The following is a 232895-nucleotide window of genomic DNA, read 5'->3' on the forward strand; positions in this document are numbered from 1 at the left end:
ACCCTCACACAAGAACACCTTCACCGTCCTGATTAACTGGTCCAACTAAGTTCTTAAGATTAAGTTCCTAATTTTTTCTTCTATTTACAATTATACGACAATTTAACCAAAAATGTTGAATTTATTTTTATCTGTAAGTAAGATGTAATTCCGAAACGTTTTGAGCTTATTTATCATTCATTTTGCGACGAAAAGCGTAAGCTTTCTGTTTTTCGCACGGCCAAGAAAATTATTTCGGGAAGAGCATTTAAAGCAGCTAATCAGAGAACTTGGCGAACAATTTTAGGTGAAAATTAAATGTTAAAATTTTCACTTAACTCTGCAGAAACATTTATAGCACTCAAATGTGTATTTTTCACAATTTTTTTAACTGTAAATCTCCGATCACGCATTGTCAATTTTGCCAGTTGACCTTTTCTCACCTTGCTTTCGATTCCATTCTTTTCTTTAAAGCATTTTATCAAGCACTTTACCATAAAAACTACACGGTTTTATTTAGAATGACATAGAAATGATGTGAAAAAATATTGGGCTTCATATTTGAATTCAGTTTCGCATTATTTTGGTTTTACTAAAGATTTCAAAGTATACGAACACTTTTGGGACCCACTGTATATTCAACAATCAGGCTTAAATAGAAAAAAAAAGTCGCGCAAAATTTCCGTTCCAAACAATACGCAACTCCAACAAACTATAGGGGGCACTGCAGTCACTGTCTAATGGCGGACGAAAAAACTAAAACAAACGCACGTGGTAACGAAGTAAATGATAATAAGCCTAGTAAATTTAGTTCGTATGCATGTTTTTTTTCGCTTTATTCTTTTTAAATTAATTTTCAAAGTCTTGTTGATATTCTGGCCCACGTAGAAAGAAATGAAAGTTCAAGAAGCATTACTAAACGTCAAATATTAATGCAAACTACGTAGTTCGTAGTTCTAAGCAGCCATTTCCACGATGTTGAATTCGATATTTATCAATTCTTGATAAAACTAAATAATAATTGTGGCCTGACAAGAATAACAATTAATGCTAGAAAATTTAATATGACATTACAAATTATTATCAAAAGAAGATGATACTTCTTTGCCTTGCTTGGCTACCGCTTATTGTTTTGCATTTGTAGCTGAGTTATTTCTCTCAAATTCCCGAATCGGTTAATTTAAAAATTTTTTGTTTCGATGTTTCTAATTTCTGAGTTACGATTTAATTATGTCATATTATGCAAATCATCAACAAAATTCTCACGGATATATGGTAGTAGTTTTCTTTTCTGTTTGATTGACCATTATTTCTTTTAAACTTATCGAATTCTGTAATCTTACTACCATTTTATTCCACTCATGATAAAAATTAAAAATGGTTTAACTAAAAATGCGAAATCTCGCCAAAGTTACTTTGCTTGCACAATACTAAAACTATAACCCTAAACAAATTTGGCGAAACCTTTCAGCTGAGAATAAAAGGAATAAAGTAAATTCTTTCTCGGTTAAACATTTTTCATTTTGTTCTACGATAATATATTCAAGAAAATATTTTTCATACCGTCTATTCCAACTGAATGCTGCTGTAAAATATGGTTAGTTAAATTAATTTAAGATTAAAAAAAAACAAAACCATATTCTTACAAATTCATACAAAACAATATTTTTTTTTTACCTTATATAACGTTATCCAAGTTTGTTAATCCAGAGTTTTCGCTTTAACCATTTCTCAATCAACTCACATTTTAGAAGGAAATAAGGAAAGCTAACTTTATTCTGAGAAGCTCGAGAATACTACTAAGGGACGAAACAATTTCTGTAGCTGAAAGCTACAGAAATCGAACTAAGACACATCGATTGCGTTAATAAATACTCAGAACAAACTGACTGCGTTTACGTCAACAGACACACATGGAACTCAACGTGGCAATGTTTTAGTTTTCCCGAAAGTTTTATAAATCACCGCAAGGTAGCGTATTCGAGCGCTGGAGTTGCGAATGACTACAGATATTATTTTAAATTTTGAGAACGATGGATTTAAAAAGCGTAACCATGGAAACACAAAATAAAATATGTTTAAGAATTTAAAATGTGGAAGATGGAAAGAAACAATGGATTCAAAAAGCATAACCGTGGAAACGCGAAAATAAAATGGTTAACTTGAATGGAGATGAGATTTATCAAACTTGATTTAAAAATGCTTAGAAGCTTAGTTTTTCGACCATAGATCGAGATAGATCTGGAGTAAAAAATGTCGCTTTTTCCAATGGTGTCAAAACAAAACTGAGGGACGATTTCTTCGCTTTCTAATGATATATTTAATGAAGAAAGTAGAGCCTAAATTTCAGCTAAGCCTAAAAAAGTCGAGCTAAAAACGCAAATAACTCCCGCCGTAATTAAGTTAGAGCATAGAAACAAATTGCGTAGAACGCGGAAAATTCTACCCTTCTTAACGATATGTACACTCTTGTTTGTGAAAATTGCAACACCATGAAGGATTTACGCGAGTGAGATGAAAATTGCAGGAAATGTAAAGTAGGGCATGATACGCAAATGATTAGAATTACAGACCGGTAGCGCATGCGTATGCTGAGCAGCGCCCTCTGAACGGCGGATCGAACCGAATATAAATAGACGGCTGTAGCGATGATTATCGGTGGTTATATGCTAGAGTAAACATTAACTGAATCTTTACTATGCCTCTTCGACGAAAAAAAGCGAAATGTGGGCAAATTTCGGAGTTTGAATGGGGCAGAATCGTCGGCCTTCGGGAAGCTGGACTGTCTTATCGTGCAGTAGCCGCTCGTGTGCAGCATAACAGCAGCACAATCATGCGTGTTTGGAAGCAGTGGACGGACGAGGGTCGGACAGCTCGGAAATCCGGGAGTAGACCCCGAAATGTGACGCCAGCTCGCGATGACAGACAACTGGTGCATATGGCGCTGATGAACCGCACAGCTTCTTCTAGACAATTGGCAGCACTGTGGTCAACAGCTACAGGTGTTTCATTGTGTACTTCATCAATTCGGAGACGTCTGCTGCAGCGTGGGCTGCGAGCAAGGATTCCTTTATACAGGATTCCTCTCACGCAAAACCATCGCCGCCTGCGGCTACAATGGGTCAATGTGTATAGGAGCTGGCGTGCTGATTGGCTGCAGGTCGTCTTTTCTGACGAATCCCGCTTCAATTTGTGGCACCATGATGGCCGAATGGACCTTATTCACGGTTTGGCAACGGTCCCATCAGCTGTCCGTCTGCGGGTATTTTGACCAATTACGTAGTGTCAGTAGTGCTAAAAAAACTCGTTTTATTTAAGGATTACTGGACTTCATGCGCATAATGAACATGTTTAGGGCTTAAAAAGACTTACGAATGCATGGAAAATGGCGAGAAACGGGGAAAATAAAAAGATAATTCGAGTTTTCACCATGTTTCTGATAAGGAACCAAAGAGGCTTAAACCCATGCAAATACGATAATAAAGAGAGTATTTCGTATCAAATGAATCGTTCATCATTCTTTTACAAAGTTTCTTAGTTAAAAACGTAAAAAACCTCCCTTTTTTAAATAGAAAGAAGAGTTTATAAGCCACACAAAAGCAAGTGTTATTATACGCTGTAGTGCCGGATTTTCGTCTGCTACAGTTCCCACAATGCACTGCAGTGAGGGTTTTTACCCGCAGTGACGTCAGGTGAATACTGTCCATTCGTGTCAGGCGCTATGCCGGTTAACGCACATTTCGGAGTGCAATATCGAACGCCACAGTGGACGAACGACCGGAGTTATGGTCTGGGGTGCTATAGTATATCATGGACGATCACATTGCTACGGATTGTGGGCAATTTAAACAGTACCCGATACACAAACGAAGTTTTACAGCCCCAAGCTATTCCTTTCCTATTGCCAGGGGCTGTATTCCAGCCGGATATGTCACCGATTGAACATGTGTGGGATTTCGTTGGGTCGAGTCTCGCTCGTGATCCTTGTCCAGTTGCTTCAACAGACGAACTTTGGTTGCGCATACAAACAATATGGGATACTCTTCCGCAGGCAGATATTCAAACTTTGTTTCACTCCATGCCGAGTCGTGTAGCAGCTCTTATTGCGGCGCGTGGTGGCCACACAAAATACTAATTTCTATCTCTTTTTATTGTTTGTTTGGTTTGAAAATGTAATCATTTATTTGTATCATTACCACTCAACTGTGTATTAAATTTCATTCAACTATGATGCTTCCTTCATGGTGTTGCAATTTTCACAAACAGGAGTGTAATTTTAATATATGCAAGTAATTTTTCACCCCCATATTCGGGAATTTATGTGAAAATTGGGCCTAAATTGGAATTTAAAAAAAAAATGGGATTTTTTTCGAACCGGTCTGCAAACCTTTTCAGGACTTAAAAAACCGAACTATGAAAATTTCAGCAAAATCTACCGGGTAGTTCTCGAGTTTTGCACGTTCAAACACAGACGCTTTTTGTAGACTTCATTTTTTACTATGTGGAGATGTACATGATGGGCGCCAATAAATGAGGTTGGGTAATACTGCAGCCTTCCTACGGCAGAATAATTGAGTCGTTTTCGAGTTAAGCGAAAAAATTACTAATTTTAGGAAAACACCTATACGTATTACGATATTAAATTATATGATGATTGCAACATGTTTATTGAAAGAAATAGATCTAAATATCTATCCCTTTTATATATATATATATATATATATATATATATATATATATATATACTTTAAAACATTGTATTCCTTAAATACTGTTTAAGGCTTTCACGGCCGGCGTCAATATGAGGAGATAACATTTCCGGGCTTTTTGGCCGTGGTCTAGTTGGAGTAGAAATTCCAGAAGTTTTGGCTTGCTTTGCTGCAGCCATCATCAGTGGTTTGAGTTTGGTGAGACTGATTCCTGGCTTCGGTGGCCCCGGTATTTAAGCAAACTGCTGCTGCGCTGCTGGTACCAGGATCACCCAGCGGCTTGAATCTCATCCACTCAGGAACCTTATTCCACCAGCGGCTTGAGAACGCCTCCCAATCAAGACCAGCAGCGCAGCAGCAGTTTGCTTAAATACCGGGGCCACCGAAGCCAGGAATCAGTCTCACCAAACTCAAACCACTGATGATGGCTGCAGCAAAGCAAGCCAAAACTTCTGGAATTTCTACTCCAACTAGAACACGGCCAATAAGCCCGGAAATGTTATCTCCTCATATTGTATTCCTTATTTATAGGAAAATTTTAATACAAAGGTAAAAATGCTTTTTCGAAATTTTAGAGTTTGCAGCTTGATGAGTTTTCGAAATAAACGGTTCAATTCATACCTGACACGAACTGAAGATGCTCACTCTTTATACTAGTCCTATCACTGATACAACACATGATCTTTTAATACCAACGGTGACACTATGGAGAGACAGGAGATTATGACTTGGGGGAGGGGGGGTATGGAATAAGTTTCAAAAGTTTTTATGAGTAAAAGTCGGTTTATGTCAGCGATAATTTCAAGAAGGAGTTTGCCATCTTCCAATCGCGTTAATGTCATAAAATGAATTTAAAAAATTTAAAACTCCCTTTTGAGAGACGGAAGTACAGAGTGCGGCAAAAAAAAAAAGAATAATAAATAAATAATAATATTAAATAAATAAATAAATAAAATAAAACTCGGACAAAATTTGCAGCGTCGACTGGAAGTAAACTAATTTCATTTTAATCAGTGTCTTTATTTATTTTTGTCTCTCACTTTACGTAGTAAGATATAATATCCTAATTCATTGATTGTTTTTCGTTTTCTTACAATTTCAAGCAAAAGACTTGCTATTTTAAAGTTGTTTAACCAAGGAGAACGACTGTTCGTTTGCTTGTTGTACCTCGGCAAACAGTACTTGATGCAATATGCCGTTTCAAGCGGCTTGGAAATGATAGTCGACGTCCAGGAAAAGTACAAGAACGAACAATGAAGATTTCTGTTAATCTTAGGCCATCCAAAAGTGAGTTGAATAAAATCCTTATCTTTCCATGAGAGAAGTCGTTCGTGAGATGGAAAATACAGTGGCTCCCAAAAATGTTCGTACACCTTGAAATTTTGTAGTAAAACCAAAATAACGTGAAACTGAATTCGAATATGAAGTCTAATTTTTTTTCCACATCATTCTTATGCCATTCTAAATAAAACTCAGTAGTTTTTTTTTTTTTTTTCAAAACATTGCCTGATTTTATTTTTGAAATTTGTCGAAAAACGAAGAGACAGAGAAAAAATACGCCACAAAAGTGATCGTACACTGAAATATTTTCGTATACATTCATGATTAAAATTATCACATGTCGTTTTTCTTTTATTATTTTTGTATTGTACTGACACTGTATTGTGAGCCTCGAGTTCCGACTCTCACAATGTTTACCTCTGTTTCGGTAAATTGGGGTAATCGGATGGGTAATTGGCGCTAAGTTGAGTTGATAAACTTTCTTAGCAGTTTTTCAAAAATATTCCAACTAAAATCCGAGCCAATAGCACGTCTATTTTTCTCTAAACTCCCCTAAAACAGGTAAAAATAGTCAAGGTCACAGCTCAACTAACCAGAGTTGCACTATAAAGTCATTTGGCTTGGCTTTCAATTTTTTGTTTATTTATTCCCTAATATTCTGCTTATTATTTTAAAATGGCTGTTAGTCGTAAAAACAACAAACACCATTCGAAAATTGATGATTCTTCCCCACAGTAGAGCTAAATTGGTTTGAAATGTCTCTAAATTAGTTAATTTATAACATTCTATAGTGAAGTGCTTTATAAAATGCTTTAAACAAAAGAATCGGATCGAAAACAAGGTAAGAAAAGGTCAATCGGCTAAGTTAACAAAGCGTGATCGGAAATTCACAGTTAAAAAAAATTATGAAAAATACACATTTGAGTGCGGTAAAAGTTTCTACAGAATTTAATGAAACATTTTACGTTTAATTTACACCTAACTTTGTTCTCCAAGTTCTCTGATTAGCTGGATTAAAAGAGATCTCGTCCCGCAGATATTGTCTTGTTCGTGAGAAAAACAGAAAGCTTACGCTTTTCGTCGCAAAATCAATGATAAATAAGCTCAAAACGTTTTGGAATAACGTCTCGAAAATAAAGTCAACATTTTTGGACAAATTGTTGTATAATTGTAAAGAGAGGAAAAAATGAGGAATTTAATCTTAAGAACTTAGTTGATCAGTTAATCAGGACGATAAATGTGTTTTTGGATGAGGGTGCATATCAGCATCAGGACTTGGTAATTCGGAATTTTTTGATAAAATTTGAAATTTTTTTGATAAAATGTGAATCTCGCTGTTCATTTAAATATTTAAAAAAAAAACAATTTTAAACTATTAGCCCAAAATTTGGTTATCGGAAACAACTTTGTTTTTTTATCAAGATAACGATAATAAGCACACGGTTTTCAACGTTTGCGTCTGGTGTCTCAAAAATTGCTCTTAAGCTTAGAAATATCACCTCAATCGTTAGATTTAAACTTAATGTAACATATTTAGAGATACCTGGAGGCTAGATTACGAAAATACGGATTTGAAACGAAAAGAGAGCTAGAAACAGTAAGACTCGAAGTGTGTGGTTGAACACTTAACCACACACAATTGCACAAAAAAAAAAAAAAAAAAAGGGAAAGGGGGGAAAAAAAACAAAAAAACATTGAAATCTATTCACAGACGTTCAAATGTTGCTATGGATGTCGAGTGATATTCTACTAAATAATAATTCAATAAAAAGTTAGATTATAGAATAATATATACACATTTTTTAAAGTGTGCGAAGACTTTTGTGAGATAAAATTTCCGGCACTTTTTGGTTTTTGGTTTTAAAAATTTAATATGTTATTAAAATTTTCCATGTTGTTTTGTTAAAAATAGATCATAGATCTTATAATTAAATACCTACTCCGAAATATTAATTTTAACCATTGGATAGGGGCCTATTTCATTGAAAGTCGTAGGTGTACGAATGCTTTTGGGAGCCACTGTATATGACCGATCAGCGCGACTAAGGGAAATGACCTGATGTGTACATCACATGACTTCTTTTTACGCTAATTTAATGATAATAGTGCCTTGAACTTGGAGTAAGCAAAGAAACACTTTAAATATTTTCACCCCAAGTTTGTTGCGAACCGAAGCAAAAAAAAAAAAACCGTTTTATCAGATTAATTTTCCCAATATTGGCAATTTTAATCTGATTCAATAGTTAACTATCCAAATATCAGCAATAGTGGCCAAATTGAAACCAGATTTTAAAAAAAAGCCAAATTTGTCACCAAGTTGGCGAAAAACTTAGCGACCAAAACCTTGGTGATATATCGCCAAGTGTTTGCCAAATTATACCACCACTTGAGTTTGCATTGAAATTAAAAATGATTTCCCCAAAAAATGGGGTAAAAGACCCCCTTTGGAACATCCGAATGCAACCAAAAATGGAGGTGCACAACTAGATCCCACTAGAAGTCTACGTACCAAATTTCAACTTTCTTGGACATACCGTTCTTGAGTTATGCGACATACATACACAAAGCTGCCAACTTTTGAAAATCTAAATTCGTATCAGAGTTTTGCGCGGGGGGGGGGGGGATAAAACGACGCGTTTCATAATAAATGTAACAAACGTAATGAATAAGTTACGTTAGAAAATCTAGAAAGTACCCCCCCCCCCCTATTTTCAAAACCAAACTGATGAATTTAAGGGCGGGGGATAATTATCGAGGTTTTTTGAGAGATGTTTTTCGTATTAACATAAGTTATTTCCAAGTTTTGCGATTTAAGCAACATGTTTTCCTCATGGTGTCAATGTTCATGTTTTCAGTGTACGTTCCGAATTTGTTCGTTCCAAATAAGTTCCTTTTGTTACACATATGAACAAAAAGAAAAGGCGCCCTAGCATCAAAATGGGCCAAAAGAAAGTGGAAGGAATGAATCTCTGAATCGAATCTCGCATTATTTAGGCCCTGCACAAAGTGGCGAGCAATCGAAGAGATATTGCCAAGTTCGTATTATTTTTGGCACCAAATCTGGCGACAAAAAGCCAAACGTCGCCAAGCTCGACGACTTTTCTTCAGTAGTGCTCAAACTATGACATGCGAGCTGTATGTGGTCAGCGAAGCTGTTGTCGATGATGCGAAACGAAAAATACATTCTAAAAGCTTCCACTGATCATCTTCATTCGGTGTAGTGAGAGATGGTTGCAAATTTGAAGCCAAGTATTCATAAATTGGTTTTTAAAACCAATACCAGAAGGATACTTCGTATCACTAAAATAAGCATGTAGAATGATGACAGACATTTTTGGTTTGCAACTGTCCCATATAAAGTGTGGCCCGCGGGGTAGAGAAAGGTTGGGCACTACTGCAACAGACGATTGTAGATTTTGGCACGAAAACTAGTTTTTTTCCATCTTAGAGTATGAATAAATTTTCTCCTACCTTTAGGAGACAGGTCTCCTTTAGCTAGTTGTGAGAGAGTTTTGTTATTTTTCGTGCTTCGCCAGCATTAACAAAAGAGTCTACGTGGTTGGCAAAAAAAAAAAAAAAACTTAAACGTTAAGCTTCAAATAAATTAATAAATAAACCGGGTAATTTTGAACGAAAATTAATGGAATAAACGCCTAATTTAGCAAGATTACAACAAATTAAGCACATAAAAATAGCATCTTTATGCATAATTTGTAACTATATTGAGTGTTGGAATTACCGAAAATATATATTAACACTTAATCTGGCAGCAGAAACAGCGCGTCGCTTTGACGCCCGTCGCAGATTCCTAAAAGATTCCGCAGACTTCTTCTGACTTAAAAGATTGTTTAAAAATAAACTTCTGCCGAATGAAAGGTAGGAAAATACTGTTCAGAATGAAACAGGAAGTTAAGGGGGAGGGGGAGGAACGAGAAGACAAGGCGTTAAGTCCACAGCTCTCAAAAACTAGTTAGCTTTTAGAAAAAAAAAAGACAAATCTGTACAGTATAATTCTTAAACTTAGCATTTGAGTTTCAGGGACTCCTCTATGATGATTTATAACAGGTATTCACCAGAGCATGATAAAAATATCGGATTGGGGGGAGGCTAGGCCAAACACTTTTTCGGTGCCCACCCTTATAATTTTAGCCATTAGCTAAAACACTTTTAGCCATTAAAAGGTCCCTCAAAAGCGGGAGCAGTAAGCCAAGGCCTAGTTGACCTATTTAGTAATCAGATCCCGTTATTAAGTAACACTACTCTAATAAGCGAGTACCTTGCAAACTGTATTCCGATCTTTAAATCTGCGTCGCAGACTTATGAAAAAATTCTGCTATTGGGCTTTTGAATGCCTCAGCTTACAATATAGGAACAATGACGTTAAAACTGGTTCATCTTTTGCACTTAAATATTTAAAAAAAAAATCATCACCCAGATTCAGTTGTTTGTTTACATACGCCTTTTTAAGAGTACAACTTGGCTCCAGAGGAACTCCCCAATTCCGACTGTAATAATGACTTCCGTCATGAATCATTATCAGAAAGAGAGGAAAAAAGAAGAGTACAAAAGTTTGCATAAATTGCCCAACAGACTGATGGCGAAGCCATTTAAGATAGAGTTTCATTTACCACGAACAATGTTCTATTGTTCTAAATGATATTTATCGTTGTTTAAACCATAAACACACGTTTTCTGTGAAGATAGCACCAGAAATGCTGAAGTCATTTTTAAAACTGAAAATGAAGTTTCAATTGTGGTTTACTTTGGATATGTTTCAAAACAAGTTTTTACCGGGAAACTGTGATTGTTTAAAGAAATAATAAGTTCTTTTGTGATTTACATGAGAACTTTGACTGAAGCCTTGTTCAGCAAACTCATTAAGTTTTGCGTCAGATAAAGTTCCTTTGTTACGTCAAACATTTAATGTTGAAATTTTTCAGAGAATAAACGCAAAATTGCATGTTAAAAACACAACGAAGTAAAAAGAGGGTATTTTCAAAAAGTCCCCTTTTTTAGGCAAATCATTTAAAATCAAACAAGGAAAGAAAGAACTCATCATTTGATATTGCTTTTGGAGACATTTTAAAGCCAGTTAGTTAGTAAACACAGTAGATTTAGAAGCTGTATTTTACCAAGCGTAAAATCGCACGTCAGAACTATTTCGTACAAACCGTGAGAATTGCTATTTATTTAGTAACCTGTCACAATCACAGAAAACGTGTTTTTTCTCGTCTCAGGCCTGATTAAAGCGGGGGGGGGGGGGGGGAGATGACATTTGGTTTTAGCGGCGGCACTTTTAGAGCCGTTCAATGACTTGCATATTTATTATTTCATCAAATCTAAAAAGACTACGAAAACATGACCAAATATCGCCAAAAATTGAGGTATTAAAACTTCAATTTTGAAAACAATTGCGCGAGACGGTCCCCGAACCTTCTCTCTTGCTTACGTTTCCAAAGAATGTGTTTTTTAGAACAATAGTTTCGAAACATTTTCGGGGTAGATTCCTCGAACCCACTCCTTTCCTTTCATGATGGAATGGTGCAAGATTTTCCGTTACCAAGATGGCCTAAACAAAAGCATATTTAAAAGACTTCATTTTCGAAAATTTTACGGGAAATGCCCACGAACTTCCCTTGCTCCTAACCAGTGGTGGCACTAAGAAATCACCCAGGCGGGGGGGGGGGGGGTAAGCTTGCCCGACAAGTGACATAGACAAATTTTACTTCTCAAGATTCCCCCCCCCCACTGCCCCAATTTAGGTGATAAAGAAACTAATCATTTTTCACACAAATTCCAATCATTCCTTTTTGAATCAAGGAACCCCGTAAAATTTGAATGGGCCCCGACTGTTGATCCTTCTATTATGTTTTTGAATTTATGATGTGTCTTATCTGTGTGCGAATATAAAACTATTTCAATGGTGCAGTTATTCAGTAGTACTTAATAGCATTCTGAACTACTGGGCTTATACATTTTTCTTTTTAGTTTTTTGGTTTTTACGCAGTCGGGTTTTTTGTTTTTATTTAATAATTATTTTTATTTGGTTTGTACAGAAAAAGGTATTATGTCAGGTATGTAAGGTTAAATAAGGACGGGGGTACAGTGGCGTAGCCATGGGGGGATAGGGGGTCAGACCCCCCCCCCCCCATGAGCCCCTAAAAATCATCTTTTAGTCGAACCTGAAGGGTTCTGTTTATGAGCTAAAAGATTTTTATTTAATATAAAAGCTTTTATGACGGTAAAAAGCTTATCTCTTCCTGTTATATATATATATATATATATATATATATATATATATATATATATATATATATATATATATATGTGTGTGTATGTGTGTGTATAAACTTGAGGGCATGGCTTTACTTTAAACTTCAAAAAAAAATTACCCCCCCCCCCCCCCAAGGATTTTTTCTCGCTACGCCACTGGGTAGGGAGCTTATTTAGTTGGTTAAAGTACCAGTAAAAAATATTTTTACAAACCTAATTCAACCCAAATTGCCAGCTTAGCTGGCACACGACAACAACAACTCATAATGCTATAACCATTGTAACGAGTTGATGTGTGCATCACATGACTTCCTTTTACACCAATTTAATGTTATTTCCCCATCATTGCAATTTAAATGTGATTCAAGAGTTAACTCTCTAAATATCACCAACAATGGCTACATTGAAACCAGATTTTAAAACAAAAAATCGCCAAATTTGTCGCCAAGTTGGCGACAAAACATTGCGACGAAAAGACTGGCGATTTATCGCCAAGTGTCCGCCAAATTGTAACACCACTTGAGTTTGCATCGAAATTAACAATGATTTCCTCCCCAAAAGGGGCAAAAGACCCGTTTAGAAACACCCGAATGCAAACAAAAGGGGAGGTGCACAGCTAGACCCCACTAGGAGTCTACGTTCCAAATTTCAACTTTCTATGACATACCGTTCTTGAGTTATGCGACATATATACGCACATACACACTTACATACAGACGTCACGAGAAAACTCGTTATAATTAACTCGGGAAACGTCAAAATGGATATTTCGGGCGTCTATACGTTCTTAGGTACATATGTACGTGTGGTCGGGTCGAAAAAAAAACTCAACATTCATTTGGGGGTGAGCAAAATCGAAATTAAGGCCGCTTTTTGAGTGAAAATTTTTTTGAGAATACAATGCTTCCTTTTCTGTAAAATTAAGTAAAAAGGCAATCAGCGTATGAAACGACCATAATTTTTTTTTTGAAAATTAAATGCATGCATATACATTTACGCATATTACTGACATAATTTTAATTTAATAAATGGAGCTAGGCTAGATACAAGCAAAGGCGCCCATATAGGGGGGAGGGGGGGCAAGTGGGAGGTAAATCCCCCCCCCTAGAAATTAGAATTCCTTGCTTTTAGTACTTTTTTCTTTGCAAAAATGTAAAAACATTTCTTCTCCAGCTATAAATAAATAAGCTATTAAAAATATCAATTTTTAATAACGCCAATATGTTCTGAAATCGGTTTCTATGGGGAAAATACCTTGCTAAACCATGGGGAAAATGTTTGAGCCCTCCCCCCCCCTTAAAGTTTTGCATATGGGCGCCCTTGACAATAAGTATTAATGATTTACAAGGTGAATGATTTATTACTTAAAAGTTTCATTTGAAAAAATTCAGTTAATGTCTTTTTAATATAAAACTATTGCACACCAATTTATATTAGTTACGTTAGAAATCTTACAACCCTCATACGTATATTTGCATAAACTTTGCATTAGCAGGGTTACACTAATAAAAATCAAAGCGATTTGTCAATGTTTCGATTGTTTGTCGATTTCACTTATACGTCCTTTCACGTATGTCCGTAGAAAGACATATAAACGACGCTTTACTGTGTAAATTAGATAGTTTTTATTCTTCAATAAGAACTGAATACATGTTACACATTTCATTATTACATATTACAAGACAATGCGTGTAATAATTAGAGAAAAATAAAAAGCCCCCTCCCCCCAGTTTCCACTCCAGAAATAATCAAAAACACATCATTTATTCTTTTCACAACATCTGAAGGGGAAAAAAAATCATTGACACAACACATGTATTCTTTTCTTAAAATCTCTACTAATAATAAAGCTGAAAGTCTCTATGGCTGGATCTCTGTGACGCGCATAGCGCCTAAACCATTCGGCCGATTTTCACAGATTTCCTTTTTTTTTTTGGCTTAGAATTAGTTTGTAGAATGGGGGTGTGCACCTCGAAGCGAATTTTCAAAAATTAGATTTTGTTCTTTTTCTATTCCAATTTTAAGAACATTTTCCCGAGCAAAATTATCATAAGATGGACAAGTAAATTACCAAGTTATCATAACGTGGAACGGTAACAAGGGCAAGCCAATTGGCGAGAAATTCACCATACATTATTTGTAAATATACAGGCGAACAAAAGACCTTTTAATTTTCTACTACGGGCAAAGTCATGCGGGTACCGCTAGTATTAAATAAAAAACAAACGCATAAAGATTCAAAAATAAATAGATGTCAATTATATTCACCCACCAATTTTCACAACTTGATGACATGAATTGAATACATAAATTCATATCTCAATATTTTAAGTGCAAATAATACAAATAATAAACATATCGTCGCCTCAGAACAGCATGAACCATCAAGCCCCAGAGCAATAGTAAGATTTCCTACTGTTTCCTTGAGGCGACGATAGCTTGAGAAAAATTTGACAAATTGATACGGACGTATTTCAACAATCAGTGTATTTTGAGCTCATACATGATTAGGGACCAATCATTAATTAAGTAGGGATGATTTTGGCAATTATTGATCCCCCTCCCCATTTAAGGGTAAGTAAGATTTTTCAAACCCCTTCCCCCCCCTATCTTACGTATAAGATCCCATTTCGTTTTTCTAAATAATAAAATAACGAATCTTACATGACTGAAACCGTTATTAAATTCGCTATTATTATTATTACTTTTGAAAACCTTTTTGTGCAATGAAATATCTACTAAAAGGAATCTAGACAATGTTTTTTCGACAAATATTTTTTGTATATGATGCGATACTAAATAAAAAGAAGACATTGCATACAACAGTGCGATTCTTTTATTATATTTTACACTATTCATCCTTAGAAAATCAAGTAAAAAACAGCTCATTGTAAGGGGCCATTCATTAATTACGTAAGGATGATTTTGGCAATTTTTGACCCCCCTCCCTCCATGTAAGGGTACATAAGATTTTTCACCCCCCCCCCTATTCTTACGTAAGATTTCATTTCGTTTTCAAAATAAAAAAATAACGAACCTTACATCATTGGAATCTAAAATTCACTATTATTAAATTAAAATGTTTTGTACAAAGAAACATTTACTAAAAAGTTAAGAATCTTGACCGATGTTTTTTCGAAATTTTTTTTTATATGATGCGATACTAATTAAAATTAAACATGCTATACATAGTACAATTCTTTTATTATATTTTGCACTACTCATTCTTTGTAAAACAAATAAAAAACAACCCATCCTACGTTTTTTATACCATCTAGACGCAAACGAAATATAATCCCTGTCAAACCACTTGACCGCGCGAACTCAAATGTAAATATCGACTTGGAAAATATTACGTAAGAATCGGTTTGAACCCCCCCCCCCTCCAATCAAGGATATGTAGAGATTTTTCCAACTCCCCCCTCCCCCTCGGACCCTTACGTAATTAATGAATGGCCCCTAATACGTTCTTTTTTATCATACAGAAGCAAATGAAATATATGATCCTTGCGGAATCAATAGATCACGCGATTTCGAAGATATCGACATGGAAAATATTACGTAAGACTGGATCTGACCCCCCCCCCCGCAAGTAAGGGTATGTAGAGATTTTTCCAACCCCCCTTCCCCTTGGGACCTTTACATAATTAATGAATGACCCCTTAGTAGCAATTTTAGAAATGTGTTTTAATATACATGATTTTACTGAATACTTTTAGTTTTAGGATATAGAATAGACGTTGATAGACGATAGAATATATAACTTTTCTATATTCAGACTTAAAAATAAGATAATTTGAAATTCTAGTATAATATGTCAAATTTAAGAAACCAAATTAACCAGTTGATTTTACCTTTAACATAAATTACCAGTCGTGTGTAATAAACATGCAGCATGTAGATTTGATATAAACGTATTCCCAGTGTGTTAGACTTAAAGGAACATATTTATCAATTTAGTGTAATAGTAAAAACCAATAATTAACTGAAATGCACACAATGCAATTTCGAAATAATCTTTCTTTTGCAAAATCTCACAACGAAATAAATATTTATTTTACAAACAATCCACTTGTAAAAAAGAACATCAATCAGACTAAAGGCTTCTAAAAATATAAACGTGAAATTCTAATAATGAAATACTATAAGACTTCGGAGCCTTAAATATTTTCCAGCTGTAAACACATAAATAAAAAAAGAGAATTTGCTGTTACTGTTTAGGCAAATTTAAAAAGTGTACATTTAAATTTCGGAAATGATAGCTCGAAATTTAACACTTACCAATGAAAGGTTATTCCACGAAGTTTTTTTCGTTCAGCGATTCGTATAGGCCACACGCTGGTCATTTATTACATAGAATTCAAATTTAATTTAAAAAAAAGCAATCCTAAATTTAAAATTTGTGAATTAACACGCAAAGACTGGCGAAATTCCAATGTTTTGCACAGTCCAACATGGCAGATCGGTTACAGTGATGATTTTTCGTGTTTCAACTTTATTTATTCTTAACTCTTTGGTTACATGTGACCAGCCAGCAATTCAAAATGGCCCTTAAATGGGAAATTTTTTTTTTTTTTTAGAACAACGGATAGTTCTCTGTTATTCCCTGGTTATTCCTTTGTGATTGTGAGGGGCAGATTGGTAAGGTGTTGGAACTCGTAACTGGAGAGTCGTAGGCTTGCAGGTTCAATGCCTGCCGGTCAAGGATCATCCGAATGCGTTAATAGTGGCTGGTGCACGTTAACTCTCTCGTGGTCACAAGCATTTTCAAGTTTCGATTCCAAATCAACACCTCAGAGGGTACTGGATTAGGGGTTGATCGGCTTCGGTCTGGATAAAGAAGAACAGTACTTAGGGCCCCATCCAATTAGTTAAACGGCATGCAGTGGTATGTACGGAAGACCCTGCAGTGTGGAGAGTAGATGGTGTACCTGGTGAACACGACAGACTGGTTAGGAGCTGACCCCTAAAGTCGCAGGTTCGAACCTGGCTCCAGTCGGTGGACTTTCAAGATGCAGAAAATCGACAGCATCCATGTCGTATGATCATGCTGCATGTGATAGATCCCTCGAGTACTCGTTTGGTTTTGAGTACTCTTTTAAAAATTAAGTTCCTAGAGCAGTTTCGCATCGAGAAGAGCCAAGGTGCCCCCATCTGGTAGGGAAACTAGACGTCAAAATTCTCGTGCTAATGGCATCCGCCGATAGTGGTGCCACATGAAAGAATGGATGATATATCGAGAGATCGCAATAGGTTTGAAAAGGGTAAAGATTCTAATGCAGCCTAATTGAAAGAGAAGTATCTGGCGAGTAAATGAAGTAAGTTCGGATCCCGGGAACTGATTGAAGTCCTCGGGGGTTGGTGAGCGATAGCCAGCAGGGGTTCCACCAATTATCTTATTAGAGGTCCCCAAAATTTAATAGGAGATGCCAATAAGGAATTTAGTATTTGTACTGCAAAAAAGGGTGGGGAATTCACTCGGTGCTGGGAGTAACCCCGACAAGCTGTAAAGACGTAACAAGACTGTCACGAGGCAAATATCGCAGGAAAACTGTAAAATAAGTTTACACGCAACTGTAAACTAAGGTATAAACTGAGATCTGCAAATATTCATCGGTCAATTAAAGATTACTTTGATCCCGGGTTATATATAATTTCATCTTTTTGCTTCTTTGGACGTTTAATGCATATAACTGCATCAAAACGGCCTTTTCTCTAATGTTAGTCCCACACACAGTCGGAAATTGCGCTTTTATGATTTCAATTTCGAAACTTTTCCGAAAGAGAAAGCCACCGCTCCCCTCTATTTACCTAACGTATCCAAATATAGCCTAAAATTACAATTTTTAATCTTCAACTTCGAAAAACTTTCAAGGAGAGGGAGGGAACTCCGAATGTCGTCTCTCTCTTTCATTTACTGTTACCAAACTACGTCTTCCTTTTGGTGACGTTCAAAGATAGCCTAAAAATTGCGTTTTTCAAAAAGTCCCGGAGAGAGAGCTCCTAATTCTTCCCCAATTCCTTTAACATCACCTGAGATAGCTTAAAATTTCTATTTCATCAATACCGTAAGACAGTTCCCCAAAACTTTTTCTTCCCAAGATAACCTAAAATTGACTTCAGTTTCGAAAAACACATCGGGAGTAAAACCCATATTTTCCTCTATGATTACCAGATACAGCCTACAATTGTGTTTTTAGAATTTCAATATGGAAGTATTTTCTGGGGAGAGCCAGCAAGTATACTGGAAAAAACCAAACACCGAATACAGTTCAAAACTGCATATTAAAGACTTCAATTTGAAATTTTTAACAAAGGAACGCCCCTCCCTCAGCGTCAACAGAAGGTGACCTACAATTGCATTTAATGTCAAAATTTCCCGGTAGAACCCTCGATCTTCTTACGTCATCAAAGATTACCTCGTGAAATTAACTTCAGTCTTAAGAAAGAACAAAAAAATGGAGAGAACCTCATCTCCTTTTCTTCTAACATTACCAAAAATTGTCTAAAATTGCAATTTTTGAATTCAATTTTGAAACATTCTCCAGGGGAGAGCTATGAATATCCCCTCTCCTCAGTTTTCTTCTTTTAGCATCATCAAAGATTAACTAAAACTATGTTTCCAAGACTTCAATTTCAAAAACTTTCCGTAGGGAAACCGCCTCGAACACCCTCTTTTGCATTTCCTTTGACTGATACATTATTATTTTGATCTTCGCACCAAAACGCGCTCTGTCCATGAGTAACAGTCTTTTTAACGCACATTTTATAACACCTACAGGTTATTTACGCATACTCCTGCACTTCTTTTTTGGTAAAAATTAAGCCCTGATTCAAAGTATATTTTCTAAAGCCAAAAAGCATGAATAAAAAAACCGCATAGTCGGGTTGTTTCCTTCAGTCAAAAGTAATACTTTTAGTCACTGAAATTGAAAGAATAAGTAAAAAAATAATAATAACATGGAACGAGAAAAAACTTTCATTTTCCCAACGCTTAGTTTTTATTTTTTTAAAATGTCCGATTTTGAAAATAAGGCGTGGCCTTAAGACGTCACAAATGATGTACTTTGGCGCATCTGTCTACCGAGTTTCCACTTTATGATAATCTAGAAGCGAATTAAATATTGCGCTCAGGGAGGTAGAATGATGTGTATGTGTGTGTGATTGCGCTTTAAGCTTGCTATCAACCATATCGTTGCCAACACATGTGAGTTAAGAAGCGAATTAAATATTGTGCTCTGCGAATGGCATTTCATCATTTGTAACGTCATCGGTAGAAGCATAAACCCTAAAAGCGCACCGATTAAAATATTAAAAAAAAATAATAATAAACTTAATCAAACTATTTAAAAAATGGTCAGATCCTATGTTTCAGAAAAAAATACTTTTAAAACTTCGGAAACGATCCCATTGAAATGTTATGAGTGCTTCGAACTTTTAGAGGAAGAAACGAAAGCATTTAAGTTCTGAAATAATTAAAATCAATTATTAATATGCTCCAATTTTAGAAAAAGAAACACGGGAGACTCAAAGGACTTTCAGTCTTTATTTTCTCAGCCATTATTTTTGCTTAATTAATATAGTCAGCTTCAGATGAAAAATTGAGAATGTTTTTATTGGAATCTTTATCTTTACTAATAATGAAGGTTCAAGTACGGATCTCAGTGACGCAAATTGTCCGTTCGGCCGATATTCCTGAAATTTAGCGAAAAATTCGCTTGTAGCATAGGGGTGTGCACCTTAAAGCGAATTTTCGAAAATTCGACTTCGTCCTTTTTTTATTCCAATTTCAAACCGATTTTTCACATGAATTTAATAATATGGGAAATAAATATTTCATTCAAATTTTAAAAATCTAGGTCACTCGAAAGCTTGGAATTTTCTGCATAAGATGTAGTTTGTTCAAAGTTTCTGCGAGCATTAGTAGAGCTGCAGGAATCGTTTTAATAAAAAAAGATTCGAGGCTTAAACAAGCCAAACGATTCCAAATAATTGAAATCAAGAATAAAATCAAAAGTTGGAATTCATTTTCAAACCGGAAATTAATTTTTGTGTGTTACCATGGTTACGTCATTTGGTCAAATTACATTTCTTTCACTCATACGTGGAATTTTTTCCCAGTAAAATTTAGGATCAGTAAGGGAAAAACAGGGAAAAGGTTTCTCCTAGACATTAAAGGCTTGGAGGCAAGGGAAATGGAGTACTTACTAAAACAAACTTTTTTTCCTTTTGTGTTGTTGGTGCTTGAAATTTTTTTCGAACTTTGATGCAGTATATTTGCTCCTCTTGGTTAATCCAATATTTTATGTATCTTAGTCAGGGCCATATACAAGGGGGGAGGGGTCTTAGGGTTCACCCCCTCCCCGAAAAGTTCGGTTTGACATTTAAATGTTCGTTTATATTTAAAAATGTCCAAAAAATATTGTTCCAAAACTCAAATGTCTTTCAGATGTATATTGTTACAAATTCTGTAAATAGTAATTATTTTTATGATTAATTTGTTGTAATCGGGCTAAATTTGGTGTTTATTCCATTATCTTTCATCTAAAATTGTCTTAGTAACATAATCTGTAAATAGTTTCTTGTAATGAATATACAACCCCCTTACATTCGAATGAAGTATATGATCTCTCTATTTCTGAATGGATTTGTGAATGAATAAAAAGAAAAGGAAACTTCAGGAACTACCTGGAGTATTTGAGAGTAGCAGGGGAGAAAGCAAAATAGCGAGGTTTATAATAGCCATGCGGCGTGTTCAAAGTCAGACTGGTTTGAGCCGTGGGCTGGAAAGTGTGTATTTGCCTTTGCGCTGTGTTTTTGTGTATTTCGATGCAAATACGTGTGTGACTGTTGAGTTTACGGTGTTAATTGATGTGACGGTGTTAATTGATGTTTCTTGAAGTGACTGAACTAATGACAATATTAATTGCATAAAACGCTTTCATAATAGATAACCCGCCGACTTGAACATTAAGCACAAATAGCGCAAAACTCCGCATGAAAGTTTTAAACCCTCCCCGAAATTATTTTCTGGTTACGGCCCTGATCTTAGTCTTCAAAAAAAAAAAAAAAAAAAAGAAAGAAAGAAAAAGAAACAGATTGAAGTAGTATCTTGGTGATTTTCTTCTGGAAACTGCACCATAATTTGACATAAAAGTTTAAAATCAAAGGTTCTTTCACCTTTTCTCTCTACCAGATGTGGTGCAACATGGTAATGTGATTTCATGCATTAAAAATCAATGGAAAAAATATTGCTGTACAATCAACATGCATCATCAAGAATAGATTATTTGCCATATATTTAAAGGAGGAAAAAAAGTTACCAGAGAATACATGCAAAATGGTCCAAGAGGATTCTTTTTGAAAGGGAATTTTGGAAGAAGAAAAAAATCGAATTTTGCAAAAATTTCTGAAGGGAAAAAATGGAGGTCATATTTGAAACCAGCAAAGCAAATAACATAAAGATCAGTGAAAACCTTTTCTGAATTTCGCAAACACCTTAATTTTACAGCCCTGTAAAAGATTTCAGGCATGTGTTTCGTTCATTTCAATGTGAATTTACTTAATTTAAATTTGCTTCTTTAACTAAAAACCAACATCCCTCCCAAAGTAATAGCTGCATCTGTTTTGGTCTGTAAACTGGACGTTCACCTTTCCATCTCATTGGTGGACAAACAGCACTACTACAGCCTAACCAACGATATATGGAAAGGCAAACATCCGGTTTATTGGTGAAAATGGACGCATCAATTTGTTTACAGAGGTGGTAGTTAGTTCGTTACAGCTTTTGCCTTTTCATTATTTAGATTCAGTTTTGTAAAAATGACAATTTGTTCACTGCATTATTTTTTTTAAGTGAAACTATCTTATACATATAAAATCTGAGTATCTATCTATCTATGTCCAAGCTTCTTCTCCCGAACGACAGTGAACTGACCATCGAACCAGGTATCGATGGATTCGTCATCTTCCCGTCTTCATGTTTGGCTATTTAACATAATCCTCCGATAATAATTAGCGGAGATATCAATTAAAAATTATTAATTATGACTCTTAGATTTCAAAATAAAATCCATATTTTTCGAAGGCTTTCCTCCATTCAAATTATTATTCAGTGCTTCAACTCAACTTTCCGGATGAACGCTTTTATTAAAATTTACAGCGGGCCGTGGTAGCCTGATCGGTAAGGCATTGGACTCGGGGCCGGAGGGTCTCGGGTTCGATCCCCGCTGGTCGAAGACCAACCGTCGTCATTAAAGGGGACTGGGCGACGTTAAATATGCTCGTGGTCTCAATGTCCTCCAAGTGAAACGATACCTCTGGGGGTGCTAGCACCAGGTAGCTATTAGCTCTTGGACTAGTTCTAAATTCTCATTAACTGTTCGATCCGGTGATGGTGCTGCCATCTATCGGTATATAAAATAATGGAGGCAAGGCACTTAGTATGCAGTCCTCGACATAAATACAGTTGTAGTCAGTTGTGACTCTTCAATAGAATAGAAAATTTACAGCGTAAAGAAAATCATTGAGATGAAAGATCTGTTGCCATTTCTTTTTCTCGAATATGAACAGGTAAAATTCTTGTTTTTGTTTTGAGGCTTTTCCTGTAATCAGGGGATTTAAATTGTTTACTTTTTTGGGGGGTTTTCCGCAATCTGCCGCAAAACTACACTGACTTTTTTTTTTTGGTTCAAGCCTGAGTGTTGAACTAGCGTCACTTGACATAACTTTTATTTTTGAGGTGGACCGTGCAAAGCCGGGCGACGCAGCTAGTATTTGATTTATATTTCCAATACAGTAAACCTCCGAATAACGGACAGTCAAGGGACTAGAAGTTTTGTCCGTTATTGGGAGGTGTCCGCTATTAGGAGGAACTACTTAATTTACCTTTTTCAAAATGGGCTGTTGTTCCCTTTGTAGAACACAATCGAAACAATTGCGAAAGGTTTACTACATTTTACGTCAAGAGTAATTAATCTGTTTTTTTTTAATAAAGGTATACTGACAGCACACGCTTGTCTTAAAAAGCATTTAATCAATTAAAGTAATCAGTTAAAACAGTTTGACATCTCTTTTTTGCATTACAAGCCTGTTTCTCAATATAAATATTTAAATCATTTACCTTAGCTAGTCTTCCAGTGTCCCCTTTGCTCAGGAAAAAGTTTTTCAATTCTTTACTGTATTTCAGTGCTTCCGAAAATTCTCTACCTTTTATGGTTAATTTATTTATTTTATCTGGAGTATCACTATTGCATTATTGACAGTTGGCAATATGACCTTGAATATGGGCAAATCTTTTTCATATCTAAAAATTAAACAACCCAACGAAACCACGGCGCCATAAAGCCGACTACTACCGGCGCCGGTCTGCTCAATTGCATCTCCCGAGAGCCCCAGTTAGAAACAGCACCCAGTTTCCCCTTTTTTATCTTAACTTTTGAATAGTTATTGTGTACAAAATTCATTAAAATCTTAAGAAAACGTACGTTAATTGTTAGACTGACATCAGTTTTCACTTAGCTGCTTCAATACTCTCAAAACTAGCCGTAACAAAATTATGACTTTTTTTTTCTTTTTCATTTTTTGCTGTTTGCAAAAAGTACCATGTCTTTTAGTTTTTTTTTTCTGCCCCCAACTTTTAAGCCCCAATCGCTGCTTCTGCTCATTACCACCCTTTTAATTCCAAGAAACAGTGATAAGGAAATGACGGGGGGGGGGGGATATCAGTTGTGGAGGATGAAAAGCTTTGTAAGGCAAGCAGTTACTAAGATATTCTGTGAAAAGAAAAAAAACCGGAAGTGCTACAATCGCAAGGGAAATTTTTTGTGAAATAACTGTCCGTTATTCGGAGTGTCCGTTATTCAGAGTGAGTTACATGGAATGGCCTATATTGAGGGACTGGGATTTGCAAAAATGTCCGTTAATTAGAGGTGTCCGTTATTCGGGAGTGTCCGTTAAGGGAGGTTTCACTGTACAAAATAAAAAAAAAAAAAAAAAAAAAAACAATTTATTCGTAATTTTACAATAGTATGTATTTTACCATTTTGCTTTTACATTTCCAGGCGAAATGAAAGCATTATATTTTTCTTTTGTAGTTTCCATGGAAACTCTTGTTTCCCTTAATATTATTTTAGAGAATGCAATAAATTAATAAGGTGCAAATGACATTATAAAACGTGTGCATCAAAATCACATCGCTACTTTGCTTTCCCTCCTACTAGATTCATTCAGATTGAATCTTCTTAACTTGGCCAATTGCCAAATTACATATAATTTGTGGTCAAACTAACTACATCTAAAGAGAAAAGACATTAGGCATCAATTAAAAAAGAAAAAAGAATGTTGCAAGAATGCAATACAGTGAAATCTCGTTAGAGATCCAAGAAAGGACTAACAGAATAATTCGTTGTAACAGAATCATCTGAAAACCTTCTTTGTTTTTACAAAAACTTTTTTATTTTGTAAATCTACACTCTAATGTAGTTAGATCTGCAACATTTACCGTTACTAACGATCTAAAATGTAATAAACTCATTTATTCTGAAAAAAACAAAAAAATATTGAACACTGACCTTTTCTTCATTGGTTGACTTCACAAAATGTATTATTTTCTTTAATACAAGAGTCCCAGAGGACATTATAAAAGATTCTAATTTATAAATGTCACTTTTACTGACCACAAGAAAAGTTAAATCTTGCTGACCCCCTTGTGAATTTGAGTGTCTGACGTTTGGTCTACAGAAATCGACTGCGCATGAGAAGATTTTTTGTCACAGATCAGTTTATGTTTTAGAATTAGCGTATTTCCACTATGAATAAAGGAAAGTTCAAGAGCATGTCCAAGATACAACTGTTAAACATCACCTGACATAAAACTTTCTTTTATTTTCTCCCTTTCAATTTTTTATCATAAAAAAAAATAAATAAATATGCTTGTGTAAAACACTAAATGCATAATCAACTATGTAACATAAGCACAAGTTTGGAGGAAACAAAATGCAGACGTGTTTTTTGGTGTTACAACAACTCCCGAGCGAATGCAAGCCCTTTCATAGCGAATGCGAGCTGGTAGATGGAAAGACAACTCCACAAATGCTCTACAACAAATATTTATACATCTTTTTGCCCTAAGCTTATATCCTTTTGGATTGAAAAAAGGTTTCCTTGTAATAGCAGCGGATTTATTTTTTCCCCGAGATGGGGCAAAATCTTTTGAAAAACCCGCTATTGCCCATCTTCCTTCAAGTTTTTAGTGTTTCAACCATAGACTAATAATAAGAGTAGACCGAGCTCCCCCAGACTTGCTGATGAAAAAATTGGTTCATGGATACATCATGTGACTGGTGGAAGCTTGGCGAAAACTTTGGCGGCATGGTTGCCAGATGGCAGGATTATCTATAGTTTGGCACTCGGCATGTATTTGTAATGTGTTTTTATTATAATGGTTTTCCCAGGTGCAGAGATGATTGAACTGTTTTTCTTTCAGTTACGCATTATTTTGACATTAGTAATTAGTTTTTGATCGCAGTTTTCAGTAACTTTTATTTCATTCGGAACTACTACGTTAGCGTTGGCGTAAACGTAATGGCGTAAACGTTTTGCGTTAACGCAAAAATGTACTAATCGGTATCTTAAATTGAAACTGTAGGTAAAAATCTTACCGTTTGCCGATTCTTTTTGGGCGCTTGCATCTTTAATTGCTTAGAGAGTAATTAAAATTGAATAAAGAAAATGCACAATACTATCTAAACGAAAAACTCACGATATTTAAAAAATATTTACAACTTAGAAAAACAAATTTACAAATCGGACTCCATAAAAGATCATTCTTCCGTGTTCCATCTATTCTATTTATTTTATTTCGCGCTGGCGTTGATCGTCTGCTACGATTAACGCCCGCTGTTGCTAGGATATCCACCAGTCACATGGTTTGGTTTATGAGCAGCAAAAGGGTTGCCATAGCTCGGTCTACTCTTATTATTAGTCTGTGGTTTCAACAGAAAAATCTAGAAATAGGGCAAATTTGCCACCCCTCAGCCATTGCTGCCCAGGACAAAGAGCTCACACTGCCACGTAACCTCTTTTGTCAGTGAGAAGCAAAGGGATGTAAGTGGCAAAATTAGAAATATGGAGATAACCAGCACACATGGTAGGTGAACCCCTCCTCCGTCTTGGGGCAAGAGATGGTACTAGTAGCCCTGGTAGGTGCTGCTGTACAGCATGATTTAGAAAAAAAAAATCAATGAAAGCCTACCTAGGATCCAGTCTTTAAATGCGTTTTACTCGAAACTTGAAAAAAAGTCTACTTGCATCCCTTTGCTTCTCACTGCCTCAAATGTCTATACATTCATAATCTCAGGTTTCTCCAAATTGAAAAAGGAGCTCCCAGTAAATCCGGAACATGTATCCGCAGTTTTTTTTAACCCAAAATTTGTGCTTTTGCTTTGTTATTGATCACAATTATGGAGTTTTAGCAGCTGATTGATTGTATGGCGTAAGTGAAACACCCCCAACAAAAAATAAGAGAAATGATAGAATTTTATTTGTGCTTTTCATGATCACAGATTACAGTCAGCTTGTTGGATATTATAAAAAGAAGGGCTGTGTAAAAGCAACATCAGTGTTGAAGATTTCAAAAAGCTCATAATGATAAACAAATCTTTTGTGACTCATAAAAACAATACTATAATACATATATATATATATACTCTACATATCAGTAAAGACTATACAATATTGCTTTTTCTCTTGTTTTGCACACTTTTCAAATAAAAACACTTAAAACGCACAAATAGCACTACTGATTGCAACACATTTATACAAGTCCCCCTGAATCTAAACTATTACAGGGCGCTAAAACATTCGAGATTTACATGTATACATGGGTCCAGTATCGGCATGTATAAATATTTACAACATTCTAATGTTCAGTCAAAATGTACATTTATTACAAAACGTGGAACCATAGCATTTTGCGAAAACGAAAACGCCTAGAATATACGCAAATTGGAGAAAAAAACGAAACCTAAAATTTCAATCAACAAGATATCAACGCGCAAGCTGAGCAATGAGTGAAGCGCACATTTCGAAAAACTCCATTATGTTGTATGCTTGCTGACAGCTGGACGAAATTGATTCAGATGAACCTGGAAAAACACAAATTCATATTTAAATTCCCATGTTGATAAATGAATGCACAGAAATTTATAAAGCAAAATCAATGGATTGCTCTGATTGCTTTGAGCGCCCACTAATCTTTTCGAATTATAAAGCTCAAAGTCTGTGTCTCTGGAAGTCTCATGCGCGTATCGCCTAGACCTATTAGGCAGATTTTCACAAAATTTGGCACAAAATTAGTTTGTAGCACGAGGGGGAGTGCGCCTAGAAGCGATTTTTCAAAAATTCGATTTTGTTATTTTTCTATTCCAATTTTAAGAACATTTTAATGAGCAAATTATCATTTCATGGACAAGTAAATTATCATAACGTGGACGAGCAAATTATCATAATGTGGACAAGCAAATTACCATAATATGAGCGAGGAAATTACGATAACATGGACGAGTAAACTACCATAACGTGGATGAGCAAATTACCAAAACATGGACGAGCAAATAAACAAAGAATATTGGCAAGAAATTTATCATCCATTATTTGTAAATGTACAGGTGAACCAAATGACCTTTAAATTTCTACTACGGGCAAAGTAGTGCAGGTACCGCTAGTGCTTGAATAAATCATTAACTTTCAATTCTATCCTGGCAGCGCCATAATGTTGTGAATAGGATGTGCATAACCTTCACAATGCTGCTAGGTTAGACTTGCCCCAACTATAGTTGCATATATTTTACTTAAAACAGGGCATTGAATAAAACCAAGGTTTTGAGCTCCCACTAGAAAAATGAAAATTTTCTAAACTGCCCAAGTCCATAGGATTTTCAAGTTTGATGATTATGATTAATATATGGGCTTTTTAACTTCTTGTTTCTCTTTCTCCAACACATCCATGTTTAAGTTCCCATGTCAATAAATGAAAGTACAGAAATTCACAAAGCAAAATCAATGGATTATACACTAATGCTTAAATAAATCCTAAACTTATAATCCCATCCTTTCAGCATCATAATGCTGTGATTAGGATATGCATAACCTTCACAATGCTTCCAGGTTTGGTTTGCCCCAACAATAGTTGCATATATTTTACTTAAACAGGGCATTGAATAAAACCAAGGCTTTGAGCTCTCTCTAGAAAAATGAAAGTTTTCTATAATATCCATAGGATTTTCAAGTTTGATTAGGGCCGGCTCTAGTAGTTCTGCCCCCCTAGGCGATATTGATAAGTGCTGCTCCCCCCTACGGAATTAAAAAAAAGAATAATATTATAGAAAAATATATATTTAAAACAAAGATAATCTTTACTAATAATAAAGCAGAAAGTCTCTCTGTCCGGAGGATGTCTGTAGGATGTCCGTAGGATGTCTGTGACGCGCATAGCGCTTAAACCGTTCGGCCGATTTTCATGAAATTTGGCCCAAAGTTAGTATGTAGCATGGGGGTGTGCACCTCGAAGCGATTTTTCGAAAATTCGATGTGGTTCTTTTTTTATTCCAATTTTAAGAAAAAAAGTATCATAAATTACGAAATTATCGTAACGTGGAACCGTAACATGGGCACAAGCCAATTGGCGAGATACGAAATTATCATAACGTGGAACCGTAACGTCGGTACAAGCCAACTGGCGAGAAAATTCACCATACATTATCTTTACTAATAATAAAGCAGAAAGTCTCTCTGTTCGGAGGATGTCTGTAGGATGTCTGTAGGATGTCCGTAGGATGTCTGTGACGCGCATAGCGCTTAAACCGTTCGGCCGATTTTCATGAAATTTGGCCCAAAGTTAGTATGTAGCATGGGGGTGTGCACCTCGAAGCGATTTTTCGAAAATTCGATGTGGTTCTTTTTTTATTCCAATTTTAAGAAAAAAAGTATCATAAATTACGAAATTATCGTAACGTGGAACCGTAACATGGGCACAAGCCAATTGGCGAGATACGAAATTATCATAACGTGGAACCGTAACGTCGGTACAAGCCAACTGGCGAGAAAATTCACCATACATTATCTTTACTAATAATAAAGCAGAAAGTCTCTCTGTTCGGAGGATGTCTGTAGGATGTCTGTAGGATGTCCGTAGGATGTCTGTGACGCGCATAGCGCTTAAACCGTTCGGCCGATTTTCATGAAATTTGGCCCAAAGTTAGTATGTAGCATGGGGGTGTGCACCTCGAAGCGATTTTTCGAAAATTCGATGTGGTTCTTTTTTTATTCCAATTTTAAGAAAAAAAGTATCATAAATTACGAAATTATCGTAACGTGGAACCGTAACATGGGCACAAGCCAATTGGCGAGATACGAAATTATCATAACGTGGAACCGTAACGTCGGTACAAGCCAACTGGCGAGAAAATTCACCATACATTATCTTTACTAATAATAAAGCAGAAAGTCTCTCTGTTCGGAGGATGTCTGTAGGATGTCTGTAGGATGTCCGTAGGATGTCTGTGACGCGCATAGCGCTTAAACCGTTCGGCCGATTTTCATGAAATTTGGCCCAAAGTTAGTATGTAGCATGGGGGTGTGCACCTCGAAGCGATTTTTCGAAAATTCGATGTGGTTCTTTTTTTATTCCAATTTTAAGAAAAAAAGTATCATAAATTACGAAATTATCGTAACGTGGAACCGTAACATGGGCACAAGCCAATTGGCGAGATACGAAATTATCATAACGTGGAACCGTAACGTCGGTACAAGCCAACTGGCGAGAAAATTCACCATACATTATCTTTACTAATAATAAAGCAGAAAGTCTCTCTGTTCGGAGGATGTCTGTAGGATGTCTGTAGGATGTCCGTAGGATGTCTGTGACGCGCATAGCGCTTAAACCGTTCGGCCGATTTTCATGAAATTTGGCCCAAAGTTAGTATGTAGCATGGGGGTGTGCACCTCGAAGCGATTTTTCGAAAATTCGATGTGGTTCTTTTTTTATTCCAATTTTAAGAAAAAAAACTATCATAAATTACGAAATTATCATAACGTGTAACCGTAACATGGGCACAAGCCAATTGGCGAGATACGAAATTATCATAAGGTGGAACCGTAACATGAGTACAAAACAATTGACGAGAAAATTCACAATACATTATTTGTAAATACAGGCGAACCAAAAGACCTTTTAATTTTTCTATTACGGGCGAAGCCGTGCGGGTGCCACTAGTAGTAAAGTAAAGTAAGACAAAACAACGTAAGTAGAAGCACACATTAGTAAAGTGTTTGAAATTAAAGTGAGTTTCTAGTGAGATTTTGCATTGGCTCCAAGCACTGGTCCACACTTTAAAACTATCTTTTTAAACATTAAAGTAGTATATCTTATGGCACTGAAACAGTTATTAATATTTTTTAAAAAACTTTTCAACGCAATTTGCTGCCTCTAAAATTAAACTGAATTTCTAGTTAAATTCCGAACGTGCTTTGTGTATCCAAGCACTGGTACACACTAAATTATTTTTTAAAAACATTGAAAGCAGTGAATTTTATGGCGCTGAAACAGATATCCATGCCTTAAAAAAATGTTTCAATTTCGAAATTTGCTGTCCTAGGCGGCCACCTACCCCACGAGCAGGGCCCGAGTTTGATGATTGTGATTAATTTCTCATCGTGTGATTAATGGTTCAGTCATTAGTCAGGCAGACAAAGTTACTGATCTGGGGGTCCTAATAAGTCAGGATTTAAAGTTTAGCCAACAGTGCAGCATTGCTAGCAACAAAGCCAATAAGATGCTTGGGTTTATCAATAGATCTATTTCAAACAAATCTAAAGAAGTTCTTCTGCCCTTATATAGAAGTTTGGTAAGACCCCATTTGGAGTATGCTGTTCAGTTTTGGTCTCCTTATCTTAAGAAAGACATTAATGTATTGGAAAGGGTTCAAAGGCGGGCTACAAGGCTAATAAGTGGACTTTCTCACTTAGACTATGATTCCAGGCTTAGAAGGTTAAAAATGTACAGTCTTGAGCAAAGAAGAGACCGAGGGGACATGATTCAGTTGTTTAAATTTATTAAAATGAAAGATGTTACGGGGCTGAAGTTAAGCACTGAAAACAGGACAAGGGGTCATTGCTTTAAGCTATTTAAATCTCAGGCTAACATGGATATTAGGAAAAATTATTATTTTAGCAGGGTAGTGGAACCTTGGAACAGCTTACCGGAAGAGGTGGTAATGAGCAAAGGAGTAGGTAGTTTTAAGAGGGCCATTGATCTTCACTGGGGATTGTAAATTGACTAGGACCAGTCTAGCTAGGCCCAGAGCCTGTTGCTGGTCGTCACTTTTGTATTTGTATTTGTATTAATACACAGGCTTTTTATTTCTTGTTTGTCTTTTTTACTATGATATCCCATCAGATGCACGCAAGAAACCAAGAGCCTAAGATCAGAAATATATATGTCGTTTTTTTTTATCAGAAAAATAATTTTGAGGTTAGAATCAGGTGGTAGCACCAGTGGAATTTTTCCAGGGAGGGGCTTGAAATTTTGTAAGGAACGGATCGACACATGAAATGCGAAGCAAGAAACTGAAATTTCAGTACCCCCCCCCCCCCCACTTTTTCTCCGACTAAAGAAGAGCTCTTTTTAATTAGGTATAGGTACAGTTTCATTAAACAATTTTTGTTTAAATTTGAGACAGAATAACAGGATTAAAAAAAAACAATCGTCAAGCCAAAATCTTCATAAGTTTAGCAGCAAAATTGAAAACTGGACAACTTTTGATAGCTGGGCTGAAATTTTTAGAAGTAAAATATGACTAATAGCTGCTAACTTCAAAACCTACTGAGATTATTTTCCCAATAACTATATGGGTGATATTCTCAAATAAGGACACCAACCCTTATGGAAGAAGATAAGTTAGAAATATATTTTGAATAAACTTTGTCTAGATAACCAATTAATCCCATTGATTGCGATTTTTCATTTCATTTCAAACATTTTAACGAGCTACATCGGAAAAGCTGAAATTGCCAACATAATGCATGCATAGAAGTAATATAATCAGAAAGCACTTACTCTGACTGTCTGATTCTTCACTGTTTGCAAGTGATTTGAAATCGAGCAAATAGCTCTTATAGTCTACCTGGTACAGTTGAAGGGTCATTTTAGTCTAAAAACAGAAATCATTAATTGAAGACATTATTAAATAAATCTTTGTAAAGGACAAGAAAAGAAAAAGATGGTTTATGAAAAAGAAAAAAATCATACATGTTTTTTAGTAACTGGATTATGTCTTCTCACTATAATATGAAATGGGTTTGCAGTTTTCCATTCCTAAAAGAAAGTCACATTAGTTATTTAAAGGCTAACTTTGAACAGAAAAAAACAATTTTAATAGATAATCTGAATATGTTACAAAAAGCATATAAATCAAAATAAACCTCAAGAATTAATCTTTTAATCAGAAACCATAAAACATTTTCTTTTAAATTCTTTCTTTATAAACTAGAAAATCGCCCGTCAAGGCATGACCGGTGAAAATTGATTCTACATTTGAACAAAGCCGTTGCCTGTTTGATGATGTTTTGATAGTTGTAATTGTAACCCTCAACTCCAGTAGGTAGCATTCATTTTTGAGAATTTTTTCGTTTCTTCATTCCCCTGAAATGACACAGTCTTACCAGTAAAACAGTTAAGTTGCCGGATCGAGTTCAGCCTTGTCACAATCGAGCCTTTCCCTGCACGTTAAATATTACCAAAACATATTATCAAATTATTATGCTGTGGCGCGAGTTTAATTGTTGAAACTCGCGGGTTTCTCGATCATTAGCTTAATGCCCGAGAAAAAAAATATATGCATAAAAAAAATTTCAGACATAAGATAGATTGTCATAGAGCAGAACTAGCAAATGTTATTTCCAAGTTTCAGAGAACATTTTGCTCAGCATATAGGGTGAAGTTTGATTGCGAAGACAAGGTGGATGACCTTGAAGCAAAAACATCATTTGTATCGTTTGTAGTAGGTTGATTGTTATTATTTCGTAATAGATAGGATCAGTGAGAACGACTCTAACTTTTAGGTGCTTTCTGGCTGATTCTACCTATTACAAATAATACAAAAAGAGGTTTTGCTTCAAGGTCATTCGGCTTCTCTTAGCGGTCAAGCTTTAACGGCACCAGTCACAGACCCGGTCCTCAGGTTAACTCAATTTTCTGAGCCTTTTAATGTTCTAAATTATTTTTCTCACATGCAGCAACATATCATCTAACGTTTGGCTTCTTCTGGATCCTCTGAAACAGTCGATTCTATTTTCATTTGCTCAATTTCGAAAAAAGTTCAAGAAAAATCTGATGACAGACAGTATGAGGAAAGGACGAATAATAGACAAATCTCCTTTTTCTCTTCAAAATGTGCAAACTTTATTTTTGAACTATAGCTTTAAGGGGGTCCGGGACACAAAAATCCTCAAATTTTGCAATTTTTTTTTATAATTTGAAAAATTGCTCCGTTTTTTTTTCTGCTTAAGAGGACATTTGAATCTTGTTTCTACCTTAAGTAGAACGAAAGTTATAGTTATTTTTGTTGCATGCATCTAACGAATGTGTACATAACTTTAAAACTTTAAACGCGTTTTTCTCATGATGCAATTTTTCCCGATTTCTTGCATTCAAACTCTTATAAGTCAGGAACCGATAGAGATAAAGTAATGAAACTTGGAGCATATTTTTTTCAAGCAATTTACTTTAATTTTTATTCGGCGAATTTGAAAAAAACGTTTACTGCAAAAATTATGATTTTTAAAAAAAAAAGTATCTTCGAATTTTTCGAAATTTTTCTTCAAATATTTTTTATTTTTTATTGAATCAATATTTTTAAAATCGCCGAACAAAAATTAAAGCTTAGATATTTGTGCATACTTTTTTGAAAAAAAAAAATGAAAATTGACCAACAATATTTTGAGCTATAGCAATTTAAAGCATTTTTTTGAAAAAAACTAATTAAATTTAAATAAAAAAATAATTTTTTTTCATATTTATGTTATGATTTTGCTTATTAAATAAATGATGAATCAGTTCAAAAAATTTCAAAACTCTAAAGTACATAATAAAAAAAATTTCAAAATGTGTCCCGGACCCCCTTAATAAATTCAAATGAACATAAAACAAAAGCAGACCTCGTGGTATCTGTTCATAACCTTCCACCACTGCCTTGTGAATACCATCTGGCTCATAAAATCCACTCTGATAACACTAAATGGTTGCGCCGTAGTCATGGGCCGCAGCAACATCAGTTTTACCCGCCTAAAAGGCTTATTATTTAAATCCAAACTTACGACTGTTACTGGACCCTTGTCTGTTACTGATGACCTTTTGTAGGAAGTTTTATTTTAAAAGAAAATTTTTCTCTCGCTTCCCTTATCACTGCTAACTTTGCCTCAATTTGACTAGTTTATGTAAAATTATGCTCAGTGTTCGTTCAATTTTAGAATGAAACATAAATTTCAAATAACTACAGGGATTCTTATTTACAATTTAGAAATAAAACATTGCAAGTTTCAAAACATATTGATAGTTTTTTACAGGGAACATCCAGTATCACTAATGCAGCCAGAAATACTTCCTGGTGTTTTATTTCTTAATCAAAATAGATGGGTATAAACTATTGTATTAAGATAAACAAAAAATAAGGTTAAAACCAAGGTCTCAGAAGCCTTAGTCCACTTGTCAGTATACTTGGCACATGGACCAAGTATGCTTGTCAGCAGTTCCATCAAACATACTTAGTCCACTGTCCAGCATGCTTGACAGAATTAATACTTTAATGATTAGTCCAGTTGCATACTTAAGGTAAAAGACACTCCGTGGGAAATTTCGTGAGGAAATTATGAGACCAATTCTAATATATTCCTTATGGCCTATATAACTATGTCTCACCGGGTGTTTTGTTTGAATTCGTGTCAGACGGCCTGTGTGACGTCATTAATCCAAGATGGCGGCTGCAGTAGATATTGATGAAAATTCTCGGTTTTAACACATTTTTGAGGCCTATTATGATTTTTTTTCAACTTGTATTACATATTTAATATTTTAATACGATTACTTTTCAAATTTAAAAACAAATTGTCCATATAAAATAAGTTTTTTTTTTGTGATTTTCGATTTAGATTTTATGAATTTTTTTTAGTTACCAATAGCAGTTAAAAAATATTTTGGAAAGCTTGTACGATAAAATAAAATATATTATTCCATAAAAACTTTAAATTATTAAATAGTAAAATTATTTGCATACACGTGTTTTGGGGTTATAAGAATTTATTTATTTATTTATTTTTAATGTAGAAAAATTTACAACTTCCGTTACTTAATATCGGAAACAGTGACAATTTTATTACTTACATTTTATGTACTCTAAACAATAAGTAAATTATTTAAATTCTGATTTTAATTAAAAAATTAAAATCAGAATTTCCTCACGATTTTAATTTAAAAAGTAAATAACAGTTCTTACTTAAAGTTCTTCATCTGAAGTGTCATCAATATCGCTTTGTTGACTGTGATTTTCACATAAGTTCTCATCACCTCCACACACAGAAAGTTCTGAGATTTGCATTTACATGAAACAATGCATTTTCCTTTTACACAGCTGCATCGAACTAGCTTCAAGGTTGATTCAGATGCACAAGGAAGTATACACATAACTGGGGCATAGAAGTTGTCTTTCTTTTCCCATCCGAAGTCTAACGGTGACGGTAAATTCGGGTGCTGCTGGTCAGCAAGACACCACTCTAATACCTGATAATGCGCTCTTAAAATTTATGGGGACAAAGATGCTCTTGTAGGAGGCACATTTTCATTTTGAGCCTCCTGCTTGGAAAACATGAACCAACGAAGTTCTCCAATGTCAGAAATCTTGGTCAGAAGCACATACACAGAGCAAATAAATCCTTCAATAGCAACTTTATCATTTGCACTAAATTCTTCGGTTGACCCCAGATTACTCAGAGCATCAAGAGTATCTTTGCTGTCTTGTAAATTTTCCAAAAAGATGGTTTCCCCTTCCTAGCAAGTGAACCTGTTGTATCACATCCTGATACAGCATGGAGTCCTAATATTGCTTTAGTTTTTTCGGGTTCTATTGCAGTCACAATGCTGGTTAGATCGATCATTCTTCGATTACTACCTACACCAGTCAAAAATGAGCGTGGGCAGTGAAATGATTTCAACCAGAACAATGCTAGTAAAAATACATCGGTGTCAGGGGAATATGTATGAATACTGGTTGCCCCTTCTCTAGAAGCATGAAGACAGTGCAGTATTATTTTAACATCTGCCACTTCATGACTGCTTTGCAGTTCAGTCACAACACCTTTTAATGATAATTTAGCTTCACTTCTCCAGCATTTTCAATGCTGCGTGCGTAAATTAAAGCTTTATCCGCCAGATAAGCTGTCAAATTATCCTCTGTTTTTATATGAGAAATTAGGGTCTTCATCTGTACATTTTTAATGTTAGTAGAATCAGTTATATGTTAACGTACTCACCCTTTTTTTCCGCATGGCAGATTTCAGCGAGTTTTCAATATATGTGTCAAACAATAAGTGTGTTTCTTCATAATTTAAAAGAATTTCCTTGATCTTATTATTAACTTCTGCAGCTAAATCATTACATGCTTAAACTAGCACTGATTTCTTCATTGATTGTAGCTCAGCCATTCCATCAATAACAGCAACACTGTAAGATTTTCTATTCATTTGCTTCGGTATGTTTGAGTATTTCATGGGGTTCGGTAAAGAATCTTTGATGCTTCTGTCTACTTTTTCTGAGCTACATTTCTCTAAATTCTTTATTAACTTTGATTTGTTTTGAGACAATTTTATCGATCCGTCCAAATTAAACATAGACTGTGGAACAGCCGAAAATTCATATGCACCAAGTGCTGCTTTTAAATCAATATCTGCTCGGCTCCTCGATACAACTAGCAAACGGGTAAATAACGATCGATCAGCTTTTAACTGTAGAACAAGGCCAGCTATATTTGTTGCAACTTTTTTCATGCTATTTTTACATAGATTTATTTTTTCTTTCTTCATCGGGGCCCAGAAGTTTATATTTTCAGTTTCAATTCTCTCTCGTTTGAAAGTGGCGTACATTTCACGGCCTCTGTTTAAAATGCTTAATACATCTGTTTGTGTGACTTCACTATGTACAGACTTTGTTGTTGTGTTAATAAGTTCACTTCCATCATATGTTATAGGGTTTGTTGATACTCTGATAGCATTATACATAGATTGCACATCTTCATGTTTTCGCTTTCCTCTTGAACCTGCCAAATGATGATGCTTACTCTTTAACATTTCATTTAATCCAATCATTGCTTTAGATTTATCAGAAAGCCTTGCCAGCTATGGTGAGGTCAAAATAGAAAAAAAGAAAAAATCGCGCTAAAGTATTTTTCTTTTTTTGAGTAATATTTACTATTCCACCAATTACTTTCATTCTCCTATTCTCTTGCTCTAAAGCTTCATCTGACTCTAAAGCCATTTTCCTTCCATAAATTCATTCCAAAGGTTTGGATGCTTAACTTTAAGACGCTTCATATCAGTCAGGTATCATGATATCATGATACTGAAAAACTTGGTATAGGTGCACATTCTTTTTTTTTTTTTTTTTTTTTTGAATGTCCGGGTCATGACCTAATTTGACTGGACTACAAGGGTGAGGGTCAGAAAATCGTCCTGCAGGGGACTGTTTTGCGTTACTGGGGTGCCTTCTAAAAGATGTAAGAAAAGCTCCTAGTTAGGCGCAATTATACAGGTTATTAGGAATTCTGTTAAACAATTACACAGTCAAACCTCGTTAAAACGAGCTCAAAGGGACCTTCAAAGTAAATTTGTCCCAACAGTAGCTTGTTTTATCCGAAAAACAATAGTGTTGAGTGTGTTAAGTGATTTTCAACAGAAGGACTGGGTCCGCAAATATAGTTCGCTTTAGCAGTAGTTCATTATAATCGTGTTCGAATTAACGAGGTCCGACTGTACTAATGTTTAGTGATCTTAGCCTGAAAAATAAAAGTATTTTTAACTGCGAAAGCTCACCCGAGATACTTTTAAGTTGCTAATTAAAGTGTGCCAAGGTAAAAAAATAAGGATTTATCAGAATTTTCTTTAAAAATGAGTCAATAAACAAATAAATCAAATTATTTATTTTTAATTTATAATAAGAAGGTGAATAGAATATTAATCAAGTAAATTCACCAGAAAATTATCACAAAATACCCAAAAATAAACTCATAATTTCAAAAACTCATCAAAGCCGCCATCTTGGATTGATGACGTCATACAGGCCGTCTGACATGAATTCAAGAAAAACACCCGGTGAGGCATAGTTATATTGACCATAAGGAGTATATTAAAGTTGGTCTCACAATTTCCTCACGAAATTTCCCACGGAATGTAGTATGCCCCCCTACTAGATTTTCTATAAAATAATACATTTTAGAACTATTGCTGTAAATAAATGCTTATCTATATCAGTTCTTTAGAAGAAAAATCATTAATGTACAAGAAACTGTCTTGGACATACTTACAAAATCAAGTGCTTTCATGGCTCTGTACACTTCAGTCATAATATCGAATGGCTTACTTTGTGATCTAATACCTGAAATTAAAAATAAGATTTTGTTAGGAACAGAAGAAACTAGCAGTACCAACACAGCACTGTCCAGGCATAAAAACTAATTTCTAAAAACATTTGACTATGAGAGAAATCTTTTAATATACAAAGTTTTAGATAAACCAAAAAAATGTTCACTTTATTTATTGAATTTAAAGTAGTCATAAAAAGTATTCTCAGCTACAGATGTTAAATTTTAAGAAACTTTGAAGTGGCAGGGAAAAAAAATCTGAAAAAAAAAAAAAAAAAAAAATTATAAATAAAAAAAAAATATGTTTTTTTTTTTTTACATATTTATATTTCTTAGAACATACAAAGTGTTGAATATTTAAACAATATCTGCAATCCATTTTGTCTCCCATTCTGAGGTACAAATTAAAAATTTATAATAAAAAAAAGTAGCCTTTCTTTGACTGTGGCATTCCTTAATCGAAACACCAAAAACTACCAAATTAGTCAAATCATTTTGCAACCACCAATAATGAATTGGATATAATTTCAGTTGATCATTGAATCTATTTTTTTACATAAATTTCTATTTTTTTATATGAAGGAAATTTCAGACAGAAAGTTGCGATTTTTGAAAGCATTTGCTACATGCACATTATACATGCATGCACATTAAATAGCCATGCAGTAAAATTTTATCATTTCGAATTTTCACTAATTGATATCTCGGATGTAATTTTGTCCTGCTTATAGATTTACAAATACTAACGAGAAAAGCAGCAAATTAATACCAGATGTACAGAAAAAAGAAAAATTCTTACAACTTCCTGTGTTGTCAAAGTTAGTGTTTTCATGAGGATGCTGATCATTTAGAAAAACATTTAAAGGAAAGAAAAATAGAAAGTATGTAATTAAAAACTTCTGAGTGAATTATTTTGTGCTGGAAATTTTAAAATTTTCAATTTGTCTGAGAGGAAATAAAAACCTTCGAGAAAAACTAGTTTTCCACCTGAAATTTCCAGTTTTTTTCCAACTATTCCCATCTCTACTCCCAGCTCAGGATCACTCATGGAAAAACTTCAAAAGAATTTTAAAGTCATCCTTCCAGGGGAATTAAAACTCAGCAAAAAGTTTTAGTTAATTAGTTTAAAATATACACACAGAGTATTCCTACCACTGGGTGGTTCATGATAAAAATTAAGAAGTCTCCAGAATCGAGCTTCTTTAGAATTTAAAACTGAAAGGGGATAACAACGCAGCGCATTATATTAAAAAAAAAAACTTTCATTTTACTTATTGAACCGAAATATTCACAAAAAGAATTTCGGCCACAATTAATGCATATGGTTAAAAAAAAAAAAAAAACACATAACATCTATTTTGCTGAATATATCCAGCAAAACATACAAGAACAGTATCCAGAAATCCCCTTTCAAATAAATCCTGCAGTTTCTAAAAGTCTAATTACAGTGAGTCTCTAAAACATCTAATTAGAATAAGGACAACAGATTGTATAGACAGACAGCATATTTTTCCGCAAAATCATTGAATATGCAATTTTAAATGTTATGTAAAACAACAGCAGTTATAAGAGGGAGAAGGGGACATTGGACTTACCTAAATGCCACTTGGCTCTCTTCATGGGAGTGCCTTTGCTTTTATCAGTACTATTACCACCACTCATCATTCTTTGTCTGCCTAGTAGCATTAAATATTATTATGAGTATAAAATGAATAGCAAATAATTTTTTTATATCATAGAAGCATATAGTACTCCATTTATATAAAAGTAGTATAACAATTAGGGGAATGTGAGTGAAATAGTTAAGATGACTCAGCTTTTTCAAAATGAACAAATTGGAAATTAATTTTGAAATTACAGTACATAAAGAAAGAAGACTGTATTCTAAAATAAAACTTGCATTGAAACCTTATTTTATATATTTGGGACTAAAATTCTTTCTTCAAGAAAAAGTGGAAAAATTTCCCTTTTTTTCATGGGGCAAAACGAAAATTGAGTAACTTTTCAAATGAGATATTTTTTATTCGATAGTGAAATATATTTTTGAATAAATTAATGAGCAAAGAAAAGGATAACTAAATAATTGAAAATAAAATAAAACTCTAAACTAACTAATTAATACACAAGGAAAAATAAATGAGTGAATAAACTAGTGAGTGATTAAGAAAATGAGCGAATGAATGAACTGATAAGGAAATTACTAAATAAAGGAATGTAATTAAATTAGTTAATAAATGAATGCATAAAATTTTTTTGTAAATAATGGAATGAGTAAATGAAATGAATTATTTCACTTTGCCCAGCATGCACTTGACTAATTATTAATATTTAAAATGTTAATACCAAGAACTTTGTCATTTGATAATATCTAAATAATTGTTGACTTACGACGAAATATTAGAGTTTAAATATCATTTTTTAAAAATTGCTAGTATTATATGCTTTGATTTTCAGAGGTAATTTTTTCTTGAAGGAAGATCAATGGCCTATGTCAAAGCATGAAGTCAAACATTCAATTGAAACAAATTGTAATAACTATCATCAGCTTACTATTAGTTCAATAACATAAAATATGACTTATTGATCATTATTCTCAATATTATGTTTCTTATTTATTTGAAGAGCTTCGAGTTGCTTTGAGTTGAGAAGCTTAATTGAGTTAAATACAAATGTAACTTTTACAGCAATTCTAAAGAAATATATCTATACCAGTGGTGCCAAGCCAGGGTTAAGGCAGAACTACATGCAAGGTTAAAGGATGATGATTTAGTGCTGTATATGCAAGCTTTGCCTTCAATTGACGAGTTAAACTGTAAACTGTATCCTGGCTACGGACTTTCGCTGGGGGCTAAACTTACTTTAGCTACCAATTTGCTTACTCTCAGTACTCTCAGCTTCAATGAGAAAACACCTGCCTCCAGTTCGGTCCTTGTCAATTCCAGACTCATGAGTCCATAACGAGGACAAAACTGCAGTTTTTGGATAGCATAATGGGCTGTTAGTGCATTGCCTGATGTTATATTTTCCATCAGACTAGTTATTAAAAATGCACAAAGCAATCAAACACAAACTCAGAGGTGTGATAATTAAGATCTCTAATAGCACTTGCAGACAAGAGGACACAAAGAATATGCCAGAGTGGCTTTAAATTGCTAGAAAGTAAAATTTATCCGGGGAAAAAAAAGACTCCCCTATCCCCCAAAAAACGTTTGCATGTTTTGTAAAGGAAAAACGATTTTGATCTGTTTTTTAAAAAATGTACTAAGCGGATTTTCTGCAAAAAAAAAAAATTATAATAATAATAATAGAGTAACCACTAGATTTTTCGCACTTGTCGGGAGAAAAAAAAAACAATTTTTTTTCAAATATAATATTTTGGGAAAGAAAGGAAAAGCATGATATATCCGAACGAGCAATAATGAGGAAGAGTTACTGTAGTTGAAATATTTTAACATTATCAGTGTAGCAATTTTCACGAAATAGCAGTGAGCAGGCATAACGTATGACACAGACAATGTAAAACCAGAGTTCCACAGTATAATCACTTAGTCCGGCAGAATTCTCATCAGTTTTGGTTCTTTAAATAGTTACTTAAAAGAAATCAAATCTTAGTAATCTAATTTTACTCAAATAGGTTAAGATAAAGCTGTTGAGCGCTGGACAACAAGGGAGTATGAACATAATCTCTTGCAGACTTTTATTATAATTTTTAAAATGTTGAAAGTGAATAAAAATGAATATACAGCAAAACTTTTTTGAAATTTGATTAAAAAATAAAATTGGATAATGTTGTCAAAAAAAAAAAAAAAACGAATATTTCTAATGTGGATATTTGTTTGAAAACTGCAGAAGAGTTATTTTGAATACATACCTCCAATCCTTTCAGGATGAGTTCTACCTGGACTCTGAAATTCAAGCAAAAGCCATAAGTAACTTAAACACTCAAAGAAAGTTGCAGGAATACAAAGAATACTAATTGATATTCTATCTCATTAAAACTTTTATAAAAAAGTACTATATGGGTACAAAAAATGAATGCTTAGAGACGGGGTGGGCAGTAGAGCACCTCAATGGGATGTCAATGACTTCCCAGAAATTAAGTTGTTTGTCAAATTTTGTGAGACAATTTGGCAAATTTGGAGGATAGGGCATGTTTGTCCTAATGTATTGCCCCTAAGCCATGGCTAAGGAGTGGTAAATATACCAGACAGCCCACTATGATGACCAAGATGTCTGGTATATTGAATGCCTCAGCCCTGGCTTAGGGGCTCACTGCTAAATACTCCATGCTTTGCCTTCAATTTTGGAGTTGAACCACACCATGCTGTTTGCTGCAGACATTTTCTGGCGAGGAATTCACTTTATCTACTAGTTTGATGTAGCTCTCAGCTTCAATGCGATGACATCTGCCTCCAGCTTGGTTATTCACTATTCCAGACTGAAAGGATCTCACATGAATGAAACTGCAGTCTCTGGATGTGATAATTGGGCTGTCTGGCATATTGCATGTCAGCTCTCAGTGTTGGTTTTCTAGATTTTCTCAGCTTAGTTTTTGTTGAAAGTGCTTAAAAGGATTCATATTATCAAATTAAGAAAAAAAAAAAACCTTTCAGTTTGAAAGATCTCCGCAGGTCATAGGTTGGAGGCACTGTTTTGAAGTATAATTTAAAAAAAAAAGAGCTTCACAAAATAAATAAATAAATGACTTCACAAATAATAATAATATACCATGAAAGCACACACAAAATCATGAAAAACAAGTGCAAGAGACTCACACTAATATCCCCTCCAGTAGTTGGAGGTGGACTGGAGGCCCAATAGAAGCTACTTTTCTCCAACTTTGCAGTTTCATCTTCAATCCTCTTGTTATCCAGAATCAGATGGTAAGCGATGGCCAACTGATCGTGGGGGTCACCACTCAGAAGGGCACTGTGCACTTCACGCTCCGTCACTCCTAGTTTCTGGATTAAAAAAAGAAAAACTCTTCAGCAAATTTAGGAGAACAAATTTCAAGCTTCAGTCAGGGAGTAATTGAAATTATTTTATGGGTACTTTTAAAAAGAAACGTTTATTTGTTATTTCTTGCTAAGCATGTTCTGTAACTTAAAACCATAATTACTCAATTCGATTTATTTTACAAGCATCAGCAAAAAGTGAATGAAAATCAATTACTCTACTTGCTGTTTTGCTTAATTATGTTGAACTACAGTCAAACCTCCCTTAACGGACACTCCCAGATAGTGGACATTCCTCATTAGCAGACAGTTTCTGAATCCCCAGGCCCTCGAGATGGGTGTATAATGTATTTCACTCCCCATTAGCAGACACTCCCATTAGCAGACAGTAAATCAGTCAAGTTTCGTTTTATTTTTCTGTGTCTGACAAGATTTTGCTCAGTACTGCTTTTGTGGCAAGCATTCTGCTACTACTTTATGATGTTCTGGGACTAACCAGTACCGATAAGAGGATTAACAACCCTATATTCCGAAAACAGGAGTTATTCAAGTCGAACTTTTAAGTCGAAGCTTATAAAAGTTTTGTTTTCATTCCATGCACAAAATTCCAGCCAAAAACAAACAGAAGAAAAAAACTTTCTCCTTTCACACAATACTTTCTTTTATCAGTTTGCATGAGAGAGGGATTCACTCAAAAAGAAAAAAACTCTCGTGCAACTTAACGGTAGACGCCCCCCCCCCCCCCACTAGATTTTGGGAGACCGTGTCCTTTTCCTCCGGACACTGATGAGGAATCGGCACAGTATTGCCAGATTAATAAGTGAAAAGTAGCCAATTGATTCTTCCATAGAAATTCAGGAGTACTTGTGCGCTGACAGTAATTTGGTTACTGAAGATGTAAACTTCGATATCACCAATCTTCCGGAACTGAATGATGGAACAGGAGGGGATGAAAACGAAGAAGAAGATTATGACAAAATAGAGAGAACATTTCGCTATACAGTAGCCAATAATAAAGATGCCCACTCAAAGTTTAGAGCAATTTTTCATGAAGGCAGATGATTATGAAGGATGGGAACTAGCCAACAAGTTAAAAATTCATTTGGAAAAAAGAGTTTATTATATCTCTAATCATACAAAGCAAACAGTTTTAACAAATTTTTTCAAATAAATGATGTAGCACATAAAATATGCCTTCCTATTTTTTCCCCCAAATATTTAGTGGATTATTTACTTATTGGGTAACTTAAGTAGACTATTAAGTATACTATTGTAAGCACTAAGTATTAAGTACACTTATATAAGCACTACATTAATTTAATTTAGAATTATACACTGCATGTACAAGTTTAAAATAAAAAATTAAAATGTCATTGTAAATTCAGACTCCCCAATAGCGGACACTCCCTGTTAACGGACATCAACTTTAGTCCGGACGGTGTCCACTATTGGAGGTTTGACTGCATATTGAATGTCCTGTTTACATTTTAATTATATTTAAAAAATTGAAGATTTTGAGGCGAAAAAGTATGGCAAGAAAGAACAAATTAATACATAAAAAGATTCAGCTTTTAAAAAAGTTTTTCAATTATAACTACAGTTGAGCCCGCTTATTAGAATATCGGTTAAAAGAATATCCTGCTTAATATAATACATTTTCAATGTACCAAACCAATGTAATGTGTTATTTTTATCCCGCTTACTAGAATATTTTATCGTGGCAAAATGGCTATTCCATTAAGCGGGTTCGACTGTACGTATTTTTTATTATTTTACAGCAAAACTCGAACCATTTCTCTTTCACGGCTTTTTTTTTTTGATCCAGCAGTTTTTAAACTGATGTCTGAATCGTGAGTGGTGAAGTAGCTTTGGCAAAATTTTAAAGAGAATATTTTCGGATAATAAAGCAAATTAATTAACATGTTTATTACCACTTAATCATCAACTGCCAGTGCTATTTTTTTCCTTCAATATTTGATGTCATTAATTTTAAGTTACAAAATATACTGGGAGTAGAGAAAGCATTGAAATGTGATAAAACAAACAGCTAAGTGTAAAATTTTCCCATTTTCTAACATACAATTACATAAATATACAGGGTGTTCAAAAAGTCCTTGACACATTTAAAAAATTCATAGAAAACCAACAAATTGTCGTATGAATTTGCGGTTTGTACCATATCACTACACAGGTTCAAGAGTTTTTATGACATCAGAAAAAAAAAAAAAAGAATGAAAAGGGGGGAAAAAAAGAAAAAAGGTTTTCGCAACAAAAACAATTTAAAAGTTACTTTTAAATTGTTTTTGTTGACATGGGAAAACCCCAAAAGGAATGAAAATTACTAAATGAAGACTTACAAGCATAGCATATACTGACATCCTGGCTGCGAAATGCCTTTTTTCTTCTTCTTTTTTTCCCCTTTTCATTTTTTTTCAATGTCATAAAAACTTTTGAACCTGTGAAGTATTATAGTGCAAACCGCAAATTCATACGACAATTTGTCGGTTTTCTATGAATTTTTTTAATGTGTCACGGACTTTTCGGACACCCTGCATATCCAAGAAAAGTAACTTTTCTTATGTTATTAATTTTTTCTTAAAATAAATTCTTATGTTTCAAAAGCATATAAAGCACTTCTTCCAATCACATCCTAAGCTTAAGCCTTTAATTCTAATATTAATTTTGTATGACAAATAGTCAATATAATCAAATGTGAATGAGAACAGAAGAATAGGAACTCTATGTAAATGACAAAATAAGTGTTTTTATTACTTCGCAAACTTCCATCAGAGCACTTGTGTTGATGAGGGAGGTATCTTGATCGTTTGAAGCTGGAAATAGATATGCAGGGAGATCTTTTTTGAACCACTCATGCTCTCTGAAAAAGGAAAGAACATACAATGAATACCACACACATTTCTTTTGACCTCTGCTAAGTAGAGATCCTATATACGGAAAGATTGGACAATGGCATGCCGATCTCTGTCATGTTTAGTCCAAGTGTTGTCAGCTTGAAATGCTGCACTGTGAATTTTTAGCTTTCTAACGGAATGTAGGACATGAAATCTTTAAAGAACAAACCAATTTTTTTTTCTCCTCGCATTTTCATTAAACGGAGTGAGCACCAAGTCTGACAATTCGGCTCCAATTGTTTCGCATAGTCATAGCGCGTACAAAGACATTTTTATTTCTTAAAAATTTGTTCATAAAGATAGAAAACAAACAGATGTTTGTGATCTGCACATTGCATTTCATAATATCATAACTACCTTCCAATTTTTTCGATACAATGTAAAGTGATATTTGGGGCAGAAGATGCATTACGGTCTACGGGGGAGTGGGCATCTTTGGACATAAGATGGCCGCCATTCCGAAGTTGTCCAGTCTCTTCGTATTTAGGATCTCTACTGCTAAGGATACCACTGAATAAATACACGTCAATAAAAATGTTTTCAATGCCCTGCACGAAAATGACAGGTTTTAACGAGATTACGGATTTCTGAAAGTGAAAGAATGCTAAAGTGTTCATTTACTGGTAAGATTGCCCTCTATTTCAAAGTTACTTATTAAAAATGTAGACAATATAACTATAATATTTTATAAATTTGAAAAAACATAAATTTAATTCATGCCAAAACAACATTGAAAAGAAGCTTATGAAACATTTAAAACATGAACTCACTTAATATCATTCATAGAAGCCCTTTTCATTGGATCAACTTGTAACATGTATACTAATAGATTCACAACAGATTTATTTAGGTAATCAGGAATAGGGAAGATTCCAGCTATAAAACACAAAATTCTTGGTAAAATATGCTGTGCTGTTGATGAAATATGATACATACTGTAACTTAAAACAAAATTCAAATGCTTGTTTTATGCTCAAAGTAATATTGATCAAAAAGCTTTTAAACATTTTGGAAGGAAAATATGATAATTCAATAACTTAACAAGAATTCAAACTAATACGTATAAAAATAATAACTTTAAGATTTTAATAAAAGACAAAAATTTTCCAACATATAAGTAAATTGGATTATAAATAAGGAAGTAAAAGTTGCAAACTTACATTTGATTTTTCTAAAAAGAGTAGGCACATGCTCATCATCAAAAGGCAGCTGTAAATTAACAAATATTTAAATAAATAATAGATTACACAAAAAACGAGGTAAGAGGGAAAAAATCGTAATCAAAATTAAATTAAAAATTTCAAAAAAAAAAAAAAGAAGCAAAAGTAACCTCTTACAATGGCAGATATTGAAATGAATATAAATTTATTTTCATTGGGAAGGGTGGGGCTATCAACTTGAAACTTTTCCTGCCTATCTTAAAGCATGATATATAATTCTTTTGCTCATTTCTTTTTTGAGGTGTAAAAAATACTGGGCAAACATTTCATATACTCATGGAGTACATTGGACAAATTAGATAATTTTGGTCATTTAAAGTTTTTTTCATTCTTAAGCAGTTATTAAAAATTTCAAAATAGAGTACTAGAAAAACAAAAATTATCATGGAAATAGTAGCCAAAATAGAATGGAAGCTTAAAATGTACTTCCAATAGAACATCACTGCCTATGGAGGATATTCACAAACATTTTCATGTTCATATCTTGGTACTAAACAAATGATACCATGTATGCTAAGGGTGACTCATGCACATTATATCTGACGTGGTCACAAAGTCAACACCACTGGACGTGCTGGATTAGGTAGGGCCGTTCAACTGTTGATCTGAATCAAACCCAGGGTTGTAAGAGTTTCAGCCAGTGGTTAACTATGAATAAAACCGGTTTAAACCATCCAGGATAAAATCAGTTTCATCCAGTTTTACCACTTAGATAATTATCAAATTTTAAATGAAAACCAAATAACAACAATTTATTAAAAAGTAATGCAAAACAAGACATAATCAATCATCTTTGATTATTTATCTAAACAGTAACTAGCAATTACAGCATGTTTAGAAAATAAGGTTTACATGAAAAATATGCAGTAACATTTAAAAAACAATAGAGTGAAACATTGTAAGTTTAATAGATCAATTTTAATTCTCACACACAAATCTACAAAGTATTTGAAAGTATTTCAAGTAATTTTGAAGAGTTACTTAGAGTTTTGAAGAGTAATTTTGAGAGAGAGAGAGAGGGAGAAAAAAAAAATTCTTTTAGAATTATATATGGCCTTTTTTTTTAAAAAAAAACTAAACTAAAGGTACAGGGGGGAAACACTTTTAAAAATTAAAAAGCAACACCACTGAAAAGTTACTATATTTATGTTACAGGCTATTTTGTATTCCTTATGTCTTTTGTTTTAGTTGTAAACAATTTCAGTTATTAATTTTGAAGAAAGTTGAAATTTGTTCACTACTATTGTTATAATAATGTAAATTACTTCACTACTATTATATTTAATTAACTAAAATTGCTATGCTTAATTAAAAAAACTTCCAACTAACAGATTTTCTAGTTGAAAAACACACATCTCTCACATACATACAAATTAGAAGTGTATTTTCATGTAATTTAGTTTTCATGTAGTTAGTTCAGTTCTATGGCGGTTAAATCCAGTTTTGGCCGGTTTTAGCCAGTGCCTGGATAAAATCAGTTTTGTCCGACCAAAACTACAACCCTGAGTCAAACCCCTCCGATTGTTGATTAAAATTGATTCCATCTATCATGTGTTGTCCAAGCTGAAGTCAGAAATAAACATATGGCAAACTTGTGAGTACATTTCAACTTGCTGTAACCAGAATGTACAGTAAGTTAAAGAAAAATCTTTTTGTATTGAGATTCAGTAGCTTTCAATCACAAATCTTATGAACATTTCATTGACTGTTTGCTTTTCAATAACACGTGAAGAATATAATACCAGTCTGTATCTGGGACTCTAACTGACTGTCACATTAAAAATGAATTCTTAAATATAGAAAGTGCAATTAAGAAATATTAAACTAAAAAACACATTCCATTTCTTTAATAGCAATTACATTAAAAATAGTCTCCCTCCAATTTGATAGTTTGCAGTATGTAATTTGTATGAACAGAGTAACATCTTGTTATTTAAAAGCCACTATCTAATCCTTTTTCATTGTTTGTCTCTCATTACCAAGTATTTAAAAGTAGAAACATATAAAAGTACGAATCGTTTAACACTAGAACGACTGACATTTTCTGTATACCTAGAAAGACTGAAGGGCCAGTGTGGCCCCTACCCATTTTTGGAGTGAATTCTTTTAAAAATTCTTCCTGAGGGAGTCCACATGCCTGATACACCTTCTTTCATGACTAAATAAAAACTTAGAACTTAATTATTTTTAGTTTTTCTCTCTATACTGGGCAAAAGGTTGAATTAGTTTTCCTTTCTAAGAGCAATAGCCACCGTTAGGATGGTAAGCAGTCGGTACTGCTTATAGCATTTGGATATCCAATCGGCTGCATAAAGAGGAAGTTACAGGTTAAACTAGAGTGAATGGCATTTTTTATGCTACAACAATTAGGAGAAAGGAAAAAATTAAATTTTTTAATTGTCAAAATGCTTAGGGGCCACTGTGGCCCCTCCCGTCTTTCTAGGTATAAGGATCAATATTAACAGTACTATGGGGCGAATGATTAAATGATTAAACAAGCATTCAAATAGTGTCATATAATGAAAAGTCAGAAAATTCCATTAAGTTCCGTTAGATATTATCCGAGTTATTAAACAACAAACTACGCGAGGGGCCACACAGGCCCCTCCGTCTTTCTAGTGTTAAAAGGTAGACTTACAGTCCCACAAAGTAAGGCATACAATATAACGCCACAGCTCCAAATATCAACTTCTGGTCCTGCATACAACCTAAAATGAAAAGTGAATACATTATGTTCGAAAAGGAATGATGTGTATAACGGTGAATTACAGGAACATGATGTGTTTTATACTTTGCTTATCCAAGAGAAAAACAATTAAATTTTGATGATGTAAAAAATGGGATTTGGGAACATATTACAGGATGTGTATATTATTTACAGAGCTAAAATCAATCACTTTCAACAGGGGAGTCAATTTTCACAAAGATAGCTGAAACCTTAGCGATAAAGTAAATTAATATTTTTTAAAAGCAGTATAACGTATTTTTGCGAGGCAGGTGTGAGTATTTTCTATCCCAATGATAAATTTTGAAGGTAAATAAAACATGATATTTAAATCAAAATCTAATATTTCTTAATTAACTTATGTAACTAAAGAACTTATCAACATTATTGTTACTTCCCTCTAAATAAAGTGTAACCATTTTAGCTACTTCAAGTCAAAGTGATTAAATTGCATTTTTGCCACAATAGTTTTTGCCATTCGTTTTGTTAATTTTGGCAGAAACTCTGTCATTTTGTGCGAGCAGCTTTCTAAATCAAATTTTTTACTACCTGTATTATGTTATGTGTTTGCTTTGGGGGCGGGGGGACAACAAACGAGATCGAGGACGTCCTAGATATTTTTGCACATTATCACAATTTTCAGGACTTTCCAAGGCATTGGAGGAATAAAAAAAGAAATTCAATGACTTTCAAAGTCTTTCAGGTCAAATACCCATCAATGTAATAATAGAAAACATTACATAAGAAAAATCTAATTTCAATTTTTTTCTCCCTTTTTTTTAAAAACTTTCAAGTAACAAAAGAAATTTTCACAAAAATTGGAACAAAAAAAAAAAAAAAAAGGAGCAGGGAGGGGGGGGGGGGGGAATGGACGTGAAACAAAGAAAACCTAAAACTAAATTGGTTTTACTTTAATTGGCTGGGTTTTTCTCTACATCCCATTTTACTTTAGTCTTAAAATTTTTGTACAAGATATGAGGCAAGAGTGAGAAGCAAAGGGACAGACCCCGAAGTGGTTTTTTGAGGAGAAAAAGTAGGAAATAAGGAATCAAAAATTAAAAAAGTAGGAAAACAATCATTTAAAAAAGTAGGAAAATATAGGAAGAGATAGGACTACACACGTCAAGACGACTGACAATCATTAGAATGAAAAATAAACTGGTGGAAACAAAGATATTAATTACAAAAATATGAAAATAAAATACAAACAAACAAACACCTTTCAGCAATACAGTAATAAAATTTTTAAGTGTGAAAGAAAAACTAATAATAATAATAATAATAAAAACTCCTATTTTGGTGCAATAAAACCATTTCTGTTAAAGATTTGTTTTGTCAAAGACGAAAGCGTTCGAGAGCATCTATTTATGATTTGAAAATACTCTAACACTTTCAGCTCATGTTGTCATAAACTATAATACAAAAGCAAAGCAAATATTAAATTAGTTTTAGTTGAAAATAATCAGCAGCTGACATGCATTCGTGCATAAACAGAGTCAGATGTTTAAATTTGAAAAAAAAGGAAAAAGACTGAAAATGCAGAACTAAAATAAATTTGTTCTTAAATATGGGACATAAAATTTATAATAAAATAATTAAACTAAATAAATAACGAAATAAGTAAACTAAAGGGTTTGTACAGTCGAATCCCGACTTACGCGAGGGATGTGTTCCAAGACCTCTCGCGTACAGTGGCGTAGCTAGACCCGACTTTCGGGGGGGGGGGGGGGTTACTTCTTTTGTGTATATATATATATATATATATATATATGTATAATCGCTTGGAATTTTTTCCTTTTCTTCTTTTTTTTTTCTTTCACTTCTCTCTTCTTTTTCTCTTTTTTTTTGAGACTAACTTTTCGGGGGGGGGGGGGTTTGTCCCCAAACCCCCCCCCCCCTTAGCTACGCCCCTGCTCGCGTAAGTCGAAATTTCGCGTTGTATAAGTTGCGCAAGTGGTAAAGTTTTTTGTAACATACCTAGTTTTTTTGGACACGTGTCAACACCACCTCAAACTGTTTTAAACCATACCTTAACTACACATTATCGTTTCTTACATAAAGAACTGAAGGGATGTAAGCGGCAAAATAAAAACCCTGGACATAACCAGTACAAATGATTGGAGAACCTCTCCTCTGCTTTGGCGCAAGAAATAGTACTAGTAGACATAGTAGGTGCTACCGTACAGCAAGATTTAGAAACTTTTTCAAATGAGCTTTAAATGCAATTTACTCGAAACTTTAAATAGTCCAAATACATCCCTTTGCTTCTCACTGCCTCATATGAGGCAATGAGAAACAAAGGGATGCAAGTGGCAAAATTAAAAATTTGGAGATAACCAGTACACATAGTAGGTGAACCTCTCCTCTGCAGGGTTGTAGACAGGGTGGGGACCGTCGGGATAAATCCTCCCCCGAAATTTTAAACTTTTCTCTAAAAAATAAAGAAACAAAAACTATCTAATCAAAATTCTTCCCTCTACTCCTTCTTCACTTGACCTTGTTATACAAATCTTTCCAGTCAGACCCTTTCTCCTTCTCACCTCCTCCACACATACATAAACATTTAAAAAAAAAAAAATTCAAAACGTCCTAACTTTTTTACACCTTAGTTCTTTCCCAGAACGTTAATGACTTTTATTACAAAATAACATTTTAAAAACATTCTTTGTTATTATTATTTTTTTTTCAGGTGACAATGGTAGATTGCTTTTCAACTGTGACTATTTTCACTAACTTGCTCGAAAGTTTTTCTAAAAGCCTCTGTTGCGTGCATTTGTAATTGTAGACATGTAATAAACACTGTATCATGTATTATAGACCGTATAAGTGCAGGCAGTAGTTAGTTCTTTTATTTTGTCGAGTCTAAATAGATTACGAAATTTTTGAAGTAGTTAATCAAAATAATTACAGTGAAACCTGTGTAAGTTGACCACTTGTGGTGCAGTACTTTGGTGGTCAACTTAGACAGGTGGTCAACTTATAGAGGGTAGTAATGAAATTTTTTTTTTTTTGTCATTTCTTGTCCCATGCATTCATTTTTTAAAGAGTTGGAATACTTTAAACTCATTTTCATTGTTTAACATTACTTTAAAACAATAAGAGAACATGTTAAAATATTTTTAGAGACTATTTACCAGAATGACGTGTAAAGTATCATACAAATTTAAAATTGTTCAAAATATGATTTTAAAAAAAAATCTCATTGCTTATGGAAAACTGCTTAATTGAAGTTAACAATTCCTAAAAATTCATAACAAGTTAAAAGTGACTCAAATTCTTCATTTGATTTTTTCTTGTACATTTGTGTCCATGGTAATCTACTTATTAACATAATAACTCCTTATTAAAGTTATGCACATTTTCTGGGACTTAATATTAGCCCAATGTTTTTCGATGGAAACATAAATATTCATAGATTTTTTCTTAAATGTCTAGTTGCTTATTTGAGGCATAACTGATTCAATTTTTAGTACAATCTAATCCTTTTGCCAAGTGGTCAACTTACAAAGGGTTTTATACAATACTCCAAACCAAAGTGGGTGTATATTAGTGGTCAAGATAGACAGGTGGTCAAGATAGAGAGGTGGTCAAGTTACAGAGGTTTTCACTCATTATGTAAGATAGGACTAATTCCGTTCCTGACAAAAGCGGTCAACTTAGACAGGTGATCAACTTACAAAGGTGGTCAACTTTACAGGTTTTACTGTATTAGAAACTAATTTTTTAATTACATTTCAGTTTAATTTTTGCAAACAACATAATAAACATAATTTTTAAACGCTATTTTTTCCCCATTACATGTCTGGAACCATTTTTGCCTTCGACCATGTCCCTCCCCGAAAAAATATCCTGGCTACAGCCTTGCTCTTCTGTCTTGGGGCAAGGGATGGTACTAGTAGCCCTGGTAGTTGCTGCTACACAGCATGACTTAGGAAAAAAAATCAATGAAAGTCTACCTAGGATGTCATCTTTAAACGCGTTTTACTCAAAACTTGAAAATGTCCACTTACATCCCTTTGCTTCTCACTGCCTCATATGTCCTAGCATCAAAAACTATTTTTATTGAATTGTGCAAGAACATACAGTAGAGAACCAATTATCCGGGAAGTTTGGGACCATCGCTATCCCGGATATCTGAATTTCCTGGTTTTCTGGATCGCTAAAAAGCGCTAATGATAAAATGAAGAGAAGGGCAAGAAAAAAGTCGGAACGTAAATGTGCGATTTTTTTTAACTGTAGTGTATAAAAAGAATTTGCTTTTATGAATGCGTTTTTTTTTCTTTCTTTTAAAATTATTTGTAAAGATTTTCTGTTTGCAATTACGGTAGTTTTTGATTCTTACTGCTTTTGCATTAAGTTAATATCAATAGAAATTTGATTTGTGAGTTCTTGCAGCCTTATTACAGTCTTGCGTTTAACGATTTCTAAGTTCCACGAACACTATGCGGAAAATTCTCGAATCTGGTTTCCAGCGTTTCCCGCACTTTTGCGACGTCACTTACGCTCTAAACGGCTTTAATTAAAGGCCATTAAATAAAATATTGCATTAGAATACGACAATATTCATTTCTTTAGTTTTCAGTTGGAATTAAACACGAAAATTTCAGACTTATGAGTGTACTTTTTAATTCAAGAAAATATTCCAGAAATTTTGCTCCTCGTAAAGGATGCCCTTTGAAGTTCGTTTTCGTAAACATGTTCTCAAGTTATATGTGATTAACATTATATTCATTAAGTTACCGTTCATATTCTTTTATGTATTTCAAAAAAAAAGATCTTAGTTTTCAAAAATTGCCAAAAATGCGTATTTTTAAAAAAAATGGCGGAAAAATCGGCAAAAAATTGCCGGTTTTCTGGTTTTCCGGTTTTTTGGTTCCCGGATAAAAGGTTCTGCAATGTACAAAATTTTAACTTTTTCCAGCTTTGCAAGAACAACTTTGGAAATTATAAGAAAGCAAGAACGTAATTTTTAATTAACAAAAAACATCATTTTCAAATTTTATCACACATGATAGAGCTAAAGCAAACCTTGAGTGAGAATATTATTTAAACTTTTTAAAACTTACTTTCCTGATATCACTTCTGGAGCAGCATAATTGGGAGAGCCACAGCTAGTTCTCAGGAATTCTCCGTCCATCATCATATTCGACAATCCTTAAAAGAAAAGGATAATTTCAGAGTATTACAAAGATGAGCTACTTGTGTAAATATCTCTGTTCAAAAACTTTTACTAATAAAATCATAATTACTAGATTGTTTCATATTATGACATGTTGATAGTTGAACTTTCTAATACATTTTTAAAAACCTATTTTGTCTTCATTTTCAAGTGTTCAATTATAACGCTTCAAAAAATTATTTTAATAAAAAAAAAGTAATCCAGAAATTTTCTCAGAAAAAATATACTTAAGGAGATTTTAAGTATATAACTTAAATTATTAGCAAATTTATTAAGTTTAACTATTTAAGTAACTAAATTTCTTGCAAATAAATTGATAGGAATTTATAGCATGATATTACTTGGTGACAAAATGAAATTTTAATAAAAACCAAATCTAGAATAAAAATGATTAAAAAAGTTATTTATTGATTTATTCACCTTGTTTAAGGATTAAAAAATTATTTTTTTTTTCAAATTATTAAATTAAAAAAAAATCAGAATGGTAAAGAGTCTGGTTTTCACAAAATAAAAGGAAAATTACAAAACAAGGTGCGAATAATGCACATTTCTAAATATGTTAGCTTAAAATTATAGCATACCTCAGTGGTTCCCAAACTTTAGACCTCCGTGGACCCATACCCCCCCCCATGGAAAAATTATTAACTTCACGGACCCCTCCTTCCCGGGGAGTGCACTATATATATATACATATATGACACAATTAAACCTATTTTTTTTTCTAATACATTTTTACTCTTTTTTTCGTTTAAATTGATTCATTCAGTGTTCTGCCTATTTTTTCATAGCTCTTGTCTGGTTTTCATTTCTATTTCTTACACTATTATTTTGAGTTACGGAAATAAAATTATACATATTTCAAATTCAATTAGGAATAACAATGTTATCACAAAATTTCTACAGCAAGTTTACTAATAAAAATGAACTTTTGAAGTTAGTAAAGAAAACACTAGTAACCTAAAGTAAGAAGTAAGAATGTCAAAAAGCACAAACTGCTGTGTTAATTTTTCATATGAGTTGTATTTTTGGCGTATTAGGATTTCAGTCATTAATTATAGATGAAAATGGACGAGTCTTAAAAATTTCCGTGGGGGTGCCTACAACGAAACTTTGTTTCAACGAAATACATTTTCAGTCCCCGTATAACTGCCATTACATTATTTGAATCCCATTACAACGAAATTCTTGTTACAGCGAACAAAATTTGCGGTCCCTTGAAGTTCGTTGTAACGGGATTTCACTGTACTTTCTTTCTGAATTAAAATATCATTACTCGTCCTTCAATCTAAATTATATTTAACGTTTCAGCTGGGTATCCCGCAGACCCCTTGACATGGACTCGCGGACCCCCGGGGGTTGACTTTTAACCAAAAAGTTAAATAGAAATAGATTTCCAAAATATTTGAAAAAAAATGTTTAATGTATCACTCATGTCTTTGGATCAGTATGAGATCCCTTTTATTTTTAAACAGGAACCTTAGTGCATCATTAAACTATTAATTCCAATCAAGCTCTTAATTAGTTAAAAGTCCTTATCATCTAATTTAGGTTCAACAAATATTTTAAGTTGTTACATTTTTCATCTACAAATAGCTTACCAAAATCTGCTATCTTTACATTCAGATGCTGGTCCAAGAGAAGATTTTCTGGCTTTAAATCCCTATGTACAACCATATGACGATGGCAGTAATCAACACCAGATATAATTTGTTGAAAGAAACGCCTCGCTTCTGCTTCTTTTAACTAGAGAAAAGAAAGCAGATAGGATTCAAAAGAAGATTCATGGCTTTATAATTGAAAATATCCGAAAAACAAAAGCAGCAATGTCATTCCAGTGACAGCTGGATTGTTTTTTTCACTACCTGTTTATTGAAATGTTTCTTAAGTACCAGTAGTGTGACAACCTCATATAATAACCAAAAACACTGATCCAGTAATGCTCTGATGTCAGCAACAATGGAACTCGCTTAATAGCTAGTGAGACAGCTTTATTTCATTAGTGTATCCCTTAAAATTCAGTAATTTTATTTATAAATAGATAATATTTTTTGCAGAGTTTGAGAAGCAGAGAAGTCATTGTTTTAATAAGGCAAAACTAGATACAATAAGCAACTGCTTCACTGGTCAGACAGTGAATAAAAATAACTTAGCGATATTTTTTTAAGTTCAAGTCATTATGGCAACACAAATTTAATTTTTTACCCATCAATGTTAAACATTTCTCTTAGATATGTTTCTATTTGAACTATTTAAATTTCACTTAGGTATCGATTGAAGCCCAGTGGCTTAGTGGTAACGACTTCTACTTCCAAGACGTATATCCGGGTTCAATCCCTGGATTGGGCACAGTCAACTCAGCCTTTCAGGGTTGATAAAATGAGTACCAGGCATGCTTGGGAACTAAACAGAGGGGCTTCCGCATTTGGGTGACCATTTAACCTGAACATGTTAGAGCGGTTGGTCATGAAAACTGAGATGGACCCAGTGGGCCTTGGCCCCCGAGGGTTGTCATTAAGTTTAGTTTAGGTACCATGATGTTAATGAAAAATTATTGGGCTTTGTACGTACAGCAGAACCTTGATTATCCGAGCTAATTGGGACCACTAGATCCTCGGATGTTGGAATTCTCAGTTAATAGAATTTTTATACAAAAACTTGTCTGGATCGTAAATTGTATTAATTAAAAATGCTACAGAACATTTATAAAAGATGGACGGATAAAAAGTAATGTTTTAAAGTTAAAAAACTAAAACAGAAAATAACTTGTAGTATGTTTTAAAAAATCAATTGAATTTCTTTTAGCTATTCCAAGTTAAATATTGAAAGATGCATTAAAAAACACACATATGTCCAGAAAAGATTTTTATTTTCAAACTGAAAATTCTTCATTTCATTAAATTTGCATTATTTTTTTAAAAATACACTTCATTATCGGCTTGGTTAACAGAAAGCTCGGATAATGGAGATTCTACTGTATTTGCAGCAAATATATCTGTGCACGCATGCATTTGCGTGTCTACATTATCTAGCTATGCTTATTAATACGCAACATTTACAACATTCAAGTTGTCACATATTTTAAGCTATTGATAAGTAATTTTCATATTCTTGCTTCCATAAAAAATATACAAGAATAGAGCTAAGGGTCAAAGCTTTTATAAAAAAGAAACACATGTAATTTAATTATTATAACTAGGATTATTTTTCTGGATAAAGTAAAAAAACCTGAAACTACACCAGGGAATAACATCAACAATTTCCTATGTTTTTTATCCCCCAAAGTTCAGTTTAAGCAATATATCTTTTGCAAAAACTTCAATATTTTCTATTTTATTTTCATGAAATTCATAATAGTTTTAAAATTTAAAACACTTAACATTTTCAGCTGGGTTTATGAAAGAATCTTAATATTCCAATGTCTGTCAAATAAACCAGTTCACCATCAGCTACACCAGTTCAATTTTTTAAATTCAGTTATTTGGGACGCTATCATATCTTTTTCAAAATCTGTTTTCTAGATGGATTTCCAATGCTTACTTTTTTGTTCAGTTTTACTTATTTTATATAATTACTTTACTTCTTTCCCAAATTGATACATTTGATTTCTTTAATTTTAAACAAAAACAATAGTGCTTCAATGATGAGAAGTAAAGGGCTTTGCAAGTACAAAATAGTTGGATTTATCTACCTAACATTATAACCATTTTACTTAAAACTATACAGCTTTCAAGCTTTTTTAAAAATTGGGGATTTGCTATTACAAGTTGATTTTCTTTCTAAATAAAAAGGAAATAGTTCAGCCACTTTTATGCCGATAACACATTAAGTACAGAAGAAAATTATCGAGTTTCAATCATATAGTATATTTGTTAAGTACGGTACGTAGCCAGAAAGATCAACCATTAAAGGAAATTAAAAATCATGTAAAAGTTCTAATAGTTATTCAATAAATGCAAATACCAACAATTAATACAATAGTATATAAAGCTCACTTTTCCATGTTTCACGATGTAATCAAACAATTCTCCTCCAGAGACATATTCCATAATCATAAATATATCAGTGGGAGTACTGATGACTTGATACCTGGAAATACAAGCAGATACTTTGAAAAAATTCATGTAACTTTATTGAAAATGAATAAATCAACAAAACACAGTAAATAATAATAAGTGCCGACTTTCAGCAATAAATAAATTTCAAAAAGGCTGCCTTTCGCAGCAATGTAGAGACATAAACTATTTATTGAAAATTTTCCCTTTAATCTATACTATTCCCGCCAACGAGATTGTTTTAGAGCAGTGATGCTCAACCTATAGCCTGCGGGCCACAAACAGCCAGCAAAGCTGATCAGTATAGCCAGTTGTTTAATATAGTGTTACAAATCAAAAAGCAGAAATAATGACAATGATACAAATTCGGAATCAAATATTAAGAAGGCGGTTTCTGAAAAACAGATGCATTTAATAAAAGAAAAATACTAAAGATAACAATAATTGATTTTAAATTTTGTTTACTTTCCTTATTTTCCCATGTTATTTAGAAAAATTTTAAATATTGTGAATATTTGAATTGATTGATTTGCCCCACTGTTTTAGAGAGTTCAAACTTTTGTGTGGTTATAAGGCCGATCCAACATTCTAAAGCGGACTACATACTGGGGCCCATCTGGGGGGGGGGGGGGTTCAATCATGGAGCAGACAGCACCATTGAAATTTATAGGGGGAGGGGGCATTTTGAGGGGACTCTTTTTCTGTTTTGGGGGGTCTTTGTGGTATTTATGGGGGTGAGCCCTTGTTCTTCCAGAGGGGAGGGGGGAGGGAGAGGGGCAAACCTTCATTGAAACGTCCAGTCTACTTTGCTGAAGTGCCCATTGACCTAAAGTATTTAACAGCTTCTAAAAAGTCCCACTGGTACACTGTTTGATTCAGTTTAATGCCCTCATCCATTCTTTTTTTTGCCATTTTAGCAAATTCTGTCCCAAACTAAGACCCATTTTGAACTTTGGCAAAGTTAAACATTTGCCAAGATGCTTGGAGAAGGAGAGAGAGTCTACAGACAAAATCCTATCATTCTGAAAGTTATGAGCTGGTTAGATGGTAAAGAGCTGCTCATCAATGAATGGAATCTCTCTCAATGCTGAATTGGGGCTTGTCTCAAAAGGTTTTTGGTAGACAGTGCAGGAGTTTGTTCTCAACAGTAAAAGGTTATACTTTTTGGAACTTGTAAAGCTACTGTTAAAGCTCCCTATTTGCCACTAACCACATTGGTATTTTCGTTTCATGAACAACCTCTCTCATGGAAACCTGAGAATTTCCTTTTAATCGCCTTTCGATTAACTGAAAAGTGCTCACTGAACTTTTTTTATATACTCCCTGGACGCCAACTATCATTTCCAAGTATCTTGAAATGGCAGATTGCATTAGGGCCATTTTACAGTACATATTTTGCCCAAATGTAGAGTCTGCAACATGAACTTGAAATAACTGTTTAATTAGCATTGTTTTATTTTGAGTTTGCATGTTGGCAGAGCTAACTCAAATTGAAATGATGTGCTAATCAAGCAGTAAATTAACTAGTTATGGGAAAAAAAACAAGTTCGATAAAGCAGTTGCTTATGTGTGCCTTATCGAAGCTGTTCAAACTACTTTAACTTTCATGCACAAAGGTTTCATTTTGTATCAAGACACCGTTTCATGTCAAAAATCATCTATGTAACCTATACAAATCTATTGCTTTCCTTTTGAGAAGCGAACAAAAATATTTCTATGATCAAATTTGGACAAACAACAAATTCATTTACATTTCTAAGACATACTTTTCACAAAAAACATCTTAATGATTTCAAACAAACATTTTAACATGAATAATATTGATTTGATTATATTTATTTGAAATTTAGTAAACATTCACTTTTATAACATTTGAATGGAAAGGTACAGGTAAATAAAGGTAAAAACACAAAATTATAAAAAACTGGATATTTGTAAGAATATTTTACTGTATATTGTTAAAGCAAACAGAAAATACTTACAACTTAATTATATGAGGATGTCTAAATAACTTCAAATTTTGTATTTCTCGACGAATTTTACCAACAACATCTAGGTTTTTGATCTTCTGCCGGTTTAATATCTTAACAGCTACCTTATGGCCAGTGAGTTCATGCTTAGCAGCTATAATAAAATAATAACGATAACGTAAATATTACAATTTGCACAAAAAATCCAAACAGTTTTAACAGCGCAAAAATAAACACAAGAATTACGACTCCCATTTGCTCAGCATATTTTAAAATGCCTACTTCATTGGCCCTTTAAATATTTGTTTACATTTTTACGACAGACACATGGCCAAGCGATAAAATATTTTTGCACGTAATCTAATCATACTGAGTAAAAACTTTAATGGTAAGAATGAAAGCTTACTCTTTACTTTTCCGAAAGTTCCAACACCAAGAGTTTCACCTAATATATAATAACCAATTTTCATTAAAGGTTGCCCCTGGGGATTTTGAGATTGCCCTTTGTCCGCCATTTTCTAAATTATTACGTACGAGCTTCTTCCGCAGCTTTGTAAACAGTAATGGGTTCATCCAAATAGAGAGCCGGTTAACCGGTTATTTAAGACGCACGCTCCAACAGATTAGGGTTACTTGTAACTTTTCAATTGACCGGTTAACCCACACTCTATATGACAAGCCTTAAATGTTTTCGAAATTTGCTGTTAACTGTAAAATTCGCCGTAAACAAAGACATGCATCAGGCCGCCTTCTGATTTTATTTACTGTATTACTATTTTATTGTTTAATATCCCAGTCCTTGTAAAGAAGAAATATAAAGATCCTCCCATGATTGGTCAATCTTCTCTATTCAATTTTCTCTCAATTTAACTAGCAGAGGCAAGGCGTTTTTCACGCAGTCCTCTCATCAACCTGGAGTCTGAAGACTCTTATTCAACTTCGACTTCAACTATTTTATTGTTCATTAGCTGTTTGACATGATTGTCCAGATGAGTGATTGAAAAAAAAAAACTTAGATTCTTATTATTATTTTTCTTTTTTTACTGAATAAGATCCAAAGTTACCATGCCCAGGAAGCAGCATGACAAGGCAGAACGATTTCGCTACCTTAGAGAATTAGTGGTTGAATTTCAGGATACATCATCCCCCAGTAAGATAATAAATACATATGTTTCACTTTTTATATAAGACTTCATATATAAGACTTGATATATAAGACTTTCATTTTACCAATAATTCATCCTTTCTTTCATTTCAAAAGTATTACAAGTAGGACAAAAACTGCTCATTTATAACTTCAATTCATTTTATTTTTGTATGTTCTTACTGCCCCTTTTAAAGAGACATTGCTTTATCAAAAGCACAAAATTGATACACCTATCTTTCATCGAATTTGAACAATAAGTTTATTATATTCAGTAAATTACCACCTATTAGCCAGGGCTAAAGCAGAAATACACCAGTCATTTCCAGCCGAGGACTGCAGTTTCGTGCTTATTAGCACTCATCAGCCCGGCATAGGAAAGTGACTGAGCTGGAAATGGAAAACCTCTTAAGGAAGCCAAGAGTGCGAAACAAACTGGTAGCTAATATAGAATTAGCAGACCAGACGAGTGACCGAAGTTTCAAAACTAATATGTTTATTAGTTTTGAAGCATGCTGTCTGCCGTGAATTTGATTTTTGTGGCATCTATTTGGGTGCTGTCAATTTCTTGTATAGTACAGTGTTCTTGCAAAGTATTTATGTCCTCTATTTAACTATCTTTGTGTTTCTCAAAACATTTCAGTTTGCAAAATTAAGCTTTCTGTAGACCTTAAAGCTCTTATTACATTATTTTTTTTAGTCTCAAATGATATGACTCCTGATAAACTGATATAGGTTCTAAAAGCACATTATTTTTTATATACATACTTTGTACATTTAACTATAAATTTCTGTACCATTTTTACTTCCTTTTACGAAAAAGGAAGTATTGTATTCACGAAAAAATGTTCACTCAAAATGCGGCCTTAATTTTCATTTTGCTCACCCCCGAATGAATGTTGAGTTTTTTTTTCAACCCGACCTCACGCGGATAAGTGCCTAAGAACGTATAAACACCTGAAATATCCATTTTGACATTCCCCGAGTTAATTACAACGACTTTTCTCGTGACGTACGTATGTGCATATGTATGTCGCATAACTCAAGAATAGTTTGTCCTAGAAAGTTGAAATTTGGTACATAGACTTCTAGTGGGGTCTAGTTGTGCACCTCCCCTTTTGGTTGCATTCGGGTGTTACTAAAGGGGTCTTTTGCCCCTTTATGGGGGGAAATCAATGTTAATTTCGATGTAAACTCAAGTAGTGTTATAATATGGCGGACACTTGGCGATATATCGCCAGTATTTTGGTTGCCAAGTTTTGTCGCCAACTTGGTGAAAAATTTGGCGATTTTTTTTAAATTTAAGTCTGGTTTTAATTGGGCCACTGTTGGTGATATTTAGAGAGTAAACTATTGAATCACATTAAAACTGCCAATAATGGGGAAATGACATTAAATTGGAGTAAAAGGAAGTCATATGATGCACACATTAGCTCGTTTTAATAATATCATAGACTAATAATAAGAGTAGACCGAGCTTTCTCATTCTTGCTGATAAAGAAAATTGGTTCATAGATGTATCATGTGACTAGTGGAAGGGCTTGGCGAAGACTTTGGCAGCATGGTTGCTAGATGGCAGCATTATCTATAGTTTGGCACTCGACATGTATTTTAAGACAATGTGTTTTCATTAAAAAAAACTTCCAGGTGCAGAGATTGAACTGTTTTTCTTTTAGTTATGCATTACTTTGACATTAGCAATAGTTTTTGATCAGTTTTCGGTAGCTTTTATTTCATTTGGAGCTGTCAGCGTTGGCGTGAACGAAATGGCGTAAACGTTACCGTTTGCTGATTCTTCTGGGTCGCTTGCATCTTTTATTGCTTAGAGAGTTATTGAAATTGACTAAAGAAAATGCACAATACTATCTAAACGAAAAACTCACTATATTAACAAAATATTTACAACTTAGTATAACAAATTTACAAATCGGACTCCATAAATATTCCGTGTTCCATCAATTCTATTTATTTTATTTCGCGCTGGCGTTGATCGTCTGCTACGATCAACGCCCGCTGTTGCTAGGATATCCACCAGTCACATGGTTTGGTTTATGAGCAGCAAAAGGGTTGCCATAGCTCGGTCTACTTATTATTAGTCTATGAATAATATGGTATAAATTACAAAGGGGATATAGTTCGTTTCGGTCCTTTTCTATTGTCTATAAAGGAAAGTTTCTCAAGTCTCCTGTCTCCCTTGGCCACCTCCCTGGTTGTGATTTTAACAACAAAATTTTGCTTTACATATTTTAATATGAATGTGAAGGGTTATGGTTTTCGTAATGTTGTAGCTTAAATTTCAGTTCTGTATTTTTGTACTGAAAGGGGTCTGCCCAGAGTTTTTTACAAGATCTTGTCTAAGTGAAAGTCCAAATAGTTTTGCGAAATTTCAAAATTTAAACCTACAGTAATGCATCATCAAATTTATTTGATTTTGTTTTATTTACCGCTTTGTTAATTAGTATGTCAATGAAACGTCCAATTGGTCAGTCGAGATTTTGTAACAAATCCACTTTTCAATCTGAATTTTGTAAAGGGTTCGTAAATGGACCCAAATTTCTTCTGGCCACACCCTGGCTACTTGCTCTTTAACTACGTTAAGGTAGAAATTATTCTTTCATTTTTGTAAAAAATTTACAAATGGTATTGAAAATTTAATTATTTTTATGCTAAAATGTGAATTCACTTTTTTTTAATACAAGAGCATAAATTAATGTTCACCATACCACAATACTGACCTATTAAGCTATGAATTGTTCTTTGGATTTTGATAATGGCAGCAGACTAGCATGGAAATCACTAGCATAGAGCTTGATGTTATTTTATAATTATGCATGTATTGTGTATTATAATTAATTTTGGAACTGATGTGATATACCCCACCCTTGGCGACTTTTTCCTGTTGGCGCCAAGAAAGCGTCGCCAAGAAAACGATGTATGACGACATATGTCATACATCGTTCGTAGCGATGCTTTTTTAGCGCCAACAGGAAAAAATCAGATAAGAAAACATGATCAAAGCACTTCAGAACACAATATATATATAAAAACAACATAAAAGCACAACAAAAAGCATCACGAACATATGCTTCAAAAATGTACAGGGCCGGGGTTTTTCGTAAACATATTAAAATACAATGAAATAAATTATTGTATTAATTACAAGTCGAAATGAATGCATTAATTTTTTTTCATCATTTCTCCGGGATACGAGCCCTCGGTCTCATAGTACTTTCGTAATGAGACCTCGGCCCTGCCTCGGTCTCATTACGAAAGTACTATGAGACCTCTGGCTCGCCAGTTATCCCTCCGACTGTTAATATACATTACAGTCGGAGTATGATCACAGTTATGTATACTACAAGAACCTCTCAAGGATTTGTAAAAACAACGAATTTTGGAAGTGAGAGGTTTTTTTTGAATTCTAAAATCAAGAACTTACCTTTTTATATGGTATAAATATTCACACTCAGTCTAAAACAATACATCATATGACAATGGCACGTTACAGATACACACCACGTTGGAGTTAACTTTTAATTAACCTTCAAGTTTGAAGAAACTGGCATTTTCTAATGTTTTTACTTCAAAACACAACTACTGAATTTAAACTAACACAAAATAAGCATTCCTGTAAGGTATATTGCACGAAAAAACACCACGTCGTAAAATCCCCCTAAGAGCGGAACATATGTGCACCTACCTCCACGGACACACGTGCGAAAAGAATTAGTTCACATCTGTACTTCCCAGGTATATTCTGCAGGGTTACTAGGGCTACCGGAAAAAGTTTTATCGCCAACGTTGACGATTTTCGAAATGAGCTAAAAATTCTATCCTCGCCAAGGGGGGGGGGGTATATCACATCTGTACCTTAATTTTAATGGCATTGCAGTAGTTCAGTAGAAGTGATTGCTTTATTTATTAATTTGACTTAGGCTTTTGAAACAACAGCCTCTTTAGAATAAAAAAAAATAAAGAGCACAAATTCGCACTCATTTTTCAACTCCCATCTTTTTGTATTGAGATAAAAGGTTCCTTTTAATCCTGAAACATGTGTGAGAAAATTTGTATTCCTAATTTGTGTATTTCAGATTGTTTTTACTTCAGACTTACTACTTCTCAACTCTCCCATTATACATTATTCAATCACTCACAAATACATGAGAGCAGAGTTAGATAAAATGAAAAGCTTTCTGCGAACACAAATCCTAAGTGGAAAATTTTCTGCAAATAATTATTTTGCCTAACTCACCCTTGAATAAAGAATTAAATTTATATTCAAATATGAAAAATGCCAAAAAAAAGTGCTAAAAACAATCATTTAATTTTTTTTTTTACAATAACATAGTTTGTGCTTAATTTTCACCAACTGAAGAAAACTGCCAAAACAATTATTTTTTTCACACGTGTGCTTTAAAAGGCTTTTGGAGAAAGGCTTCAACAGAAGTCAACTGGGATTTTTTTAAAAATCCCTTTAAAAATTTTTAATTAATATTTTTATTTATTTTATTAATGTTGGCAGTTTGACAAAAAATTTCTGCAAAGCCAAAAATTTTCTGCGAACGCCGTTCGCGCGTTCGTCTATATTATGCAAGACTGCATGAGAGCTATTTATTATTCCACAATGAAACACTTAAGCACTGTGCTTTTGATAAAATCAGGGCCGTCATGTGAAGAATCAGAGGGTTCACTCGACTCTCCCAACATTTTAGAAACATGATGTTATTGTGCATTTGTCTTTATACATTTTGTTGTTTTCTTTCCTCTGTAATGTATTGAGTTTACCCTTTGGGGGCTGTCCACAAATTATGTCATGCTTTGAGTAGGTGTGAACACATTGTAACAAGAGGCGTTTGAGATCGCATATTTTTTAAATCACAATACAGGGACTTCGGTCTCTGCTCCTTTTGCTCACCACCTGTGGTGGCACAATGTCACTTGCAGTGGGTGACAATTGACAGTTTTAATGCTTCCCTGGATATCCGAAAAACTATTTTTATCAATTCAAATCTGCTGCCCCTTAAAGTTTAGAGGGACGAGACAGGACAGAATGGCTTCCCCTGGATGTTCTGTATCCAATGACCTAGTAAACATTGACAGCCCGAAGGAAATAGGGTTACAGACACAAAGAGATGCACATAGTTTTAATAGTATAGATACGCTTATAAAAAAACTGTCATGTGTCAATGGCAGGGTTGTCCTGTTTTGTCCACCCCGGGAAAAAACGCCGGAAAAAACGTGGAAAAAACCGTCCCAGACAAAATGTCATTTCATCCATCGTGTCCACTTTTTTGGTAAACTGAAAGTTTTTAGTTAAAAATTTGAAGTTTGAAAATAATAGATAATTGTATAGATTCTTCCTATTCAAGTACTATTTTAATATAAAAATAGCATACATAAATATGTATATAAAAAAATGATTAAAAAATACTTTAAAGTGAAAATGAAAAAATTAAGATCAGTTGAAGTTTATGTAAATGTGTAGATAAATCAAATGAGTGTTAATAAGTTACAATGTAATAGCATTTATGGAAACAAACACATCAGCTGTGCATTTTAAGATGTTTATCTGTGATGTGGAGGTTTATTGCCCATAATAAATGCATTTATAGAATTAAAAAGTAGAAATAAAAAGTTTTTAAAGGTTGGAGTTTCTCAAAATATTAAAATCATAGTTTATAAAAAAGAAAGAAAAAGAAAAACTACTTGATATTAATAAAGGAAATGTTGACGTGAAGTGAAATCTGTTTTTGTAATATAAATATGATGATCTGCAACAGGCTCTGAACCCAACTAGGCTGTTCTTAGTCAATTTATTAGTCCCCAATGAAGATTAATGGCCACTTTAAAGCTGTCTACCCCCTGCTCATTATAGCCTCCTTTGGTGCACTGTTCTGAGTACCCACAACCCTACAAAAGTAGTAATTTGTATAACATCAACTTATCCATAAAAACAAAAATATTTTGCTATGGGGTGACATCAATAAAAACTCGAAAAATATAACAGTAAAATCTTTTTAGTCTATAAATCTTCGTTTTGTAAGTATGTCTCCAAGCATTTCTTTTGACTTTTCTATTAAATTTAATTTCTACTATTGTAATATATAATAGTGTAATCATGCCCAATAACTTATTCACATTGTTAAATTTTATTACTTTTAAGTAAATTATGATCTAAAATTAGTTGCACCTATGTGTAGTGTAATTAAAAAATTTTTTGGATTTATTAAATTCTAAAGCTTACAATCATTCTATTTTAATTGAATGATTAATTCATAATACATAATGGTTTTGAATTATGTACTAATTTTATTACACCATAACAATAAATGTATGGTGGATAATCAGTTGATTTTTCATTTCGTCCAGTTTTGTCCAATTTCTTCCAGCGTCCCGTTTTTTTTTTACAAAAAAGTGAGCAAACTCTGGTCAACGGGGTGGAAGGTGAAGTATGACACAGGGATGAATGCTGTCAAACTTGTTGAACAAAAGTGTGACATCAGTTATGGACATCCCCTTGCTCCAGAGAACTTTGAAGTGATGGGTCTGGTTAAAATCAAATTAATCTTATATATTTTGAATTTGAAAATGACATACAGTAGAAGACCGTTATAACGCCGACCTGTATAACGCAATTCTCTATAAACCGCACTACTTTTCAGAAGTAAACAATAGGTTTTTAAGCTTAAAAAATCCCTCTGTTTTGCTTTGCAAAAATAAAAATTGTTAGGAAAATTAAATCTTGAAAGTTTTTCATCTTTCCATCTTATATCAAAGCTTTCAAATTGAAAATTAGTACTCATAGTAAACAGAAAATACCAGATGGCTCTTGAAAATGCAGCTGTTATGCAAACCATGAAGCTAGCAGAAGTGCAGGATTTTGATTGTGAAACATATTTATTTGTGAATAACTAATTGTAATATTGGTGCTTTAATACTCATTGTAGATAAAACTTATTCTGAACTGCTAATATATAGATATATTCTGAATATTAGTTTCAAAATTTGTGAAATGATCTATATAACGCAAAAACCTGTATAACGCAAAAGCTCTGGTCCCAAGGTGTGCTTTATAACGGTCTTCTACTGTATAACATTTAATAGACTAATGACATTTGAAGAGACTATAGAATTTTGCTTATAATCTACACTATATTTTTGCATTAAGAATAACCTTTCTCTTTCAACAGGTGCAAAGCAGGAAGTTTTAGCTAATTTGGCGAATTTTGCTTATGATCCTGACAATTATGATCACTTCCGAGAATTAAACATTGTAGATTTATTTCTAGGTCAGTATTTTTTGTTTAGAAATTATACACCATGGTGTGTTCAAAGTTAAATTATACAATATATTTTTCTACCTTAAGACTATTGGTTTGCAATGTTCTTTAGATGAGAGCATCTAACATCAGCATATCGCAACCAGGCAAGGAAAGTGATATAACTCAAAAAAAGAGTTGGAGAAAATCAAGATTTAGGCATTACTAGCTTCAAACAAATTTAGTCTCAAATATTAAAATACTTGAAAAAATATATATTGTGATGTTTGCTGGTTTAGTTTACTGGTTAGTCTAAATTGAAAAACTTAAAGTTCGAAATTTTTTTTTTGTCGCTATTGATTCTGTAACACTACGTACCAGTTATATAACTTTGTGTGAGTTTTGTGACAAGAAAAGAATTAAATTTAGATTTTTAAAAAAAATGCTAAAATACATTTTCCCTAAATTTTGATTTGTGTCACTTTCCTTGCTACGGTGCAATATGAAATTACATAAATGAAATTTATAATTGAAGTTTCATTCATTACTATGTTTTCAAAAGTGCAACATTATCTTGAAGTTATTTTTACGTATTAGTTTATAATTTATGAGCATTGCTTTTAATGCATCAAAAAAATAAATAATAAAATCAATTGATTCCCAACCCTGGTTTTAAGAATTATACCTCACGGGCATAGTTCTATAGTACTTTGTTGCAAATTTTTTTGAACTTATGTTCTAAAACTAGCATATCTCAGTCATATACATAGCGTAGCTTTTAACGGAAGCGGGGGGGGGGGGGGGTGAACAATGTCAGGGAACTTCAACAACACCAGTTGGCGCCGCACAAACCTGAAGGGGGCCTGAGATTTTCTGAAAAGAGGGGGAAATCTATGTAGGACATAAACAGGGCTGCTGAGAGCCAAGGCGGGTCCTTAGTCAGTTGTGTTGCCGCCCTCCTCCCCCCCCCCCAAAAAAAGAAGAAAAAGAAAAGTAAAGAGGAAAAAAAAGATAAAAAAGGAGGGGGAGAATAAAAATCAAAACTGCTTACTGGAAAATAATTGGCTCTATTTGAAGTGCCACAACAGAAAAAAACCAAGAGAGTAAATATTACTTAATCTTTACGTTTTCTCTTATTCGAATTTCTCTGCCCCTTTTTTTCTACCTTTTATTTTCCGTCAGTGTCGCACTCCCCCTTCCCAGGCACGGGCCCCTAGTTTCCGACCAGGCTTACATGCACTCTTGTCAGACTTGGACATTAGGGAAAACAATATGGGGGGGTGGTGTAAAAGTCGATTGTGAGGGGCCCCAAAATTTCTGCGCATGCCTCTGGCTTCCGAATTTCCCTATTCTTTTGTGAGACCAGTGACGGATACAGCAACCGGGCATTTGCCCGGTGAGCCGGTCATGCTTCGGGTCGATCAACTAACAGCAAAGTCTTTCAGGCCTGTCTACTAACAGCAAAATGTAAATTTTGTGCGCACGTGTTTAGAATAACGCAAATTCGCAAAACATAGCCTCAGCTCCTCTTTACGCATGGGCTAAAACTTGCGGGTGGGGGGAGGCAGAGCTGTCACTAAGAGGGGGGGGGGGGGAATTTCTGAAATGGGGCTGCCCAGAGCCTCATTACCACACAGGATGACTAGGCCTAGGCCCCCATGTTCCTAAGGGGCCTCATATTTTTTAAAGAATATGCATAGCATTTCAACGATATGAAAGATACATGTATTTTTTAAAAAATAAAAAATTATGACTTATTAATTGGAAAAAATTTCTTGAAAGGTTTTGGCGGGGGAAAGGATACTTCCAAAGCGTAGCATTATGAAGATTTTCTTATTTTTAAACCGAATAGGAAAAAGAAAAAAAGAAAAAAAAAGGAATAAGGATAAAAGAAATAGGAGGTGCGGGATGTAATTAACTGATCAATAATCTGCCACGATTGAAAATTTTCAAGGTTCTTTTCAATAGAAATTTAAATAATTTTCGCCACGTTTTCCCCCTTTTATTAAAAAGACTTCGATTTCCCCTTGTACGTTCTATTCTTCTCTTTAATTATAATAAATTTTTTTAAAAAACATTCTAATCTGGTTTCTGGGACGGTACCCCCCTCCCCCTCTGGTTGTGCCACTAAATTGTGGAAGCTTTACACATACACCAAATAAATACAAAAGACAGTTTAAACAGCTTTGTGTTCAAAAAGACTTATTTTAAAAGATTAGTACTGAAAAACAGATAAAAAATTTTCCTGCACTCTGTTTTAAAAATTTTTAGGTACACGTGGGATATTTTGGGGGGAGGGGAACATTTTCCCAGTTCCCCTCGGAACATTTCCCCAGTTTCCCTCCGTGGATTCCCCTCCGCTTCCGCTGTTGTCTAATCACTTTTCCTGGAGCTTTTCGTCAAGTTCTAAAAAACAAAAAAAAAATCCCGTACTCTGTTTTCTGAACAGTCTTAGGATCATTTGGGATTTCTTTGAGGAAAAAGGGGAACAGAAGAATTTTCCTGCACTCTGTTGTGAAATTTTTTAGGTATCTTTGAGATTTCGGGAGGGGTGGGAGCATTCCCCCTGTTCCAATCCGTGGATCCACTTTGGGGTCCAATAGCTTTTCCTGGTTCCTTAGTTCACGTTCTAAAAATCGGAAATTTTTTCCTGTACTCTGCTTTCTGAACAAATTTTGGTACTGTTTTTTTGAGGGAGTGGGGAGAACTTCCCGATCCCTCTTTGGATCCGCTTTTACAGTTCTCTCCACGCTTTTCCTAATGCCTTTCTTCAACTTCAAGTTTTAAAAAAACGGAGGAATTTTCCTGTATTCTATTCTGAAAAATTTTAGGTACACTTGGGATTTTGGAGGGGGAACGTTCCCCCAGTTCCCCTTCCGTGGATCCGCGCCTGAATGGTGAAAGGTATAGAAGGAGGGTTTGTGAAAAAATTGACCTTTGGTCATTTTCTTCCCGGATCCGCTTTTGCTCTCAGCGACCCTGTTTATAGCAATTGCAATAAAAGTGACAAAATATTTTTTTCCCGTGAAATTATTTAAAAAAAACAATCTTATAATACCATTGAGGAGCATGAAAGACTCTACATTATTAAGATTATCAAATCAAAGGCCAAAGGCCGTGGAAATGTGAGTTTCAAGCATTTTTGACGAAACATAAAGTATTCTGTATGCTGTACAAACTCACGGTTTCGGGCCCCTCAGTTTAAAAAGAAAATAAGTTGATAAAAACCAATGTTGAAAGAATTCCGGTGGTCCCCAGAACCTACCCCCCCCCCCCTCCTAATATCATCGAAGATCGTCTAAAATTTAAATTTTGGGGCTTCAATTTTGAATAACTTCATAAGAGAACAGCTATAGTGCCTAGAAAGAATAGTGTGCCGATCGGTGCTTTTTCTCCCGCTATTCTTGAAGACAAATTGTATGAAATCCGCTAGAGGGCAGTGCGGTCGAGGTGCACGTTCAATTTCGCGGTGTTTACATTAGTAGACGCGGGATTTTGTTACAATTTAGTTCCGCGTTTCTCTTTTTTACCTTTATTTCGTGAATATTTCATGAAACAGCGTTTAAGGCTTTTAATGGAGGCATCAAAGTTGAACATTAGAAGAAATAAAGCTTCATCTTGTTTCGTACCAGGGTGCAAAAGTGAATACAAAACATGCAAGGAAAAAGTTACGCTTTTTAAATCTACATCAGATGAAGAAAAACTGAAATGGAACTCGTTAATTCCCAGGTTAGATAAAGTTTTTGATAAATATTGCTCAATTTGTGCTCTGCATTTCGAAAAACATTTTATTGAAACATATTTTACGCATATTATAAATGGTGAGGAAGTTTCGATTCATCGGGGAAAATCTTTTTTGAAACATGAGGCAATTCCGGCAATTTCCTCAAATCTGCCAACAAATTTTGCTAAAAAATTACCAAAGAAATGGTCCATCAGGAATTATGCAGTTAAGAAAAATGTTCCCTGTTTGAAAAAAAAAACTTGATCTTTCCACAGATGAAACTGAAATAACTATGTATAAATCTATTATAAATGAAATTGTACATATTAATTTACCTAACAAATATTGGGTTTGTATGAAATTTAAAAAATCTCCAAATATTGTAGTTTTTGTATATAATGAAAATTATGTGGAAAATAATATTGACGATAAAAAGATCTTTATTGAAGCAGACACAAAAACAAGGATGTTTTCAAAACAAAATTTTACACAATTGACTCTGAAAACCCATGCTATAAAGTAACTTTGTACCAAATTTCGTGAAAATCGGAAGAACGGTCTAGACGCCGTGCGCGTCACAGAGATCCAGACAGAAATCCAGACAGAGAGACTTTCAGCTTTATTATTAGTAGAGAAATAAGAGATGCGCAGTTATTGAATACTTAGGGGCGATTCATTAATTACGTAAGGATGATATTGGTAATTTTTGACCCCCCTCCCCCATGTAAGGGTACGTAAGAATTTTCACCCCCCCCCATTCTTATTTAAGATTCCATTTCGTTTTTCAAAATGATAAAATATAACAAATCTTGGAATCGTTATTAAATTCACATTATTAAATTAAACCTTTTGCGTAAAGAAATAGTTACTGAAAAGTTAGAATCTAAACTGAATGTTTTTTCGACATTTTTTTTTTGATGTACTATTAATCAAAAATAAAACATGCCATACACAATGCTACACTATTCATTTTTTATAAAACAAATAAAACATTTTACCCTAACACATTTCTTACCTTCCAGACGCAAATGGAACATAATCTCTGCCATATTACTTGACCGCGCAATTTCTAATGTGAAATACCGACTTGGAAAATATTACGTAAGAATGAGTTTGCCCCCCCCCAAGTCCCAAGTAAGGGTACGTAGAGGCTTTTCAACCCCCCTCCCCCTCTGGGACCCTTACGTATTTAATGAATGGCCCCTTATAGTCGTCTACTATTTTCATTGAAGATAAATTAGCCTAAGGTAATTTTATACGCTTCAAAAAATAAATAAACACCCATGTAACAAATAGCACTTATTACAGAATTTGTCTTTGGCGCAGAAATAAGTTCAATCCGAAAAACGGGGCTTTTAAACTGCGAAATGAGCATGCAATCGCTGATTCAAAAAGAGTCTGATTGAGAAGCATAACGTACACCTCGAGCGCAGCGCCATCTGGATTTTCCTCAGATCTGACCTCACTTTTTCCCCGTCGATCGGCACACTACTCTTTCTAGGCACTATAGAACAGCCGAATCCACTTCTGCCATAACATGAAATTCCAGTTTCGAAAATTTGCTGGAGGAAAGTACTCAAACCTCTCCCATTTTTTTAACATTCCCAAAGATGGTCTAAAACTGTGTTTTTAAATTAACAATATCAAAAATTTTCTGGGAAGTGTCCTCTTCCCTCCTCTCTCTCAGCATCATCAATGAAGAACGTTTTAAATCTTGTTTTCAGTGCTTCAATTTAGGAAATTTTCCGGGGTGAGCCTCCTGAAAACTCCTTTTCCTAACATCACTTAAGTTCAGCAAAAATTTCGTTTTTGGAACTTAACTTTCGAGTAACTGCCGGTGTCCTAGTCTTTACCAAAAAAGGCTTTTAAGACTTCAATTTGAAAATTTTCTGGTGGATGGCCTCGAAATCTATCTCAACTTAAAATCACCAAAGATTTTCTAAACCTGCATTTTCTGAGCTAATATTTTTAAAAAAAATTCAGAGGAGAGCCCCTGGAACCGCTCTTCATACCATATACTCGAAGATAATTTAAAATTCTGTTTTTGAATTTCTACTTCCGAAAAATTGCAGCAGGAGAAACCCTGAACCAACGCTCCCCTAACATCACCAAATATTGTCTAAAATTGAGTTTTTAAGACTACAATTTCGAAAAAATTTTAGGGGAGAGGCCCCCCCAAACCCCCTATTTCAAACTCAATGTTCATCTTTCCATTAAGTTTATATTGCTAATACTTTAATGACTCCCAGAAGCCAAAAAGCTAAGTCCTCTCTCTTTGTATTGATAAATTTGTTTGAAAAAAAATTAAGGGGTTGCCAAACTCGTAGCCGACCCCTCTCACCAGGTTTTTGACCTCACAACGAGTCTGGGGGTCTTCAAGGTATGGCAGTATAAAAAAGGGAATGTTTATGACAGGGCCCAGTAATGTATGTTTGTGTTGAGGGACCCATCACGTTCTAAGACGGCCCTAGTCTTTCACCCATGAACATTGCTAGATCAGTTTCATATAACAGGGCCATTAAGTTACTTGTTATAACTGCAGAATAGGATATACTAGCCAAGCAGTGTTATCATTATGGAAATATTCAATCAAGTTCCAGGCATTATAAAAAATACTTAAATGAACAATTACAATCACAATTTCCCCCCAAAATAAGGTTTAGCTAATACTGTCCAACCAGGGATTGCATGGAATTTTCAAACGTCCAGATAAGACGAATCTGTATGAATAAGGGGGAAAAGTAAAAATTTGATGCGCGTATTCCACTCATTTGAATGAGACTCTGCTTCTGCAAAGCTGAAATCGGTAAAAAATAATAGATTTGTCCATTTCCGGCTGTAAAACGGATGTTTGTCTTTCCATACAATCCGTGGTCACACAGTACTGTATCAATTTGTTCACTATTAAACCGCAGAAGTGTTCCTATCTCTTAAATTTTGTTTAAATAAAACATATTTAGTTGTTAAGAATGATTTCCTCATATTTAAGTGATATCCCCATCATTAGGTAAAATTTAATATCTATATGAGCTATGGGACCGCTACATCTCCTAATGCCAGAGCCGATTTTTTCAACCAATCCGCTACTGTGTGAGACTCCCAAATTTTAATGCCTTCTCCCGAGCTCTCTCATCAAGAAAATATCTTCCAATTGTCATCAAAACAATGAAATTCCATAGAAAAGGGATTCTTCAGTGATTAGAAGTTAGAGACAAATCCCTACAGTGAAATGATCACAGTCACAAAAACAAAAAGTCATTTTTCATACATGTTTGTTTTGTTTTCCTTCTTTGAAAATTTGTATTCCCCCTCCCCCAAATGCAGTAAAATGTTCCCATTTTTTCCTGAATTTCCCAAATCTTTACCTACTGCTAAGAATGTTTTTTATGACTTATAAGGGAAAACAAATGTATGCCTTTTTTAAATATTTGTTTAAGCCGAAACGTGCTTTTTCTTTTTATTTCAAAAAAGTACATAATAATAGTGATCTCAATTTCTGAATTTGGAATCCTGTTCGATTTTGGCTCCTGTACGGAATTAAAAAAAAAAAATTCTACTTATATTTTAAAATTATATTATATTTCCTCTTGAACTCAAATTTTTGTCGATAAATTTATTCATACAAAGGCTGCCAGGTGTCAGTGTTGGCAGCTTAAAACCATCATTGTGTGTAGCTCCTCTGTTTCAGCTTGCTGTTTATCCAATAATACAGGATGTTCAAAAAAATCCTTGACACATGTAAAAAATTCAAAGCAACAAATTGTCGTATGAATATGCTACATAGGCTACTCAGAGGGGGAGGGGCAACTGCCCCTCACTTCCAAAAGTAAAGGAGCCTTGCCCCCTCACTTTTTAGGGTTAAAAATTAATGATTGATTTAAAAATGATTTTTCATAGGGTGGACTGATTTATTTTGCGAAAGTAAAAGCTAAAAACTTGAAACAAATGAACTTTTCTCATCTTATTTCATAAGAAAAGAACTTTAAAATGGAAGAAGAAAGTCTACAGTTGTCATTTGTCCCAATTTTTGATGCCATATTCCATTTTTTTAAGTTATTAAACAGTAATATTAAACGCCAGTAATATAGTCCAATTTTACAAAAAAAAAAAAAACCAGCTTCAGAGATTACGCCCCCTAACCCTTACACTTCTTGTGATTCCCCACTTTCTTGGTGCACCAGCCGCCTATGAGTTTCACCATAATAAATCACAGATTCGCGATTTTTTATTCATTTGTGTCAAATTGGGTAGCATTGCTGGTATTGAAGATTTAAAAATGTATGTTACGCAAGTAGGTTTAATTGTGTACGCAGTCCACGCTGGTTGGAACATGGGATGAACTAGAGTGCCGTTTAGATGTGGTGGTTTGAGCAAGAAACGGTGCACACATTCAACTCTAGTAATGAAAGGTATTGCTTTGCTCTATTAATAATAAAGCTGAAAGTCTCTGTCTGGATTTCTGTGACGCACATAGCGCCTAGACCGTTCGACCGATTTCCATGAAATTCGGCACAAAGTTAGTTTATAGCATGGGGGTGTGCACCTCACAGGGATTTTTCGAAAATTCGATATGGTTCTTTTTCTATTCCAATTTTAAGAAAAAAAACTATCATAAGATGGACGAGTAAATTACGAAATTATCGTAACGTGGAACCGTAACATGGGCACAAGCCAATTGGCTAGATACGAAATTATCATAACGTGGAACCGTAACATGGGTACAAGCCAATTGGCGAGAAAATTCACCATACATTATTTGTAAATATAGAGGCGAACCAAAATACCTTTTAATTTTTCTATTACGGGCAAAGCCGTGTAGTTACCACTAGTGGTTTAATAAAATGGTTAAACACCTCTCATTACCTGTGTTTTTCTTACTGTCACGGTAAAGCAACAACTTTAAACATACAGTGTAACCGCAATTTAGCGATTGTCAAGGGACTGGAAAAATTTATCGTAAAATCAAGGAGCATAGACAGACATTCAATGCAATCAAATCCGGACCATTTAAATACATCATTAAATTGAAAAAAACATTAAATCGGGTGTCATTAAATTGAAGTTATACTAAAATTTGGAAGTTTTTCTTTTTCTCTATTTTTTTCTACAATGTCATAAAAAATTTGAACCAATGAAGTAGTCTTGTGCAAACTGCATATTGTTATGGCCATTTGTTGCTTTTCTATGATTTTTTTTAATATGTCAGTGACTTTTTAGACACCCTGTATTTTCTTTGGTTTTCTGAATGTATGTATTTAAAATGGAAGGTTTTCTCATTAAAAGTTAAAGTTTCTTACTGTCATAAAATTAAATATTTGTTTAGGGAAGATTGCTATAAAGGACTTCAATATTTGTATCCAGGGGTAGAAATTTAGAAAAATCAGTTACGGGTCAATGGACAAGTAATTACAAAATTTCAGTGGTTCGTTCACACACTTTTAGTAGTCCATTCTTCCATCCTGATTTTAAATAATGAAAAGTAAAGAAAAAAGACAAAATTAGGTGAAACAAAATACCATTATATGAGAAATGGAGTCAGTTAGCTGTTTTCACATAATCTGAGCAACTTGGGAAGAGAAGGAAACAACAGGCATCTTTCTGTGCACCAATACTGCTGAAGGAATTGACCCAACAAAATCTTATCTTTTTAATTGCTTTGGGGAAAAAGGCAATAGGGTAGTAAAAATAACATGTTATAATATTTCTGGGAACATGAATTGTTTTGCTGATGATGTCAAAGTTATGGGGACTGTAGAAAATGAAGAACAAGCAAATCAGCTGCAAGAGGATCTAGATCATATTACGGAGTGGGCTGATAAATGGGGTATGGCTGTTAATGTTGGGAAATGTCAAGTGCTACATTTAGGGCATGGAAATAACTGTACAAGTTATTATTTGCAAAGTTACTGATCTGGGGGTCTTAATAAGTCAGGATTTAAAGTTAAGCCAACAGTGCAGCATTGCTAGTAAGGCTAAAAATGTACAGTCTTGAGCAAAGAAGAGACCGAGGGGACATGATTCAGTTGTTTAAATTTATTAAAATGAAAGATGTTACGGGATTAAAGTTGAGCACTGAAAACAGGACAAGGGGTCAATGTTTTAAGCTATTTAAATCTCAGGCTAACATGGATATTAGGAAAAATTATTATTATAGCAGGGTAGTAAAACCTTGGAACAGCTTACCGGAAGAGGTGGTAATGAGCACGGGAGTAGATAGTTTTAAGAGGGCCATCGATCTTCACTGAGGATTGTAAATTGACTAGGACCAGTCTAGCTGGGCACAGAGCCTGTTGCTGGTCATCACTTTTGTATTTGTATAATGCTGTAGAATTTTTTAAAACTATCTTTGCTTACAAAGAAAACCTAAATATCTTAAACAATGGTACATACTTTCAACAGATTCAAAAAAATTTTTTATCCTTTCAATTTTTGAAAGGAATAAAATTTGACTGGTTCCATGGACCACTTAAATGTATATTTTTTCTGGTCCAATGAATATTTTTATGGTACCGCACCAGCGAACTACTGTTTATTTTGAGCCATGCTTGTATGAGAATTTGTCATAATGAGTAATTGTTTTTGCCTCAATTAGGGAAGTTTACCACCACTATTTGCTGTATGAACTTCAGTGTATGTAAAAGTATAAATATCTAGGGGATTTTTTGCTTAATTTAATTAGATTGATCAGTGCTACTATGTGGGATTAATGATTTTATTATATTTTAGATCAGTTAGACGAAACCAATGAAGATTTAGTTGAATTTGCTATTGGTGGTATCTGTAACCTGGCTTTAGGTAATATTTGATGCATTTTTGCTGTATTATTAATCATTGTACCTATTCTATAGTTACAGTCAACTCTTGATTACTCAAAGCCTTATGACTTGAATAATCCTTTATCTCCCAGTTTTTATTAGGTCCCAATTTCTTGAGAAGGCTGTAAGATCTTCCCCTAACTTGAACTACCAATAACTCGAAGATTTTAGTTTTCTTTCGACTTTGAGTTATTGAGAGTTGACTGTATATATTCAGTGGCGTACTTAGCATGGGTGACACCCGTGGTGGTAATTTGTGGTGTTACCCCCCCCCCCTCTACAAACACATAAAAAAAGGTTTTTATATTCTATGTAAACATGAAATTCATACAATTTCAGAAACAACTATATTTGTTTTTTACAAAATTTTAAGTGGGCTAAAATGTACAAAAGACAATTAAAAACTACGTACGCTCTTTATATAACTTGTCCTAGAAACAGGTGTGCAGGCTGTCATGAGGTCAAAAGGGTAAAGGGGTGTATGAAATTATTGGCCCCTTAATCATTTCAAATGTATCTCAAACACTGAAAGATAATGAGGTTCAGTTTTTTGGTATAGGAGGAAGTCTCTACTAGGTCTAAGTATTGACAATTAGAATCTCTCTCTCTTATCCTGAGTATAGTTAGTATTCATTCCTTCCCATGTGAAGTGGGAAAGGGAAGGGGGATCTTCCCAGAAAAATTTCACATTTGTAGCATTAGAATGCATTTTTACTTCATATTTTTCAAAAACTTGCAATTACGCTTTGAGGTGTCAACTCCCAGATGGGTGACTAACCCCCGTGCCCAGCCCCCATCCAACGTAGCAACGCCACTGATATAATGCATATATGTGTATACGTTAATGGATTTAGGTTTCTTAACTATTTGTCACTAATGATTATGAAAGTCCTCTGTCACATCTGTCTGTCTGTTTGCAATCAACTCAAAAACTACTGCCCGAAATTTCATGCAGTTTTCATCAATGGATAGAGGAGTGATTCATGAGAAAAGTTTATAGATCGGTTCGAAAAATCTCTTTTTATTCCAATTTAAAAGACACAATTTTCAAATAAATTCCCTAAAGTGGGGGTACACACTTGCACATATTAACATTATATGTCCATGGAAAGCGCTGATTTTTCTGCTGAAGGTGCCATTTGTTTGAAGTTTCTAAGTTGATAAAAAAAATAGTTATAAACTTTTTAGTTCCATGTTTTTCATCAACCCAATTCAGTATTTAGTGTATCATCTCAATTCCCTGTCAATAGCTAGAATTGCGTCACTTTCATCTGACTTTTCAATGCTTTTCTCAAGTAAATTCTTTAAGTTCACTTTTCTCCATTTCATAAGTATCCAGGCTTTTAACATGTTTTCTGTTTAAAACTTATAATAGCTTGGTCTTATTATGTGCAATGGGCAAGTATTACTTTGTGTAATAAATATTATTCAAATGGTAACATTAACATAGTAGCTTGAGAAGATTGGGAACTAATTTATGGATTTGGCGGATAATTGTCTATTTTAGTAGAACATTAATGCAATTTAATGGTTTTTTTTATTCATTTGCCCTGATTGGACACACTAATAATCCAATCGCCCAGGAGCCTCGCCAGATATTTTTCAGGAAAATTTCAATAGCTGAGGCCTTTGGGGCAGTTTTTTCAACTGTCGCTGTTTATGAAATTAAAGGCTGCATAATAATATTTCTCGGTTTTCACGATGTGACCAAAATATCGCCATTAAAAGAATCTTTAAAACTTTTGTTAATATGCCAAATAATCTGGCAACTGTATCAGGCCAGTCCTTAAACAGCTCAGAAATTTTCTTTTAATTTGTCTTTTTTCAAAATTTCAAACAATTGCCAAATGTGGAACAGTTTAAATAACCCTTAAACCTGTTTCCAGGCATTTAAACCTGCATCTTCAAATTTATACATGCAACCTGATGATTCTCGTGACCCGACAATTGGTAAATGAAATGAATCACAAGAATTCCCATGACCGGTCCCCTATATGTTAAGCTCTAGTAGGCCCTAGTTAGCTTCTGTACCACAGATTGTACTTTCAAATTATTTTGATAGTTTTTTTACGCTACCGAAAATTAAAAATAATCTCAACTTTTTTTAACAGATAAGAATTTCAAGCATCTAATTTATACTAGAAATGGCATCAGTAATGTCATTAAATGTTTGTCCAGTAGAAGAGAAGAGACTGTACTCTCTGCCATCACTACATTGATGTTTCTTGTGTCGCCTGAAAGCAAAGCAGGTAAGAAATCAGTGTTTTTAGTGCTATAACTGCTACGTGAATACTTATTTATTCAAAACTAATAGAAGTTGTGACGTCATATTCTAGATTTAGTTATAAGGAGAACCCAAAAAATTTAGACATTAGAAATGCTCCTAATAATTAAAACATACCCTAAAACAATTCTCAACTTTTTTTAGCTCTTGGCCATTGAAAAGTTTTTAAAAAATTCTCCGACTGGTACTTTTTTTCATTTTATTTTTACAAAAATCATTACTGGGTATTGAAGAACTGTTACATAAGTTGATTTTACATTTTCATAATCATTTCCCAAGTTCCCTCCTGTGTATTCACCATTTCTTTTTCTTATCTTAGCATGTTTACAACTAGCGCCATCTTCCTCAGGCACTAGTTGCTTAATAGTAGAAAAACTTTCCAAGTTTTTCATTCTTTTGCAGAAATTGCATTTCACATGTTGTATTTTTAAAAAATTAATGTATAGAATGGTAACGATCTTTTTCAGACTTGCTGTATATTAGGGGAGGAAGGACGAAAGATGGGGTCTTGATTTGGAACACTTACGAAAAGTTGCTTAAGTTTGTAAGAACAAAAACATAAAATATTATATAGTTTGAACAACTCCTAGTTCAAATACATTAAAATGCTTCATTTTAACTCTTTTCACAAATTGTTAAAATTAATTTACGTTCTTTAGTCTTCAGCACCACGCACATACGTCCCACGTACCTTGCACTGTTGCGTTGTACAAAAAAAGTTGAAAAGAATCTAAATAATCTTAAAGATATGTGGGAAGAGTGTTAAAGGAAGCATTATTTGAAGTGTATTAGAACAAAAATTTTGAACATTTGTATTTTAATAAAGTTTTTTTGAAAATTGATAATTCCTTTCTATTTTTGGTAAATTCTAGTTTTGGTAGAGGCCTTAAGGAGATTTTCAAACTTGGTAATATTTCATATGCATTTTTTACTTACAAATCAAACATGCAACTTTTGACGGGTATCCCAAAACAAGATTATAACTTTCATTTTCTTTGACCCTCTTTTCTGTAAATTGCTGTCAATGAATTTTTTTTTTTTTTATATCAATGAACAGTTTAATCAGGAACATTGTTGAAAAGTTAGAATATGGTTATCTTTTTATCTTGACCACGAAAAGATGGCGGATAACCTTGAAACAAAAACATCATTTGTAATAGGTTTTTTTTCGTATTATTTTGGAAAAAATAGGATATTAGCAAGACCGTGCCTTTAACTATTCGGTACTTTCTCATAGAGTCTACCTATTACAAATGATGTTTTGCTTCAAGGTCATCCGCAAACTATCTGCGGTCTAACTTTAAGGGTTTTTTTTTTCTATTTTGCTGGGGGGCTAATCTCAGTTTCAGAAATTTTTTCAGTATCTTTATGAAAGTTTGAAGAAATTAAATTTTGGAAAAGGTCAAATCAATTATTTGGACAATAAACAAATGTTGTTTTTTTATGACAATAGTTCTACATTTGTAATTGATTGAAGGGTCATTTTACAGTATTTTTGACAAATATGGAGTCCGTAACATGACACTTTTTTTGGCTATAACTACAGTCGAACCTCTATATATGAAACTTCCACATATCAAATTTTTCTATGCATCGAAATTGCTGCTAATTTCCATGTCCGTTACATAGAAGAATTGTTTCTATATATCGAAAAAAATCTCCATGTATGGCAAGCTTTTTTTCGAGACATTCTTAGATTTTTTCTTCTTTTTTGTTCGTCTCAACTGTTTGTGTCATGAAAAATAAAGGCTAGGGGAGAAAATTAAGTTTACTAAAGGTTATTACAAAACTTACAAGGAAGCTGGGGTTGAGGGGTGTATAGATAGATCGTTGTTCCATTCTAGAGTTCTTAAAGTTTACTTAAAATCAATCATCCGTTGGTTGCAACCAGTAATGCAGTAAAATCAATTTCAATCTAACCTTTTTGTCTGTTGATTATTATTCCTAGTTTAGCTTCAGTGAAAATCATTCAAATTAAATTGATGGATTCATTACCCTTTTTTTAAAACTAAATTGTCTTTTATTTCTAAAAAAGACTTTTTAGAAACTAGCTCAGTAAACGTTACACATATAATATTTTAATTATTAACTTTCATTTCATCCAATTTTCACAAATTAGTTCTTGGGTTTCATACACGAAAATTAGCTTTCATTTTAATAATTAATTAGAAATTAATGATAAACTAAAATCGTTTCTGCATATCAAAATTTCTATATATACTCATATATGAGGCCCCTAGTTTCAAAACCGGATACTTGTAGGAGCGGACAAACGCTCAACTTGTAAAAAGTCCGGTTTTGAAACTGAGGCAGACCTTCCTGCCCCATTTCAAGGGGAAAGAAGCGGTTTTTGAACCTAATATTGAGCAGGCAAATAGGCCTTTTGATTCTCTACAAGATTAACAAAAAAAAAAAAAAAAAAGAAAATCGAATTTTTTGCAAGTATCCGGTTTTGAAACTAGGGGCCTCATATGTATTGATTTTTTTTCTGTCAATTTGCTGCTTCGATATATGGAGGTTCGACTGTATTTAATTTACCGTTTGATTAGCACATTATTTTATTTTGAGTTTGCCCTACTGACACACAAAATCAAATCAAAATAATGTGCTAATCAAACAGTAAATGAAATAGTTATGGCAAAAAAGTGACATGTTATGAACTCTACCTTTGGACAAAATACTGTGAAATAGCCCTGAAGCTTACAACGAAATAACTGACATTATTTCTTGTGGCAGATATCGTCAATCCATCTGTGATAGACTGCATGCTTCGATTCAAAGACAGCTCCAATAGAAGATTGAGCAACTTAGCCAATGTTTTTCTGCAAGACTATTGCTCTAACTTTGAGATAGAAAACACTAAAAAATTAGCAGCGAATTACAGAGAAACACAAGTTACAACATCATAGCAAAGCAAGATACAGGAAATGCCAGTGAGTTATCTTAAAATTAATTTATTTACATAAATGATAAACACTTCTGAGATAATACATTTTTTACAAATCTTCCTCTGGCACTACGTATGTTGACTTACAGCGTCAAGTCATTCTTAAATGCTTCAATTTGGTCCCAACATGGAAGATCTTTTCTTGCAAATTTACAATTCTGTTTTGCAGGGTGGTCTTTATCCGTATGGAAACTTTCTTTTATTTGTCAAAATAGCTGTGAAAGGAAATGATTGTTAATGACAGTGAGTGAAATATGTCATTCATGTTACTGCATTTCAAAGGATGTAACAAAGAAAACAATAATGTTGAAGAAAAATACATCTACACTACTGAACATTAAAAATTTCTACACACTTCAAATTTATGCAAGAAGATGCAGTGATATGCAATTTTGCAAATGATAAGATTTTCTACTCATTCATGTAAAATTGGTGGCAATGGCACCACCAACAATGCATTTATTTAACTAAATTAAGTAGCACGTTTCTTGCCCAAAATACATTTGAGCATTGTTTTTGAAGGGAAAAGCTCTTGCAGTATCTCGTGTATGAAGGACAAATGCTTGCCAGTATGTTTTTGACTTTGATAAAGGTTGAATTGTAGTCAACTGGGATTGCGGTTTATTATATCGCAGTTTTGCTGCCTGCATTGGTCGAGATCCTATAACTGTCTGCCCAAATATGGAAACACCCAGTGCAGGAGGGTCCTAAAAAACGCCATGCTGTAGTTCCAGAAGTCTGCTGTTACTAGTAACGGAAATAACAGACATCTTGCCCGTGGGGCCTTATTGAATTTTGCTACCAAGTCCGAACCTCGAGTTAGGGAATGGTGTCGTTTGTAAGACAACAAGAGTCTGCACAAACATATTTACTGCAACTTTTGCAGCATATGTTATGTTAGCTTGAGGGTTATGCTGATCTGAGCCCCCCTTAAATTTTTGCATGCTGGCGCCCATGGCTGCGGCAACCTTTGACTGTGTTACAGTCAGAAGTGCCTTCAATGGTGTAATCAACAGCAAACATGGAAAAAGTTATGGCCTGATGTCATGTTTACAGATGAATCCTGGTTCTGTTTACAACATCATGATGATTGCTTCTATGTTTGGCCACATATTTGAGGGGCGGGTTAAGAGTTTCAGATATTCAGCCACGGTTATCAAGCTGACATACTATGCTGCTACAAATGTTGTAAAAATGTTCGTCCAGATTCTTGTTGCCAATGACCCGATTTTTCAACTCGGGGCTCGTGACATGGCTATGCGATCCATCCATAAAGGCCACACAGGCAAGATGTCGGTCATCTCAGTTATTAGTAACAACGAAATTGTGAACGTACAGCACGTTGTTTCATATAGCCTCCTGAAACTGCTAACACCACATTAGGCAGACAGTAATAGGATCTTTACTAGCGGCAGCAGCAATACTACAATACATTCAACCGCAATCCAAGTGGACTACAATTCAAACTCTATCAAAGTCAAAAAGGACAGGAAAGCGTTTGTTCATGTACGAGGTATTGCAACAACTTTTCTGCTTGAAAACGATACTCAAATGCAATTTGTGTGTGAGAAACCTGCTATTCAACCCATTAAATGCTTTGCAGGTGGTGGCACAGGCAGCTATTTTACATAATCTAATCATTCACATGTTATGTGTAGCCTGTCATCCTTCTTGGTGTAGCAATTTTAATGGCCAGTAGTGCATTACACTGATAAGAATTGAAGGGCTTGCTGCAAAAAGGAGGAAGTTCCAAATGCAATTTTCTAAAAGTTTGCATAGAAGCTTAAAACACCAATTAATATTTAAAGTTTTTTCTTTTTAATTTTATGACTCCTCTTGTAAAACTGCTTAGAAACATGCAAGAGAAGTTATTAAAGTAGAAAAAAGTAGAATTGTGTTTTAAGCTCTCTCTAATATAGATATTTTGAAAACACTGAAATTGGAGCAACCTCCTTTTTGCAGCAAGAATTAAGAAATTTAACAAAAAAGGATAGGTTTACATTACATCGACTTGGAGCAAAAGAAAAAAAGTAGTAGGTAAATGATCTAAAAAAATTCTTTGAAGTGTTTTGGCAGACTGTCAAGAATTATTGCAAGCTGCAATAATTTTCTCTGCTGTGAATACATTCCTCAAACAAATTAGGGGAGCAAGCAATAGAGTCGAGAAATTGTTGCACAATAGCATGCATGGAGATACAATAAAGAAAACAAGGCGCTTGCTCCCCTCATTTTTTGAGCAGTGCAATATATGTTGCATGTGCTAAGGTCAATGACAGTGATGTTCCCATCAATTTTTTGTGAGGGTATTATACTCCCAGTGATCCACTATGCACAATATGTGTATGCGATCGTAAGCCATTCAAAAAGCATTCATTTATAAAGTGTTAAGAAATATAAAAAAATAAGGATACTTGTCAGAAAATGTGATTAACGTAAATGCATTATTTTTGCTTGAGGAAAATTTAAAAATGCGGCGATAGAATCTGAATTAGAAATGAAAATTTTTGAAGCTTGAGAGTATACACTATAGTTCTAAAAATGTTTGAGAGTATATAGCGTATATGGAGTATACCCTATGGGAACATCACTGGTCAATGATACAAAAGTAATGTGTTCAATGCAACTTTATACTGCATTCATTTGATCAACCTATTGTAATGTACCAGAATTTAAAAGGATCTTCATGTGATAAAATTCCATTTGTTAGTAAAATCTACAATATCAAAGGTTCTATTGCAAGAAAAGGGAGAAAGATATAAACATCTATACATTTTAATTTTACTGATCATAGACTTTCATTTCCTTGAGCTTAATTTTACTGTATAAAGTAAATCTTATTTTAAAATTGTGTGCATTAAAATTTTTAATACATTTGAAATGTGCTTGCATTTGTTGATTTTCTACTTTAATTTATTCCTACATTAATGAATTAATATTTAAAAAAACTATCACTTCAAGTTTTAACAATGCATTTGAACTTGAGTGGATGAATAAGAAGTATTTTATTCTGCCGTGAGCAAGTGAATCGCAGTATCTGCGGGAATGAGTTTCTGATATATTTGAAGAAACAGACATTTTGGATTCAATACTAATAGGGAAATGTTAGAATTAAATGTTTTTTTTTTTTTTTTTTTTTTTTTTGCACTCTTTTTTTTCATCTGAAACCAAATAGGCAAGCTTGTACAATAAAGGCAATGTACAATTAATGACAAATACACAAAATAAATAAATAAAGAAAGAAAAATTTGCAGTTGCTGCCTATTACCTGCCCATGGCAGTATTAAGGGTTAAAAATTTGAACACGATATAAAAATATATATCTTAAGAGTATGAACAAAAAGTAAGAATAGGCGGGAGGGGGGGGGGAGATAAGTGTCTAAAATCTTATTTTTCACAAAAAAATAAATAAATAAATAAATTATATTCAAGTATACTTTAAAAAAAGTCTACTTTTGACTATTTTTGAAACTATACGTAAATGTTTGTAAAAATAATTTCATTTCAACAAATTCCTGATCTTGCATCATCTTAAAGCAGTACCTCACTGAAGATTATTTTTCAAAAACTGGCACAACTTATGATTTATGAAATGTTGCCTACCAATGTAGCTAAGCCTACCTTGCTTGGTGTGATTTCATGTTTATGAAAAAAAAAAAGTACAAATATGTTTAGGTTACAATTATGTGAAGGGTATGATTTATGAAATGTTGCCTACCAATGTAGCAAAGCTACCTTGCTTGGTGTGATTTTATGTTGATAAAAAAAGGACAAATATGTTAAGGTTAAAATTTTTTAGATGATTTAAAGTCAGAAATTTTTTTCCAAAAATTTTTATAAAATCTGAATTTTAGACAAAAGTACGAAGAATCTCACCTCTGCAACAGGATAACAAACAAATAAAATTGATTCTAACTTACGATGCTGACACCTGGATCCAATGAAGTTTTCTGTACATTTACATTTATAGGGTCCCACACATGTTCCGCCATTGAGGCATGGAAGAATGCAGAGTGCTATGAAAAGAATTTTATCGATTAAAAAAAATAAATATATATAACTATTAAATCAAGATAATAAGCGAGCCCACTAGTAATGCAACAAATTTTAAGGAAGGTAATGCTGTTAGTTCTTTAATTATAAATAATTGACATGTGCATTGAATTTAATTTTCAAAACAAAATTCAACAATTTATTCACACAGAATGAAATTCACAAAGTTGAAATTATATCCTTTGTCCTAAAAACAATTAGTAAAAATGAAATATAATGTTTCTTTTTCTTTAATTGTGGGAAAAATAAATTTCAAACCTTAGTAATGAGGCAAGAATCACTAATAGATATCCCGAAAGTTCTGAATTACAAATCGCAAAAAATGTAAAACTCCTGCTTCCTTATGTAACTCAATCATCCTTCATTAAAAAACAGGAATTTGTCTTGAATGAGGAAAATTTGGAAGTGAGGGTCGATTAATTTGAAGAATTTAGTTTAATCAAACTGTTTGAATTAGCAATATACTATACAAGTTTTATAGAACTGTCATAACTGCAATTAAAATAGTATTTGTTTTTTTCTCAAAAGAATTCTAGAATTTTTAGAAATTAGACAATATGAAAGTGTCAGTATGAAAAAAAAAGCTGAATTCAACGGATTGAAAACTACCCCAATATAAGAACAAGAACATTGAGAGTTAGATCCAAAAAATCAGGATGTTATAAAACACATTAAAAATACTAAAAAATGCATAATAAAATAAATTAACAAGACAAATTGAAAACTACCAATGATTTAATCACAAAAAATAAAGAGGAAGAATAAATAAATTTTTGAAATAAATATTAAAAATGAGAAGATTAAAAGTAGCATATTCTAAAACAGTTTTTAACTTCCCAAGAAATGAAATATTTGCAGGATGCAAAAGGATTGAATTATCAATCATGGCGCCATTTTCGGCTATGCACGTGTTCAATGTTGGTATGTTTTCAGAAAAAATTCATTTGTCACTAATATGTGCTTGAAATTATGAAAATTCATTTGAACTACTACAATTAGTTTTTAGATTAAGCTCAAAAACAACTTTAAAAAAAAGAATGGATTTCCGAGAAAATATAGAAAACTTTCATGCCTGACAGAACTTGGATTCTATGTTCCATTTTTGCTTGCATTGTTCATTGACTTTTTTTTCTTTTTTGGTCCAGGATCTTTGTTAAGTTTTGCCGATTTGAATTACTTTGATCTTTGAAAGGGATTTAATTTGCATATCTAACAACACTATATGCAAAACAAAAACTTCCATGTGCATGGTTACCAACATAAGCGGCTCTTACCGGGGGGGGGGGGGGGCAACTACCCCTCATTTTCAAAAGTAAAGTGACCTTGCCCCCTCACTTTTCAGAGTTTAAAATAATAATCGATTGAAAATGATTATTTACGGGGTGGATTGATTTTTTCCACTAATGTAACAACAAAAAATTCTAAATAAATGAACTTTTCTTATCTTATTTCATGAAAATGGAACTTTGAATTGGAAGGAGAAAGTCTGTGGTGTCCATCCGTCCTAATTTTTGAAGCCATATGCCACATTTTTTGGAGATCATAGAACCATAAATGTTAAAAGTCTTTAATGCAAACCAATCTTGGATGTATACAACCTTTTAACCAAGAGTCTTTTTACTATAAGTATTTTTGTATATTTACTTTTCTGTTAATATTTTTATTTTATACGAGGATATATATGTAACAGTATTCTCTCTCATTAATTCCTAGTTACTTGGCCCCAATACAGCACTTTGAACCTATTAACTTTTTCAAGCCTTTTCCCCTTATATATATGTTTTTTTTTATGTATATGTGTATATATATGTGTGTATGTGTGTATGTATGTATATGTATGTATGTATATATATGTATATATATATATATATATATATATATATATGTATATATATATATATATGTATATATATATATATATGTATATATATGTATATATGTATGTGCGTATATGCGATATGTATATGTATTTCAAGTTTCCCTTCAGTTTCCTTCCCTCCCCCTCAACCACCATGGTACCCTTCACCGGTTAAGCTAGAAATGGCAGGTACGAAGGTATCATTGGTTTAAAATAAAAAAAAAATAAAAATGCAAACCAATTCTCAAAAAAAAAAAAAAAAAAGCTTCAGATGCCGTGCCCCTTTACCCCAAACTTTTTTGACCCCCCCTCCCCCCACTGTTTTGGTGACTAGTCACCTACGGCTGCCAACGTTGAAAGCTGAAAATTAGGGAGACTTTGCATGAATAATAAATGATAACAAACATTCCTTGCAGCAGGTAAAAATCAAGCATTAAGAACATTTTGAATTAATAATTAAATGTGACATTATCTTAAGTTAGGGAATTGTCTTGTCAAATTTATTTGAAACTTACCATGTTGACAAACATCTCCAACAAATCCAGAGGGACAGCTGCATAGTCCAGGTGGTATGCAAACGCCTCCATTTAAACAAGGTCTGCGACACATACCTGAGATATAATGAACATAGATCAATATGTATTAACTCAAAATTTTTTGAAACAAGAGCAATGTTGCTATGGTGACAAGATTAATGCAACAATGACTTCTAAAAATCAGTAAAAATAATCTATATTCTCGTTGCCAGATTGATATAAAGTTCAATACAATGCACATAATTCACATGCTTTCAATGGCACCCAAAAGTTACAATAGTTGAACACAATATTTGTTACTTCCAACTAGAATGGATGCATAAAAATGTAGGTGAGAACCAAAAAGTATAGAGGATTTTTTTTTTTTTTCCAAATCCCTCATCCTCTCAGAAGTTGCTCTTACTCTCCAAAAAAATCCTAAAACCCCTCTCTAAATATATTCTTTTAAGTTTTACTGTTGAATAGGGGGGGGGGGGTGAGGGTCATATTCCACAGATTTTTCTATGAAAGCAACTTTTAAGGGCGTATAGAAACTGCACAGCCAAAAATTAAAATAGAGACTAGGGGAAATTTTAAAAACTTTTTTTAAAAGTGGATATTTTCTCAGAACGACGTAAAAGCAGCAAAACGTTATTGAGTAGCTTGCTACTGATTACAAAGCTGATTAAGTGTTGCAGTTTTTAGCAAGTGGCTTTAAAACATAATACTATCTCAATTCAATGATAAAAATAATTTTTATATTAAGTAAAAATCTTGCTTGAAAAATTCTAAATTCAAATCATTTATGTTTCTATATATATATATATATAAACAAATAAGTTATAAAAAAATGGCCCCTAAAATTTTGAAGCAATAATTGAATAATTGAATCATCTTGATAAAATATTGTTATTGTAATAAATAATTTCTTAGAATTCAAATACGATATGGTATGTTCAGTAAATTACCGCCCATTAGCCAGGGCTAAAGCAAAAATACGTGAAATACACCGCCAGCTCAGTCATTTCCAGCCGAGGACTGCAGTTTCGTGCTTATTAGCACTCATCAGCCCGGCATAGGAAAGTGACCTATGCCGGGTCACTTTCCTATGCCGGGCTGATGAGTGCTAATAAGCACGAAACTGCAGTCCTCGGCTGGAAATGACTGAGCTGGCGGTGTATTTCACGATATGGTATGTTAATTGAAAATTACAAAAGACACTTATAAAATTAAAAATATAGTAAAACTATCATACCTTCACAAGAGGCTTTGCCATCCCACTCTCCATTACCCAAACATGTGAGGATCTTTTTGCCTTTAACTTTTGTGCCTGGGGGACAAACCACAACTAGATTATCTCTAAACTGGTAGGACATTCCCAGCAAAATAGCTCCAGTATTTGTGCGAGGGCGTCCACAGAACATTTCTGGAAAAATAAATATATCAGTAAATAAAACTCAAATGCTAAAATAGTTCAGTAAATAGCAAAAAAAAAAAGTTTTTAAATATTTGAAAACGTAAAAAATGTTTTCTGTTTGGAGCATGCAAATAATTCCACTATATCTGATATTTTTAAAATGGCCTAATGAGATTGATTCGACACTCTTAAGTCTGTTCTCTCCTACATTGCATGGAGAGCCCATTTTGCCCTTTTCCGATAAGAATGACGATAACTTTCATATTTAGAAACAAAAGTCACACAAACATTGGACGCCAAAGTTTTAAAGGAGAACAAAACAATGAACTTGAAGATCCAACTTATGTTTGAGGCATTTGGTATCAAGACCAAACGGTCTTGATACCAAATTTGTTCTGCTCTAGAAGTTTGAAATTACAAAAGAAAAAAAATCATGGATTGATCTGGTTTTGATACTTAATACAGTGCCAGATTTATTGGTTAGGGGTCTATTACATTGTATTTTGTGTTGGGCCTCATAGTCCATCACTTTCGGAAAAAAAGAGATTCAGAAACATGTTGGATAGTCCTCTTGGGGGAGGGGGGGGGGGGGTTCCTTCACAGTTGTGACATGGTAACTCTGCCACTGACTTAATGCCTCATATAATTTGCTATAATAGCATCTGATTATGATAAAATGTTTGCAAAAGAGAATGAGAATGCAATAGTACTAAACAATGTTTTTGTTTTCAAAGGAACTTCATCTCAAGAACTTTTTTTAAACCTATTTTTTTCTAGAAAAATGTTTTTTAGCGAATTAAAACATACCATAACAGCCATATTTTCTTTGAGAACATAAAAAATTATGAAGCCATAAAAGATATATGCATGTTACTTTTTTCATTTAAACATAAATTTGCACAAATTTCTTACTGTTGAAAAAAAAAATCAGAATACCAAAAATTATCTATATTAGTTAAATCATCAATCAGTTATTAATTTTGTGTTAAAAGTGATTTTTGTAAATCGTTAAGTGAAATACTTTGACATAAATCTCCCGTCTCCCCTAATTTTTTTTTGCTAACTGTGAGATTTTAAACCGAAAATTTTATCCATTTTTGTAATTTGTTACATATGTATTTATATGTATGTGTGAACATATACATACAGTATAACCTCGATGAAACTGCAAAAACTTATCCTCAAACTAAGGATATCGTTAAATCAAGGAACATAGAAATTCAATGCAGTCAAATCCAGACCAGTGTAATGTATCATTAAATTGAGGAAATTGTTAAATTGGGTATTGTTGAATCAAAGTTATACTGTACATTAAAAAAATATGTCGTAAAATTTTTACTTAAACTTTTCCGCTGACTGATCTACAAGTAAATTTAGGACAAAATCTACATGTAAATTTAGAATGACACTTTTCTAAAACCACTTACTCTTACAACTTCCAGTTGGGATGGACCAAGAGCTATTTGCCAGGCACTGCGATGTAATATCTCCATGTGCTCTAAATCCTGGCTCACATACATGAATAAGTTTGTCGCCAACTGCATATTTTTCGTGCTTGAACTTGATGACTGCAACATGAGGCGGGATTTCTTCAGGTGGAGCACAAGTAATACCTAGATAAACAAGTTTCACTTCAGAAGAGAAATAATTACAACAGCCAACTTTTGTTTTGTAATTCAGTTTGTAATTTGTGGAAACTGTTTTTGAACTTTCTGTCAGCAAAGAAAAAGCAGCACTCAAATTGCAATTAAAGTAAATAAAAATCAAAGGTATCAAGTACTTTTCCCCCCATCACTGCAGCTGATACTCATACGTAACTCATATATAAAAATTAAAAATTTTAAGATTTAAATGTCAGTAGATATCTCGTAAATGCATTCATTTACAAAAATATATTTCTTACTAAAACTTCACTAGATACTTCATTAAGTAAGACCCATTGGCATGTTTTTACATATGCTTGCTTTAAATTTGAATGAAAAAAAAAGGGGGGGGGGCATTCACCCCTTCATATGAGGTAAGTGGGCCACTCGTGTGATTTTTTAAAAAATCAGAATAATTTAGAATAGTTAAAGCACCATTTTAGAAAATCATAATGAACTTTTGTTCATGAATAAAGTCTAAGATAAAATAAGCGAATAAGTTAAATTTGTTTTGTACCCAAACTTTTGAATAAGGCTTCAAAAGCAAATTGTTCCAAATATAGGTTCCGCCTACCCCAACCAACACTACTACTAAACATAAAATCTTACCAGCACATTTAGGAACTTCTTTATCCCATTTCCCAGAGTCCGTGCATTTCGAGACATCACTTCCTATCAGCTCATGGGCTCCATGGCAAGCAAATCTCACACGATCCCCATAATGTCCAGGAACTTCCTGAACTATGTAACCATTTTCTGGAGGTTCAAGCTGGCCGCATGATATTTCTATGGGAAGAAAATATTTTATACATATATATAATTTTATACACTTATTTTTATACTTTTATATATTATTATATTGTTGTAAAAAATTATTTCCACAATATTAATTTAAATAAATCTCACATGATTTGGGTAAGCTTAACTTATCTATATCAGTTCAGTAGTGTGAAGAAGTACCCAACTAGCGATGGGAACAGATGGAAAAAATAGAAATTTTGGAGGAAAAAAGTTTTTTCTGCTTTTTTTTCCCCAAGAGGGGTTTAATTAAACTCGTGAAAAATTGAAAGTTTTGACATTTCATTCAGCTGTAAAATGTTGTTGTCTGGGAAATTGTTAATTTCCAATAGTAATGTAGTACAGGGCCCTTATTTTGAATTAAAATCCAGAAGATCCGAAACTAGATTTTTTCCCCTTTAAAAAAAAAAAAAATTTTTTTTATGTTCAAAAAATGTTTAAAATTGTTAACGTACAACTATCGTTGAAACCAGTTTTTACAGTTTGTTTTCACATTTCTTTGATGCCACGTATCATGTGTAATATTAGTGTTTTGCTGTAATTGTGCAGCAATTTTTAAGTATCTGCTTTTGGTTCATCATACTTTTCCCCCCCCCCCCCACTAGTCTGTAACAGATAACATAATGAAAGTTATTTTTAGTACAAATATGATTTATATGATTTATTATTTTATTGATAGTCATTGTACAGCTCATAATTAAAACCAACATCGGCAGATCATGTGTCACAGCAAATTATCTCATTTCTTTTCTTTTTTTTTTGGCGTACCAAAGTATGCTTTTGGTTGAGATTGATGAAGAAAATATTAGAAAGAACATCAGCAAAATTTGGAACAACATGCAATTATGAACTACAAGATAATTTTCTCTATTTTTTGAGTCAGGATGCAAAATGCAGAAAAGTCACGGATCCTGTGTGTTCTAAATTAGAGATTCCTTCCTGTACATACATTATATTGACATTGTACCCCTAATATTCTCTAGCCAAAAAAGTAAAAATCTAACTAAAATACAGCACGTAAATTGAAATAAAAGCATTTTCGCTTTTTAATTATAAATTTCTTTACATTTAGTGGCCTCACAGCAACAGTAAGATACTAAGCCCAGGAATAACAGTAAAGATATCCTACTGTTGCTTTTAGGTGACGGCATGGAGAGAAAAAGTACTACTCACTTCTACACATAGGCATTTCTCCAGACCATGTTCCATCTTCCAAACAAAATCTGGTATCACGTCCAAAAATCTGGTACCCTTTGTGACAGCTGTACAAGACAGCGCTCTGGAAGGAATAGTCTTCTCCGTCTACTTCTCCGTTCTCCGGAGTTTTTGGTGCAGGGCAGGAGATTGGCACACAGTGGGGAGGCTTACCCTCCCATACACCTTGCCAAGAACATTCTATGGTGGTGCCACCGACTACACGGAAACCAGGAAAACAGTGATATGTGCCCCTACTCCCGACTGTGCTGTTTGGATGTACCATGATGCCTCCAAATGGAATAGATGGAGGTTCACCGCAGAGGACAAGCTCGCAATATGTACTGAAATGCATTAATTTTCCAGATCAGAACATAGTCATATTCAAAACAAGTCATTGAGGTAATATATAAATATGCATTAAAATCAGTTTAAACTGGAATTTATGTAAAGTGAAAAACCCATCTTTATTGGTAGAATTTCAAACTTCCAGCAAATAATTAAGTACACATTAAAGTTTGCCAGCAAATAATTGAATATTGCTCAAAAAATATTCATTTTTTAGTCACAATTGATAGTCTTTTCTGTACAACTTTCCATTATTTCTATGCAAAGTAAAATTTCCTTAAATTAATTCAGCACAATAAATAAATAAAAGAGAACTTAATCAGCAAGTTATGTGGAAGAAGTTATTTTCTAATTTTGTGTGCTTGCTGATGAAAAATACAAATTGTTCTCTTACTAGTATGCTAGTTATAGTTAAGTCCCAAGAAAGTCACACTGCTTTAATTATATCAAATGGGCTTTAGAAAATGAGTTTAAAAACAAGAACAGCAATCAACATTATTTTACAGCATTTTAGGTTTATGTTTTTATCAAAAACAAGTGGTTATGAATATTCAAACTTTTTAATCTTTTCTTAAAAATCTAAATTGGTTAATACCTAAAGAGGAAAAAAACAATAACGTTTTCAGATAAGATATAAATCTGGGCACTAACAGGGACTTGCCTGGCCTGTCCTAGAGGAGTTTTAACATTGTGTGTGTGGAGAGGAGAAAAAATCAATGCCAAGGAAAACTAGTCGTTAATGGAAGCAATGGCACAACCAGAAAAAATTTTCGTAGAGAGATATGGAAAAATTTGGAGAGGGACATAGTTTGTTGAAGAGGGATATAGTTTGTTTTAGTCCTTTTTTAAGGTCAAAAAAACAACATTTTCTAAGTTTCAGAGTGGGATATATCCAGGGGTGCCCCCTTGGAAAGTCACCGTGTCCTCCCAAAAATGTCCTTATTCGGCAAATTTGAAGACAATATTGCAAAATTAATATTCTTTTTTCCTTTTTAAAATATTTAAAATAATTTTTTAATGACGCCTAATGTTCTTTCAAATTAGATATTATGCGTGCATGTTCATATTTTATCATTCGGTAAAATAAGAATTTAATTTGGCAAACTAAGAATCCCCCTCCCCCAATTTTTTTTTTTTTTTTTTTTTATAGTTTAGGGCGCCCTTGGATATATCGTCGCCTCAGAGCAACACTAAGACATCTAATCCCAGAAATAACACTAAGATGTCCTACTGTTGCTCTGAGGCGAGGATATCCTCAAACATCCCTCCAGATATGCCACTGAATTGAGGTGGTTACCATATAGACAGGTGGCAGTTAGTACATATTTTTGTATTTCAGTAACTTTTTCAAACAGATTATGCCAATAAGTATTATTTCCCCCAGAAGAAATCTTTTTTGAAAGTTACCCAGTAATGTTCCAAGTGCTGTTTCCAATGCACGAATGCTTTTTAGTTCCAATCAATTTGAATCCTTTCTCACAGGAATAAGTTGCTTCACTCAATCCGGGCTTCTTTTCTAGAACCACACTACTGTGCTCGACCTCTGGAGGGGGCTCACAGTTGATCTCCTCACAAAATGGTGGCTCACTCCAGTTTCCATCAGCACCACATATGACACCTTAAATAATAACACTTTTATTTCAAATCGGATTTTTAAACATTGCTTTTTGATAGCTACATATCTGGGAAATTGACAGAGTTCTTTTAACCATCTGGACTTATATACCAAAGAAAGGGCTCCCGAAGCTTTCCAACTGCTGTTTGCAATATATACACAAATATTTTATTTTTATGATACCTGTGTCAGCTTTCCTTTGTATTTTAAGTTGTCATTAAAAGACTTATCACATTTGAATTATTAAATAATTTATCAACTATCGTTTCTCAAGTTCAACTAATTAATTGATTCTTAATTACTTAACACCATCTTACATGATTTTACATGACGTTTAAAATTTATCCTTTTGCCATTTGGTTTGAATATAAGAATAACTAAGAGAACTGTGCTGAGAAAAAAATTAGTGATCTAGCTTAAAACACATAGAAAAATAAAAAAATTGTCAACTTAAGAAGATTATTTTCGATGTTACATACTTCGGGTCTTAAATTAATAATGTTTTCTAACCTTTACTTAGTATTAAAATTAAGTACCCTACCCTATTTACTTTGAACAAAACATACTTAAAGACAGCTCAGTGAGATAAACATCTTAAGTTTGAGTTTATATATTTAGGTATGGTGTCTGTAACAAGAATTGCAATCAAGTACAAGAGTAATCAGTACAAAAATGAGAAAAGCTTCAATTGTTGTAAAAGAAAGGTGTGTGAAATCATTTACATCAAAGTAGGAGAGAAAATGTAAAAAGGATACTATATTCAGATACACTTAATCAGTTTTTCAAAGTAACAAAAAATACAAAATATTTCAGAAGGTATGCATAAATATTCGGGAAAATAATTTTACAGCAACATACCTAATAATTATCACCATTAAACAAGTGTTGAATAATCGAGATTTTTATAACATAAGGTTAATTGAGTATCAAGTGATTCCAATAAAAGAACAATCAGCGATCAGAAGAATCTCTGAATTGATTTTGGAATTAAATGAACACCTTGAATAACTTCATGTTGAACAAACTACTCAAATACTTTCACAAAAACCTCTCGGTTATGCCCATCATTAATACAAACAAAAAAATAATGTCTCACAAAGAAATGTTTCCAATGTATAATTGACAAGACTTAAAAAATATCACCAAAACTTATATGACAATGTTAAAGCATGTTTTGTTTGATGCACTCCTATATTTATTGTAGCAGAGAAATAACAACACACGCACAGTAACAACTTTTATAAAGTACTAGCAAATGTACCCGGCGTTGCCTGGGTCAGTAATAATTGTAAGAAACAATCGCTACTTTCTTTCGTTTTCTGTTTTAACTGAAAGAACTCAAAACACACCGCTTTGACGTGATTAAAAATCGAGCTTCTTCCTTACCCATAAAAGTAAAATAGCAATAAGTGTAAAGAACCAACGAATATTCATTCAGAAGCGAAAGCACGAATTTAAGCATATTAAAATTTTGAAGAATTTCCAAAATATGAACTAACAAAAACAAAGATCACTAAAAAAACCGTGCGCGTGCTTCATTTAATTAAATAGTACACACACGCACACAAAAGAAAAAAAAAAGCTCCCTACTATAAGCTTTAACTCTGAACTAAAGCTCTCCTACCCTCAGGGTGCGAAAAGTAGAGTTTCCAAATGTTTAAATGACTTTAAACTCATGTTTGCTCCAGAGAAGCCTTGATTCAAAATTTTCATTATGATTACTTATAATATTGCTGTTGTTAGGCAACGAATTTTTGTAACTATGACTTTTATGTTTAATCACATAGAGTAAAGAAATTACATAGAGAGGCCCTGCTATACTAAGAAATTGAAGCCGGAAGTTTCACCGCTATATCCAAAGATCCTTAGCTTCTTGCTAAGCATTTTATGATACATCTTGATTCCAAACATTCCATTACTGAATCTCAATTGGTTGTTAATTTAAACTTAGATATTGTTGCAAGTTTGTGGAGCACGTTTTTGAAATTGCATTAATACATGAATTAAAATGCAAACCAATCCGCCAGCTACTTTATACGGTCTCTTTGTGAGATTGGTGAAAAATATACTCGCGAAGCAATCACGCGTTATCATAACCACGCTAATCATTGCACCGCTGTACCCCACAATTCCGGCTTCAATTTCATCTCCTTTTTACCATAGACGGGCCTCTCTATGTATATTTCTTTACTCTACATATGGTGATGTAACTATCTATGGTGAAAAAATGGTTAAAATCCCTAGAGTAGTTTTGACGTTTACCCCGGACATCCGGACAGAGATTAGACCTTTATGTATAAAGATGAGGATGCAACTCCTAAGAAAGCTATAAATGTCATGCTTGCTCCAGAGAGGCCTTGATTAGAAATTTACATTATGATCAGTTTTAATATTGCTGTTGTTAGGCATCGAATTTTCCTAACAATGGATTTTATATTTAATCATTCAATGGGGAAATTACAGAAATTTGCTGCTTTCCACCATAACTTTTGAAAACTAAGTTTTTAAGGAACAAATTATAGACTAAGTTGTTCCCCGATTATATAGCTATCTATGGTGAAAAAATGGTTAAAATCCCTAGAGTAGTTTTGACGTTTACCCCGGACATCCGGATAGAGATTAGACCTTTATGTATAAAGATTAAAAATTTAAAAATATATATAACATTTAAGAGAAGTTATAAACTATGCTAAAAATCAGAAGAATCTCAAAAAATAAATTAATAATAAAAATAATTATTATTATTATTTAACAAAATGATCACATTAGCTAAAATAAAATTTAACTATTTTTTATATTTATTTAGCACGAATGGGGGAAAATTTCGAAGAAAACATCACTGTAGCAAAAATTAGCAGCAATTTTACATACATGTATTTTGGGGTAAAATGGAGTCATATTTTCAATATGGAAAAAAGTTTTAAATGACATCTTCAAGTAAAACTGATTAAGTTTGCACTGTGAAACATACACCAAATGATTAAAAAGTTTGCAATACAAGGTTTTCCTCAAATCTTTACTCATTCGGATTGGAAAAATTATAGTTAAAACTGAAAAACAACAGAAGGATCATCTTTAAATATTGGGGAGATTCATGTTTCAGTAAATATAATTACTTACTTACTGCTCCTTTCAGTTGATAGCCATAATCACAATCGTAAGTAACATTGCCACCAAAAACCCAACCACCTTCTGTACTCATCTGGGAATTTTCTACTGTTGGTGGGGAACCACAATTTACAGGTTTGCACACAGGCACTTCTCCCAGCCATTGTCCATTATTGTCACAGAATAATCTTTGATTTCCACTCAAGATATGGCCTTCTTGACATGTGTAATTTATGCTTTGTCCAACAAGATATGGTCCAGCAGGTATATCTGCATGAAGGATTAAAACTGGGTTCTCACACAGGTACCTTTTACACTTCGGCAAAGGCTTAGACCATTTTTTCGTAGATTGGCATACAGTTGCATTGGAACCATCCATTTTATATTTAGAATTGCATTTGAATTCTAATTTGGAACCATAAGTGTTATTCGAACCTATCACTTTGCCATACTTCAAATTCGTGACGGCTGGACAAGTTATGATGACACATTGTGGAGGCTCTATATTCCATGTCTGATCTGCTAAGCAAGTACTTGTTGGAGAACCTTTAATTTCATAACCTTCACTGCAGCTGAAATGAACAGTGCTGTCAACAACAAGGGCTCTAAACAGAACAGTTCCGTACGTAGGAGGTACTGGTCTGGAGCAGGGTAATGGCAAACATTTCGGAATTTCCTCACTCCACATCTTTTCTGCTAAACACCTGAGTTCTGAATTACCTTGAAGTTCGTAACCCATGTCACAAGAATACTTGACCACTGATCGATAAGTATAGTTCACTCCTTTTACTCTACCATGCTCGATTTGGGGTGGAGGTTGACAAGAAACGACTCTGCAGAATGGAGTAGACAGACTCCATGTTTCATTGACCAAACAAGAGCGAGTCATTGTACCTTCAAGTTCGTAGCCATCGTAGCAGTGATAAGTAGCCGTGCTTCCAACAGTAAATCCTTCAGATTCCACCCAGCCATTTTCTGGCGCTGGAGGAGCTGTACATTCTCTTGATATACAGTGTGGTTCCTCACCACTCCATGCACTTGATAGTGCACACAACCTTAAAGCTTCACCAATAATTTTATATCCAGGTAGGCATTCATAAGTCACAGATGCACCATATCTTAGAGAACTCCACTTGGCATAGCCATGAGGTATGTTTTGTATGATTGGGCACACTATTGGTTGACAAGTTGGCAATCCATGTGTCCAAGAAGCATTTGCTTGGCATGTTCTAGTAGGGGATCCTACTAACTTGTAACCCACATCACATTTATAGTTCACCTCTGATTTGTACAGCAGAGAAGACACGACCATATCGCCTAGAACTAGATTTTCCGGAGCACTGCATGAGACAGGTTTGCACCGAGGAACCTCGTTAGTCCAAGTTCCATTTTCCGAGCAAACACGTGTCTCATTGCCATGCAACTTGTAACCTTTTGCACAGCGATACATCACTTCATCTCCAAGCTTGAAGATATCAGATCTAGCTGCATCTAGCAAAGCTTTGCCATCGACAGTAATATCTCCTCTTTGCTCAATGACTGGCCAGACTTGAACTTCTCTACCAGTAGTACCTTGAGAGAAACTATGCACTAATACTTCTCCATGCAATAGTGCATCAGGCAAGGGACAAGATATTGATTCACACACAGGAAAATCTGAGCTCCATACTTTCTTCTCAGTGCACGTCAAAACTGAAGCTCCATGCAATTCGTACCCCCTTTCACAAAAATATGTAACAGTTTTACCATATTCATAGACATCCCCTTTGAATGTTCCATGTGATATATTTTTGGGAGTTTCACACAAAACAGCTTTGCACGTTGGTGGTTTTCCACTCCACGTATTATCATTTTGGCACTTTCGATCCGACTTCCCGATCAAATCGTAACCTTTCGCGCAGCTGTAGTCTATGATAGCACCGTTGCTAAAATTAGATGAAGAGATGAATCCATGTTCAATACTGTCTGGATGTGGACATAAAGTGCCTTCACAAGTTGGGAAAGGTGCAGACCACAGTCCACTAGCTTCACAACGAAGAGTTTTTTCACCAATGAGTTTCCAACCAACATTACAGATAAAATGAATTGAATTCTTAAACGTATATTTGCTTCCATCAATGTATCCAAACTTAAGTGGGGGTGGTTTGGGACAATGGACAATTTTGCAGATGGGTTGAAGACCAGTCCATTTGCCTTGTGCATTGCATACTGTACGAGGTCTCTGATATTCCAAAATGTAGCCTTTTTGGCAAGCATATTCTACTTCTGCACCAACAGTAAAATTCTAAAAAAGAAAAAAAAACCTTATAAAATATCTAATAAAGTACAGCATTTTCTTGAGCTGCAATAAAACATTAGATGAGCACATTTTCATAGCATTTATTATTTAGTTATAAAATACAGATAAATTTTACATCTCTAAAACAAATAGTTGGCTATATGAATGGAAAATGTTGAAACAGATTATTCATGAAATAGAACAATCAAAACATATGTATACTCAGTTTAGCAAAAAAAAAAAAGTCTGAAAGTAAACAAATGGGTTTCCAGAAGGTTTACCACCTTTGGGGACTTTCTCTGGAAATAATAATAAAAAAATTAAACAAATTGCTATTGTAAACCAATCAGCTGGAAAATGATTTATTATCGTCAATGCCAAACACATGGTTGACGCCGCCAAATGGCATATTTCTAGATTGACATTTAGTTTATCTTTTCGGTGAACAGAGTATAGATGGACACTTCAAACTACAAAGAGTTAAGCACTAAGACACAATGACAAACAAATCATCAAAAATATCAAAACAAATTAAATAAAATAAATATTTTAAAACAGTAGTAAAGCACTTTAGTAACCTTAGTAAGCCTTTAAGCCTTCAATTTATGACCATTTTCAAATTCAAAATTGCAGCTAGAAGGACGTTCTCAAGCAAATGGTGCAAGTGAAAAATGATTACCTTTATGCTGGTTGCACCATGAAAAGAAACATATTAAAGCGCCACAATGTTATTTATAGGTTTTAACCTTTTAGAAACCATTTGTGTTTCAGGAAATTGAAGAATAGAAAAAAAAAATTAAGAATTCCTTCATTTTTTTTATTCTAAAAATGTTTAGTTGTCCAATCTTTGACTCTCCTAATGGCCAAATGTTTATTTTAAAGTCCACAATTATTATAAGCAAAAATTTGTTTTCCTCTCCTTATCCCAAATCCCAATTTTCTAGTTATTGTTATTTACAAGTTTTCAAACCAATTCTAGAATTTTGTTTTCATACGGTATTTTTTCCCTTCAAAATTTGATTTTTTTTTTCAAGTAACATTTAGCAACATCAATTACATTTTCGACAAAAATAGAGCTATTCATGGGTCAGGTTTATGGATGATTTTAGAATAGCACTTGATTTCAGAAACATACAGAGGAGGGAAAAAAACGCATTGTGAACGACTGCTTGAAAAAGCAGCCTACAATAATTTAAAGTTCCTGCTAGTTTAAAAAAGTTAAGACAACTGTCTTATCTTGAATCTCAACAGAAGGCACTGATTCCTCAGAAAAGCCCTCAAAGTGAGCTTTCCTATTCGGATGATAAAGTTCAAGGATAGCATTGTCTGCCATATTCAATGGATATGAAGGCATTTCCTTTAACTCATATTATGTGCATATAATTGAATACATAGTGTCATTCATTGATTTGATTTGAAGTAAATAATAACTAAATCACTATTCAAATTCAAAGTACGTCAATGACTAATTTAACACTCTCTGTTTATCTTATTTCTCCTCCAGCTCTCCATCAGAAGCTCTTAGGGGCTGCGCTAAGGGTTTCGAAATGTTAGCCAGTAAATTAGCAAATTCTAAAAGTGTTAGCCAAATTTCAAAAGTCTTCTGATTTTAATGTATTTTTATCTGCAGAAATATTTTATCAGAGGATGAAGAATATCTTAATTTTGACAATCTTTTGAGGAAAAGGCAAAGGAAATATCTTTTTCAATGGAAATTTTAGGATTTTCTGTTTGCCAATAAATTCGCCAAAATAATTTTTTTTCGCCGAATTTACGGTTTTTATCGCATTTGGCGCAGTGGCAGATGCCCTTGCTCGGTCAGTAAGTTTTTGTTGAAGATTTTTATTTTCATGGTTTTTATTCCACTACCTAATACTATACAAGTTTTTTTGTATCAAGGTTTTTTTTTTTTTTAAAGAAAATAAAATAAAATAAATACTTAACCTACAAAATATTTTATGTAAAAAAATAAGAAATAATTACTTCTTTAGGTGTTAATGGAAACCCATTCGGTACAACTGGAGGATCAGGGCACAAAATGAGTTGACACACAGGTTCTTTATCACTCCATGTACGATCAGCTTTACAAATCCTCCTCCGAGCTCCTCTTAGTTTATAACCAGTGTCACAGGTGTATTCCGTCTTACCACCAAATATCAGGGATTTTGTGATGGTTCGTCCATGCTCCAGATCTGGAAGCGATGCACACTCAACCGGCTTGCACACCGGTTCAGCTCCACTCCAAGTTCCATCCGGGAGACAAAACCGGGTTGCATCACCAACTAACGAGTATCCTTCAAGGCAAGTCACATTGACAAAATCTGCAAAACTGAAATACATCAGTTAAAACATCAGCCATAAAGAAGCAAAAAAAAAGAGGGAATGCAGAGCAAAAGCATTACAATTTATATGATTCATCAATTAACTGCTATAAAACAGCACTTAAAACAACTACAAACGGACATTAAAAACTTGACTGAAGAATAAAAGAGCTGCTTTGAAAGTTTTCAATGCAGGACCTTTTGGAAAAAGACCAAAAAAAAACTGAATGGCCAACTGTTTAGTCTTTAATTTTAGTGTTAAGATAAAAATCTGAAGGTTTGTGGCTAAGAGGAGAACAGTCCAGCTGGACAGAAGGCCAAGGCCCACAATAGGCTGTCGAGCCAAGTATAATGATGAAGAATTCGCAACTAATCATTCTCAGACATACCTGTCCTTTCAAAATTTTCCAGTGAAAGCATAGGTTACATACTAAATTACTAAATGCATATTATATCAAAAAACAACAAAACTACATCTGCATATATATAAATATATATATATTTTAAAAGGCTGGGGGAGGGATCATTAGCCTTCATCTGACTTCCTCTAAATGATGTCGTCCCAACATCATGTAGCATTTTTATGAAATATGTTGTTAACAGGAAAGAGCTTTGATAATGCAGTCTCTATCGTATGCTTTTGGCAATAAGATGGAACAACATTGCCAATTTTGTGAATTTGCAAATACTGATGAAGAAAAGTTGTGTAGTATTGACATCTTTTGTAAAATAATTCTTACGGGGAATAAAAGCTTGCTTGCAAAAAAATTAGGGTTTTTTAATGTGTGGAATTTAATCAGATATTTATTTAAATAACATTAAACTTATCAAAAGACATCAAATACTATTTTTACATAAAACATGGCTATTAGCAGTGCTGCAATTGGGGGAAAAAAAGTTGGTGGGACTCATCAAAAGAAAAAGTAGTTTGAAACCAATTTAATCACAACTGGTTTCAACTACCAAAGTTGGACTACCAAAAGAAAAAGTGGTTTGAGTCCAATTTAATTACATTTGCATTATAATAATAAACAAAATAGTGCAGGGGACGCCCCCCCCCCCCCCAAACTACACCACTAGCCATTTATAAAAATAATAAACAAAAGTAGGAGTAGTCATAAGTTACAAAATGTAAATTGGCATAAAAACAAACCAACACTGTAACATAGATTTGAAACTGTTTTACCACGAACAAAGCATCTGATTTTCAACAAATATAAGAAAACTGAAACAAAATCATCAGCTTCTACAATTTTAGTACCTGTGTCCTCTCCATATGATTTCCCCATTTGAAGGAGCAAGTGGGATTGGGCAGAAAACTTTTTCGCACTGAGGTTCATTGCCAGACCACATCTTATTCTCTGTGCATGTTCTCGCTGCAGTACCTATTAAGTTGTAACCCACATCACATTCATATTGGATTGTGGAACCAACAATGTTACTGTCACCTGCAAAGAGCAATATGAGATGAAAAACTACAAAATTGCATAAAATTATTTTCAAATGTTTAAGATCACACATAGAAAAAAACATTTAATGGACTTTGAAACAACAGCATGATTTTTTAAATGAACAAAATATTTTATGCAATACTTATGTAAGACTAAGCAATAAGTTACTGCCCCTAAGCCATGACTATGGCTGAACTACATGAAATGTACTAACAGCCCGTTTATTCCACCCAGAGGCTGCAGTTTCATCCATGTTTGGACTCATCAGGGTTTCTGCTACGGTCGCAAGTTTTGCAAAATGCTAAAATACCATTTAAATTACGAAAATGAAGCAATGCATTTTCGCTCAAAGAAAAGAAAAAATAAACAAGCGTTGCAGGTTCTAAGAAAGGAAGTGGTGGCATGACCATAGTGAACCATGGAAGTAATGAACTTAATCTTACTATAAATTTTAGCCAACATGATTAAACTACAGTCAAATTCAACAATACTTTGTCTTAATGGGTACTATTTCCCCAGAATATTATTGGTTATTGGCATTTAAAAATCAAACTTGTGTTCTCTCAATGCTAAGTACAATTCTAATTTTTTAATTTTAAAACTGAAAAACATGTTAGCAGCTGTCTATTCTTTCTTTACAGATGTCTTGACTGAATATAGAATTTTGCTTTCAACTGAGGATGAAACACATAGACGCAGTTAGTAAATTATCTTAACATATTCATTAGTCATCAACACTTTAGCATTCTGCTCAAGCTTTTTACCAAATTTTCGTTTTTTTTGCTGAATAGCTTTTGAAGTCAGCTTAAACCCTGGGATTCATCAGTCTGGAATATGACATCTGCCTCTAGCTCAGTTGTTCCTTATCCCAGATTGCCGAGTTCAAACAAGGACAAACTGCAGTCTCTGAATGGAATAACCGGGCTGTCCGTATATTGCATGTAAGATATTCAAATCTTATTTACGTACAAAATAACTGTAGGTGCTCAGGTTAAATTTTTTTGAACAAACTGTGAAAAGTTGAACGAAAAAGAAATTCAAAACAAAAATTAACATAAGTGAATGAGGTATCTTAGACAAGATCCTTGAATTAAAAAAAAAAGTTTCTTTTAAAATTGAAAAAGGGGTTGATACAGACAGACAGATGCACATTTCTCAACCTCCAAATCCTACAACAAAGTTTTGTTTTTCAGTTAAAAATAAATTATATTTTTTCATTTATTTTTTACCTTTATTTGCTTTTAGTGATATTTTTACAACCATAACAAGCCTCCCTTCAATTTTTATATTAAATAAAAAAAAAGAGAGAAAGCAGGCTAAACAAACCCTAACAATTTGAGTATTTAATGTATTCACCCTTACCAATAATTCTTCCATTCTTAAGCTCGAGGTTATCTAAAGAGCACCGAATTGCAATGCAAGTTGGATCGACGCCACTCCAGGTTTCATCAAAGGAACAGGTCCTCTCTGCTGATCCTTTCAGTTCAAAGCCTCGATGACAGCTGTACCTGACCACACTTCGGTATGTTGTGTCAGATGCTCTGATATCTCCATTTACGAGGGAAGGGGGAAGAGGACAACGCACAAGCACACATTCTGGTTCATCTCCTTCCCATTCTCCTGAGCCAGTGCACAGTCTCTGAACCGGACCAACAAGTTTGTAACCTTCATCACAGTAATATTCAACAATGGAGCCATATCTAAACAAAAATGTAACACGCTTTAGAGATTGGAAGAAAAGAAACTGATAGGTGAGGAAATGCAACATCATTGATACCATTTTTTTTAAAAAATATAGTTGTTAAAACATTTTTTTAAGTTTTCATTTGCACTTCTATATTGTGTTTCAAGAACAAAATTCTTAATGTCTTTATTAATTTGTGCAATCTTGCAATACATTTTAATATTTTAAAACAAAAGATACTTAAATACACAACTATACATTTTATTTTATGTTTTACACAACAATGCTTGTGCTCAATTTAAATTTAGTCATTCCTTTTAATTAACATATAGCACTTCTATCTCTCAACACTTTTATTTCTATTTTTGTTTCTATCTTTCCTTTTTTGTAAAATGCTACTTCATTTAGTTCTGCATCAGCAGAACAACGTGACTAAAAGTGCCAATCTTTAAAAACATAAGACTTGGAGAGATCCCCCTCTCGTTTTTTCTTTACAGCAAAATCAGCACATTTTTGGAAATATACAGAAATTTTTATATAATATCGTCGCCTCAGAGCAACAGTTGGATATCTTAGTGTTATTCCTGGAATTAGATGTCTTAGTGTTGCTCTAAGGGCGATGATATTTATTTTGCATCAATATTTCCTTCAATGTTAAATGTTAATCAGAGAAAAATAATTTTAATTGTATCTTCTTATAGAAAAAGGATAAAGATATTTCACAAAACACTCTCACAGAGAACGACTTAAAATCAAAATGACTTTGCATCACTTTAAATACTAGTAATGAAAATATTTATTTTATCTTGTATCTTTAATGCAGTAAAACCTGTAAAGTTGACCACCTGTCTAAGTTGACCGCTATTTTCAGGCACAGAATTAGATCTATATCATATAGGGTAGGGCGGGGCTAGTTGAGCATAGGGGTAAGTTGGGCAATCGAAATATCTCCGAAACTATACACCGGACGCTAACACGTCAAATGAAGGAAAGGCGAGGGCGCGGGAGGGGAACACATTACGCGACCGCTAGTGGCGAATTTACGATCGAGTAAGGCACGCGTGCGCTTTGTTTATTTTACGAACGAAAAGTAAAAAAATCTTGTCTGTCTATATTTCTTATGTACAGGTTAAATGTTATTCATTTTCAATCAAGTAAGTGTTAAAGTTTCATTAATTTTATGTATTTTCTATATCTATTATGGATTTTGTTTAAACTAATACAGTTTTTTCATAACCTCATTTTAAATTCAAATACTCGGGTCGGGGTATGTTGAGCAACTGATGCTCAACTTACACCGTGATTTAAAATGATAGTGACTTTTATTTTTCTCTCGAGAAAAGCTGCAATTCTCACAGATACACCCGAGAAGAACGCGTTGCAAGAAGAACAGAGTAAATCTAGTAAAAAAGTTAAGAAGCAAAAGAAGAAAATTGAAAAAAAAAAAAGAAGAGTGTTAGTAAAAAAATACTTCAGTCTAGTGATGAAAGTGACAAAGATGAATGTATCTGCCTAGTTTGTAGCGAATTCTGGTCTGACAGCAAACCAGGAGAGAAGTGGATCCAATGCAAAGATTGTAAAGAGTGGGCACATTAAAAAATGTGTCCAAGTTACTGGCCTTCATTTCATTTGCATCAATTGCAATTCCGATGACGATGAAGATTAGTTTTGGTCATTACGGATATTTTTTCTTAATTTAATCTTTATTGAAATTGAAAAAATCTGATTTTAAGTGGAAAGGCTGAATTTATTCCAAAAAAATAATCTTTAAATATGTTGCGTTTTTGTTGATTCTATTTTTATGTTTAATATCTAGAAGAATATTATGTTTTGTTTTATTTTTTAACTTAGAATTAATAAAGTAACGGTTGATTATCAAATACAATTTTTATTTCATGTCTAGAAACCTTAGTTAGACTAGAATCTCTAACTGCTCAATTTGCCCCATACCCTTGCTCAACTTACCTCACCTATGGGGTAAGTTGAGCCTACTTGACTTTCTTCGTTTATACAGCTGTAACTTTTGAACTGGATCAGTCAGAAATAAATTACTATGGGCTTTTTTGTAGAAGAATAAATAAGGAATCCATCGGTATGCCACACAAGCTGTTGAGACTTATTGTGGAGGAGCTATAATCACTTGAAGAAAAAATTGCTCAACTAGCCCCGCCCTACCCTAACTCAACCTCTATAAATTGACAATCTGTTTAAGTTGACCACTAAAGTAGTGCATCGCAAGTGGTCAACTTATACAGGTTTAACTGTACTTGCTAATTCAGGGGCAGAATTTTTTTCAGCAATGGGCAACTCAGCTTGAAAACAAAAAAATAGTCTGTAAGATGAACCAGCCTTTGATTAATTGAAAAATCAAAATTGGCATTGGGAAATGTTTAAAAAGAAGATGCTAATACAAATACATGCTACTTGTTGATTATATCCCAGAAAATATGACATCAGTCTTCCTTTCCTGAAATTAAGGATTAAAAAAAAAATTCTTAGGTCATTATCTCTCTTTAACTATAAGATAGTCTGCAGATTTTCTGAAGAATCTGTGTCATGCTGTTTCTGCAATCAGGTTTGCCAATTAAGATTGCATTTTTAGTCATTTTTAATAGTTATACTACTACTAACTACAAGTTTACACCTTACCTGTTGTCAGAGTAGATGAGATACGCATGAGTCACTTTGAGGGGATCGGGACACCTTATAATTTCACAACTCGGATCCTGACCACTCCATTTACCATTGGACAAACACCTGCGCACACCAGGACCCTCCAGACGAAAACCTTCTCGACACACATATTTTGCTTCACCTTTGAATACAAGAGAACTTGTCTCCATTATGATGTTTTCACCCTGGAAAAAACAAAAAATCACATTAAATTACTAATAGACAAACCAGAGATATTTTTAATACTCTTAAAAAGCATATTTTATGCATAGAAAATCAGAAATACATCGCAAAGATTTAATCAATTCATGCTTTGGATTTTGAATAAAAATTGATTTTTGCGGAACAAAGAGAAAAGGTCGAAACGCGATCCGAAAGCTGCTGGAAACGACAGTCCGTTTTCGAAAGGTATAGGCAATTTTTTACTTTAACTTTTTGATTGTCAGAAAAAAGTCTTTGTGCAGTAGAAATATTATTCTAAACAATGGGGAACCGAACCCCATTCGGATAATTAGATCCAGAAAATGGTCTATTTAAAAAAAATAATTGAGTGTATGTGTATGTTACTTAGTTGTAAAATATTTTATTAAAAATGAAATAATAAAATAAAATTGCAAAATTACTGAATAATTATTTGAAAATGTGTGTGTGTGTGTATGTGGGGTTGATATTACACTAAAAAAATTATAATTTAAAAATGAATAAATAGAAAAATGAAATAAAAATGAATTATAAAAAAATTCTAAACAAATTTTCAGAACTTATAAAAATTCTCCCCCAAATTCACAAAATCCCCCCCCTGAAATCTGAAGTAAAGGGGGACATTCCCCCCCTAGAAATTGAACCTTATTTCAAACCCTGGAAACTGATAACTTGGAGCTTGACAGAAGAATAGGGGGAAAACTTTCAGTTGTAACACATTATGCTGTTTACTCTTTACTAATTAATGATGATATATGCTACAATAAACCAAAAGCAGGTACAAAAAGATTGCTTCCCAATCACACACAATGAGCCTGGGGAAAGACTGACCTGGCAGGGTCGTAATGCTGTGATTAGGATCTGCAAAGCTTTCACACTGCTGCCAGGTTAGGTTTGCTCCAACTACAGTTAATTTTCCTCTTGCAATGAATGAGGATCAAAGCACCATCTTGGTGCAATCCTGTTTTTAAAAATGACTCAATTGTTTCCCCAAAATGTGCTATAAAGACCATTTATGTGCTAGATCCTTCGTACATTGCAAAACCTTTGTTAAGAACATGGACTCGATTTTATGCAATGGAATACATTTTTGAAGATTTCTAGATACAATATTTAAATACAGTAAAACCTGTCCAAGTTGTCCACTTTCAATGCACTACTTAAGTAGTCAACTTACAGAGGTTTATTTGTATGATATAGGACTAATCATACTGAAATACTGAAAAAGGTGGTCAACTTACAAGGGTGGTCAACTTTACAGGTTTTACTGTACTAGGTTTTTAGCTTTGATGAGATACGTCCATTACTGAGCTTTTTTTTTTTTTTTCCAAATATTGTGTCTGGGAATTTTAAAGATTTAACTGCATTACCTAGAAGTAGAGTCTGTGCCTTACATAAAATTAATGCAATGAAGCATAGGTCTAACATGTTTGGAGACTTTGTGCTAAATTGATATATCTGTTACCATGGAATCGCTCCTTTACTTTTCTTTACTTTTTGTTTGGAGAATGCATGCACCCAAACCTGTTTTTGTGCAGCCTTTTTTTGTGCAGTCTATGAAAATTTCACAAATTGAAAGTCAATTGACTAACATATCTTTAAAATGAGTGCTTATTAGTGTAATTTTGAGCAATTTGTTTTTTATGCAGTCCCTATATACAGCACAAAAAACAGGTTTGAGTGTACTTTAATTTTCCTTTGGAGCATGAAAAGGCTAAGGAAGTCTATATAACTTACCTGTGGAAGGGGTCCACAGTTGACAGGGCGACACTCGGGAGCATCAGGTTCCCAATTCTGATCCTCCATGCAGACCCTGATGGTATGTCCCACAAGCTGATACCCTTCATCACAGGCATAAGAGCAACGCTGTCCAAACTTCCTACCATCGCTTTTCCAGTAGCCATGGGAAATATCATCAGGTATGGGGCACTCAACTGGTTCACAACTCGGGACTTCATGAAGCCATTGCCCTGTTTCTAAACAAATACGTTCTATTTCGCCGATGAGGACGTAACCTGGATTGCACCTGTATGTAACCGTATTTCCTACGGTCCAATCACTGCCAATATACCTACAGATGAAAAAACACTATGCAGTCATTCAGGATACTATGAATCATGTGAGTTAGCTTTGCACCACTGCATATTTTTCAGTCCATCTAACTACAAAAGAAACTGCAGAAAGCCTAAAGCTACATTCTGCTGTCAAGTTCATAACATTAGTATTCTACAAGGGCGTATCCAGCTGGAAATGGACGGAAGGGGGGGGGGGGCAGATCAGTTGTTCGAGCAATCAGGGGCTTAATTACCCTTCTCTAGATTCTAGAAACCATGTAATTATGCATTTCATCACTTTATCCAATAAAATGCATTGCATTGTTTATATATGGGGGCAGCTGTCCCCTTGCCCCCCACCCTTCAGAATACGCACCTTGTACTCTACTTTTTCTTTTGGAAATAGGTTCAGAAGGCTTACACAGCTCATTTTACCATTCAATCAGGAAACAGATAAGAAAAAAATTGGACAATGCATTTGGTCATGAATGCATGAGAAATCAGATGAGAATTTCAGAGATGGTTGAGTTGAAAGGCATTTCATTTACAAAAGAGAAATATACATACATTTTTGCTTATTGTTTTTTATTTATTTGCAGAAGCTTTGTTTCTAAACATACCTGCCATTTGATATTGACTCTGGCTGGCTGCAACTGACAGGTACACAAGTTGGTGCATCACCACTCCACTCTCCTGTACTGCGACATTTGCGTGACCTAACACCCTAAAAAAATTTAGAAGATTTTTTAAATAAGACATTATGTACAGCATACAGAAAATTCAAGAATAATTTTTGAAGCCATTTGTTCCTTCACAATTAAGCACAACAGAAAACTCAATTTCTAACTTTTAATAATTTTTTTTTTTTTTGAAAAAAAAAAAAAAAATCTGTATCAGTTATTTAAATTTTTATTACTCAATAATCAAATTTGATACAGTAAAAATGCTAAAATTAACCAATCCACTCACGTAACAGTGTAATAAAATGCAAATTCTACTCCCAAATATATGAAAATTTTAGCTTCATAAACAAATAAATCTTAATTCCTAAACATGTAGAATCAATAGGTTCCTAAATACAAAACTAATGAAAAATTTGAAACGACATGTTATTCAAGAACATAGGTGATACTAAAAATACCCATTATAATTTTCCTACTGAATGGAATGTCAAAGTGAAAAAACAATTTTGCATTACAACTTTACATACTTCAGTGAATTTTAATTTATTTTTAATTTAATGAAAACGTTTATTACATAGGGAAAAAATCTTTTTAGAGGATTTTTTTTCCTTTTTGCTATTGACCATTGTAAAGTTACTTTGTTTAACAAAACTTGTAAAACTTTAAAAACAATTGGAAGGAGCAAAATAAAGGGTGTTTTTTTAGAGGTATAGAATTTTAAGTCGGGAACACTGTTTGATCTGTGGGCCATTTTGATAGTTGTCACTTATTTTGTGTTTAGTTTGGTTTGCCATTTCATCATGAATAGACAACAGGGTGGTGCAACACGCCACACAGCGCATGTCACAATTGATTTCTTAAAAGAAATTTTCGGTGAACGAATAATTTCCCTTAATGGACCTGTGAATTGGCCTGCGATATCATGCGATTTAACTACGCTGGACTATTTTTTGTGGGGCTGTGTGAAGTCTTAGGTCTACACCGATAAGCCACAGACGATTGACACCTTGGACAAGAACATTCGCTACATATCACTCACATACGGCCCCCATTGCTGCAAAAAGTGATAGAAAATTGGACTTCTTGATTAGACGGCCTCCAAGCCAGCCGTAGTGGTTATAACCAGAAATCACATTTAAATGAATATGGCAAAGAATCATCTTTCGAATAAAGCCAAATTCATGGCGATTTATATAATTTAATGGTGTTTATTTGAACCTAAAGTTCTATACCTCTAAAAAAAACACTCTTTATATTTATAAAAAAAGAAGTAAATTTATCAGTGAACTTAGCTTTTTACTAAAAGTAAAAAAGCTTTTGTGCAGTAATTGTGTAAGAAAGTTTACAAGTAATTGAGATAAAGAGGTCATAGGCTAAAGACAAGGTTCTCGATGTTCCACTGTCGTTTCTGGACTTCCTGTAGATCATTAGGTTCATAGAGATATTCTAGCTTTGCTAAACAATCTGAGACTAGTAAGAACAACAACAGAGCTCATAGATTTGAACTCACAACCTTAGGTGCACGAGGCTGACAGCCAGCAAACATTTCATTTTTTAATGTATATGGGCATTTCAGGAAAAAATTACACTTCACGGAGTAACACTCACACATTAAAAATATGTTTCACTTATTCAGCAACAAAAATGCAACAAATAGTGTATCAATTTTGAGGAGAATAAAGTCTGAAAAATTCCAGTTTTAAGATGATCCAAAATTGATCATAGACAAATCCTTTTAAAATTTGGCAACATCTCAAATATTAGAAAATTCCCCAACAACATTTACAAGCTTTGAAACTTGGCAGCATTTCCTTCCACATTAGATAGCAATAGCAGAATACTGCCATGCTAAGCACTAAAGTCCTATCTGTACTTTTTAACAAAATTGAGTTATTGTCACCAGGTGGCTCTTTGTGATGTATTTTACCTAAATATAATGTTTTAAGGTCATTTAATGAATGGAAAATATTTTTTGGAAAAGTGGCATACTAATCAAAAATATGGACTTGTAAAACTGTACACAACTTTATCTCAGTTTAATTCAGCTGCAGATACCACTTTTGTGCTTGGGACGGCAGAATACATCTAGCTAATAGCCTACCTGAAGTTCATAACCAACATGGCAGAAGTATTTCACAACACTGCCATAGGTCACTTCCGTCATCTCAATGCCACCCCTCTCTGGAGATTCCAGCTGACCACAACTCACTGGCACACATCGTGGAGGATCAGCAGACCAGGTTTTATTCGCCTGACAGGCAGCAGAACTGGATCCCTTGAGCTCGTACCCCTGGTCACATTTGTAATGTATCGCTGAACCATATCGATAATCTTTCCCTTCGATGGAGCCATGGGGGACCGATGAGGGAGACCTGCACATGATCCTCTCACATCGAGGCAGATCTCCAGCCCACCTGTTCTTCAGTTCGCAATGCATTTCACCAGTTTCTTCCATCTCGAAGCCTTCGTCGCATTCGTATCTCACCACGCTTCCAACATCCAGATTCTCCTGGGGTCCGATTACGTGCCCATGGGGGACTCTCGGTGGGGATTCGCAAGACCGGGGCTGGCACATGGGGAGCGAGTCGTTCCATTTGCCGCTGCTGGAGCATGTGAGAGTGCTGGAGCCGTCGATCCTGTAGCCATCATCGCAGGTGAACTGGATGCGATGCCCCAAGCGGTAAACATTTTGAAGGGAAACGACTTCACCGTTTTCTAATATCCTCGGCGGCTGACACACAATTTCTGAAAATAAAGGGACTATTTTAATTGTTTGGCACATTTAAAAAAAAACAATCAGGCATTTAAAAAATCTTTACTAATAATGAAGCTGAAAGTCTCTCTGTCTGTCAGGATCTCTGTGACGCGCATAGCGCCTAGACCCTTCGGCCGATTTTCATGAAATTTGGCACAAAGTTACTTTGTAGCATGAGGGTGTGCACCTCAAAGCGATTTTTCGAAAATTCGATTTGGTTCTTTTTCTATTCCAATTTTGAGAACAAAATTGTCATAAGATGAACGAGTAAATTAGGAAATGATCATAACATGGAACCGTAACATGGGCACAAGCCAATTGGCGAGAAAATTCACCCTACATTATTTGTAAACATACAGGCGAACCAAAAGACCTTTTAATTTTCTATTACGGGCAAAGCCGTGCAGGTATCGCTAGTAATAAATAAAACAATCAAAACATAAATTCAACAAATCAGTTTATGCACACAATTTTAGAAATCTAAATTAAATAATACTTGTGAAGTTTTTTCTTAGAGGCGAAAAAACAAACCAATATATTATGACTAATAAGAAATTAATTCAAATTAACTTCAAAAAACAAATATTCAGAATGAAGAAACTCAAAGAAGCAACTATTAATTTTATTGACTTTAAAAGATTTATTAGTTTTTCAACAGCCATTAATGTAATCAATGTGTTTTTCTTTTTTTTTTGAACACACAGCAATGTATGTTACAAGATGTTGTACAAGATGTTTGTAAAATAAATTTATTGAAATGACACAATATTTTGCTTTTTTTTTCTTCCTATAAAATAATACAATGCAGAAATGCCAATTCACACACTTAAAGTTAATTAACAACATCATAGCTATTTTATATCCCAATTTAATATAACTGCTGTTGTTTTAAAAGTTCAGAAAATAATAACGTAAAGATTAAAAGAAGCTCACATTAAGTGCTTTCATAATGTGTAACAATGTTCCACTACCATATATACTCACATATAAGGTGATCCCATGAATAAGTCAACCCCCCAACTTTTTGGAGGAGAAGTGGGAAAAAAAAATCGAAAAACTCACATATAAGTTGATCTCACGAATAAATCAAACCCCCAACTTTTAGGAGAAGTGGGAAAAAATCGAAAACCTGAGAATAAGTATAGTTTTTACTTTCTGAAAAAAATCAGTAACATTTTGTCGCTATTTTTAAATATAAGCATTAGAAAAAAGTAGAAAATGAAATGCAATGAACAATCTTATGTTGAAAAATGTCCGATTTTTATTCTTTTGCTCAAGAAACTTCACTTGTGCAATCGTGATTTTTTTAAAGGGTTTGATTTTGCTGTTCGTAACTAGTTACTTTTATTTTGAATTAATATCAAAAAAATTCTGCGCTACAGCCACATTACATTATTTTTTATTTAAAAAAAAAGCATTAATTTGCAACTACCTGGAAAATCGTGAATAAGGGCCCACAAATTTTGTGTAGTAAATTGTTTACTGTAATTATTTAGTCTTGATTTCAGTCAGACCATGTAAAGTTAAAGCAGAATGTGTAAATATTTACTTTTTTAATGCCTGTTTAAAATGGTTAACTAAAATCGGGAATATGTTCACATTTTTTAAAAATGTTTATTTCAGAGTTTAAAACTCCTCGTGTTCCACGTCAAGTGTTTTTTCCCCCCAAGGAATTTTCAGAAATCCTGCCACACATATAAGCTAACCTCCTAAATTTTAACCTAATTTTTGTAATAAATTTTATTTCTCACCTTAAATGTGAGTACATGCAGTATGCTTTGTATGTTTAACTGTCTAAAGAATGTATATATCTATAAACAAGCTGCAAGCTTAAATAACTTGTAACAGAATTTTCTCAATCCTTCAAGGCTTGAATTAAATTTATTGCAGCTTATAACAAAATTAAAATTAGTTTTAAAAAAGAAATAATTAACCTTCACATTTAGGGGTGTCACCACTCCACTTGTTGTCCATTTGACAAATTCGAGTTGATTCTCCAGACAATCTATAACCAGGGTTGCACACATATTGGATATTATCTTGATAATAATATTGTCTGCCATTGATGTACCCATTGGCTATATGACCTGGAAAGCCACAGCTGATACCTGCAAAAAAGATACACCTTCAGAAAATCGAATACCTAACACTAAAGGATTAAATTTCCCATTAAATTTTTCTAGCTCAACTTAGTGAACAATTGGTAGTACTTCTACAGCAACTAGCAATCAGGAATTAAAAATAAGTAATAGTGGTGCACAAGCCAGGAAAAAATCACAGAAAAAACAAAAAATCTGTTACACTTTTTTTAAAAAATTATAATGAAAGAAATGCCCTGTGCATTATAACCCCCCCTACCCCCTTTCAGCCATAATGTCTTATATTCTGTTAGAATTTGGAATGTTCCACATATCATAGCAAAATGAAAAATTGCTTAACTTAAGATTTAAAGCTAAAATTAAAAAAAAAAAATCTTGTGCTCTGGTAAAAAGTACAAAAAAAAAAAAAAAAAAAAAAAAGGTTATTAAAAAAAAAAAAAAAAAAAAAAAAAAAAGAGAGAGAGAGAGAGAGAAAAAGAAAAGAAAATAAATCAGACACAATACTGTATTGATGATATCAATGTGATTTAGACGAAGAACTTTTAAATGTCAAGAAATAATTTCAAACGATTAAATGCAGAGCAAAATGTGTTGCATCCTAAACTATATCTGATCCTCCTACTGTAATACATGATTTTCATTGAGAGAAGATTACAATGTTTACTTACTTATTTATCAATTATTATTTAACTTTTGTAACATTAAAAATGTAGTTTAAATTTTTATTTTTCTACTTCCTTTTAATCTAAAAATTTATATATCTTGACATAAAACAAAAAAAAAAAAAATCTCAACTATAAATCTTCTTTTTTTTTTCAAATTTACATTGCACACTTACGTTTACATTGCGGCTCTTTCCCAGACCAGTTTCCAGAGGCAAAACATCGCCTTGTCACAGGTAGAACACCTGTGTTGATTTCGTAGCCAGGATTGCATGTGTATGTCAAATGGGCATCCGTTTTCATGCCACTGATGGAGATCTCCCCATTAGAAGGAGAATCTGGCAATGAGCAGCCTATGAACAAACACAATTGCATTAATGCTAAGAAGACAAAAAGTATATTACATAAATATCAAAAAAAAAAAAAAAAAACAGCAATAATTTCTGACCATATTAGTCATACATCATCAGATGGTGAGGATGAAGTGACTGTAAATCCCGGAAAATGAATTTAAGGGGCCATTCATTAATTACGTAAGGCTCCCGAGGGGGAGGGGAGGGGTCAAACATCTCTACATACCCTTACTTTGGGGTTGAGGGAGGGGTCAAAACTATTCTTATGTAATATTTTCCAAGTCGATATTTTTATATTAGAAAACGCGCTGTCAAGTGGTTTGGAAGAGATCATATTTCATTTGCTTCTGGAAGGTAAAAAACGTATTAGGATGAGCTGTTTTTTACTTGTTTTACAAAGAATGAATAGTGTAAAATGTAATTAAAGAATCGTACTATTCATGGCATGTTTTATTTTCAATTAATATTGCATCATATAATAGATTTGAAAAATAAAAATCTTTGATTTTCGTCAACCTGGGAGTTTTAGTGTAACTGATCCTTTTCTAACAACATTTTATTATTTTGAAAAATGGAATGGAATCTTACGTAATAGGGGCGGGAGGGGTTTGAAAAATCTTACGTACCCTTACATGGGGGGGGGGGGGGGCAAAAATTGCCAAAATCATCCTTACATAATTAATGAATGGCCAATAATGACAAATTAGGAAAGGTGACTAAAACATTAGGTAACATTATTTTTTCTCATTTTGGCCATGCATATTAAAAAATCTGGTATGGAAGTCACATGATTTTATTGTAAAGTTAATAAATAATGTATATTTTTAATAACTAAAAAACGATTTCCATTGAAAACCGAAAACCGGAGTCAATAACAATACTTCTTTAACGGCATACAATAAAACAATAAAAAAAAGTTTTGGCAGTCTATGTTTACAACTCACCAAACAGGGCAAAACATTCACTTTGAAGTGATCAACTGCATGATGCTTTGGAGAAAATAACTGTATTTGAAGCGCAACAAGATACAAAATTTAAACTGATACAAGAAATGAATACAGCACCTTTTCGGAATGACCAATAGGATTCAAATTAGGAGGAATTTGCCGTACAAGTCCAAAACACAAAATTTTAATGCATAAAAAATACCATTAAAAAGAACCGCAAATTTTATTTCTTGTGATGGAATTCAAGCAATGTAATGGTAAGTAAAACCAGACTGAAAATTTATTTCACTGACATGGATATTTCATTGTATTAGTATTCGTTGTAATGGGATTTCACTACACACAACAAATTGTTTTTGAGGTATGAGAAATACATCATAACAAAAACTTGTCAAATGGACAAGTTTTTGGAAAGTCAATGGACAAGGTTTACAGCAATTCTTTGGTTGCCCACAGGCACATTTGTGCCATTCTAGGTACAGATGTCAGGAGAAGAGCAAGTGAAAATTAGTCCATATGGGTGCTAAAAATGAAAATTTAGACAGCAACTCAAAGTGGAAAGCATTCTGCAAACACAATACTCTCTTCACTTGATACAAAGAAGTAAACATACTACTGATTTTATGTCAAAAATTTAATTTTACCATTTAATGTTTGGTAAATATTTTAATATATAGGAGAAAGTTTTGAATTTGGAAGTACTAAGAACAACATGAGAAGAAGAAAAAGTTTTAATGGGGATTATTAAGAATCACTACTTTGATGCAATTTTTCAACCTAACATTAAAAGCAAAGCAGAAGGAATATCCGTTTGGAAAAAAGAAAAACAAAAATCAGAAGGAGATTTAAACATTAGTTTATATACATTACTTTTTAAAATTCACTTTTTGAATAACATGTAAAAATATTGGAAATGCTAATGTATACCTGCCAGCATGGAAAAGTCTTAATGATAAAACCATTTTAATGTTTCATTGTAGTAGTTTCAAAAATTCTATTAACCATACACAGGAAGCTTGTATGTTATTTTTTAAAAATCTTACTTTTTTTTCCTTATTGTTATAGTTCTTTTTATTAGTAATACTTTACAAGAAGTGGAAAACATCTCTTATATACTTAAAAACTGAGCGTATCTATGTATGTCCAAGCTTCTTCTCTCGAACGACAGTGAACTGACCATCGAACAAGGTATCGATGGATTCGTAATCATCCAGTCTTCATGTTTGGCTATTTAACATATCCTCTGATAATAATTAGCGGAGATATCAATTAAAAACTATCAAATAGGACACTTAAATTTCGACATAAAATCCCTATTTTTCGAAGGATTTTTCCTCCATTTAAATTATTTTTCAGTGCTTCATCTCAACTTTCCACAACAATGCTTTTATTAAAATGTATAGCTTGAAGAAACTCATTCAGACAAAAGATATGTTGCCATTTTCTTTCTCAAATATGAAGACGTAAAATTTTTGATTTTGTTTTAAAGGCTTTTCCTGTAATCGAGGGAGTTAAAATGTTTACTTTTTGGTTGTTTTTCCGCAAACTGCCGCAAAACTTTACTGATTTTTTTTTCTTCTTTTTTTTTTGTTCAAGCCTGAGGGTTGAACAGGAGTCACTTGACATAACTTTTCTTTCCGAGGTAGACCGTGCAAAGCCGGGTGACGCAGCTAGTTTTCTAATTACCATGTGAATACAGAAAGAACTTTTAGCATGTAACACTTTATAACAAATTGTTTGATTTCAAACAAGGTTGAACACAATGGCCAGCACAAAATTATTGATATCCAAGTGGTAGAATTACATATTAAACAAAAATGGACGAGTTCCACATAGACTGATGCAATCAGATTTTAAAAAGAGTAAAAAATTGGAAATAATGTTCAAAAGTTGGCAGGTATATTTATGTTTAATTCAAAAAGTCTCTTAGAGGAAAAAAAAAACTTGACGTACACCATAATTTAGGTTAATAGAAAACAATAATTCTGCTGTTTCAATTTGTTTACCTACCTTCACAAAAGTGTGAATCTTTATACTGCACACGCCCTCGAATTCCAGCCAGAAAATCTGCCCATGAACGAACATTTCCATGATACTTGTCACACCGAGTCATGAAGGAAGCTATTTCATCAGAAGGGATCACACGATCCCAAATGTTCAAGAGAGTCAGGGTTCCAATATAAGATTCTGGAGAACTAAACCCAGCCCCACGTTTGTCCTGTTCTTGACCCAATATTAATGTTCCTGTCACTAGAAATAAAAAAAAAAAACAATGATTACTAAACAAATTTATCAACACGGTCTGAGTCTAATTATACTTTCGGCTTTTGCACATTCACTCAAAACAAAGATAAATATACCTTTTTATTATCTTTTTTATTTATTGTTAACAATAAAAAATTTTTTGAGAGAGGTTTCAAAAAAGCTTTATTGATACACACTTCAATAATGCTATTGTTTACGTCCAGGGCCTGATTACTGATTAGGCCATGGCCTAGGGCACCCACTATTTAGGGGCCCCCAAATGGCAAAAAATGTTTTAGACAATGGTTAAAATTGCTTTACCCAATAGCTAAAAATTGTAAAGTTTTAATACAGGGGTTCCAAATTATTATTTGATCTTTGGCCCCTTGATATCTTAATCGGGCCCTGGCTGTATCTCAAAAAAAGTTTGAAAACAACTTCAATTATTTCAAAAAAAAAAAAAAAACAGACAAGTAAAACTTTAAATAGGTGTTTTAATTAAATGTCTATGAAAAGGAAATTGAGTTATGAATGACACAAGAAACATACCAAAAGGAAAACGCTTAACTATATGTTGTTTCTAATTTTGTCTAGGCTAATTTTTTTAATAATCAGGAAATAGATATGTAACATTTAAAACTCGGATTTAAAAAAAAAATATTTTCTAAAAATCAATGTTATTTAAGCTGGATTTAAATGTCAATTATTGTTAATTTCATTTATGATGGATTGAAAAAACATTGTACACTTTATGAAAACAGTTTTTTAAATATTTATCTATGAGTCAATATAGATTTCATACTTAGCAAGCATCTGAGACGCTTTTTGCTTTGAGATGTTGTAAATTATAAGAATGAATTAAAGACCATAAACGAATAGAAAGTAATAATATATAATAGTTACTTGGAATATATGTTCCTGAGGCAAGACCAGAGCCACTATCTTCTTTGACACCATCCTTGAAAAGGGCCCAATTGCCATGATTAGATGACCAGGTGATGCAGATGTGATGCCAATGGCCATCATTTGCAGTGACATCTGTCACAACTTTATCCATGTTTACATATATCACAAAACTGAAGTAAGGAATAAATGATAATAAAAAAATAAATAATAAGTGGTTACAGAAAAGACAATACAATACAGTAGAATCAATACTATTTCATGTCTCAGTATTACTGCAGAATTTGATGTACCACAAGTATCATCTAGTTCTGTGATATATTTTCTGATATTCCCAAACTTTTTTAAGAGTTATTTGTAATTCCAGTTTATTTATTTTTTTTTTAATTCAAGAAGCCTAGTTTTATACACTTTTTATAAACATTAGCTATATCGTTGCCTTAGAGCAAAGCTAAGACATCTAATCCCAGGAATAACACTAAGATATCCTGTTGTTGCTCTGAGGCGACGATATACTGCCTTGTGCAGATAAACGGCAGAATCTGCAGAAATGAATTTTCGAGGAAGGAGCCAAAGACAGCCAATTTTTCATAAAAATTTCATAGAAACAAAGTAAAAATTTATTACAGTGATTATCATACATTTTTTAACAGTGTATCGAACAAAAACGAAATTCCTTCTTTTAAAATTAGTGTTGCATAAAAACCGAGTAGTATTTAAAATCTAGTTTTGCACCGTGTAATATTGAAACCGGTTACAATAATCGCAAATTTGGTACCGTGTAATATCAAAACCATGTTGTAGAAGTACCATGTTATACGAAGGACGCCTGTATTTGAAGAAAAGCGTTTTGGATTCAATACTAACAATAGGAAAATGTTGGAATTAGATGCCTTTTTCGCACCTTTTTTTCAGGGGAAACCAAATAAGCGAGCTTGTACAACAAAGATAATGTACAATAGATGACAAAAATGCAAAAAAAAAAAAAAAGTTTTTCAGTTACTGCCCTTTACCTGCACACAGCAGTAAATGTAAATTCCAAGTTCTATGTTACATGATGAAAAAAGGATGCTATTTGTCCACCTGTGAGAGTTTTTATTATGAATAGGTCCTTTAAGCCCAAAACCTTCATTGTGATTTCATTGTGCAAGTTTATTCCATTTCTCTTGGGTTCCTTAAGCAATATTGTATTGTGTTTACATGCATTTAGTAGATCTCACTAAACTGACACAATAGTATAATATGAGTGCAAAAAGTGTCCCTCAACACCAACCGTGCAATGGAATACATCTTTTTCATTTTAAAATAGAAGGCCACAGTTTAATTTTTTTTAACTTTGCAGTTATCACAACAAAATGACTTTACAACCCTCCCCCCTCCCCAGTATATCCAATAACTTCATCATAATCATTCCTCAAAAGAATGTAAGGAATAGAATAAGCCAAAAGCAGAAAACACTAGTTCTTTGAAAATATCCAGTGGAAAGGTTAAAAGAAATAAATAAATAAATACCAGGACTCAAAAATTATACTGCCCGACATGCACAAGGCATGTAAAAATTTCAATTGGACATGAATCTTTTACCCTCACATGCCTGGCCGGGCACATAATTTTTTGACTTTATTATTTCTGATTTTATTGAAAAATTACCGTATCCTTACTTGGAGCTCAAAATTTATTTCAAGCCCTACTGCTAAGATGGTTTGTTGTTTCCGGTTTGTGTGGAAGTGATCCTTCCCATTATATAACATAAACTTTGTTAAATTTAATGATGGCTTATTATGTACTATTTATTCAAACTATTTTTTTTAATGATTTATATAAAAATAATTCGTCAGATTAATGCTGTAAGACAAATTCAAATGCTTTTATTGATATACAATAAGGAAAACTGAGCATGTAAAAGTTCAGGCATGTATCTTTTAGACAAACATGCCCAGCAGGCAATTTTAAAGATTTTTCTAGCCCTGGAACATCGTTTGAAACATAAAGGCGAGCATTTAAAATAAAACTTCTTAGCCAACGGCCCTACTATCATATCGCACTCCAGGGTCCCCCGTACCTACCACCAGTTGTGGTTTAACCAGTTGGATGAGGCCCTGAATACAGCTCGGGTTTTTTTTTTATCCAGACCGGAAGCCGAGCAATCCCTGGTTCAGCAGAACCCCCAGAGGTATTGATTCACTTTGAGAACTTAATGACCTCGAGATACTTAATGTGCCCCAGTCACCATTAACAAACACAAAAGGTTATTAACGAGGTAGCATTTAACCCAGAACTATACCTATGGTTACAAGTACGACGCTTTACGAATCAGACCAACATGGCCGGTGTGCATACCAGGGGATTCATAGCGCAAACTATAAGTACATGATTGAAAATTTTAGGGGGTCTTAAGGGGACTTTTTTCTTTTTTGGGGGTGGGGGGATCTTATTCTGGATATGATATTCCATGGCATTTGAGAGGAGGTATTGCTCCTGCAAGAGATGGCACCCCTTTATTAGTTTTGAAATAAATTTTTTATAACATTTAGAAAAGAAATGGCACAGCATAATGCATCATGAGAAAAAGGCCAATTTCATAAAATAACATTAATGAAATATATCGGCAGCCCAGTTATGACATCCTGAGACTGCAGTTTCGTCTGTGTTATGGACTCATTAGTCAGGAATACATTTTACCAGGTTTACTGGTTAAACAACACCATTGCATTTAGACTTGCTAAATTAATTTTTGCTACCAGTTTAATAATCTCAACTTCAATGAGCGAACACGAGTCTCCAGCTCGGTTGTCATAGCTGGACTGTTGCTATATTGCATGTTGTTCTACCTTAGGCCTGGCATAAGGTTGGTAACTTACTGCTTATAATTTTTCAGTGGTTAAAAAGTCACTGTATAATTAACAATACTCTTCTTGCATATGACTTTTTGTCATACAGTTTAAAGTTTAAACTGTTAGCAGATATACAAAATGAAGAAAATTCGGTATTGTTTTGCTAAAAAAAGTGAGCTCTGTTATTTCAAAAATAGTATGTTCTTTGAAATAAAGGAAAGTATACAACCCTGTGTTTGCATCATTTTACAATTCTGTTAAATAAGGAGGGTTATAAAACACTCAATGAAATGAAAGCAGTGTTTTGATATCATTAAAAAGGAAAATGTTCTTTTGCAAACACATAAGATTTTATACGCCATATTACTTTATGATGCAAGGGTTTCGACAAAGAACAGTTAATGGTGCAGACTTACGCCACTGTTTTTTTTTGTGGGGGGAGGGGGTTGTTTTCATTCGGAGGATGTTTTTTTTAGGGAGCCAATAGCACTTGAGGGGTGCGCTATTGGCCTAGAAGGGATGGGTACTTTATTATTGTGTAATTATTGTAGTATAGCACATGTTTTAGAAGAAAGTCATTGCCACTAAAGTAAATCCCTAAACTATTTTTATTTAAATTAGCATAGTCTATGAAAATTTTAATATAAAATGCTTGAGTATTTTCAACAATGAAACCAAATTTGCTTTTATTACACCAATTCAAAAATACCTTTAATGCTTAATTTCTGAAAATCAAACAAAAAAGGAAAAATCCTCATAAAAAAAAAGTAAATTTATCAAAAGATGACTTTTACAGGGCCAAGCAAATTTTAAATTAGTGCAGCTAAAGTTAGAAAAAATGATCCCTGTCCACTAATAATCTGTCATGAATGAGTTTATAACTGATAATTGTGAAGAGTGCATTCAATCCATTCATTACCCACTGTAATCAGTGATGGTGAGCAAGTTATCAGCTTCATCAGTTGCATATGAAATGGGGGTGCCATAGTTCAACTTGTCTTCGGTCAACATCCAGAAACACAAAGTAACTTCGGTGAGATCTCGGGGTAAATAATCCAGCTGCACAAAATCCAAAATACCAGAAGAAGGAAAATGCAACAGAAAGTCTGATGATAATTCTGAAAGAGATAGTGTTAGATAAATTACGAAACTTACAGTGCATATTTTTCTTGCAAAATATTTTAGAAATAAAGGAGAACCTCTCGATAAGGGACACTAAGGGGACTAGATCCCCCCCCTTAAATAGAGGTGCCTCTTTTTCAGAGTTATATGAATTGATGCATGCCATGAGCTTAGTATAAACATAAGCTATTAACATTCAAGATTAAATATCGAAAATCTTCTATATATGCTAAACACAATTCAGAGATTTCAAGTTCAAAAAAATATTACTTTAAAAATTAAAATTTAATTAAAAATTTAGTGGAATGAAAGTTATGTAATTTATAGAAATAATTTGATTCATGTAATACAATTTACAATGCAATATAAAGTAAATGATAGTGTAATCCCATTTCAAGTTTTGCATAAAAATTTTGTCTTGGGAGGGGTACTATCTGTTGGAGTTGAACCTATATGAATAAATTTCTGAGAGGGGAAAGCATGAATGTAAATCTCAGCAAGAATTTTAGAGATTACAACAGTGCAAACACATGAGTATACCAGTGCACCAAAACAGTGGGAGGCCATAAGAAATGTGGAGGGGGAGGGAGGCACCTTAAGGTTCGCTTTTTTTAATTATTGGATTTTAATGTTGTTGTTGATTAAATGACCTATAAAAAATTTGGGACATGGCTTCAAAAATCAAGACAGTTGGCTCCAGTAGACTCCTCCCTTCTAATTCTAAGTTCTATTTCAATTTGCATGAAATAACATGAAAAAAATTTGAAACACACAATTCTTCTTTCTTTAAACATGTTAATCAATCAATACTATCATTTTCGATGGATTGATAATTTTGAACATAGAAAAGTGGAGAGGCTATGCCCCCTTTAGTCTTGAAAGTGAGGGGGCAGTTGTCCCTCCCAGTGGCGTAGCTAGACCCGACTTTGGGGGGGGGTTACTTCTTATATATATATATATATATATATATATATATATATATACATAATATGTATGTATAATCGCTTGGAATTTTTTTCTTTTCTTCTTTTTTTTTTTTCTTTCTCTTCTCTCTTCTTTTTCTCTTTTTTTTTGAGACTAACTTTTCGGGGGGGGGGGGTTTGTCCCCAAAACCCCCCCTTAGCTACGCCCCTGGTCCCTCCCTTTCCTCGAACGAGCAACTTTAGCATTAAATAATCAATTCATTTCAGTACCCAGTTCTTTTTTTTTTTTCTTGCATTTTTGGACAAGCAGCTCATTTATGAGAAAAAAAAACATTTCTACAAGACTAATCAAGGATTTGAGGAATAATAAATACCTGTCTCACACAGATCCCCAACGTAAGAAGGAGGACAAAGGCACTTAAAATTTGCAATCTTATCGATGCAAGTTGCTCCATTCATGCAAGGCTGAGGGTGACATTCATTGATGTCCACTTCACAGTAATCACCCTCGAATCCAGCAAGGCACTCACACCTTAAAAAAAGATTTTCATCTGAAATAGAATTCTGCATGCAAAACAAGTAGAACTGATTAAAATACCGTAACAGCTTAATTTAAATGGAGATAAATGCTGTCATATCTATCACAGCAAAAACAAAAGATGTACAAATGTGTGTTTTTTTTTCTTCTTCATATCATTGGAGGAGCAGGTAGACTTGAGACACACAGGTTATAAAGTTAACACCATTCAACGTGAATTTTCAATATCTGATTGAAGTGTGAGTTTCATTTCTCAATAATTAGGAATTAAAATAGTCAAAGGTTGCAATATAAGGTATTATGCAAGTCATTCAGAATAATCTTAAACAATAAAATATAATAGTATGTATGTATCTATCCATGCTTGTCATTGTTACTCCTTGTGAACGACAGGGAACCGACCATCAAACCAGGTATCAATAGATTTGTAATTTTTTTGGGCTATGTGTTAGGATAGGTAGCAAAATTGCACACCTTTAATTAATGGAGATATAAACTAAAACTTTTTTTTTTTTCTCGATCTGAAACCTAGGATTCTGCTAGCTGGCAAGTGGCTAATTTCTCAAAATGGAACTGAATCGTAGATGGGAAGGTTACACGAGGAAAATGAATCATTCACAGAAGAAAAAATTTAGAAAAGATTCAGCAATCTTATTAGAGGAAAAATATTAAAATATGATTTTTAAAACACTGTATTAGTAAATGAACTGCGAAATAGCTTGCATAATGAAAATAGAAATTTTAAATTAAGACTTATCATTTCATAACTTGGGATTCAATGCAAAAGAATTAACCAATTTTGAAACTCCTTTACATCATCCATTTATAAATCTTGATGAGACATGCGTTGACTCTTATTCACCGACTGAATATTACATGCATATTACTATTTCTAAACTTTTTATAACATTATCCACATATTCAATGATTAATTAAAATTAATTTGAACAATTTTATTTTATTTTGACAGCAAGGTGCACAAGAAAAAAAAAGCAATTGTGTTGTCTCCTTGTATTCAAAGCAGAATTTCTCAATTGTTGCAATAAAAATGATTTCAGAGACCTGTATATCAACACAATATAGAGCATTACAAAAAACATCACAGATATTTACTTACTTGAAAAACATGATATCATCCACACAAGTTGCATTATTTTTACATGGGGAGCTAGCACAATCATCAATGTTTACTTCACAATTCCTTCCTTCAAATCCAGGCATGCATTCACAAGTGTAATTAGCTATCAAATCGACGCAAAAGCCATCATTTTGACATGGATTACTGATGCATTCATCTATGTTATACTGGCACAGAGGACCTACAAATCATTTGAGATATCTTAACGGGTATAAAAGCAAGCAATTTTTAGACAGGGTGGCGACAGGAACTGTGAAAAAAAGTTCCCTGACTTTTCCCTGATTAACTTCACCAAATTTCCATGATTTACGTTACCAATGATAATGGTTTTCTTTCTTTGCTCTACTTGAAATCCATTGTATGTTTGTATTAAATGCAGTATTTTAAACGTTTTAAGTTGTGTAAAGTTGTTGAACTAAAGATATATTTAAAAAAAAATGCTACTTTTTTAATAAAATGTTTTTTTTAAAAAAAAGACAATTTTTTTTTTTTTGGAAGGAAAGAAAAACTTACAAAACAGTATATTAAATTTTTATACAATGGAAAAATTATAGAAAATTAAAAAAAAAATTACTTTACTTCTAGAAACCACTTAGCATAAGAATTTTAAGAAACTATTAAAATTACTCTTGTAACAAACAACTTTGAATGCAAGGGAAAAAAAGCAATTAGTTAATAACAAAATGTATAAAAGAATACAACTTGGTTATAAAACTTCAAAAATACTTAAGTCTGAAGAAAAGAAAACCTTTATAATCAGCGGTGACAATAACGGCAAAAAAAAAAAAGTTTTTTTATTGAAAGTTCAATTTTAGCAATTAAACTAAAAACCCAAAGAAGTAATAACTTTTAAGTTTTTATAGTATTAATTCAAAAACCAAAGATTTCTTCTTGAAATCGTGATTACAGAACTTAATTACTTCGAGACAATGGAATAAAGGCAACGGAGCCAAGACATTAATGAAGGCTTCCTCTTTGCCTGTATGGTTGTTTATTTTACGTAGCATTGAAAGCGTAAAAGGAAATTTCAAGCTAAGGTAAAATAAACTACCTAACAGACACAGAAGCAATCTTAGGAAGTTCATCCCGTGGTTAATAAGCAAGATTCAATACTTTGACGTTGAGGAAAAAAGATGCACAAATATGCGGCAGTGTATAATCGCACCTCATTAATTTTACTTTTTTTGAACAGATAATTGGCGGAAAATGCGTAGGGAATTGGAGTACTTAATTAAAAAACAATTTGTTTCTTCATAAAATCGATTTTCCCTGATTTTTTGTTATTTTTTCAAAATTCCCTGATATTTCCCTGATTTTTCACTGATTAATAAAGTTCCCTGACTTTTCCCTGATCTCCCTGATTTCCCTGATCTGTCGCCACCCTGTTAGAATACCACAAATGAAAAAACATTGATGAAGCAAGAACTAATCAATTTAATCAAATGACAATTCTCCATTAATGTGTTTATGATAATCATATTTTAGCACAAACAAACTGGTGCCTTTGACCAAACAATTTCAAAATGTTATCCAATAATTACCAAAATAGCTATTAGGCAACAGCAGATATGTGACAATGAGTGTCACTGAAAGTATGTCACACTCAATAAGTGTGACAATGAATACATACAAGCTTCAAAATTTGAAATAGTTCAATGATTATTGAAACAATGAACACACTTAAATTATTTTAAAATGAGAATCAATTGAGCATATATCCTAGTTATTGCAGGAAGCTTCTACCACTAACGAAATCTTCTGGTCTCATACATACTAGAATAAGAGTTACAAATTACCTCAATATTGAAAGTAGTTGAGTAAGGACTATTGGTTCAGTTATCAAAAGGACATATTTTATGTCCTTTTGCAACAACTAGTTAATACAAGTTAAAGTGTTTTAAATCCTTATGTATCTTCATTTCCATTTTATTGTTACCACTACAAATATTCAGCTGAATATGTAATCAATACATTATCCAGTCAACATCAGATCAATCTGAAAATGGGCCAAATATTTGTTACACCCCTGCCATATATAAATAGTTAAAAGTAATCACAATTTTACTTAAGTCAAACTTAAAACACAGTTATTTTTTTTATAAATAAATAGTAAATTGAATTTGGTAAATCTTTAGACATTTTAAAAATTTCTTTAATTTAGCAAAATGCCAACAATGCTCAGCTTTTTCAGTTCTCTATAAGCTTATTATTATTTTAATTTTTAGGAAGAAGTTTAGTCAGAAATTTCAAAAGGATGGAGTATATCTTTTATCAGAAAAACAGCAGCATATCGGTTAAAACTACTATTTTTTTTAATGAAAGCACGTAAATAGGCGTTTCATAGTAATGCAGAAAATTGAAAATAAAGATTTAAATAAAACTATTCAAAACAACGTAAGAATCTTTAAAGTGAAACCCAATAAATCATACCAACAAAGCCTGGTGTACACTTGCAGAAGAAGCCATTGATTTTATCAAAACATGTGGCGCCATTAAAGCAAGGCTCAAATAAACAATCATCCACGTCCACCTCACAATGCTTTCCTGCATATCCGGGGGGACAAAAACATCGATAAGCATTGATCTCATCTTGACAACTCCCCCCATTTCGGCATGGACCAGATGCGCACTCGTCAATTTCTTGTTCACAATAAATACCTGCAATGAAAAAAAAAAAAAAACATTTTAAGTAAAAATATCAGCAAAAGTAAAATATCTATATTCCTGATATTTTAAGAACCAGGGTTACAGCACAAGAGAGGAAGGAGTTATTGATAGACGTCGGTAGACGATATTTAACCGGGTTCTCATTCCTAATGTAATGTAATATATAATGCAAAACCCATAGACTAATAATAAGAGTAGACCGAGCTATGGCAACCCTTTTGCTGCTCATAAACCAAACCACGTGACTGGTGGATATCCTAGCAACAGCGGGCGTTGATCGTAGCAGACGATCAACGCTCGCGAGAAATAAAATAAATAGAATTGATGGAACACGGAAGAATGATCTTTTATGGAGTCCGATTTGTAAATTTGTTATTCTAAGATGTAAATATTTTGTTAATATAGTGAGTTTTTCATTTAGATAGTACTGTGCACTTTCTTTAGTCAATTTCAATAACTCTTTTAGCAATTAAAGATGCAAGCGCCGAAAAAGAATCGGCTAACGGTAAGATTTTTACCTACAATTTCAATTTAAGATACCGATTAGTACATTTTTGCCTTGACGCAAAACGTTTACGCCATTACGTTTACGCCAACGCTGACGTAGCAGTTCCGAATGAAATAAAAGTTACTGAAAACTGCGATCAAAAACTAATTACTAATGTCAAAATAATGTATAACTGAAAGAAAAACAGTTCAATCTCAGCACCTGGAAAAAAATTCTAATGAAAACACATTACGTCTTAAAATACATGTCGAGTGCCAAACTATAGATAATGCTGCCATCTAGCAACCATGCTGCCAAAGTCTTCGCCAAGCCCTTCCACTAGTCACGTGATACATCTATGAACCAATTTTCTTCATCAGCAAGAATGAGAAAGCTCGGTCTACTCTTATTATTAGTCTATGGCAAAACCATCTTTATTCAGATAAGATCGACTTCTCAACTCTTTGGACACACATAAAATTGCAGTTTCAGGTTGGCATCCTGTGATGCCAAACCACATGCAAATGAGGCATTCCAGTATAAATAGTAAACGATTCCAATCGTTCTTTCTCTTTCTTTTCGCTCAGCCTCTTGTGTGTTAGTCCGGTAGGTGTTGGGGAGTTATCAAACTCTGCCTATGGCCAGGGTGGTACAGATGTGATATACCCCCCCCATTTGGCGACATCCGATTTTTTTTGCACAAAATTGAAATATTTTTCTCGCCAATGAGGCGATAGTTTTTTAAGCATGGCATCCCTGGCGAAACTAACCTGTGTTTAGCAACCCGAAGGCAATCTTACAGATCTGTTCAAACTTGTTTACTTGGGTTGTTTACTCGGTTTCACGCAGGAGAGATACGTGGTGTTGTTTCGTGCAATATACCTTTACTGGAATGCTTATTTTGTGTTAGTTTAAATTCAGTAGTTGTGTTTTGAAGTAAAAACATTAGAAAATGCCAGTTTCTTCAAACTTGAAGGTTAATTAAAAGTTAACTCCAACGTGGTGTGTATCTGTAACGTGCCATTGTCATATGATGTATTGTTTTAGACTGAGTGTGAATATTTATACCACATAAAAAGGTAAGTTCTTTATTTTAGAATTAAAAAAAAACCTCTCACTTCCAAAATTCTTTGTTTTTACAAATCCTTGAGGGGTTCTTGTAGTTTTTAACTTTATTTTTACTGTATGTAAATTAATTTTACAAAAATAGTACGGTTATTTTGTTCTAAAAGTTAATTCTTATCGATGCCACGAATTATTTAGACATTCTATTAACGTGCCTCCTTTAGGTACTGAATTTCTGAAAATAAGTTGACTCCAGCATTTTATAAAAATATAAAGGTATTATTTTATGTAAAATATAATAGGTATTTTGAAAGCATGTCTGGATAGCAAATAAATGTATGGTATTTTTGCATTGTTTATGCTTAGGATGTTCTGTTGATCTATTTCTACTTTTCATACATCGAAATTTGAGTAACTAAGCGCTTTTTTGGCTGAAATAGTTATTGATTTTGGGAATGTTTTCCGCTTTAAACATCGCAATTTGAATCGCTTTGCTCTTTTTTAGCAGAGTATGAGAAAAGTTTTTGTTCGATGAAATGCATGTTGAGAAATAGCTTTTATTTCTATTGGTGCATATTTCATTGGTGAGCTGTTATAGTAATTTGTCAATTTAAGCATTTTAAATACTTTCTAATAATTGTTCTTTGTGTACAAAAACTTTCTAGTTTCTGGTATTTTTGAAGCGTATATTCATGATGTTTTTTTGTTGTGGTTTTATGTTGTTTTTATATATATTGTGTTCTGAAGTGCTTTGATCATGTGTTTTTATCTGATTTCTTCCTGTTGGCGCTAAAAAAGCATCGCTAAGAACGATGTATGACATGTCGTCATACATCGTTTTCTTGGCGACGCTTTCTTGGCGCCAACAGGAAAAAGTCGCCAAGGGTGGGGTATATCACATCAGTTCTGCCAGGGTTTATTCTTATTAGTTTATTTGTTCGTTTATTGATTTCAGTTTCTGATGAACCAATAAATATTTGGTAAGCTTTTAAACAAGTTTCTGATTCTTCACATCGACATACAATTCTGCACCTTCCACTGTGTGGAATCATCTCTGCTTGTATTTAAGCATGTAATATTGTCGACTTACGGAACGTAGCCTTTCGGCTTTCTGTTTAAACAACGCAAGTCATCAGTTACTCGAGGGGTGTAAGTGGTCATTAATGAAATTTTCTGAACTACTCAAAATTTTCTGAAATTTGTTATTTAGAGGTAAAATTTTAAAATTTTAACATAAATAATATTATTAAAAAAATTTACACGCATCATAGAGACCATTGTTAAATACTTTGGAGGCAAAATTTTCAATTCCTGTTCAGGGTGCAAAAAGATTGCACATCTCATTATGTGGGTTCTGTTAACAAAATAGCAAAAAAGAAAAAAAAACAAGAAACTCTAAGATCTGTAATTTTTTTAAGTTTTTATTTCTCTCTTTTTTAAAGTTTAAAATTAAGTTAAATGAATAAGCTTTTGGGACAGGCAAGGCAAAATTTTCCAAATGTTAGGAAATTTCAGAAACTAACACTCAAGGCTCCCCGCGTCCCCGCCTCCTATTTTAGACTGTTTCTAAATTCTAGCATATAACAGTATATAGAATGTCTTATCCACAAACCTGTAAACTGGAAAACCAGATAATCAGAATTTGATTTTTGACAAATCAACTGCAAAAGATTTGCATTAGAACCTGCTAATTATTTAGGTAATTTTACATTTTGCAATTTTTAAAAAGGCGTTTTAATGTAATACTAATATTTAATAATAGCATGGAAAATATACCATAGTTTTGATCTATAATCTACATTGCAATTACTTGCTTCCCAAACAATATCTTTCAATAAATATTAACATATTCATTCACAAAAATGCCTTTCTATTTTGTTTAATATGCTTTGCACTGTCTACTAATGAAATCATGAAGAAATATTGGAAACTGAAAACCAATGCTAAAAGACTGCTGCACCCAAAAACAGCTAACCGCTAATAAATTTGTATGACACTCAGTTTGAAAGAAACACATAAAAATAAAATAATCAAGTATTCATTATGAAAAAGTGGGATGTGTAAATATAAAATATTGAAAATACAAGGAACATTCTTTTTTGTTGACTGGAACCCTTTCTATCTTAGGTGCTTCTAGAACAATTCTTGCTCGATAACAAAAAAACTAAAAAGTTACATCAATTTATGCTGAGCAATTTTAGATCTTGATTGTATCTAAATTTAAACATATAAATTTTGGTTGATTGCATCTCATTAGTTATTCTAATGCAATTTTGAATAACACACAGGGCCGGATTTAGGGGAGGGCAGGCGGGGCTACTGCCCTGGGGACTCCACAACAAAGGGGCCCCCACAATAAAATTTTTACAAAATATCCTAAATTTCACGGGACAGCAAATTTTACGTTTTTTTCTCCCCTATAAATTATAATAATAATAGTATAAAAAAAACAGCAGTAACTTCAGGATATATTTACTATTAAAGTGCTGATCGAAAATATCGGATATATATACATATATATCAAAATATTCGGATATATATATCAAAGTATCGGATATTTTCGAAAATATGATGATCTTTTCGAACCCTGATTAGGGGCCTCCACACTTCCAAATCCGGCCCTGATAACACAGCACTAAATATAGTATGATACAAGTGTGAAAAATATTCAGCAATCAGAAACCAGTTATCTAGAATAGAGCTGAGGCAATTACTCTGGATAACCGGTTCTGAACAACACAAGACCACAAACTTTGCAAGTTATCACCAAAAAATGTGGCATAAAAGTAACGTAAACACAGGGATTATATCCATGGGTGCCCATATGCAAACATTTACGGGGAAGGGTTAGAAATTTTCCTCATGGTTTGGCAGAATGTTTTCCTCATGGAAACTGATTTCAGTACAGATTAGAGACATTAAAAATTTGACATTTTAATAGCTTATTCATTAATGGCTGGATTTTTTTTTTTTTTTTTTACATTTTTGCAATAAAAAAAGCACTAAAAGCAAGGAAGTTCTCATTTCTAACTGGAAGGGAGGAGGGGTTGATCCCCCACTTACCCCCCCCCCCCCATATATGGGCGCCCTTGATTATATCGAAAGCATTCCCGAGGTATTAACCAGTTTATGCATTTGCTATTTTACAGCTTTTTTATAACAAGATTATCAACAAACATTAATAGAAAATAATGAATCATTATTGAAGAGCTGCCTGCTCTTATACTAGCAATTAAACTATTTCTTAGCGAATGTTTATTACATGCAAATTAGTTACAAAAAACAAGATTTAACAATAGTTACACTTACGGAATATAGCGCTCATTATACATATTGAAATGTAAGATTTATACCTCAGCTACAAAAAATTGGCACAGTATGCCTTATGCAAATACAGAAGCAAAAACTAATTACCAGCATATCCAGGTTGGCAGACACACAAAAATCCTATTTCCATAGCTTGACATGATGCACCATTAAGACATGGCACCGAGAAACAGTCATTTATCGTCAGTTCTGCAGAAACGGGAGACGCTTTTTTCGCAACTTCATAACTGACACCTAGAGGATAGATAGGTTATAAATGACTTACGTCCTAATATTGGACATGATTAGAGATAAATAGCTTAAAACTGGCAGATGTTCAAAATGGCGATTTTTTTAAAACCTTCAAACACAGAGACGGCAAATATGACTTCCAGGGATAAGAAGCAATCAAAAATGTCCTTTTGTTCTGAAAAATAAACTTTAATATGTCATGATGAACACAGATCCTAGATTAAGGGCTTGTGCTTATTCAGGGACGCCTCGAACTAAAATTTTAAAGGAGTAAAGAAATGCTTAATTTACTGAATACAATTTTACGGAATCATGAAATATGACCATGTGCACATATCACAGGGGGGCCCACCTAGGGTGGGTCATGACACAGACTGAGCCATTGAAATTTTTAGGAGGGGGTGTTTTGATGGGTATTTTTCTCATTTGGGAGTGGGGAGGGGGGTTCTTGCTTTTGGAGGCGTCTTTGCGATATTTAGGAGGAGGCACCACTGCATGTCAGATATCAAAAAATCTAATGAGAAGAAGCACCAGTTGTTATTTAAAAAAATTAATATAGAAAGAATTAAAAATTGAATGAAGAATCAATATTGCAATATTGTCTTCATGTTTAATGAATTGTCAGCAAAATTTACCATATGAGTCTACTTTTTGGGAGGTACAGTGACCACCCATCGGGGCACCCTTGTACCTATTAATAGCAGGGGTGCCCACCTGAGGGGAGGGGATCATGGCATAGACTGCACCATTAAAAGTTTTAGGGGGTGTATTTTTTAATTGGGGGGCTCTTGTGTTTTGGGGGGGGGGTCACAATATTTGGGGAAGGGGCACCCCTGTTAATATAACTTAACTTCATCTCTTTCATGCTAAAAACTTTTAAATAAAACAGTTACAGTGAAGCATCGTTTATACGTTTTTGAAGGGATCCCATGAAAAAGCATTTAAATGAAAAAACGTAAAACAGGTATTCGTTAATGTGTATTAGACTCTGCAGGGGCCAATTTAAAAAACGTGTAATTGATAAAAACGTATAAAATAGAAATGTATGAACGGTGCTTCACTGTATTTAATTAGGACACTTTTTGATGGGAAGTTGCTCACAGCCACTTGTGCTAAAGAATACTTAGTTTGAGTAAGGAAAAAGAAATCTTGTTCCAAGCCATGCTTTATAATAATTGAACTTGGGGTTTTGGGACAGATATGGCAACCCATTAATAAGGTTACTAATGGAGGAAAAAGAAAATACAGAGAAAGAGTTTTTGAAGCAAGCATATTATCTGTAGGCTACTTTACTCGAAACTCAAAGCAGTTTCCTTAAAATTTTAATCTACACGAAACTTGAAGACAACTTTCATTAACATTAATAAACTTTTCAAAGCATCATCCCCCTTGTATACTTAATGTTAAAAAACAACCTCTATGAGACAACAGTTAGGGATTAATCTTATCTTTTATCCAACAATTTTCTGCTTCCCCCCCCCCCCCCTGTTTAAACATCCTCATATGTATGATAGCCAATGATCAAGTAACCCCGAGTTTCAACAATGAAACTTGCGCCACAACATGATAATTTGATAATATGTTTTAGTGATGTTTAACATGCAGAGAAAGGCTTTATTGTGACAAGGCTGACCTCGATCCAGTAACTTAACTGTTTTACTGGTAAGACTGTGACATTTCAGGGGAATGAAGAAACAAAAAAAAAAGCTCAACCATGAACGCTACGTACTGGATTTTAGGGTTCATCCACTGGAGTTAGGGTTACCATTTCAACTATCAAAATATCTCCAAACAGGCAAGGGCTTTCAGTAAATTACCGCCCAATTAGCCAGGGCTAAAGCAGAAATACGTGAAATACACCGCCAGCTCAGTCATTTCCAGCCGAAGACTGCAGCTTCGTGCTTATTAGCACTCAACTTGCTTTTAGTGATCTGGAAGCAGCCAGAAATTACTTTTCAATTCTTAAATATATATGTTCGCACTCTTGGCTTCCTTAAGAGGTTTTCCATCTCCAGCTCAGTCACTTTCCTATGCCGGGCTGATGAGTGCTAATAAGCACGAAACTGCAGTCTTCGGCTGGAAATGACTGAGCTGGCGGTGTATTTCAGGCAAGGGCTTTGTTCAAATGTTGAAGCAATTTTCACCCGTCATTCCTTGATGGGTGACTTTTTAATTAATCAATAATGCTTAAAAATTAATGAAATTGATAAATTCTGGAATGTAAAACATTTTATGCTTTTGAGGCACCAAAATTCAGAGTTTGAAGGGAAGAATTGTCTGCTAGTGGTTCTACAGACAGAACTTACTGATTTTTGGCAGAATCATTAAGTAGACCCTTTTTTGTTTTTGCCAGTGGCGCAGCCACAGGAGGGGTTTTGGGGTTAAAACCCCTCCCAGAACACAAGCGCATTCATTTCCTCCGTTAAAATCAAGGGAAAAAAGCAGAGCATTTAAGCTTTTCCAAGCAGAATAGGTTTCAACAAAATATCCTACTGCTTTTAGTGATCTGGAAGCAGCCAGAAATTACTTTTCAATTCTTAAATATATATGTTGCATTTCATGATTAGCACCCCACGTCCCCACTGGTATAAGATAGCTAAAATGGTGTCAATAAAGCTCTGCGGGGTATCATGGTCCCTCAGAACTTCCATCACTGCACAAATCCTTTTTAGGGACATCTAGAGAGAGGAAGCCTACCGCACCGGATTTTCTGAGGATCTTAACCAATTCTCATCGAAAGATCGAAACCGTTATTAGCTAGCATTTGACATTCATAAAGACGTAAATGTATTCGAGGAGGAGGTTTTAAATGATCTCGAGAAAAAACACACAAAAAATGAATATAAGATTAAAGTACAACTAATAATAAATATTCTGTGCTTTTTCCCACTTTCGTTTCATAGTGATATCAGTACGAATTATTAATTGTTTTTAAGCAGTTACTTTGAATGAATAATTACTGTAGAAATTCTTTGATATTGAATGATTACGCATTGTAAATGAATGGGAAAGAAAGCAAAAATTTTCGATTTTGAAAAGGCCTCCCAGAAAATTTTTCTGGCTGCGCCACTGGTTACAGCTTCATTGTTCCAAAACTTACGACAGCATATTCATTAAAACATTGGTGTGAAGCTGATAAAATGAGCATTTAAACAGAAAAAAAATCATGGGAAATAGTCATACCTTCACAGTCGCTGATGTTTTTAGCCCCCTGGATACCTGTCCTTACATTTGCAGGACATCTGAAACAGGACTTTTCCCCTTTGTGAGGTTGATAGAAGCCATCTGGACAAGGAAAGCAAGGCTGGAGGCCAATCCTCGACACTTCTCCCGGAGGGCATGGAACTGGGGGGGGGGGGAAACAAATCATTATGACTTTAAAAAATGGCATTCAATTTTGCTTTACATTTTTTAAACAGAAAAAAGAAAAAATAAGCAGAAAAAATTAATTTGAATTTTGACATCTGGAATTCAAATTATGTTTTTCGCAATCACGAGTGTGTGCATGTAGTCGTGTGTGTTTGTGTGCAGGTATGATTGTGTGGGTAGTTGTGTGTATGAGTGTTTGTGTGTGGGGGGAATATGTATATGTGTGTAGGCATATGTGTTTGTGACTGTGTGCAGGCATGAGTGTGTGTATGTGTCCGTATGTATGCGTGTGTGTGTATGTGTGTAGGCGTATGTATGTGTTTGTTTTTACGTGCGTGTTTCTATGCGTGTAAGTGTAGGATATTGACGCAACCGGGAGATGACTTTCGCTATAGGAGCAGCATCATGAGGACCCGGTGATGCTGCAGGGAGTGCTGGCAGGAAAATAAAATGATAGGACATCAAAACAGTCAAGTGAGAACAATAAGCAATTGTGGTTGCTCAAAAAAAGGAAAGAATAACTTAAAATTCTTTAAACCTAATCTGTTAAATCTATTCTTGTAACAGCAATATTGTCAACATATTATGAATTTAAAAAATATATCTAAATTGTCTGCATTCACTTTCTGAGTGCACACAATGTGTACCCAGGTTTTGGGCACAGTGGAGCCTTCATTTTTAAAGTAATTTAAAATTGCATTTTTATAATATTAAATTTCCTTACATTGCTCTATTACAAAGAACACTCCAAAATTTTTTCAAATAAAGAAACCAAAATTTAAGAAAATTAAATCAAACAAAAAAAAAAAAAATGTTCAAATTAGCGAATGTTAAAGTTTGCTAATAGTATAAACAGAAATATTTGAAAGATCTGGATCAGAAAAGAATCATAGGTATTTTATATCAATAGTGGTTTCAAATAGGGTTTGGGGAATATAAATTAAGTTCTAGTAGATTTTTTCAAGATAAATGTTATGTGAACATAATCTTTACCCTTTTTGAACAATTAATCCTACATAAGACACTTTTGTTGCATATTTTACAAGCATATCCATTTGAGATCTAGTTATTTATCTACTTGAACATTTTTACGTTCCAGGTTTCTTCTTAATGATTTTATTATAATTATTTGAATGTCTATTATTTTTGTTAATTATTTTCAAATGTTAACACCATAAATGAAAAAATCATATAAGCTTTGTGCTACAATATGATCAAAGTGAAACAGATGCACTAATGAAGAGGCTCCATAGTAGCCTTGAAATAGCTATATGCTGTATTTTCTTCAAAATTTGTGCTTTATTTACGCTGGTTTTTCACATTAACACCATAGCTAGATAATATAGATGTGCACGCCGTGTGCAGATACATTTGCCGTAAGACCAGCAAATGTATCTGTGACAAAAACCAGTGCATCGCACTGGTTTTTGTTAATTGATATCAATATTAAACATTGATTATCTTCAAAATATGTTGAGAACTAGAGACGTACCGAGTAGCACTTTGGCCGAGTAGCCTTTTATTACTCGGTCGAGTACCGAGTTACCGAGTACTCTGCCTTTCACTACTCGGCCGAGTTACCAAGTACCAATTATGTTTAAAGAAGAACCTCCGACACACGTGTGATGAATTTTGAACTTATTGGAATAGTAGTATAGACCTCCTTGTCCATACAATAGTTTTTAAAACTAAATTCCTGCTGAAATTTAATTACGCATTATTTAAAAAATTTTGTTTATGTCAAAAATTTTACAAAAAAAATATTTTTAAAATTAAAAATAAATAAATAACCGAGTTGGAATTAAAACAAATTATACCAATCTAGTATAGTTCTAGTCTGCCAAACATAAATAATTTTTAAAAGCAAATAAAACAAATGTGCAGGAACACTGCAGACACGTGTTTCTGCGTTACAAGGAACGTCTTTTTCAGTGCATAAAATGTGAGCTAAAGAATGTAAAGACATTCGATAAAAAAATCCGACTCTTGTCGGATGCCTTTAAATCCACGAGCTCAGATTTTGTGCATTGAAAAAGAAATTCCTTGAAATGCCAAGACACGTGTCTGCAGAGTTCCTGCATTGTGCTTTTAACGTTGTTTTATTTCCTTTTATTTTTTAAGCAAAGGTATTTTTTTATTTCTATTTTTTGTTCACATAGCAAAAATCTATTTTTAATATAAAAATTCCATATTTTCGATACTTACCTTTTTTGCATAATTTTCAATAAATAAGTTTTATTAACTTTGGGGACATTAAAATAAAGATTTATTCCATTGAAGCATTACAAACTTCATTATTCTCAAACTTTAAATTTGACTTGTAAATGATTGCAGAATATTATATATGCTTGCGCTTTTTTATAAATTTTAATATCTGTCTTGGACAATATTCAATGTTTTGCAACTACTCTGTATTGGCCGAGTATCTGATCAAAATTTGGCCGAGTACCGAGTAGTTACCGAGTACTCGGTACATCTCTGTTGAGAACTTAATAAAGTTCCCCTTTTGCTTTCATGGAATGGCATTGTCTTACCAAAAAAAAAAAAAAAATTCTTCCTGCTGCACAGTGATTTTTGTATCTGCAGATAGTTCTGAGTACTGTGCACATATTTTTAACTTACAGTGGTTAACACTTCATATTTAGGGGCACTCAAACTAAAATTTTATTGGGAAGCCGAATCAAATTCCAATTTGTACAAAATGAAAAAATACGAGCATGCACACACAATTACACATAACATACAATACATAATCTAATGAGAAGGAACATTAAGCATCATTAAAAAAATTTGAAAAAAAAAAAAAAAAGAAAAGAAAAGGAGTCTCAATGTAGCAATATTGTTTTTAAATTTGCCAAATAAGGAAATTTTTGGGAGGTCACAGTGACCTCCTATTGTGGTGCCCTTGTTCACATTACATTTCAATAAAAATTTTTAACTAAGATTAATAATCTCTTAAATTTTATTAAGCATATTGGATAGTGATCCACTTTGTCCCGTGCCTAAGTTGAGGAAATAACAATATTGAAATTGTATTTAAACATAAAAATAATAGTTTAAAAAACTAAAAAAAAACACGCTTTCATAGCAAAATGAACTAAAAAGTGAAAAATAATCTTTGGATAATAGTAGTTGACCAATGACTTAATTTTTATGTAATACAAAAAACCGTGGGGTGCTGTCTATTTACATTTTCGCATGGACAACAAATGGAAGAAATTCAAGACAACTGATAAGAAGCCCCCCACACTTTTTTGTACTACATTAAAATTAAGTGATTGGTCAACTACTATCATCCAAAGATTATTTTTCACTTTTTAGTTCATTTTGCTACGAAAGCGTATTTTTTTAGTTTTTTAAACTATTATTTTATTTTCTTCTTTTTAGCTTAACTTGTTTTACGAAAAAATATTCATTTCAACATTGTTCAAAATCTTTTATATTCATGAAATTTGCTGAAAAAAAGCGACTAAAGGTTTCGGGTGGCATTTGAAACGTGGTCTCTCGAACTCCAAAAAGAGCAACTGTACCCCTTAAAGTGTAATAGCCGAGCTCTAAAAACATTCAACTTCGCTGACAAATTACCTGTGGAGTAATTGTTTAATCCAGCTAATCCATCTCAATCATCGATGTATGTGTGCGGAAATCATATCTACATTACTTTGAAAATTTTAGATGCATTTGAATAAAAGTTTTGTTCAACAATGGTCTGATCAGTATTGAATTTCCAATTGAAGGCTCACCTAAATTTTGGCACGAAATTAGTTAAAAACAATAATATTTCATGTTCTAATTACCTTGGAACATTGGAACAAATTTTGTCTGATGCAGAAAAATTAAAGGTTTTTGTAGATATTTTTAAATAATTTTTAGAGCATTTTTTAATGTATTTTTTTTAATTTTTCCTTTTTCACATTGTTGGATTTATGCCAAAATATTGATTAAAATTGGAGGAAACTAACAGTGCCAAATTTCAAAAGAATCCGATCGCAGGAAGTGGGCGAAATTTGAGCTTCAAGATTCCGTTACAAGATACATACATACATACATACATACAGGTGAAGCTAATAAAAGAGTGTTAAAAAAACATTTTTAGAAACTAAAATACAGCAATATCTTACCTTTTTGGGAAAACTATTTAGTCCTTAAAATCAGAAAGTTCAGTCTCTGAACCAAGTTAAAAAATCTTCGAGGTGGAAAAATTTTTTCAGCACCCCAAAACCCTAGATCTGCTCAAAGTATTTCAACTATTTCAACTTAACTTAGTATTTCAATTATGGCTTTTCAGCAGTAAATAACTAAAACTTAAATGCCACTTATAAAAGTTCATATGAACAAAAACTGTTGCATAGTAATAGTTTTAAACAGTGGCAGTCTATAGGTGCTGAGGCGTCCTCTACAACAGCCATCCATAACTTTTCAGTTTGAAAATATATTACAGGTTTTATACAAAGGCGGTAAGGTTTCGTTACAAAGCTTACCCAAATGAAAATTGATGACTAAAAACATCAAATTTTACAATCAATTCCTATCAGGAAGAAAAAGGAAAGAAGAAGAAGAAAAAAAACCCTCACAAAAAACAACTTAAATTTAAAGAACAGTATAGTAGTATTTACAATAAAAAAAAAATTTTGGTACGTCTGTTACGTCACAAACTGCTGCATTAAAAACTGATTTTTTCATTTGAATTAAATACAGCATGTTTAAAATGCATTTTGAAAAGAAAGGAAAAAAAAAAACTAATTGAAATGAAAAGAAAAGAAAAATTAATATAAAAAGATACAGATGATTTTTTATTTTTGAGGAATGGTACTTGAAATTTCCTCTTTTCTTTATATTCAATAAGCTGCAACTCAAAGCACTCCTATTATGAACACAATCCCTATTTCCCACAGCCCCGACATTTGTGCCTCTAAAAATTTTAAAGGCAGTTTTGAAACATACCATTATTGAAATGTTAGGTTTTATTCAAGAAATATTGAATAAAAATTTTAATGTCCAGCATTCAAGCCTACTATTTCAACTTTCTGAAAAAGACGTATAAAGGTTACTTAAATACATACACAAAATAGCTCTTGAAAGTAGGGGGTGGGGTCGTCCCCCAGCAAAGTGCAAAGATGCGAGAAACTTTGAACACCTTCCATTTGAATTTTAAAAGTCAAAGTATACTTAATAGCAAGAAAATAAGAGTATATTTAAATGTTGGGGGAGCGGAGGGGGGGGGAGGAATTGTCCCCTTTCAAGGATAGATCTTGAGTAGCTGTTATCCAGCCGTAAAAATTAGCAAAGAATTTTTTTGCTTTAGTAATTCTATATTTAGGAACATATATGTCATGCAATAATATAAATAAGGGGAAAAAAATTGCATAACATTAGTACAACTATTTACATAGTGAACTGAATATTTAAGAAAAGATTATAACTATATAAGCATACCCAGGATTCCTTCAGAGGATCAGGATCAGGTGATTAAATTACGAGTATATTTGAATCAATGAGTCCAAAAACCAATCACTTCCCGAGTTTTACCAAAGGCAGGGGCGTGCACAGGGATGGGAGAAGGGACACCTGTTGGCCCACGCCTGAAGGGGACCCCAAGATTTTTATCATGAAGGGTGAAATATATGTCGTGACTTCAGGGTAAAACAAATGGAGGGGGCCCTGTAAAAGTCATTTGTGACGGGCCCCAAAATTTCTGTGCCTGCCTCTGACCAAAGGAGATGACTGGTTTTTGGACTCATTGATTACTACGCACTCTTGCATATAATCTTTTATGATAAAAAAATTAATGTTTTATGATTTAAATAGGCAGGGGTGTCTCATCCTCTATAAGGGCAATGGCACAGCTTTCTCCCCCAAAAATGAAGTTGAAAACCGAAAACTTTCTCAAATTACCCCACCCTCCTAAGATATCGATTGCGCAGTCTGCGCAACGGAGCATTCCTCCTTGGAGCATTCCTCCTTGGAGCACTCCTCCTCGTAGACACCCTTAGACTAGGGAAACACATCTCAGCAATAATAGAGCAAATTAACAAAAATATTGAAACGAACTGTAAAAACAAGCTCAAAAATATAGAAGGTACAAAAAAACAAAAAATATACAAATTGAAAAGAATAAACATCAATATCATCATTTTTGAAAAATATGAGTTTGATTTATCCTACAATATAAGGTTGCTCTTATTTTAACTTTGAGAGAATAGAGAACATTAAATAGAAGCTTTTGGTTCTTGTTTTTTTCAGCTTGCTCTTTCTAAAACAGACTGCTTATTATTTCTAATTTTCCTACGATTTATACTCCTTTACACAGATTAAAGAGTCGAACTTAAACACATGAATGAACGTTTACTAACATTAAAAACGAAGTAGCATTAGGCTACGTTACTGAAGCCAAAGTGTGTATTGTGTCGAGTTTACAGAGATCGTGTTCGTGATCCAGCAGATGACGCTAAAATGGATCCGCTTTAGAAGACATTCAACAATAACCAAGAAATAGGTAAATCTACGAAATAAATGAGTACATAATACTCAAAACCTTAACAGAAACGAAATACAATAACTAAAATGAAAAACGCAATTTAAATTTTACCGCACGCGCAGTGTTCTCGCAAGTTGATTACATTACATTTGTCGTTATTGCACATCAAAGAAACACATGCACTAAGCCCCTCCTCTTCAAGTTACCAGAAATAATAAATGCGCAAAAAAGAAACACTTGCGCAAAGTGCCTCCTCTTCAAGTTACCATAAATAATAAAACATACTGTCATACAAAGTTTACTCGCATTCACACCTCATCGAAATAAGCAGGACATAATTCGGCATACAAAAACTTTTACTAGTTGTCAGAAAATCAAAAACAAGAAATGCATATCGTAAGAGAGGCGACTAGACTAATACCCAGGGCCAGATTACCCAAAAGGCTCGGGAAATTTGAGCTTCCTTTCAGAATTTTTAAGAGGCTCAAATATTACTCTAAAACTTAACAATCTCAGTTTCTGTTTGTAACTAAGTTTTTTAAAGAGATTGCAAACATTAGAACCAGGGTTGCCAGACGTCCCGGATTTCAAGGGACAGCCCCGTATTTTGAAAAATTGTCCCGCCGTCCCAGGGAACATCCATACGGGACGGCTAAAGTCCCGTATTCTGGCTAATAACATTATTTTATAAAACGAGACATTATTGGGGCAAAAATAACAAAATACGTAAAATAAAGAGCAAAAAGAAAATCATGTGGCAGCAAATGCAAAAATTGTTATCGTTTTGATGCTTGGTTTGTATGTATATTTGATTTGGCGGCAGACTAGAGACCATGAAGCTTACTCATTCAGATTTCCCCATTGGCTAATGTGGCATTAAAAAGCAAGTTTTGCTCCATGATTCCTTGCATTACTACTTCAGATAAAGTAGTCACATTTAACAAGAAAAATTTTCGATTGCACTGTTTCTCTGATAGCGAACGCAAGTAAAAAACTAATCATCACCTGTTCCTATCAAAGTTGATCTGTTTACTGAACATCGTTCTATTGCTTGCTTTATTATCTGAAATAGAGTTCCTGCAAAATTGTGCTCATCTATAAACATGCTGAGAGGAATCTTTCGAAAATTATAAAATATGGTTGTTTATCACCCCTTAAAAATACACCATAACCAGTAATTGCACTCAGTCTCAAAAATATACCCCCCCCCCCCCCTTTTCACTCCTAGAAGCCTGTCCCGTATTTACTGTTCTTAAATCTGGCAACCCTGATTAGAACTTGCTAAGCAAAAATGTTTGAAAGAATTAAATGATTATAAAAAGTGAGGACACATTTGATAAAAGGCAGCCACGAGCTAGATTTTCAAAAGTGGGATTTGATTCAACTCTGTTACAATGTACTTTTGTGACATTTAATTTCCTCTGTAAAGTGTCAAATATGATTCAACATGTTACTACCCACATTGCTGAGAATTCAAGTGAAATAAACAAATCAAGTGTAATAAACAAATTTTTGTCAGTCGGTAAGGTGGAATGAACTTAAATCTGAATTCTGCTGAGCCACTTGCATTAGTCACTGTCGTATCAATGCGCATAGAATGTTTAGAAAAATTTCCCCCAAACATAACTGGGGGGGGGGGGGGCAAAATGAGATAGAGCTTCTTCTAATTTCAGAGGTTAATAGGGCCTTGCTAATACCCAGCGCCCGGGAGTATAGCCAGGTGCAGTGCCGTTGAAAAATTTAGAAGTATAAATATATGGGTGTCCCCTTGGAAGCTGTCATATTTATTTATGCATTTTTTAAAAACGAATCTTGCCATGGATTTCTTTGACACGCTGACAACTTTTCTTTTTTTTTTCTACAATGATTTAAAAAATGCTTGAAACTTATTTCTGCTGCCTTTAGTTTGGTTATTTTAATAATGATGAACATTTTTTAATGTTCCTAAAGGATATTTTTAAATTGCATTTCCCTCTTAAACTTTACAGCAAAAAAAAAAAATCATTTCATCCTTCTCTTTTTTTTTTTTTTTCCATTTCAACACCTCGAATATGTAACGTACAAATAGACACCCATTTTTCTATCTCAGCATCCTACCAACAACCTTTTTATTTTTCAATGTTATCTAATGGAAGATATATATTTTAAAAAAAGGGAAGCTTAAAATAAAGCTTTGAAAGTTATTCATTAAAATAATTATAATCATTGTTTCTGCATTTCAATGAGTGCTCCCCCCCCTCCAAAAAAAAAAAAAAAGATCCTAACATAGCCATAAGATCTATTCAGCCTTTTCCTTCTGTCAATTTCCCGTTGACATGCGAATAAAGTTCAAAAGTGCAAATAGTTTTTTTTTTTTTTGCAGTGCAGAATGAAAAAAATAACTCTTATGTAGAAGAGGGGCAGCTCTTTTTTTTTCCTTGCCCCATGGCGATGTTGAGAGGTGCCGAACCCAACTCTTAATAATAAATACGTTTTTTTTAAATCATCGAACATACTCTCACGTATTGCTGCCATTTAACCAAAAAAAAAACCCCTAAGAAACAAATTTAGGTTTTTTTCTTTCTTTCTTTCTTTTTTTTTTTTTGCCTTTTTATATTTTGCTGTCATGAAATTTGCCGCCCCTAAAACCTGCCACCCTAGGTGGCGGCATCAGTCCCGGTACTCCAGGAGCCGGGACTGATGTAGAATAATCACTCAAGTTTCCTAGTTTACTAATGGCTGATCCTGGTGCAGCCAGCAAAAGGGCAACAATGAATTGAAATGAATATCAAACTCAATGCCAACCGGGTTGCCATCAGGACTCCTGTCATTTCAACATCCTGACATTTTCCTGCCATGACAATATGTACGCAGCATTACAAAAGCAAGCCCATCTTGCCTAGAGCTTGATTTCACACTGACATTTCAACATCCTGACATTTTCTTGTCATGACAATACGTATGCAGCACTACAAAAGCAGCCTACCTTGATATTTTCCTGATATTATGCTGCATACAACTTAACAGTCAATATTGTGGCAGTACGCTGACAGCACAAAGGGAGTAACATAACAATTCTGAGACAGCATTAAGACAAGATGATTTTTCCAGATATGTCAACTTTTATGCAATACGGAGGCAAGACATTTTGCTTACTGGGCAACAGTTTTGCTAACCGATCCCGGACTTCCCTAATTTTTCCTCGAGCTCCTAGTTCCAGAGAATGGTTTTTAACAGAAAAAACCCTGAAGGTCTTTGTGCAATTAGAACGAAATTGAAAATCCTATCTCCTCTTCCAGCCCGTAAGAAAATAATTTAGCTAAAATGCACATTGCAATTCGAACAATACAAAAATCCATCCCCCTCCCCTCCGCCGAAGAAATAGAATTGCAATACTAATTGCAATAAGAGATGCAAAAAATCCCACAACTTTTTAAAGGTGGGAATAAACCCGAGAAATTTAGGAAATGAATCAGGAACATGGGGAATTTTAGGAGTAAACAAACGTCATGATTTTTCTAATTCGTATTAGACTTTATATGTAAGATATTTTCAATGATATCACCGCTAAGTGTTCTTGTATGTTCTCTATAACAAACCGTTGTTAAAACAAAACTGGAAAAAAAAAAATGAAAATATACTATTTGAAGAAGCTCTTTTTGTGTTAAATAAATGATTCAAATGGCTGGTTGAAGTCAGAAAATAAGAACATAAGCAATCTTTGAACTTATATTACTGTTGGACATCAACTAAATCCTTGTCAGATATTATTTCGCACGTCCTAAAAAGGATTTAAGAACATCCTCCCTAAATGTAAAGGAAAAAAAAATTAAAAAACAGCTAATAAATTATGCCATAAAATATGGTTTGAAAAAAAAGAAGAAAAAAAATACATTTAGTGACGTCACCATTAAACGCAAAAGAACGGAAAACTTGTCTCAAGAACATTCAAAAAGTCGTGAATCAAGTTGATCCTTGGAGTTTCGTCAGATTAAAAACGTACATACAGTAGAGAAAACTGGAACTATTTCACTTTATTCAGAAAAAAAGCACTTTCAAATGATATAAAATATTAAGTGGTAAGGGAATTTTTTGACCACCCTTCAAAGGTGAAAAAAGTGAAATTTTAGCTTAAAAATTAAAAACAATAAAAAAAAAAAAAAAAAAAAACTAATTCGAAAATTTAAATTAAAAATTTTTCGAGGCATTCCCTCCCCCTGGGGTAACATTGAATTCTGTCCTAAATTTCAAGGCTCTGTAGGTACTACTTTGGGGTCTCCTAGACATCGCGCAAAAACAGTTACAGACATCATCTCCTTTGCAATTTTAAGAATGGTTGAGTTAAATGATATTTTAAAATTTACTGAAAAAGTTCAGGAAAATTATTGGCATTTTTAAAGCAGTTAAATTTCTGACAACAGTGGCCAAATTGACGCCAGATTTTTAAAAAAAATCGCCAAATTTGTCGCTAATTTGGTGACAAACTTGGCGACCAAAAGACTGGCGATATATCGCCAAGTGTCCGTCAAACTATAACACCACTTGAGTTTGCATTGAAATTAACAATGATTCCCCCCCCCCAAAAAAGGTACAAAAGACCCCTTTAGAAATACCCGAATGCAACCAAAAAGGGAGGTGCACAACTAGACCCCACTAGGAGCCTACGAACCAAATTTCAACTTTCTAGGACATACCGTTCTTGAGTTATGCGACATACATACACACACACGTGTACATACATACAGACGTCACGAGAAAAGTCGTTGTAATTAACTTGGGAAACGTCAAAATGGATATTTCGGGCGTCTATACGTTCTTAGGTACATATGTACGTGTGGTCGGGTCGAAAAAAAAAAAAAAAAAACTCAACTTTCATTCGGGGGTGAGCAAAATGGAAATTAATGCCGATTTTTGAGTGAAATTTTTTTCGCGAATACAATAATTCCTTTTTTGTAAAAGGAAGTAAAAGTTTTTTTGTAAAAAAAAAAAAAAAAAAACTTACGTTTACATTCAGTATTGCTCCGAACTCCTCTTCTGTGAGTTGTAGTACCAGGAGGACACGGTGTACATCGCTGCTCAGCGTATGAAGGTTGGTAATGCCCCATAGGACACGTTTCACAAGGTTCGAGGCCAGTTGCAGAAAAGCTTCCGGGCAAACACTGAGCTACACATTAAAACAGTAAAATATTTCACAGAGAATTGAAAGATGAGCAAAAGGTTCTTCACTTATTTCACGTGAATTGAATCAATATTCAAATTCAAAACACTAAAAATTACGTACATGATAATAATCATAACAAATCAATAAAATAAAATAAAAACGGATACGTTTTTAACTGCTGCTGTCTGTGGGTAGAGAAGAGATTCCCTTAATGGCCTTGTTCATGAGACGTCACTGCCGGGTACATGCACTAAACTTCATTCACGGGAAAGATAGATTACATGTAAACAAAGAATAGCGCCATTTGGCGACTTCAATCACGGGCTTGGCCTGGACACGTACAAATTGGTGCCAAGCAGGTGATGCATGAGGATTAACTTATTTTTTATTCAAAAGAAAATCCCTAAAAGTGGCATTGCAGCAAACCTTCTGGAAAGCTTTTTGTTTACTTTTGGTCTATGAACAGAGTGCACAAGTAAATACACACCAGCAGACGGATTTTCCAGCGTTCATTATAGTGCACTTTTGCAGCTTTGTCAACAACTTTTTAATGAGACTTGTACTGAATGTAAATTAGTGCGGGTACCTCTGGAGCATCTTTTATACTGTGCAGGACTTGATATAGAGGACATCCATTCCAGTCCTTCCTAGTGTACAATTTCTTAAAGACTCTTGGGCTCATAGACCTGGTCTAGTCTGCGGCTAGACAGGAGGAACTAGTCAACAACAACAACAACTTTTTTTTTATTATAAAAGATATCTTGTCAAAAATAATCTCTAGGATATGCTATAAACATAAGATAAAACATTCAGTTGCGCAGAGATATTTAATTTCAAAGTTCGTGAATGTTGATCCAGACTCACAGCTAAAACGAAACGGGCCTTTCGCAGAGACCAGAAAATAAAAAATATCGGGAAAAGTAGTCACTTTTCGAAAAAATCACCGGACTTTAAAATTAAATATCTCCGCACCTCTTGCAGCTACGATAAGAATACCTTTATAAAGGTAATTTTATGCTCTTTAATTCATTAAAGAATATTTTTACTAGCAAGTAAATAGTCTTTGCGTTACGAAACAAAAACTATGAAAGTGAACTTAGAATTCAAGATGGCGGCACGAATTCCCCCTACGTCCACGTTCGGCTTTACTTTGACAAACAAGACGGCAAAAACATTCATCTTATCTTAACTATGTATAAAAATGGTATTTTGTTCAAAAAACAGATAGAGGTAGAAATTTGCAGGGGGATCTTGCACTCAAAAGGCTTTGACACGTTTACTAGTCCCCTTTTTTGATAAACGCCGATTTTAATCTTTCAAAAAAAAAGGCTTAATTTTTGCCGAACTTGAACCCCAATATGATATGCTGTGATATTATATGAAAGTTATGGTGGATCACTTTTTGGCGGACTTGGCGGTCATTCCAAGCTTGTCAGCTTGCGAGATCGAAATTCTCGCTCACGTGAACGGTTGTGACGTAAAAATGTCGCAAAGTAGTATTCTTATCTACTCGAACCTAGCCGCAAGCTAAGTTCGAGTAGATTAAAATGCTACTTTGCGACACTTCTACGTCACAACCGATCACGTGAGCGAAAATCTCGATCTCGCAAGCTGACGAGCTTGGAATGACTGCCCTGAACCGGTTGTAGCTCAAACGATTGTTTGCGAAAATGCTGTTAACAGATTTCGGTGCCAATTTAACTTAAGAGTACTTCGAACTTTTCAAATCTTGCAGTTCTATGAAAATTTTAACTATCTCGATGAAAAAAGTGTCCTTTTATAGGGTTTTTCTAACTCTTTCCATATATATACCTATCTTGTGTGTAGATTTTAAAGGAATTTTAAAAATCAATCTTCTTAGAAATTTGTTTTTTAGCTCATTCTTCTGCTATCTACCTTAACTCGGTTACGGTAACGCATTGGACAAGATAATGCGTGGTTCTTTACTCCACTTGGGTTCTTCTGTCACCCCCTTTCATTTGGCAGGTAAGGTCAAATTCACCCTGTCTACTAAAGTGGAGGTGAAATCTTTCAATCAGGGAATAAAGGACATATTAAGCTCCAGGTTAAAAAAAAAAATATATTGGCAGTGATATATATTTAGTACGCAAGTAAAATAAGTGTAAATATCTTAGAGCAGGAATAAATGGAAGGAGCTAGTCCAATCATTGGCTTAGCAAAAGCTGACTCCAAGTCACGTGACTCATCAACGATGAATGGTTAGCACGTTCTGCGTGAAACAACCGAAAGAAACCTGGTTTCTTCCAATGCAGGGTTGGCAAGGTTTTGGACACCAGGGTAAAAACCACGGTAAAAACCCTGGTTTTTACCGTCCTGTCCAAAAACCCTTGTGTCCAAAAGTGTCCAAAACTTTATTTTTAGAAAAATTGAAGTCTGTGATAAAACATAAAAAAACAGAATACAATGTATCAAAGTAATGTTTTATATTGAACATTTATTCAATGAGAACATTCAACTTATTTATGCAACTGATTTTAATCTAGTTACATAGAAGTTGAATTCTTGATTAAAATTTCAATTGGTATGCATGAGTTAATTTAGGTATTTTTTTTTTTTCAACATTAGTAACCAAATTTCTTTATGTTTATGCATGCGTGCGAATGAAAGGGTAAACAAGTCCTGTTCAAAACCCTTGTGTCCAAAACTACTTTTTGAGAAACTATATTCTGTAAGAAAATATCAGAAACAGAACAAAATGTGTCAAAATTATTTTTTTTTAAACTATTTAATATATCTATTCAATGTAAACATTCAAGTATAAATATATATATAACTTATTTTTGCGGCTGATTTTAATCTAGTTACGTAGAAATTAAATTCTTCCTTAAAAATTTCAATTTGTGCGCAGGAGGTTTTTTTTTCTTCTATAAACCAAATTTTTTGACATTTATTCATGTGTGCAAAAGAAAGTGTTATTGAGCTTTTTTTTTTTTTTTTTTGCACCTAAATATTGCACATTTAATAACATTCCTTTGAGTTATAAATAGAATTGAAATTAGTTGTCTTGGTAGTGGTGTTTTTTCTTTCATAACTCTACCAACTGTTACATAAGGAAGTTTTATGTAATAGTTACTGGCAATTTTTTTAAGTAAAATATTTTGTAAATTAACATTTTTGAGAAAAATATCAAATACTCATTAATTAAACCTCATTAATAACTATATTTATGCATAACAAATAGTGCAGTAAATAATAATTGATTAGATTACACTGCTTTAGCTTTAGCATAGTTTTGGACAGTTTAAGACAGTTTCGGACACTTTTGGTCGGTAAAAACCACCTGTCCTGTCCTAAACCAGTTTTGGACAGTCCAAAACCCAACCCTGTTCCAATGCTTTGCTTTAAAATCTGTCACGTGACTTGGGGTATGGGCTTCACCGAATGAAAGTCTTAACTCCCTTTATTATATCTCTTCTCAATGGTAAATATTAGAGACGTACCGAGTAGCACTTTGGCCGAGTAGCCGAGTACCGAGTTACCGAGTACTCGGCCTTTCACTACTCGGCCGAGTTCCAAGTACCAATTATGTTTTAAGAAGAACCACCGACACACATGTGATGAATTTTGAACTTATTGGAATAGTAGTATAAACCTCCTTGTCCATATAATAGTTTTTAAAACTAAATTCCTGCTGAAATTTAATTACGCATTATATATATACAATTTTGTTTGTGTCAAAAATTTTACAAAAAAATAATTTTTTAAACTAAAAATAAATAAATAAAAGGTATGATTAATCAAGTTGGAATTAAAACAAATTACAGTAAAATCCCTCTAATGCGGACACTAACAGGACAAATTTTTTTTTCTGCAATATAGAGGTGTCCGCAGGACAGGAGTTTAATAATGTTATTTGCATTGGAACTGGGGAATTAAAAATTGTCCGCATAAGAGGGGTGTCCGCCTTTGAGGGGTGTCCGTTAGGAGGGGTTTCACTGTATACCAATCAATTATAGTTCTAATCTGCCAAACATAAATAATTTTTAAAAGCAGATAAAACAAATGTGCAGGAACACTCCAGACACGTGTTTCTGCCCCCCCCCCGTTACAAAAAACGTCTTTTTCAGTGCATAACATGTGAGCTAAAGAATGTAAAGACATTCAACAAAAAAATACGACTTTTGTCGGATGCCTTTAAATCTACGAGCCCCCATTTTGTGCATTGAAAAAGGAATTCCTTGTAATGCCAAAACACGTGTCTGCAGAGTTCCTGCACTGTACTTTTAAGGTTATTTTATTTTTTAAGCAAAGGTATTTTTACATTTTTTATAACTAATTTTTGTTTGTAGCAAAAATCCATTTTTAATATAAAAATTCCATATTTTCTATACTTACATTTTTTGCGTAATTTTTAATAAATAAGTTTTATTAACTTTGGGGACATTAAAATAAAGATTTATTCCATTGAAGCATTACAAACTTCATTATTCTCAAAATTTAAATTTGACTTATAAATTTTAATTGTAAATGATTGCAGAATATAATGCTTGCTCTTTTTTTATAAATTTTAGTATCTGTCTTGGACAATATTCAATTTTTTGCAACTACTCGGTATTGGCCGAGTATCTGATCAGAATTTGGCCGAGTACCGAGTACTCGGCAAATTGGCCGAGTAGGCCGAGTACCGAGTAGTTACCGAGTACTCGGTACGTCTCTAGTAAATATAGTCTTCAAATACCTTTGCACTCCCCAACGCTTTTCGACTGTCCGGTTGTGGTTGATGTTCGATCCGGACAAACAAGACAAGAAAACTGGCCTTCTCGAAACTGGTATGTTCCTAGTGGGCAAGCCTCGCACGTTTCGGAGACCACATTGAAGAAGGTACCAACAGGACACTTCACTAAAAGGATGATATTGTTACAAATTCTGTAGATAGTAATTATTTTTGTGATCAATTTGTCGTAATCTAGCTAAATTTGGCGTTTATTAAATTATCTTTCATCTAAAATTTATTGTAGTAACGTAACCTGTAAATAGTTTCCTGTAATGAATATACAGCCCCCGTACATTCGGCTGAAGTATACGGTCCCCTCATTTCTGAATGATAAAATTTGTGAATGGAAAAAAATAAGATAACGGTCTACGCTACGATTTTCCAGAAGCATTTCGAACATTGTGGAAACTTTTCGATGTTAATAAATAGCCGCCGCATGATAAAAAGTCAGTCTCGTCTGAACCGTTGGGCTTAGAGCATTTATTTTGCTCTGTGTATTAGCTCTGTTTATTGCGAGGCATTTCGCTGTTTTGTTTTGCGTATTTGAAAGGAAATACGTGTGTAACCGTTGAGGTTACGGTGTTGAGTGATATTTGCTTAATTGCTGATGATTAATTTAGCAGTTGTTGACAATCTTTCCTGTACATAGGGTAAATAAATCTCCTGTGGTTTTCTCAAGAACTGTGTCATTATTTCAAGAAAGTTGGAAGTCACACCGGATCCGTTACAATATATAAGTGAAAGCATGATATTCTATCCTACTTACACACCAGAAGTGCAAGAAATTCATAGTTTTTTCGGGGTAAAAGTTTTGATCAGGGGCTCTCCGAACTCCGTTGGTTAGTCACGGGGATCTCCAAAAATGTCCTCATTTGGAAAATCTTGTCAGTCGATTCGGCGAATTTGGAGACATTTATTTATTTTATACATACAGGCAGGGGTGGACACAACGGGAGGGTCATGACCTCCCCTAAATCATCGACAGCATTATCCATCCAAACCGTTCTCAAACAAATTCATGAATAAAATGTAAAAGATAGCAGTTTTTTTCTTTTTCAATTTATTAAAAAAATTATGTAAATATTTGTGATCTACTTTTTTTTTCTTGCTTATGAAATCAACTAGTAACGTGTTTTCCCTTTTAAAAGGTGCATTATTCAAGACCGATTTGGAGCTTTTTTCTTTTTTTTTGACACTCAAACAGTTTCAGAAATTTTTCGTACTAAAATCGTAGGTTCGCTAGTAGGGGTGAGGGCATTCTTCGGCATGCCTCCCCCCTAAAAATTTTATATACAGTTGAGTGGTAACGGTACAAATAAACGATTATATTTTCAAACCAAACAAACAATGAAAAGAGATAGAAATTAATATTTTGTGTGGCCACCACGCGCCGCAATAACAGCTGCTACACGACTCGGCATGGGGTGAAACAAAGTTTGAATATCTGCCTGCGGAAGAGTATTCCATATTGCGTGTATGCGTAACCAAAGTTCGTCTGTCGAAGCAACAGGACGAGGATCACGAGCGAGACGCCGACCAACGAAATCCCACACATGTTCAATCGGTGACATATCCGGGAAATATGCAGGCCAAGGAAGAAGCTGTACCTGCTGCGAATCAAGGTAGGATTTGACAGTCCTGGCGACATGTGGACAGGCATTATCCTGCTGGAATACAGCACCTGGCAACCTTTGCAGGAAAGGAATAGCTTGAGGCTGTAAAACTTCGTTTATGTATCGGGTACTATTCAAATTGCCCACAATTCGTAGCAATTGTGATCATCCATGATATGCTATGGCACCCCAGACCATATCTCCGGGTGTTCGTCCTCTGTGGCGTTCGATAATGCACTCCGGAATATGCCGTTCACCGGCATAACGCCTGACTCGAATTCGGCAATCATGGTGCCACAAATTGAAGCGGGATTCGTCAGAGAAGAAGACCTGCTGCCAATCAGCACGCCAGCTCCTATGCACATTGGCCCATTGTAGCCGCAGACGGCGATGGTTTTGCGTGAAAGGAATCCTGTATAAGGGAATCCTTGCGCGAGCCCACGCTGCAGCAGACGTCTCCGAATTGATGAAGCACACAATGAAACACCTGTAGCTGTTGACCACTGTGCTGTCAATTGTCTAGAAGTGCGGTCCGTCAGCGCCATATGCACCAGGTGTCTGTCATCGCGAGCTGACGTCACATTTCGGGGTCTACTCCCGGATTTCCGAGCTGTCCGACCCTCGTCCGTCCACTGCTTCCAAACACGCATGATTGTGCTTCTGTTACGCTGCACACGAGCGGCTATTGCACGATAAGACAATTCAGCTTCACGAAGGCCAACGATTCTGCCCCGTTCAAACTCCGAAATTTGCTCAAATTTCGCTTTCTTTCGTCGAATAGGCATAATAAAGATTCAGTTAACGTTTACTCTAGCATATAACCACCGATTATCATACACGCCTCGCTACAGCCGTCTATTTATATTCGGTTCGATCCGCCGTTCAGAGGGCGCTGCTCAGCATACGCATGCGCTACCGGTCTGAATTCTAATCATTTGCATATCATGTCCTACTTTACATTTCCGGCAATTTTCAGCTCACTCGTGTAAGTCCTTCTTAGTGTTGCAATTTTCACAAACAGGAGTTTATATTCGGTGCTCCCCTGATTCTATTCCTCATTGCATACGGCACCGATCTCAAAAATTTCTTGGTATTTCTTCGGACTGGCTGATCTTTTTTGCTCTTAATAGAACAAAAGTTGGCTACACAAAAAAGTTGTCTATGAGAAAAACATTTTTCTGAAAAGAGAGCACTTATACAGCTGATTATTGAGCTCTCGGTCTGCTGGGGTGGATAAGGGCTAAAAGACACACAGTGGGGGCGGGCTGTCAAAAAGGATCAACTTTCTTTGGCAAAAATACCGTCGTTCGCAAAAGTTGGAGCTCTATTCGGCAAAATTATCATCATTCGGCGAAATTTGAAGTACCATTCGCAAATTGAGAATTTCTGCCCTCCCATAAGTTCAAGTTCGGGCACACCTCCATGGAATACTGGAAATGAAGGCCGATGCCTTGGCCAAGGTCATAAGAGTGAAATAATACTTATTGAAGATCAAACGTCAGCGGCTCGAAGCCATCGAAAAATGAACAACGTTGTTCTTCAGCAACACCTCTCGGTTACAAACTAGCACAACATTTTCCACTCAGCTTGTCCGAAAACGGCTGTCTGTATTCTCTCCAACCATGTTATGTGTAACCTTAAGAGCAAGCCACCGTCGTTCTCCCAAGCAGAGTGCAACAGAACATGCGAACTGAAGAAGAAATGAATGGTGCAATATCTTGTAATCTGACGAGTCCCGTTTTTCTGTTCAGCTTCACCATTCCCGTCCTTCTGCTCATAATAAGCTTATTTTCACATGGAGGAAATGAGTCAATAGAAAATGCCTGCATGCAAGAAGTGTTAGGTTTGGTATAGTGAGGAAGTGATGGTCTACGCTCACATCGCCCATGACGGCTGTAAGATCTCCTCAAGATTCAAAACAGAGCTCTGACAGGTTTCTGATGCAGGGATGAGAACCTCATACCTATAGCAGCCCCTTACGCTGCAAAAATTAGCAGTGAGTTCATGTTAATGGACGACAACTGCAAGCCACATCGTACTAACGTAGTGAATGATTTCCTTTTCAAGGCTGGAATCATATGAATGGAATGGCGAGCATGAGTGGACATGAACACGTTCAAGTGTTTCTGTGACACTATAGGCAGACCTTGGAGCAGGAATTAGTAATGGAGAGAGCGAATCCAATCATTGACATAGCAAAAGTGGATGAAAAGACCTCAAGTCACGTGACTCTACAACGACGAATGGTTGACACGTTTTGCGTGAAACTAACGAAAGAAACCTGATTTCTTCCAATGCTTTGTCTTAAAATCTATCACGCGATTTGGGAGACTTGTTTCTCGAGTGAAAGTCTTCATGCATTCCATTTCATCTCTTTTCAAGGAGGCAGACCGGTTACTAAACACCCAATGCCTTCATAAATCCTACAATAACTGGAAAAATCGCTTTTGGTGGAACGAGCTCTTCATTGGTAGTTGCATTGGCTCCATGCTTCAAAGATGGTCAATATTTCGGGCTATCTGAAGTGACCCTACCATCAACTGAAAACGCTTCTCTATCACATCTTTTTATTCAAATTTTCTCCTATGTACAAATTGTGTGTGTTTTTTTTCCCCTTTTCTATTTAAAAGCAAATCTAAAAGCATTTTTTCACCTGCCAACCATGTATTATTCTTTTCTTAAATAGACTACCATGAATGTTGATCATCAATCAATCCCATATAAAGATAAACAATGCTCCAGTCCCACTATCCACACAAAACGTTAAGCCTTTACTTCTTTTGAGCAATGTACATAATAATACACTTCATAAAAAAATCATATAATATGTACAGATTTAAGTACAGAATAACAAGAATCCAAACTACACTCAAATACCTACGACAGATATTGCCTCTGGCAACCGTTCCAGGCTCGCAGACGAACATGGGGTCGTGGGTATCGAATTTGACGTATTCCACATGAAGTCGTTTGTTGCCGAGGGAGATGTCCAGCTCTCCGTTGTGAGCTGCGTCTTGCAGAAACTGCATGGCCTCTTGGACACTGGTCATCAAGGAATTTTGCTCTCTGCGCTCTTCGGAAGTTTCAGCCATCTTGCCTTAGAATATAAAAAAGATTTGTTTACACTTGTTTGGTGGAGTAATTACTGATGGTACATTTCGATTTTGATGGCATTTGGCGACTTTTTCTTTCTTTTTAAGAAGCAGAAATCATCGTTTACATCGCCGCCATGTTTGCTTTTCATGCTTCCTGTTTAGATTTTAATGGAACGTATGACTTGATAAAGTTATATGGTGGGTTGTTTTGCATTTGAATGGAATTTTTCATGTTTTATTTAATGGGTGGATAATTTTAATGAAACTTTTCATATTTAATGGTTTGGGTTTTTTATTTGGTGGTTTATTTTACTTATCAATGCTTTATTTTAAATCTCTGGCTGATTATTTTTCATTTTTAATGACTAAGTTTTTTTAAATGGCTTGTTTTGCTTAAAAAGTCCATTAAAAAGACAAAATAATGCATGGTCAGGGGCGCCTCAATGAGAAGTTAAGGAAGAATACGGCAATATTCCAAAAAAATCTTTATAAGACAAATTTTGCTAAAGATTCGGCAAATTTGAAGACAATATTGTAACATCTAGATCCTTTTATATTTTTTTTAATTTGTTTTAAATTTGTTTTTAATAATGTCTAATGTTCCTTATCATTAGATTTTGTGTATGTATGATATATGTGCACACTGTGCATGCTAATATTTTATCATTCGGTAAAATTGTAATTTCGTTCGGCAAATGAGAATTTTTCCCCTCACAAAAATTTTAGTTCGGGGTGTATAATATCTCCAGAAAAGTAGTTTCTGTGTCGAACTTTGACCAAATATGGTGACCACAAATAAAATAAGAAATAATCGCCATGATTGAAAATTCCCCAAGCACAGTACTTGCAACGGAAAAGTACCCAACTGATAATATTTACGACATACATTTTTGTTTTATTTCTTTGAGTTACATAAAACATCGCTGTATCGGTTTGTTCTGGAATTATTTATTATGAATTACAACATTTGAAGTCGGGTACTTCCATATCGTTCTGAAACACCCATGAAGAAATTTGAATCTTTAAACTCAATGAAACAGTGCTGCATCTAAAAAATGATACTTTTGGTTAAACTAGAAAACTTTTGCATACCATACTGGTGAAAACTTCCAGATTTGATTAATCATTCACAGATATGATTAAAACACATTTAAATCAAAACCATTTCAAATACAGTCAAACCTTCCTTAACGGAAACTCCCCGTTAGTGGACAATTTCTGAATCCCCAGACCCTCGAGATAGGCGTATAATGTATTTCACTCCTCGTTAGCGGACACTAAATCAGCTGAGTTTCGTTTTATTTTTCTGCGTCTGCAGGGGTAGAAGTGACCGACTTGTCACATATAGGACATTTTCCACAAAAAATATAGGACAAATATAGGACACATTATATGAATATTTTTGCTATGAAAAAAGAAATAATACATATCATATATTATTCAGCTATTTTTATCAATGATTTTGTTTTAAAAAAACTTCAAACAAAATACCTTACATCTATAATGACTTTCCTGTAGTTGAAAGAATAATTTTTGAAAAAAGTGTATTTTACAGACTAAATAACTAACCAAAATTTGAACAAAGATAATTTTTATTTTTTCTTCCTCACTCATGACCCAAGTACTAATTCCACTGCTCTTAGATTTTATATCTAAACTGAACCCTTTACCACCACCCCACCCTTTGTATTAAGAACAAACAGAGCTCGGGAAGGATCCTTCTGACGTTTTTCAGGGTTTTCTTTATGCTTGAATGTTTTAGCATGCTGCCTCAATTGCGAAAATCCACTATTGTTTATGGGCACTGAAAAGTTGCAAAAATGGCAAAAAGCGGTAAAATCATCTTTTCCTTTAGTGCACCATGCACCAAAATTTGAAGAATTAATGTCCTCCTGGTTCAACAACTCCACACGAAATGTTGTTAAGCAATGCGATTTCGCCATTATAATTCCATTTATTACAACAAACTACGTTTTAACATCATAAGGAATTAACCATTCCATGATCCCAAAATTCCACAAAAAGAAAAGATTGCAAAAAGAAAATTAGAACATTCCGATCAGAAAATGCACCGAGCACAAAAATATACCAACGAAAACAAAAACCATGATGGAAAACAAAACAAACGGTTGTTGCCCCCCCCTCCCAAATGCAAAATTCTAAAACCAACTATACCATACTATACTAAACCAGCACTAGTTCTCGAAACTCCACCCACTATAGAGTGACGTCACATTGCTGTAGCTGCCTGATGCAGAATTTAGTCATTTGAGTTTTTTAATTTGAAATTTGTTTGGGCACGTACTTTCAGCGAAAAATCCGATGTCAGTAAGTTTATTTACAGTCCTTTTTAAAAGATATATATGGTATAAAACGGGAATATAGGAAATATAAGACATTTTTGAAAAATATAGGAAATATAGGACGATTTTGAGGCTTTTTTTTTGAAAATATAGGAAATATAGGATATATAGGACTACTTCGACCCCTGCGTCTGGTAAGTTTTTGCTCAGTACTGCTTTTGTGGTAAGCATTTTTTCTACTCCTTTACAATGTTCTGGGGCTAACCAGTACCGATAAGAGGATTAACACCCCCTTTTTCTCCGAAAACAGGAGCCTTTTAAGTCGAAGCTTATGAAAGTTTTGTTTCCATTTCATGCAAGAAATTCCAGCCAAAAAACAGAAGGAAAAAAAAAATCTTTCTCCTTTTACACAGTACCTTGCTTTATCAGTTTGCAGGGGAGAGAAAAAATACTCTTGTGCAACTTAACGGCATCCCCCCCCCCCCTTCTCCTTCCTACTAGATTTTGAGAGACGAGCGTCAGCGCCGCGTCCTTTCCCACCAGACGCTGATGAGGAATCGGTACCGTATTGCCAGATTAAGTGAAAAGTAGCTGATTGCGCTACCTTGCTACAATCTAAAACAAAAAATATGCTGAAAATCATCGACATTGACTCAATTGTGCTTGACCTGGTTTTGTTCAGCTAGAGGAAACAATTTACAAACGCCTTCCTATTTTATTTTCCCGAAAGATTCAGCGGATTATTTACTTATTAATTAAGTTCACTTATATAAGCAATACTCATTATAATTTAATTTAGAACTATGCACTGTATGTGTAGCTATAAAGTACAAAATTAAAATTCCATCGTAAATTCAGGCTCCCCAATAGCGGACACTCTCCGTTAATGGACAAAAACTTTGGTCCTGATGACGGTGTCTGCTATTGAGAGGTTTGACTGTAATAAGATATCGAAACTTACCTTTCAGTTGAAATTCGAGCTCAATTTTACTTTGGGCGGCATCATCAGAAGAAAACAAGCCAACTTCCGGTCTCAGGTCAGAGTTCCCTCTGGAAATTCGAAAGACGCCCCCATCAGTCCCTGGGGCATCTGAAGTCAAACTGTACACCACATCGGGCAGCGGATTTTTCTCCAAGAGGGTCGGTGGTTCTATGACGGGAGTATCCTGTGTACCGAAACTTGATGAACGGTTCATCGCCAAAGATTTCGCCAGAATATGAGGTTGGAGAACACCCCTTTTGTACCTGTAGCCGCCTCCTGTTGTATTGTTCCAGGCATGACGCCTTCGCCGGAAGATGGAATTGGATTCTTCTTCCAAACCTGGAAGAAAATTGCGAAGAAAATGAAAAAATTGTTACAAATTCTGTGAATAGCAACTATTTTAATGATTAATTTGTTGTAATCTGGCTAAATTTGGCATATGTTCTATTAATTTTCATCCAAAATTAACGTAGTAACTCAACCTGTAAATATTTTCTTATAATGAATATACATCCTCCTAATATTCGAATGAAGTATACCGTCCCCTTCCCAAAAATTGCGAATGAAATTTAAAGAAAACATCTAGAAAGAAATCGAATCGCGGGGAATATTGTGGAAACTTCTCTAGGATTATAAATAGCCGTGCGTCATGTAAATGAAGAAGAAAGTTAGTCTGATTTTTAACTATCTCAAATCGTTTCAGCCGTTGCGCTGGAGAGCGTGTATTAGCTCTGTTACTGTGAAGCCTTTGCGCAGTGTTTTTGCGTATTTTGATGTAAATACGTGTGTTACTGTTGAGTTTACGGTGTGAATTGATATTTGCTAAATTGCTATGGTTTTAACTTAGCAGTTGTTAACTACATTTCTTGTACATAGCTGTAAATAAATCTCCTGTGTTTATCTCAAGAACTGTGTCGTCATTTAAAGAATTTCTTGACGTGGCCGGACTCGTAACAATAAGTTTATTGCAGCTAGAAGCAAAAGAATTTTCAATTGATCCCGATCATCAGAAGAAACAAAACAAGAGATGGAAATCAAAGACAAAGCAAAAAATCTCAATGGCATACTGAATGAGCAAAATACATTTTTATGCCTGGGAATCAAGTAAAAAGCAAACGTTATTTCATTCTTACGTTTTATCGACAGACATGCAATAAGTTTACGTAGTTTAAGTCATGTATCTTTTAAAAATAAAGGAACTGGGAGCATTTCATATTACAAATGTCTCCCCTAAGCCTCCCAGGGGATGCATAATTACCGAACGGCGAGTTTTCTATCCTTACATAAAATTACAGGCATCCGAGGTCAACCAAGTCTCAATTAAAAAAAAAAAAAACATTTCGAGGGACGGAGTCTTCCTTGTCCGAAATACATCACGGGTGATATTATTATAGATCACCCTAAACGAAACAGCCAAGAACAAATCAAAAAGATTATGAATTGTCTTATAAAATTCGATAACAGCAAAAGGTTAGTGTCACGGATATGTTAGTAAAAAGAAGGTTTTTTTTCTCACTTTTGTTAGTTCCCTAAATCTTATTACTGATAAGTTTGTCAATGAACAGAATGATAATTTAATATTGATAAGCTGCAGTACTTCAAACCGCTTCGTTGCTGAATTTTTTCGTTGTCGCTTCTCATGGGAATAGATTAGTTCAGTCTACTTCCAACAGAGGAAGAGATGACATAAGAGTCTGTAAAATTTCAATGCGCTAGGTCTATAAAATTTGAAAAGAAAAATTCAACCGAGTCTCAGCACAGAATTCGAGGACAGAATGTAATATAGAAGACACAGAATGTCATAGTCATCAGCACTACATTTGCATTATTTTTACAATAAAAAAGCAAATATTTCGACCCCCTGTCCCAAATACAGAACTGGTGATATTATAGATGGCCCTAAAAGAAATAATTCCATGTTAATTTTATCTCTCTTTACTACGTCCCAGTTACTTCGATTAAAAGTCAATTCGTAACTTCAAGGGAAATAAAAACTTACGATCTCTTTCTTCTTCGCATTCAGCTATCATATTTTCCACTTCGCAAATAACATTGCTTCGGCAGACACGACTCACCTAAAATAGTACACGAAAAAAATTAGAAAAAGTATTAAGCTATAAAATAGAGCAATTATTTTTGAACGCACGTCACCAGGAAAATAAATTTTCAGTCACTGAAACAAGCAATTCAACTACTGCTTTCAAATCAATATACTAGTCGAACCTCTTTAACTCAAATGTCTATAATACCCCTAAAAATTAATGAACACTTCTAAGTGATGTTCTTTCTAAGTACAGTAAACTTCCGATTGTCCGCGGTTCGGATTATCCATGGGTCTTTTCACATTTTCGTCAACGAGGACAGTTATTTCATCAGTTATTTAAATTTATCAAAATGAAAGATGTAAATGGATTAAATTTTTGCGGGGAAAGCAGGACAAGGGGTCATTGTTTTAAGCTATTTAAATCTCAGGCTAACTTGGAAATCAGGAAAAACTACTACTTTAGCAGGGTCGTGGGCACTTGGAATAGCTTACCGGAAGAGGCGGTAATGAGCAAGGGAGTGGATAGCTTTAAGAGGGCCATTGATCTTCATTGGGGACTAATTAATTGACTAGGACCTAGCTGGGTCCAGAGCCTGTTGCTGGTCGTCAACTTTGTATTTGTATTTATTTGTAATTTCGTCATAACGTCAATCCGAAGTGCATTGCTACCGGTTTTCGTTTAGAATAAGGATCTTAATCAGTGTCAGTTAAACTGTTAGATTGACTTGCTCGTCTCTGCATGTAAACTGTTTGCAGTAATAAAATAAGCTTAGCCTTTGCATTTATTTTTTACATTAAATGTTATCGTTTTTAGCTAAAATTGAAATGTATGTGTGAGTGTTATTCATATTTTTGTAGCTATTGTATACACGAGTATCATTTTTACCTATTATTCGGATTATCAGCGGCTTTCGTTTATCCGCGTTTACCTTGCTACCTTATTCTGCGGATAATCGGGAGTTTACTGTGTAACACACTTCCTTCAGCGAACAGATCAGGATATCATTGAAAAAACCAAGAGAACATACAAGAAAGAACTGCTCTGGCCAGGGGCGAACTGGCCCGCCGGCCCGTGGGCCGATGCACCCTCAAGCCTGAACACCTTTATTTTTATTGAGCAATCACGATTGCTTATTGCTCTCACTTGACCGTCCTGGCGTTTGGTTCCTTTTTCAGCTTGGACCAGGGGCCTCTGCAGCACCACCGCCTACCGGGCTCTGGTCCTGAGCACTGTCTCCCGGAATGCGCTCTTCCTGGTCGGTGGTGTAAATGTCCTACACACACGCACGCTCATACACATGCACACTCACACACAAACTCAAACACATGCCTACGTGCATGCACACAGGTCTACGCACACACACAAGCATACCCATGCACGCACCATGCGCGCATACACACACCACTATACACATGTAGCCGCCCAGGAGGAAGGGCAGGTTTGGGAGGACAGGAGCTGTTTCTAGTAACCTCTGTTCCAATGAGTAGGGTCGTGTCGCAACTCGTGATTGCGAAAAACATAATTTGAATTCTAAATTTCAGAATTCAAATTATTATTATTTTTTTAAATTTATCTTATTTTTTTTATTTTTTGGTGCAACTTTCTTATTTCCCCTCCTCCTGCGCTCACGAACCTGCGCGACTTCACTTCACTTTTTTTTTCTTTTCTTTAAACTGGTAAACCTGTGTACCATCGTTTTTTTTTCTTTCTTTTTTTTGAGCAATCACAATTGCTTATTGTTCTCACTTGACCGTCCTTGATGTTCCGGTTCCTTTTTCAGCTTGGACCAGGCACACCAGCACCACCGCGCACCGTCCTCCAGGCGCGGCTGTCCCCTGGTCCTGAGCTTTCCGCTTCTCCTGGTCGGAGGCGTCCATGTCCTATACGCACGCACGCTCACCCACATACAAACACACGACTTCACACACTCCTACACACACATACACACACTCATGCCTGCACACAGACACAAACACACATGCCTACATATACACACACACGAACGCCTACACGCACACGCGCGTACACAACACTCACTCACACACATGCATACATCACACTCGTGATGGCGAAAAACATAATTTGAATTCAAGATGCCAAAAATTCAAATTAATGTAATTTTTTTACTTTTTTATTAGTTTTGCACCTTTTTTTTTTGAGAACTCTAGAGGCCAAGGTTGGTGCCCTCTAGCAGGACCCAGTCCGCTCCTGGCTCCGGCGGTTACTTTTAGTAGAGAGAGACGAAGAAAATGTGTTACCAGCGTTTACGAAATTTTCGCCCCCGTTGTTATTTACAGGACGTGTTAAAAGCATAAAATGTTCAATAATCCGAACGATTTGATAGTCCGAACTCCCCCGGTCCCAATTACTACGGATTGAAGAAGTTCTACACTGTATCTGTATATCTTCGGAACGAGGCAAAGACCACCGCATTGAAACAACATGTCAGAGCAGATGATAACTTACCCTGTTTGATATTTTCCTTTCCAAATGCTTTTGCAACTGAGACAGGAGGAAATTGTTCTCACAACTGAGACCATCGGAGGCCACGGATACCGTCCCAATCTTGTAGATGGCATTGGAATAGAATATGACTGAAAAAAAAAAAAAAAGAAAAAATTAATTTGAATTTTGACATCTTGAATTCAAATTATGTTTTTCGCAATCACAAGTGTGTGTATGTAGGCGTGTGTGTTTGTGTGTGGGGTATGTGTGCTTGTGTGTAGGGGTATGTGTATGTGTGTGCAGGCATGTGTGTTTGTCTGTGTGCTGGCATAGGTGTGTGGGTAGTTGTGTATATGAATGTGTGTATGTGTGTGTGGGGGGGTATGTGTATGTGTGTGTAGGCATATGTGTTTGTGTCAGTGTGCAGGCATGAATGTATGCGTATGTGGGTGTATGTGTGTGTGTGTGTGTATGCGCGTGTGTGTAGGACATGGATGCAACCTGGAGACGGCTTTCGCTATAGGAGCAGCATCGTGAGGAGCCGGTCGACAGTGACAGGGTGCGGAAGGTGGCGGTGGGAAAATAAAAAGATAGGACATCAAAACAGTCAAATGAGAACAATAAGCAATCATGATTGCTCAAAAATATATTTCTCACTTTTGGTGATGGTTCTCTTGCATTTAGACCACAACTTTTTTTTTTCAACTTGTTTCCTTACTTCCTGGGGAGCAACATAGATCTACCTCCTCGTGGTGCCCCCTGGGTAACGTTAAATGATCTACAACTTTGTCATTATGTGCTGCATCTGTACGGAAAACAAATCTTGTCGAGTCCTATTTGCCAGCATGCGTGAAGAAATGGACGCGAAACATTTGTGTCACTGCCCTGCGCTGGACTCGGGACACTTGTGGCAGAGATATTAGAGAGCTCGGCACAGGATGAACTGTATAGACTTACTATAGTTTGATTTTGGTAGTTAAATTCTTTTTTACTTTTGTTTCTTGTTCTTGTTTCTATGTTCGCTTTTTGTAACAACAGTTTTCTTTCAATTTGCCATTAAGAAAAAAAAATGTTTCCTTACTTCCCCCTAGTTTCCAGCAAAACTCAACTTGTTTTGCCACAGAGGTTTGTTACTTTCTTATTTTTGGGAAGCTCTTGTTGCATTTTGACCAAAACTCAATTTGTTGTGGCGGAGGGGGAGGGGGGGGGGGGGAGTGTGAAGTGTTTGAAGCACTCTATTTAACGCGCTTTGAAGTTCCTTGAAGTTAATGCGTGAATGAAACACCAGTCTTTCCTACAGTTGTTCAAGCGATACGAAGTAGTAACTGATTATTATGCTTCAAAAGAACAACAATAACAAAAAAAAAAAAAAAACGTTTTACTTTAAAAACATTTTATTGTTGGCAACACATAACATTTGCACAAGAACCGTGGGGAAAGAGTTCATAGTGTAGCCATGACAACCGGAAGGTGAAAACGAGAGAGTGGGAATGTTATTTGGCGTTGACACGCCGATTCTCGTTACATAGACTATTACCTGCTAGATTAATAGGGAACTAAAACTATTTGGAAGGCTTAGTTTTAATCTTCATAGAAATGAGAAATTTCATGTTATTTTTTTAAAGCAACTACACTCGCCAGGAATTTGACTGCGATTGCATGAACTTAGGCTGCAAAAATCTGGTGCTACAGTTTAACCAGTTTTGCCCTAACATTGATCGCGCAGTATGGTTTTCTATTTTTCTACGCCAACCCAAAGATTTTCCAAGGTTTATCATCATTCTTACTATCCAGAGGGGAATAGACAGCAAAGGCAGATCAAGGACAGGCTTTATTGGCGTGACTCTCAATAAAATATATGTGACTCTCAATAAAATATACGTGACTCTCAATAAAATATACGTGACTCTCAATAAAATATACGTGACTCTCAATAAAATATACCTCTGATAAAGGATCAGATTGTAAGTTCAAAATTTTAAAATGATTCTAAGTTGTGAAAGATCACTATTGGTATTCTTTATTAATGACGAAACGGAAAAAGTACTTCAAAAATGAATGATCTTTTTCAAACATTTACTTCCAATGTAAATCGCTTTTTTCAGTTCAGACACTTCATCAGAAAAAAGCCAGCTTTAAGTAAAAATGCCTTATTTTATTCGCAGATGAAATTGTCGCAATGCAATACTTTATATGTTTTGACTGATAATCGGAATTCATATATTCGATACAAATACAAAATTTATCATAAAGTAGTTGTGAAAGATCACAGTCGGACTTCTTTATTAATGACGAAACGGAAAAAGTACTTTAAAAATGAATGATTTTTTTTCTAAATTACCATCCCTGTAAAACGCTTTTTTCAGTTCAGATACTTCATCAGAAAAAAGCCAACTTTAAGTAAAAATGCCTCAATTTAGCCGCAGGTGAAATAGTCACAAATGCAACAGTTAAAAGTTTTGATTGGTGATTGGAATTCATATATATTAGATACAAATACAAAATTGATCATAAAAAGTGTGCCTGTTTTTTTTTCTCATAATCAAAGAGGGGGGGGGGGGATAAAGCAGAAAAATGGTGAAACAAAGAAACTGTTAAATTTTTATTTTTTTCGAGAAAAAAAGCTTGTTAGCAGAATGTCAAACGATAGTTAAGTAAAAAATGGTGCTTTAAAAAGTGAACTTTAAAAATATTGATGCATTTTTGGCCAAACAAAATTGATTCTATGAATGGATAAAAAATTGTACAGGAATATTTCAACAGGCGCTTTGTAAAATACAGAGTGTCCAAAAAGTCCTTGACACATTTCGAAAATTCATTGAAAATCAACAAATAATCGTATAAATTAATTTGCGGTTAGCGCCTAGTACTTCATAGATTCAAGAACCTCTTACCAGGAAACATCACGATCAAGGAAATTCAAAAAAATTCCAAATTGGTGGCATTCGAAAGAGCATTGGAAAACATGTTTATGGCACTGAAACTACGTGCCCTCGTGACCACGTTATCGAAATATGATGTCTTAAAAATTGCCGAAATATTTAGTAAAGTCGCCAAATTTAGCGAGTTTTGTTCAGAAATGGAAGGTACGGCGCGAATTCAACATCTGCATCTGACAAGACATTTCACTTCCATATTTGGTCACCACCAAAGCGCGTGAGAAATATCGCATTAATTCTTTACTCGGGGTGACTACCATGGCGCGGGGTGTCGTGGCACAGATTGCGGCATTGAAATTTTTAGGGGCTTGTGTTCCGGGATATTAACGTGCAACTGTATAGAGGAAAACGCCACAGCCCGAAATATTTGTTTTATTTTATTGTAAAAACAATGGAATTTTTTGTTATTCTTAAGACTGTCTGTTAAAAAACTGATGTTTAAAACTTTTATGCTTCTGCGGGTGAAATATTTCCACTGAAAGAGTTTATTCGATGATGAAACTGTTTTGAAAAAAATATGATAACCGTAGAGAAACGGTAAACACACTTTAAAGTCTTTTTTTTTTTTTTGAAAAATCGTAAATCTGAAGTCTTCAACAGTATCTAAATACGAAAAAAACGACATTTTTAAAGATTTCAAACCATGTTCTCAAATTTAAAAAAAAAAAACGATTTCTGTCTGTTATTTCCAGTGTGTTTTCGTTATGTGTATCGTTTTCAAGTTATGTGTAAACCCTCTAACAAGTCAAATAAAAAAAAAAAAAAACTGTATTGATTTTTATTTTGCTCGTATTTGAATTCCCTTTTAACGTGAAACATAATTGGTAAAAGTGACTTCAGTATTTTTAAAAATGACTAAATAACATGCAATATGATGTGCATTTACGTTATAGCGACTTTCAGTTACAGTGACAGACTTTTTCGAACTACAGGGGTTGTTGTAATGAACGTCGACTATAAAATTTTTGATAAGAATCTGTTATGAAGTAATTTCCGACATCGTTAGTTTTGCTGTGCAAATTTTTGACATTTACTATCCGTTGTTTTCTTTTTTTTAATTATTATTTTTTTCGATTTTAAATTAAACATTTTCGCTAGCAGTGGTCAGACAATAAAACTTCATGAATGATAATAACTTTTGAAAAAATAAGAGCTGAGATACTACAATCCATGATCATGTTCTTTCAACATCAAAAACTATCCATTTTATTTTCAATATATAAGCTTTAATAAGCATGTTTTTTTTACTTATTCATATTAATTCTCGTACATAATTATTAATTACTTACAACACATTTCATTACAAGAGTACAAACTTAAATTAGTTAAGTAAAACACACTTGAAATGCACTTAAATTCTGAAATGCATTATTATCACGATTACAAAGTTAAATCCTACGTTCAATTTCGTTATAAAGTTGTAGCTCCTCTGGATAAAGCTCACTAGTTTCCATTTCACAGGCTTCATAGTTACTTTTTAATTTTACCCACACAAGTAAAGGGTTAATTCGAAACATCGTTTACGCGCTTTGCAGATGACCAGAAATGGAAATGAGAGTCTTGCTAGACGCAGGCGATGAAATCACGTGGTATTTTCCATTTCTTGCCAAGTCTTTAAATTTGGCGAATTTTCGTAAGATTTCGACAGACTTTGACCCCCCATATTTCAAAAACAAAAGGACGAGGGCACACAATATTTGGGTCAAATTTTTTTCTAAAGATACTCTTTCGAATGCGACCATTTTTTAACTTTTTTCATGATTACTGAACTCGTGATGTTTCCTGGTTAGGACATTATTTAAAAAAAAAAAAAGAAAGAAAGAAAGAAAAAGAAAAAAGTAATTGGGTTGCTTCCGAAATTTTAAAAGTTTTTTTTTTTTTTTTTTGAAAGAGCATGCCTAAAAACATAGGATTTAACAATTCTTTAAATATTTTGACCAAGTTTAATACTTTTCAAAAAATATTTTAATCGCTGAGCAGATTCAATTTTATTTTGTACGCTCATGACACTACACGTGATGAAATGCCATTCACCAATGCCGTTAGCGCAGAACGTAATATTTTGGCATCAAATAACGATAAAAAATATTATAGAGTAATGGATAGTAATGAATTTCATGTTTGCTTCGGGAAAGCCTTCATTCAAAATCCTCGTTGTGATTGCTATTGATATTACTGTTTAATGACAATCTTTTTAAAAATAATGCTTAAATATTCAGCGGGCCAAAGTACATCACATATGGCGTCAAAAATAAAACGCCTTATTTCCAAAATCAGACATAAAAAAAAAATAAATAAAATAAAAAATAACTGTTGGGAAAATATAAGTTTTTTTTGACTCCATGTTATTTTATTTTGTTACTCTTTTTCGCTTATTCTATCAATTTCAGAGATTAAAAATCGTACTTTTGACTGAAGGAAACAAACCCATTCTACGTAATCGCTGTATCGTCACACATAGAAAAACAAACATCATGTGAGGTGTTTAATCATTCAATTAATCAGAAAGCAAAACCTTTCATCGCCAGGGTTGAATATATGCACCGTATGTTGCTCAAACCACATTTAAGCGGCATTCAAGTTCAACCAATGTCCACAAACCGTACACACATTGTGGTAATGAAAGGTATTGCTTTCTGTTTATTGAAATTGGGCTAAACACCTAACAAGACACTTGTTGTTCTTACTGTGACGATACAGTGATTACGTACAGTTATACTTTTTTTCTTTTTCTCCCCCCCCCTCTTTTTTATGATGTCATAAAAAATTATTGAATCTGTGAAATATTATGGCGCAAACCGCATTTTCGTACGACAATTTGTTGCTTTTCCATAAATATAAATACAGCCTGAACTTACATTTTTGGGAGAGCTGAAATTCTCAACTTGCCGAATGGATCTCCAAATTTTGCCGATAGAAACTATAAATTTCGCCGAATGATGATAATTTAAAACTCCATATTTCGCCAAATGAGGATAATTTTGCCGAATATAACTCCAAATTTCGCCGAATGATGATAATTTTGCTGATTGAAACTCCAAATTTCGCCGAATGATGATAGTTTTGCCGACTGAAACTCCAAATTTCGCCGAATGATGATAATTGTACCAATTAAAACTACAAATTTCGCCGAATGACGAAAATTTTGCAGATTGAAATTTCAAATTTCGCGGAATGATGATAATTTTACCGATTGAGGCTTCAACTGTTGCCGAATGATGATAGTTTTGCCGATTGAAACTCCATATTTCGCCGATTGAAACTCCAAATTTCGCCGAATAATGATAATTTTGCCGATTGAAACTCCAAATTTTGCCGAATCGTCAGACAATATGTTCCTAAACAAGGAATTTTTTGGAAGCTCACAGTGACCTCCATGACCTCCCATCGCCGCTGTACAGAAAATGTGTCAAGGACTTTTCGGATTCCCTTCACAATTCGTATATGACAACCAAGCATATATTTAACATCACTCTGTATAGCAACGAAGAACTACCAAAAATCCATCATTATTATCAGAGGTACTATTAAACAGCGACTGAAAGCAAAAGCAGAGTGAACTGAAGCGTGATTCTGAGTCACGCTTGCTCCAAGATCGAAAAAGAAATACTGAGAGTCGCAGCATCCCCCTCCCCTTCTTATCTCGGAAGCCATTGAAATGAAAGTATCCACTTACGGCACGGATATTTAAGGCAGAAAAATCAAACTCAAGATAATTCGTTTTTTTTTTTCAAAGGAGTCTGAGATATTTCGGAAGGGATGCCAAAAGAACCACTTTGGAAAGAGGCGCAGAAAAGGGAGGGACGACTCTAAGAGAAAAAGCATTTTTTCAAGGATCTTTTACATTTAAAAAAAAAATCCTAACAGGAAAGGAATCATTATAGCTAAAACAAAACAAAATTAAAAAAATAATAAATAAAACATTTTTTTTAAAGCTTAATACTCCGAACACTCGGGGGTACCTCTATATATTAAAAAAAAAAAGTCAAAGAAATTGTGAAAGAAAGTCTGTGTCGGGGTCCTATAGCACTTACACCCTTGAAATTTTGTTCGAAATTACTTCGAGCCCCGGGGGCTTGCAACTGGAGTTATATTTTTTAAATTGCTAATTAGTTTTTTGGTCATAAATTTTTTAATCAAAAATTTTAAGTAAATTGCCTTTTAAGGGATGAAAGATTTCTCACAGCCCTCAACATACTAAGTCGTTCAAAATCGATTTTTTTTCGGCATCAAATAAAGCTCGTTCCAATTTCCCCAATTAATTAGAACAGCAGATATAAGGGTTTATTTTAGCGAAAAGACCAAGGCTCAACTCAATTCAAGCTCCGAGCTAAAGAGCACTGCCATTTTGCATAGCTCAGGAGCTCCTCAGCATCTATATCTGTGCAAGTTGGTACAAGTTTGTTTGGAATCCGGTGAAGGAGTGCTCTCAAAAGTGCTTTGTTTTATTTTTTAATATCTCAGTTTTGTATATTTCTATCAAGTTCTTTTTCTTCGGGTAGCGGAGGGATTGTGTTCTAATTATGAGCTTATTACTTAAATTATATTTTCTACGGGTGGGGAGAGGGGGATTTTCATTTTTTCGAAACTGAATTCGTAACGCGCTTTTTTACCTCATTATTTTTAATCGACGATTTAAAACTTTCAGAATCAAATAAGATAGCGAAACAATCTTCGGGGGTTGGTGAGCGTAAACGAGAAGGGAGCGGAGCCACCTAGTAATTTATAATGATACAGCATATCACAATACAACACTTTTAAGGATTTTTTTTGCAATAGATTCACGAAATCCTGGCACTCGATAAACCGGCCGAAAGTTCGCTACATTCTGGTAGGACGAAGAAAACTCCGTACGAAAACCCGTTGGGAGCGCAATCGTTATAATCCGGCATTTTCAAACTTGGTCACTTTTTGGTCACATTAAGCTAAATTTTTGAGACTCTACTAAATTAATTTAATCAAAATATGTCCGAATTTTCCGAATTCGGACATAGCAAAATACTCGAGTATAACATGATGTAATGGCTTGTTTTATCAGAGTGTTCCAAGACAGTACAGTGAAGGACTCTGGAACCATTCACATTTTATTAGTTCAGTCAGCTGTCAATAATTCTGTGGTTGATTTAGAATGATTTTTAAGGACTGGAAAAGACATCCTACAAAATCCAACTTCTTGTTAGATGTTTTTTCATCCGTAAGCTCACTTTTTTTTTGCATTGAAAAAAGGGGTTCCTTGTAACCTCGAAACACCCGTATGCAACTCTCTGCAAATGCGTGCGATTTATACGTTGTCATATTTTCTTTTAAATTTGCTGTGTTTTCGACAGAACTAAGACACATATTTTTCGAAGACACCTGAAATAAAGGCAGACTCGGAACAATACAGGATTATGCTAAGAGAATAGTGGGGTTTCAAATATGTATGCTTCTGAGAACAAACAGGTTCAAAAACGATTTTTTCACACACTTTAATTGTTTTAAATGTGTTTTAAGTCCCATCCTAGAACCTTTACAACTCGCTCTTACATTCAAGCTCCATCAGAGAGTTGCAGGTTTACTTAAATATTCCTAAATTGTTAGTCGTATGAAACACCAGCATTCTTTTTGAATAACCATGCACTTTTAGAATATAACGTAATAGTTGCTAATCAAGTATAGCAAAACCTCGTTTACCCGGCCCCCATTTATCCGGATCAAACTTGCAGAGTTGAAAGTATATATATAAGGTCCGGCTATTAATTTCCAGGACTGAGGTGACAAAAGCCGGAACTAAGCTAAGCCGACGAAAACCGGAGACGAAAGCAAGAGAACGAAAAGCAGATGGCGCAGATGATTGCATATTGAAGAGCGTTTTCTTGCGCATGTGCAGTGCAATCGGGCGTCTTTCAAAAGTAAGTGGTTCTCGTAAAAAGGCGCATTAAAACGTAGCTCTTTAATTCGTGTTGTCACCATAATGCGAATTTTTTCAATTGCTTTCAGCGTGCGTACGGACTGCGGCCGGACATGTGTGTGGATCATCATCGACGCTTTTGCGCCCGTCCCGAAAGTGTTTACATCATTCAAGAGTTCAAGTGAACTTGTTTCAACATTTTGTATGTTTCTGCAGCTGTCTTGCCCGATTTGAAGCAAAATTTAATGTGAATTCTTCGTCTAATTTTCATTTTGACGACAGGAGTTTGAGAGCTATGTTTAATGCTCCTTTCCACGAGAAACACTTACCTCAGAATGACGCCGATTGCAATGCACATGCGCAAGAAAACGCTCTTCAATATGCAATCATTAGCTTTATCTTCCAGCTTTTCGTTCTCCTACAGTTACGTCAGTACTGGAAATCAATAGCCGGACCTTGTATTTACTTAAATAATAATTTTGAATTATGATTGCAAGAACGGAACTATAAACTCGCCAAATAGTATTCGGATTTTGTTTTGATTAAACGTACAATTCCTGCATAGAACGTACAATAAAGTATAGTACTAATCTATGAAACAACATGGCGTACTCTTGGAGCATCAGTCCGACACCATAAACTATAAGTGATAAAGTATTTGCGAGAAGCGGTACTATGTAGTTTTGTTACAAAGCAATTGTTTTTTGCTGTAATAAAAGATAAGTCTGCTTATTTAAGAATGTGTTTTACTTATTACGCGGATTACCCAGATGTTCGTTTATCTAGACTGTCTTTGGTCTCAGTTAGTCCAGCACTGCACGAGTACTCACATTTATAATTGAAAAAAATCAATAAAATTAAAATACTTATGGTACTTACTAGAACAGTCGGGGAAAGGGCAAGAACTCTGCTGGGAGCCAGATACCATCGTACGCGCAGAAGTAAAATGGAGGCGTTTTCATGGCAAATCCATAACCCTCGTCACACGTCAAGGAACAGAAAACTCCGTTCTCCGCTTCAGTGCAGTTAGTACGACCGTTCAGAGGATCCAACGGGAAAGCACAAGCATGTTCTGAACATAGTACACCAAACCAATTAACACATAAAAGTAAAAGGCATTGAAATTTTGTGCGGAAGAAAAGTTTTTGAAAGTATTGTTCGAGAGACAATGGGTTGTATGTTCGCATAGATCAGCCGGTCGACCAGGGTTAACGGGTGACTCTAATAGAGCTACCGGCTGATGAAAACTAATGAAAGCATCTTATGGACACTCACCATGACGTCATCAAATCAACCGCTGACGTTATCACATCAACTAACAGTGCGATCGGTTAATCTATGCGAACATATCCGATTTGACAGGGGGGAAAAAAATAAGTTCTATTCAGAACCCAAAAAACTGTTATCTCGAAGAGTAGGCTGGGATTAGAAATAGCATCTCGAGAAGTTTTACTTACATAAACAAACGGGATAAATATTCATTCATTGAGCAACTATGCTGCTTCTTGCGGTAACATTCTTGCAATAATACACTGTAATATACACTATGTACACTTGTAATATACACTATTAAATCAAGTTCGTTACATCTATAGATGCAAAACGATACGGAATAACTGGTCAAGTAAAAAAAAAACACACAAGTTCATCTAGGTTCTAATTTAAAGCTACAGTCTGCGAAGAGTTTCAATTTTATTTCATTAATTTACAAATCAGCTTAAGCATTAAATAATTTGAAAGTTCGACAAACACAATATTCAACTTATCAGAAGAAGAAAGAAAAATTGACAGTGTATTGCTAGACTTGGGTTGTTACGTCATTCCCAGCCATTTCGTGGCAGTCGCTTCAGAACTGTTCCAGAGATTCTTGCGGCAATAGACCACTCCATTCGAATTATATAAACAAAACATGCACTTCTACAGGGTGTCCTACGATTCCCACATCGTAGGGAATGGGCCTATGTTGGCGAATATATTGAAAAACTAAAACTTGGCGACATGAACCACTTCGGTATTAGATGTAAATAGGTGCCACTATAAACGTTCCAATGGTACAACAAATCATTAAAAAGTAAAATAATCCGACAAACAAACAAGACAAGCGCTTAAATAACATTATCCAACAAGAGCTACCTTGAACAGTTATGGTGATTATGCAAGTGTTGTTATTTCCAGCCTCATCCTTGACCTCGTAGATAACTTCAGTGCTACCCAGATCAAAAGCATAAGGCTTGTCGTGAGATCGCCACACAGTGACGGGTTTTCCGGAGTTATCTGAGAACAGTGGTTCTTCCCACGAGACGGTGAAAGGTAGGACCCTTGACAGGTAAGTGGCTGGAGAGATACAGCGATCCACTGTAGGAGGTTGAACATCTGTAGAAGAGAGAAAGAGTTAATATCAAAAAAAAAAAAAAAAAAAAAAAAAACTACATCATACCAGGTCTTGATTTTCAATGTACAAACTCAAGTCATAATTTTGCAACATATAATGAAAAAGATAATAAAGGGCACTTGGCGAAAACGATCTAGTTTGGAACTCTATCGATCATACAGGATGTCCAGGAAAGGACTTCCTGATTTCAAAATTAAATATCTCGGGAACAAAGGCTGATATTGGGACATAATAAATGTATGTTGATTGTGAAACCCATAAAAATCAATGCACAGAAACTTGGAAATTAGAAACAAAAATTGCCAACAGGGACACTACTGCACGTTTAATTGCAATAGAAGTCCCCATAAATAGTGCTGCCAAGGGGTTGGACTATAATTTCTAGCGTAAATGTAAGTACCTCTGAGAGGCAAAACTACTGCTGAAGCGCCTAATCCCTTCGCAGCACTATTTATGGTGATTTCTATCGCAATTATAGCGTGCAGCGCCCCCCGTGTTGGCAGTTTTTGTTACTAATTTTCAAGTTTCTGTACATGATTTTTATGGGTTTCACAATAAATATACCGTTTATTTTATTCTAATATCGACCTTTGTTTTCAAGATATTTCATTTTGAAATCAGGGAGTCCTTTCCTGGACACCCTATATAAAGAAACTGACATCGTTAACTTCATCAAAGTACAACGAATTAAATATCAGAATGGACGAAGACCGCTTCACTTAAAAGGTCTTCAATGCTCGATCAACCTGTACACAGGGAAAAGGCAGGTCAAATCAAAAAGACGGATTAATATCCTAGTAAAAGACCTAGTTTTGAGAACTAAAAGTTAAAGAACACCAACTGGAAGACGGCTGGCTTAGAAAAGGCTTCTGAAAAGGTCAAGACCCACCCTCGGTTGTCGAGCCATTGACGAAAGAGGAAGGATAGCGAGATTTTGACATTACCTCGCACAGTAACTGTGAAATTGCAGCGGGCTCTGTTCCGGGCACGATCTTCTGCGGAGTACAGGACCAAGGCCACACCGATGTCGAATCTTCTGGGGGAGACTATGGCGGGAATGACAGTAACAATCACTGGTTCCTCACTGTTGTCGTGAGTGTGAGGTGTTGACCATTCCACCAGGGCACTCGCCTCGTTCTCGTCAGAGTCCACCACGATGTCCTCGGGGCACTTGATGACCGGTGGTTCTACGTCTGTGTAAAAAAAAAGTGCTTTTTATCAACGGATATTAATATGAAGTCCGATTTACGATTCTCGGATTTTGGGGGCGAAATAATCCTAATAAATGGAGGGTTGAAGGCCATTCTTAACAACTCCAGATCGATGATTTGGTTGGATCTTTACAGACAGTAGCTAAAGGGCTGAAATCAAGTTGGTGATCATGTCGGTATTCAAATACTACTAGGCCAGTTGAAACTCCAGGCCAAAAATGACATCCATTTCCATTCGATACCCGCACATGTTATTGTCACGTGTAATGAAATTGTCGATGGGCTGGTCATAGTCATTTGAGAAAAAGACAGCAGACTAATCCACCAGTTTTCATGAGGTGATCCAGGTGAGTAAAAATAGAAACAAGCATGACTGGCTCACCCCACTTGACCATCATTACTGTGGCCGATGGGAGTTGCTCTGAAATTTAAGGGAGATTGGTATGATCAAACGGCAGGCTCTAAACTCAACAGGAGCTATCTAACGCAAGACTATTACGCGTTTCGAAGTAAAGTATTTTAGATCTGCATTAAATGCAATGAAAATCCGGTTCCTTCCAAGCATATGAACTGCTAGGGATAAACGTTGGACGAGTTTCATTTACATCGTCTTCTGGTGCTTGACTTTGTCAGAGAACACGGATTCATGCACTTGATCAAGCTGGCATTAGATCGGGAAGGATAGAAAACAACAGTACGAGATTATTTTTAAAACAACATACACCCAAACCTGTTCTTATGTGGTCTTTTTTGGTTTTGTTTTTTGTGTGGTTTATTACAATTTCAATCAGATTGGGATTTAATTGACGAATTATTTTTAAAACGAGTGCGAGGTAGTATCTTCAAGTGACGACATAGGCACCCCGATGGGAAGTCGCTGTGACCTCCCAAAAATTTCCTATTCGGGAAATTTTGTCCCAGCAATCAGCAAAATTATCATCACTTGTTTTTTTTTTTTAATTTCGTTTAAATATCACAATTTTGTAAGTTTTTGGGTTATTTTCTATGTGGGACTTTTTTTTGTGCGGCCCTTATCCAGCGCATAAAAAAAAATATTTTTTAACTGTGTTGCGAAAACAACTTTTTAAAGCTACTCGTGAAGTTTCGAACAATTTTGTTTTTAATGTGGTTCCTATACACCGCATAAAAACAGGTTTGGGTGTACTTTTATTTCATTCAAAATCTATAGTTGGAGCAAACCTGACTTGGCAGCGTTGTGAAGGATCCGCAGATCCTAATCACAGCATTATGAAGCTGTCAGGTTAGAACTGCCCCAACTATATGTGAGCTGACCATGCTGGAAATTTAAAACTTTCAGTCGTAAGAGATCTTCACATCAAGATGAAACAATGTTAAATACGTTTTTCCTGACTGTCGTAGTGACTCTGGGGAATTTGACACCATGTTTACTAAATGTACGATTAAATACTCGTTATAGCTCAGGCATGCCAACACAGAGCAGTCCCTCCAAACTAATTGATCTCGTGAAAGTTATGTGTTGTACCATCTAGCTAAAAGTAATAAAATCTCAAAAAAATCTGCAGTTTTTGAAAATCCTCTGCAATTTTTTTTTTGTAAAATATCAATCAGATTAGTAGTGAAATTGCAGATTTTTCTGAAGAGAATCAGGATTTGGTCTACAATTCACCTCCTACAGCAGTTTTTATGCCTCTTGCTTTTGCAAAAATATTTGCTTTAATTCTCTAGTTGACTCGGCAATATCGCTCACATGGCACAATTATAACGATCCCTACTTTCGATAAGCATTTTGAAGGGGAAGAGAAAAATACTTGATAATATGTTGTTTCTTTTCTCTTTTTGCTTTCTTCACTGCAAAACTTGTAATGCGACTAAAAACATACATTTGCACGTTTTGCAATTGACATTCTTCTTTGATCAGAACTTTGAATTAATTATTATTATTTTCTTTTTACGAAGATTATCAGTAAAGCACACAAAGTTTGGTATTGATAGATGGACTCGACCCCGAAACAAGTTAAAATGAATTGGAATTCATGCATATTTAGTTTTAATTCCTTCATTTAATAGTTTTATATAAAGGTTAACTTTTTATGAATAGCAGGGTTGCCAACATAGCGGAAACAGTTTGAGGAGCATGCGTGGTGATTTTGAGGAGCATTTTGAAATTTTGCGGAGCAGCTCGGTTTTTTGCATAAAATTCAATAAAAAAACTAAAACCACTTATCTAAAATTGTTTTTGAGTTTTGATAATCATTTTAAGCACTAGCATAAAAAATGACGAGCTGATGTTTTCATCACATGACTTACTTTTACACTAATTTAATGATAATAGTGCCTTGGACTTGGAGTAAGCAAAGAAATACCTTACACATTTTCACCCCAAGTTTGTTGCGAATCGAAGCAAAAATAGAAACGTTTCATTCAGATTAATTTTCCCAATATTGGCAATTTTAATGTGATTTAATGGTTAACCCTCTAAATATTGCCAATAGTGGAAAAATTGAGACCAAATTAAAAAAAAAACACTATTAGCGATATTTAGAAAGTGAACCATTGAATCACATTAAAATTGCCAATATTGGGAGAATTAATCTGTATAAAACTTTTTTTTGTCTGTATAAAACGTTACGAAAGGCGCACACATCGAACATTTGTGAGTGAAAAAAAAAACTTGGGCAGTTTATTTTTACTTTTTTGCATAATTTTTAAAGAGTGTTTTTTTGCTTATTACAAGGCACTATTAGAATGAAATAGGTGTAAAAGTCATGTGATGAACACATCTCAACTCGTTTCCTCTTCTTTTCCTAGAATTGTTCAGAAGGATATTAGTGTGGCCAAGAAGAAGATTTTAAAATCTTACTTAAAAAAAAAAAAAAAAAAAACCGTTCATTTTCTTGGTGTGTTGTTCACTTACTGGTCGGACTACCCTATAGTCAGCGCTACAGTTGGGAGGAGTGGAACGCAGAGAGACGCCCTCCCCGAAATACTTGATCAATTATTATAAAATCAATACAAATTCAATGTAAATTTATTTCAAACCACCTCCTTCGAAAAGTCGTTTAGTTTTTGAATTAAAGATGACATAAGTAATCTAAACTAAATGCTTTTTCGGTCAAACCAAATTTTTTCAACCATAACATCAACCCAATAAAAAAGATGCGTCCCTTAATATTTTTTAAAACTACAGTACTGCCTAACTGTTTATAGAAATTCCATTGAATAAATCCATTGAGTTGTAATATAAATTCCACTTCGCAAGAAATTCAAAGTATATAGAGTCTACACTGTTAAAAAGAATCCTGAAATTTTACGGAAAAAGTCACTGGCATCCATGTTTCCATTACTTTTACCGTAAAATCATTGTTTACTATCAAAATTTTACGGTAGAATAAAGGAGAGTTAAAGAACTCAAAATGGGACAAGCAGCAAGTTTGACCTCGGGACCTCCGTATTGGCAAACGGCTTTGTTGACCACCATACCAGTTGAGGATCATCGAGTTAGGGAAAATACAATGCTATCTGTTTCGCACTGTAATTCACGTGGCAATCGTTTATTTTTATCGGAACCATTTACAGTTATTTTTTTCTGTACTGTAGACAATCCATTTTACAGCAATATTTATCATAAAAGCTTCCTGAATTTTTAACAGTATACGAAAGTTTATCCTTTCCCGGATTAAGAATAACAAAATTTAAGTAAGCAACAAAATAACTTTGTGCCTAGGAATGACAGGAAATCTCCAACGTTGTTTAGCACAAATAAACAGATTACAGAATACACGTGTTTCGGGGTTTCAAGGAACCCCTTTTCCAATTCAAGTGAGCTTCTAGATGTAAAGAAATTCAGTAAAAGTTTTAACAAACTTTTACTGTCCCCTTAAAAGCTTTTACTGAATGTCTTTACATCTAGAAGCTCACACCTTTGAATTGGAAAAGGGGTTCCTTGGAACCCGGAAACACGTGTATTCTGTAATCTGCTTATTTGTGCTAAACAACGTTGGATATTTCTAGTTAAATTTTAAGTAGTTTCAGGTTGAAGCAATAATTAATTAGATATTTAAAACCGTAGAGAGAAGTGACTCACCTACGCACTTGGGAACGGAGTCAGTGTCACTCCAGACCCCTGGATCTTCACACACCCTACGCTGTGGACCCGTCAGCATGAAGCCTTTCTTGCACTCATAGAAGCACTCGTCGTTGAAGTTGGACTTGCCCTTGGTGCATTTCGACGGACTAATGGATCCGTTAGGAATCGGTTTCAAAGCAGCGCAGCTCACGGCTGAAACACAGTTTTAACGTATAAAAGAAGTTTTTTATGTCCATAAGCTATTATTTTAACAACTCACATGCAATGGGGTTGTTTCCTTCAGTCAAAAGTACTACTTTTAGTCACTGAAATTGATAGAATAAGCAAAAATAATAACATGGGCCCAGTAAATTCTTTCATTTTCCCAACAGTTATTTTTTAATTAATTTTTTTAAATGTCCGATTTTTCAAACAAGGCGTGGTCTTGATGACGTCACAAATAATGCAATTGGCTGCAACTTTCTGTCGCGTTCCCACGTTATGATAATCAAGAAGCGAATTAAACATTTCACTCTACGCTTGTTATCAACCCTATCGTTGCCAATACACGTGAGTAAAGATACGAATTAAATATTTTGCTCTGTGAATGGCAACACTGAATGGCATTTCATCATTTGGGATGTCATCGGCAGAAATATAAACAATGAAATCGCACCGATTTAAGTATTTTTTAAAAATATTAAACGTAAGCAAATTATTTAAAAAATGGTCAGTTCCTACGTTTTAAACATGCTCTTTCAGAAAAAAATACTTTTGAATTTTTGGAAACTACCCCATTGTGAATTTGGGGAGTATAGAATAAGTGTTGGAACTGGTATTAGCGAATTTCAATTGAAGAATATTATTCTGAATGTTTTTGTTCTTGTTGAATTATTCATGTTGTTTATTGATTAACTAGAAAGTCGCCCGTCAAGGTATGGCGGGTGAAAATTGCTTCTACTCCTCTACATTTGAACGAAGCCGCCTGTTTGGTGATATTTTGATAGCTCAAATTTTTATAACCAACTCCAGTGAATGAACCCTAAACTCCAGTAGATAGCGTTAATTGTTTCCGTTTCTTCATTCCCTTGAAATGACTAAGTCTTACTAGTAAAACAGTCAAGTTACCGGATCGAGTTCAGCCCTGTCACAAAAAAGCCTTTCCCTGCATGTTAAACATTACCAAAACATATTATCAAATTATCATGCCGTTGCGTGAGTTTCATTGTTGAAGCACGTAGGTTACTCGATCATCGGCGATTATTTATAGAGGATGTGCAAATTAACCATTTTCTTCAATTTATGCAAATTAACCTTTTTCTAAAACCTTTACTTTTTGTGGTAACAGTGTCTTTTCAATATATAAAACTGCCGGTGTTGTGTCGGTCAGGGATTGCTTGTTTTTTTTTGACACGCGCGTGTAACCGTAACAATGTTTCAACCTGTTTTTAATAAATATAATCCTTGTTTTAATCTTGTGCTGTCTCTCGTCCTTAAGTTCAGTTGAAATATGTTGAAGTGAGAATTTTGGACATTGGTTAATTGTCCCGTGCCTGCAACCTAAAGTTAAATATGTTTAGATTTAACACTAAGAGTACGTTGGTGAAAATATTTATTTCTCACTATTGGAAGTTAAGTACTTCTGACACTCTACAACTAAATAGCAACCTTATTTGTGCTATCATAAGTCAAAGTTACATGGAAACTGTATTTGGTGATACCATACACTATTTTGTCTATTCTATGAACGTTTTATACGAAACAGCAAAAAAAAAAAAAAAAAAGATTAAGTTCCATTCAGTGTAAAATAAATAATCCGTCAAATAAATATATCAGACCATCAAAAACATTAAAAGTTCTAAAAAATGTAAAATAATCTGTTAACTTAATTACACAACACTAAAAGCTCCATTAAGGTCTCCTACATATTAATGAGGTTAATTGAATCAACTTTTCGAAAACGTTGCCCGTCAACTAGTTGACTGACGTTTTTCGTTGTCTACACACAAGACAAGTTAGTTGCATCAACTTTTCTTCTAATAAGCAGAATATTTCTAGCAGCTGCTCCTCAACGCTGTAAAAACTGAACTGAGTCGACTCAACTAGTTAACTCGTATGTAGAGCGAACGTTTGGCAATGTGTCGATGAGTTGAATCAACTAAAAGTTGATCCAATTCTCCGGGAGGAGAATGGTATCGGCACGCATACAAACAACCTTTACTCTGCTCGGGACCTTGTAATAGTTTTGGGACTCCTAATTGGGCGGTCGACGTAAATGTGTAGGCCATGTTTTTCCCCCAACGTATTGAACAAATTTCGTTCCTCGGAAGTTCTGGATTCCCGTTTGAATGGTTTTAATTCACCTCCTCCCCTCAAATAAAGTGTAGAAGTCCTGTCTTGTTTCGAAATGAAAGAATAATAATTAGAGGGTGCTCAAAACAAGCAAAAACGGGAGATTAATGACGTTTTCATGGGGTAGCCAATCAGCACTCTCCAAATTTTTACATGGTTTCTAACAGAGTAAAGGTTGTTTATATGCATACGGCATATGGATGACGTTTTCACGTGGTAGCCAATCGGCAGTCTCCAATTTTTTACGTGGTCCCTAACAGAGTAAAGGTTGTTTATATGCTATCGGCACATGTGCCTGGTGCGTCTGATGTCGTGTGAAGGATACTAGGCGATTCCTTCACTATTCTGCCCGGTTACACATCCTGATAACCTCCCGTTCGAGGGTTGATTCAACTAAGTTGCCTCGTGTGAAGGAGACATAAGTGTAACATCCGCCAACTATTAAAAAAAAAACATTAAATGTAAATAAAAGTATGAAGAGTAAACATGGTGGCGATGAGAGATTAAAGTTATTTCTTCTGTTTTCGAAAATGTAAACAATTGGCCAAGGGCCAAAATGCCTCTATTCTACATTTTTACATTGGTTTTTCGAAGAAGTTAAAGAAACATTAATAGAGATAAATCTCAGACTGCTAGGTACAGCAGTTGTACATTTTTAAAGAATACAGAAGCATATAGGGAAAAAAAACGTCAACTTTATAAATAGTGATGTTCCCGTCAAAGGTAAGGGTAATCCATTAGACAGTAATCCATTATGCACAATATGCGTATGCGACCATCTATTTTTAATGTGGCTAAAAAACGTTTGAGAGTATGCGGTGTATATGGAGTGTACCCTATGGGAACACCCTTGGTTATAAGCACAAATAGCGATAAAGACGCATACAAGTGTTTTAAGGAACTCCATTTTCAATTTAGATGGTGGTGTAAGATTCTAGATAAAAATCATCTTTTTAAAGCTACTCTGTGGCTTTACATCTTTTGCAAAAGAGTTCTCTGAAACTGTTGAACGCAATTTTACGGATATTTTCCCGCTAAATGCTGATTTTTGTTTGTTAATTCTACACAAAAATTAGCTTTCTTGTCACTTGAAGAAGCACGTGCTAAAATTGACTATTGCAGACGCGTTTCTTGAGCGTTGGACGTCTTTCGTTATTGCCGAGAAGTGAAAAATGTACATGTGAAAGAATAGGCTTTTTATTTTACACTAGTGGTACCCGCACGGCTTTGCCCGTAATAGAAAATTAAAAGGTCTTTCGTTTCGCCTGTATATTTACAAATAATGTATGATGAATTTTCTCGCCAATTAGCTTGTGCCCATGTTACGGTTCCACGTTATGTTAATTTCCTAATTTACTCGTCCATCTTATGATAATTTTGTTCTTAAAATTGGAATAGAAAAAGAACCACATCGAATGTTCGAAAAATCGCTTCGAGGTACACACCCCCATGCTACAAACTAACTTTGTGCCAAATTTCATGAAAATCGGCCGAACGGTCTAGGCGCTATGCGCGTCACAGAGATCCTGACAGACAGAGATCCTGACAGACAGAGAGACTTTCAGCTTTATTATTAGTAAAGATATTACGGGCGGATCACGAGTTTATACGTGTTTTGCAAGCCATCTGTTATAAAAAAGATCACGAAGCAACTCGAGCTGCCTACATACTGGCATATGGGCTAAAAAATTATAAAGCATAAAAACTTAAAAAATTAATCTTAAAATGTTCACGAGGTGTAAATTGTTCCATAACTTTATATGTATTACAATTTATACTTTATGTACTTTATTATTTTTAAAAATCAAATATTACATCTTTAAATATGAATAATTACATATTAATTAAACTCATTTAAAAACTCATTTGCTGCAAAGCTAGATCATTCACTGTTGCCTGTCATAATTTTATATTTATATACAATTTGTATTTAATATACTTTATTATTTTAAAAAATTAAATATTACATCCATAAATATGAATAATTACATAATAATTAAACTCATTTATTACTAAGCTCATAATAATTTACAGTTGATCTGTCGTAAAAAATACTGAGACACCGGAGTAATCAGGGGGAGAAAAAAATCCCGTCTTTTTGATGGTTTAAATTTCTGAAGAAAACAAGCTTCCTACAGTGAAACTAAGCTTCGAAAGAAAATCTTTATCTTTACTAATAATAAAGCTGAAAGTCCCTCTGTCTGTCAGGATCTCTGTGACGCGCATAGCGCCTAGACCGTTCGGCCGATTTTCATGAAATTTGGCACAAAGTTAGTTTGTAGCATGGGGGTGTGCACCTCGAAGCGATTTTTCGAACATTCGATGTGGTTCTTTTTCTATTCCAATTTTAAGAACAAAATTATCATAAGATGGACGAGTAAATTACGAAATTATCATTACGTGGAACCGTAACATGGGCACAAGCCAATTGGCGAGAAAATTCACCACACATTATTTGTAAATATACAGGCGAACCAAAAGACCTTTTAATTTTCTATTACGGGCAAAGCCGTGCGGGTACCACTAGTTTACCATAAAATTATAAATCGAAAGATAATTCAATAACATAATACAAATTTTATACTTTCAAGTAGCAATTTTCAAGCGTCATTACAAAACGCTTCACATTCTATAAGTCGATAAAAGAATAATTTCTCAAGCTACGATAACTGCATTTCACTTCTCACACATTGAAATATTATGAACGCTGGTAGCGCCACCTTAACCGATTTTTAACAATCTTATACGACGTTCATGAAATTATATGATTGCATACGGGTGGAATTGCTCTATCATTAGCCATCTCCGACCTCTGATTTTCACCTTTACTTCTAACGTAATGACTGATATTAGAAACCATTCGGCAATAGGGTATAAGGATTATTTACGGCTTGCGTATGTGACTGATGCACCTTTACCTTGAGGGTGAACATTACGATCATAATTTATGTTGGCAATTATAACACTGACATTAAGAAAAAGGATTGAAAATAATTTTTATGGTGGGGGAAATATAAATATATTCTTTCCCTATATACAGTTAAAAACTTAAGCTGACACACACCAAGGGTGGATCCAGAGATTGTTCAAGAAAAGGGCGATGGAATATAATTAAAAAATATTTATAAAATACTCTTAAATATTTTTAAAAAAATTATTTAAAATATAAATATATTTTTAAATGTTTACATGCCCTTTTCTACGTATCCTGGTTTTCAAATGTCCTCAAATGTAAAACATTACCGGGGAGAGCCCCAAACCTCTCTTCAGCTAATTTTAACACAATCAAGGATCGTCTAAAATTGCGTTTTTGAACATCAATTTCGAAAATTTACCGTTGAAGAGTCCCCCCGCCCTTCCCTTGTATCCTTCTTCGGCACACACCTTAAAAACTTTGCCTTTTAGTTTAACTTTACACAATGCTTGTTCAAGGGGGGCAAAGAGAAAATTTTCTATTTATTACCATAAAATTGAACTGAAGACATTAATTGAATAAAATTATACTTATGATGAAAATTAAAATCACTTTTATTTTCTTGCAAAACTGTGAAAATACACATAAAATCCCCCATCCCTTACAGGAAAGCTATCATACACAGTATCATTTTGGGAATTTTATTTGCTTTTCGTTATAAATTGATTTGCAATGATAAAATTAAAGCGAACAAGTTTTTAGTGACTAAAGCGTTTTTAAATAACATAGAACATCATTAAAGATCTTCGAGTGCAATAAAAATTCTTCACTTCACGCAAAATATTCAGTTTTAGGCAAAGTGAGATTGACAATGACAAATAAAATGAAGCACATGGCGAGAGGCTATGTAATTGATTAAATCAAACGACTTTGTGTAACATAAATTGACTACTGAATATTAAGCAGTGTTATAAGCACTAAAGCTGCTTATTACTAGCTCTCGCCAAAATATCTCTAAAATATAATTTTAGGCTTCACTTTTCTTTTTATTTTTTTTTTCTTTCGCATTTTCAATGGGGATGTTTCCTCCGGTCAAAAGTACTACTTTTAGTCACTGAAATTGATAAAATAAGCAATAAATAAATAAATAAATAAATAAATAAATAACACGAAGCCAGCAAAAACTTTTATTTTCCCAACAATTACTTTTTATTCAATTTTTTAAACGTCCGATTTTGGAAATAAGGCGTGGTCTTTATGACTTCACAAGTGATGCACTTTGGTGCGCTACTCCATTGGCACGATGAATGCCTGCGCTTTGCTATCAACCGCGTTGTCAGTACATGATAATAAAGAAGCGAATTAAATATTGCGCTCTACGCTTGCTCTCAACCGCGTTGTCAGTATATGTTTATAAAGAAGCGAATTAAGTATTGCGCTGTGCGCTAATGGCTTCAGTGAATGGCATTTCATCAGTTGTGATGTCATGAGCCGAAGCGTAAGAAATGAATTTGAATCTGCGGACCAATTAAAATAATTGTAAAACAATACTAAACTTCGTTAAATTATTTTTAAAATGGTTAAATCCTACGTCTTTAAGCATGCTCTTTCAGATAAAAATATTTTAAAAATTTTGGAAACAACTCAATTGAATATGCGGTACTATTTCAATTGAAAATAAAATGTACTATTTCCCAGACAAAGCCAATAAAGAAAATCTAAAAATGAGCTTCAAAGCATAAAATGTTGTGATGCAAGCGATAATGAGTTCGCTCCAAGAACTATAAATTAACTTCCAAAATGAACACACAAACATCGCTACGTGTGGGTGCTCATAATTTCAGATCGCAAATTTTTAAGCAGCATATTGAACAAGCAGTAGATTTCGATTTGAATAACAATGTGCAACAAACATGCCGTATGTTTCTGTCGATGAGAAAGCTTTCAGTAAAAAGAGGAAAAGCAGAAGCGAAAAGCTTCAATGAGAAACGGGTTTCCATATCCTCATGTGTATAATAGCCGATGATCGAGTAACCCGCGAGTTTCAACAATGAAACTCGCGCCACGGCATGATCATTTGATAATATGTTTTGGTACTGTTGAAAAAAAAAAAAACCCCACCAAATTTGTCGCCAAGTTGGCAACCAAAACGGCGATATATCGCCAATATATCGATACACTTAGCGGCCAAGTGTCCGCCAATTTATAACACCACTTGAGTTTACTTCGAAATTAACAATGATTCCCCCCCCAAAAGGGGCAAAAGACTCCTTTAGAAACACCCGAATGCAACCAAAATGAGAGGTGCACAACTAGACCCCACTAGGAGTCTACGTACCAAATTTCAACTTTCTAGGACTTTCCGTTCTTGAGTTATGCGTCATATATACGCACATACGCATACATACATACGTACATACTGATGTCACGAGAAAATTCGTTGTAATTAACTCGGGAATCGTCATTACGGATATTCCGCGTGTCTATACGTTCATAGGCACTTATCCACGTCTGGTCGAGTCGGAAAAAAAAAAATCAATATTCATTCGGGGGTGAGTAAAACGGAAATTAAGGTCGATTTTTTTGAGCGAATTTTTTTTTTTTTTTTCGCGATTACAATACTTCCTTTTTTGTGAAAGGAAGTAAAAACGAAAAAGTTGTCAACAATTAACGCTATCTACTAGAGCTTAGGGTTAATCCACTGGAGTTAAGGTTAAATTTTCAGCGATCAAAATATCCCCAAACAAGCAATGGCTTCGCTCAAATAAAGAAGAGTAGAAGCAATTTTCACCCGTCATACCTTGACGGGCGACTTTTTAGTTGTACAAAGAAGGGTTATCTATGCATGAGTCATGGGGGGGGGGGGGAAGCCCTTTCGAAATCTTTCTTTGCATAGCTTCTGTTCAAAGCAAAGCTTTGGATAGAAAAAAAAAAGTTACGTACACGTTCTAAAGCTGATGTTTTTTCTCAGGTAAACAGTCATTAGACTACATTTGTCAAGTTCTGGGGAAGAAAGCACGGCGGGATACCCCAGAGCAGACGACAATGACCTTGGGAGATTAAAATGGAGGAGAGAGGAATGGAGAAAATCACCCATGGAAACGGCCCATCCATCATCCGAAAGCAAATACGGCCACCCAAGTCAGCCGATTTTCTTTCGCTGCCTCGGCAGCTGGTACAAATATGAAAATCAAAACGGCGAGGAGAAACGAAGAAGAGAAAAGGAAAAGTTTGTTTAATGAGAGGGAGAAGGGGGGGGGGGGGGTATGAAGAGGGAATGTCCAGAAATTATGCAAAAGTAATGCGATCATAAAAAGCAACTTCAAAAAAACTTCCTTATTCGGAAAATTTTGCCCACGATTTGCCAAATTTGGAATAACAGAATTTGTTTAATTTTAGGTAATTCTGTATCATTTTTAAAAACGTCTAATGTTCCATCTCATTGGATCAAGGGTGCCCACAGTAGGATGGTTCAAAAAAACTTTTTTTTCAGCTAGAGTTCAGGACACCCCCTATTTTTATGCAGAAAAAGTTTTAGCTTCTTACTCAAATTTTAAGAGGGTGCTCAATGACCCCTCAATTTAACATTAGCCATAGCATAGAAAATGCCAAATTGAGAAATATTTCATTTCCATAGTTTTTTTTTTTTTTTTTTTTTTGTAAATAATTGTTTTATTGCAATGTACATGCATATTTCCAGTGTATATTATAATATGTAGCATTGTTTTTTCAGTTTAAAGTATTTTTTTAACCTCCCTCCCCATACTATTGAAGTTTGGGGGAGGGGGATTGAGCACCCTCTTTCAGTTGAAATAAGAAGCTAAAATTCTTCCAGTATATTGCTATTAACAGAAAAGCTGTGGGTACTGACAACCTGAACGCGGAGCTCCTAAAATATGGAGGAAGCTTACTGCATGAAAAACTGCTCCATCTGTTTAACATTTGTTGGAAAAATTGTGAGATTCCCACGGACTGGAAAATTAATAAAATTATATCTATTTTCAAAAAAGGAGATAGAAATTGCTGTGGGAACTACAGAGGTATTAGTCTACTTAATAGCACCTATAAATTACACAGTAAGATAATTAACAATAGGCTACGGACGATTATGGATCCATTACTTCTAGAGGAACAATCTGGATTCAGGAAAGGCAGATCATGTATGGATGATGTGTTTGTAGTGAAACAAATAATTGAGAAGCGTCGAGAATTTAATCTAGAAACACATATGATTTTTATTGACTATGAAAAGGATTTTGATCGTGTAGATAGAGAGAAACTGTGGTCTATAATGGAAAAAAGAGGCATTTCTAGACATCTAATCCAGTCCTGTCAGTCTCTTTATCAAAATACAGACATACTGATTGATACAGAGAAAATCAAAACTAATCAAGGAGTGCGTCAAAGCTGTGGGTTATCCCAACCCTTTTCAATATTTATATTGATGATATCCTGCGTACTTGGAAAGCATTAGTTAATGCTGGTATTAACCTAAATAAGTCAACCTACGTTAATACATTACTCTTTGCTGACGACCAGATTATTATCCAATCAAATGAAGACGATCTTCAAAGATCCACCTACATTCTCCACAAGATGTGACAAGAATATCCAATCAAATGAAGACGATCTTCAAAGATCCACCTACATTCTCCACAAGATATGACAAGAATATCCAATCAAATGAAGACGATCTTCAAAGATCCACCTACATTCTTCACAAGATATGACAAGAATATATTATGAAGATCTCAATCCCGAAAACTAAAACAATGGCATTTAGGAGTAAAGAGCCAATTAGAAGTAAAATTGTTATTGATGATAGAATTATTGAACAGGTGAAGCACTTCAACTACCTCGGATGTGACATCACCTTTGACCACGACAATGATGTCCAAAACAAACTACATAGGTTTCAACACTTATGTGGAACCCTTATAAGAACCCTAAAGGGAAAAACGAGAAAGGAAACACAACTGAAGTTCTGTAAGGTTATGGTGTTGCCAACCTTACTATACGGCTCTGAAACATGGGCTTTGAACAGTCAAGAAACTAGTAGAATTCAAGCAGCAGAGATTAAGTATTTGCGATCACTGAAGAACTGCACTATCCTAGACAAAATAAGGAATGAATCTATTCGAAGGGAATTACAGATATTCAGCCTCAATGAAAAAATTATGGAATATCGTGACGATTGGAAAAACCATGTTCCACGTATGGCACGAGGGAGACTTCCAAGAGCTGCCTTTTATTACAGACCAAGGGGCAAACGAGACCGTGGTAGGCCCGGGAAGCGGTGGGGCGATCAAGAAGCCGGAACAGGCTATATACCTAATCCTTGAAGAAGAAGAAGAAGAAGATATTGCTATTCATAAGACTAAAAATATTGAGGGGTGTCCCGGTATCTAGGAGAAACTTTTTTTACATGTATTTTTGAACCACTCTAGCCCACAGGAGGGGGGGGGGGATTATGGCGCAAGTTGCACCATCCAAATTTTCGGGGGTTATTTTTTTTTAATAAATGTATTTATTGATTTATTTTAAATTTAAATCTTTTACTTTCTTTCATTTTATTTTAGTATGTTTATATTTCATTTTATTCATTTATTTAGTTTGTGTGTGTATGTGTGTGTGTGTATGTCATTGGCGTAAAACAGAACTTTTCCAACAAAATAATAATAATAATTAAAAATAAATAAATAAGAAATATTTAAAACAATAAATAAAATAAAATAAGAGAGCTAAAAAATAAAAGTGAGAAAGAGGGTTGAGATTTTTTTTTCTTTCGGGGGGGGGGGGGATTTGCGCCATTGAACTTAGGGGGGGGATTGACACCCCTGCATTAGATGTTACGTATGAGTATGTGTGCACGCTCATATACTATCATTCGTTTAGTTTCGGAATTTCATTCGGTAAATTGAGAGTTGTCCCCCTTCTAAAAATTTCAGCTTGGGGTGCCACTGAAAGCGATTGATCTAACTTTAAAATAATAATAAGGACCTTTAAACGCCATTGGAAGGATGTCCTTATATAAGCTTCGGGGAGCCATAGCTTCTTCCAACTACACAAAGGAGTACCTTTCGGTTTAAAAAAAAAACTAACCTTTGCGCAATGAAACCTAAGAACGCACCCAAAAATGATTTATGGAAAAACTGTCACCGTGAAGAAACGAGCACTAACTGCGCGTGCGCAAAGGAAAAAAAAAACGGGATGGAAATGGCGAAAAATAATAAAATCTCCGTCAAAAATAAAATCGGAAATACGCAGTGCGACTCTATGAACCCATGAGAGGCCTACTCTAAGAAGAACGCAAAAAAAAAACCTTTCGCAAGTGGTGGGTGTTACAATTACTGAGAAAAGGTGTATATTTTGGTTACACTCCCCTGTTTATTTATTCCACCTTCCACGAGTCTCACAGAAAATGCCGATGTTTGCTGAGCGGCACAAGAGAAGCCTAAACTTAGCTACTCGAAGAAGACTTCGCATTTCATCTGCTGAGAGGACACTGACTTGAACAGCCAGTTTTGTTTTGAGCTGTCTCTCAAAACATTTGGCATAACATTACAAGGTTTCCATTCCTTTTGTGAATTATTTTCCTTGATTTTGAAGGGGTTTTCCCTCATCTTTAGAAAATATATATCCTGAGTTATGAATGCTGTTTAAAACTTAGACATAAACGTCAAAAAAGAAACAAACAAAAATGGGATTTTTCTTTTCACTTTAAGTGCCTAATTGATGAAAATGATCGCAAAACTTAGGTTATTAAAACAGAAAATTGCAAAACTGCACACACTTTGTTTGGAGAGACAAGAAAGTACTTTCATCTATAGGCTCATCCCCTTTTCTTTGAAAAAGAGGCACCTTGTAACCCCGAAACAAGTGTCTGCAGTTTGAGCGACTAACGTTCTTATATTTTATTTCATCTTTTCAATCTGTTGAGCTTCCGATGATAAACCAAATTAGCATTTAAAGCAATTCAGTCATTTAAGGTAACTATGAACCACTTGTATTCACCTTTCAACAATTCCTACTTTTTAGCAGGGTTCGTTGATTTAAATCAGCTTAGTTTAAATCATGATTAAAATCATGAGTAAAATCAAGTGATTAAAAAAAATAATTGGTTTAAATCATTATTAAAATCATTAGTAAAATCAAGTGATTAAAAAAAATCATTGGTTTAAATCATGACTAAAATCATAAGTAAAATCAAATGATTAAAAAAAATCATTAGTTTAAATCAATTGATTTGAATCGAGTGATTTTTTAACAAAATCATTGATTAAAGTAAGTTGATTTTATTTTTATAGATAAAATTTTGCATTTTTAGAATGTGTTATGTGTTACTCTAAATTGAACTACACTTCATTATACAATCTTAACTTCAACTGGCAAAACTACACATATCCCTCCTTTTGCGCGTGTAACAGATTTTCAGACTCTTGCTGTATTGCTTTTATTCCAAAATTACAGTTCAGAGCAAAATAAAAATTTGCAATTTTCTTGATACACCATGGATGATATAGTTATGAAAAGTAATTGTTCAACCTATTATTTTACACTAAAAACGAAAATGATGATGGAAACCTTATCTTTAAGCAAAGCATAAAGCAAAATTACATCTTATTCAAACATTATAACGAATTTATAAATCTTAAAATAATCTTGAATAGTTCGAGAATTTATCTTAATTTTAAAGAGTAAGATGAATGGATTTATCTATTGTATGAAATTTATTGCGTCTATAAATGCGAAGTAATTAATATCTGCAAATGTTTGAAGATTTTGAAAAAAAAAATCTGATTTAAATAAAGAAAACTGATTTTTTTGATTAAAAAAAAAAAAAACCACACACAAACCCTGGTTTTTAGTATACACTGCTCGACATTGGAAATGCAAAACCAATAAGGAGTGGTCAGAAAGTGATGAAATTTGGAAAAAAGACAGACACAGCAAGGAATAATAAATGGTCTTAATTTCAAAATGATAGGCAGAATACAGAGCGAGAACGGCGTCGGCTCAGTAAGATGTAGGACCACCGCTGACAGCGATACACAAAGAAATAGGCATATAGTCAATAAGGGTGCGGATGGTGTCCAGAGGTATGGCTCTCCATTCCCTTTCAAGCACTTGCCGCAGTTCGTCTTCTGAACGAGGCAGGGACAGAGTCTGCAAACGGCGTCCAATCACATCCCACACATGTTCGATTGGTGACAGGTCAGGAGAGTATGGTGGCCAGGGAAGCATCTGTGTGCCTTGGAGAGCATGTTGGCAGTGCGAGCACTGTGTGGTCGGGCGTTATCCTGCTGAGAAATTGCATTAGGTAGCCCTTGAAGGTAAGGGATTGCCACCGGCCGCAGCACAGTATCCAAGTATCGTTGGGCCGTCATAGTGCCTGAATACGAACTAGAGGTGATATGGCATTGTACGCAATTGTGACCCAAACCATTATGCCACGCTGTCGTGCGGTGTGACGTTCCACAGTTACTGCCGGATTATAGCTGTCTCCACGTCGACGCCACACACGTATGCGGCGACTATCACTGGATAAACAGAAGCGGGATTCATCTGAGAACACGACATTTCGTCATTCTGTCATCCAAGTCGCTCTAGTCCGGCACCATACTAAACGTTGGTGTCTATGTTGTGGGGTCTATGGCAGTCTTCTTAGCGGACGTCGTGATTGCAGAGCACGTACGACCAAATGACGGGAATTGGTTCTGGTTGACACGGGAACAATCAGGGCATCTTGCACCTGCTGCAGAATCGAGGAACAAGTGACTTGTGGGTCTGCTACAACTTGTCGGTGGATGCGCCGATCCACGCGTTCTGACGTCACTCTGGCTGTCCCTGCACCCCTCAATCTTACCACATTTCGTTGTTCCATCCACCTTCGGCACAACCGATGCACCCTGCTCACATCTGTGTGGGTATCAGCTACGATTTGACGTACGACCAACCTCCTCTTCTCAGTCCGATCACCATACCCCTCGTAAAATCGTGTATCTGCTGGAAGTTCCTTCGTTGACGGCGGCCTGGCATTCTTTCGTGTTACACGTATCCTCCAAGACAAAAACAAAATTTATCCGATAATTCTCCAGTCAGAAATAACTACACGAATATTGCCCATTCTGCAAGTTCCTTATCTTCACGTGCGTCGGAGAGCTGCACATTTCACATCATTTACATAACTCAGTGATGTACGTCTACTCTAAAATTTGCATAAATTTCTGAACACTCCTTCTTGGTGTTGCATTTTCAATGTCGAGCAGTGTATTTGACTTCAAAAGAAGAAGCCCACTTTAAACTGTTGACTCTCAATTCAGGATAAACAGTTAAACTGCGATTTGTAAGCTTATCTAATAAACATTAAACTCTCTAGAGTTTCACTCTTCTTTACTTCCTTCCTTTATTAACATGTTAATGAGAAAACAAACTAATTTTCCAGTCAAAATCTGTTGCATCGGAAAAGGTTCAAGCTTCAGTGAAATGAACCAAGTCAACGAAGAATCATATCATCGAAATGAGGAAGTCAGAAGAATTTGTTCAGGTTCGATGTCTTATTTCAAACATCACTCAATAAGTTTTCCGTCTGATATGTAGATATAGCACTATTCTCGATAGATCCATATGATTTCTGGATAATACGAAACCTTTATGCGATATGTGACAAGCGACTGTTTGTCTTCAACTTTTTCCCATTAAAAGAAAAAAAATAGCACACGAAATTCTTTCTAAATTTTTTTGTTGAACACTACTTAAGCTCTTTCTATAACACCAGTGCTGTAGTTTTGGGAAACTCGGGAACGCCTTCCCCCAAAATATGTGGTTTTTTATTGTAAAAAAGAATGCATACGCAACGTAGCTTGGGTTTAGAACCATTTTCTTTTAATGAACCCAAAATCCCAAACATTTTCTCTATAACTACAGCACAGCCTAAAACTATTCTTAACTTTCGACTAAACGTCAGATTGATATGAAATTCTGCACACGTATTATTTGAACATTAGTACAGTGGCCGCCGCTTATGTGAATCACGTTTGTTCTGAGCAGTTTTGATTCCATTAAGCGGCTGGTTCAATAAAGCGGCAAATTTAATAAAGCTGGATTTCTCTTAGTCCAGTCAATTAGTGCTCAAAACAAGGGTGTAGCGTGCATGGAATATGCGATAATTTTTGACTTCAGAATATTGTTAGGGATAGTTAGTAAGTAAACATGCTAAAAGTCCCCGACCCTGGGGGGTGAGCTAAAAGTAGGAGGGAGGGGGGAAGAAAATTTAGGGTTTTTCAAAAAATGTCGGAAACGGTGGAAAAAATACTTTTAAAATAAAAATTCAAGCTAAATAAACTTACTATGAAACTGTTTCTGCACATATTTGTCAAATTTCCAATAATTTTCTGGGTATATGTTATGAAAAATCGATGATTTTTGGAAAAATTCTCTCTTTTTGTCAAACATTTGCTCTTAGTGCCTCCCAGGATCACTACTTATGAAAATTATCAACGACAAAGTTGTAGAGCTTTAAATTTCCTTCAATTTGATACGCTACTTTGTTATATTTTATTCAACCAATCAAAAGTTACAGAATTTCAAACACGCACTTTCATGGCAAAAAATGGAACACTTGCCATTCAAAAATTTCAAACTGACTCGAAAGGATCGCGCACTTCCTCTTTCTTCAATGAATTCGACAATCCCGATGGACAATAAAGTATTTGTGGATTACTACAACACAAATGGTGTTTAAGGGTTGGGGGGGGGGGTCGTAAAATTATGACTTTGTGATAAGAGGGAGGGAAAGAGTAAGAAGTGTGACATCAAGCATTTTTTAATACGAATATGTTTATAAAAATTAGTTTATGAAAAGTACTTTGTGACAATTACAGAGGGGGGGGGGTCAAAAATGTTGAAAATAAGTGTAAAATCATTTATGGACAGCCTCTTACCAAGATTTGCAGAACTACGTATATGCAGTATGAATAAGCTCCATACCTATTGCATTATTTAACGAAAATGAACTGAGGAAGTGGAGAAAGCCAGCACTTCCTCATTAAGAAATTTGTTAGTAGTAATTAATAAGTAAATATACTGAAAGTCCCCGCACTTAGGGGGGGGGGAGGGAGTTAAAGGTGGGAAGGGGAACCCAAATTTTGTGGTTTTCGATTATATCTCGGAAACGGCAGGGAAAACGTGTTCCGAATAAAAGTAAAATTTAACTAAATTTGTTGTGCAATTGTTTTCATACATATATGTCACATTTCCAGTGTTGGTTTAGGTACACTTTCTTGAAAACCAATACTTTTTGGAAAAAAAATATCGCCTTCTTTTTTCGCAGAGTGTTTGTGCCAAGCAGGCGCTCAAGGGATTTTGTGCAGCAATCGTGTGACAAGAACCCTGACAGTTTTATGTGTCTTAAAAATCCACTAGCTGAACACTTAAACTGCAGATTCAAACCTGATACCAAAGAAATACGAAGCCTATGCCCAATCTCAGCGACACCCAGCTGACAAGCAATCAAAAACTAAGAAGTTCTAGCATGAACTCAATTTCGTTACTCTTATTGAAATGAATATGTGACGCTATAGCAGGATAATGAAAATTTTAATAATAGAAATAAGGTAAATGTAGCTGACCGGCAGCACCTTTTCGTAATTATAGTTTTTATTACATTATTAGTAATCATATTTTGAAAGTGTTTATATGGAATATGGACTGACAGTAATTAGAAAATGAAAATATCATCTTTAAGGTGACATCTTGGTTCTATTCTGACGCGGAAGGGTTATGTCACCAGGAGTGGAAAAGTTGTTCTTAGAAATTGGCAATGTATGGATGTCATCGTCGTCCCCTTCGTCCTGGATAAATATATTGATTCCGTTGTTGCAACTGCCCTTGCAATACAAGCTTGTGACAGAGTAGTCAAACGATAATTTTCTACAAGTGACCTCCTGGTCACTTGTAGAAAAGCAATCTGTCAAAATCATCTTCAAGATTCCGTCAGGATCAATATCCGATTCCGAGAGTTTCAGCACGAGTTGGTCATTAATCCTTTCCCAAACCCCCAATCCGGTACTTCACCATTAAGTTCCTAGCTACTGGTTAACTTGGTGGTACGGCAGAGTTAGAGATTAGTCTTGATGTTAGCAGCTACTTTGATAAATGATATGTAACGGTTGAGGGATTTTTCTGTCGCTAGAGCACCATACCATGAGATATACATATGACCCCAGCTGCCTCAATGGATTCAGGGCAAGAAGAACTGTTGATATACCTTAGATACATGTTGTATGATTTTAGATTTCTGGCAGAATGTTGTGATCAGTTGGGGATTTGGCTATCAAGAGGACAACCAGGAGTACCTCCTCTCAAATGATAGCTACTGAAGAATTTTGCCATCTGATCCGTCTTTGCAATATCAACGTCAACATCACCTAAAGCTCGGAGCGTATTTGTCTGGTTTTTCAACAGCTTCATCATTAGCGGATTTGTCAGCTGATTGTTATTATGGAAGTTGGACAGAAACCTTCTTGTTTGACCGTCGTTTCAATTTTCTAACTGACGTTGATGTCCATATGGTTTATACAGTCGTCTCTTTTTGCCTAACAGTTTTGTAGACTATAGGTATCCTCAGTAACAACGAATTCAAATTTAATTAAATCAATGTCGTTATCAGTTTCCTTAAACAGCATGTAGTATAGCGCTGACTTTCTGCACGTCCTCAGTCCACCAATTCATACTGCATATATGAAATTTGGAAATCTTCGCCCGATTCCTTGGTAAAGGGCTGTCCATAAATAATGTCACACTTTTTTTCAACATTTTTAACCCTCTACCTCCCCTCTCCCTTCCCTTTGTCACAAAATTCGTTTTACAAGCTACTTTTCATAAACATATTCGTATTAAAAAATGCTTGATGTCACACTTCTTACTCTTTTCTTCCCCCTTGTCACAAAGTCGCAATTTCACGACCCCCCCCCCTTACACCTAAAACATTATTTGTGTTGTAGTAACCCACAAACACTTCTTTATTATCCATCAGGGTTGTCGAATTCATTGAAGAAAGAGGAAGTGCGCGATCCTTTCGAGTCAGTTTGAAATTTGTGAATGGCTAATTCCATTTTTTGCCATGAAAGTGCGTGTTTGAAATTCTGTAACTTTTGATTGGTTGAATAAAATATAACAAAGTAGCATATCAAATTGAAGGAAATTTAAAGCTCTAAAACTTTCTCATTGACAATTTTCATGAACACTGATCCTGGGAGGCATTAGGAGCAAATGTTTGACAAAAAGAAAGGATTTTTCCGAAAATCATCGATTTTTTTATAACATATACCCAGAAAATTATTGGAAATTTGAAAATTTGTGTAGAAACAGTTTCATAGTAAGTTTATTTAGCTTGAATTTTTATTTTAAACTCCTTTTTTCCACCGTTTCCGACATTTTCTCGAAAAACCCAAAATTTTCTTCCCCCCTCCCTCCCACTTTTAGCTCACCCCCCAGAGTTGGGGACTTTTAGTATGTTTACTTACTAACTACCCCTAACAATATTCTGAAGTCAAAAATTATCGCATATTCCATGCATGCTACAATATGTTCATTGACTGGACTATTTCTGTTCTTGACGATTTGATTCAATAAAGTGGTTGATTCAATTAATCATTGATTAATTTAGCTGGCGTCCACTATACTATGTACAGTTAACTCCCGATTATCGGCAATCGGAATATCTGCGGTGCGAATTATCCGCTGGTTTTTTCACAATTTTTTAATATTTTTTTAAATTTATGATTGTGTTATTGTTCGCTATTAGATTTTACACATATTTTTTTGTCTTCAATGTTAGTAGATGCATTGTAGCTATGTTTTTAGTTGTAATTTAAATATATGTGTGAGTGTTATTAATATTTCTTAGCTGTATACACTAAGTATCGTTTTTTACCTACTATTCGGATTATTCGCGGTTTTCGTTTATCCACGGTTATCGTGCCACCCTATTACGCGGATAATCGGGAGTTTATTGTACCGTAAGGAAATTTTGGTTCTCTCAAACCTAGTGCAAGCTACGTGTCAGAAGGGAAAATTATTCAGAGTCTTGTTACGTAACATTTCCAAATCAACAGCAGTCACTAAAATGCAAAACAAGAAATATAAACCACTCACGTCTGCAGAGGGCTGGTAGTCCATCCCAGAGCGAGATGGCAAGACAGGTCCTCTTCTTGGAGCCCACAAGGGTATAGCCGTGATCGCAGGAGAAGTGGCACTCCGTTTCGAACACATTATCGGGACTGGTGCAAGACAAAGACCCGTGACGGGGAGGACTAAGCGCCGGACACGTCTTCACTGAAAAAGTTTGTACACACTTTTTTTAAAAAAATCCTGAAATTGTACGGTAAAAGTTACTGGCATCCGTGTTGCCAGTAACTTTTACCGTAAGATTCTATTTTGCTGTAAAATTTAACAGTAGAATAAACGAGAGTTGAAAAACGCAAAAAGGGAGCAGCAGGTTCGATCTCGGCACCCCCGGATTGGCAGGCTGCTTTGCTGCCCACCATACTAGTTGGGACACATCGAGTGAGGGGGGAATACGGTGTTATCTGCTTTGCACTGTAAATCACGTGGTGTATCCATTGGCGCTGCAACCGTTTTTTCCCGTAAAATTTGCTGTAATTTTTTCCTGTACAGTTAACACTATATTTTACAGTAATATTCACCATAAAAGTTTCCCGAAATTTAACAGTGCAGTAGCTTCAACAATGAAAAAAAATTTTTTATTTTTTTTGGAAAAAAGGTATCGTAATAAAATAAATATAATAATTTATCGCATCGATGAGAATGGAAACTTATTTCCGTATTTGTTTTTGTTTGTAAATATGATTTATCTAGTCGACAGTATCGTTCAACTCCGATAAGCTGAAACCTGCTCTTGTGAGGGTTAAAAATCAATACCTCACACCTTTATGCTAAAGGTAGAAGTGGTATGAACATCATTCATAAAGCATTTTCATTTACTGAATAGGGTTGACCGGGACACGTTTACGGGGATTTTTTTCAATTAATTTTCCAAATTTCATGTTTTAACTTAGGAAATTGTAGACATTGCGGTTTTATAAAGCAGAATGGAGTCGAAATTGGTATATTCAGTTGTTGCTTAGCTTGTGTTTCTAACCATTAAAAAGATTATTTTTGAGTTTAAGTCGGCACGGGGAGACAAGGGCAAATAATTTATGCGCCTAGAATCATGCTTTAGAATGCTCTTTCGATTATTACTCATTTTAATTTTTTGAAATTATTACACTATCAGGTTGTTTCCTGTTAAAAAAAACACGCGCAACCCTTTCATGTTGGTGAAGAGGCTGCGCCTAGAACCCCTATAACTGGAGAAGCGACGCATCCGCCATGTTGGAGCAAGTGGAAGCAAGCATACTTATCGTATAGCAGGAAAATGCAGAATATGAGACACATTCCGTAGGACACTGCAACATATCAGCAAAGAATACAGAGCATTTATAACGTAATGATAGCAAAATCACGAAAAAAAAAAATAATTTGAATTTTTGGCATCTTGAATTCAAATTATGTTTTTCGCAATCACGAGCGTGTGTGTTTGTGTAGGCGCATGTGTGTGGGTGCGTAAGTGTATGTATACATGTGTGTGAGTGAGTTGTGTACGTGCGTGTGCGTGTAGGTGTTCGTGTGTGTGTGTGCGTGTAGGCGTTCGTGTGTGTGTGTAGGCGTTCGTGTGTGTGTGTAGGCGTTCGTGTGTGTGTGTAGGCGTTCGTGTGTGTGTGTAGGCGTTCGTGTGTGTGTAGGCGTTCGTGTGTGTGTGTGTGTAGGCGTTCGTGTGTGTGTGTGTGTGTAGGCGGTCGTGTGTGTGTGTGTGTGTGTAGGCGTTCGTGTGTGTAGGCATTCGTGTGTGTGTGTGTAGGCGTTCGTGTGTGTGTGTAGGCGTTCGTGTGTGTGTGTAGGCGTTCGTGTGTGTGTGTAGGCGCTCGTGTGTGTGAGTGTGTAGGCGTTCGTGTGTGTGTGTAGGCGTTCGTGTGTGTGTGTAGGCGTTCGTGTGTGTGTAGGCGTTCGTGTGTGTGTGTGTGTGTGTGTGTGTGTGTGTAGGCGTTCGTGTGTGTGTGTGTAGGCGTTCGTGTGTGTGTGTGTGTAGGCATTCGTGTGTGTGTGTAGGCGTTCGTGTGTGTGTGTGTGTGTAGGCGTTCGTGTGTGTAGGCATTCGTGTGTGTGTGTAGGCGTTCGTGTGTGTGTGTAGGCGTTCGTGTGTGTGTGTGTAGGCGTTCGTGTGTGTGTGTAGGCGTTCGTGTGTGTGTGTAGGCGTTCGTGTGTGTGTAGGCGTTCGTGTGTGTGTGTGTGTGTAGGCGTTCGTGTGTGTATGTGTGTGTAGGCATTCGTGTGTGTGTGTAGGCGTTCGTGTGTGTGTAGGCGTTCGTGTGTGTGTGTGTAGGCATTCGTGTGTGTGTGTAGGCGTTCGTGTGTGTGTGTAGGCGTTCGTGTGTGTGTGTGTAGGCGTTCGTGTGTGTGAGTGTGTAGGCGTTCGTGTGTGTCTGCAGGCGTTCGTGTGTGTGTGTATGTAGGCATGTGTTTGTGTCTGTGTGCAGGCATGTGTGTGTAGGACATGGACGCCACCGCCCAGCAAAAGTGGATTCCGGGGGACAGTGCTGAGGAGCAGCCGCGCCGCCGCCGGTGGACGGTGGTGCTGCAGCCCTGGTCCAAGCTGAAAAAGGAACCGGAACATCAAGGACGGTCAAGTGAGAACAATAAGCAATCGTGATTGCTCAATAAATCGATATTAACCTCACATAAGAGAGCTCCATTTCCAGGCTTCCGGTCACTTCGCGGGCTATTATTCATCCATTTCTTTTTTTCTTTCTGCATCTGCTGGAAATCTAAAGAGCTGAAATCCTTTCTTGTGGAGCTGTTTGCACAATTAACGGCCGAACAACCAATTTAACATATGCTAAAGAAAATTTAAACATCAGCAGCAATGCTATCGCTGCGAAGCACTGGATCAAGTTTGCTCCAAAATGGCGGATGCGTCGGCTCCTCCACTTTTGGGGCCTTAGTTGCGCCCACTGAAGGGTTAAGAGAGATTGCAGAGCTTTACTTACTTTGGCAGGAGGTCTCTTCTCCCGTCCAGGATCCGTTTTCGGCGCAGAGACGGATGCTGCTACCCTGCAGTTTGAATCCCGTGTCGCACCGGATCCCGCAGGCTGCGTTGAACACCCGACTGCAACCACCATTCACGAAGAACCCGTGATCGGGGGGAGACAGGGGAGGACATTCCAGAACTGTCAGATAAAATACCAGAGTGATTTTTCGACACGAAAACATACAGGGTCCATTATGAAAGTAATGAGCATTTACTGGCAAAATATATTTATTGATCGTAATTTGTACAAATGTTTAATATTCTTCAAAATGCATTCCTCCTGCATCAATACACTTGTGGAGACGTGTTTGCCACGCCTGAAAGGCACCCTGAAACTCCTCGATGGGAATGCCTCTCAGTAACGTTGTAACATGGTGTTGGATGTTTTCCACGGTTTGACAATGTTTTCCTTTCATCTCTCTCTTGAGTCACGGAAACAAAAAGAAGTCACATGGGGGACTGTAAGGACCTAACTCGGGACTGTAAAGAGGGTGAGGGATCACCTGGGTGTTGCCCCGGGCCAGGAAGTTGGTAATGATGAAGGCTGTGTGGCTGCCACTTCCCAGACTGTGATCTTGAAATAAATCGTTCTTGAAGGCTTCTTGCAGCATCTGGAATGTTTCGGTAGCATTTTTTCCAAGCCTTACGCAAAACTTTATGGCCTATCGTTGTTCAAGCGAAAGCTTCATCGCGTTATGTTACAAAAGTTGAAAACACACTTCAAGCGGAGGCACGTATCTCTGCTCACACTGCTCGAACTCAACTGACGACCGAATGTATTTAAAGGGCATATCCCCCATCACATTTCCCAGTCAGTTTTACCGTGCTTCCATCTATCGTCGCATCACAATAACATTATGCTCATTACTTTCATAATGGACCCTGTATTTCATAGATTTTAGGTGGTCTAACCCAGTGGTGCCCAACCTTTTTCTGCGCTAGGGCCGCACCTCGCATTAAAATTATATCCGCGGGCAAAAAACAAATAAGCAAGCTTGTACTATAAAGCTAACGTACAATAAAGGAGAAAAATGCAGAAAAAAAGGCAGTAACTGCTCTTTGCCTGACCACGGCAGTACAAACTAGTGTATATGTTTGCTACCTAGATTGAAAAAATGTTCTTTAAATAAACAGAATCAAAATATTTATTTATTTATTATAAGTTTAGCATTTCTAACTCATAAATTTTAATGTAGTGAAAAACAGTGGACGACATACTTATAATTAATCTTTAAATGATCGATTGTTTGCAAAATTTTCCGCTATCTTACTACGTAAATTAGTTTATTAAACGTGGGTGCAAACATTCCTTGGAATGATATGAAAGTTTCAAGTTTCTACTTTTCTACATTTATTCACGGGGCTCTAATCGTAGACATCCAGCGTAGTTCACGACATTTAACAAAAATAAACATGCAACGATCAGCAATAAGCACTGGGCCTAGCTTGGCTGGTCCTAGTTAATTTATCCATCTCAAATTAAAATCCAGAGTCCTTTCAAAACTACTCATCTCATTGCAAGCTGCTTTTTGTGAACAATATCAAATGCCGACAACTGTATTGATGTTGTACAGTGGACGCCGCATAATTGAATCAGTGGTTCATTGACAAACCGCTTTAATAAATCAAATTGTGAACAGAAACAATCCAGCTTTATTAGATTAACCGCTTTATTTAATCAGCCGCTTTATGGAATCAAAACTCTTAGAACAATCGTGATTCATATAAGCGGCGGCCACTGTATTTAATTAATTGCAACATTAGTTAGGATTCGGAATGCTTAAAACAGCGAGCCCTGGTTTTACCATTGGTGCTGAAATTCAACCAATCAACATCCTCCATTTAAATAAATATAAATAACTAGATCTGTCCCCTCTGATTTTCTTTTGATCAAGACTAGACATCACAAGTATTCTGAGCCTGGAATCATAGACTAAATTCTGAAAAACCATTTACTAATCCAGTAGCCTTCTCTTGTAACTTTTCCAACAGGTAAATGTCTTTCTTAGAGGGGGGGGGGGGGGGGGTAGCGTTTTGCAGTTTAAAAATAGTGTTTTTTTTTTTCTTTTTTGCTTAGTCTTGTAGTTAAACATTTCAAAAATATACCCCTAGAATTTCCAGTTGTTTCGAGAAAAAGTCTCAAAGTTATCAAGCATTCAGTCTCCGTTCCTTCAAACTGTAGCTCCGACAGTTGCCGAAGAATGCAGCTGTTCTGACAGCTGCGGATGCTAAGAATGTCAGTGCTGCTTGCTTGGGATTAGTTTAATATAATATTTAAAAAAGAAAAAAGAAAAGTCTCAAAAAATTGAAGCTGCTACAGGGATTGTCTTCTATGGAGCTGGTATTGATGCTTTTTAGTTTCTAAAACTTTAAACGCGTTTTTCCCAAAACCACTTTTTCAAAGTCGGTGTTCACTTACATTTTAAAACCAATTGACTGATTCATTTCAAATTCTGTACACACATTCTGCATATAAAAAGTCTCTCCCCTACGTTGAGTTTTTTATGCGTTTTTTACTAACAAAATAGCGGAATCTTTCATGAAAAATAGCACTATTAACTTTAAATGGCAACCAAAAATTTTAAAGTCAAAAAAAAAAAAAAAAAAAAAAAAATCTGAGAACGTAGGGGGGGGGGGGGGGGAGATTAATTAATACTTTGACTAAATTCAAACAGAATTTGATTTTAGATAAATGTCAGCTAATACAGTGAGTGAACATCGCAAATCATCTTTTTCCAAAGGTTCTCTGAGAAAAGCTCTGTCACCGGCTTGTTTGTCGATATTTTTTTGATGAAAAATTTATAGAATATTCTTTAAAACAATGCGCAAAAGGTTTTAATAAATTAAATCATACCATTTTCTAAAAAAAAAAAAAAATCGTAAAAAAAAAAAAAAAAAAAGTGATTTTTTTTTTTTTTTTTTTGACGCTGAAAACCCTACCCCCCCCCCCCCCCCCTTAATATAAGAAGATCAAAACTGAACAGTACACTCTAAGTAAGGTCCTATCAAATTCCTGTTTAAAGGAAAATTTTCTCGAGAATTTTGTGAAATAAACCTAATGTGGGCCGAGCAAGGTTTTGTTCCTTGCTATGCTGCACTGCATCAGTACTGTATTTAGCGTTGTGAACTAACTTTGGAAAATCTGTTTGAAATATTTTATCTACCTTACCTACACATTTCTTTCCCACTTTATGAAATCCGACCTTGCACAAGCACTGGTCCAAACTTGTGCTTCCCGGGAGAGAAACTTGGTTGGTGTCCGGACAGGGTAGGCAAGACGAAAGATCTCCCGGACTGCTCGTTGGACGATATGTACCGGCTGGACATGCTGCGATCGAAAAAAAAAAAGATGTTAAAGAAACGAAAGAATTTAAAAAAAAAAAAATTCTACAGTACACAGAGGTATAGTACACAAAATCATACACACGATAGATACAGAAGCAGATATTTACAGAAAAACACTTGTGTAATAAAAAGGGCGAAATTTAGCGAAAATGGAACCTCAGCAGTTCAAAAGAGGTAATAAAAAGTCTTGAATATTTAATTCTTTCATAATACCATGAACACTTATTTAATTTAGATGACTTTATCACTAATTTAAATGTACAGTAAAATTCCAATTATCCGAACTTCCATTATTCGAATAGTTGTTTACTCGAATCGCTTTCAGAATTTCAGAAAAAAGAAAATTCAGACAAAAACGTAATGCGATTCGAAAAATAATGACTCTATCTTCACGCTATTCCCTCAGTGAAGCTAGTGAAGAGTTTACTTTGACCGAGATATTTAGCAAGCGATGACTTTTAGCTAAAGTACGACATGTATATACTGTACTTTTATGCAGCACTTGTAAGTACGCTTAATATGCAAAAGTGCTCCCCTCTACTTCAAATGTACAGTAATTTTTCATTTTATTGATTAAAAGCTCTCTTTTTTAAAAAAAGTTTCTTTATTTTTTTTATTATTATTATTTGTTTATTTATTTTATTTTTTTTTTTTTGACTTATTCTCAACATAGATGCAGTAATGAATAAAATAGACCCATCCCCCTCCCTTTTTTTTTTTGGAAAAAATCCAATTAAAAGTCCAATATTGTATCTAATACTCCGCATGAGTCTGATCCCAATTGATCCGAATGAGTGGAGTTTCACTGTAGAGCTTGACTACAGAGAGATGGCGCGTGAACTGGAAGCGGAAACGGACCACTTCATTTTGCAATAGGTAGCATGAGCGAAAACACGAGACTTAATTGTTTCGGCGTTCTCTCTGATTCTACCTATTTCAAAATGAAACGGTCTGATTTCACCATCCAGCTCACCCGCTAACTCTCCGTAATCGAGCTTTACCTTGCTCTCCTTTTATGGTTGATTTTGAACTTGTTCTTTTTTAGGAAATTTCTTCTTCTTCTTTTTCTAATTTCGTAATTTGGTGAGACCAGAAGATGTCCGTGTGATTTGGAAAATTATAAATTAGTCCACTCACAGAAGAGGACTACCGAAAATTTCCTCTTGCCCAGTCCCAGACGATCTAGAATGTGTTGTGCACTGTAAAAAAATTCCGAAACGTTACTGATCATTTCCGTATAACTTTTCGGGATTTCAATGGTTTTTATCCCCTTCCTGGAAAAATTAGGCATATTTGTCAAAAAGTTTCCTGAATTGATACAAGTTGCATGAATGCAGACTTCTCACTGCTGTGAAAAATATTTTTAGCTCCCAGTTAAAAGATTAACTGAGCGGATTTATAAAGTGTATCGGCTTCAGTTCAATCACGGCCTGTCCAGATTAATTAAGCTCCCAAGTGGAGCTTCGAAGTCCATGGACTGCGTAGCTTTGGAAGAATTGCAGGAGAGTAAAATGCTTGATACTTTCTTGCAATTCTGTCTTAGCTTCGCCACATTTCCAATGCTGATTTTGGAACTTTTTTGATGAATCAGGAAGGCTCCAAGCTACTATTTTATACCTACTTAAGTTTACTCTAAAGTTCCAGAGACACGACTGGCGTTAAACGGGAAGATTTCTGAATTTTTCAGAATTCCAGGATAATTTCAGGAAGCTTACTGAATTTTAGCGGAAAACATTCCTTACTTTTTCAAGATATGTTACTTGCAGAAATTGGGCACATCAGCTGCCCATTATTTTCCAAGAACGTTTCTGAATCGTTTTTACAGTGTGGGGATGCCTACATGTTGTGACATTTAGAATATGAGGAGAAAATTTCAGCACCACATCACTGTAGGTTAGGTAATATACCTAAGGTAGCCGCGTAGAAATATCGCAATTAATTTTAAAATGCAAAAGCCTGAAAACAACTGAAGAATATTCAACTTACCATGGCAATCTCCTTTGAGTCCAGTGCCATAGAAGCCTTTCTGACAGAGACATGCGTAGTGGCCGCTTGTGGTGCCACAGGTGCATTGAGCCTTATCATCGCAACAATCCTTACCGGCGGGACACAGGCGATTGCAGGAGTCCGGTTGCTGGTCCAAATAGCTTCCGATTTGCAAATCTAGCCAAACAGAAAAGGCAGTTTGGAAAAAGTTGAGTTACAGCTCTGCATCTTCAAATAAGTTTTTTTGCACTTGACCCGTACTTATCCATAGATATAGCATGAACTACACTGCTCAAAAAATTAGGGGAGCACATGGTTTAAACAAAATTGAGAAAAAGATAATTCCGAAAACTAATTTCCAATAAAGCCTCAATGTTTTCAGAAAACATGAGAATAAAACGTAAACTTTGGAAGCATATCAACGTTTCTGTCGTCGAAAAGCAGAAAAAGGATACAAGTGCAGAAATCGCGATTTGACAGAAGCCTATTTTTTCACTGTCTAAGCGGTAAAATTCAACCGTTCATTTTCTTTTTTTTTCCGATTGGAAAAAGGTTACGACACTGTAATTTACCGGATTCCATGGCTTGACGGTTTATCGGGGGACTGGAATCGGGGCAAATGCAATAAACTGTAGCAGACGATATTAGAGATGCATAATTTCATGTTCGTTTCACTGTTCTAGAGGAGTAAAGTTCCCAGTCAAATGTTTTCTGCTTCTTTTTTGCTGTATTGCATCTTAATACACGTGTATACTCGATTTTATGTCTTTGCAAGGCTACCTCACAACGGTTTCTTCCCTTTTGTGTGATTGCTCCGAGCTCCCCTAATTGTTTTGAGCAGTGTAGATACAGAACGAAAAACCGGTTTTATTGGCAACCGAGCTTTCTACGAGGGTCGATCCGGAAATAAGGTTCCCATCAATTTTACAAATAGACAAAAAAATTTAAACTCCTAAAAATTTACATCGTTGGAAAAATGAAATTTTCCTCTATTTTTCTACATAATCGCCATCTTTTTCTGCACACTTTTGTAGATGGTGTTCCAATTTCTGTATTCCAATATCATAGGACTCCGCCGCCAAACCGTTGAGGGCACGTTTAATCTCTTCTTTGACTTCATCGTCACTACGGAAGCGTTGGCAACTCAAGTGTTCCTTTAACTTGGGGAACAAGTAACAATCACTAGGAGCGAGGTCCGGACGGCGAGGGTAAGGTGGATGGGGCATAACAGTCTACCCTAAGTCCGTCAAAAGTTCCTAGGTTTGACGGGAGACGAGAGGTCGTGCATTGTGGTGAAGCAGCGTTACACCGGCTGTCAGTCGTCCTCGCCGGCGTTTCTGTGTTGCACAATAACTGTTTGAGTTGAATGTGGGGGAAGTTAAAGGAACACTTGAGTGGCAACGTTTTCGTAGTGACGATAAAGTCAAAGAAGAGGTAAAAAGTTTCCTCAACGGTTTGACGGCGGAGTCCTATGATATTGGAATACAGAAATTGGAACACCGTCTACAAAAGTGTGTAGAAAAAGATGGCGATTGAGTAGAAAAATAGAGGAAAGTTTCATCTTTCCAACGATGTAAATTTCAATAAGAATAAAATTTTTTGTCTATTTGTAAAATTGATGGGAACTTTATTTCTGGATCGACCCTCGTAGTAAACGGGCAAGCGTCCGTAAAGCGCATGCGCGCAAACAACTTTTGCCCAGCGTTTCATTCTCGTAGGCTACGCTTTTGCCGGCGAACTTCAAGTTTCGCACGTTCAAGGGCGGTCAGTGGCTGTTGCTACGGAGTTGTGCATCTATGGTTGGGGCAAATCTAATCTGAAAGCATTGTGAAGGCTACGCAGATCGCAACCACAGTATTACGACGCTTCTAGGTTAGGTTTGCCTAAATTATAGTTATACCACATCTATGACTTGAGTTAAATTTATCATGACAGCATCGAACGTCATTAGCACGCCCTGATATAAAGCTAGAGGTTTCTACCGCACAAAAAGTGCTTCATCTGCTGTAAGCCTGTTTCAAATATAACTTAATCATAGCTAGTTGATTAAAAGAATCTTATTCGGACATTTCAAGCTGAACAGCTAAATTATTACGAATATTTTAGCAGAAAATTTAGGAAAAATCTTATTACTTTAACTAACATGAGTTACAAAAAAAAAAAAAAAAAAAAATCACTTGATGTCATTTCGTGTTGCATATTGAAGAAGCATTTTTTTTTTTTTGCTTATTGTAGATGCTCTTATTTTCGAGAAACGTAATTTTCACGAAAATGAAAATATTAGTGTTTTCGCGAGCTGGAAAGTTTGCAAATTCCGTATGAACAGAACCAAAAGTTAAAAGATCCACCACAAAAAAATACTTATCGAAGCTTAAGTACTGCCAATTACGACAGGCTCGTGAAAATCACGAAAATTAACCTCCTGAATATAAGAAGTTTTACAGTATTCTGAAAATTGCTAAGCTCTTAACTCTTATAATACATACGGGGCCATTCATTAATTACGTAAAGGGGTAATTAAAGTAAGGGAGTTTACGTAAGAGATGTAAACATAATTCATTAATTACGTTTACGTCCCGAGGGGAAGGGTAGGTTGGAAAAATCTCTACATACCCTTACTTTGGGGGGGGGGGGTTCAAACCCATTCTTTCGTAATCTTTTCCAAGTCGATATTTTACATTAGAAATCGCGCGGCCAAATGGTTTGACAGGGATTATATTTCATTTGCGAATGGAAGGTAATAAACGTATTCAGATCAGCTGGGCAATTCCATGAAAAGTGAAACCAGTAGGTCAAAATTTCATATTGCAGCTACGTTGCTATATTATACATCATTGTAAAGCTTGAAATGTGTATTTTCAGAACATTGCATTGCTTTTTTAATAAAAATTAAATAATAAATTGTTTTTCTAGTTGGAAGTATGATAGTCGGGTCTTCAAAATAATCAGAAAAAGATACCACATTTTCAAACGCTTATTTCTAATAGCAAAATAAAAATAAACTAAATTAATTGCAGTGCAGTTTAAACTATTAACATAATACTATAATGACATGTCTTTATTTTATTTGTTTTACAAAATAAAATTAGGCAATTTAAATTTTTAAAAAATGAAGTTCAATGTTACGTCCGTAACAAAAATTTAGCAAAAGTTGTTGTTACTTCCTAAAAAATCAAAATTAAAAAAAATCCTTTTTTCTCCTTTTAGCAATTCATCAGAGTAATTGTTTAGCATAGTTTAAAACATTAGAATTTCTTTAGTTTTTAAAAAAAATGGTGTTACAGACGTAACATTTTTTGTTACGGACGTAACAAAAAGCAGTACGTTACGTCCGTAACACATGTAATATTTCCAATTAAAAAGAAAAAAAGTACAGGATGGGCAATGAAAATATAGTGTATGACATGTAATATTCATCCTTCTGATACTCTGATTTTCAAATCTTTATAAATATTAGTGGATATTTAATTTTATTTTTTAAAATTACTGAAATACACATTGCCGCCTCAGAGCAACATTAAGACATCTAATCCCATAACACTAAGATATCCTAGTGTTGCTCTGAGGCGGTAACATGTGTTCTCTCAAGGTAAGATTTTTTGTCCTCCAAATCATGCAATAAATTCAATTGGTGTTAACAATTTTAGATTTGCAATTAATGCTTAATAACTTGCATAAAAATATGCTAGAGGGTTCCTTAATTTCTCAAACATTGCTTCATCAATGCACTATGACAGAAAAAAATAGTGTTCTCTAAGTAGATTTTTGTGAAAATTACTCGATCATTTAACATGATGAAATCCAAAGCATTTTGTGCGCAATTTCACCAATAAAGTTTTTTTTTTTTTTCAAATTTATATTATATATATTAATTATAGTTTTTTTCTTCAAACTTCTATTATTCTGAAAGCATAGCCAAATTGATATTACTTCTTATTTAAAAACTAACTTAGAGATAAGAATTTGTCCTGTTATTTAATAGTTTAAACCAAAGTTACTGAGTTACTTTTATAGTTATTTACTCTCCACAAAAAATTAATATTTAAATTACTGTTTCATTGATACATTGCATATTTTATAGTTTTAAAACTTAAATTGAAAAGCATAAGTAGATTAGAGTTAAAAGTATTAAATATTGAACTAGCTACATCTGATCCTCAGATAAAGCACATTTAGTTTTAAAGCAAGATTTAGATTACTTAGGCAAATGTTGACGAAAATGCATTTTTCCGATATCAGTTTCGACCTTTTTTTTCCACCTTTGGCAAAACCGTGCCAATTCTATTAAAAAGCGATCAAAATCAAAGGCAACTGTTAAACTTTAAAAGAAATTTGGCAGTTAATATGTTTGCTGAGAGATAGAGAAAATCATCGAAAATTCTCCAACTGTAAAAGTACTCCCTTGTAGAAGGCCCCCCCCTCCCTCCATGTTCATGTTAAAATTTTGAAAAATTTATTTGTAACTGAATAATTCCACTTTTGTTTTGCTTCATTACCCCTTGGATAATTTTACTTCTTATGATGCATCAATTTATTTTTACTTTTTGCATATTTATTTACATGGTGGTATACGCAGGGTTGCCCCCCTAGTTCCCCAAATCTTTGAAAACTATTAAGGTATAACTTAAAGTCAAAATAATGTGTTAACCTATGTCATTGCACTCTCAACAAAAATTATTAGTATATCTAAGCTTTTATTTGCTTTGAGCAATCAGCATATCAGACATGTTACGTCCGGTAACAAATATATTATTTTTATCATAAATTTTACAAATAATATCCATGAAAACGAAAACTTTATGGTTTTAGGAAGCTTGAAATCTCTAGAACAAGTATTTAAAAGAAAATTTTAGAAATCTATGAATAATTCACAGGAATATTGGCAATTGTATGACAAAGTATACATTTTGCTGTTTTCTGAGTTACGTCCGTAACAGGCAGTTTTAATTTTTTGTTACTTTTTGTAATCAAGCAATCTACACCCAAATTTTTGCTAGCATAAATTACACCAAACTATACAACAGAAAATTTTTTTGCAGCTTTTAATGAAACCAAATTAAAATTATGTGTATTTAAATTCTGTGATTGTTACATCCGTAACGGTGGAATTGCCCAGCTGTTTTTTATTTGTTTTACAAATAATGAATAGTCTGAAATGTAATAAAAGAATCGCACTACGTATGGCAAGATTTATTTTTAATTAATATTGCACCTTATACAAAAAAGTGTCGAAAAAACAGTCAGTCTAGATTCCAACTCTTTAGTAAATATTTCTTTACACAAAAGGGTTTAATTTAATAATAGTGAATTTAATTTCGATTTCAGTGATGTAAGATTCGTTATTTAATTATTTGAGAAACGAAATGGAATCTTATGTAAGAATAGGGGGAGGGGTTAGAAAAATCTTACGTATCCTTACATTGGGGGAGGGGAGGGGTCAAAAATTGCCAAAATCATCCATACGTAATTAATGAATGACCCCTAACTCCCCTACAATACATAAAACACATGAACGGTCTCTCACCTTCGTGTAGGGCCCTCCTGGCCAACGCCTCAAATTCTTCGAAGCTGTCCAGGATGTAGCTGTGCTCTTCCGGCGGGTCCGATGCCATGTCGTACAGTTCGCGGACGTTTCCATTCTGAATGCCGAAAGTGAAGATCTCCACCTGTTGATCGCGAAGAACCTTCGCGGCCGGACGTGGGTCACCGCCGTTGGAGTATCCGTCCGTCACCAGAAACACGACCTTTGTCGCATTGGCACGCGCTTTCTCTAAAACTTCCTAGAAGAAAAATGCATCTCTTTAGACCAGGGTTCGCCGATATATATCAGTTGATGTATATTAAGATATATATCACGATATATACCCGAAATTTATTTCGAAAACATCATGATATTATGATATTTTTGATACTTATTTTATCGACTACGGTATATTTTCAATATAAAAATTATATTAATCATAGTAATATTGTTCATTTATTATTAAAAATAACCAAAAACTTATGTACTATATTTTATGATGTATTAATACAACATTAATACAGAAAAGTAATATAATATTCCTTTTTTACTTGTATTTTATGTTAATAAAATTATTAGTAATGTAACAATTTTAATTCATATTAAAAGTGCCTAGTTAAATATTAAACGAAGGTATAATATATATATATATATATATATATATATATATATATATATATATATATATATATATATATATATATATATATATATATATATATATATATATATATATATATATATATATACAGTGGCTCCCAAAAGTGTTCGTACACTTTGAAATTTTTTAGTAAAACAATACAACCCAGTAGTTTTTTAAAAATATTGACGGATCTTCTTTTTGAAATGGGTCAAAAAACGAAGGGACAGAGAAATAACACGCCACAAAAGTCATCGTACACTCAAATATGTTCGAATAAATTCATAATTAAAAGTATCATATACCGTTTATTTAATATTTTTGCATTGTGTTGACCCTTAAAAGTCATTTGGCTTTAATGTTTTGTTTATTTATTCCTTATATTGTGCTTATTACTTTAAAATAACTGCTATTCGTAAAAAACAACAAACACCATTCGAAATTTGATTTTTTCCTCACAGTAGCGGTAAAATGGTTTAAAATGTCTCAAAACTAGATAATTTATACCATTCCATAGTAAAGTGCTAGATAAAATGCTTTAAAGAAAAGAATCGGACCGAAAACAAGGTAATAAAAGGTCAACTGACAAAGTTAACAAAGCATGATCGAAGATTTAAAGTTTAAAAAAATATGAAAAATACACATTTGAGTGCTGTAAATGTTTCGGCAGAGTTAAATGAAAAATTTTACATTTAATTTTCACCAAAAAATTGTTTACCAAGTTCTCTAATTAGCTGGATTAAATGGGACCTCTTCCCGCTGAAATATTCTTGGTCGTGCGAAAAACAGAAAGATTATGCTTTTCGTCGCAAAATCAATGATAAATAAGCTCAAAACGTTTTACAATTACGTCTTACTTACAGATAAAATTGAATTCAACATTTTTGGTTAAATTGTTGTATTATTGTAAGTAGAAGAAAAAAAAATTGGAACTTAATCTTAAGAACTTAGTTGGATCGTTTAATTAGGATGGTGGAGATGTTATAGTGTGAGGGTGCATATCAGCACCAGGACTTGGTAGTTTGGAATTTTTTGATGAAATAATGAATCATGCCGTTCCTTTAAATATTTTAAAACCCAATTTTGAACTCTTAGCCAAAAATTTGGTCATTGGAAACAACTTTGCTTTTTATCAAGACAACGAACGATAAGAAGCACACGGTATCCAACGTTTGCGTCTCGTACCCTCGAAAATTGTTCTAAAGTTTAGAAAATACCCCTTCAATCTCCAGATTTGAACTTAATGCAACATATTTAGAGATATTTGGTGGCTAGATTTCGAAAATACGGCTTTGGAACGAAAATAGAGCTAGAAACAGTAAGACTCAAAATGTTGTTGAACACTTACTCAGAAATTACGCAAAAAAAGAAAGAAAAACGAATGAAATTTATTTCCAGGCGTTTAAAAAGTGTTGTTGATACTGCATGATATTCTACTAAATAATTACTTAATAAAAATTTATATTATTCAATAATATATAGACATTTTTTAAAGTGTACGAAGACTTTTGTGAGATAAAATTTCCGGCACTTTTTGGTTTTTTATTTTTAAAAAATTAAGTTTTAATATTTTTAAAAAACATTTCATGTAGTTTTGTTAAAAATTGATCATAGATCTTATGATTAAATACCTGTTCCGAAATATTAATTCTAAACAATGGATAGGGGCCAATTTCGCTGAAAGTCGTAGGTGTACGAACACTTTTGGGAGCCACTGTATATATATCGTGTGACTATGCACCGACTAATGCATATTTTTTATTTCTGAATCATATAACTATAAAAGTAGCTAACAGAAGAAAAATGAGTAAAACGGCTAATACTAAATTAACTCCATTAATATTAATAAAAATGTAAAATTATTAGATCTAAATAATGAAAGAAACCTTAATTTTAAGTCTACATATTGTAATAATCATATAAGAAAATAAAAAGTGTTTTTGAGGATATATTTATTATTTTTAAGACTTTAGTTTGTGCTGATTGAAAATATCGGATATATATCAAAATATCCGATATATATCAAAATATCGGATATTTTAGATAATAACATGATATTTTCGAACCCTACTTTGAGAGGGAATTGAGGAAGATTCCCTCTCAAGGGAGCTGAGGAATTGGGTTTCATTCAAAGAGACTTGATCACTGGTCTGCAATGTTTTTCCCCCCAAGTGATTCAATTTTCTTTTCTTTCCCCCCCCCCCCCCCCCTTTCGTTTTTTTTAATATTTTTTTTTATTTTTTTTTCTCATAAAAAGTTCTGCTGATGGGTCAGATAGCTTCCATTTTAGGTTATGCTTTATCTTAAGAACACAGAAAATTAAAACATTTTACACATAGGATAATACAATACAAATAAATCGAAGTATCTTAATTGTTTTAAGACCTTTCTTGACACTAAAAGCCCCCATTTCAATTTCTTGACAAGAAATTAAAAGGGGTGCTTTAACGCTCACTCTATTTAAGAATATTTTACAGGACCACTAAAATTTTCCTGGTGGGTCACTAGGTGATCCGCGGGTCATAACTTGCCTACCGCTGGAAAGATACTAATAAATAACTAGTATGATGACTCTAAGGAATTTTTCAAAGGAGTTTTGAGCTCCTTTCTAAGGAGTTTCGCTGGACACTTAGGTTCCGTTTCATGTCTTTGGTGGTGTAACTTGTTCGAACGCGGGACAAGTTAAAGCACAGATCTTTTGCTTGGTAAAAACTAACACAATTAGAAAAATATAGAATCAATAAATATGAAATAAATCTAATATGCGAAATTAAATCCAATCTTCAAAGGCATTGGGGGAATTGTCTTTGACATTGAAATTGGGGGATATATGTTTTATAATTAAATAGAAAATATTTCTTTAGAAAAATATTTTATTTTTCACTTTGCGCCTTGGAAAAAAAGTGAAACTTTTCCGCTTTTTTTCGATGATTCAAATTTACAGCCAAAGATTTAAAAAAATACTGTTTCAACTGAAGTTTTATCATAAAATACAATGTTCTATCTTCATGCACTGTAAATTTTCAAAAACAAATTTCCGATTTATTCATTTTGAAAAAACTCACTCATAACCATTTCACTTTGCCCCACATTCCCCTACTGCATAAAAAAACAACACACACACAAACACACATCAGCAAATACATAAAATACATAGAGCTAAGGAGGTACAATTGCTCTTCCAGGCTCCCTAAAAAGACGCAAGCCCGACGAGAGGCTATGTCAGCCTGGTCGGTAGTAGGAAACTAGGGGCGCGGGGGGGGGGGGGGCTTGGAATCGAAGTAGTAGAAATCTTATACGTTTTATGGGGTTAGAGGCCCGGCAACCATACTAACAAGGGACGGCTCTGAAAAGACGGGTCTGATTTGAATATCGCAAAATGTTTTGATCCTTTTTGATGATAAAATAACTAAGTTCAACGTCAGCCCGTCTATTTTGATTTTTTAACATTTTAAAACATGTACATAAGCAAGAAATACGCCCTCTGCGTCACATGTTACATTGGCGTAGCTATTAATCGCTCAATTTGTTATCATTACATCACCAATACAGTATACACAATTTACATCACATTGATAGCGGTACCAAAATAAAGCTGGGCATTTGTTTTCACAGTGGCAAAAAAATCAGATAACTGACAAGACAGGCCATTTTAATTTTCGACAAGTGATAAAAAAAAAACGCGTCATTTGCTACCAGCTATTCGTCAGTTTTTGAACATCGGTTATCCAGATTGAGAACAAGATTGGTTGGCTGATATTTTAGAGGGGAAAAAAAATCAGATATCAGAGTTTCTCTCTCTTTTTAACAGAAGGAACGTTTGTGTGCATTCATACCACACATTTTTGAGAAGAAATGCTTTAGAAACAGAAGCTTTCTTTCATATCTGAATTTGACGATATTGCAAAAATTTCGAGAAAACTGACCCTTCTAAAGTTTTTCACTCTCCAAAAAGTATAGTAGGGGAATGTGGGGCAAAGTGAAATAGTTAAGATGACGGAGTTTTTTAAAAATGAACGAATCGGAAATTTATTTTGAAAATTGCAGTACATAAAGAAAGAACATTGTATTGTAGTGAAGATTAGTGAGCCTTGCAAAATATCCATTATTGGTATAACACCCACACATGTACACCACGCGCGTGGACACCAGCCAATGGAAAGGTTCAGTGTAGACTCTGACTCCGCATCAGAAGGTTGGAAGCCAACCTCTGCGTTTTTCTACGATGCATATTATGTCTTAATTGTATCTAATTTTAAATTTAAATGTTGCAAAATAAATAGTTTGTTTATGCTAGATAACGTGTATAACTTTAACCAAGAGTCACAACAGTATTTTATAATAAAATTTGCGTTTAAAAAGTATTATTTATTTTTGGCAGTAAATTTGAGACTTCAAAAAAAAAAAAAAATGTGGAAAAATTTCACTTTTTTTACGGAGCTAGGTGAAAAATAAAATAATTTTCTAATGACATATTTTCTATTCGATTATAAAACATATTTTAGATCAAAGGAATCAGTAAATAAGAGGTTGAATGAACAAATGAAAAGATAATGAAACAATAAACGAATAATTAAATGAATAAATCAATTAATATGTGAAGAAAAATAAATGAGCGGGTAAAAGAATGAATGAATAAAAAATAAGTGAATTACTTAATGAAGGAATGTAAATGAATTAGTTTATAAATGAAAACATAACAGATTTATATCAAATGATTGAGAGAGTAAATGAAACAAACTATTTCCCTTTGCCCCGTATGTACTTGAGAAATTGTACAATTTATTTAAAATACAAATAAGATCAATATTAAATACATTTTTGCTGCATTGAATATTAGGAGGTCTCAATTAATATTTAAAATATTAATAACAAGAACTTTATCATTTTCTAGTAACAAAAATAATTTTTGACTTACAACAAAATATTACAATATGAGTATCATTTTTTTTTTAATTGCCTGTATTACCAAATGCTTTAATCTTCAGCGGTATTTTTTTTCCTGACTGGAATCAGTGGCGGATACAAGGGGAGGGTCATAGGGGTCATGACCCCCCCCCCTCCCAAACCGTCAACAATATTATCCATCCACATTGTGATCAAACAGTTTTTGAATAAAATGCAAACGATTTCAGTAGTCTTTTCAATTCATTAAGTATTTTTTAAAAGTAAATATTTGAAATATTAATTCCTTTCATTGCTTATGAAATTAATTAGTAGCTTTATGCTTTACTAACTGCTTTATTGGCTGATTTGGTGCTTTTTTTTTTGCCTCCCAAGCAATTTCGGAAATTTTCGTACCCAAAACCACAGGTTCACTCATGGGGGGGGGGGAGTAGTCATTCTTCCGCATGTGACCCCCCCCCTAAAATGATACTCTGTATCCGCCCCTGACTGGAATAGATTACATATGGCACTACATACTTAAAATAATATCACATAGGTGGAGCTATAAGTAGAGTAAATATTTCATCATTTCACTTTTCCCCGCTATTTCACTTTGCCCCAGGTTCCCCTACAAATTTGTTTATCCAGCCCCCGTTTATACGAATAAAACTTGAACAGTTTTAAACAAGTTTTATATTCACATAAAATAATTTTAAATTATGATAGCTGGACTATGAGCCAACTTGTATTACAAAAAGCACATAACCCGAAAAACGTAAAAACGCTAAGTAAAGGAATGACTTGAAATTCAAAAAATGGATTCAAAGGACTCTCAAAATTACAAATGCCGTGAAAACTGGTCGAAGCATTTTCGGAAAAAATGTTTTGACCAGTTCAAACGAACAACAATCCTGAGAATTTTGGTTCGCCACAGAATAAAATCTGACATGACTTTAACTTGACCCAAATGAAATAAAATTAATGAGGCAAAAATAAAGTGAGTCAAACATTTCCTTTTTAATGGTGATCAAAAACGTTTTGACGCACAAAATTCGCAAGTTACTGCACACAAGTATTTCGAGGTTTCAGGGAACCGGTTTTTCAATGCAAAATAGTGAGCTTTTGGGTGAAAAGACGTCCGGTAAAAGCCTTTTACCGGATGTCGGGCTGTAAAATTCCAGTAAAAAGCTTTTACAGGAATTAGATCCCATAAAAACCTTTTATAGGATCTGATTCCTTTTCAAAGAAATAAGGTACCCTAGGGTGATTCAAAAATACATGTAAAAAAAAAGTTTCTCCTAGATACTGGGACACCCCTCAATATTTTTAGACTTGTGGATAGTAATATACTGGAAGAATTTTAGCTTCCAATTTCAACTGAAGGAGGGTGCTCAACCCCCTCCCCCAAACTTCAATAGTAGGAGGAGGGGGTTAAAAAATACATTGAACTGAAAAAACAATGCTATATATTATAATTTACACGAGTAATATGCATATACATTGCAATAAAATAATTATTTACAAAAAAAAAAAAAACAGCTAGGGAAATGAAATGTTCCTAAATTTGTGACATTTTCTATGCTACGGCTAACGTTAAATGAAGGGGGTCATTTCAGCACCCTCTTAACATTTGAGTAAGAAGCTAAAACTTTTACAGCATAATACTATTAGTATGTCTAAAAAAAAATAGGGGGTGTCCTGTATCCTAGCTAGAAAAAAAGTTTTTTTGAACCACCCTATAAGGTACCCATTGAAACAAAAAAGAAGTGAAACGAAATTATATGGTTACTAGAATAAAAAATGACATAAGTTTGGTTTATTTCTCTAAATGATCATTTTTATTTTTCGTTGGCTCTATACGTTCTTTTCTTTTTATCAAGATGCTATGTAAGACTCATGAAAATTGGTGGAACCACTATTCTACCAGCTTTCATATCTTGACAAAATTAAATAAACAAGAAAAAACATCCTTTTTAGATTAGGTTTCTTAAAAACTAAAAATTCTTTCAGCAGTTTAAGTTTTCTATTGTCCGTAAAATGAGTCGTAGTAAACGCAGTACACTGTAAAACAATTCCGAAACGTCACTAATATTTCAGTGGAACGTTTCGAGATTTCACAGGCTTTCACCTACTTTCCCGTAAAATCAAGTATCTTAGTAAAAAAAGTTTTCTGAATTGCTTGCTACAAGTTGCACGAATGAAGACTTTTCATTGTTGGGAAAAATATTTTAAGCTACCAGTTTGAAGATTGTTTGAGCGTGTTTATTAAGTGTGTCGGCTTTAGTTCTACTACGGCCTGTCCAGACTGACTTAGTTCCCAATGACAGCGAATACTAATAAGTCTCTGTATAGCTGCAGCTTTGCAAGGCATTGGAGATGCTTGGAACTTACTTGCAATTCTGTCTAATCTTTGGCCATGGTTGCATTAATGCTTCTGGAGCTATTTTGGTAAACCAAAAAGGTTCTATTCAATTGCATTAGACCTACCTACTTTTCCTTGAAGGTTACAGACGCAAGACAATACAGATACAAATTCTTCAGAAAGATTCAAGGATAATTTCAAGAAGGTTACTGACTTTTAGCGGAAAAGGTTCCTGTTTTTACTAAGATATGTAACTAGCAGAAATTGGGCACATCAGTTATCCATTTTTTTCTCCAGAAACGTTTCTGAATTGTTTTTAGTGTAGTGCTTCCCATGATTCAAAGAGGAAGCACTACCAAAGATAGTCAAAATATTAATCATAGAGATTTATTACTGACAAATAAAGAACAAAAAGATGCTAAAAAGAAACGAAGACAGACAAATGACCGCAAATTAACAGGATACTCTACATTTCTTTCTTTTTTCTTTTTTTTTAGGCCTTAAAGGAGCTTTTTGAATGTCCCAGCGAACTTTTCAACCATACCCGACAAGAAATGGCAGTGTTAGCCTGAAAGGGTGTTCTTCGAATAGAATACTGAGACATAGTCCCTTTCGTCGAAATTGCATTCTAATTAAAGAATACGCGCGTCGTCAAATGGCCACAGCCTCATTAAAAGCACGCAGAACCGCCGAATGAAAATCGATCCCGGCGCCTCGCTTTTTTCCTCTTCCGACGGAGACGAGCGATCAGGGACAGTTTGGGTGATCGGGCAAGGATCCGGTATCAAAATATTGCCCGGGGGGGGGGGGGGAATAAGTCCGCGTCGCGGTCAGAGTTCAAGGGATTCAAAACAATGTCGATTCTCTGAAAGATGCTCGCAAAGGAAGTTGCTATGGATTTCTGTGCACGTCAAAAAGAGCTAGGAAGGTGAAATTCAGAACTATATGTTTTTAATAACCAAGGTTCGTTGATTTAAATCATGATTAAAATCAAGTAATTTTTTGAAAAAAAAAAAAAAAAAACATTGATTTGAATCAAGTTATTTTTTAACAAAATCATTAATTAAAACCAGTTCATTTTATTTTATAAACCAATTTTGCATTTTTAGAATCTGTTGCTCTAAATTTAACTACACTGTATTATAATATTACGGATCCGGTTGAGACTTCCAACATTCTTGAAAGGACGACACAGTTCTTGATTAAAAACACAGGAAATTTATTTAAATTATGTACAGGAAAGATCGTCAACAACTGCTAAAATAATCATCAGCAATTAAGCAAATATCACACAACACCGTAAACTCAACGGTTACACGCGCATTTACTTCCAAATACGAAAAACAACAGCTCAAAAGGCTTCACAAAACAGAGCAATAAATGCTCTCCAGCGTTCCTGCAACGATTCACAAGCAAAAACTAACTCGAAACTGAAACTTTTTATCCAGCGTAACGGCTTTTATATACACCGAAAAGAGAGCTCTCAAATATTCCACAAGATTCCAAATGCTTCTCGAAAATCGTAGACCGTTATTTTATTTCTCTTCCTTCGCAAATTTTATCAATGAAAAATAGGGGATCGTATACTTCAACCGAATGTATGGGGGCTGTATATTCATTACGGGAAACTATTTACAGGTTACGTTACTACAATAATTACTATTTACAGAATTTGTAACAATACAATCTTAACTTCAACAAGCAAAACTACATAGATCCCTCTTTGTGTGTGTGAAACAGATTTCGATTCTCGCAACATTGCTTTTACTCCAAAATTACAATTCAATTCAGTACAGAACAAAATAAAAATTTGCCGTTTTTCTTTAAACACCATGACATATAGTTAAGGAAAGTAATTGCTCAACATATTCTTTTGCACCAAAACGTACATGATGATGGAAACCGTATTTTTAAGCAAAGCATAAAACAAAATAACTTCTTATCTAAGTACTAGCATTCCCGTACCCGGCATTGCTCGGGTAATGGAGTTAGTAGGGGATTACAGTGCTTGGTGCACCTAGTTTCGAAAATCCCCTATAATAATTACTTATTACCTATAACTTTTTCTAATTTGGGGAGGATCCCGGAGCCCCTGGACTCCTTATATATATGCCCTTGTCCTTAACCGATCTTTAACTGTTACTAACGATCCTTTTAAAGTATTGATTATCTTTGCAAACACAGGCCATCCACATTTTATTGTTATACCTATGTTTAAGCAAGAACTTCTTTGTATACAACATTTTTAGTTTTTTTTCTGGTGCTAAAATTATTAAGCTGCTTGATGAACTGACTTTGGAGCAAGCTACATAACATTGGCCGTGTGAAAAAAAGTCTTCTCTTAAATCGATCCCTGCTACTTTTAATGTCTGTCCTTGTGACTTATTAATGATTATTGCAAAGTAAACTTTAACAGGAAACTGCACTCTTCTAAATTCAAAAGGATAGTCCGCCTGCGATGATGTTCTTAAAAACTTTGTTTCTAGTTTTGAAAAAACGAAAGCAAAAGACAGAAACATTATGATTTGACTTGAGAAAAGCCTCGAAGAATCACGTGAGAAACAAAAACAATATCAAATTTATAGTTCGCTACGACCAAAAGTTGAGATGAAGTACTGAATAATGATTGGAATGGAGGAAAGCCTTCGAAAATAAGGGATTTGAATTTCAATGACAGGTTTTAATTTCGCAGAAATTAAGGGTTTTTAATTAATTTCTCCCGAACTAATTGAGATTTCGAAAAATCCTTTCTTAGT

General features: G+C 34.5%; 3 protein-coding genes across 5 annotated transcripts; 1 reads left to right on the forward strand and 2 right to left on the reverse strand.

Moving 5' to 3' along the window:
• Positions 1-26762: 26762 nt before the first annotated feature.
• LOC129230685 (5'-AMP-activated protein kinase catalytic subunit alpha-2-like) lies at positions 26763-62486 on the reverse strand. The gene is made up of 16 exons (XM_054865103.1): positions 62346-62486; positions 61952-62093; positions 59910-60003; positions 57516-57660; positions 55805-55892; positions 50652-50721; positions 47954-48002; positions 47564-47669; positions 46654-46759; positions 43702-43887; positions 42798-42831; positions 40522-40602; positions 38870-38940; positions 32551-32616; positions 32359-32452; positions 26763-27388 (listed from the first exon to the last, which is right to left on the reverse strand). The coding sequence occupies exons 1-16, from the start codon at positions 62452-62454 to the stop codon at positions 27291-27293; spliced, it is 1539 nt and encodes a 512-aa protein (XP_054721078.1). The 5' UTR covers positions 62455-62486; the 3' UTR covers positions 26763-27290.
• A 459-nt stretch (positions 62487-62945) lies between these two features.
• LOC129229294 (armadillo repeat-containing protein 7-like) lies at positions 62946-106964 on the forward strand. Of its 3 annotated transcripts, none has more exons than XM_054863569.1 (6): positions 62946-63089; positions 70274-70372; positions 80793-80861; positions 82993-83130; positions 85902-86098; positions 106928-106964. In XM_054863569.1, the coding sequence occupies exons 1-5, from the start codon at positions 63005-63007 to the stop codon at positions 86072-86074; spliced, it is 564 nt and encodes a 187-aa protein (XP_054719544.1). In that variant the 5' UTR covers positions 62946-63004; the 3' UTR covers positions 86075-86098; positions 106928-106964. The 3 variants fall into 3 exon arrangements, with proteins under 3 accessions (XP_054719544.1, XP_054719543.1, XP_054719545.1); XM_054863568.1 differs by lacking the exon at positions 106928-106964 and adding an exon at positions 97466-97499; XM_054863570.1 differs by lacking the exons at positions 80793-80861; positions 106928-106964 and having other exon boundaries at positions 85902-86081.
• On the reverse strand, positions 86107-225300 carry LOC129229725 (sushi, von Willebrand factor type A, EGF and pentraxin domain-containing protein 1-like). Its single transcript, XM_054864091.1, is given in 43 exon segments — positions 86107-86327; positions 90030-90125; positions 92536-92631; positions 93791-93961; positions 95380-95565; positions 96205-96381; positions 97567-97931; positions 99343-99553; positions 102671-104942; positions 106920-107265; positions 108519-108705; positions 110071-110408; positions 113042-113250; positions 115004-115337; positions 115941-116044; positions 118105-118748; positions 120693-120866; positions 121696-121872; positions 124830-125069; positions 125967-126139; positions 129720-129918; positions 131220-131377; positions 132501-132702; positions 134952-135179; positions 140155-140301; positions 143482-143643; positions 155127-155288; positions 159985-160146; positions 164515-164730; positions 167993-168352; positions 170013-170088; positions 172525-172652; positions 182212-182230; positions 182232-182404; positions 183466-183705; positions 184669-184917; positions 189002-189196; positions 208407-208586; positions 211358-211537; positions 214568-214726; positions 216730-216906; positions 222254-222509; positions 225238-225300. Coding segments are annotated over 43 exon segments (10629 nt in total). The 3' UTR covers positions 86107-86289.
• Between the last annotated feature and the right edge of the window lie 7595 nt (positions 225301-232895).

Source organism: Uloborus diversus, chromosome 9 (assembly GCF_026930045.1).
Source record: "Uloborus diversus isolate 005 chromosome 9, Udiv.v.3.1, whole genome shotgun sequence".
Lineage (NCBI taxonomy): Eukaryota > Metazoa > Arthropoda > Arachnida > Araneae > Uloboridae > Uloborus > Uloborus diversus.

What these genes read in the sequence shown, in the direction of transcription:
- LOC129230685 (XM_054865103.1), bottom strand. Translation starts at nt 62,454, where the DNA reads ATGGCGGACAAAGGGCAATCTCAAAATCCCCAGGGGCAACCTTTAATG. An exon ending in ATGCCTTACTTTGTGGGACT is followed by an intron (nt 48,003 to 50,651) that starts GTAAGTCTACCT and finishes GTTAATTTACAG; the next exon opens with CTGCCTTTTGATGATGAGCA. An exon ending in CCATGAAAGCACTTGATTTT is followed by an intron (nt 32,617 to 38,869) that starts GTAAGTATGTCC and finishes ACTTTCTTTTAG; the next exon opens with GAATGGAAAACTGCAAACCC.
- LOC129229294 (XM_054863569.1), top strand. Translation starts at nt 63,005, where the DNA reads ATGCCCAGGAAGCAGCATGACAAGGCAGAACGATTTCGCTACCTTAGA. An exon ending in TCAGGATACATCATCCCCCA is followed by an intron (nt 63,090 to 70,273) that starts GTAAGATAATAA and finishes CTCTTTCAACAG; the next exon opens with GTGCAAAGCAGGAAGTTTTA. An exon ending in TATCTGTAACCTGGCTTTAG is followed by an intron (nt 80,862 to 82,992) that starts GTAATATTTGAT and finishes TTTTTTTAACAG; the next exon opens with ATAAGAATTTCAAGCATCTA.